This window comes from Oncorhynchus keta, chromosome 14 (genome assembly GCF_023373465.1).
Source record: "Oncorhynchus keta strain PuntledgeMale-10-30-2019 chromosome 14, Oket_V2, whole genome shotgun sequence".
Taxonomy (NCBI): domain Eukaryota; kingdom Metazoa; phylum Chordata; class Actinopteri; order Salmoniformes; family Salmonidae; genus Oncorhynchus; species Oncorhynchus keta.
Window position 1 is genome coordinate 966797 of NC_068434.1, and position 288358 is coordinate 1255154.

Below are 288358 nucleotides of genomic sequence, written 5' to 3' on the forward strand. Positions count from 1 at the left end.
TAGTAACACTCACTGGTCTCTATATAATAACATTGACTGGTCCTCTATATAGTAGTAACACTGACTGGTCCTATATAGTAACACTCACTGGTCTCTATATAATAACATTGACTGGTCCTCTATATAGTAGTAACACTGACTGGTCCTCTATATAGTAGTAACACTGACTGGTCCTCTATATAGTAGTAACACTGACTGGGCCTCTATATAGTAGTAACACTGACTGGTCCTCTATGTAGTAGTAACACTGACTGGTCCTCTATACAGTAGTAACACTGACAGGTCCTCTATATAGTAGTAACACTGACTGGTCCTCTATATAGTAATAACACTGACTGGTCCTCTATATAGTAGTAACACTGACTGGTCCTCTATAGTAGTAACACTGACTGGTCCTCTATATAGTAGTAACACTGACTGGTCCTATATAGTAGTAACACTGACTGGTCCTCTATAGTAGTAACACTGACTGGTCCTATATAGTAGTAACACTGACTGGTCCTCTATATAGTAGTAACACTGACTGGTCCTCTATATAGTAGTAACACTGACTGGTCCTCTATATAGTAGTAACACTGACTGGTCCTCTATATAGTAGTAACACTGACTGGTCCACTATATTGTAGTAACCCTGACTGGTCCTCTATAGTAGTAACACTGACTGGTCCTCTATAGTAGTAACACTGACAGGTCCTCTATATAGTAGTAACACTGACTGGTCCTATATAGTGACACTCACTGGTCTCTATATAATAACATTGACTGGTCCTCTATATAGTAGTAACACTGAGTGGTCCTATATAGTAACACTCACTGGTCTCTATATAATAACACTGACTTGTCCTCTATATAGTAACACTGACTGTTCCTCTATATAGTAGTAACACTGACTGGTCCTCTATATAGTAGTAACACTGACTGGTCTCTATATAATAACATTGACTGGTCCTCTATATAGTAGTAACACTGACTGGTCCTCTATATAGTAGTAACACTGACTGGTCCTCTATATAGTAGTAACACTGACTGGTCCTCTATATAGTAGTAACACTGACTGGTCCTCTATTTAGTAGTAACACTGACTGGTCCTCTATATAGTAGTAACACTGACTGGTCCTCTATTTAGTAGTAACACTGAATGGTCCTCTATAGTAGTAACACTGACTGGTCCTCTATATCGTAGTAACACTGACTGGTCCTCTATACAGTAGTAACACTGACTGGTCCTCTATATAGTAGTAACACTGACTGGTCCTCTAGATAGTAGTAACACTGACTGGTCCTCTATAGTAGTAACACTGACTGGTCCTCTATATAGTAGTAACACTGACTGGTCCTCTATATAGTAGTAACACTGACAGGTCCTCTATATAGTAGTACCACTGACTGGTCCTCTATATAGTAGTAACACTGACTGGGCCTCTATATAGTAGTAACACTGACTGGTCCTCTATATAGTAGTAACACTGACTGGTCCTCTATATAGTAGTAACACTGACTGGGCCTCTATATAGTAGTAACACTGACTGGTCCTCTATGTAGTAGTAACACTGACTGGTCCTCTATATAGTAGTAACACTGACTGGTCCTCTATATAGTAGTAACACTGACTGGTCCTCTATAGTAGTAACACTGACTGGTCCTCTATATAGTAGTAACACTGCCTGGTCCTCTATAGTAGTAACACTGACTGGTCCTCTATATAGTAGTAACACTGACTGGTCCTCTATGTAGTAGTAACACTGACTGGTCCTCTATATAGTAGTAACACTGACTGGTCCTATATAGTAGTAACAATGACTGTTCCTCTATATAGTAGTAACACTGACTGGTCCTCTATATAGTAGTAACACTGACTGGTCCTCTATATAGTAGTAACACTGACTGGTCCTATATAGTAGTAACACTGACTGGTCCACTATATTGTAGTAACCCTGACTGGTCCTCTATAGTAGTAACACTGACTGATCCTCTATATAGTAACACTGACTGGTCCTCTATAGTAGTAACACTGACAGGTCCTCTATAGAAGTAACACTGACTGGTCCTCTATAGTAGTAACACTGACTGGTCCTCTATATAGTAGTAACACTGACTGGTCCTCTATATAGTAGTAACACTGACAGGTCCTCTATAGTAGTAACACTGACTGGTCCTCTATAGTAGTAACACTGACTGGTCCTCTATAGTAGTAACACTGACTGGTCCTCTATATAGTAGTAACACTGACTGGTCCTATATATAGTAGTAACACTGACTGGTCCTCTATATAGTAGTAACACTGACTGGTCCTCTATATAGTAGTAACACTGACTGGTCCTCTATATAGTAGTAACACTGACTGGTCCTATGTAGTAGTAACACTGACTGGTCCTCTATAGTAGTAACACTGACTGGTCCTCTATATAGTAGTAACACTGACTGGTCCTATATAGTAGTAACACTGACTGGTCCTCTATATAGTAGTAACACTGACTGGTCCTCTATATGGTAGTAACACTGACTGGTCCTCTATATAGTAGTAACACTGACTGGTCCTCTATGTAGTAGTAACACTGACTGGCCCTCTATATAGTAGTAACACTGACTCGTCCTCTATATAGTAGTACCACTGACTGGCCCTCTATATAGTAGTAACACTGACTGGTCCTCTATATAGTAGTAACACTGACTGGTCCTCTATATCGTAGTAACACTGACTGGTCCTCTATACAGTAGTAACACTGACAGGTCCTCTATATAGTAGTAACACTGACTGGTCCTATATATAGTAATAACACTGACTGGTCCTCTATATAGTAGTAACACTGACTGGTCCTCTATATAGTAGTAACACTGACTGGTCCTATATAGTAGTAACAATGACTGTTCCTCTATATAGTAGTAACACTGACTGGTCCTCTATATAGTAGTAACACTGACTGGTCCTATGTAGTAGTAACACTGATTGGTCCTCTATAGTAGTAACACTGACTGGTCCTCTATATAGTAGTAACACTGACTGGTCCTATATAGTAGTAACACTGACTGGTCCTCTATATAGTAGTAACACTGACTGGTCCTCTATATGGTAGTAACACTGACTGGTCCTCTATATAGTAGTAACACTGACTGGTCCTCTATGTAGTAGTAACACTGACTGGCCCTCTATATAGTAGTACCACTGACTCGTCCTCTATATAGTAGTACCACTGACTGGCCCTCTATATAGTAGTAACACTGACTGGTCCTCTATATAGTAGTAACACTGACTGGTCCTCTATATCGTAGTAACACTGACTGGTCCTCTATACAGTAGTAACACTGACAGGTCCTCTATATAGTAGTAACACTGACTGGTCCTATATATAGTAATAACACTGACTGGTCCTCTATATAGTAGTAACACTGACTGGTCCTCTATATAGTAGTAACACTGACTGGTCCTATATAGTAGTAACAATGACTGTTCCTCTATATAGTAGTAACACTGACTGGTCCTATATAGTAGTAACAATGACTGTTCCTCTATATAGTAGTAACACTGACTGGTCCTCTATATAGTAGTAACACTGACTGGTCCTCTATATAGTAGTAACACTGACTGGTCCTCTATGTAGTAGTAACACTGACTGGTCCTCTATATAGTAGTAACACTGACTGGTCCTCTATATAGTAGTAACACTGACTGGTCCTCTATAGTAGTAACACTGACTGGTCCTCTATATAGTAGTAACACTGCCTGGTCCTCTATAGTAGTAACACTGACTGGTCCTCTATATAGTAGTAACACTGACTGGTCCTCTATGTAGTAGTAACACTGACTGGTCCTCTATATAGTAGTAACACTGACTGGTCCTATATAGTAGTAACAATGACTGTTCCTCTATATAGTAGTAACACTGACTGGTCCTCTATATAGTAGTAACACTGACTGGTCCTCTATATAGTAGTAACACTGACTGGTCCTATATAGTAGTAACACTGACTGGTCCACTATATTGTAGTAACCCTGACTGGTCCTCTATAGTAGTAACACTGACTGATCCTCTATATAGTAACACTGACTGGTCCTCTATAGTAGTAACACTGACAGGTCCTCTATAGAAGTAACACTGACTGGTCCTCTATAGTAGTAACACTGACTGGTCCTCTATATAGTAGTAACACTGACTGGTCCTCTATATAGTAGTAACACTGACAGGTCCTCTATAGTAGTAACACTGACTGGTCCTCTATAGTAGTAACACTGACTGGTCCTCTATAGTAGTAACACTGACTGGTCCTCTATATAGTAGTAACACTGACTGGTCCTATATATAGTAGTAACACTGACTGGTCCTCTATATAGTAGTAACACTGACTGGTCCTCTATATAGTAGTAACACTGACTGGTCCTCTATATAGTAGTAACACTGACTGGTCCTATGTAGTAGTAACACTGACTGGTCCTCTATAGTAGTAACACTGACTGGTCCTCTATATAGTAGTAACACTGACTGGTCCTATATAGTAGTAACACTGACTGGTCCTCTATATAGTAGTAACACTGACTGGTCCTCTATATGGTAGTAACACTGACTGGTCCTCTATATAGTAGTAACACTGACTGGTCCTCTATGTAGTAGTAACACTGACTGGCCCTCTATATAGTAGTAACACTGACTTGTCCTCTATATAGTAGTACCACTGACTGGCCCTCTATATAGTAGTAACACTGACTGGTCCTCTATATAGTAGTAACACTGACTGGTCCTCTATATCGTAGTAACACTGACTGGTCCTCTATACAGTAGTAACACTGACAGGTCCTCTATATAGTAGTAACACTGACTGGTCCTATATATAGTAATAACACTGACTGGTCCTCTATATAGTAGTAACACTGACTGGTCCTCTATATAGTAGTAACACTGACTGGTCCTATATAGTAGTAACAATGACTGTTCCTCTATATAGTAGTAACACTGACTGGTCCTCTATATAGTAGTAACACTGACTGGTCCTATGTAGTAGTAACACTGATTGGTCCTCTATAGTAGTAACACTGACTGGTCCTCTATATAGTAGTAACACTGACTGGTCCTATATAGTAGTAACACTGACTGGTCCTCTATATAGTAGTAACACTGACTGGTCCTCTATATGGTAGTAACACTGACTGGTCCTCTATATAGTAGTAACACTGACTGGTCCTCTATGTAGTAGTAACACTGACTGGCCCTCTATATAGTAGTACCACTGACTCGTCCTCTATATAGTAGTACCACTGACTGGCCCTCTATATAGTAGTAACACTGACTGGTCCTCTATATAGTAGTAACACTGACTGGTCCTCTATATCGTAGTAACACTGACTGGTCCTCTATACAGTAGTAACACTGACAGGTCCTCTATATAGTAGTAACACTGACTGGTCCTATATATAGTAATAACACTGACTGGTCCTCTATATAGTAGTAACACTGACTGGTCCTCTATATAGTAGTAACACTGACTGGTCCTATATAGTAGTAACAATGACTGTTCCTCTATATAGTAGTAACACTGACTGGTCCTATATAGTAGTAACAATGACTGTTCCTCTATATAGTAGTAACACTGACTGGTCCTCTATGTAGAAGTAACACTGACTGGCCCTCTATATAGTCGTAACTCTGACTGGTCCTCTATAGTAGTAACACTGACTGGTCCTCTATATAGTAGTAACACTGACTGGTCCTCTATATAGTAGTAACACTGACTGGTCCTCTATATAGTAGTAACACTGACTGGTCCTCTATAGTAGTAACAATGACTGGTCCTCTATATAGTAGTAACACTGACTGGTCCTCTATATAGTAGTAACACTGACTGGTCCTCTATATAGTAGTAACACTGACTGGTCCTCTATATAGTAGTAACACTGACTGGTCCTCTATATAGTAGTAACACTGACTGGTCCTCTATATAGTAGTAACACTGACTGGTCCTATATAGTAGTAACACTGACTGGTCCTCTATATAGTAGTAACACTGACTGGGCCTCTATATAGTAGTAACACTGACTGGGCCTCTATATAGTAGTAACACTGACTTGTCCTCTATATAGTAGTAACACTGACTGGTCCTCTATATAGTAGTAACACTGACTGGGCCTCTATATAGTAGTAACACTGACTGGTCCTCTATGTAGTAGTAACACTGACTGGTCCTCTATACAGTAGTAACACTGACAGGTCCTCTATATAGTAGTAACACTGACTGGTCCTCTATATAGTAATAACACTGACTGGTCCTCTATAGTAGTAACACTGACTGGTCCTCTATAGTAGTAACACTGACTGGTCCTCTATATAGTAGTAACACTGACTGGTCCTATATAGTAGTAACACTGACTGGTCCTCTATAGTAGTAACACTGACTGGTCCTCTATATAGTAGTAACACTGACTGGTCCTATATAGTAGTAACACTGACTGGTCCTCTATATAGTAGTAACACTGACTGGTCCTCTATATAGTAGTAACACTGACTGGTCCTCTATATAGTAGTAACACTGACTGGTCCTCTATGTAGTAGTAACACTGACTGGCCCTCTATATAGTCGTAACACTGACTGGCCCTCTATATAGTCGTAACACTGACTGGTCCTCTATAGTAGTAACACTGACTGGTCCTCTATATAGTAGTAACACTGACTGGTCCTATATAGTAGTAACAATGACTGTTCCTCTATATAGTAGTAACACTGACTGGTCCTCTATAGTAGTAACAATGACTGTTCCTCTATATAGTAGTAACACTGACTGGTCCTCTATAGTAGTAACAATGACTGTTCCTCTATATAGTAGTAACACTGACTGGTCCTCTATATAGTAGTAACACTGACTGGTCCTCTATATAGTAGTAACACTGACTGGTCCTCTATAGTAGTAACAATGACTGTTCCTCTATATAGTAGTAACACTGACTGGTCCTATATAGTAGTAACAATGACTGTTCCTCTATATAGTAGTAACACTGACTGGTCCTCTATAGTAGTAACAATGACTGTTCCTCTATATAGTAGTAACACTGACTGGTCCTCTATATCTTAGTAACACTGACTGGTCCTATATAGTAGTAACACTGACTGGTCCTCTATATAGTAGTAACACTGACTGGGCCTCTATATAGTAGTAACACTGACTGTTCCTCTATATAGTAGTAACACTGACCGGTCCTCTATATAGTAGTAACACTGACTGGGCCTCTATATAGTAGTAACACTGACCGGTCCTCTATATAGTAGTAACACTGACTGGGCCTCTATATAGTAGTAACACTGACTGGTCCTCTATATAGTAGTAACACTGACCGGTCCTCTATATAGTAGTAACACTGACTGGGCCTCTATATAGTAGTAACACTGACTGGTCCTCTATATAGTAGTAACACTGACTGGTCCTCTATAGTAGTAACACTGACTGGTCCTCTATATAGTAGTAACACTGACTGGTCCTATATAGTAGTAACACTGACTGGTCCTCTATAGTAGTAACACTGACTGGTCCTCTATATAGTAGTAACACTGACTGGTCCTATATAGTAGTAACACTGACTGGTCCTCTATATAGTAGTAACACTGACTGGTCCTCTATATAGTAGTAACACTGACTGGTCCTCTATATAGTAGTAACACTGACTGGTCCTCTATATAGTAGTAACACTGACTGGTCCTCTATATAGTAGTAACACTGACTGGCCCTCTATATAGTCGTAACACTGACTGGTCCTCTATAGTAGTAACACTGACTGGTCCTCTATATAGTAGTAACACTGACTGGTCCTATATAGTAGTAACAATGACTTGTCCTCTATATAGTAGTAACACTGACTGGTCCTCTATATAGTAGTAACACTGACTGGTCCTCTATATAGTAGTAACACTGACTGGTCCTCTATAGTAGTAACAATGACTGTTCCTCTATATAGTAGTAACACTGACTGGTCCTCTATATAGTAGTAACATTGACTGGTCCTCTATAGTAGTAACACTGACTGGTCCTCTATATCGTAGTAACACTGACTGGTCCTCTATACAGTAGTAACACTGACTGGTCCTCTATATAGTAGTAACACTGACTGGTCCTCTAGATAGTAGTAACACTGACTGGTCCTCTATAGTAGTAACACTGACTGGTCCTCTATATAGTAGTAACACTGACTGGTCCTCTATATAGTAGTAACACTGACAGGTCATCTATATAGTAGTAACACTGACTGGGCCTCTATATAGTAGTAACACTGACTGGTCCTCTATATAGTAGTAACACTGACTGGTCCTCTATATAGTAGTAACACTGACTGGTCCTCTATATAGTAGTAACACTGACTGGTCCTCTATATAGTAGTAACACTGACTGGTCCTCTATATAGTAGTAACACTGACTGGTCCTCTATATAGTAGTAACACTGACTGGTCCTCTATATAGTAGTAACACTGACTGGTCCTCTATATAGTAGTAACACTGACTGGTCCTCTATATAGTAGTAACACTGACTGGTCCTCTATATAGTAGTAACACTGACTGGTCCTCTATATAGTAGTAACACTGACTGGTCCTCTATATAGTAGTAACACTGACTGGTCCTCTATATAGTAGTAACACTGACTGTTCCTCTATATAGTAGTAACACTGACTGGTCCTCTATATAGTAGTAACACTGACTGGTCCTCTATATAGTAGTAACACTGACTGGTCCTCTATATAGTAGTAACACTGACTGGTCCTCTATATAGTAGTAACACTGACTGGTCCTCTATATAGTAGTAACACTGACTGGTCCTCTATATAGTAGTAACACTGACTGGTCTCTATATAGTAGTAACACTGACTGGTCCTCTATATAGTAGTAACATAGACTGGTCCTCTATATAGTAGTAACACTGACTGGTCCTCTATATAGTAGTAACATTGACTGGTCCTCTATATAGTAGTAACACTGACTGGTCCTCTATATAGTAGTAACACTGACTGGTCCTCTATATAGTAGTAACATTGACTGGTCCTCTATATAGTAGTAACACTGACTGGTCCTCTATATAGTAGTAACATTGACTGGTCCTCTATATAGTAGTAACACTGACTGGTCCTCTATATAGTAGTAACATTGACTGGTCCTCTATATAGTAGTAACACTGACTGGTCCTCTATATAGTAGTAACACTGACTGGTCTCTATATAGTAGTAACACTGACTGGTCCTCTATATAGTAGTAACACTGACTGGTCCTCTATTTAGTAGTAACACTGACTGGTCCTCTATATAGTATTAACACTGACTGGTCCTCTATATAGTAGTAACACTGACTGGTCTCTATATAGTAGTAACACTGACTGGCCCTCTATATAGTAGTAACACTGACTGGTCCTCTATATAGTAGTAACACTGACTGGTCCTCTATATAGTAGTAACACTGACTGGTCCTCTATAGTAATAACACTGCCTGGTCCTCTATATATTAGTAACACTGACTGGTCCTCTATATAGTAGTAACACTGACTGGTCCTCTATATAGTAGTAACATTGACTGGTCCTCTTATAGAACTTAAAGCAGAACATGTCATCCCTGTTGAACTATGTGGAAACTGTACCGGTGAAAGAGAGGCGGACCAAAATGCAGCGTCGTTAGTTTTGTACATCTTTAATAAAGATGAAAATACAACAATCTACAAAACAAGAAACCTGAAAAAAACGAAACAGTCTATCTGGTGCCACAAACACAAAGACAGGAACAATCACCCACAAAACCAAACACAAAACAGGCTACTTAAATATGGTTCCCAATCAGAGACAATGACTAACACCTGCCTCTGATTGAGAACCATATCAGGCCAAACATAGAAATAGACAAACCAGACAAACAACATAGAATGCCCACCCAACTCACGTCCTGACCAACACTAAAACAAGAAAAACACACAAGAACGATGGTCAGAACGTGACAGAAATAGGCAGGTTAAAACAGAACATGTCATCCCTGTTGAACTATGTGGAAACAGGAGGGTTAAAGCAGAACATGTCATCCCTGTTGAACTATGTGGAAACAGGAGGGTTAAAACAGAACATGTCATCCCTGTTGAACTATGTGGAAACAGGAGGGTTAAAGCAGAACATGTCATCCCTGTTGAACTATGTGGAAACAGGAGGGTTAAAGCAGAACATGTCATCCCTGTTGAACTATGTGGAAACAGGAGGGTTAAAACAGAACATGTCATCCCTGTTGAACTATGTGGAAACAGGAGGGTTAAAGCAGAACATGTCATCCCTGTTGAACTATGTGGAAACAGGAGGGTTAAAGCAGAACATGTCATCCCTGTTGAACTATGTGGAAACAGGAGGGTTAAAGCAGAACATGTCATCCCTGTTGAACTATGTGGAAACAGGAGGGTTAAAGCAGAACATGTCATCCCTGTTGAACTATGTGGAAACAGGAGGGTTAAAGCAGAACATGTCATCCCTGTTGAACTATGTGGAAACAGGAGGGTTAAAACAGAACATGTCATCCCTGTTGAACTATGTGGAAACAGGAGGGTTAAAACAGAACATGTCATCCCTGTTGAACTATGTGGAGACAGGAGGGTTAAAACAGAACATGTCATCCCTGTTGAACTATGTGGAAACAGGAGGGTTAAAGCAGAACATGTCATCCCTGTTGAACTATGTGGAAACAGGAGGGTTAAAGCAGAACATGTCATCCCTGTTGAACTATGTGGAAACAGGAGGGTTAAAACAGAACATGTCATCCCTGTTGAACTATGTGGAAACAGGAGGGTTAAAACAGAACATGTCATCCCTGTTGAACTATGTGGAAACAGGAGGGTTAAAACAGAATATTTTATTTATTTATTTTATTTATTTCACCTTCATTTATTCAGGTAGGCTCGTTGAGAACAAGTTCTCATTTACAACTGCGACCTGGCCAATATAAAGCAAAGCAGTTCGACACATACATCAACACAGAATTACACATGGAATAAACAAACATGCAGTCAATAATACAGTAGAAAAAGTCTATATACAGTGTGTGCAAAGGAGGTAAGGTAAGGGAGGTAAGGCAATGAATAAGCCATAGTGGCGAAGTAGTTATAATATACCAATTTAACACTGGAGTGATAGATGTGCAGAAGATGAATGTGCAAGTAGAGATACTGGGGTGCAAAGGAGCAAGATAAATAAATAAATACAGTATGGGGATGAGGTAGTTGGATGGGCTATTTACAGATTAATTATGTACAGGTGCAGTGATCTGTGAGCTGCTCTGAAAGCTGGTGCTTAAAGCTTAGTAAGCGAGATGTGAGTCTCCCGCTTCAGTGATTTTTGCAGTTTGTACCAGTCATTGGCAGCAGAGAACTGGAAGGAAAGGTGGCCAAAAGAGGAATTGGCTTTGGGGGTGACCGTTGAGATATACCTGCTGGAGCGCGTGCTAAGGGTGGGTGCTGCTATGGTGACCAGTGAGCGGAGATAATTCGGGGCTTTATCTTGCTTGTAGATGACCTGGAGCCAGTGGGTTTGGCGGCAAGTATAAAGCAAGGGCCAGCCAATGAAAGAGTACAGGTCGCAATGGTGGATAGTATAAGGGGCTTTGGTGACAAAACGGATGGCACTGTGATAGACTGCATCCAATTTGTTGAGTAGAGTGTTGGAGGCTATTTTGTAGATGACATCACCAAAGTCGAGAATCTGTATAATTGTCAGTTTCACGAGGGTATGTTTGGCGGCATGAGTGAAGGATGCTTTGTTGCGAAATAGGAAGCATATTTTAGATGTAATTTTGGATTGGAGATGCTTAATGTGAGTCTGGAAGGAGAGTTTACAGTCTAGCCAGACACCTAGGTATTTGTACTTGTCCACATATTCTAAGTCAAAACCGTCCAGAGTAGTGGTGCTGGACGGGTGGTCAGGTGGGGGCAGCGATCGGTTGAAGACTATGCATTTAGTTTTGCTTGCATTTAAGAGCAGTTGGAGTCCACGGAACGAGAGTTCTACGGCATTGAAGCTTGTCTGGAGGTTAGTTAACACAGTGTCCAAAGAAGGGCCAGAAGTATACAGAATGGTGTTGTCTGCGTAGAGGTGGATCAGAGAATCACCCGCAGCAAGAGTGACATCATTGATGTATACAGAGAAGAGAGTCGGCCCGAGAATTGAACCCTGTGGCACCCTCAGAGAGAGAGTGCCATAGGCCCGGACAACAGGCCCTCTAATTTCACACACTGAACTCTATCAGAGAAATAGATGGTGAACCAGGTGAGGAAGTCATTTGAGAAACCAAGGCTGTTGAGTCTGCCGCTAAAAATGTGGTGATTGACAGTAGAAAGCCTTGTCCAGGTCGATGAATATGGCTGCACAGTAATGTCTCTTATCGATGGCAGTTATGATATCGTTTAGGACCTTGAGCGTGGCTGAGGTGCACCCATGATCAGCTCGGATACCAGATTGCATAGCGGAGAAGGTATGGTGGGATTCGAAATGGTCGGTAATCTGTTTGTTAACTTGGCTTTCGAAGACCTTAGAAAGGCAGGGTCGGATAGATATAGGTCTGTAACAGTTTGGGTCTAGAGTGTCTCCCCCTTTGAAGAGGGGGATTATCGCGGCAACTTCACAATCTTTGGGATCTCAGACGATATGAAAGAGAGGTTGAACAGGCTAGTAATAGGGGTTGCAACAACTTCGACAGATAATTGGCAGCTCTTTCAGAACATCAGCTATCTGGATTTGGGTGAAGGAGAAATGGGGAGGCTTGGGCAAGTTGCTGTGGGGGGTGCAGGGCAGTTGACTGGGGTAGTCAGGTGGAAAGCATGGCCAGCCGTAGAAAAATGCTTACATGTCATCCCTGTTAAACTATGTGGATACAGGCAGGGTTACATTAGAACATGTCAACCCTGTTGTACTATCTTGCTGTCCTGAAGTGTTGCATAATCTCTTGGTCTGACTGGCATTCCTCTGCATGACTTCCAGTGATATCAGAGCTGTGGACTTGGCAGGCAAGGGTCCGGTAGCGTGAAGGAATCTGCTTCAGTGGATGTTTCATTGATATTCACTAGTGGCTGAAATGCAAGTGAAAAGAGCAGGGTGTCTTGGCACAATGATATCTTTGTATTGGTTCGTTGTTGTGTTGCTCTCCTGGTCTGTCTGTATGTTTTGGCAAAGCACACAGTCTTTCTCTAGGAGCACGGCTTTCCCAACACACAGTCTTTCTCTAGGAGCATGGCTTTCCCAACAGTCTTTCTCTAGGAGCATGGCTTTCCCAGCAGTCTTTCTCTAGGAGCACGGCTTTCCCAACACACAGTCTTTCTCTGGGAGCATGGCTTTCCCAACAGTCTTTCTCCAGGAGCATGGCTTTCCCTGCAGTCTTTCTCTAGGAGCATGGCTTTCCTAGCAGTCTTTCTCTAGGAGCACGGCTTTCCCAACACAGTCTTTCTCCCGGAGCATGGCTTTCCTAACACAGTCTTTCTCTAGAGCATGGCTTTCCTAACAGTCTTTCTCTGAGAGCACGGCTTTCCCAACACACAGTCTTTCTCTAGGAGCATGGCTTTCCCTGCAGTCTTTCTCTAGGAGCATGGCTTTCCTAGCAGTCTTTCTCTAGGATCACAGCTTTCTCAACACAGTCTTTCTCTAGAGCATGGCTTTCCTAACAGTCTTTCTCTGAGAGCACGGCTTTCCCAACACACAGTCTTTCTCTAGGAGCATGGCTTTCCCAACACACAGTCTTTCTCTAGGAGCATGGCTTTCCCAACACACAGTCTTTCTCTAGGAGCATGGCTTTCCCAACAGTCTTTCTCTAGGAGCATGGCTTTCCCAACACACAGTCTTTCTCTCGGAGCACGGCTTTCCCAACACAGTGTTCCTAGAGAAAGACATTATTCACCATTTTAATAATGATGGAACATGTACAATATGTTCCACCAGAGACTGCATTGTTAATACTATAGGGATCACTGGTAACCAGCTATCACCAACCAACCATATCACATGTGCGTGTGCATTCTGTGTGCACGTGTGTGTGTCCTACATAGAACTAATGGGAAAGGCACTATTCTCTTTATCAACAGGCTGTTCAGTTCAACTTCTGACTACCAATACTTGTCACCGACACCACTTGTTGTAAGTGTCTATAGTCATGTGATCCATGTTAAACACATCTGAAGAGGGCTAGTGTTGAAAAGTAGTATTTATATTTCAGTATTTTTGATATCCTGCTTTTTTATGTGGGCACTGATGCTTGACTAAATATTCAAATTAGAAAACAAGGGAGAGAGAAAGCAAAGCTTTCTTGTTGAGAATGGGCAGTTTGTGAAACATTTCCTAATTCTTAATGAGGGACTCATGGCACTATGCCAAGCTGGGGGACCAATAAAATGGGCTCTATTAGGTGGGAGAGGGGGCAGAGGGGAGGGTAAGGGGGCTGACTGGGTGACCAATGGAGAGGGTTTCTATTTGAGCTGTGGAGGGGACAGAGAGGAGGGGGGCTGGCTGTGGGGGACTGGGGGACCCCCTCACCCTCCCTCTACCTGGTTCTAAGAGAGCTCCAGTAGGGACAGAGGACAGACGACAGTAACTTTCCCACAGAGGTGTAGCTGTTGATTTATCTGTGGATGGTTCCCACCTGCACTCCTTCTGGGACCTAGTTTGATAACCCTAACCTTTTGGACAGTTGGGTTAGCTAACCCTTACCCTTGGACAGTTGGGGGTGAAAAGTTACAGAGATGTCTGAGAACAACAACAACAACCACGAAGAGAAGGAGAAGGAAAGGGATGGAGAAAAGGAGAAGGAGAGGGATGGAGAGAGGGATGAGGACTGGAATGAGGAGAGGGATGAGGTTCTTGTTAGGATTCCTCCACCTCCACCTCAAGTGGTCAGAGTTGGCCAGCTGGCCCCAGGGGCCAAGATGAATGGGTTAGGAGATGAGGGAAAAACCAACCTGGATGGGCAGCAGCCTGTAAGCCGTAGTATCTTCCCTTTCTCTCCAGTCTCTCCAGCGGGCGAGAGGATCCGCATTATGCTGGGAGAGGATGATGATGGACCATCACCACCTCAACTCTTCACTGAGCTGGATGAGCTGCTCTCTGTGGATGGGCAGGAGATGGAGTGGAAGGAGACAGCCAGGTAGGATGTCTAACTCTAACCCTAACCTAACTAATAGTCAGGTAGGACGTCTAACTCTAACCCTAACCTAACTAATAGTCAGGTAGGACGTCTAACTCTAACCTTAACCTAACTAATAGTCAGGTAGGATGTCTAACTCTAACCCTAACCTAACTAATAGTCAGGTAGGACGTCTAACTCTAACCCTAACCTAACTAATAGTCAGGTAGGACGTCTTATAGCCCAGAACCTTCATTAGATTCATTCAATATAACATTTAACGATTCAAAGTAAAGCATAGTATATTGAGTTTATTTTTTAAAGTTAATACAATTCAGTAATTGGACACCTAAAAAGATTATTATGGACACCTAAAATTATTATTATTATTATTATTATTATTATGAGTAATAAATTCCTACGTTTTGGGTGGTGGTGGGCCTCTGCCAGATACAGGCTGGTTCCGACATGCCAGAGGAACACTGGTGTCAACATGGTAGATAAACACTGGTGTCAACATGGTAGATAAACACTATGGTCAACATGGTAGATAAACACTGGTATCAACATGGTAGATAAACACTGGTGTCAAGATGGTAGATAAACACTGGTGTCAACATGGTAGATAAACACTATGGTCAACATGGTAGATAAACACTGGTGTCAACATGGTAGATACACACTGGTGTCAACATGGTAGATAAACACTGGTGTCAAGATGGTAGATAAACACTGGTGTCAACATGGCAGATAAACACTGGTGTCAAGATGGTAGATAAACACTGGTGTCAACATGGTAGATAAACACTGGTGTCAACATGGTAGATAAACACTGGTGTCAACATGGTAGATAAACACTGGTGTCAACATGGTAGATAAACAACACTGGTGTATCAACATGGTAGATAAACACTGGTGTCAAGATGGTAGATAAACACTGGTGTCAACATGGTAGATAAACACTATGGTCAACATGGTAGATAAACACTGGTGTCAACATGGTAGATACACACTGGTGTCAACATGGTAGATAAACACTGGTGTCAAGATGGTAGATAAACACTGGTGTCAACATGGCAGATAAACACTGGTGTCAAGATGGTAGATAAACACTGGTGTCAACATGGTAGATAAACACTGGTGTCAACATGGTAGATAAACACTGGTGTCAACATGGTAGATAAACACTGGTGTCAACATGGTAGATAAACACTGGTGTCAACATGGTAGATAAACACTGGTGTCAACATGGCAGATGAACACTATGGTCAACATGGTAGATAAACACTGGTGTCAACATGGTAGATAAACACTGGTGTCAACATGGTAGATAAACACTGGTGTCAACATGGTAGATAAACACTGGTGTCAACATGGTAGATAAACACTGGTGTCAAGATGGCAGATAAACACTGGTGTCAACATGGTAGATAAACACTATTGTCAACATGGTAGATAAACACTATTGTCAACATGGTAGATAAACACTGGTGTCAACATAGTAGATAAACACTATTGTCAACATGGTAGATAAACACTGGTGTCAACATGGTAGATAAACACTGGTGTCAACATGGTAGATAAACGCTACACTGGTGTCAACATGGTAGATAAACAGTATTGTCAACATGGTAGATAAACACTGGTGTCAACATGGTAGATAAACACTGGTGTCAACATGGTAGATAAACACTGGTGTCAACATGGTAGATAAACACTGGTGTCAACATGGTAGATAAACACTGGTGTCAAGATGGCAGATAAACACTGGTGTCAACATGGTAGATAAACACTATTGTCAACATGGTAGATAAACACTATTGTCAACATGGTAGATAAACACTGGTGTCAACATAGTAGATAAACACTATTGTCAACATGGTAGATAAACACTATTGTCAACATGGTAGATAAACACTGGTGTCAACATAGTAGATAAACACTGGTGTCAACATGGTAGATAAACACTGGTGTCAACATGGTAGATAAACACTGGTGTCAACATGGTAGATAAACACTGGTGTCAACATGGTAGATAAACACTGGTGTCAACATGGTAGATAAACACTGGTGTCAACATGGTATATAAACACTGGTGTCAACATGGTAGATAAACACTGGTGTCAACATGGTAGATAAACACTATTGTCAACATGGTAGATACACACTGGTGTCAACATGGTAGATAAACACTGGTGTCAACATGGTAGATAAACACTATGGTCAACATGGTAGATAAACACTGGTGTCAACATGGTAGATAAACACTGGTGTCAACATGGTAGATACACACTGGTGTCAACATGGCAGATAAACACTGGTGTCAACATGGTAGATAAACACTGGTGTCAACATGGTAGATAAACACTGGTGTCAACATGGTAGATAAACACTGGTGTCAACATGGTAGATAAACAGTGGTGTCAACATGGTAGATAAACACTGGTGTCAACATGGTAGATAAACACTGGTGTCAACATGGTAGATACACACTGTAGTCAACATGGTAGATAAACACTATTGTCAACATAGTAGATAAACACTGGTGTCAACATGGTAGATAAACACTGGTGTCAAGATGGTACATACACACTGGTGTCAACATGGTAGATAAACACTGGTGTCAACATGGTAGATAAACACTATTGTCAACATAGTAGATAAACACTGGTGTCAACATGGTAGATAAACACTGGTGTCAAGATGGTACATACACACTGGTGTCAACATGGTAGATAAACACTGGTGTCAACATGGTAGATAAACACTATGGTCAACATGGTAGATAAACACTATGGTCAACATGGTAGATAAACACTGGTGTCAAGATGGTAGATAAACACTGGTGTCAACATGGTAGATAAACACTGGTGTCAACATGGTAGATAAACACTGGTGTCAACATGGTAGATAAACACTGGTGTCAACATGGTAGATAAACACTGGTGTCAAGATGGTAGATAAACACTGGTGTCAACATGGTAGATAAACACTGGTGTCAAGATGGTAGATAAACACTGGTGTCAACATGGTAGATAAACACTGGTGTCAAGATGGTAGATAAACACTGGTGTCAACATGGTAGATAAACACTGGTGTCAACATGGTAGATAAACACTGGTGTCAACATGGTAGATACACACTGGTGTCAACATGGTAGATAAACACTGGTGTCAACATGGCAGATGAACACTATGGTCAACATGGTAGATAAACACTGGTGTCAACATGGTAGATAAACACTGGTGTCAACATGGTAGATAAACACTGGTGTCAACATGGTAGATAAACACTATGGTCAACATGGTAGATAAACACTGGTGTCAAGATGGTAGATAAACACTGGTGTCAACATGGTAGATAAACACTGGTGTCAACATGGTAGATAAACACTGGTGTCAACATGGTAGATAAACACTATGGTCAACATGGTAGATAAACACTGGTGTCAAGATGGTAGATAAACACTGGTGTCAAGATGGTAGATAAACACTGGTGTCAAGATGGTAGATAAACACTGGTGTCAACATGGTAGATACACACTGGTGTCAACATGGTAGATAAACACTGGTGTCAACATGGTAGATAAACACTATTGTCAACATAGTAGATAAACACTGGTGTCAACATGGTAGATAAACACTGGTGTCAAGATGGTACATACACACTGGTGTCAACATGGTAGATAAACACTGGTGTCAACATGGTAGATAAACACTATGGTCAACATGGTAGATAAACACTATGGTCAACATGGTAGATAAACACTGGTGTCAAGATGGTAGATAAACACTGGTGTCAAGATGGTAGATAAACACTGGTGTCAAGATGGCAGATAAACACTGGTGTCAACATGGTAGATAAACACTATTGTCAACATGGTAGATAAACACTGGTGTCAACATGGTAGATAAACACTATTGTCAACATGGTAGATAAACACTGGTGTCAACATGGTAGATAAACACTATGGTCAACATGGTAGATAAACACTGGTGTCAAGATTGTACATACACACTGGTGTCAACATGGTAGATAAACACTATTGTCAACATGGTAGATAAACACTGGTGTCAACATAGTAGATAAACACTCGTGTCAACATAGTAGATAAACACTGGTGTCAACATGGTAGATAAACACTGGTGTCAACATGGTAGATAAACACTGGTGTCAACATGGTAGATAAACACTATTGTCAACATGGTAGATAAACACTGGTGTCAACATGGTAGATAAACACTGGTGTCAACATAGTAGATAAACACTGGTGTCAACATGGTAGATAAACACTGGTGTCAACATGGTAGATAAACACTATGGTCAACATGGTAGATAAACACTGGTGTCAACATAGTAGATAAACACTGGTGTCAACATGGTAGATAAACACTATGGTCAACATGGTAGATAAACACTGGTGTCAACATGGTAGATAAACACTGGTGTCAACATGGTAGATAAACACTGGTGTCAACATGGTAGATAAACACTGGTGTCAAGATGGTACATACACACTGGTGTCAACATGGTAGATAAACACTATAGTCAACATGGTAGATAAACACTGGTGTCAACATAGTAGATAAACACTGGTGTCAACATGGTAGATAAACACTGGTGTCAACATGGTAGATAAACACTGGTGTCAACATGGTAGATAAACACTATGGTCAACATGGTACATACACACTGGTGTCAACATGGTAGATAAACACAGGTGTCAACATGGTAGATAAACACTATGGTCAACATGGTACATACACACTGGTGTCAACATGGTAGATAAACAATGGTGTCAACATGGTAGATAAACACTGGTGTCAACATGGTACATACACACTGGTGTCAACATGGTAGATAAACACTGGTGTCAACATGGTAGATAAACACTATGGTCAACATGCCAGATGAACACTGGTGTCAACATGGTAGATAAACACTGGTGTCAACATGGTACATACACACTGGTGTCAACATGGTAGATAAACAATGGTGTCAACATGGTACATACACACTATGGTCAACATGGTAGATAAACACTGGTGTCAACATAGTAGATAAACACTGGTGTCAACATGGTAGATAAACACTGGTGTCAACATGGTAGATACACACTGGTGTCAACATGGTAGATAAACACATTTGGAAATGTTAGGATAATTTTCCTCTTCACTTGCAGTCACCTGGTAGCCTAGACCAGTCCACACACGTTTTTTAACTGTCTGACTGATTAGAGTGGTGTTGATTGCCTTTGACGATCGCTTATCATCTTCAACCGTCAGTGAGTCCATCTTACCGAGTCTACCAAATGCATTGTTTTAAGTACTCTAAAACCAGATTTGCCCCAACAAAAAATGCATCAACCCCGAAAAATATATTAATTTATTATTAACCCTGCATTACAATTGTAATACAGATGTTTATTTAATTATGGATCCATAATTAATTACTATGGGAATAAATATCCCTGAATGATATGTGGACAACTATTTCAGCACCGTTTTTTGCCGCTCTAAAACAAGCATAGGGATTGGTATTGATAAATCAATGAGTTTTTAATTTTCACTGAATCTTTGTTTGGGTATTGGTTAGCCTACAATTAGGGTGTGGAAATGTTAGGATTATTTTGCTCGAGTACAGTAGCTACTCCCGACTGGTTACGTTGTACAGCACCATATTTTCCAGAAAAATGGGGGATTCATTTTAAATTTTTCTTGGAATAGAAACACCATAACATTAATCAAATTAATTAACGTACATTTCTTAACCTCTCTAGGGTAGCGTCGGTAGCGTCTCATCTGGCCAACATCCAATGAGATTGCAGAGGGTTAAATTCAAATACAGAAATACTCATTAGAAAAAATTCAGAAAACAAAACATATTTTACAAGGTGTTAGGGCCGTGGTTCCGAGGTGGGAACATCAATCAGCGGAAATTTCAAGTGCGCCACGTATAGTTTTTGATAAAACTCAAACTTTCATTAAAATGCACATACAATGTACTGCATTAAAGCTACACTCGTTGTGAATCTAGCTACCGAGACAGATTTGTAAAATGCTTTTCGGCGAAAGCATGAGAAGCTATTATCTGATAGCATACACCCCCCAAAGTACTGCAACGCTACTTAAAACGCCAGATTTTGCGTTACCCGGCGCTACCCAAATCGCATAAATAAAATATAAAACATTCATTACCGTTGACGAGCTTACATTTACATTTACATTTAAGTCATTTAGCAGACGCTCTTATCCAGAGCGACTTACAAATTGGTGCATTCACCTTATGACATCCAGTGGAACAGTCACTTTACAATAGTGCATCTAAATCTTAAAAGGGGGGGGGTGAGAAGGATTACTTATCCTATCCTAGGTATTCCTTAAAGAGGTGGGGTTTCAGGTGTCTCCGGAAGGTGGTGATTGACTCCGCTGTCCTGGCGTCGTGAGGGAGTTTGTTCCACCATTGGGGGGCCAGAGCAGCGAACAGTTTTGACTGGGCAGTCCTTCCCCGGGAGGAAGAGCAGCTCCGTCTTGCCGAGGTTCAGCTTGAGGTGGTGATCCGTCATCCACACTGATATGTCTGCCAGACATGCAGAGATGCGATTCGCCACCTGGTCATCAGAAGGGGGAAAGGAGAAGATTAATTGTGTGTCGTCTGCATAGCAATGATAGGAGAGACCATGTGAGGTTATGACAGAGCCAAGTGACTTGGTGTATAGCGAGAATAGGAGAGGGCCTAGAAAAGAGCCCTGGGGACACCAGTGGTGAGAGCGCGTGGTGAGGAGACAGATTCTCGCCACGCCACCTGGTAGGAGCGACCTGTCAGGTAGGACGCAATCCAAGCGTGGGCCGCGCCGGAGATGCCCAACTCGGAGAGGGTGGAGAGGAGGATCTGATGGTTCACAGTATCGAAGGCAGCCGATAGGTCTAGAAGGATGAGAGCAGAGGAGAGAGAGTTAGCTTTAGCAGTGCGGAGCGCCTCTCAGTGATACAGAGAAGAGCAGTCTCAGTTGAATGACTAGTCTTGAAACCTGACTGATTTGGATCAAGAAGGTCATTCTGAGAGAGATAGCGGGAGAGCTGGCCAAGGACGGCACGTTCAAGAGTTTTGGAGAGAAAAGAAAGAAGGGATACTGGTCTGTAGTTGTTGACATCGGAGGGATCGAGTGTAGGTTTTTTCAGAAGGGGTGCAACTCTCGCTCTCTTGAAGACGGAAGGGACGTAGCCAGCGGTCAGTGATGAGTTGATGAGCGAGGTGAGGTAAGGTAAGGGAGAAGGTCTCCGGAAATGGTCTGGAGAAGAGAGGATAGGGTCAAGCGGGCAGGTTGTTGGGCGGCCGGCCGTCACAAGACGCGAGATTTCATCTGGAGAGAGAGGGGAGAAAGAGGTCAGAGCACAGGGTAGGGCAGTGTGAGCAGAACCAGCGGTGTCGTTTGACTTAGCAAACGAGGATCGGATGTCGTCGACCTTCTTTTCAAAATGGTTGACGAAGTCATCTGCAGAGAGGGAGGAGGGGGGAGGATTCAGGAGAGAGGAGAAGGTGGCAAAGAGCTTCCTAGGGTTAGAGGCAGATGCTTGGAATTTAGAGTGGTAGAAAGTGGCTTTAGCAGCAGAGACAGAAGAGGAAAATGTAGAGAGGAGGGAGCGAAAGGATGCCAGGTCCGCAGGGAGGCGAGTTTTCCTCCATTTCCGCTCGGCTGCCCGGAGCCCTGTTCTGTGAGCTCGCAATGAGTCGTCGAGCCACGGAGCGGGAGGGGAGGACCGAGCCGGCCTGGAGGATAGGGGGCATAGAGAGTCAAAGGATGCAGAAAGGGAGGAGAGGAGGGTTGAGGAGGCAGAATCAGGAGATAGGTTGGAGAAGGTTTGAGGGGAGAGAGAGCGGAGGTTGGGACGGCGCGATACCATCCGAGTAGGGGCAGTGTGGGAAGTGTTGGATGAGAGCGAGAGGGAAAAGGATACAAGGTAGTGGTCGGAGACTTGGAGGGGAGTTGCAATGAGGTTAGTGGAAGAACAGCATCTAGTAAAGATGAGGTCGAGCGTATTGCCTGCCTTGTGAGTAGGGGGGGAAGGTGAGAGGGTGAGGTCAAAAGAGGAGAGGAGTGGAAAGAAGGAGGCAGAGAGGAATGAGTCAAAGGTAGACGTGGGGAGGTTAAAAGTCGCCCAGAACTGTGAGAGGTGAGCCGTCCTCAGGAAAGGAGCTTATCAAGGCATCAAGCTCATTGATGAACTCTCCGAGGGAACCTGGAGGGCGATAAATGATAAGGATGTTAAGCTTGAAAGGGCTGGTAACTGTGACAGCATGGAATTCAAAGGAGGCGATAGACAGATGGGTAAGGGGAGAAAGAGAGAATGACCACTTGGGAGAGATGAGGATCCCGGTGCCACCACCCCGCTGACCAGAAGCTCTCGGGGTGTGCGAGAACACGTGGGCGGACGAAGAGAGAGCAGTAGGAGTAGCAGTGTTGTCTGTGGTGATCCATGTTTCCGTCAGTGCCAAGAAGTCGAGGGACTGGAGGGAGGCATAGGCTGAGATGAACTCTGCCTTGTTGGCCGCAGATCGGCAGTTCCAGAGGCTACCGGAGACCTGGAACTCCACGTGGGTCGTGCGCGCTGGGACCACCAGATTAGGGTGGCCGCGGCCACGCGGTGTGGAGCGTTTGTATGGTCTGTGCAGAGAGGAGAGAACAGGGATAGACAGACACATAGTTGACAGGCTACAGAAGAGGCTATGCTAATGCAAAGGAGATTGGAATGACAAGTGGACTACACGTCTCGAATGTTCAGAAAGTTAAGCTTACGTAGCAGGAATCTTATTGACTAAAATGATTAAAATGATACAGTACTGCTGAAGTAGGCTAGCTGGCAGTGGCTGCTTTGTTGACTTTGTAGGCTAGCTGGCAGTGGCTGCGTTGTTGACACTACACTAATCAAGTCGTTCCGTTGAGTGTAATAGTTTCTACAGTGCTGCTATTCGGGGGCTAGCTGGCTAGCTAGCAGTGTTGATTACGTTACCTTTGTGTTAAAAGAACGACAATAGCTGGCTAGCTAACCTAGAAAATCGCTCTAGACTACACAATTATCTTTGATACAAAGACGGCTATGTAGCTAGCTATGTAGCTAGCTACGATCAAACAAATCAAACCGTTGTACTGTAATGAAATTAAATGAAAATGTGATACTACCTGTGATACTAGCTTCTTTCTTGGCACTCCTATATATCCCATAAACATCACAATTGGGTCCTTTTCCCGATTAAATCCGTCATTGTATAGCCAAAATGTCATTTTCTGAAGACCGGTCTGATCCAGGAATATTCACCTTTACAAGACGCAATGTCACTTTTTAAAATGACAAAAGGTGCCTATATACTTTTACAAAACACTTCAAACTACTTTCTAAACCAACTTTAGGTATTAATAAACGTTAATTAGCTATACAATTCATCACGGGGCGATTTGTATTCGATAGCAGCTCGTCTGGAAATCAACGGCCATCTTTGCCATTTTAATAACTTCCTGTTGACAAACTGAAACAGGAAAGGGTAAAACGTAATAGAACCAAGGATTAAGTCTGCTCAAAATGCCAGAAATGGCGACATCGTGTGGAAGCTGTAGGCGTTTACATTACTGCTTCATGTATTTGCGTTCGTCTTCAACAATACATTGACTGGCGGAGTAATATATTTTTTGTGTTTTTGGAGAACAGTTTTTCGAGGGATTTTTACTGCTAAACACGTTGTGTTATAGCCACAGACACGATTTAACCAGTTTTAGAGACTTCAGAGTGTTTTCTATCCACACATACTAATCATATGCATATACTATATTCCTGGCATGAGTAGCAGGATGCTGAAATGTTGCGCAATTTTTAACAGAATGTTCGAAAAAGTAGGGGGTAGGCTTAAGTTTAATGAACGTTTGAGTTTTAACGAGTGCTATTAGCATTTAGCGTAGCGCATTTGCATTTCCAGCTGGCTAGATGAGACGCCTGCGTGTCGGGTGGGCTTAACAGGTTAAAAAGTAGCGATATTTTGGAGATGATTTTGTTTCAAATAACCGAAAATGAGTGATTGAAATCTGAATAAAGGGAAAAAGGCCATTCATGAACTTGGGGTGCGAAATTCTTACTAATTTGTAAATAAAGCCAGTTTGTTATTTAGAATCATTTATTTCTTTTTTTGAGAGGGGAGGTAACCCTATTTTTGGGAAAATCGTCAGACCACATGTCAAATGAAATTCCCCCACTTGTATTTACCCAAGGTGGCAGGTAGCCTAGTGGTTAGAGCGTTAGGCCAGTAACCGAAAGGTTGCTAGATAAAATCCCTGAGCTGACATGGTAAACATGTCGTTCTGCCCCTGAACAAGGCAGTTAACCCACTGTTCCTAGGCAGTCATTGTAAATAACTGCAATCCCCCTATCGGGATAAGTGTCATCAACAACCGCTGAATAGCATAGCGCTACATACAATAAATATTACTATAAATGAATGAAATCACAAGTGCTATATAGGAAAACACAGCTTAGCCTTTTGTTAATCCACCTGTCGTGTCAGATTTTGATATTATGCTTTACAGCGAAAGCAATCAAAGCGCTTGTGTAAGTTTATCGATCAATGTTCGATCAATCACACGATAAAACATTAAATACATTTAGCATCAGGTAGGTCGGTCACGAAAATCAGAAAAGCAATCAAATTAATAGTTTACCTTTGATGATCTTCGGATGTTTTCACTCACGAGACTCCCATTTACACAACAAATGTTCCGCTTGTTCCATAAAGATGATTTTTATATCCAAAATACCTCCGTTTGTTTGTCGCGTTATGTTCAGAAATCCACAGGAAAGAGCGGTCAAGACAACGCAGATGAAAATTCCAAATAGTTTACATTATGTCCACAGAAACTTGTCAAACTTTTTTTATAATCAATCCTCAGGTTGTTTTTAAAATATATAATCGATAATATATCAACCGTAAATGTCTTTCACAGTAGGAGAGGGAAAGGAAATGGCTGTCCGAATTCTGTTGCGCAAGCAAAACTCATGTGACCACTTGACGCGATGTTATCGTTCTGGCTCATTTTTTCAAAATAAAAGCCTGAAACTATGTCTGAAGACTGTTGACACCTTGAGGAAGCGATAGGAAAAGGAATCTGTTTCATATCCCTTTAAATCCAGCAAAGGGAAGCTATGGGACATGGAGTTTTCAAAATAGAAGCCACTTCCTGTTTAGATTTTCCTCAGGGTTTCACCTGCAATGTCAGTTCTGTTATGCTCACAGACAATATTTTGACAATTTTGGAAACTTTAGAGTGTGTTCTATCCAATACTAATAATACTACGCATATATTAGCAACTGAGACTGAGGAGCTGTCTGTTTACAGTGGACACCTTTTCACCCAAGCTACTCAATACTGCCCCTGTAGCCATATGAAATTAACTGACTTGCCTGTTTAAATTTTAAAAAGTTATCTCAACTCCATGACCACTGACAGTTGTTGTTGTTGCCTGATGCAGGACTCTTGTGCCAGAGGAGAGACTCTCAGACTGAAAACACCTCCATTAATTGCCACAGTTTAGACTACCGATAGATCAGTGTTCTAACTCCCCCTCGAAGGTAGTGTGGTGCAATGACAGAATGGCACCATAAATTCTTAACTTTTAAAATAAGAACCACTGTACATCCACTGAGGGCTGCTTGTTGTCCTCAGAACTCCAAAGGTAGAGACATACTAACTCTATAAGCGTTTGCGATGTTAAGCGATGCTTTCAAGGCGAGCTCGAGCAGACGGCTCAGGAGACATAGCCAGGATGCATCTCCGACAGCACTTGTCATACTCCTTCACATAATGCTCCATCTTGGGCCAGAATAAATGTTGCCTTGCCAAATTAAGAAGGCAAGGTCATGCACACCACTCAATGCTTTATCCTTCATACTTTTGGGCAGCACATACTGATGTGTCTTTTGTTTGCTCAAAAGGTCATTTGTCACCCTGTAAAGCACTCCATCTTGAACCCTGAGCTTTTCCCACTGCTTGATGTTTGCAAGGCTTTGTGAATTAAATCCATCCGTCTCTCGTCTTGAAGGCCGTCTTTTGCGTTTGACAAACAGGATAGCCCTTGAAATTGTAGGATCAAGTTCTTGGCTCCGGTGAAGCTCCTCGAAAGACATCGCAGGAAGGGAGTCTTGGCCTGGAGATATGAGTTGTTGCACAGACTGCGCTAACTGAACCGCTCGAGCTTCAGTCGCTACATCCCACTAATTATAGACTTCACAGATCGCTTTCACTACTGCAGAGACACAGGTTAAAGGACAGCTGTCGGACTGATTTCCAGAGATTTTCCCAGCTTGTTTTTTCACTATGTGACTCTGGACCTTCAAGCAAAACACATCTTGATTCCCATCTTCCCCTATAGCATCGGCTTCAGCAAGCAGACTGCCATAGTTCTCACTGATCAACCTGTGACTAACTAACTTGGCAAATGGGTCCCTACTGAGGGCGTCAGCCACAATGTTCTTTGTCCCTTCGATATGCTTTAGATCGAATGAGTAGGGAGTCAATGTAGCTACCCAGCGTTGTTTACAGGGAGTCAATAGCAGTCTGGCCTGCGCTGGTGCTCTGAGCATGTGCCCCTCTACCCTCCTTCCTCTCACCTTCCTTCCTAATCTGAGCTGATCTAGACAGTCCTATCTGATGAGCGAGTTGTGTGATAAGAATTCCCAAGTCAGGATTGGCCACCTCTGAACTATCTGAGACGGTGTCACTAGGCATAATTACAGGAGCTGAGGGTGTGTCGTTAGGCACCCGAGTTGAGCAAAATATTGGTGAATCTACAACATCTATAATTCTGGCTGTGGTCTTTGGCAACTCCCTGAAAAACCTCCCTCTCCCAAGACCCAGTTCAAGCTCATCACTGGAAACACTGTCTCCTCTTCCAACCATATAAGTCATATTCACTATATGATACCAACTGGCAAGGACCAACTGTCAAGTGTCTACACTGACATTTTCAAACTCTCCCTGACCGAGTCTGTAATACCCACATGTTTCAAGCAGACCACCGTAATCCCTGTACCCAAGAAAGCGAAGCTAACCTGCCTAAATGATTACCGCCCCGTAGCAGCCATGAAGTGCTTTGAAAGGCTGGTCATGGTTCACATCAACACCATCATGCCAGAAACCCTAGACCCTCTCCAGTTAGCTTACTGTCCCAACAGATCCACAGATGACACAATCTCAATCACACTCCACACGGCCCTTTCTCACCTGGACAAAAGGAACACCTATGTGAGAATGCTGTTCATTGATTACCGCTCAGCGTTCAACACCATAGTGCCCACACATCTCATCACTAAACTAAAGACCCAGGGACTAAACACCTCCCTCTGCAACTGTATCCTGGACTTCCTGACGGTCCACCCCCAGGTGTTAGGAGTAGGCAACAACACATCTGACATGCTGATCCTCAACACTGGGACCCCTCAGGGGTGCGTGCTTAGTTCCCTCCTGTACTCCCTGTTCACCCACGACTGCATGGCCGAGCACGACTCCAAAACCATCATTGAGTTTGCTGATGACACAACAGTCACCGACACCGACAATGATGAGACAGCCTATAGGGAGGAGACCTGAGACCTATCTGACTGTAAGGCGCTACAGAGGGTACTGTAAATGGCCCAGTACATTATTGCCCCCCCAGTTTGTTTTTACACAGCTGCTACTTGCTGTTTATCATCTATGCAAAGTCAATTTACAATTACCTTGACTAACCAATGCCCCCGCACATTGACTCAGTATCGGTAGCCCCTGTATATAGCCTCATTATTGTTATGTACATTTCTTGTGTTGCTTTTTGATTGATTAGATTTTTTTTACTTTAATTTATTTAGTAAATATTTTATTAACTCTATTTATTGAACTGCATTGTTGGTTAAGGGCTTGTAATTAAGCATTTCATGGTAAGGTTGTATTTGGCGCATGTGACAAATACAATTTGATTTGAATAAAATAGAGTTAAGAAAATATTTACTAAATAAACTAAAGTAAAATAATTTAAATAAAAAAAGAGCCGAATATATATGGCAACCTAAATAGGATCCCCAATCAGAGACAACGATAAACAGCTGCCTCTGATTGGGAACCGATTCAGGCCACCATAGACCTACATTTACCTAGACAAACCAAAACCCTATAGATATACAAAAAACACTAGACATGCCAAAAAATACACATACCACCCTCGTCACACCCTGACCTAACCAAAATAATAAAGATAACTAAGGTCAGGTCGTGCCAATTTTAAGTGTTTCTAAAATCCAATCCCCTAATTGATTAAGGAATGGGGGAAAAATGATTGGTACCCTGTTTGGCCGTTAGGTTTTATTGGTATTATCACACGTCCAGTGTGGGGCTCTATTGAGGACAGTTTTATAATGTGCAATGTTCCTCTTCCACTCAGCTCAGCACCAGGTGCAGCTCATCAACTGTTATTAGAGTTAGGGTTAATCAACAGTAATTAGGGTTAGGGTTAATTAACAGTAATTAGGGTTAGGGTTAATCAACAGTAATTGGGGTTAGGGTTAATCAACAGTAATTAGGGTTAGGGTTCATTAACAGTAATTAGGGTTAGGGTTAATCAACAGTAATTGGGGTTAGGGTTAATCAACAGTAATTAGGGTTAGGTTTAATCAACAGTAATTAGGGTTAGGGTTAATCAACAGTAATTAGGGTTAGGGTTCATTAACAGTAATTAGGGTTAGGGTTAATCAACAGTAATTAGGGTTAGGGTTAATCATCCCACTGTTCTGATCAGAACAGTAATTCTCCGGTGGACTTCAGAGATCAAACATAGTATTTAATCACTCTCTCCTTCTCCTTGATTCTTCCAATGTGTTGTTAGATCAAAAGTAGCCTGGTTTTTACAATGTCTTTACAGCTGGCCTATTTAAAGTGTTGATCAAGGTTATGGACCAGGACCTGGTTTTCCATAGCGATGGAATCTAAGCTTAAGGCTAAGTTCATTGTTAGAACCTTCGCGGAGCATGATTAAACCTCCAAGCTGTTTCCCAAAACCATTGTTACTGAAATTGCACTTGAAAACACTTGTTATTTACTGACAGCATCAGACCACTCATAGAACAGCTAAGTGAATTGTTAATGTGTTTTTGCCCTTTCGCAGAAGATTGCCACTAATTTTTTTAATACATTTGACATTTTAGTAGACGCTCGTATCCAGAGTGACTTACAGGAGCAATTGGGGTTAAGTACCTTGCTCAAGGGTACATCGACAGATTTTTCACCCAGTTGGCTCAGGGACGCAAACCAGCAACCTTTTGGTTACTGGCCTCCAACTCAATCATCAAGTTTGCGGATGACACGACATTGGTTGGCTTGATTACCAACAACGATGAGACGGCCTACAGGGAGGAGGTGAGGGCCCTCGGAGTGTGGTGTCAGGAAAATAACCTCACACTCAACATCAACAAAACTAAGGAGATGATTGTGTCCCCCCCTTCCCCCAACAAAAAAAAAAAAAGATTTAGATGCAAGTGGCTGTTCCACTGGATGTCATAAGGTGTATGCACCAATTTGTAAGTCGCTCTGGATAAGAGCGTCTGCTAAATTACTTAAATGTAAATGTAAATTGTGGACTTCAGGAAACAGCAGAGGGAACACCCCCCTATCCACATCGATGGAACAGTAGTGGAGAGGGTAGCAAGTTTTAAGTTCCTCGGCATACACATCACAGACAAACTGAATTGATCCACCCACACAGACAGCATCGTGAAGAAGGCGCAGCAGCGCCTCTTCAACCTCAGGAGGCTGAAGAAATTTGGCTTGTCACCAAAAGCACTCACAAACTTCTACAGATGCACAATCGAGAGCATCCTGGCGGGCTGTATCACCGCCTGGTACGGCAACTGCTCCGCCCACAACCGTAAGGCTCTCCAGAGGGTAGTGAGGTCTGCACAACGCATCACCGGGGGCAAACTACCTGCCCTCCAGGACACCTACACCACCCGATGTTACAGGAAGGCCATAAAGATCATCAAGGACAACAATCACCCGAGCCACTGCCTGTTCACCCCGCTATCATCCAGAAGGCGAGGTCAGTACAGGTGCATCAAAGCTGGGACCGAGAGACTGAAAAACAGCTTCTATCTCAAGGCCATCAGACTGTTAAACAGCCACCACTAACATTGAGTGGCTGCTGCCAACACACTGACTCAACTCCAGCCACTTTAATAATGGGAATTGATGGGAAATTATGTAAAATATATCACTAGCCACTTTAAACAATGCTACCTAATATAATGTTTACATACCCAACATTATTCATCTCATATGTTTATGTATATACTGTACTCTATATCATCTACTGCATCTTTATGTAATACATGTGTCACTAGCCACTTTAAACTATGCCACTTTGTTTACATACTCATCTCATATGTATATACTGTACTCGATACCATCTACTGTATCTTGCCTATGCTGCTCTGTACCATCACTCATTCATATATCTTTATGTACATATTATTTATCACCTTACACTTGTGTGTATAAGACAGTAGTTTTGGAACTGTTAGTTAGATTACTTGTTGGTTATCACTGCATTGTCGGAACTAGAAGCACAAGCATTTCGCTACACTCGCATTAACATCTGCTAACCATGTGTATGTGACAAATAAAATGTGATTTGATTTGGCCCAATACTCTTAACCGCTAGCCTACCTGCCACCCATAGAATGAAAATGTCTATAGAATCAAGATGTTTATCTGTCTCTCTGTGAACGCCAAAATTACTGACTACATATATCAAATGGGTTAGGGTTAATTCATAAAGCCCTTCTTACATCAGCTGATATCTCAAAGTGATCTCAATCATGGACTATTGAAATACATGTTATGTTCAATCGAGTTATTTTTTCTAATTGTAGGCTACTGAAGCTAGAATATGTACTTTTTGCCTCAATATACCGTATTTCATGATGTGTAACCACAATCTGTGATTCAGTGCGTTATTGAAGCATTAATAGAAAAATCTGCCTCAAAATGGCTATTAGCAGTGTTAGATAATCATATATTACTCAGAGCTGATCCGTTGGCGACATTGTGGAATACTTCACATTTGAAACCAGAAGCCCAATGCACTGGGTCTTTTTAGAATCTATCAGTATCAACATATGACTCGATGATGGACATGGGGAACGTTGCCTCTGCGTGCCGTTTTGGGAAATGCATGTTACATCTTCAGCCGTTGTAGGAACGATGCATTGTTAAAACACTCTTGAAAGGATATGCATATTCTTGATACCATTTGAAAGGAAAAACTTTTAAGTTTGTGGAAATGTGAAATGAATATAAGACATTAGATCTGATAGAAAATAATACAAAGAAAACATGTCTTTTTCTGTTTGTTTTGTATCATCATCTTTGAAATGCAAGAGAAAGGCCATTATGGGGTGGCAGCATAGCCCAGTGGTTAGAGCGTTGGACTAGTAACCGGAAGGTTGCGAGTTCAAACCCCCGAGCTGACAAGGTACAAATCTGTCATTCTGCCCCTGAACGGGCAGTTAACCCACTGTTCCCAGGCCGTCATTGAAAATAGGAATATGTTCTTAACTGACTTGCCTGGTTAAATAAAGGTAAAATTAAATTATGTATTATTCCAGCCCAGGCACAACTTATATTTTGGCCACTAGATGGCAGCAGTGCATGTGCAAAGTTTTAGACTGATCCAATGACCCATTGCATATCTGTTCAAAATGTTGTATCAAGACTGCCCAAATGTGCTTAATTGGTTTATTAATACATTTTCAAGTTCATAACTGTGCGCTCCCCTCAAACAATAGCATGGATTATTTCACTGTAATAGCTACTGTAAATTAGACAGTGCAGTTAGATTAACAAGAATTTAAGCTTTCTGTCCATATCAGATATGTCTATGTCCTGGGAAATGTTCTTGTTACTTACAACCTCATGCTAATCACATTAGCTTACGTTAGCTCAACCATCCCGCAGGGGGGACACTGATCTCGTAGAAGTTATTAAGATGCCTTTAATAAACTGTTTAGCTTGTAATATTGCTCTACCGACATCTTGCACTGTTACATGCTTGGTATATGAAGATGGTGTAATATAACAAGGTATATGAATGGTGAAACCTGTCATGTCCCCCCCAGGTGGATCAAGTTTGAGGAGAAGGTGGAGAAGGGAGGAGAGCGTTGGAGTAAACCCCACGTGGCCACGCTGTCGCTCCACAGCCTGATGGAGCTCCGGACTTGCATCGAGAAAGGAACCATCATGCTGGAACTGGAGGCCTTCACGCTGCCACAGGTCGTTGGTAAGAAAACGCATGTACTACATTATGACTGACTACATTATGACTGACCAGACCTTTACTACATTATGACTGACCAGACCTTTAGTACATTATGACTGACCAGACCTTTACTTCATTATGACTGACCAGACCTTTACTTCATTATGACTGACCATACACTGACCAGACGTTTACTACATTATGACTGACCATACACTGACCAGACCTTTACTACACTATGACTGACCAGACATTTACTACATTATGACTGACCATACGCTGACCAGACCTTTACTACATTATGACTGACCAGACATTTACTACATTATGATTGACCATATTATCACTGACCAGACCTTTAATACATCATGACTGACCAGACCTTTACTTCATTATGACTGACCATACACTGACCAGACCTTTATTACATTATGACTGACCAGACCTTTACTACATTATGATTGACCATAATAATACTGACCAGACCTTCACTACATTGACTGACCATATTATCACTGACCAGATCTTTCCTACATTATGACTGACCATACACTGACCAGACCTTTACTACATTATGACTGACCATACCATTACTACATTATTACTGACCATACACTGACCAGACCTTTACTACATTATGATTGACCATATTATCACTGACCAGATCTTTACTACATTATGACTGACCATACACTGACCAGACCTTTACTACATTATGACTGACCAGACATTTACTACATTATGACTGACCATACCATTACTACATTATTACTGACCATACACTGACCAGACCTTTACTACACTATGACTGACCAGACATTTACTACATTATGACTGACCATACACTGACCAGACCTTTCCTACATTGTGACTGACCATACACTGACCAGACCTTTACTACATTATGACTGACCATACCATTACTACATTATTACTGACCATACACTGACCAGACATTTACTACATTATGATTGACCATATTATCACTGACCAGATCTTTACTACATTATGACTGACCATACACTGACCAGACCTTTACTACATTATGACTGACCAGACCTTTAATACATTATGACTGAACAGACCTTTACTACATTATGACTGACCATATTTTCACTGACCAGACCTTTACTTCATTATGACTGACCAGACCTTTACTACATTATGACTGACCATACACTGACCAGACCTTTACTACATTATGACTGACCATATTATCACTTACCAGACCTTTACTACATTATGACTGACCATACACTGACCAGACCTTTACTACATTATGATTGACCATATTATCATTGACCAGACCTTTACTACATTATGACTGACCATACACTGACCAGACCTTTACTACATTATGACTGAACAGACCTTTACTACATTATGACTGACCATATTATCACTGACCAGACCTTTACTACACTATGACTGACCAGACATTTACTACATTATGACTGACCAGACCTTTACAACATTATGACTGACCATACACTGACCAGACGTTTACTACATTATGACTGACCAGACCTTACTACATTATGACTGACCATACACTGACCAGACCTTTACTACATGATGACTGACCAGACCTTTACTACATTATGACTTCTACTCCAGCCCAGTTCTAGTCCGTATACAGTTTAGTGACTTATTCCAGCCCAGTTCTAGTCCGTATACAGTTTAGTGACTTATTCCAGCCCAGTTCTAGTCCGTATACAGTTTAGTGACTTATCCCAGTTCTAGTCCGTATACAATTTAGTGACTTATCCCAGTTCTAGTCCGTATACAATTTAGTGACTTATTCCAGTCCAGTTCTAGTCCATATACAATTTAGTGACTTATTCCAGTCCAGTTCTAGTCCATATACAGTTTAGTGACTTACTCCAGTCCAGTTCTAGTCCATATACAGTTTAGTGACTTATTCCAGTCCAGTTCTAGTCCGTATACAGTTTAGTGACTTACTCCAGCCCAGTCCTAGTCCGTATACAGTTTAGTGACCTATTCCAGTCCAGTTCTAGGCCGTATACAGTTTAGTGACTTATTCCAGTCCAGTTCTAGTCCGTATACAGTTTAGTGACTTACTCCAGCCCAGTTCTACTCCATATACACTATACAATAATAATATATGCAATTTAACAGATACCTTTATCCCAAAGTGACTTACAGTCATGCGTGCATATGTTGCTTATGTATGGGTATTCCCAAGAATTGAACCCTCTATCCTGGCGTTGCAAGAGCCACGCTCTACCAACTGTGCTACAGAGGACCACAAATAGGGACTTACTATTTGACTGTCCAGGTGCTTTACAGAACACTGAAAGGAGGTATACTTGAAAGTGGTGAGCAATTATATCTTAGGTTGATAGTTGTTCAAATGGTTTCAATAACCATGTCTGTTCTATAAATGATATGCCCATGGATGCTTCAGGCAGCAGTCCATTGACTTGTTTCCACTGGGCCTGTTCTTTGTGATATATCTAGCTCAGTTTAGTGATGTTCTTTCAGCTTGGCCACTATAGCAGAGCAGGTTCACCGCTGAGTGCTTCTGTTCAGCACAGCAAAGAGCTTCCCCCTCTTCCCTGAATAACCCTAACCCTGAGGCCACAAGCACAGGGTCAGTCTAGTTACATTGAAACCATGCTTAGTAATGTTGTCTACAAGACTTCCTAGAGGGTAAAGCGTAAATACCAATACATTTACTGTACAAGAGCAAGTGCCCAAAACACATGCCTGAATATACTGTACATGTTAAAGACTTGACTTTGATGGTTGAGTTTGAAGTACAATGTGAGAATGGAGGGGGTGATGGAGGGAGTGGGGTGGAGGGAGGGAGGGGGTGGAGGGATGGAGTGGGATGGAGGGAGGAGGGTGGAGGGAGGAGGGTGGAGGGAGGGGGAAGAGGGATGGAGTGGGATGGAGGGAGGGGTGGAGGGATGGGGGATGGAGGTGGAGGAATGGAGGGAGGGGGTAGAGGAATGGAGGGAGGGGGTGGATGGAGGGAGGGGGTGTAGGAATGGAGGGAGGGTGTAGAGGGATGGAGGGGGATGGAGGGAGGGGGTGGAGGGATGGGGGATGGAGGTGGAGGAATGGAGGGAGGGGGTAGAGGAATGGAGGGAGGGGGTGTAGGAATGGAGGGAGGGGGTGGAGGGATGGAGGTTGAGGAATGGAGGGAGGGGGTAGAGGAATGGAGGGAGGGGGGTGGATGGAGGGAGGGGGTGTAGGAATGGAGGGAGGGTGTAGAGGGATGGAGAGGGATGGAGGGAGGGGGTGGAGGGATGGGGGATGGAGGTGGAGGAATGGAGGGAGGGGGAAGAGGGATGGAGTGGGATGGAGGGAGGGGTGGAGGGATGGGGATGGAGGTGGAGGAATGGAGGGAGGGGGTAGAGGAATGGAGGGAGGGGGGTGGATGGAGGGAGGGGGTGTAGGAATGGAGGGAGGGTGTAGAGGGATGGAGGGGGATGGAGGGAGGGGGTGGAGGGATGGGGGATGGAGGTGGAGGAATGGAGGGAGGGGGTGTAGGAATGGAGGGAGGGGGTGGAGGGATGGAGGTTGAGGAATGGAGGGAGGGGGTGTAGGAATGGAGGGAGGGGGTGGAGGGATGGAGGTTGAGGAATGGAGGGAGGGGGTGGAGGGATGGAGGTGGAGGAATGGAGGGAGGGGGTGTAGGAATGGAGGGGGGGTGGAGGGATGGAGGTTGAGGAATGGAGGGAGGGGGTAGAGGAATGGAGGGAGGGAGGGGTTAGAGGAATGGAGGGAGGGGGAGGGGGCAGAGGGATGGAGGGAGGGGGTGGAGGGATGGGGGAGGGGGTGGAGGGATGGGGGATGGAGGCGGAGGAATGGAGGGAGGGGGTAGAGGAATGGAGGGAGGGGTAGAGGAATGGAGGGAGGGAGGGGTTAGAGGAATGGAGGGAGGGGGGAGGGGGCAGAGGGATGGAGGGAGGGGGTAGAGGGATGGAGGGAGGGGGTGGAGGGATGGGGGATGGAGGCGGAGGAATGGAGGGAGGGGGTAGAGGAATGGAGGGAGGGGGGTGGAGGGAGGGGGGTGTAGGGATGGAGGGAGGGGGTAGAGGGATGGAGGGAAGGGGTGGAGGGATGGGAGGAAGGGGGGTAGATGGAGGGAGGGAGGGAGGGAGGGAAGAGGAATGCCATTTACAATCTCCTCCTTAATGATGATCCCTTCCTTTCCCTTCACCTCATATCTCTCTTCGCTATGTCTCATCCTTCTTTTCCCTCCCATCTCATTGGCCCGTTGGCTCTGGACGGAGGGGAGGAGGAGGGGATGAGATGAGATGGAGAGGAAGATATATCACTTTAATTGATTTATGTGCAGTAATGCTGTGTGCTGCGCTGTGTGAGGGGATCCGGTCCCTGCTAGGAGGCCAGCTATCTGAAGAGCCTGGGACTGCTAACCTTGTTCAGGATTCTGACCCACTGAGCTGTGAGGAGATTCCGTGGCAAGACACTCTCATGTAGCACCAGGGACTGAAAACTGGCCTTCCATTTTCGACCTTAAATAGGACAAGGTATTTCTAATCTATGAAATCAAACCAGGGACATGGAACAGGCCTTCCAATTTGCTCTTAAGATAGGACAAGGCATTTCTCATCAAGAAAGTCAAATCAAAATAAAAAATTGTCACATGCGCTGAATACAACAGGTGTAGAACTTACCGTGAAATGCTGACTTACAAGCCCTTAACCAACAATGCAGTTTTAAGAAAATAGAGTTAAGAAAATATTTACAACATAAATTTAAGTAAAAAAATAATAATAATGAGGCTATATACACGTTGGGTGGTGGTACACCAACAGGTATTGAATAGAACACCCTCAATGTGTTGGGTGGTGGTACACCAACAGGTATTGAATAGAACACATGTGTTGGGTGGTGGTACACCAACAGGTATTGAATAGAACACCCTCAATGTGTTGGGTGGTGGTACACCAACAGGTATTGAATAGAACACATGTGTTGGGTGGTGGTACACCAACAGGTATTGAATAGAACACATGTGTTGGGTGGTGGTACACCAACAGGTATTGAATAGAACACATGTGTTGGGTGGTGGTACACCAACAGGTATTGAATAGAACACATGTGTTGGGTGGTGGTACACCAACAGGTATTGAATAGAACATCCTCAATGTGTTGGGTGGTGGTACACCAACAGGTATTGAATAGAACACATGTGTTGGGTGGTGGTACACCAACAGGTATTGAATAGAACACATGTGTTGGGTGGTGGTACACCAACAGGTATTGAATAGAACATCCTCAATGTGTTGGGTGGTGGTACACCAACAGGTATTGAATAGAACACATGTGTTGGGTGGTGGTACACCAACAGGTATTGAATAGAACACCCTCAATGTGTTGGGTGGTGGTACACCAACAGGTATTGAATAGAACACATGTGTTGGGTGGTGGTACACCAACAGGTATTGAATAGAACACCCTCAATGTGTTGGGTGGTGGTACACCAACAGGTATTGAATAGAATACATGTGTTGGGTGGTGGTACACCAACAGGTATTGAATAGAATACATGTGTTGGGTGGTGGTACACCAACAGGTATTGAATAGAATACATGTGTTGGGTGGTGGTACACCAACAGGTATTGAATAGAACATCCTCAATGTGTTGGGTGGTGGTACACCAACAGGTATTGAATAGAACACATGTGTTGGGTGGTGGTACACCAACAGGTATTGAATAGAACACATGTGTTGGGTGGTGGTACACCAACAGGTATTGAATAGAACATCCTCAATGTGTTGGGTGGTGGTACACCAACAGGTATTGAATAGAACACATGTGTTGGGTGGTGGTACACCAACAGGTATTGAATAGAACACCCTCAATGTGTTGGGTGGTGGTACACCAACAGGTATTGAATAGAACACATGTGTTGGGTGGTGGTACACCAACAGGTATTGAATAGAACACCCTCAATGTGTTGGGTGGTGGTACACCAACAGGTATTGAATAGAATACATGTGTTGGGTGGTGGTACACCAACAGGTATTGAATAGAATACATGTGTTGGGTGGTGGTACACCAACAGGTATTGAATAGAATACATGTGTTGGGTGGTGGTACACCAACAGGTATTGAATAGAACACATGTGTTGGGTGGTGGTACACCAACAGGTATTGAATAGAACACATGTGTTGGGTGGTGGTACACCAACAGGTATTGAATAGAACACATGTGTTGGGTGGTGGTACACCAACAGGTATTGAATAGAACACATGTGTTGGGTGGTGGTACACCAACAGGTATTGAATAGAACACATGTGTTGGGTGGTGGTACACCAACAGGTATTGAATAGAACACATGTGTTGGGTGGTGGTACACCAACAGGTATTGAATAGAACACATGTGTTGGGTGGTGGTACACCAACAGGTATTGAATAGAACACATGTGTTGGGTGGTGGTACACCAACAGGTATTGAATATAACATCCTCAATGTGTTGGGTGGTGGTACACCAACAGGTATTGAATATAACATCCTCAATGTGTTGGGTGGTGGTACACCAACAGGTATTGAATATAACATCCTCAATGTGTTGGGTGGTGGTACACCAACAGGTATTGAATAGAATACATGTGTTGGGTGGTGGTACACCAACAGGTATTGAATAGAATACATGTGTTGGGTGGTGGTACACCAACAGGTATTGAATAGAATACATGTGTTGGGTGGTGGTACACCAACAGGTATTGAATAGAATACATGTGTTGGGTGGTGGTACACCAACAGGTATTGAATAGAATACATGTGTTGGGTGGTGGTACACCAACAGGTATTGAATAGAACACATGTGTTGGGTGGTGGTACACCAACAGGTATTGAATAGAACACATGTGTTGGGTGGTGGTACACCAACAGGTATTGAATAGAACACATGTGTTGGGTGGTGGTACACCAACAGGTATTGAATAGAACACATGTGTTGGGTGGTGGTACACCAACAGGTATTGAATAGAACACATGTGTTGGGTGGTGGTACACCAACAGGTATTGAATAGTACACATGTGTTGGGTGGTGGTACACCAACAGGTATTGAATAGAACACATGTGTTGGGTGGTGGTACACCAACAGGTATTGAATAGAACACATGTGTTGGGTGGTGGTACACCAACAGGTATTGAATATAACATCCTCAATGTGTTGGGTGGTGGTACACCAACAGGTATTGAATATAACATCCTCAATGTGTTGGGTGGTGGTACACCAACAATATTGAATATAACATCCTCAATGTGTTGGGTGGTGGTACACCAACAGGTATTGAATAGAATACATGTGTTGGGTGGTGGTACACCAACAGGTATTGAATAGAATACATGTGTTGGGTGGTGGTACACCAACAGGTATTGAATAGAATACATGTGTTGGGTGGTGGTACACCAACAGGTATTGAATAGAATACATGTGTTGGGTGGTGGTACACCAACAGGTATTGAATAGAATACATGTGTTGGGTGGTGGTACACCAACAGGTATTGAATAGAACACATGTGTTGGGTGGTGGTACACCAACAGGTATTGAATAGAACACATGTGTTGGGTGGTGGTACACCAACAGGTATTGAATAGAACACATGTGTTGGGTGGTGGTACACCAACAGGTATTGAATAGAACACATGTGTTGGGTGGTGGTACACCAACAGGTATTGAATAGAACACATGTGTTGGGTGGTGGTACACCAACAGGTATTGAATAGAACACATGTGTTGGGTGGTGGTACACCAACAGGTATTGAATAGAACACATGTGTTGGGTGGTGGTACACCAACAGGTATTGAATAGAACACATGTGTTGGGTGGTGGTACACCAACAGGTATTGAATATAACATCCTCAATGTGTTGGGTGGTGGTACACCAACAGGTATTGAATATAACATCCTCAATGTGTTGGGTGGTGGTACACCAACAGGTATTGAATATAACATCCTCAATGTGTTGGGTGGTGGTACACCAACAGGTATTGAATAGAATACATGTGTTGGGTGGTGGTACACCAACAGGTATTGAATAGAACACATGTGTTGGGTGGTGGTACACCAACAGGTATTGAATAGAACATCCTCAATGTGTTGGGTGGTGGTACACCAACAGGTATTGAATAGAACACATGTGTTGGGTGGTGGTACACCAACAGGTATTGAATAGAACACATGTGTTGGGTGGTGGTACACCAACAGGTATTGAATAGAACATCCTCAATGTGTTGGGTGGTGGTACACCAACAGGTATTGAATAGAACATCCTCAATGTGTTGGGTGGTGGTACACCAACAGGTATTGAATAGAATACATGTGTTGGGTGGTGGTACACCAACAGGTATTGAATAGAACACATGTGTTGGGTGGTGGTACACCAACAGGTATTGAATAGAACATCCTCAATGTGTTGGGTGGTGGTACACCAACAGGTATTGAATAGAACACATGTGTTGGGTGGTGGTACACCAACAGGTATTGAATAGAACACATGTGTTGGGTGGTGGTACACCAACAGGTATTGAATAGAACATCCTCAATGTGTTGGGTGGTGGTACACCAACAGGTATTGAATAGAACATCCTCAATGTGTTGGGTGGTGGTACACCAACAGGTATTGAATAGAATACATGTGTTGGGTGGTGGTACACCAACAGGTATTGAATAGAACACATGTGTTGGGTGGTGGTACACCAACAGGTATTGAATAGAACATCCTCAATGTGTTGGGTGGTGGTACACCAACAGGTATTGAATAGAACATCCTCAATGTGTTGGGTGGTGGTACACCAACAGGTATTGAATAGAACATCCTCAATGTGTTGGGTGGTGGTACACCAACAGGTATTGAATAGAACACATGTGTTGGGTGGTGGTACACCAACAGGTATTGAATAGAACACCCTCAATGTGTTGGGTGGTGGTACACCAACAGGTATTGAATAGAACACATGTGTTGGGTGGTGGTACACCAACAGGTATTGAATAGAACACCCTCAATGTGTTGGGTGGTGGTACAACAACAGGTATTGAATAGAACACCCTCAATGTGTTGGGTGGTGGTACACCAACAGGTATTGAATAGAACACATGTGTTGGGTGGTGGTACACCAACAGGTATTGAATAGAACACATGTGTTGGGTGGTGGTACACCAACAGGTATTGAATAGAATACATGTGTTGGGTGGTGGTACACCAACAGGTATTGAATAGAACACCCTCAATGTGTTGGGTGGTGGTACACCAACAGGTATTGAATAGAATACATGTGTTGGGTGGTGGTACACCAACAGGTATTGAATAGAACACATGTGTTGGGTGGTGGTACACCAACAGGTATTGAATAGAATACATGTGTTGGGTGGTGGTACACCAACAGGTATTGAATAGAACACATGTGTTGGGTGGTGGTACACCAACAGGTATTGAATAGAATACATGTGTTGGGTGGTGGTACACCAACAGGTATTGAATAGAACACATGTGTTGGGTGGTGGTACACCAACAGGTATTGAATAGAACACATGTGTTGGGTGGTGGTACACCAACAGGTATTGAATAGAATACATGTGTTGGGTGGTGGTACACCAACAGGTATTGAATAGAATACATGTGTTGGGTGGTGGTACACCAACAGGTATTGAATAGAACACATGTGTTGGGTGGTGGTACACCAACAGGTATTGAATAGAATACATGTGATGGGTGGTGGTACACCAACAGGTATTGAATAGAACACATGTGTTGGGTGGTGGTACACCAACAGGTATTGAATAGAACACCCTCAATGTGTTGGGTGGTGGTACACCAACAGGTATTGAATAGAACACATGTGTTGGGTGGTGGTACACCAACAGGTATTGAATAGAACACATGTGTTGGGTGGTGGTACACCAACAGGTATTGAATAGAACACCCTCAATGTGTTGGGTGGTGGTACAACAACAGGTATTGAATAGAACACCCTCAATGTGTTGGGTGGTGGTACACCAACAGGTATTTGAATAGAACACATGTGTTGGGTGGTGGTACACCAACAGGTATTGAATAGAACACATGTGTTGGGTGGTGGTACACCAACAGGTATTGAATAGAATACATGTGTTGGGTGGTGGTACACCAACAGGTATTGAATAGAACACCCTCAATGTGTTGGGTGGTGGTACACCAACAGGTATTGAATAGAATACATGTGTTGGGTGGTGGTACACCAACAGGTATTGAATAGAACACATGTGTTGGGTGGTGGTACACCAACAGGTATTGAATAGAACACATGTGTTGGGTGGTGGTACACCAACAGGTATTGAATAGAACACATGTGTTGGGTGGTGGTACACCAACAGGTATTGAATAGAATACATGTGTTGGGTGGTGGTACACCAACAGGTATTGAATAGAACACATGTGTTGGGTGGTGGTACACCAACAGGTATTGAATAGAACACATGTGTTGGGTGGTGGTACACCAACAGGTATTGAATAGAATACATGTGTTGGGTGGTGGTACACCAACAGGTATTGAATAGAATACATGTGTTGGGTGGTGGTACACCAACAGGTATTGAATAGAACACATGTGTTGGGTGGTGGTACACCAACAGGTATTGAATAGAATACATGTGATGGGTGGTGGTACACCAACAGGTATTGAATAGAACACATGTGTTGGGTGGTGGTACACCAACAGGTATTGAATAGAATACATGTGTTGGGTGGTGGTACACCAACAGGTATTGAATAGAATACATGTGTTGGGTGGTGGTACACCAACAGGTATTGAATAGAACACCCTCAATGTGTTGGGTGGTGGTACACCAACAGGTATTGAATAGAACACATGTGTTGGGTGGTGGTACACCAACAGGTATTGAATAGAACACATGTGTTGGGTGGTGGTACACCAACAGGTATTGAATAGAACACCCTCAATGTGTTGGGTGGTGGTACACCAACAGGTATTGAATAGAACACATGTGTTGGGTGGTGGTACACCAACAGGTATTGAATAGAATACATGTGTTGGGTGGTGGTACACCAACAGGTATTGAATAGAATACATGTGTTGGGTGGTGGTACACCAACAGGTATTGAATAGAACACCCTCAATGTGTTGGGTGGTGGTACACCAACAGGTATTGAATAGAACACATGTGTTGGGTGGTGGTACACCAACAGGTATTGAATAGAATACATGTGTTGGGTGGTGGTACACCAACAGGTATTGAATAGAATACATGTGTTGGGTGGTGGTACACCAACAGGTATTGAATAGAATACATGTGTTGGGTGGTGGTACACCAACAGGTATTGAATAGAACACCCTCAATGTGTTGGGTGGTGGTACACCAACAGGTATTGAATAGAACACATGTGTTGGGTGGTGGTACACCAACAGGTATTGAATAGAACACATGTGTTGGGTGGTGGTACACCAACAGGTATTGAATATAACATCCTCAATGTGTTGGGTGGTGGTACACCAACAGGTATTGAATAGAATACATGTGTTGGGTGGTGGTACACCAACAATGAATAGAACACATGTGTTGGGTGGTGGTACACCAACAGGTATTGAATATAACATCCTCAATGTGTTGGGTGGTGGTACACCAACAGGTATTGAATAGAACACATGTGTTGGGTGGTGGTACACCAACAGGTATTGAATAGAACACCCTCAATGTGTTGGGTGGTGGTACACCAACAGGTATTGAATAGAACACATGTGTTGGGTGGTGGTACACCAACAGGTATTGAATAGAACACATGTGTTGGGTGGTGGTACACCAACAGGTATTGAATAGAACACCCTCAATGTGTTGGGTGGTGGTACACCAACAGGTATTGAATAGAACACATGTGTTGGGTGGTGGTACACCAACAGGTATTGAATAGAACACATGTGTTGGGTGGTAGAACAACAGGTATTGAATAGTTGGGTGGTGGTACACCAACAGGTATTGAATAGAACACAATGTGTTGGGTGGTGGTACACCAACAGGTATTGAATAGAACACATGTGTTGGGTGGTGGTACACCAACAGGTATTGAATAGAACACATGTGTTGGGTGGTGGTACACCAACAGGTATTGAATAGAACACATGTGTTGGGTGGTGGTACACCAACAGGTATTGAATAGAACACATGTGTTGGGTGGTGGTACACCAACAGGTATTGAATAGAACACATGTGTTGGGTGGTGGTACACCAACAGGTATTGAATAGAACACATGTGTTGGGTGGTGGTACACCAACAGGTATTGAATAGAACACATGTGTTGGGTGGTGGTACACCAACAGGTATTGAATAGAATACATGTGTTGGGTGGTGGTACACCAACAGGTATTGAATAGAACACATGTGTTGGGTGGTGGTACACCAACAGGTATTGAATAGAACACATGTGTTGGGTGGTGGTACACCAACAGGTATTGAATAGAAAACCCTCAATGTGTTGGGTGGTGGTACACCAACAGGTATTGAATAGAACACATGTGTTGGGTGGTGGTACACCAACAGGTATTGAATAGAATACATGTGTTGGGTGGTGGTACACCAACAGGTATTGAATAGAACACATGTGTTGGGTGGTGGTACACCAACAGGTATTGAATAGAATACATGTGTTGGGTGGTGGTACACCAACAGGTATTGAATAGAACACATGTGTTGGGTGGTGGTACACCAACAGGTATTGAATAGAACACATGTGTTTGGTGGTGGTACACCAACAGGTATTGAATAGAACACATGTGTTGGGTGGTGGTACACCAACAACATCCTCAATGTGTTGGGTGGTGGTACACCAACAGGTATTGAATAGAACACATGTGTTGGGTGGTGGTACACCAACAGGTATTGAATAGAACACATGTGTTGGGTGGTGGTACACCAACAGGTATTGAATAGAACATCCTCAATGTGTTGGGTGGTGGTGTATTGAATAGAACACATGTGTTGGGTGGTGGTACACCAACAGGTATTGAATAGAACACATGTGTTGGGTGGTGGTACACCAACAGGTATTGAATAGAACACCCTCAATGTGTTGGGTGGTGGTACACCAACAGGTATTGAATAGAACACATGTGTTGGGTGGTGGTACACCAACAGGTATTGAATAGAACACATGTGTTGGGTGGTGGTACACCAACAGGTATTGAATAGAACACCCTCAATGTGTTGGGTGGTGGTACACCAACAGGTATTGAATAGAACACATGTGTTGGGTGGTGGTACACCAACAGGTATTGAATAGAACACATGTGTTGGGTGGTGGTACACCAACAGGTATTGAATAGAACACCCTCAATGTGTTGGGTGGTGGTACACCAACAGGTATTGAATAGAACACATGTGTTGGGTGGTGGTACACCAACAGGTATTGAATAGAACACTGAATGTGTTGGGTGGTGGTACACCAACAGGTATTGAATAGAACACATGTGTTGGGTGGTGGTACACCAACAGGTATTGAATAGAACACATGTGTTGGGTGGTGGTACACCAACAGGTATTGAATAGAACACATGTGTTGGGTGGTGGTACACCAACAGGTATTGAATAGAACATGTGTTGGGTGGTGGTACACCAACAGGTCAATGTGTTGGGTGGTGGTACACCAACAGGTATTGAATAGAATACATGTGTTGGGTGGTGGTACACCAACAGGTATTGAATATAACATCCTCAATGTGTTGGGTGGTGGTACACCAACAGGTATTGAATAGAACACATGTGTTGGGTGGTGGTACACCAACAGGTATTGAATATAACATCCTCAATGTGTTGGGTGGTGGTACACCAACAGGTATTGAATAGAACACATGTGTTGGGTGGTGGTACACCAACAGGTATTGAATAGAACACATGTGTTGGGTGGTGGTACACCAACAGGTATTGAATAGAACATCCTCAATGTGTTGGGTGGTGGTACACCAACAGGTATTGAATAGAACACATGTGTTGGGTGGTGGTACACCAACAGGTATTGAATAGAACACATGTGTTGGGTGGTGGTACACCAACAGGTATTGAATAGAACACACCCTCAATGTGTTGGGTGGTGGTACACCAACAGGTATTGAATAGAACACATGTGTTGGGTGGTGGTACACCAACAGGTATTGAATAGAACACATGTGTTGGGTGGTGGTACACCAACAGGTATTGAATAGAACACCCTCAATGTGTTGGGTGGTGGTACACCAACAGGTATTGAAATACAAAACCCTCAATGTGTGTGTTGGGTGGTGGTACACCAACAGGTATTGAATAGAACACATGTGTTGGGTGGTGGTACACCAACAGGTATTGAATAGAAAACCCTCAATGTGTTGGGTGGTGGTACACCAACAGGTATTGAATAGAACACATGTGTTGGGTGGTGGTACACCAACAGGTATTGAATAGAATACATGTGTTGGGTGGTGGTACACCAACAGGTATTGAATAGAATACATGTGTTGGGTGGTGGTACACCAACAGGTATTGAATAGAATACATGTGTTGGGTGGTGGTACACCAACAGGTATTGAATAGAACACATGTGTTGGGTGGTGGTACACCAACAGGTATTGAATAGAACACATGTGTTGGGTGGTGGTACACCAACAGGTATTGAATAGAACATCCTCAATGTGTTGGGTGGTGGTACACCAACAGGTATTGAATAGAACACATGTGTTGGGTGGTGGTACACCAACAGGTTTTGAATAGAACACATGTGTTGGGTGGTGGTACACCAACAGGTATTGAATAGAACACATGTGTTGGGTGGTGGTACACCAACAGGTATTGAATAGAACACATGTGTTGGGTGGTGGTACACCAACAGGTATTGAATAGAACACATGTGTTACACCAACAGGGTGGTGGTACACCAACAGGTATTGAATAGAACACATGTGTTGGGTGGTGGTACACCAACAGGTATTGAATAGAACACATGTGTTGGGTGGTGGTACACCAACAGGTATTGAATGAATATAACATCCTCAATGTGTTGGGTGGTGGTACACCAACAGGTATTGAATATAACATCCTCAATGTGTTGGGTGGTGGTACACCAACAGGTATTGAATAGAATATAACATCAACAGGTATTGAATAGAACACATGTGTTGGGTGGTGGTACACCAACAGGTATTGAATAGAACACATGTGTTGGGTGGTGGTACACCAACAGGTATTGAATAGAATACATGTGTTGGGTGGTGGTACACCAACAGGTATTGAATAGAATACATGTGTTGGGTGGTGGTACACCAACAGGTATTGAATAGAATACATGTGTTGGGTGGTGGTACACCAACAGGTATTGAATAGAACACATGTGTTGGGTGGTGGTACACCAACAGGTATTGAATAGAAACAATGTGTTGGGTGGTGGTACACCAACAGGTATTGAATAGAACACATGTGTTGGGTGGTGGTACACCAACAGGTATTGAATAGAACACATGTGTTGGGTGGTGGTACACCAACAGGTATTGAATAGAACACATGTGTTGGGTGGTGGTACACCAACAGGTATTGAATAGAACACATGTGTTGGGTGGTGGTACACCAACAGGTATTGAATAGAACACATGTGTTGGGTGGTGGTACACCAACAGGTATTGAATAGAACACATGTGTTGGGTGGTGGTACACCAACAGGTATTGAATAGAACACATGTGTTGGGTGGTGGTACACCAACAGGTATTGAATAGAACACATGTGTTGGGTGGTGGTACACCAACAGGTATTGAATATAACATCCTCAATGTGTTGGGTGGTGGTACACCAACAGGTATTGAATATAACATCCTCAATGTGTTGGGTGGTGGTACACCAACAGGTATTGAATATAACACATGTGTTGGGTGGTGGTACACCAACAGGTATTGAATAGAACACCCTCAATGTGTTGGGTGGTGGTACACCAACAGGTATTGAATAGAAACAGGTATTGAATAGAACACATGTGTTGGGTGGTGGTACACCAACAGGTATTGAATAGAACACATGTGTTGGGTGGTGGTACACCAACAGGTATTGAATAGAACATGTGTTGGGTGGTGGTACACCAACAGGTATTGAATAGTGTAGAACACATGTGTTGGGTGGTGGTACACCAACAGGTATTGAATAGAACACATGTGTTGGGTGGTGGTACACCAACAGGTATTGAATAGAACACATGTGTTGGGTGGTGGTACACCAACAGGTATTGAATAGAACATGGTACACCTCAATGTGTTGGGTGGTGGTACACCAACAGGTATTGAATAGACATGTGTTGGGTGGTGGTACACCAACAGGTATTGAATAGAACACATGTGTTGGGTGGTGGTACACCAACAGGTATTGAATAGAATACATGTGTTGGGTGGTGGTACACCAACAGGTATTGAATAGAACACATGTGTTGGGTGGTACACCAACAGGTATTGAATAGAACACCAACAGGTATTGAATAGACATGTGTTGGGTGGTGGTACACCAACAGGTATTGAATAGAACATGTGTTGGGTGGTGGTACACCAACAGGTATTGAATAGAACACATGTGTTGGGTGGTGGTACACCAACAGGTATTGAATAGAACACATGTGTTGGGTGGTGGTACACCAACAGGTATTGAATAGAACACATGTGTTGGGTGGTGGTACACCAACAGGTATTGAATAGAACATCCTCAATGTGTTGGGTGGTGGTACACCAACAGGTATTGAATAGAACATCCTCAATGTGTTGGGTGGTGGTACACCAACAGGGAATAGAACACATGTGTTGGGTGGTGGTACACCAACAGGTATTGAATAGAACACATGTGTTGGGTGGTGGTACACCAACAGGTATTGAATAGAACACATGTGTTGGGTGGTGGTACACCAACAGGGAATAGAACACATGTGTTGGGTGGTGGTACACCAACAATGAATAAACACATGTGTTGGGTGGTGGTACACCAACAGGTATTGAATAGAACATCCTCAATGTGTTGGGTGGTGGTACACCAACAGGTATTGAATAGAACATCCTCAATGTGTTGGGTGGTGGTACACCAACAGGTATTGAATAGAACACAGTACACCAACACATGTGTTGGGTGGTGGTACACCAACAGGTATTGAATAGAACACCTCAATGTGTTGGGTGGTGGTACACCAACAGGTATTGAATAGAACACATGTGTTGGGTGGTGGTACACCAACAGGTATTGAATAGAACACCCTCAATGTGTTGGGTGGTGGTACACCAACAGGTATTGAATAGAACACCCTCAATGTGTTGGGTGGTGGTACACCAACAGGTATTGAATAGAACACATGTGTTGGGTGGTGGTACACCAACAGGTATTGAATAGAACACATGTGTTGGGTGGTGGTACACCAACAGGTATTGAATAGAACACATGTGTTGGGTGGTGGTACACCAACAGGTATTGAATAGAACACCCTCAATGTGTTGGGTGGTGGTACACCAACAGGTATTGGTATTGAACAGGTATTGAATAGAACACATGTGTTGGGTGGTGGTACACCAACAGGTATTGAATAGAACACATGTGTTGGGTGGTGGTACACCAACAGGTATTGAATAGAACACATGTGTTGGGTGGTGGTACACCAACAGGTATTGAATAGAACACATGTGTGAATGGTGTTGGGTGGTGGTACACCAACAGGTATTGAATAGAACACATGTGTTGGGTGGTGGTACACACCAACAGGTATTGAATAGAACACATGTGTTGGGTGGTGGTACACCAACAGGTATTGAATAGAACACATGTGTTGGGTGGTGGTACACCAACAGGTATTGAATAGAACACATGTGTTGGGTGGTGGTACACCAACAGGTATTGAATAGAATACATGTGTTGGGTGGTGGTACACCAACAGGTATTGTAGAACACAATGTGTTGGGTGGTGGTACACCAACAGGTATTGAATAGAACACATGTGTTGGGTGGTGGTACACCAACAGGTATTGAATAGAATACATGTGTTGGGTGGTGGTACACCAACAGGTATTGAATAGAACACATGTGTTGGGTGGTGGTACACCAACAGGTATTGAATAGAACACCCTCAATGTGTTGGGTGGTGGTACACCAACAGGTATTGAATAGAACACATGTGTTGGGTGGTGGTACACCAACAGGTATTGAATAGAACACATGTGTTGGGTGGTGGTACACCAACAGGTATTGAATAGAACACCCTCAATGTGTTGGGTGGTGGTACACCAACAGGTATTGAATAGAACACCCTCAATGTGTTGGGTGGTGGTACACCAACAGGTATTGAATAGAACACATGTGTTGGGTGGTGGTACACCAACAGGTATTGAATAGAACACATGTGTTGGGTGGTGGTACACCAACAGGTATTGAATAGAACACATGTGTTGGGTGGTGGTACACCAACATGAACACATGTGTTGGGTGGTGGTACACCAACAGGTATTGAATAGAACACATGTGTTGGGTGGTGGTACACCAACAGGTATTGAATAGAACACCAACAGGTATTGAATAGAACACATGTGTTGGGTGGTGGTACACCAACAGGTATTGAATAGAATACATGTGTTGGGTGGTGGTACACCAACAGGTATTGAATAGAACACATGTGTTGGGTGGTGGTACACCAACAGGTATTGAATAGAACACATGTGTTGGGTGGTGGTACACCAACAGGTATTGAATAGAACACATGTGTTGGGTGGTGGTACACCAACAGGTATTGAATAGAACACATGTGTTGGGTGGTGGTACACCAACAGGTATTGAATAGAATACATGTGTTGGGTGGTGGTACACCAACAGGTATTGAATAGAACACATGTGTTGGGTGGTGGTACACCAACATATTGAATAGAATACATGTGTTGGGTGGTGGTACACCAACAGGTATTGTACACCATGTGTTGTGGTGGTACACCAACAGGTATTGAATAGAACACATGTGTTGGGTGGTGGTACACCAACAGGTATTGAATAGAACACATGTGTTGGGTGGTGGTACACCAACAGGTATTGAATAGAACACATGTGTTGGGTGGTGGTACACCAACAGGTATTGAATAGAATACATGTGTTGGGTGGTGGTACACCAACAGGTATTGAATAGAACACATGTGTTGGGTGGTGGTACACCAACAGGTATTGAATAGAACACCAACAGGTATTGAATCACATGTGTTGGGTGGTGGTACACCAACAGGTATTGAATAGAACACATGTGTTGGGTGGTGGTACACCAACAGGTATTGAATAGAACACATGTGTTGGGTGGTGGTACACCAACAGGTATTGAATAGAAACATGTGTTGGGTGGTGGTACACCAACAGGTATTGAATAGAACACATGTGTTGGGTGGTGGTACACCAACAGGTATTGAATAGAACACATGTGTTGGGTGGTGGTACACCAACAGGTATTGAATAGAACACATGTGTTGGGTGGTGGTACACCAACAGGTATTGAATAGAACACATGTGTTGGGTGGTGGTACACCAACAGGTATTGAATAGAACACATGTGTTGGGTGGTGGTACACCAACAGGTATTGAATAGAACACCCTACACCAACAATGTGTTGGGTGGTGGTACACCAACAGGTATTGAATAGAACACATGTGTTGGGTGGTGGTACACCAACAGGTATTGAATAGAACACATGTGTTGGGTGGTGGTACACCAACAGGTATTGAATAGAACACCCTCAATGTGTTGGGTGGTGGTACACCAACAGGTATTGAATAGAACACATGTGTTGGGTGGTGGTACACCAACAGGTATTGAATAGAACACATGTGTTGGGTGGTGGTACACCAACAGGTATTGAATAGAACACCAACAGGTATTGAATAGAACAATGTGTTGGGTGGTGGTACACCAACAGGTATTGAATAGAACACATGTGTTGGGTGGTGGTACACCAACAGGTATTGAATAGAACACATGTGTTGGGTGGTGGTACACCAACAGGTATTGAATAGAACACATGTGTTGGGTGGTGGTACACCAACAGGTATTGAATAGAACACATGTGTTGGGTGGTGGTACACCAACAGGTATTGAATAGAACACATGTGTTGGGTGGTGGTACACCAACAGGTATTGAATAGAACACATGTGTTGGGTGGTGGTACACCAACAGGTATGAATGAACACAGAACACAGGTATGTAGAACACATGTGTTGGGTGGTGGTACACCAACAGGTATTGAATAGAACACATGTGTTGGGTGGTGGTACACCAACAGGTATTGAATAGAACACATGTGTTGGGTGGTGGTACACCAACAGGTATTGAATAGAACACATGTGTTGGGTGGTGGTACACCAACAGGTATTGAATAGAACACATGTGTTGGGTGGTGGTACACCAACAGGTATTTGAATACATGTGTTGGGTGGTGGAACAGGTATTGAATAGAACACATGTGTTGGGTGGTGGTACACCAACAGGTATTGAATAGAATACATGTGTTGGGTGGTGGTACACCAACAGGTATTGAATACATGTGTTGGGTGGTGGAACACCCTCAATGTGTTGGGTGGTGGTACACCAACAGGTATTGAATAGAACACATGTGTTGGGTGGTGGTACACCAACAGGTATTGAATAGAACACATGTGTTGGGTGGTGGTACACCAACAGGTATTGAATAGAACACATGTGTGGGTGGTGGTACACCAACAGGTATTGAATAGAACATCCTCAATGTGTTGGGTGGTGGTACACCAACAGGTATTGAATAGACATGTGTTGGGTGGTGGTACACCAACACATGTGTTGGGTGGTGGTACACCAACAGGTATTGAATATGTGTTGGGTGGTGGTACACACATGTGTTGGGTGGTGGTACACCAACAGGTATTGAATATAACATCCTCAATGTGTTGGGTGGTGGTACACCAACAGGTATTGAATAGAACACATGTGTTGGGTGGTGGTACACCAACAGGTATTGAATAGAACACCCTCAATGTGTTGGGTGGTGGTACACCAACAGGTATTGAATAGAACACATGTGTTGGGTGGTGGTACACCAACAGGTATTGAATAGAACACATGTGTTGGGTGGTGGTACACCAACAGGTATTGAATAGAACACCCTCAATGTGTTGGGTGGTGGTACACCAACAGGTATTGAATAGAACACATGTGTTGGGTTGTACACCAACATAGAATAGAACACATGTGTTGGGTGGTGGTACACCAACAGGTATTGAATAGAACACCAACAGGTATTGAATCACATGTGTTGGGTGGTGGTACACCAACAGGTATTGAATAGAACACATGTGTTGGGTGGTGGTACACCAACAGGTATTGAATAGAACACATGTGTTGGGTGGTGGTACACCAACAGGTATTGAATAGAACACATGTGTTGGGTGGTGGTACACCAACAGGTATTGAATAGAACACATGTGTTGGGTGGTGGTACACCAACAGGTATTGAATAGAACACATGTGTTGGGTGGTGGTACACCAACAGGTATTGAATAGAACACCCATGTGTTGGGTGGTGGTACACCAACAATTGAATAGAACACATGTGTTGGGTGGTGGTACACCAACAGGTATTGAATAGAACACATGTGTTGGGTGGTGGTACACCAACAGGTATTGAATATAACATCCTCAATGTGTTGGGTGGTGGTACACCAACAGGTATTGAATAGAAACATGTGTTGGGTGGTGGTACACCAACAGGTATTGAATAGAACACATGTGTTGGGTGGTGGTACACCAACAGGTATTGAATAGAACATCCTCAATGTGTTGGGTGGTGGTACACCAACAGGTATTGAATAGAACACATGTGTTGGGTGGTGGTACACCAACAGGTATTGAATAGAACACATGTGTTGGGTGGTGGTACACCAACAGGTATTGAATAGAACATCCTCAATGTGTTGGGTGGTGGTACACCAACAGGTATTGAATAGAACACATGTGTTGGGTGGTGGTACACCAACAGGTATTGAATAGAACACATGTGTTGGGTGGTGGTACACCAACAGGTATTGAATAGAACACATGTGTTGGGTGGTGGTACACCAACAGGTATTGAATAGAACACCCTCAATGTGTTGGGTGGTGGTACACCAACAGGTATTGAATAGAACACATGTGTTGGGTGGTGGTACACCAACAGGTATTGAATAGAACACCCTCAATGTGTTGGGTGGTGGTACACCAACAGGTATTGAATAGAACACCCTCAATGTGTTGGGTGGTGGTACACCAACAGGAACACATGGTGAAGGTATTGAATAGAACACATGTGTTGGGTGGTGTACACCAACAGGTTGAACACATGGTGGGTGGTGGTACACCAACAGGTATTGAATAGAACACATGTGTTGGGTGGTGGTACACCAACAGGTATTGAATAGAACACATGTGTTGGGTGGTGGTACACCAACAGGTATTGAATAGAATACATGTGTTGGGTGGTGGTACACCAACAGGTATTGAATAGAACACATGTGTTGGGTGGTGGTACACCAACAGGTATTGAATAGAACACATGTGTTGGGTGGTGGTACACCAACAGGTATTGAATAGAACATCCTCAATGTGTTGGGTGGTGGTACACCAACAGGTATTGAATAGAACACATGTGTTGGGTGGTGGTACACCAACAGGTATTGAATAGAACACATGTGTTGGGTGGTGGTACACCAACAGGTATTGAATAGAACACATGTGTTGGGTGGTGGTACACCAACAGGTATTGAATAGAACACATGTGTTGGGTGGTGGTACACCAACAGGTATTGAATAGAACACATGTGTTGGGTGGTGGTACACCAACAGGTATTGAATAGAACACATGTGTTGGGTGGTGGTACACCAACAGGTATTGAATAGAACACATGTGTTGGGTGGTGGTACACCAACAGGTATTGAATCAATGTGTTGGGTGGTGGTACACCAACAGGTATTGAATAGAACACATGTGTTGGGTGGTGGTACACCAACAGGTATTGAATAGAACACCCTCAATGTGTTGGGTGGTGGTACACCAACAGGTATTGAATAGAACACATGTGTTGGGTGGTGGTACACCATGTGTTGGGTGGTGGTACACAGGTATTGAATAGAATACATGTGTTGGGTGGTGGTACACCAACAGGTATTGAATAGAACACATGTGTTGGGTGGTGGTACACCAACAGGTATTGAATAGAACACATGTGTTGGGTGGTGGTACACCAACAGGTATTGAATAGAATACATGTGTTGGGTGGTGGTACACCAACAGGTATTGAATAGAACACATGTGTTGGGTGGTGGTACACCAACAGGTATTGAATAGAACACATGTGTTGGGTGGTGGTACACCAACAGGTATTGAATAGAACACCTCAATGTGTTGGGTGGTGGTACACCAACAGGTATGAATAGAATAGAACACATGTGTTGGGTGGTGGTACACCAACAGGTATTGAATAGAACACATGTGTTGGGTGGTGTACACCAACAGGTATTGAATAGAACACATGTGTTGGGTGGTGGTACACCAACAGGTATTGAATAGAACACATGTGTTGGGTGGTGGTACACCAACAGGTATTGAATAGAACACATGTGTTGGGTGGTGGTACACCAACAGGTATTGAATAGAACACATGTGTTGGGTGGTGGTACACCAACAGGTATTGAATTGAACACATGTGTTGGGTGGTGGAACAGGTATGAATAGAACACATGTGTTGGGTGGTGGTACACCAACAGGTATTGAATAGAATACATGTGTTGGGTGGTGGTACACCAACAGGTATTGAATAGAACACATGTGTTGGGTGGTGGTACACCAACAGGTATTGAATAGAACACATGTGTTGGGTGGTGGTACACCAACAGGTATTGAATAGAACACCCTCAATGTGTTGGGTGGTGGTACACCAACAGGTATTGAATAGAACACATGTGTTGGGTGGTGGTACACCAACAGGTATTGAATAGAACACATGTGTTGGGTGGTGGTACACCAACAGGTATTGAATAGAACACATGTGTTGGGTGGTGGTACACCAACAGGTATTGAATAGAACACCAACAGGTATTGAATCAATGTGTTGGGTGGTGGTACACCAACAGGTATTGAATAGAACACATGTGTTGGGTGGTGGTACACCAACAGGTATTGAATAGAACACCCTCAATGTGTTGGGTGGTGGAACACATGTGTTGGGTGGTGGTACACAACAACAGGTATTGAATAGAACACATGTGTTGGGTGGTGGTACACCAACAGGTATTGAATAGAACACATGTGTTGGGTGGTGGTACACCAACAGGTATTGAATAGAATACATGTGTTGGGTGGTGGTACACCAACAGGTATTGAATAGAACACATGTGTTGGGTGGTGGTACACCAACAGGTATTGAATAGAACACATGTGTTGGGTGGTGGTACACCAACAGGTATTGAATAGAACACATGTGTTGGGTGGTGGTACACCAACAGGTATTGAATAGAACACATGTGTTGGGTGGTGGTACACCAACAGGTATTGAATAGAACACATGTGTTGGGTGGTGGTACACCAACAGGTATTGAATAGAACACATGTGTTGGGTGGTGGTACACCAACAGGTATTGAATAGAACACATGTGTTGGGTGGTGGTACACCAACAGGTATTGAATAGAACACATGTGTTGGGTGGTGGTACACCAACAGGTATTGAATAGAATACATGTGTTGGGTGGTGGTACACCAACAGGTATTGAATAGAACACATGTGTTGGGTGGTGGTACACCAACAGGTATTGAATAGAATACATGTGTTGGGTGGTGGTACACCAACAGGTATTGAATAGAACACATGTGTTGGGTGGTGGTACACCAACAGGTATTGAATAGAACATACACCAACAGGTATTGAATAGAACACATGTGTTGGGTGGTGGTACACCAACAGGTATTGAATAGAACACATGTGTTGGGTGGTGGTACACCAACAGGTATTGAATAGAATACATGTGTTGGGTGGTGGTACACCAACAGGTATTGAATAGAACACCAACAGGTATTGAATAGAACAATGTGTTGGGTGGTGGTACACCAACAGGTATTGAATAGAACACATGTGTTGGGTGGTGGTACACCAACAGGTATTGAATAGAACACATGTGTTGGGTGGTGGTACACCAACAGGTATTGAATAGAATACATGTGTTGGGTGGTGGTACACCAACAGGTATTGAATAGAACACATGTGTTGGGTGGTGGTACACCAACAGGTATTGAATAGAACATCCTCAATGTGTTGGGTGGTGGTACACCAACAGGTATTGAATAGAACACATGTGTTGGGTGGTGGTACACCAACAGGTATTGAATAGAATACATGTGTTGGGTGGTGGTACACCAACAGGTATTGAATAGAACACATGTGTTGGGTGGTGGTACACCAACAGGTATTGAATAGAATACATGTGTTGGGTGGTGGTACACCAACAGGTATTGAATAGAACACATGTGTTGGGTGGTGGTACACCAACAGGTATTGAATAGAACATCCTCAATGTGTTGGGTGGTGGTACACCAACAGGTATTGAATAGAACACATGTGTTGGGTGGTGGTACACCAACAGGTATTGAATAGAATACATGTGTTGGGTGGTGGTACACCAACAGGTATTGAATAGAACACATGTGTTGGGTGGTGGTACACCAACAGGTATTGAATAGAATACATGTGTTGGGTGGTGGTACACCAACAGGTATTGACCAACAGGTATTGAATAGAACACATGTGTTGGGTGGTGGTACACCAACAGGTATTGAATAGAATACATGTGTTGGGTGGTGGTACACCAACAGGTATTGAATAGAACACATGTGTTGGGTGGTGGTACACCAACAGGTATTGAATAGAACATCCTCAATGTGTTGGGTGGTGGTACACCAACAGGTATTGAATAGAACACATGTGTTGGGTGGTGGTACACCAACAGGTATTGAATAGAATACATGTGTTGGGTGGTGGTACACCAACAGGTATTGAATAGAACACATGTGTTGGGTGGTGGTACACCAACAGGTATTGAATAGAACATCCTCAATGTGTTGGGTGGTGGTACACCAACAGGTATTGAATAGAACACATGTGTTGGGTGGTGGTACACCAACAGGTATTGAATAGAATACATGTGTTGGGTGGTGGTACACCAACAGGTATTGAATAGAACACATGTGTTGGGTGGTGGTACACCAACAGGTATTGAATAGAATACATGTGTTGGGTGGTGGTACACCAACAGGTATTGAATAGAACACATGTGTTGGGTGGTGGTACACCAACAGGTATTGAATAGAACATCCTCAATGTGTTGGGTGGTGGTACACCAACAGGTATTGAATAGAACACATGTGTTGGGTGGTGGTACACCAACAGGTATTGAATAGAATACATGTGTTGGGTGGTGGTACACCAACAGGTATTGAATAGAACACCCTCAATGTGTTGGGTGGTGGTACACCAACAGGTATTGAATAGAACACATGTGTTGGGTGGTGGTACACCAACAGGTATTGAATAGAACACATGTGTTGGGTGGATGTCCGTCCTTTCTGACTGTTGTCTTTCTATGTTTGTTTCTAGTCTGTTGGTCAAACTAGATGTCTCTCTCTCTCTCTCTGATAGTGAATCGTTTTGGACAACATAGTGGTTGGTAGTGTCTTGGCATAGTTTTAAAGCTGCTTTACAGTTACTCTAACTATATACATACAATTTCAATCAAATTCATTTTTAAAGTTGCCTGAGTCACAGTGATGTCATGGACACTGTATTGTCGTCGATATTGTCGTTGATGTTACAAAGTATAAATACAAAGCACGACATCAGCAGCCAGGTTGTCCTATTAGCATACCTGCTCTCTTTTAACACCGATAAATCCATCTGTTGAAAAAATATATTTAGGATATGTCAACGTAGCAAGCCAGACAACTGAAAGTAACTCCATCCCCCCATCTCTCTCTCCGTCTTCCTCTGCTCCTCCATCCCTCCATCTCTCTCTGTCTCTAACAGAGTTTATCACAAACAGCCAGATAGAGAGCGGTCTGCTGAAGGCGGAGCTAAAGGACAAGGTGACGTACACGTTGCTACGGAAACATCGACACCAGACAAAGAAGTCCAACCTGCGCTCGCTAGCTGACATCGGCAAGACGGTCTCCAGTGCAAGTAGGCTCTTTACCAACCTGGATAACGCTATTACAGGTGCCAGTTTGGTGCTGTGTCTTTACCAACCTGGATAACGCTATTACAGGTGCCAGTTTGGTGCTGTGTCTTTACCAACCTGGATAACGCTATTACAGGTGCCAGTTTGGTGCTGTGTCTTTACCAACCTGGATAACGCTATTACAGGTGCCAGTTTGGTGCTGTGTCTTTACCAACCTGGATAACGCTGTTACAGGTGCCAGTTTGGTGCTGTGTCTTTACCAACCTGGATAATGCTGTTACAGGTGCCAGTTTGGTGCTGTGTCTTTACCAACCTGGATAACGCTGTTACAGGTGCCAGTTTGGTGCTGTGTCTTTACCAACCTGGATAACGCTATTACAGGTGCCAGTTTGGTGCTGTGTCTTTACCAACCTGGATAATGCTGTTACAGGTGTCACCTTTAATCTGCCACGTTTTTTATAATTTCCCCCATCAATGTTAGGCATCAATATTTTGGAAAATATCTTGTTTTTGGTGTCTGTGTTCTAGACACAGGTTTCTTTTATTTCTTGTGAAAAGTTTGGTGGACAGGCGGACAGTGTAGAGTTCTATCAGTGAACCTTTACTGCCCCCTCCATTAGCACACATCACCTTTAAGAGAAGAGTTGAGATTCCTGGACAGAGGGGTCCACCCATACATGGCATTAGGAAACATTCCACATGTTGGTTAGATGTGAAAACATGTGATTGGTTGATTCTGTAGAGTAAATGAAGATAGCTGTTGGACATGTAGGACCAGATTGGTTGATTCTGTAGAGTAAATGAAGATAGTTGTTGGACATGTAGGACCAGATTGGTTGATTCTGTAGAGTAAATGAAGATAGCTGTTGGACATGTAGGACCAGATTGGTTGATTCTGTAGAGTAAATGAAGATAGCTGTTGGACATGTAGGACCAGATTGGTTGATTCTGTAGAGTAAATGAAGATAGTTGTTGGACATGTAGGACCAGATTGGTTGATTCTGTAGAGTAAATGAAGATAGCTGTTGGACATGTAGGACCAGATTGGTTGATTCTGCAGAGTAAATGAAGATAGCTGTTGGACATGTAGGACCAGATTGGTTGATTCTGCAGAGTAAATGAAGATAGTTGTTGGACATGTAGGACCAGATTGGTTGATTCTGCAGAGTAAATGAAGATAGTTGTTGGACATGTAGGACCAGATTTTAAATGTGCAAGTTTGCATAATATTCACATTTAAGAAATGGAAGGAAAAGTCCTAAACCTCAAGTGAACTGTACTAACCCTAACCCTACTGAACATAGTTCCTTATCGAACATGGATGCTCTATTGCAGAACAGCAGAACCAAGTCATTCACATCAGTTTAGATGTAGAATTCATTCAGTTAAGCTGAGGCTGTTCTGGAGTTGAACTTTTCATTTCATCTTTCATTGCTGTAAAATCATAACACTGAATTCATCATCACACACAGATGTTTGTTTGATTATATTAATCAATGATAAATCAAATAAATATATGGTTGGAACAGATTTCATGGTTTAACATGGAAGGTGATCAGTTGCCCAGGTCAGCTTGGGTCTGTAAATAATCATTTATTACCTGCTCTGACATTTATGACAATGATTGGTTAATGGAACATGGAAGTCATCGATCTGTGTTATTGATATGTTGTTGTAGTAGTGAAAAGGACATTTTAATTATTTGGTAGAATTTTTCACATCGATTTGTGTGTATCATCTAGCTTTGGATTTCAATAAAATACACTATATAATACCAGGTTGGTTTCACGGTAACTTTATACAGTTACTGCTAACATCACCCCCATGTTCTCCTGAACACAATACAATAGAGGCAGGATACTTGTCCATGAGATTAAGCATTTATATAATGTAGCAAAAATGACTAACTCATTTTTGACCAAATGAGCAGTTACTGCCTTTTGCTTGGTAGGTCAGTATTGTGGTCTAACATTACAGATCCAATGTAACTAAGTCTGTCCAACCCGAAACTGTGTTCTTTCCAGATAACCATCTTTCAGTTTGCTTCACCAGTTAATCTATCACATCCTGTTCTATCTGCTTCTCTTTTAACCCTACCCTTACTCATTTGATTCTGTCGAACTAACACTGTATAATTCCACTGCATCTGTCTGTCTAACTAACACTTGCCCTTTGATTAATCCACTATTTTTCTCCCTCCTTCTTTCTTTCCTTTCTTCCATTCCTCCTGCTCCCTCTACTTCTGTCTTCCGCGGGTTGGGTTCTGCCATTTAAGCCCGTAGTCCGCTTGAAAACTCAGTGCCTTGTCTAACAGTCCGTGCCTCAATGGAGGAGCTGCAGACCCAACGAAGCCCCAGCATGGACTGGCTTAGTAAGTCATGCTACTGTATTGTAGATCTCCAGCATCATGGACTGGCTTAGTAAGTCATGCTACTGTATTGTAGATCTCCAGCATCATAGACTGGCCAAGTATGTTCTCATTAGAATTCTGGAACTACTGTTGGTCCATAGAGCCAAACAACCAGCTGTCCCCTTTGCCCCACTGTATCCTATCACACAGAAGTTATTTTCTTTCATGAGGAATCTGCCTCATTAGGCCAGAATAGAACCGCTTATCTGTCCTCCATGATAGATCTTCGATGACTGGAATTCAATTCTGACAGTTGTCATCCAAATTTAGTCCATTCTACCCAGTCCACACTTCAGTATACTTAGTCCACACAGATTAACACCAAGTCTGAATGTTATTCACACCCTACTTTTTGAGAAGGTATTTTTCCCCAGTGACAACATAGAAAATGCCATTTTCCTCTGGGTGCATCAAATGGACTGTCCCCCTCTATCTATCCAGAGGAATGAGGTAACAACCTGTTGAATCACTACAGTGGCATCAGATTTATGTTCACAGATGTATTGCCTTCAGCAGTATCTCCACCCTGAAATTTGAAGTGCAGGCTGGTACACTGTGTGTTTTGCTGTCTCCATTCAGTCCAGTCTTTAACAGCAGAGTAGGTTGTTAACCTTCAAGGCTGTTGTTCACTCATAGGCAGTCCAGCCACCACACATCGGAACCTGGCCTCAAGCAGCATGAACGACATCTCCGACAAACCAGAGAAAGACCAGGTGAGTGTCCATTGGTTGACCTCTCCGTTCAATGTTCCATCCAAGTGTCAGTAACTGTGTTCTTTAGAGAATGTTAGCTGTTTAAACTTCAATAATTACTGGACCTAGTTACCTAGAGAGAAAACAGCTAGGTTTCCATCCAAGTGTCAGTAACTGTGTTCTTTAGAGAATGTTAGCTGTTTAAACTTCAATAATTACTGGACCTAGTTACCTAGGGAGAAACCAGCTAGGTTTCCATCCAAGTGTCAGTAACTGTGTTCTTTAGAGAATGTTAGCTGTTTAAACTTCAATAATTACTGGACCTAGTTACCTAGAGAGGAAACAGCTAAGTTTCCATCCAATTGGCAACATATTTTCATGTGAATATTCTAAAAACTGCATAAAGAAAATATTTTCAACTCTACCGATGGTTATGTCATAAAAACTATTGTGTTAAATAGCAACTGTGCCCACTCTGGTCTTGGCACGTGCTCTCTAGCCAACAGCTGGCAGATAGTGCAGGTAGGCTAGCCTACATGATGGGATTATTATGGATAAAAGAGAATATTTGTATTTGTCTAACGGCATTCAAGCATCAATCATTATGTCACCAGATTAAGACCCTTAATATTTATTGGATAGGAGCATCAAGCTCATCACAGTGCACTTTCACCACCATGTGAAGTTCATCATAATTTATTTCATCTGTATCCTAATAAACTGCATGCATTCCCGGGGTCGTAGTGGGAGAACTACACAACATGTCATCATGACTCAGATGGTTATTATAACAATATTTGTGTTTCCACCCAGCCATTTCTCATTTTATACATTTTAAAGACACACAAAGATCCTTCCATGTCGAATAATCAAATTGTCTGTGTAAATTTCTGAAATTTTACTGACATTTCCTGTTTTCATAAGCCTGGTTGTGGATTGTTTTATGTCTCACTTAATTAATCCGCATAAAATGGTTGGATAGAAACCTGGTTATTGATATGAAATATATATTTAATAGTCAGTGGTTTAGTGTGTCACTGAAGCATAGTGACACAATGTTAGTACAATTTCTGCTGTCTTGCTGATCCCTGTCTGCCTGCTCTATGTACTGTGGTCTGCGTTATCTGACCAGCCATTGGAACTTTTCCACTGGCTCACTGTAGCTACAGTCCAAGAAGGATAACAGGGTTAGCTACAGTATAGAAAAGCTAACAGCGTTAGCTACAGGGTTAGCTATAGTCCAGGAAGGCTAACAAGGTTAGCTACAGTATAGAAAAGCTAACAGCGTTAGCTACAGGGTTAGCTATAGTCCAGGAAGGCTAACATGGTTAGCTACAGTATAGAAAAGCTAACAGCGTTACCTACAGGGTTAGCTATAGTCCAGGAAGGCTAAAAGGGTAAACCACTATGTGCTTGCCTTATGGGTGATTATGATTGTCCAAAGTAAATCGACCAAGCTGCATTGTCCTCCTCCAACCCTAACCCACCAAGGTGCTTGGCCCTCCAATCCTAACCCACCAAGGTGCATGGCCCTCCAACCCTAACCCACCAAGGTGCATGGCCCTACAACCCTAACCCACCAAGGTGCATGGCCCTCTAACCCTAACTCACCAAGGTGCATGGCTCTCCTCCAACCCTAACCCACCAAAGTGCATGGCCCTCCAAGCCTAACCCACCAAGGTGCATGGCCCTCCTCCAACCCTAACCCACCAAGGTGCATGGCCCTCTAACCCTAACTCACCAAGGTGCATGGCTCTCCTCCAACCCTAACCCAAAAAGGTGCATTGTCCTCCTCCAACCCTAACGCACCAAGGTGCATGGCCCTCCAACCCTAACCCACCAAGGTGCATGGCCCTCCTATAACCCTAACCCACCAAGGTGCATGGCCCTCCTCCAACCCTGACCCACCAAGGTGCATGGTCCTCCTCCAACCCTGACCCACCAAGGTGCATGGCCCTCCTCCAACCCTAACCCAAAAAGGTGCATGGCCCTCCTCCAACCCTAATCCACCAAGGTGCATGGCCCTCCTCCAACCCTAACCCACCAAGGTGCATGGCCCTCCTCCAACCCTAACCCAAAAAGGTGCATGGTCCTCCTCCAACCCTAACCCACCAAGGTGCATGGCCCTCCTCCAACCCTAATGCACCAAGGTGCATGGCCCTCCAACCCTAACCCACCAAGGTGCATGGCCCTCCTCCAACCCTAACCCACCAAGGTGCATGGCCCTCCTCCAACCCTAACCCAAAAAGGTGCATGGTCCTCCTCCAACCCTAACCCACCAAGGTGCATGGCCCTCCTCCAACCCTAACGCACCAAGGTGCATGGCCCTCCAACCCTAACCCACCAAGGTGCATGGCCCTCCTCCAACCCTAACCCACCAAGGTGCATGGCCCTCCTCCAACCCTAACCCAAAAAGGTGCATGGTCCTCCTCCAACCCTAACCCACCAAGGTGCATGGCCCTCCTCCAACCCTAATCCACCAAGGTGCATGGTCCTCCTCCAACCCTGACCCACCAAGGTGCATGGCCCTCCTCCAACCCTAACCCAAAAAGGTGCATGGCCCTCCTCCAACCCTAATCCACCAAGGTGCATGGCCCTCCTCCAACCCTAACCCACCAAGGTGCATGGCCCTCCAACCCTAATCCACCAAGGTGCATGACCCTCCTCCAACCCTAACCCACCAAGGTGCATGGCCCTCTTCCAATCCTAACTCAGCAAGGTGCATGGCCCTCCTCAACCCTAACCCACCAAGGTGCATGGCCCTCCTCCAACCCTAACCCAAAAAGGTGCATGGCCCTCCTCCAACCCTAATCCACCAAGGTGCATGGCCCTCCTCAACCCTGACCCACCAAGGTGCATGGCCCTCCTCCAACCCTAACCCACCAAGGTGCATGGCCCTCCAACCCTAACCCACCAAGTTGCATGGCCCACCTCTAACCCTAACCCACCAAGGTGCATGGTCCTCCTCCAACCCTAACCCACCAATGTGCATGGCCCTCCTCCAACCCTAACCCACCAATGTGCATGGCCCTCTTCCAACCCTAGCCCACCAAGGTGCATGGCCCTCCTCCAACCCTAACCCACCAAGGTGCATGGCCCTCCTCCACCCCTAACCCACCAAGGTGCATGGCCCTCCTTCATTCAGTCTGGTTCAGCCCTAATCAGTTCAGTCATTCATTCTTGCATGGCCCTACACCATTCTAGGGCCATCTATTTCAGTCCAGCTCAGTTCAGTTGAGTCATTCCCCCTGAAATCAAGGCAAGCTCCTCTAATATTCCACTGGCTTTCTTTCCATCTGAGAGAAACTGATAAGGACGTTTCACATCATTTATGTAGACAACCAATCTGATAAGGACAGTCTTTCTCACACTTCCTCTCTCGAATTTAGTCACATGTAAAGTGTTCTGTTGGCTCAGTGTGGAGCAGGAGGGGACTTTACACTTCATGTCTCAACTGGAATGTTCAGGAAGTGATATAAGTGTATAGGTTCTGTCAGTGTAGTGTGTTCAATGTTCCTTCAGTGTGGTGTGTTCTATGTTCTGTCATTGTAGTGTGTTCTATGTTCTGTCAGTGTAGTGTGTTCTATGTTCTGTCATTGTAGTGTGTTCTATGTTCTCTCATTGTAGAGTGTTCTATGTTCTGTCAGTGTAGTGTGTCCTATGTTCTGTCAGTGTAGTGTGTTCTATGTTCTGTCATTGTAGTGTGTTCTATGTTCTGTCATTGTAGTGTGTTCTATGTTCTGTCATTGTAGTGTGTTCTATGTTCTGTCAGTGTAGAGTGTTCTATGTTCTGTCAGTGTAGTGTGTCCTATGTTCTGTCAGTGTAGTGTGTTCTGTGTTCTGTCATTGAATTGTGTTCTATGTTCTGTCAGTGTAGTGTGTTCTGTGTTCTGTCAGTGTAGTATGTTCTTTATTCTGGTAGTGTAGAGGTTCTATGTTCTGTCAGTGTAGAGTGTTCTATGTTCTGTCAGTGTAGTCTGTTCTATGTTCTGTCAGTGTAGAGTGTTCTATGTTCTGTCAGTGTAGAGTGTTCTATGTTCTGTTAGTGTATTGTGTTCTATGTTCTGTCAGTGTAGTGTGTTCTATGTTCTGCCAGTGTAGTGTGTTCCATGTTCTGTCAGTGTAGAGTGTTCTATGTTCTGTTAGTGTATTGTGTTCTATGTTCTGTCAGTGTAGTGTGTTCTATGTTCTGTCAGTGTAGTGTGTTCTATGTTCTGTCAGTGTAGTGTGTTCTATGTTCTGCCAGTGTGGTGTGTTCCATGTTCTGTCAGTGTAGAGTGTTCTATGTTCTGTTAGTGTATTGTGTTCTCTGTTATGTTAGTGTAGTGTGTTCTATGTTCTGTTAGTGTATTGTGTTCTCTGTTCTGTTAGTCTAGTGTGTTCTATGTTCTGCCAGTGTAGTGTGTTCCGTGTTCTGTCAGTGTAGTGTGTTCCATCAGTGTAGTGTGTTCTATGTTCCGTCAGTGTAGTGTGTTCTATGTTCCGTCAGTGTAGTGTGTTCCATCAGTGTAGTGTGTTCTATGTTCCGTCAGTGTAGAGTGTTCTATGTTCTGTTAGTGTGGTGTGTTCTATGTTCTGTTAGTGTGGTGTGTTCTCTGTTCTGTCAGTGTAGTGTGTTCTCTGTTCTGTCAGTGTAGTGTGTTCTGTGTTCTGCCAGTGTAGTGTGTTCCATGTTCTGTCAGTGTAGTGTGTTCTGTGTTCTGCCAGTGTAGTGTGTTCTGTGTTCTGCCAGTGTAGTGTGTTCTGTGTTCTACCAATGTAGTGTGTTCCGTGTTCTGGCAGTGTAGTGTGTTCCATGTTCCGTCAGTGTAGTGTGTTCCATGTTCCGTCAGTGTAGTGTGTTCCATAAGTGTAGTGTGTTCTATGTTCCGTCAGTGTAGTGTGTTCCATGTTCTGTCAGTGTAGTGTGTTCTGTGTTCTGCCAGTGTAGTGTGTTCTGTGTTCTGCCAGTGTAGTGTGTTCTGTGTTCTACCAATGTAGTGTGTTCCGTGTTCTGTCAGTGTAGTGTGTTCTGTGTTCTGTCAGTGTAGTGTGTTCTATGTTCTGTCAGTGTAGTGTGTTCCATGTTCCGTCAGTGTAGTGTGTTCTATGTTCTGTCAGTGTAGTGTGTTCTATGTTCTGTCAGTGTAGTGTGTTCTATGTTCTGTCAGTGTAGTGTGTTCTATGTTCTGTCAGTGTAGTGTGTTCTATGTTCTGTCAGTGTAGTGTGTTCTTGGTCTTGTCAGTTCTGAGGTTCTATGTTCTGTCAGTGTAGTGTGTTCTTGGTCTTGTCAGTTTTGAGGTTCTATGTTCTGTCAGTGTAGTGTGTTCTTGGTCTTGTCAGTTTTGAGGTTCGATGTTCTGTCAGTGTATTGTGTTTTATGTTCTGTCAGTGTAGTGTGTTCTATGTTCTGTCAGTGTAGTGTGTTCTATGTTCTGTCAGTGTAGTGTGTTCTATGTTCTGTCAGTGTCGTGTGTTCTATGTTCTGTCAGTGTAGTGTGTTCTATGTTCTGTCAGTGTAGTGTGTTCTATGTTCTGTCAGTGTAGTGTGTTCTATGTTCTGTCAGTGTAGTGTGTTCTATGTTCTGTCAGTGTAGTGTGTTCTATGTTCTGTCAGTGTAGTGTGTTCTATGTTCTGTCAGTGTAGTGTGTTCTTGGTCTTGTCAGTTCTGAGGTTCTATGTTCTGTCAGTGTAGTGTGTTCTTGGTCTTGTCAGTTTTGAGGTTCTATGTTCTGTCAGTGTAGTGTGTTCTTGGTCTTGTCAGTTTTGAGGTTCGATGTTCTGTCAGTGTATTGTGTTTTATGTTCTGTCAGTGTAGTGTGTTCTATGTTCTGTCAGTGTAGTGTGTTCTATGTTCTGTCAGTGTAGTGTGTTCTATGTTCTGTCAGTGTCGTGTGTTCTATGTTCTGTCAGTGTAGTGTGTTCTATGTTCTGTCAGTGTAGTGTGTTCTATGTTCTGTCAGTGTAGTGTGTTCTATGTTCTGTCAGTGTAGTGTGTTCTATGTTCTGTCAGTGTAGTGTGTTCTATGTTCTGTCAGTGTAGTGTGTTCCATGTTCCGTCAGTGTAGTGTGTTCTATGTTCTGTCAGTGTAGTGTGTTCTATGTTCTGTCAGTGTAGTGTGTTCTATGTTCTGTCAGTGTAGTGTGTTCTATGTTCTGTCAGTGTAGTGTGTTCTATGTTCTGTCAGTGTAGTGTGTTCTTGGTCTTGTCAGTTTTGAGGTTCTATGTTCTGTCAGTGTAGTGTGTTCTTGGTCTTGTCAGTTTTGAGGTTCTATGTTCTGTCAGTGTAGTGTGTTCTTGGTCTTGTCAGTTTTGAGGTTCTATGTTCTGTCAGTGTAGTGTGTTCTATGTTCTGTCAGTGTAGTGTGTTCTATGTTCTGTCAGTGTAGTGTGTTCTATGTTCTGTCAGTGTAGTGTGTTCTATGTTCTGTTAGTGTAGTGTGTTCTATGTTCTGTCAGTGTATTGTGTTTTATGTTCTGTCAGTGTAGTGTGTTCTATGTTCTGTCAGTGTAGTGTGTTCTATGTTCTGTCAGTGTAGTGTGTTCTATGTTCTGTCAGTGTAGTGTGTTCTATGTTCTGTTAGTGTAGTGTGTTCTTGGTCTTGTCAGTTTTGAGGTTCTATGTTCTGTCAGTGTAGTGTGTTCTATGTTCTGTCAGTGTAGTGTGTTCTATATTCTGTTAGTGTAGTGTGTTCTTGGTCTTGTCAGTTTTGAGGTTCTATGTTCTGTCAGTGTAGTGTGTTCTATGTTCTGTCAGTGTAGTGTGTTCTATGTTCTGTCAGTGTAGAGTGTTCTATATTCTGTTAGTGTAGTGTGTTCTATGTTCTGTCAGTGTAGAGTGTTCTATGTTCTGTCAGTGTAGTGTGTTCTATGTTCTGTCAGTGTAGTGTGTTCTATATTCTGTCAGTGTAGTGTGTTCTATGTTCTGTCAGTGTAGTGTGTTCTATATTCTGTCAGTGTAGTGTGTTCTATGTTCTGTCAGTGTAGTGTGTTCTTGGTCTTGTCAGTTTTGAGGTTCTATGTTCTGTCAGTGTAGTGTGTTCTATGTTCTGTTAGTGTAGTGTGTTCTTGGTCTTGTCAGTTTTGAGGTTCTATGTTCTGTCAGTGTAGTGTGTTCTATGTTCTGTTAGTGTAGTGTGTTCTTGGTCTTGTCAGTTTTGAGGTTCTATGTTCTGTCAGTGTAGTGTTTTCTGTGTTCCGTCAGTGTAGTGTTTTCTGTGTTCCGTCAGTGTAGTGTTTTCTGTGTTCCGTCAGTGTAGTGTTTTCTGTGTTCCGTCAGTGTAGTGTTTTCTGTGTTCCGTCAGTGTAGTGTTTTCTGTGTTCCGTCAGTGTAGTGTTTTCTGTGTTCCGTCAGTGTAGTGTTTTCTGTGTTCCGTCAGTGTAGTTTTTTCTATTTTCTTTCAGTGTGGCACATTCTATGTTCTCTCAGTTTAGTGTGATCAATGTTATTTCAGTTTAGAGGTTCTGTGTTCTGTCATTGTAGTTTGTTCAAAATCTGTGTAGTTCGTTCTATGTTCAGCCATTGTATTTAGTTCTATGTTATGTCAGTGTAGTGTGAACTTTGTTCTGTCAGTGTAGAGGTTCTATGTTCTGTCAGTGTAGTGTGTTCTTTGTTCTGTCAGTGTAGAGGTTCTATGTTCTGTCAGTGTAGTGTGTTCTTTGTTCTGTCAGTTTAGAGGTTCTCTGTTCCGTCAATGTATTGTGTTCTATGTTCTGTCGGTGTCAAGTTTTTGTGTTCTGCCAGTGTAGTTTGTTTTACGTTCTTTCAGTGCAGTGTTTTCTGTCAATGTAGAGATGTTGTGTTCTGTCATTGCCCACATCTGTCAGCAGGAAGTGGCCTGTACTCCTGGGAATAGGAAATGGGGTTGGTAATCTAACAGTCGTTGCTTTGTGACAGATTGATTCAGAGGCAGATTGGTGGGTGAGAGGAGGGGGGGATCATGTTGGGTATCTCTGCTGCTCCCTGGGGTATGACTTTGGGATCTCTGTCTGTCTGTCTGTCTGTCTGTCTGTCTGTCTGTCTGTCTGTCTGTCTGTCTGTCTGTCTGTCTGTCTGTCTGTCTGTCTGCCCTAGACAAATAGGCCGTCCAGATTTGACTTGGATACTTTTGGTTTTACTTTCTCACCCTGCTGACTAACAGTGTCATTACATTGTTGTTATTCTAATAGGGAGGGTGGATAGTACCAGGAGTATATTTGAACCACAGAGAATTTGAAATGGTTTTCTGTGGCATGAATTTGGCCAGAGAATGTCTGACCAATATGCACTCTGTCCAATGGGTTGACTTCTGTTTCAGAGTTGGTTGTCTTTCTGTCCAATGGGTAAACTTGTGTTTTATAGTTGGTTGACTTTGTGATGTCTCCTTCTCCTTGACTGCTGTTCACATCACAGTCTGGCTAATTTTTTATCTGAAAACTAAACTGTATTAGATGTACTTAGATTCACTGAATGTCTATTCTGAAAGTCTATTGGATGAAATTGAATGCACAGACAGTCTGACAGGTGTTCTCTGATCTCAGATCATCTGATCTGACTTGATGTTCATGTCTGCTAGACAGTCTGACAGGTGTTCTCTGATCTCAGATCACACTAGTCTCCCTCAGAGAGTTAACCTTGTGTTAGAGTCAGATGTTTAATTTTATATAACTGCCGTAATGTAGCTGGACACCAGGAAGAGTAGCTGCTGTCTTGGCAGGAACTAATGGGGATTCATAATAAACCCCAGGAAGAGTAGCTACTGCCTTGTCAGGAACTAATGTGTTCTGCAGTGTAGTTTATTTTACATGTGGACAGGGCAGCTGTAGGACGGGGCATGTGGACAGATCAGCTACGGTACAGGACATGTGGACAGATCAGCTGTAGGACGGGGCATGTGGACAGATCAGCTGTAGGACGGGACATTTGGACAGGTCAGCTACGGTACAGGATATGTGGACAGATCAGCTGTAGGACGGGGCATTTGGACAGGTCAGCTGTAGGACGGGACATGTGGACAGATCAGCTGTAGGACGGGGCATTTGGACAGGTCAGCTACGGTACAGGATATGTGGACAGATCAGCTACGGTACAGGACATGTGGACAGGTCAGCTGTAGGACGGGACATGTGGACAGATCAACTGTAGGACGGGACATGTAAACAGATCAACTGTAGGACGGGACATGTAAACAGATCAACTGTAGGACGGGACATGTAAACAGATCAACTGTAGGACGGGACATGTAAACAGATCAACTGTAGGACGGGACATGTGGACAGATCAGCTACGGTACAGGACATGTGGACAGGTCAGCTGTAGGACGGGACATGTAAACAGATCAACTGTAGGACGGGACATGTGGACAGATCAGCTACGGTACAGGACATGTGGACAGGTCAGCTGTAGGACGGGACATGTGGACAGGTCAGCTGTAGGACGGGACATGTGGACAGATCAGCTACGGGACGGGACATGTGGAGACAGGTCAGCTGTAGGACGGGACATGTGGACAGGTCAGCTATAGGACGGGACATAATATAATATGCCATTTAGCAGACGCTTTTATCCAAAGCGACTTACAGTCATGTGTGCATACATTCTACGTATGGGTGGTCCCGGGAATCGAACCCACTACCCTGGCGTTACAAGCGCCATGCTCTACCAACTGTGCTACAGAAGGACCACTGTCCTGTACCGGTCAGCTATAGGTCAGGACATGTCAGCTGTAGGACGGGACATGTGGACAGATCAGCTACGGTACAGGACATGTGGACAGATCAGCTGTAGGACGGGACATGTGGACAGGTCAGCTACGGTACAGGACATGTGAACAGGTCAGCTGTAGGTCAGGACATGTGGACAGATCAGCTACGGTACAGGACATGTGGACAGGTCAGCTGTAGGACGGGACATGTAAACAGATCAACTGTAGGACGGGACATGTGGACAGATCAGCTACGGTACAGGACATGTGGACAGGTCAGCTGTAGGACGGGACATGTGGACAGATCAGCTGTAGGACGGGACATGTGGAGACAGGTCAGCTGTAGGACGGGACATGTGGACAGGTCAGCTGTAGGACGGGACATGTGGAACGGGTCAGCTATAGGTCAGGACATGTGGACAGGTCAGCTATAGGACGGGACATGTGAACAGGTCAGCTATAGGTCAGGACTTGTGGACAGGTCAGCTATAGGACGGGACATGTGAACAGGTCAGCTATGGGTCAGGACTTGTGGAAAGGTCAGCTGTAGGACGGGACATGTGGACGGGTCAGCTATAGGTCAGGACATGTGGACAGGTCAGCTATAGGACGGGACATGTGAACAGGTCAGCTATAGGTCAGGACATGTGTCCACATCATCTATATGATGGGACTTGTGGACATGTCATCTATAGGTCAGGACATGTAGTCAGTTCAGCTATAGGACAGTGGACAGGTCAGCTATGGAACAGGGCATGTGGACAGGTTAGCTATATGTCATCTATAGGACAGGGTCTGTGGACAGATCACCTAAAGGTCAGCTATACAGGGCATGTGGAAAGATCAGCTATGGAAGAGGACATGTGAACAGGTCAGCTATAGGACAGGACATGTGGATACATCAGCTATTGAACAGGACTTGTGGACAGGTCAGCTATAGGACAGGGCATGTGGTCAGTTCAGCTATAGGAGACTGGACAGATCAGCTACGGTACAGGACATGTGGACAGGTCAGCTGTAGGACGGGACATGTGGACAGATCAGCTACGGTACAGGACATGTGGACAGGTCAGCTGTAGGACGGGGCATGTGGACAGGTAAGCTGTAGGACGGGACATGTGGACAGATCAGTTACGGTACAGGACATGTGGACAGCTCAGCTGTAGGACGGGACATGTAGACAGGTCAGCTACGGTACAGGACATGTGGACAGGTCAGCTGTAGGATGGGGCATGTGGACAGATCAGCTACGGTACAGGACATGTGGACAGGTCAGCTGTAGGACGGGACATTTGGACAGGTCAACTACGGTACAGGACATGTGGACAGATCAGCTGTATGACGGGACATGTGGCCAGGTCAGCTATAGGTCAGAACTTGTGGACAGGTCAGCAATAGGTCAGGACATGTAGCCAGGTCAGCTATAGGTCAGGACATGTGGCCAGGTCAGCTATAGGTCAGGACATGTGGACAGGTCAGCTATAGGTCAGGACATGTGGCCAGGTCAGCTATAGGTCAGGACATGTGGACAGGTCAGCTATAGGTCAGGACATGTGGACAGGTCAGCTATAGGTCAGGACATGTGGACAGGTCAGCTATAGGTCAGGACATGTGGACAGGTCAGCTATAGAGCAGCTATATGTCATCTATAGGTCAGGACATGTGGACAGGTCAGCTATAGAGCAGCTATATGTCATCTATAGGTCAGGACATGTGGACAGGTCAGCTATAGGTCAGGACATGTGGACAGGTCAGCTATAGAGCAGCTATATGTCATCTATAGGTCAGGACATGTGGACAGGTCAGCTATAGGTCAGGACATGTGGACAGGTCAGCTATAGGTCAGGACATGTGGCCAGGTCAGCTATAGGTCAGGACTTGTGGACAGGTCAGCTATAGGTCAGGACTTGTGGACAGGTCAGCTATAGGTCAGGACTTGTGGACAGGTCAGCTATAGGTTAGGACATGTGGCCAGGTCAGCTATAGGTCAGGACTTGTGGACAGGTCAGCTATAGGTCAGGACTTGTGGACAGGTCAGCTATAGAGCAGCTATATGCCATCTCTAGGACAGGGCATGTGGACAGGTCAGCTATAGAGCAGCTATATGTCATCTCTAGGACAGGGCATGTGGACAGGTCAGCTATAGAGCAGCTATATGCCATCTATTGGGCAGGACATGACGACAGATCAGATATAGATAAGGACATATGGACATTCCTCCTTGACCTCACATTGACCTCTCCTTGACCTCACTTTCTCCTAATATATAATAATAATAATATATGCCATTTAGCAGACGCTTTTATCCAAAGCGACTTACAGTCATGTGTGCATACATTCTACGTATGGGTGGTCCCGGGGATTGAACCCACTTCCCTGGCGTTACAAGCGCCATGCTCTACCAACTGAGCTACAGAAGGACCACCTCCTTACCCACACTGTTCTTTAGAGGTCCCTCCCTTCCTCCCTCCCTCTCGAATGGCTGGATGTCAGTTAACAGTGTGTGATGGCAGACAGAAACAGTAGTGACTGTTGGGTGGCAGGTTAGACAGGGTCCCACAGATTAATGCTGTCATTTAAGAGATTAAGACACCGAATGACCCACATGTAGAAATAAGCAAAAAAAGAAAAGTACCTTTTTCAGGACCCTGTCTTTCAAAGATAATTAGTAAAAATCCAAATAACTTCACAGAACTTCATTGTAAAGGGTTTAAACACTGTTTCCCATGCTTGTTCAATGAAACATAAACAATTAATGAACATGCACCTGTGGAACGGTCGTTGAGACATTAACAGCTTACAGACGGTAGGCAATTAAGGTCAAAGTTCTGAAAACATAGGACACTAAAGAGGCCATTCTACTGACTCTGAAAAACACCAAAAGAAAGATGCCCAGGATCCCTGCTCATCTGCGTGAACATGCCTTAGGCATGCTGCAAGGAGGCATGAGGACTGCAGATGTGGCCAGGGCAATAATTTGCAATGTCTGTACTGTGAGATGCCTAAGACAGCGCTACAGGGGGCCAGGACGGACAGCTGATTGTCCTCGCAGTGGCAGACCAAGTGTAACAACACCTGCACAGGATCGGTACATCTGAACATCACAACTGCGGGACAGGTACAGTATGGCAACAACAACTGCCCGTGTTACACCAGGAACGCACAATCCCACCATCAGTGCGCAGACTGTTCGCAATAGGCTGAGAGAGGCTGGACTGAGGGCTTGTAGGCCTGTTGTAAGGCAGGTCCTCACCAGACATCACCGGCAACAACGTCGGCTATGGGCACAAACCCACCGTCGCTGGACCAGACAGGACTGGCAAAAAGTGTTCTTCACTGACGAGTCGCGGTTTTGTCTCACCAGGGGTGATGGTCAGACTCGCATTTATCGTCGAAGGAATGAGCCTTACACCGAGGCCTGTACTCTGGAGCGGGATCGATATGGAGGTGGGGGGGTCCATCATTGTCTGGGGCGGTGTGTCACAGCATCATCGGACTGAGCTTGTTGTCATTGCAGGCAATCTCAACGCTGTACATTACAGGGAAGACGTCCTCTTCCCTCATGTGGTACACTTCCTGCAGGCTCATCCTGACATGACCCTCCAGCATGGCAATGCCACCAGCCATACTGCTCGTTCTGTGCGTGATTTCATGCAAGACAGGATTGTCAGTGTTCTGCCATGGCCAGCAAAGAGCCTGGATCTCAATCCCACTGAGCACATCTGGGAACTGTTGGATCAGAGGATGAGGGCTAGGGCCAATCCCCTCAGAAATGTCCGGGAACTTGCAGGTGTCTTGGTGGAAGAGTGGGGTAACATCTCACAGCAAGAACTGACAAATCTGGTGCAGTCCATAAAGAGGAGATGCACTGCAGTACTTAATGCAGCTGGTGGCCACACCAGATACTGACTGTTACTTTGGATTTTAACCCTCCCATTGTTCAGGGACACATTATTCCATTTATTTTAGTCACATGTCTGTGGAACTTGTTCAGTTTATGTCTCAGTTGTTGATCTTGTTATGTTCATACTGTCACGCCTTGGTCTTAGTATTTTGTGTTTTCTTTAATTATTTGGTCAGGCCAGGGTGTGACATGGGTTTATGTTGTTGTATTTCGTATTGGGGTTTTTGTATTATTGGGATTGTGGCTGAGTAGGGGTGTTGTATGGGCTTGGCTGCCTGAGGCGGTTCTCAATCAGAGTCAGGTGATTCTGGTTGTCTCTGATTGGGAACCGTATTTAGGTAGCCGGGGTTTCGCTGTGTATTTCGTGGGTGTTTGTTCCTGTCTCTGTGTAGTTTCACCAGATAGGCTGTAATTAGATTTCACGTTCCGTTTGTTGTTTTGTATTTGTAGAAGTTATTTCATGTGTCACTTTCTTCATTAAAGTCATGAGTAACCACCACGCTGCATTTCGGTCTGACTCTCTTTCTACAAACGAAGAACGCCGTTACACATACAAATATTTACACATGTTAAGTTTGCTGAAAATACACACAGTTGACAGTGAGAGGACGTTTCTTTTTATGCTGAGTTTATAACTAATATATTGTAATTTAATAATGCGGTTTGATGGGACAGAAAGTGGAAAGGGAAGTGGAATTTTAAATGTTGCTTACTGGACCTGATCTAGATTGTGTTACACCGAGATAAGATCAGGCCAGTGGTTTAATCAACTTTAATGCCTCAGTTTAATCACCCCCGACAACCTGCTGCCAAGACTGAAGACAACATGCTTCTCTGCGATTGGGGAGAGGGGTTAGAGTTAGAGATGAGGTCATTCAGAAACATGCCAGAATGTCTCCTAGATTTGGAATCTCACTGAATTAAGAGGCTCTTTTTGCGTCACAGTGTTTTTGTAATGAGTTGCCATGATGTTTTGATCTAAACCAACTAAACTGCTTCCAGTTAATTGGGAACTGCCAACCAGATTCAGATTCGTAGTAATTTGGTAAGAATTACTGTGGCAGAATGCAGTAGTGGAGAAAGACTAACAAGATAAGGATTGTAGAACTGCTTCAAATGTTCTACAAGTGTTCTGCTGTTACATGGTGATGTACCACAGCTTCAGTTGTTAACATGTTACATGGTGATGTACCACAGCTTCAGTTGTTAACATGTTACATGGTGATGTACCACAGCTTCAGTTGTTAACATGTTACATGGTGATGTACCACAGCTTCAGTTGTTAACATGTTACGTGGTGATGTACCACAGCTTCAGTTGTTAACATGTTACATGGTGATGTACCACAGCTTCAGTTGTTAACATGTTACATGGTATTTCTCCAGGATCGAAGGTTTATTACAGAGTGTGTTATGGGTACTCTATGATGCTTGCTTTATCAATTACACTGATCGCTATCCAAGCGTTCAGACATTTTTGGAAAGGAAATCACAGAAGCTTAAAAACTTATTTGGGCCTGGGGGGCAGTATTGAGTAGCTTGGGTAAAAAGGTGCCCATAGTAAATATTTGGATAGAAACACTCTGAAGTTTCTAAACCTGTTTGAATGATGTCTGAATATAACAGAACTCATATGGCAGGCAAAAACCTGAGAAAAAATCCAACCAGGAAGTGGGAAATCTGAGGTTTGTAGTTTTTTAAGTCATTGCCTATCGAATACACAGTGTCTATGGGGTCATATTGCACTTCCTAATGCTTTCACTAGATGTCAACAGTCTTTAGAACCTTTTTTGAGGCTTCTACTGTGAAGATTTATGTTAAAAACATCCTAAAGATTGATTCTATACTTCGTTTGACATGTTTCTACGGACTGTAACGGAACTTTTTGTCTTTTCGTCTGGACCTGGTGATTGCGCCTCATGAATTTGGTTTGTGAACTAAATGCGCAAACAAAAAAGAGGCATTTGGACATACATTTTGGACTTTATCGAACAACACAAACATTTATTGTGGAACCGGGATTCCTGGCAGTACATAGTAACATAATAAAAGTACAATTATAATATGCTATTCTGTCATCAATGGATGAATGGGATGCCAGCAACCAGATAGAAACGGATAATGGTGCATGTTCAAACCAAGTGCTCAATGGCTTTCGATATCTGGAGATAAAACCAGGCCAGTGGGGGAGCGACTGTCTGAGAATGGGGACAATACAGTGTCTGATACAATGAACAAAATACTGTTTTTAAATCTTGTCATAAATATATTTCCATTCATATTTTTTTATGCAATTAATTATTTGCAATTCTTCATGCACTGGTGATTTTGTTTAGGAATACAGCAAATAATTACACTTGACCTGGCTGGTTATATTATTATTATTAGTAGTATTGTCATCATTAGGTTCCATGCTGGGTGGTACATCTGTCAGAGAACAGTTCCATGCTGGGTGGTACATCTGTCAGAGAACGGTTCCATGCTGGGTGGTACATCTGTCAGAGAACGGTTCCATGCTGGGTGGTACATCTGTCAGAGAACAGTTCCATGCTGGGTGGTACATCTGTCAGAGAACGGTTCCATGCTGGGTGGTACATCTGTCAGAGAACAGTTCCATTGCTGGTTGGTACATCTGTCAGAGAACAGTTCCATGCTGGGTGGTACATCTGTCAGAGAACAGTTCCATGCTGGGTGGTACATCTGTCAGAGAACAGTTCCATGCTGGGTGGTACATCTGTCAGAGAACAGTTCCATGCTGGGTGGTACATCTGTCAGAGAACAGTTCCATGCTGGGTGGTACATCTGTCAGAGAACAGTTCCATGCTGGGTGGTACATCTGTCAGAGAACAGTTCCATGCTGGGTGGTAAATCTGTCAGAGAACAGTTCCATGCTGGGTGGTACATCTGTCAGAGAACAGTTCCATGCTGGGTGGTACATCTGTCAGAGAACAGTTCCATGCTGGGTGGTACATCTGTCAGAGAACAGTTCCATGCTGGGTGGTACATCTGTCAGAGAACGGTTCCATGCTGGGTGGTACATCTGTCAGAGATCAGTTCCATGCTGGGTGGTACATCTGTCAGAGAACAGTTCCATGCTGGGTGGTACATCTGTCAGAGAACAGTTCCATGCTGGGTGGTACATCTGTCAGAGAACAGTTCCATGCTGGGTGGTACATCTGTCAGAGAACAGTTCCATGCTGGGTGGTACATCTGTCAGAGAACAGTTCCATGCTGGGTGGTACATCTGTCAGAGAACAGTTCCATGCTGGGTGGTACATCTGTCAGAGAACAGTTCCATGCTGGGTGGTACATCTGTCAGAGAACGGTTCCATGCTGGGTGGTACATCTGTCAGAGAACAGTTCCATTGCTGGTTGGTACATCTGTCAGAGAACAGTTCCATTGCTGGTTGGTACATCTGTCAGAGAACAGTTCCATTGCTGGTTGGTACATCTGTCAGAGAACAGTTCCATTGCTGGTTGGTACATCTGTCAGAGAACAGTTCCATTGCTGGTTGGTACATCTGTCAGAGAACAGTTCCATTGCTGGTTGGTACATCTGTCAGAGAACAGTTCCATGCTGGGTGGTACATCTGTCAGAGAACAGTTCCATGCTGGGTGGTACATCTGTCAGAGAACAGTTCCATGCTGGGTGGTACATCTGTCAGAGAACAGTTCCAAGCTGGGTGGTACATCTGTCAGAGAACAGTTCCATGCTGGGTGGTACATCTGTCAGAGAACAGTTCCAAGCTGGGTGGTACATCTGTCAGAGAACAGTTCCATTGCTGGTTGGTACATCTGTCAGAGAACAGTTCCATGCTGGGTGGTACATCTGTCAGAGAACAGTTCCATGCTGGGTGGTACATCTGTCAGAGAACAGTTCCATGCTGGGTGGTACATCTGTCAGAGAACAGTTCCATGCTGGGTGGTACATCTGTCTGAGAACAGTTCCATGCTGGGTGGTACATCTGTCAGAGAACAGTTCCATGCTGGGTGGTACATCTGTCAGAGAACAGTTCCATTGCTGGGTGGTACATCTGTCAGAGAACAGTTCCATGCTGGGTGGTACATCTGTCAGAGAACAGTTCCATGCTGGGTGGTACATCTGTCAGAGAACAGTTCCATGCTGGGTGGTACATCTGTCAGAGAACAGTTCCATGCTGTGTGGTACATCTGTCAGAGAACAGTTCCATGCTGGGTGGTACATCTGTCAGAGAACAGTTCCATGCTGGTTGGTACATCTGTCAGAGAACAGTTCCATGCTGGGTGGTACATCTGTCAGAGAACAGTTCCATGCTGGGTGGTACATCTGTCAGAGAACGGTTCCATGCTGGGTGGTACATCTGTCAGAGAACAGTTCCATGCTGGGTGGTACATCTGTCAGAGAACAGTTCCATGCTGGGTGGTACATCTGTCAGAGAACAGTTCCATGCTGGGTGGTACATCTGTCAGAGAACAGTTCCATGCTGGGTGGTACATCTGTCAGAGAACAGTTCCATTCTGGGTGGTACATCTGTCAGAGAACAGTTCCATGCTGGGTGGTACATCTGTCAGAGAACGGTTCCATGCTGGGTGGTACATCTGTCAGAGAACAGTTCCATTCTGGGTGGTACATCTGTCAGAGAACAGTTCCATGCTGGGTGGTACATCTGTCAGAGAACGGTTCCATGCTGGGTGGTACATCTGTCAGAGATCAGTTCCATGCTGGGTGGTACATCTGTCAGAGCACACTGGGTGGTACATCTGTCAGAGATCAGTTCCATGCTGGGTGGTACATCTGTCAGAGAACGGTTCCATGCTGGGTGGTACATCTGTCAGAGAACAGTTCCATTGCTGGGTGGTACATCTGTCAGAGATCAGTTCCATGCTGGGTGGTACATCTGTCAGAGATCAGTTCCATTGCTGGGTGGTACATCTGTCAGAGAACAGTTCCATGCTGGGTGGTACATCTGTCAGAGAACAGTTCCATTGCTGGGTGGTACATCTGTCAGAGAACAGTTCCATGCTGGGTGGTACATCTGTCAGAGAACAGTTCCATGCTGGGTGGTACATCTGTCAGAGAACAGTTCCATGCTGGGTGGTACATCTGTCAGAGAACAGTTCCATTGCTGGGTGGTACATCTGTCAGAGAACAGTTCCATGCTGGGTGGTACATCTGTCAGAGAACAGTTCCATGCTGGGTGGTACATCTGTCAGAGAACAGTTCCATGCTGGGTGGTACATCTGTCAGAGAACAGTTCCATTGCTGGTTGGTACATCTGTCAGAGAACAGTTCCATTGCTGGTTGGTACATCTGTCAGAGAACAGTTCCATGCTGGGTGGTACATCTGTCAGAGAACAGTTCCATGCTGGGTGGTACATCTGTCAGAGAACAGTTCCATGCTGGGTGGTACATCTGTCAGAGAACAGTTCCATGCTGGGTGGTACATCTGTCAGAGAACAGTTCCATGCTGTGTGGTACATCTGTCAGAGAACAGTTCCATGCTGGGTGGTACATCTGTCAGAGAACAGTTCCATTGCTGGGTGGTACATCTGTCAGAGAACAGTTCCATTGCTGGGTGGTACATCTGTCAGAGAACAGTTCCATGCTGGGTGGTACATCTGTCAGAGAACAGTTCCATTGCTGGGTGGTACATCTGTCAGAGAACAGTTCCATGCTGGGTGGTACATCTGTCAGAGAACAGTTCCATGCTGGGTGGTACATCTGTCAGAGAACAGTTCCATGCTGGTTGGTACATCTGTCAGAGAACAGTTCCATGCTGGGTGGTACATCTGTCAGAGAACGGTTCCATGCTGGGTGGTAAAACTTCCCAGGCCTGCTAGGAACAGGAAGGCTGGCTTCTGCTTCTGCTGATCCTCCTGGTTTTTATTTGGCTGGAATGTGGGAATGTGATTTACTGATCGGGGTCCCAGTTAATGTTGAGCTCCCTCCCTGGGTTTCTGTTAGCCTCGCTGAAGGTGTTACTAGTCATTCTCCTCTGATACAGTTAAAGTCAGAAGTTTACATACACTTAGGTTGGAGTCATTAAAACTTGTTTTTCAACCACTCCACAAATGTCTTGTTAACAAACTATAGTTTTGGCAAGGCGGTTAGGACATCTACTTTGTGTATGACACAAGTCATTTTTCCAACAATTGTTTACAGACAGATTATTTCACTTATAATTCACTGTATCACAATTCCAGTGGGTCAGAAGTTTACATATACTAAGTTGACTGTGCCTTTAAACAGCTTGGAAAATTCCAGAAAATGTCATGGCTTTATAAGTTTCTTATAGGCTAATTGACATCATTTGAGTCAATCGGAGGTGTACTTGTGGATGTATTTCAAAGCCTGCCTTCAAACAGTGCCTCTTTTCTTGACATCAAGGGAAAATCCAAATAAATCAGCCAAGACCTCAGAAAAAAATTTGTAGACCTCCACAAGTCTGGTTCATCCTTGGGAGCAATTTCCAAAATCCTGAAGGTACCATGTTCATCTGTACAAACAGTAGAACGCAGGTATAAACACCATGAGACCACGCAGCCATTATAGCACTCAGGAAGGAGGTGTTCTGTCTCCTGGAGATGAACGTACATTGGTGCGAAAAGTGCAAATCAATTTCAGAACAACAACAAAGGACCTTGTGAAGATGCTGGAGGAAACAGGTACAAAAGTATCTATATCCACAGTAAAACGCGTCCTATATCGACATAACCTGAAAGGCCGCTCAGCAAGGAAGAAGCCACTGCTCCAAAACCACCATAAAAAAGCCAGACTACGGTTTGCAACTGCACATGGGGACAAGATCATACTTTTTGGAGAAATGTCCTCTGGTCTGATGAAACAAAAATAGAACTGTTTGGCCATAATGACCATCATAATGTTTGGAGGAAAAAGGAGGAGGCTTGCAAGCCTAAGAACACCATCCTAACCGTGAAGCACAAGGGTGGCAGCATCATGTTGTGGGGGTGCTTTGCTGCAGGAGGGACTGGTGCACTTCACAAAATAGATTGCAACATGAGGTAGGAAAATTATGTGGATATATTGAAACAACATCTCAAGACATCAGTCAGGAAGTTAAAGCTTGGTCGCAAATGTGTCTTCCAAATGGACAATGACCCCAAGCATATTTCCAAAGTTGTGGCAAAATGGCTTAAGGACAACAAAGTTAAGGTATTGGAGTGGCCATCACAAAACCCTGACCTCAATCCTATAGACAATTTGTGGGCAGAACTGAAAAAGCCTGTGTGAGAAAGGAGGCCTACAAACCTGACTCAGTTACACCAGCTCTGTCATGAGGAATGGGCCAAAATTCACCCAACTTATTTTGGGGAGCTTGTGGAAGGCAACTGAGTATGTAAACTTCTGACCCACTGGGAATGTGATGAAATAAATCAAATATGAAATAAATCATTCTCTCTACTATTATTCTGACATTTTATTCTTAAAATAAAGTGGGAATCCTAACTGACCTAAGACAGGGAATGTTTACAAGGATTAAATGTCAGGAATTGTGAAAAACTGAGTTTAAATGTATTTGACTAGGGTGTATGCAAACTTCCGACTTCAACTGTACTTAGGGTTAGGGTTTCTGTTAGCTAGGCTGAATAGGTCACTAAATGTCCTCTGTTATTCTCCTTTTCAGCTGAAGAACAAGTTCATGAAGAAGCTTCCCCGAGACGCCGAGGCATCCAACGTTCTCGTTGGAGAGGTGGACTTCCTGGACACCCCCTTTGTGGCATTTGTCCGTCTACAGCAGGCTGTGATGCTGGGAGCTCTTACAGAAGTCCCTGTCCCCACCAGGTTAATATATAAATGTAAACTAGAGTTGTTACGGTTTGACATCATGTAATCTCTTTGGTCTTTCATCCTCAGATTCCTGTTCATCCTTTTAGGACCCAAAGGAAAAGCCAAGTCCTATCATGAGATAGGAAGAGCTATCGCCACCCTCATGTCAGATGAGGTAAGCAGAACAACATTTCAGAGCAAGGTATTTAACCTTTACTTTTTTTACTAGGCAAGTCAGTAAAGAACAAATTCTACCCCTGCCAAACCCTCCCTTAACCCGGACTACGCTGGGCCAATTGTGCACCGCCCTATGGGAAGGTATCAGCTATGATGTCAGATGAGGTAAGCAGAGCAAGGTTTCAGAGCAAGGAATTAGCTATGATGTCAGATGAGGTAAGCAGAGCAAGTTTTCAGAGAAAGTTATCAGCTATGATGTCAGATGAGGTAAGCAGCACAGATCAAGGTGTCAGCTATAATGTCAGATGAGGTAAACAGCACAGAGCAAGGTGTCAGCTATAATGTCAGAGGAGGTAAACAGCACAGAGCAAGGTGTCAGCTATAATGTCAGAGGAGGTAAACAGCACAGAGCAAGGTGTCAGCTATAATGTCAGAGGAGGTAAACAGCACAGAGCAAGGTGTCAGCTATAATGTCAGAGGAGGTAAACAGCACAGAGCAAGGTGTCAGCTATAATGTCAGATGAGGTAAACAGCACAGAGCAAGGTGTCAGCTATAATGTCAGAGGAGGTAAACAGCACAGAGCAAGGTGTCAGCTATAATGTCAGAGGAGGTAAACAGCACAGAGCAAGGTGTCAGCTATAATGTCAGAGGAGGTAAACAGCACAGAGCAAGGTGTCAGCTATAATGTCAGAGGAGGTAAACAGCACAGAGCAAGGTGTCAGCTATAATGTCAGATGAGGTAAACAGCACAGAGCAAGGTGTCAGCTATAATGTCAGAGGAGGTAAACAGCACAGAGCAAGGTGTCAGCTATAATGTCAGATGAGGTAAACAGCACAGAGCAAGGTGTCAGCTATAATGTCAGATGAGGTAAACAGCACAGAGCAAGGTGTCAGCTATAATGTCAGAGGAGGTAAACAGCACAGAGCAAGGTGTCAGCTATAATGTCAGAGGAGGTAAACAGCACAGAGCAAGGTGTCAGCTATAATGTCAGAGGAGGTAAACAGCACAGAGCAAGGTGTCAGCTATAATGTCAGATGAGGTAAACAGCACAGAGCAAGGTGTCAGCTATAATGTCAGAGGAGGTAAACAGCACAGAGCAAGGTGTCAGCTATAATGTCAGAGGAGGTAAACAGCACAGAGCAAGGTGTCAGCTATAATGTCAGAGGAGGTAAACAGCACAGAGCAAGGTGTCAGCTATAATGTCAGATGAGGTAAACAGCACAGAGCAAGGTGTCAGCTGAATACATGTCTGAGTCCCTACTAAATACTATGCTGCCTGTATAAATCAGTCAGATGAATGCTATACAGGTATGCTGTCTACTAGTTGAACATTCACATTCAGTCCCTTGTACTTGTTGCTGATATTCACAAGTGCTTTGTTTTTTCCAGCTTTTTCTGATAGCTCACTGAGGCCCCCTGGTGGGCACCAACTGTCAGCTCTCACTTCATATTTAATTTAATCAGTAGACAATTTAAACATTAACTTTCTACTTTACAAGAGACAAAACAAACTACATAAATATGAAAATAAAAAGCCAAATCAAATCCAAGTGTTGTTGAACTGACGACTTTGTCTTATGCAGGTGTTCCATGACATAGCATACAAGGCGAGGGACAGAGAGGATCTGCTGGCTGGCATCGATGAGTTTCTGGATGAGGTGATTGTACTGCCCCCGGGGGAATGGGACCCGGCCATCAGGATAGAACCGCCCAAGTCTGTACCTTCTGCTGACAAAAGGTTAGCATCCATCTGCTGACATGATATGCTGTTTTATGCGTTTCTATACTATAGTCCTCTATATTGTGCTTCTCAGGAAGAACATGTATGCTGGAGGCGACAGCGGCCAGATGAACGGAAACACGCCCCATGATGGGGGAGGAGGGGGCGGGGGGCATGCAGTGGGAGACGAGCTCAAGAAGACAGGCAGGTGAGTCAACTAATGAAACACAATAAAACACTGTACTGATGAAGGCCATTGATGAAGGCTGAAACATCAAGCTTTTAATAGTTGCTTGAATAAAATAATAATTTTTTAAAGGTTAGTGAGTCAGGACAGGGCAGGAAAGGACAACCAGAATGTTTTCTTCATGATTTTCAGGTTTTGTGGAGGCCTCCTACTTGACATCAAAAGGAAAGCTCCATTCTTCGCCAGTGATTTCTACGATGTGTTCCACATCCAGGCACTGTCGGCCATCCTGTTCATCTACCTAGGAACCGTAACTAACGCCATCACCTTCGGAGGGTTGCTAGGAGACGCCACCGACAACATGCAGGTCAGGCTATCTCTTCTTTTTGCCAAGCATGTTGAGACCTTTGTTATGAATTAAAGGTGCACTCTCCCAGTTAAACTAAACTATCAGGATGTAGATACTGATAGTTTATCAACGCTGATCTACACACTGATTGTAGAACACCCCTGAACTGCATCCTGATAGTTTAAAATCCATAATCAACATAATATCACTGATAGTTTGAGACCCCTAATCGACATCCTGATAGTTTAACAGCTCTGATCTACATCCTGATCTACATGCCTTAAATTACATACCCAAATATATCTACCTGTAGCTCAGGACCTGAAGCAAGAATATGCATATTTTTGATAGCATTTGAAAGGAAACACTTTGAAGTTTGTGTAAATGTGAAATTAATGTCGGAGAATATATCACATGAGATCAATTTTATTTGGAATGGCAAGCCAAACAAAATTAAAAGGGCCTATTTATATAATGAATAGGGATTTGGAGGACAGAAATGATTAAATATTAAAGCATTAGACTTCTCACTAAAGGATTCAGTCATACAAAAGTTATACTTTAACTTGGTTCTCTAGTAAATTAGTAAGAATGTATCACCCCATGTTCAAGAATGGCCATGATTAAGATTTGGTCCACAAGATGGCAGCAGTGTGTGTGCAAATTTTCAGACTGATCCAGTGAAGAATAATCCCCCACGACACAATATTTTGCATCAAGTTTGCCAGGAGTCTGCCAGGAGTTTGCCAGGAGTTTGCCAGGAGTTTGCCAGGAGTTTGCCAGGAGTTTGCCAGGAGTTTGCCAGGAGTTTGCCAGGAGTCTGCCAGGAGTTTGCCAGGAGTCTGCCAGGAGTTTGCCAGGAGTCTGAGAGGAGTCTGCCAGGAGTTTGCCAGGAGTCTGCCAGGAGTTTGCCAGGAGTTTGCCAGGAGTCTGCCAGGAGTCTGCCAGGAGTCTGCCAGGAGTTTGCCAGGAGTTTGCCAGGAGTTTGCCAGGAGTTTGCACAAATGTGCCGAATTGGTTAAGTTATACATTAAGTACATGTATTTATATATTTTTTATTTACCCTTTATTTAACCAGGTAGGCTAGTTGAGAACACCTTCATTTAACCAGGTAGGCTAGTTGAGAACACCTTCATTTAACCAGGTAGGCTAGTTGAGAACACTTTTATTTAACCAGATAGGCTAGTTGAGAACACCTTTATTTAACCAGGTAGGCTAGTTGAGAACACCTTTATTTAACCTTTATTTAACCAGGTAGGCTAGTTAGAACACCTTTATTTAACCAGGTAGGCTAGTTGAGAACACCTTTATTTAACCAAGTAGGCTCGTTGAGAACACCTTTATTTAACCAGGTAGGCCAGTTGAGAACACCTTTATTTAACCAGGTAGGCTAGGTGAGAACACCTTTATTTAACCAGGTAGGCTAGTTGAGAACACCTTTATTTAACCAGGTAGGCTAGTTGAGAACACCTTTATTTATTTAACCAGGTAGGCTAGTTGAGAACACCCTTATTTAACCAGGTAGGCTAGTTGAGAACACCTTTATTTAACCAGGTAGGCCAGTTGAGAACACCTTTATTTAACCAGGTAGGCTAGTTGAGAACACCTTTATTTAACCAGGCAGGCTAGTTGAGAACACCTTTATTTAACCAGGTAGGGTAGTTGAGAACACCTTTATTTAACCAGGTAGGCCAGTTGAGAACACCTTTATTTAACCAGGTAGGCTAGTTGAGAACACCTTTATTTAACCAGGTAGGCTAGTTGAGAACACCTTTATTTAACCAGGTAGTAAAGTTGAGATCACCTTTATTTAACCAGGTAGGCTAATTGAGAACACCTTTATTTAACCAGGTAGGCTAGTTGAGAACACCTTTATTTAACCAGGTAGGCTAGTTGAGAACACCTTTATTTAACCAGGTAGGCTAGTTGAGAACACCTTTATTTAACCAGGTAGGCTAGTTGAGAACACCTTTATTTAACCAGGTAGGCCAGTAGAGAACACCTTTATTTAACCAGGTAGGCCAGTTGAGAACACCTTTATTTAACCAGGTAGGCCAGTTGAGAACACCTTTATTTAACCAGGTAGGCCAGTTGAGAACACCTTTATTTAACCAGTTAGGCTAGTTGAGAAAAAGTTCTCATTTACAACTGTGACCTGGCCAAGGTAAAGAAAAGCAGTGCGACACAAAAAAACGCAGATTTACACATGGAATACACAAACGGACAGTCAATAACACAATAGAAAAAAAAAATAGATTCAATGTGTGCAAAGGAAGTAAGATTAGGGAGGTAAGGCAATAACTAGGCCATAGTGGCGAATTAATTACAATTTAACAATTCAACACTGGAGTGATAGATGTGCAGAAGATGAATGTGCAAGTAGAGATACTGGGGTGCAAAGGAGCAAAAAATGTATATAAATAACAATATGGTGATGAGGTAGTTGGATGGGCTATTTACAGATGGGCTATTTACAGATGGGCTATGTACAGATGGACTATTTACAGATGGGCTATTTACAGATGGGCTATGTACAGATGGGCTATTTACAGATGGGCTATGTACAGATGGGCTATTTACAGATGGGCTATGTACAGATGGGCTATTTACAGATGGGATTTTTACAGATGGGATATTTACAGATGGGCTATTTACAGATGGGCTATGTACAGATGGGCTATTTACAGATGGGCTATGTACAGATGGGCTATTTACAGATGGGCTATTTACAGATGGGCTATTTACAGATGGGCTATGTACAGATGGGATATTTACAGATGGGCTATTTACAGATGGGATATTTACAGATGGGCTATTTACAGATGGGCTATGTACAGATGGGCTATTTACAGATGGGCTATGTACAGATGGGCTATTTACAGATGGGCTATTTACAGATGGGCTATGTACAGATGGGCTATTTACAGATGGGCTATGTACAGATGGGCTATGTACAGATGGGCTATGTACAGATGGGCTATTTACAGATGGGCTATGTACAGATGGGCTATTTACAGATGGGCTATGTACAGGTGCAGTGATCTGTGAACTGCTCTGACAGCTGATGCTTAAAGCTAGTGAGGGAGCTATGTGTCTCCAGCTTCAGTGATTTTTGCAATTCGTTCCAGTCACTGGCAGCAGAGAACTGGGAGGTAAGGCGGCCAAATGAGGAATAGGCTTTGGGGGTGACCAGTGAAATATACCTGCTGGAGCGCGTGCTACGGGTGGGTGCTGCTATGGTGACCAGTGAGCTGAGATGAGGTGGGGCTTTAGCTGGCAGACTTATACAGGACCTGGAGGTAGTGGATTTGGCGACGAATATGGGGCCAGCCAACGAGAGAATACAGGTCGCAGTGGTGGGTAGTTAGTATATGTGGCTTTGGTGACAAAATGGATGGCACTGTGATAGACTGCATCCAATTTGCTGAGTATATTGTTGGAGGCTATTTTGTAAATGACATCGCCGAAGTCAAGGATCGGTATGATAGTCCGTTTTAAGAGGGTATGTTTGGCAGCATTAGTGAAGGGTGAATTGTTGCGAAATAAGAAGCCGATTCTAGATTTAACTTTGGATTGGAGATGCTTAATGTGAGTATGGAAGGAGTGTTTACAGTCTAACCAGACACCTAGGTATTTGTAATTGTCCACATATTATCAGAACCGTCCAGAGTAGTGATGGCAGGCAGGTGCTGGCAGCGATCAGTTGAAGATCATGCATTTGGTTTTACTTGCATTTAAGAGCAGTTGGAGGCCACGGAAGGAGAGTTGTATGGCATTGAAGCTCGTCTGGAGCTTAGTTAGCACAGTATCCAAAGAAGGGCCAGATGTATACAGAATGGTGTTGTCTGCATAGAGGTGGATCAGAGAATCACCAGCAGCAAGAGCGACGTAATTGATGTATACAGACAAAAGAGTCAGCCCGAGAATTTAACCCTGTGGCACCCCCATAGAGACTGCCAGAAGTCCAGACAACAGGCCTTCCGATTTGACACACTGAACTCTGTCTGAGAAGTAGTTGGTGAAGCAGGTGAGGCAGTCATTTGAGAAACCAAGGCTGTTGAGTCGAAAGCCTTGTCCAGGTCGATGAATACGGCTGCACAGTACTGTATTTTATCGATGGTGGTTATGATATCTTTTAGTACCTTGAGCGTCGCTGAGGTGCAACCATGACCAGCTCGGATACCAGATTGCATAGCGGAGAAGGTATGGTGGGATTCGAAATGGTCGGTGATCTGTTTGTTAACTTGGCTTTCGAAGACCTTAGAAAGGCAGGGTAGGATAGATATAGGTCTGTAACAGTTTGGGTCTAGAGTGTCTCCCCCTTTGAAGAAAGGGAAGACCGCGGCAGCTTTCCAATCTTTTGGGATCTCAGACGATACGAAAGAGGTTGAACAGGCTAGTAATAGGGATTGCAACATTTGCGGCAAATAATTTTAGAAAGAAAGAGTCCAGATTGTCTAGCTCAGCTGATTTGTAAGAGATCAGATTTTGCAACTCTTTCAGAACATCAGCTATCTGGATTTGGGTGAAGTAGAAATGGGGAAGGTTTGGACAAGTTGCTGTTGGGGATGCAGGGCTGTTGACCGGGGTAGGGGTAGCCAGGTGGAAAGCATGGCCAGCCGTAGAAAAATGCTAATTGAAAGTCTGAATTTTCGTGGATGTATTGGTGGTGACAGTGTTTCCTAGCCTCAGTGCAGTGGGAATGTCACGCCTTGCTCATGGTATTTTGTGTTTTCGTTATATATTTGGTTTGGCCAGGGTGTGACATGGGTTTATGTTATTGTATTTTCGTATTGGGGTTTGTAGTATTTGGGATCGCGGCTGATTAGGGGTGTTGGGCTTGATTAGGGCTTGGCTGCCTGAGGCGGTTCTCAATCAGAGTCAGGTGATTCTCGTTGTCTCTGATTGGGAACCGTATTTAGGTAGCCTGGTTTCGCTTTGTATTTCGTGGGTGATTGTTCCTGTCTCTGTGTAGTTTCACCAGATAGGCTGTAATAGGTTTCACGTTCCGTTTGTTGTAACCACTACGCTGCATTTCGGTCCGACTCTCTTTTGACAAACGAAGAATGCCGTTACAGGGAAGCTGGGAGGAGGTGCTCTTATTCTCTGTGGACTTTACAGTCTCCCAGAACTTTTTAAAGTTTGTGCTACAGGATGCAAATTTCTGTTTGAAAAATCTAGCCTTAGCTTTCCTACCTGCCTGTGTATATTGGTTCCTAACTTCCTTGAAAAGTTGCATATCGCGGGGGCTATTCGTTGCTAATTCAGTACGCCACAGGATATTTTTGTGTTGGTCAACGGCAGTCAGGTCTGAGTGAACCAAGGGCTATATCTGTTCCACGTTCTAGATTTTTTGAACGGGGCATGCTTATTGAAGATGGTGAGAAAATCACTTTTATAGAATAACCAAGGATCCTCTAATGACGGAATGAGGTCAATATCCTTCCAGGATACCCGGCCAGGTCAATTAGAAAGGCCTGCTCACAGAAGTGTTTTTGGGAGCGTCTGACAGTGATGAGGGGTGGTCGTTTGACCGCAGACCCATTACGGATGCAGGCAATGAGGCAGTGATCGCTGAGATCCTGGTTGAAGACAGCACAGGTGTATTTAGAGGGCAGGTTGGTCAGGATGATATCTATGAGGGTGCCTGTGTTTACAGATTTGGGGTTGTACCTGTGAGATTGAGAGCATCTAGCTTAGATTGTAGGACGGCCGGGGTGTTAAGCATATCCCAGTTTAGGGCACCTAACAGTACGAGCTCTGAAGATAGATGGGGGGCAAAGGAAATTGTATTAAAAATCTGTCGTTCTGCCCCTGAACAAGGCAGTCAACCCACTGTCCCGAGATCGTCATTGTAAATAAGAATTTATTCTTAACTGACTTGCCTAGTTAAATAAAGGTAAAAAAAATGTAAAACAATGAACACCCCTGATCTACATCCTGATTGTTTTAACACCCCTGACCTTTGAAAATATACATAAGAATTTATCAACTCTACAAGCAACACTCGACTCTATTATTATGGTGGGAGATTTTAATACGGAAATAGATCAGGAGTATCATCAGGGGTGTTACACTGTCAGGATGTAGATCAAGGTGGTTAAACTATGAGGATGTAGATCAGGGGTGTTAAACTATGAGGATGTAGATCAGGGGTATCATCAGGGGTGTTAAACTATCAGGATGTAGATCAGGGGTATCATCAGGGGTGTTAAACTATTAGGATGTAGATCAGGGGTATCATCAGGGGTGTTAAACTATCAGGATGTAGATCAGGAGTATCATCAGGGGTGTTAAACTGTCAGGATATAGATCAGGGGTATCATCAGGGATGTTAAACTATCAGGATGTAGATCAGGGGTATCATCAGGGGTGTTAAACTATTAGGATGTAGATCAGGGGTATCATCAGGGGTGTTAAACTATCAGGATGTAGATCAGGGGTATCATCAGGGGTGTTAAACTATCAGGATGTAGATCAGGGGTGTTAAACTATTAGGATGTAGATCAGGGGTGTCATCAGGGGTGTTAAACTGTCAGGATGTAGATCAGGGGTGTTAAACTATCAGGATGTAGATCAGGGGTATCATCAGGGGTGTTAAACTATTAGGATGTAGATCAGGGGTGTTAAACTATTAGGATGTAGATCAGGGGTATCATCAGGGGTGTTAAAATGTCAGGATGTAGATCAGGGGTGTTAAACTATCAGGATGTAGATCAGGGGTATCATCAGGGGTGTTAAACTATTAGGATGTAGATCAGGGGTATCATCAGGGATGGTAAACTATTAGGATGTAGATCAGGGGTATCATCAGGGGTGTTAAACTGTCAGGATGTAGATCAGGGGTATCATCATGGATGTTAAACTATTAGGATGTAGATCAGGGGTATCATCAGGGATGTTAAACTATTAGGATGTAGATCAGGGGTATCATCAGGGGTGTTAAACTATTAGGATGTAGATCAGGGGTGTTAAACTATCAGGATGTAGATCAGGGGTGTTAAACTGTCAGGATGTAGATCAGGGGTATCACCAGGGGTGTTAAACTATTAGGATGTAGATCAGGGGTATCATCAGGGGTGTTAAACTATCAGGATGTAGACCAGGGGTGTTAAACTATTAGGATGTAGATCAGGGGTGTCATCAGGGGTGTTAAACTGTCAGGATGTAAATCAGGGGTGTTAAACTATCAGGATGTAGATCAGGGGTATCATCAGGGGTGTTAAACTATTAGGATGTAGATCAGGGGTGTTAAACTATTAGGATGTAGATCAGGGGTATCATCAGGGGTGTTAAAATGTCAGGATGTAGATCAGGGGTGTTAAACTATCAGGATGTAGATCAGGGGTATCATCAGGGGTGTTAAACTATTAGGATGTAGATCAGGGGTATCATCAGGGATGGTAAACTATTAGGATGTAGATCAGGGGTATCATCAGGGGTGTTAAACTGTCAGGATGTAGATCAGGGGTATCATCATGGATGTTAAACTATTAGGATGTAGATCAGGGGTATCATCAGGGATGTTAAACTATTAGGATGTAGATCAGGGGTGTTAAACTATCAGGATGTAGATCAGGGGTGTTAAACTGTCAGGATGTAGATCAGGGGTATCACCAGGGGTGTTAAACTATCAGGATGTAGATCAGGGGTGTTAAACTATTAGGATGTAGATCAGGGGTGTTAAACTATTAGGATGTAGATCAGGGGTATCATCAGGGGTGTTAAACTATTAGTATGTAGATCAGGGGTATCATCAGGGGTGTTAAACTGTCATGATATAGATCAGGGGTGTCATCATGGGTGTTAAACTGTCAGGATGTAGATCAGGGTTATCATCAGGGGTGTTAAACTATTAGTATGTAGATCAGGGGTGTTAAACTGTCAGGATGTAGATCAGGGGTATCACCAGGGGTGTTAAACTATTAGTATGTAGATCAGGGGTATCATCAGGGGTGTTAAACTATCAGGATGTAGATCAGGAGTATCATCAGGGGTGTTAAACTATTAGGATGTAGATCAGGGGTATCATCAGGGGTGTTAAACTATTAGGATGTAGATCAGGGGTATCATCAGGGGTGTTAAACTATTAGGATGTAGATCAGGGGTATCATCAGGGGTGTTAAACTATTAGGATGTAGATCAGGGGTGTTAAACTATTAGGATGTAGATCAGGGGTATCATCAGGGGTGTTAAACTATTAGGATGTAGATCAGGGGTGTTAAACTATTAGGATGTAGATTAGGGGTGTTAAACTATTAGGATGTAGATCAGGGGTATCATCAGGGGTGTTAAACTATTAGGATGTAGATCATGGGTGTTAAACTATTAGGGTGTAGATCAGGGGTGTTAAACTATCAGGATGTAGATCAGGAGTATCATCAGGGGTGTTAAACTATTAGGATGTAGATCAGGGGTATCATCAGGGGTGTTAAACTATCAGGATGTAGATCAGGGGTATCATCAGGGGTGTTAAACTATCAGGATGTAGATCAGGGGTATCATCAGGGGTGTTAAACTATTAGGATGTAGATCAGGGGTATCATCAGGGGTGTTAAACTATTAGGATGTAGATCAGGGGTATCATCAGGGGTGTTAAACTATTAGGATGTAGATCAGGGGTGTTAAACTATCAGGATGTAGATCAGGAGTATCATCAGGGATGTTAAACTATTAGGATGTAGATCAGGGGTATCATCAGGGGTGTTAAACTATTAGGATGTAGATCAGGGGTATCATCAGGGGTGTTAAACTATTAGGATGTAGATCAGGGGTGTTAAACTATTAGGATGTAGATCAGGGGTATCATCAGGGGTGTTAAACTATTAGGATGTAGATCAGGGGTGTTAAACTATTAGGATGTAGATCAGGGGTATCATCAGGGGTGTTAAACTATTAGGATGTAGATCAGGGTTATCATCAGGGGTGTTAAACTATTAGGATGTAGATCAGGGGTATCATCAGGGGTGTTAAACTATTAGGATGTAGATCAGGGTTATCATCAGGGGTGTTAAACTATTAGGATGTAGATCAGGGTTATCATCAGGGGTGTTAAACTATTAGGATGTAGATCAGGGGTATCATCAGGGGTGTTAAACTATTAGGATGTAGATCAGGGTTATCATCAGGGGTGTTAAACTATTAGGATGTAGATCAGGGGTATCATCAGGGGTGTTAAACTATCAGGATGTAGATCAGGAGTATCATCAGGGGTGTTAAACTATCAGGATGTAGATCAGGGGTATCATCAGGGGTGTTAAACTATTAGGATGTAGATCAGGGGTATCATCAGAGGTGTTAAACTATCAGGATGTAGATCAGGGGTGTTAAACTGTCAGGATGTAGATCAGGGGTGTTAAACTATTAGGATGTAGATCAGGGGTGTTAAACTATCAGGATGTAGATCAGGAGTATCATCAGGGGTGTTAAACTATTAGGATGTAGATCAGGGGTATCATCAGGGGTGTTAAACTATCAGGATGTAGATCAGGGGTATCATCAGGGGTGTTAAACTATCAGGATGTAGATCAGGGTATCATCAGGGGTGTTAAACTATTAGGATGTAGATCAGGGTATCATCAGGGTGTTAAACTATTAGGATGTAGATCAGGGGTATCATCAGGGGTGTTAAACTATTAGGATGTAGATCAGGGGTGTTAAACTATCAGGATGTAGATCAGGGGTATCATCAGGGGTGTTAAACTATCAGGATGTAGATCAGGAGTATCATCAGGGGTGTTAAACTATTAGGATGTAGATCAGGGGTATCATCAGGGGTGTTAAACTATTAGGATGTAGATCAGGGGTGTTAAACTATTAGGATGTAGATCAGGGGTATCATCAGGGGTGTTAAACTATTAGGATGTAGATCAGGGGTGTTGAACTATTAGGATGTAGATCAGGGGTATCATCAGGGGTGTTAAACTATTAGGATGTAGATCAGGGGTGTCATCAGGGGTGTTAAACTATTAGGATGTAGATCAGGGGTATCATCAGGGGTGTTAAACTATTAGGATGTAGATCAGGGTTATCATCAGGGGTGTTAAACTATTAGGATGTAGATCAGGGTTATCATCAGGGGTGTTAAACTATTAGGATGTAGATCAGGGGTATCATCAGGGGTGTTAAACTATCAGGATGTAGATCAGGGGTATCATCAGGGGTGTTAAACTATCAGGATGTAGATCAGGGGTATCATCAGGGGTGTTAAACTATTAGGATGTAGATCAGGGGTATCATCAGGGGTGTTAAACTATCAGGATGTAGATCAGGGGTGTTAAACTGTCAGGATGTAGATCAGGGGTGTTAAACTATTAGGATGTAGATCAGGGGTGTTAAACTATTAGGATGTAGATCAGGGGTGTTAAACTATCAGGATGTAGATCAGGAGTATCATCAGGGGTGTTAAACTATTAGGATGTAGATCAGGGGTATCATCAGGGGTGTTAAACTATCAGGATGTAGATCAGGGGTATCATCAGGGGTGTTAAACTATCAGGATGTAGATCAGGGGTATCATCAGGGGTGTTAAACTATTAGGATGTAGATCAGGGGTATCATCAGGGGTGTTAAACTATTAGGATGTAGATCAGGGGTATCATCAGGGGTGTTAAACTATTAGGATGTAGATCAGGGGTGTTAAACTATTAGTATGTAGATCAGGGGTATCATCAGGGTGTTAAACTATTAGGATGTAGATCAGGGGTATCATCAGGGGTGTTAAACTATTAGGATGTAGATCAGGGGTATCATCAGGGGTGTTAAACTATTAGGATGTAGATCAGGGTTATCATCAGGGGTGTTAAACTATTAGGATGTAGATCAGGGTTATCATCAGGGTGTTAAACTATTAGGATGTAGATCAGGGTTATCATCAGGGTGTTAAACTATTAGGATGTAGATCAGGGTTATCATCAGGGTGTTAAACTATTAGGATGTAGATCAGGGGTATCATCAGGGGTGTTAAACTATCAGGATGTAGATCAGGGGTGTTAAACTATCAGGATGTAGATCAGGGTATCATCAGGGGTGTTAAACTATTAGGATGTAGATCAGGGGTATCATCAGGGGTGTTAAACTATCAGGATGTAGATCAGGCGTGTTAAACTATTAGGATGTAGATCAGGGGTATCATCAGGGGTGTTAAACTATTAGGATGTAGATCAGGGGTATCATCAGGGGTGTTAAACTATTAGGATGTAGATCAGGGGTATCATCAGGGGTGTTAAACTATCAGGATGTAGATCAGGGGTGTTAAACTATTAGGATGTAGATCAGGGGTATCATCAGGGGTGTTAAACTATTAGGATGTAGATCAGGGGTATCATCAGGGGTGTTAAACTATTAGGATGTAGATCAGGGGTATCATCAGGGGTGTTAAACTATTAGGATGTAGATCAGGGGTATCATCAGGGGTGTTAAACTATCAGGATGTAGATCAGGGGTGTTAAACTATCAGGATGTAGATCAGGGGTGTTAAACTATTATGATGTAGATCAGGGGTGTTAAACTATTAGGATGTAGATCAGAGGTATCATCAGGGGTGTTAAACTATCAGGATGTAGATCAGGGGTGTTAAACTATCAGGATGTAGATCAGGGGTGTTAAACTATCAGGATGTAGATCAGGGGTGTTAAACTATTAGGATGTAGATCAGGGGTATCATCAGGGGTGTTAAACTATCAGGATGTAGATCAGGGGTGTTAAACTATTATGATGTAGATCAGGGGTATCATCAGGGGTGTTAAACTATTAGGATGTAGATCAGGGGTATCATCAGGGGTGTTAAACTATTAGGATGTAGATCAGGGGTATCATCAGGGGTGTTAAACTATTAGGATGTAGATCAGGGGTATCATCAGGGGTGTTAAACTATCAGGATGTAGATCAGGGGTGTTAAACTATCAGGATGTAGATCAGGGGTGTTAAACTATTATGATGTAGATCAGGGATGTTAAACTATTAGGATGTAGATCAGGGGTATCATCAGGGGTGTTAAACTATTAGGATGTAGATCAGGGGTATCATCAGGGGTGTTAAACTATTAGGATGTAGATCAGGGGTGTTAAACTATTAGGATGTAGATCAGGGGTGTTAAACTATTAGGATGTAGATCAGGGGTGTTAAACTATTAGGATGTAGATCAGGGGTGTTAAACTATTAGGATGTAGATCAGGGGTATCATCAGGGGTGTTAAACTATTAGGATGTAGATCAGGGGTGTTAAATTATTAGTATGTAGATCAGGGGTGTCATCAGGGGTGTTAAACTATCAGGATGTAGATCAGGGGTGTTAAACTATCAGGATGTAGATCAGGGGTATCATCAGGGGTGTTAAACTATTAGGATGTAGATCAGGGGTATCATCAGGGGTGTTAAACTATTAGGATGTAGATCAGGGGTATCATCAGGGGTGTTAAACTATTAGGATGTAGATCAGGGGTGTTAAACTATCAGGATGTAGATCAGGGGTATCATCAGGGGTGTTAAACTATCAGGATGTAGATCAGGAGTATCATCAGGGGTGTTAAACTATTAGGATGTAGATCAGGGGTATCATCAGGGGTGTTAAACTATTAGGATGTAGATCAGGGGTGTTAAACTATTAGGATGTAGATCAGGGGTATCATCAGGGGTGTTAAACTATTAGGATGTAGATCAGGGGTGTTGAACTATTAGGATGTAGATCAGGGGTATCATCAGGGGTGTTAAACTATTAGGATGTAGATCAGGGGTGTCATCAGGGTGTTAAACTATTAGGATGTAGATCAGGGTATCATCAGGGTGTTAAACTATTAGGATGTAGATCAGGGTTATCATCAGGGGTGTTAAACTATTAGGATGTAGATCAGGGTTATCATCAGGGGTGTTAAAATATTAGGATGTAGATCAGGGGTATCATCAGGGGTGTTAAACTATCAGGATGTAGATCAGGGGTATCATCAGGGGTGTTAAACTATCAGGATGTAGATCAGGGGTATCATCAGGGGTGTTAAACTATCAGGATGTAGATCAGGGGTATCATCAGGGGTGTTAAACTATTAGGATGTAGATCAGGGGTATCATCAGGGGTGTTAAACTATCAGGATGTAGATCAGGGGTGTTAAACTGTCAGGATGTAGATCAGGGGTGTTAAACTATTAGGATGTAGATCAGGGGTGTTAAACTATTAGGATGTAGATCAGGGGTGTTAAACTATCAGGATGTAGATCAGGAGTATCATCAGGGGTGTTAAACTATTAGGATGTAGATCAGGGGTATCATCAGGGGTGTTAAACTATCAGGATGTAGATCAGGGGTATCATCAGGGGTGTTAAACTATCAGGATGTAGATCAGGGGTATCATCAGGGGTGTTAAACTATTAGGATGTAGATCAGGGGTATCATCAGGGGTGTTAAACTATTAGGATGTAGATCAGGGGTATCATCAGGGGTGTTAAACTATTAGGATGTAGATCAGGGGTGTTAAACTATTAGTATGTAGATCAGGGGTATCATCAGGGGTGTTAAACTATTAGGATGTAGATCAGGGGTATCATCAGGGGTGTTAAACTATTAGGATGTAGATCAGGGGTATCATCAGGGGTGTTAAACTATTAGGATGTAGATCAGGGTTATCATCAGGGGTGTTAAACTATTAGGATGTAGATCAGGGTTATCATCAGGGGTGTTAAACTATTAGGATGTAGATCAGGGGTATCATCAGGGGTGTTAAACTATTAGGATGTAGATCAGGGTTATCATCAGGGGTGTTAAACTATTAGGATGTAGATCAGGGGTATCATCAGGGGTGTTAAACTATCAGGATGTAGATCAGGGGTGTTAAACTATCAGGATGTAGATCAGGGGTATCATCAGGGGTGTTAAACTATTAGGATGTAGATCAGGGGTATCATCAGGGGTGTTAAACTATCAGGATGTAGATCAGGCGTGTTAAACTATTAGGATGTAGATCAGGGGTATCATCAGGGGTGTTAAACTATTAGGATGTAGATCAGGGGTATCATCAGGGGTGTTAAACTATTAGGATGTAGATCAGGGGTATCATCAGGGGTGTTAAACTATCAGGATGTAGATCAGGGGTGTTAAACTATTAGGATGTAGATCAGGGGTATCATCAGGGGTGTTAAACTATTAGGATGTAGATCAGGGGTATCATCAGGGGTGTTAAACTATTAGGATGTAGATCAGGGGTATCATCAGGGGTGTTAAACTATTAGGATGTAGATCAGGGGTATCATCAGGGGTGTTAAACTATCAGGATGTAGATCAGGGGTGTTAAACTATCAGGATGTAGATCAGGGGTGTTAAACTATTATGATGTAGATCAGGGGTGTTAAACTATTAGGATGTAGATCAGGGGTATCATCAGGGGTGTTAAACTATCAGGATGTAGATCAGGGGTGTTAAACTATCAGGATGTAGATCAGGGGTATCATCAGGGGTGTTAAACTATTAGGATGTAGATCAGGGGTATCATCAGGGGTGTTAAACTATTAGGATGTAGATCAGGGGTATCATCAGGGGTGTTAAACTATTAGGATGTAGATCAGGGGTATCATCAGGGGTGTTAAACTATTAGGATGTAGATCAGGGGTATCATCAGGGGTGTTAAACTATTAGGATGTAGATCAGGGGTATCATCAGGGGTGTTAAACTATCAGGATGTAGATCAGGGGTGTTAAACTATCAGGATGTAGATCAGGGGTGTTAAACTATTATGATGTAGATCAGGGGTGTTAAACTATTAGGATGTAGATCAGGGTATCATCAGGGTAGTTAAACTATTAGGATGTAGATCAGGGGTATCATCAGGGGTGTTAAACTATTAGGATGTAGATCAGGGGTGTTAAACTATTAGGATGTAGATCAGGGGTGTTAAACTATTAGGATGTAGATCAGGGGTGTTAAACTATTAGGATGTAGATCAGGGGTGTTAAACTATTAGGATGTAGATCAGGGGTATCATCAGGGGTGTTAAACTATTAGGATGTAGATCAGGGGTGTTAAACTATTAGTATGTAGATCAGGGGTGTCATCAGGCGTGTTAAACTATCAGGATGTAGATCAGGGGTGTTAAACTATCAGGATGTAGATCAGGGGTATCATCAGGGGTGTTAAATTATTAGGATGTAGATCAGGGTTATCATCAGGGGTGTTAAACTATCAGGATGTAGATCAGGAGTATCATCAGGGGTGTTAAACTATCAGGATGTAGATCAGGGTGTTAAACTATCAGGATGTAGATCAGGGGTGTTAAACTATTATGATGTAGATCAGGGGTGTTAAACTATTAGGATGTAGATCAGGGGTATCATCAGGGGTGTTAAACTATCAGGATGTAGATCAGGGGTGTTAAACTATCAGGATGTAGATCAGGGGTATCATCAGGGTGTTAAACTATTAGGATGTAGATCAGGGTATCATCAGGGGTGTTAAACTATTAGGATGTAGATCAGGGGTATCATCAGGGGTGTTAAACTATTAGGATGTAGATCAGGGGTATCATCAGGGGTGTTAAACTATCAGGATGTAGATCAGGGGTGTTAAACTATCAGGATGTAGATCAGGGGTGTTAAACTATTATGATGTAGATCAGGGGTGTTAAACTATTAGGATGTAGATCAGGGTATCATCAGGGGTGTTAAACTATCAGGATGTAGATCAGGGGTGTTAAACTATCAGGATGTAGATCAGGGGTATCATCAGGGGTGTTAAACTATTAGGATGTAGATCAGGGGTATCATCAGGGGTGTTAAACTATTAGGATGTAGATCAGGGTATCATCAGGGTGTTAAACTATTAGGATGTAGATCAGGGGTATCATCAGGGGTGTTAAACTATTAGGATGTAGATCAGGGGTATCATCAGGGGTGTTAAACTATTAGGATGTAGATCAGGGGTATCATCAGGGGTGTTAAACTATCAGGATGTAGATCAGGGGTGTTAAACTATCAGGATGTAGATCAGGGGTGTTAAACTATTATGATGTAGATCAGGGGTGTTAAACTATTAGGATGTAGATCAGAGGTATCATCAGGGGTGTTAAACTATTAGGATGTAGATCAGGGGTATCATCAGGGGTGTTAAACTATTAGGATGTAGATCAGGGGTGTTAAACTATTAGGATGTAGATCAGGGGTGTTAAACTATTAGGATGTAGATCAGGGGTGTTAAACTATTAGGATGTAGATCAGGGGTGTTAAACTATTAGGATGTAGATCAGGGGTATCATCAGGGGTGTTAAACTATTAGGATGTAGATCAGGGGTGTTAAACTATTAGTATGTAGATCAGGGGTGTCATCAGGGGTGTTAAACTATCAGGATGTAGATCAGGGGTGTTAAACTATCAGGATGTAGATCAGGGGTATCATCAGGGGTGTTAAATTATTAGGATGTAGATCAGGGTTATCATCAGGGGTGTTAAACTATCAGGATGTAGATCAGGAGTATCATCAGGGGTGTTAAACTATTAGGATGTAGATCAGGGGTATCATCAGGGGTGTTAAACTATTAGGATGTAGATCAGGGGTGTTAAACTATTAGGATGTAGATCAGGGGTGTTAAACTATTAGGATGTAGATCAGGGGTGTTAAACTATTAGGATGTAGATCAGGGGTGTTAAACTATTAGGATGTAGATCAGGGGTATCATCAGGGGTGTTAAACTATTAGGATGTAGATCAGGGGTGTTAAACTATTAGTATGTAGATCAGGGGTGTCATCAGGCGTGTTAAACTATCAGGATGTAGATCAGGGGTGTTAAACTATCAGGATGTAGATCAGGGGTATCATCAGGGGTGTTAAATTATTAGGATGTAGATCAGGGTTATCATCAGGGGTGTTAAACTATCAGGATGTAGATCAGGAGTATCATCAGGGGTGTTAAACTATCAGGATGTAGATCAGGGGTGTTAAACTATCAGGATGTAGATCAGGGGTGTTAAACTATTATGATGTAGATCAGGGGTGTTAAACTATTAGGATGTAGATCAGGGGTATCATCAGGGGTGTTAAACTATCAGGATGTAGATCAGGGGTGTTAAACTATCAGGATGTAGATCAGGGGTATCATCAGGGGTGTTAAACTATTAGGATGTAGATCAGGGGTATCATCAGGGGTGTTAAACTATTAGGATGTAGATCAGGGGTATCATCAGGGGTGTTAAACTATTAGGATGTAGATCAGGGGTATCATCAGGGGTGTTAAACTATCAGGATGTAGATCAGGGGTGTTAAACTATCAGGATGTAGGGGTGTTAAACTATTATGATGTAGATCAGGGGTGTTAAACTATTAGGATGTAGATCAGGGGTATCATCAGGGTGTTAAACTATCAGGATGTAGATCAGGGGTGTTAAACTATCAGGATGTAGATCAGGGGTATCATCAGGGGTGTTAAACTATTAGGATGTAGATCAGGGGTATCATCAGGGGTGTTAAACTATTAGGATGTAGATCAGGGGTATCATCAGGGGTGTTAAACTATTAGGATGTAGATCAGGGGTATCATCAGGGGTGTTAAACTATTAGGATGTAGATCAGGGGTATCATCAGGGGTGTTAAACTATTAGGATGTAGATCAGGGGTATCATCAGGGGTGTTAAACTATCAGGATGTAGATCAGGGGTGTTAAACTATCAGGATGTAGATCAGGGGTGTTAAACTATTATGATGTAGATCAGGGGTGTTAAACTATTAGGATGTAGATCAGGGGTATCATCAGGGGTGTTAAACTATTAGGATGTAGATCAGGGGTATCATCAGGGGTGTTAAACTATTAGGATGTAGATCAGGGGTGTTAAACTATTAGGATGTAGATCAGGGGTGTTAAACTATTAGGATGTAGATCAGGGGTGTTAAACTATTAGGATGTAGATCAGGGGTATCATCAGGGGTGTTAAACTATTAGGATGTAGATCAGGGGTGTTAAACTATTAGTATGTAGATCAGGGGTGTCATCAGGGGTGTTAAACTATCAGGATGTAGATCAGGGGTGTTAAACTATCAGGATGTAGATCAGGGGTATCATCAGGGTGTTAAATTATTAGGATGTAGATCAGGGTTATCATCAGGGTGTTAAACTATCAGGATGTAGATCAGAGTATCATCAGGGGTGTTAAACTATTAGGATGTAGATCAGGGGTATCATCAGGGGTGTTAAACTATCAGGATGTAGATCAGGCGTGTTAAACTATTAGGATGTAGATCAGGGGTATCATCAGGGGTGTTAAACTATTAGGATGTAGATCAGGGGTATCATCAGGGGTGTTAAACTATTAGGATGTAGATCAGGGGTATCATCAGGGGTGTTAAACTATTAGGATGTAGATCAGGGGTATCATCAGGGGTGTTAAACTATCAGGATGTAGATCAGGGGTGTTAAACTATTAGGATGTAGATCAGGGGTATCATCAGGGGTGTTAAACTATTAGGATGTAGATCAGGGGTATCATCAGGGGTGTTAAACTATTAGGATGTAGATCAGGGGTATCATCAGGGGTGTTAAACTATTAGGATGTAGATCAGGGGTATCATCAGGGGTGTTAAACTATCAGGATTTAGATCAGGGGTGTTAAACTATCAGGATGTAGATCAGGGGTGTTAAACTATTAGGATGTAGATCAGGGGTGTTAAACTATTAGGATGTAGATCAGGGGTGTTAAACTATTAGGATGTAGATCAGGGGTATCATCAGGGGTGTTAAACTATTAGGATGTAGATCAGGGGTGTTAAACTATTAGGATGTAGATCAGGGGTGTTAAACTATTAGTATGTAGATCAGGGGTGTCATCAGGGGTGTTAAACTATCAGGATGTAGATCAGGGGTATCATCGGGGGTGTTAAACTATTAGGATGTAGATCAGGGGTGTTAAACTATTAGGATGTAGATCAGGGTTATCATCAGGGGTGTTAAACTATCAGGATGTAGATCAGGAGTATCATCAGGGGTGTTAAACTATTAGGATGTAGATCAGGGGTATCATCAGGGGTGTTAAACTATCAGGATGTAGATCAGGGGTATCATCAGGGGTGTTAAACTATTAGGATGTAGATCAGGGGTGTTAAACTATTAGGATGTAGATCAGGGGTATCATCAGGGGTGTTAAACTATTAGGATGTAGATCAGGGGTATCATCAGGGGTGTTAAACTATTAGGATGTAGATCAGGGATATCATCAGGGGTGTTAAACTATCAGGATGTAGATCAGGGGTATCATCAGGGGTGTTAAACTATTAGGATGTAGATCAGGGGTGTTAAACTATTAGGATGTAGATCAGGGGTATCATCAGGGGTGTTAAACTATTAGGATGTAGATCAGGGGTATCATCAGGGGTGTTAAACTATTAGGATGTAGATCAGGGGTGTTAAACTATTAGGATGTAGATCAGGGGTATCATCAGGGGTGTTAAACTATTAGGATGTAGATCAGGGGTATCATCAGGGGTGTTAAACTATTAGGATGTAGATCAGGGGTATCATCAGGGGTGTTAAACTATCAGGATGTAGATCAGGGGTGTTAAACTATTAGGATGTAGATCAGGGGTGTTAAACTATTAGGATATAGATCAGGGGTATCATCAGGGGTGTTAAACTATTAGGATGTAGATCAGGGGTATCATCAGGGGTGTTAAACTATTAGGATGTAGATCAGGGGTATCATCAGGGGTGTTAAACTATCAGGATGTAGATCAGGGTTATCATCAGGGGTGTTAAACTATTAGGATGTAGATCAGGGGTATCATCAGGGGTGTTAAACTATCAGGATGTAGATCAGGGGTATCATCAGGGGTGTTAAACTATCAGGATGTAGATCAGGGGTATCATCAGGGGTGTTAAACTATTAGGATGTAGATCAGGGGTATCATCAGGGGTGTTAAACTATCAGGATGTAGATCAGGAGTATCATCAGGGGTGTTAAACTATTAGGATGTAGATCAGGGGTATCATCAGGGGTGTTAAACTATTAGGATGTAGATCAGGGGTGTTAAACTATTAGGATGTAGATCAGGGGTATCATCAGGGGTGTTAAACTATTAGTATGTAGATCAGGGGTATCATCAGGGGTGTTAAACTATTAGTATGTAGATCAGGGGTATCATCAGGGGTGTTAAACTATTAGGATGTAGATCAGGGGTATCATCAGGGGTGTTAAACTGTCAGGATGTAGATCAGGGGTGTTAAACTGTCAGGATGTAGATCAGGGGTGTTAAACTGTCAGGATGTAGATCAGGGGTATCATCAGGGATGTTAAACTGGCATGATGTAGATCAGGGGTATCATCAGGGGTGTTAAACTATTAGGATGTAGATCAGGAGTATCATCAGGGGTGTTAAACTATCAGGATGTAGATCAGGGGTGTTAAACTATTAGGATGTAGATCAGGGGTATCATCAGGGGTGTTAAACTATTAGGATGTAGATCAGGGGTATCATCAGGGGTGTTAAACTATCAGGATGTAGATCAGGGGTGTTAAACTATTAGGATGTAGATCAGGGGTATCATCAGGGGTGTTAAACTATTAGGATGTAGATCAGGGGTGTTAAACTATTAGGATGTAGATCAGGGTTATCATCAGGGGTGTTAAACTGGCATGATGTAGATCAGGGGTATCATCAGGGGTGTTAAACTATCAGGATGTAGATCAGGGGTGTTAAACTATTAGGATGTAGATCAGGGGTGTTAAACTATTAGGATGTAGATCAGGGGTATCATCAGGGGTGTTAAACTATTAGGATGTAGATCAGGGGTATCATCAGGGGTGTTAAACTATCAGGATGTAGATCAGGGGTATCATCAGGGGTGTTAAACTATCAGGATGTAGATCAGGGGTGTTAAACTATTAGGATGTAGATCAGGGGAATCATCAGGGGTGTTAAACTATCAGGATGTAGATCAGGGGTGTTAAACTATTAGGATGTAGATCAGGGGTATCATCAGGGGTGTTAAACTATCAGGATGTAGATCAGGGGTATCATCAGGGGTGTTAAACTATCAGGATGTAGAGCAGGGGTATCATCAGGGGTGTTAAACTATTAGGATGTAGATCAGGGGTATCATCAGGGGTGTTAAACTATTAGGATGTAGATCAGGGGTATCATCAGGGGTGTTAAACTATCAGGATGTAGATCAGGGGTGTTAAACTATTAGGATGTAGATCAGGGGTATCATCAGGGGTGTTAAACTATCAGGATGTAGATCAGGGGTGTTAAACTATTAGGATGTAGATCAGGGGTATCATCAGGGGTGTTAAACTATCAGGATGTAGATCAGGGGTATCATCAGGGGTGTTAAACTATCAGGATGTAGATCAGGGGTGTTAAACTATTAGGTGTTAAACTATTAGGATGTAGATCAGGGGTATCATCAGGGGTGTTAAACTATTAGGATGTAGATCAGGGGTATCATCAGGGGTGTTAAACTATTAGGATGTAGATCAGGGGTGTTAAACTATTAGGATGTAGATCAGGGGTATCATCAGGGGTGTTAAACTATTAGGATGTAGATCAGGGGTATCATCAGGGGTGTTAAACTGTCAGGATGTAGATCAGGGGTATCATCAGGGGTGTTAAACTATTAGGATGTAGATCAGGGGTATCATCAGGGGTGTTAAACTATCAGGATGTAGATCAGGGGTATCATCAGGGGTGTTAAACTATCAGGATGTAGATCAGGGGTATCATCAGGGGTGTTAAACTATTAGGATGTAGATCAGGGGTATCATCAGGGGTGTTAAACTATCAGGATGTAGATCAGGGGTGTTAAACTATTAGGATGTAGATCAGGGGTATCATCAGGGGTGTTAAACTATTAGGATGTAGATCAGGGGTATCATCAGGGGTGTTAAACTATTAGGATGTAGATCAGGATTGTCAAACTCATGTTTCCCAATTCGCCACATTCAGTTTTCACTGTGGTCTGGAGGTACCCTTTTTAAAAATAAATATAGTTCCTCATTGGCTAAAATTAGCAAAATATAGTACTCTATCCATCACTTTTGGAATTGTCTATGCCCTCTTGACAGCCTCGCATTTGTTTTGATGATGTTTAGCAAGCTGGACAGAGTGAAGAGTATATAATTTATTTTAGTTATTTCAATGTCGATTAAGATCTTTTTCCCCCAGAATGTTTTTCAGACATTTGTATTTTTACTAAAACCTCCTGCCAGTACCTCTCCCGTTCCTAGTTGGATGACAGTGAAGTTTCAGAGAGAGAACAGATATTTCGTCTTGGGCAGGAAGCCCTCTCACCCCTTTCCTGTCCTCTGTAGCCCACCACCATGAGCACAGTTCAATTCCCTGCTGTACTCTTATTCTCTGCTTCTGTGTTGGGGTTACACTATGTTATAATGCACTATAGATGTGTAATAGCGCATAAAGCTGTGTTCTAATGTTTTAAAGATCTGCTTTACTGTGTTCTACTGTTTACTCCAGGGTGTGTTGGAGAGCTTCCTGGGCACAGCGGTATCTGGAGGGATCTTCTGTCTGCTGGCTGGCCAGCCTCTCACCATCCTCAGCAGCACTGGACCTGTTCTGGTCTTCGAGAGGCTGCTCTTCAACTTCAGCAAGTTAGGATCTTCACTTTACCTCACAATCATGGGGTTCTATCTAACCATGTACAATGACTTGACTATCTGGAGTTCTAACTAACCATGTACAATGACTTGACTATCTGGAGTTCTAACTAACCATGTACAATGACTTGACTACCTAGAGTTCTAACTAACCATGTACAATGACTGTACTATCTGGAGTTCTAACTAACCATGTACAATGACTTGACTATCTGGAGTTCTAACTAACCATGTACAATGACTTGACTATCTGGAGTTCTAACTAACCATTCACAATGACTTGACTATCTGGAATTCTAACTAACCATGTACAAGGACTTGACTATCTGGAGTTCTAACTAACCATGTACAATGACTTGACTATCTGGAGTTCTAACTAACCATGTACAAGGACTTGACTATCTGGAGTTCTAACTAACCATGTACAATGACTTGACTATCTGGAGTTCTAACTAACCATGTACAATGACTTGACTATCTGGAGTTCTAACTAACCATGTACAATGACTTGACTATCTGGAGTTCTAACTAACCATGTACAATGACTTTGACTACCTAGAGTTCTAACTAACCATGTACAATGACTTGACTATCTGGAGTTCTAACTAACCATGTACAATGACTTGACTATCTGGAGTTCTAACTAACCATGTACAATAACTTTGACTACCTAGAGTTCTAACTAACCATGTACAATGACTTGACTACCTAGAGTTCTAACTAGCCATGGTTGAATTATGGTCATGGTTGCTGTTGTTACAGTAACTAACCATGGTGATTCCCTCTCCTCTCTCTATTCCTCTTTTCTCCTTTTTCCTCCAGAGACAATTACTTTGACAATCTGGAGTTCTAACTAACCATGTACAATTAATTTGACTATCTGGAGTTCTAACTAACCATGGTTGAATTATGGTCATGGTTGCTGTTGTTACAGTAACTAACCATGGTGATTCCCTCTCCTCTCTCTATTCCTCTCTTTCTCCTTTTTCCTCCAGAGACAATGACTTTGACTATCTGGAGTTCCGGCTGTGGATTGGTCTGTGGTCTGCGTTCTTTTGTCTGCTGCTGGTTGCTACTGACGCCAGCTACATGGTTCAGTACTTCACCCGATTCACAGAGGAGGGCTTCTCCTGCCTCATCTCCTTCATCTTCATCTATGATGCCTTCAAGAAGATGCTGAAGCTGGCTGACTACTACCCCATCAACTCTGAATACCAGATTGACTATGTCACCCAGTATGACTGTATGTGTATGGCCCCTACCATCTTAGGTAAGACCTACCTACTCAACTACCCACTGTATGTGTATAGCCCCTACCATATTAGGTAAGACCTACCTACCAACTTAAGCTTGCATGGCTGGGAGAGGCTTCAGAAAAGTCCTAATTGAGGAAAATGTTGGTTCCTCTGAAGTTCTTGGCTCTCTGCAGAACAGTCATCTTGTCCTTAAACCTCAGGAACTTGACCTATATCGGCCTGGGTCTGTCACCTAGGTTGGTTACAGGTATTTCAGACAAGTCGGTGCGCTCCGCCTCAATCTTTGTATAATCCATCTGCAGCTTTTCAGAAAAGATTTTTCTCACTTTCTCGTCAGACTTTGCCCAGTTCATGTGAAGACAGTAGAACATTTTGAGGATCTCAGGACCCATGCCAAATCTTTTTAGTTTCCTGAGGGGGAATAGGCTTTGTCGTGCCCTCTTCACGACAGTCTTGGTGTGTTTGGACCATTCTAATTTGTTGGTGATGTGGACCCCAAGGAACTTGAAGCTCTCAACCTGCTCCACTACAGCCCCGTCAATGAGAATGGGGGCTCGGCCCTCCTTTTCCTGTGGTCTACAATCATCTCCTTAGTCTTGGTTACGTTGAGGGATAAGTTGTTATTCTGGTGTTGGAGTTGTGCCTGGCCATGTAGTTGTGGGTGAACAGGGAGTAGAGGAGGGGACGAAGCACACACCCCTGGGGGGCTCCAGTGTTGAGGATCAGCATGGCAGATGTGTTGTTACCTACCCTCAACACCTGGGGGCGGCCCGTCAGGATCCAAGTCCAGGATCCAGTTGCAGAGGGAGGTGTTTAGTCCCAGGATCCTTAGCTTAGTGATGAGCTTTGAGGGCACTATGGTGTTGAACGCTGAACTTGTAAGCTCACGTTTGAGAAAATCACCTGTTGAATGTTTTGGTATCTAGTGAAGAGCTCCTCTACCTAGCTAGCTCGGTAAACAATGAACCTAGCTCGGTAAACAACGTTTAAGACCACACACGTCATGTAATGTTAGCTAACAAGCCAGCCAGCTAACATTAGCTAGTTAAACAACAATGAACAAAGTGGAATCAATGCCACAGTGCTGGGAGCTAACCAACCATGTTCAGTATTAGCTAGCTAACATTAGGCTCTAACTAGACACGCAAATGGCTCTGGAAGAGAATAATAATGATAGCTAGGTAGCCAGTCAGCTAATGTAAGCTAGCTAACAGTACACTTTAGCTTGAAATGAAACCACTATCTGTCAAAATTAAAAATGTGTCATATCTGAAAATGTAGCCAGCTAACACTAGACTATCTGACCTGCATTCATCACCATGCATCATGGATGCTTCTACCTGTCAGGAATGCCATACCATGGTTGCCTTGAAGATGTAATCCGGAGACAGGTGTTTTGTAATCCGGAGACAGGTGTTTTGTAATCCGGAGACAGGTGTTTTCTCCATCTCTTTAGCTATCATACTATAATTCCACTGATTACAAAACTTGATCCTCCAGAAAATGGAGAGCAACAGTTATGAAGTTCCACTACACAATATATGAAAGAAAAGCAGTGTTCGACAGGATTAACAACCCAGATTGACGAGCTCAAATAGACAGAAGCCTTCAATATGGCAGACCAATCCGAACTTCTCTCTCGGCATGTCCAGCCCACTCATTATCTCAGCCAATCTTAGCTACTGTGAAGATTGCCAACTTTTTCTGTGGCTAAACCAACAAGGCTTGTAATTTAACAATGGCATCCTAGTTTGTTATTAAGGCACATGGAAGTTCACATGTTCAAGAAGACATTTCTGCCAAAGAACGTATTTTGATTGTTAAAAATGTTTTACATTCAAACAGCTCTCCTGTGAAGTCGTGGCTTGAGACATTGACCAAGTTTCCTGAATCGGGTCACATACTATAGTCTAGTGAAAAAGGTGAAATATTCAAAATTATACTGCAGTCTGTTGTGAAACAAGTTGGTGGAAATAACCACTGTGTTGTTGAGGTTGGAGTGGTGTTGGTTCTTCATGTGACCACAGAGATAAAAATGTTTCAAAGGTGCCAGGTTGTGGACGTTAGCAGAGAAGAAGAGCGAGAGGTGTAACTGGGCCCAAAATCTGTCTTCACCAGCAGGTTTTTTTTCACTCGCCAAGCGAGGAGTTTTTTTTATGGAGGTCAGTGAACGAGTGTATAATTTGTTTAACAAAATATGTAATGGCTTATTTGCTACTTGTGGCTTATTAGTTTGAATATAAGTGTTCTAATGATTAGGTTGTTACAAGTGTACTGATATAAGTAGGACACGTGACATCCCGGCAACTTTGATAAAAAACACTGTATCGGAGTTATGCCTTGTCATGACTAGTTACCACAGCCTCAAAGTCATAAATGCCACTTTTTCTACAATTTCTCTCCTTAAAATGTGATTTTAAACCTAACCTTAACCACACTGCTAACCTTATGCCTAATGCTAACCTTAAATTAGAACCCCCCCAAACAAAAATAATAATAATAATATGCATTTTTACAATTTGGGCAATTAGATTTTGTGCCTGTGGTAACTAGTGGAAACAGTTGTGGTGTTTGTACAGTGTATTCGGAAAGTATTTACATTTACATTTACATTTAAGTCATTTAGCAGACGCTCTTATCCAGAGCGACTTACAAATTGGTGCATTCACCTTATGACAACCAGTGGAACAGCCACTTTACAATAGTGCATCTAAATCTGACCCCTTGACATTTTGTTAAGTAACAGCTCTAAAGTTCCACCTTCTCCACTACTGTTCCTACGATGTGGATAGGGGGGTGCTCCCTCTGCTGACTATCAGGTCAATATAATGGATGATCTGTGGTGCTCGTCTGATCCTGAATGACTACATTTGTATTCTGGCCAGGAATCTCTGGAGGGAAACAACAGATGTTTAAATGAGTTCCCAGTTGCTGTTGAATGGGTCATGCTGGGATGCCAGGTTGGTTGCTGTTGAAGGGGTCATGGTGGGATGCCAGGTTGGTTGCTGTTGAAGGGGTCATGGTGGGATGCCAGGTTGGTTGCTGTTGAATGGGTCACTGCGGGATGCCAGGTTGGTTGCTGTTGAAGGAGTCATGGTGCTTCTATACCTGCATTGCTTGCTGTTTGGGGTTTTAGGCTGGGTTTCTGTACAGCACTTTGATATATCAGCAGATGTAAGAAGGGCTATATAAATACATTTGATTTGATGGTGAGATGCCAGGTTGGCTGCTTTTGAAGGGGTCATGGTGGGATGCCAGGTTGGCTGCTGCAGGGGTAATGGTGGGATGCCAGGTTGGTTGCTTCTCTTGGTCATGGACTTTAACTCTTGCAGTAAAATTAATCTCTTAACATCTAGATTATTTCCGAGACTGATTTGTTCTCTTGTTGTCCTCCAGAAAACAGTACGGAGGTGTTTGGCGATCCTCTGGATGCTGAAAGCACTGCTGTCTGGTACTTCAACAACACTGATCTAGTAAGTCCCCCAACCCATACCACTAACCCTACATCTTCAGTATGCTGATAGCACTGCTGTCTGGTACTTCAACAACACTGATCTAGTAAGTCCCCCAACCCATACCCCTAACCCTACATCTTCAGTATGCTGATAGCACTGCTGTCTGGTACTTCAACAACACTGATCTAGTAAGTCCCCCAACCCATACCCCTAACCCTACATCTTCAGTATGCTGATAGCACTGCTGTCTGGTACTTCAACAACATTAATCTATATATTACCCCAACCCAAACTGCAAACTCTAACCCCTAACCCCAAACTCTAACCCCAAACTCTAACCCCTAACTCCAAACTCTAACCCCTAACCCCAAACTCTAACCCCTAACCCCAAACTCTAACCCCTAACTCCAAACTCTAACCCCTAACCCCAAACTCTAACCCCTAACCCCAAACTCTAACCCCTAACTCCAAACTCTAACCCCTAACTCCAAACTCTAACCCCTAACCCCAAACCCCAAACTCTAACCCCTAACTCCAAACTCTAACCCCTAACCCCAAACCCCAAACTCTAACCCCTAACTCCAAACTCTAACCCCTAACCCCAAACTCTAACCCCTAACCCCAAACTCTAACCCCAAACCCCAAACTCTAACCCCAAACTCTAACCCCTAACCCCAAACTCTAACCCCTAACCCCAAACTCTAACCCCAAACCCCAAACTCTAACCCCTAACCCCAAACTCTAACCCCTAACCCCAAACTCTAACCCCTAACCCCAAACTCTAACCCCTAACCCCAAACTCTAACCCTAAACCCCAAACTCTAACCCCTAACCCCAAACTCTAACCCCTAACCCCAAACTCTAACCCCTAACCCCAAACTCTAACCCCTAACCCCAAACTCTAACCCCTAACTCCAAACTCTAACCCCTAACCCCAAACTCTAACCCCTAACCCCAAACTCTAACCCCTAACTCCAAACTCTAACCCCAAACTCCAAACTCTAACCCCTAACTCCAAACTCTAACCCCTAACCCCAAACTCTAACCCCTAACCCCAAACTCTAACCCCTAACCCCAAACTCTAACCCCTAACCCCAAACTCTAACCCCTAACCCCAAACTCTAACCCCTAACCCCAAACTCTAACCCCTAACCCCAAACTCTAACCCCTAACTCCAAACTCTAACCCCTAACCCCAAACTCTAACCCCTAACTCCAAACTCTAACCCCTAACCCCAAACGCTAACCCCTAACCCCAAACTCTAACCCCTAACCCCAAACTCTAACCCCTAACCCCAAACTCTAACCCCTAACCCCAAACTCTAACCCCTAACCCCAAACTCTAACCCCTAACCCCAAACTCTAACCCCTAACTCCAAACTCTAACCCCTAACCCCAAACTCTAACCCCTAACCCCTAACCCCAAACTCTAACCAGCCTCATATTGTTTTGTCTCTACAGCCTCATGTTGTTTTGTCTCTACAGCCTCTCATATTGTTTTGTCTCTACAGCCTCTCATATTGTTTTGTCTCTACAGCCTCTCATATTGTTTTGTCTCTACAGCCTCATATTGTTTTGTCTCTACAGCCTCATATTGTTTTGTCTCTACAGCCTCTCATATTGTTTTGTCTCTAGAGCCTCATATTGTTTTGTCTCTAGAGTCTCATATTGTTTTGTCTCTACAGCCTCATATTGTTTTGTCTCTACAGCCTCATATTGTTTTGTCTCTACAGCCTCATATTGTTTTGTCTCTACAGCCTCTCATATTGTTTTGTCTCTAGAGCCTCATATTGTTTTGTCTCTACAGCCTCTCATATTGTTTTGTCTCTAGAGCCTCATATTGTTTTGTCTCTACAGCCTCATATTGTTTTTTCTCTGCAGCCTCATATTGTTTTGTCTCTACAGCCTCTCATATTGTTTTGTCTCTACAGCCTCTCATGTTGTTTTGTCTCTACAGCCTCTCATATTGTTTTGTCTCTACAGCCTCTCATATTGTTTTGTCTCTACAGCCTCTCATTGTTTTGTCTCTACAGCCTCTCATATTGTTTTGTCTGTGCCTCTAAATCATATTATATTGTTTTGTCTCTACAGCCTCTCATATTGTTTTGTCTCTACAGCCTCTCATATTGTTTTGTCTCTACAGCCTCTCATATTGTTTTGTCTCTACAGCCTCATATTGTTTTGTCTCTACAGCCTCATATTGTTTTGTCTCGACAGCCTCATATGGTTTTGTCTCTACAGCCTCTCATTGTTTTGTCTCTACATCCTCTCATATTGTTTTGTCTCTACAGCCTCATATTGTTTTGTCTCTACAGCCTCTCATATTGTTTTGTCTGTGCCTCTAAATCATATTATATTGTTTTGTCTCTACAGTCTCTCATATTGTTTTGTCTCTACAGCCTCATATGGTTTTGTCTCTACAGCCTCATATTGTTTCGTCTCTACAGCCTCTCATTGTTTCGTCTCTACAGCCTCTCATATTGTTTCGTCTCTACATTCTCTCATATTGTTTTGTCTCTACAGCCTCTCATATTGTTTTGTCTCTACAGCCTCTCATTGTTTCGTCTCTACAGCCTCTCATATTGTTTCGTCTCTACATTCTCTCATATTGTTTTGTCTCTACAGCCTCTCATATTGTTTTGTCTCTACAGCCTCATATTGTTTTGTCTCTGCAGCCTCATATTGTTTTGTCTCTACAGTTTCTCATATTGTTTTGTCTCGACAGCCTCATATTGTTTTGTCTCTACAGCCTCATATGGTTTTGTCTCTACAGCCTCATATGGTTTTGTCTCTACAGCCTCATATTGTTTTGTCTCTACAGCCTCTAAGTCATATTGTTTTGTCTCTGCATTCTCTGAATACTTTTTTGTGTCCGCAGCCTCTGAATGCCACGTGGTCGTCCCTGTCTAAGAAGGATTGTGTGAAGTATGGAGGAGAGCTGGTGGGGAAGGCATGTAAATATGTTCCTGACATCACTCTGATCTCCTTCATCCTTTTCCTGGGAACCTATACTACCTCCACGATGCTGAAGAAGTTCAAGACCAGTCCTTTCTTCCCTACATGGGTCAGTACTTAACCCTTACCCTAACCCTAACCCTACAGTACACACCTACTCTTCCCCTACTGTACACACCTAACCCTATTGTGCACACCTAACCCTACTGTACACACCTACCCCTACTGTACACACCTAACCCTGATATTGTGACTGTCATTGTACATGTATATCTCTGTGTAGGTAATGTTTGTAACCCTAATCTGTGCTTGGGTTACATGTGTGTTTCTCTCTGTGTAGGTGAGGAAACTAATCAGTGACTTTGCCATTATCTTGGCCATCCTGATCTTTTGCGGTGTGGACATGCTAGTAGGAGTGGACACTCCCAAGCTCATAGTCCCAACTGAGTTCAAGGTACGGATCATTTCAGATTTCACACCTGTCTATTTAAGGTCCCACAGTTGACAGTGCATGTCAGAGCAAAGACCAAGCCATGAGGTCAAAGGAATTGTCCGTAGAGCTACGAAACAGAATTGTGTCGAGGCACAGATCTGGGGAAGGTTACTAAAACATTTTTGAAGCATAGAAGGTCCCCAAGAACACAGTGGCCTCCATCATTCTTAAATGGAGAAGTTTGGAACCACCAAGACTCTTCCTAGAGCTGGCGAAACTGAGCAATTGGGGGAGAAGGACCTTGGTCAGGGAGGTGACCAAGATCCCGATGGTCACTCTGACAGACCTCCAGTGTTCCTCTGTGGAGATGGGAGAACCTTCCAGAAGGACAGCCATCTCTGCAGCACTCCACCGATCAGGCCTTTATGGTAGAGTGACCAGACGGAAGCCACTTCTTAGTAAAAGGCACATGACAGCCCGCTTGGAGTTTGCCAAAAGGCAACTAAAGACTCAGATCATGAGAAACAAGATTTTCTAGTCTGATGAAACAAAGATTGAAGTCTTTGGCCTGAATGCCAAGCGTTATGTCTAGAGGAAAACTGGCACCATCCCTACAGTGAAGCGTGCTGGTGGCAGCATCATGCTGTGGGGATTATATTCAGTGGCAGGGACTGGGAGACTAGTCAGGATCGTGGGAAAGATGAAAGGAGCAAAGTACAGAGAGATCCTTGACGAAAACCTGCTCCAGAGCGCTCAGGACCTCAAACTGGGGGAGAATGTTAACCTTCCAACCGTTCTATTTTATTTCACCATTAATTTAACCAGGTAGGTTAATTGATAATACGTTCTCATTTATAACTGCAACATGGCCAAGATAAAGCAAAGCAGTTCGACACAAACAACACAGAGTTACACATGGAATAAACAAGTGTACAGTCGATAACACAATAGATAATCGTCCTCAGATAATCACATGGTGTGCTTTCGCCGTAAAGCCTTTTTGAAATCTGACAACACGGCTGGATTAACAAGAAGTTAAGCTTTATTTTGATGTATTACACTTGTGATTTTATGAAAGTTAAATATTTATATATTATATAATATTAAATATTTATAGTACAGTAATTTGAATTTTGCGCTCTGCAACTTCACCACATGTTGGCCAGGTGGGACGCTATCATCCCACCTACCCATAAGAAGTTAACCTGTTGAGTGTAAGGGGAAGTATTTTGATGTTTGGATGAAAAACGTACCCAAATGAAACTGCCTATTTCTCAGGCCCAGAATCTAGAATATGCATATAATTGTCAGATTAGGATAGAAAACACTCTAAAGTTTCCAAAACTGTCAAAATATTGTCTGTGCGTATAACAGAACTGATATTGCAGGCGAAAACCTGAGGAAAATCCACCCATGAAGTAATTAAGAGAAACGAATCTCCCTGTTCCATTGCATGCCTTCCCTCCATTTAAAAGGATATCAACCAGATTCCTTCCCCTATGGCTTCCACATGGTGTGAACAGTCTTTAGACATAGTTTCAGGCTTTTATTCTTAAAAATGAGCGAGAACAATCACTTCGTGTCAGTGGATGGCTGGGTGCCAGCAGAGTTTTGCATGCGCAACAGCTTGGAGCAGACATTTTCTCTCTCTCTCCTATTGAAAAAGCTACGGTCCGGTTGAAATATTATTGATTATTTATTGTAAAAACAACCTTAGGATTGATTATAAAAAACATTTTTACGAACTTTACGGATACAATTTGGAATTTTCATCTGCCCGTCATGACCTGCACGAGCCTGTGGATTTCTGGACAAAACGTATCAACCAAATGGAGGTATTTTGGATATAAAAATTATCTTTATGGAACAAAAGGAACATTGTGTAAGTGGGAGTCTCGTGAGTGCGAACACCCGAAGATCATCAAAGGTAAGCGATTAATTTGATTGCTTTTCTGAATTTCGTGACCAATCTACTTTGCTGCTAGATGTTTGGAATGTTTTGTCTGCTGAGAGAGATTTCCTAACATAAACACTTGTAGCTTTTGCTGTAAAGCTTTTTTGAAATCTGACATGCCAGGTAGATTAACAACAAGCTAAGCTGTGTTTTGCTATATTGCACTTGTGATTTCATGAAAATAAAATATTTTTAGTAATTTCATTTGAGTTTGGCGCTCTACAAAATGGTTGTTGACGAAAATGATCCCGCTAAAGGGATGGGTGTGCCAAGAAGTTAACCGTGTCCAAAGAAGGGCCAGATGTATACAGAATGGTGTCGTCTGCGTAGAGGTGGATCATGGAATCACCCGCAGCAAGAACGCAGCAAGAACGACATCGTTGATATATACAGAGAAAAGAGTCGGCCCTAGAATTGAACCCTGTGGTACCCCCATAGAGACTGCCAGAGGTCGAGACAACAGGCCCTCTGATTTGACACACTAAACTCAATCTGAGAAGTATTTGGTGAATCAGACGTTGCAGTCATTTGAGAATGAAAGGCTGCTGACTACCGATAAGAATGTGGTGATTGACAGAGTCAAAAGCCTTGGCCAGGTCAATGAAGATGGCTGCACAGTACTTTATCGATGACGGTTATGATATCATTTAGTACCTTGAGCGTGGTTGAGGTGCACCCGTGACAAGCTCGGAAACAGCAGAGAAGGTACGGTGGGATTCGAAATGGTCAGTGATCTGTTAATAACTAGGCTTTCGAAGTCTTTAGAGAGGCAGTGCAGGATGGATATAGGTCTATAACAGTTTGGGTCTAGAGTGGCCCCCCCCTTTGAAGAGGAGGCCGCGGCAGCTTTCCAATCTTTAGGGATCTCGGACTATACGAAAAAGAGGTTGAACAGACTGGTAATAGGGGTTGCAACAACTGTGGCAGATAGTTTTAGAAAGAGAGGGTCCAGATTGTCTAGCTCAGCTGATTTGTACGGGTCCAGATTTTGCAGCTCTTTCAGAACCTGCTTTCTGGATTTGGGTGAAGGAGAAATGGGGGAGGCTTGGGCAAGTAGCTGCGGGGGGTGAGGAGCTGTAGGCCGGGGTTGGGGTAAACAGGAAGACGGCATGGCCAGCTGTAGAGAAATTCTTATTGAAATTCTCGATTATCGTTGTTTATCGGTGGTGACAGTATTACCTATCTTCAGTGCAGTGGGCCGCTGGGAGCAGGTGTTCTTATTCTCCATGGACTTTACAGTGTCCCAGAACATTTTTTGAGTTTGTGTTGCAGGAAGCAAATTCCTGCTTGAAAAAGCTCGCCTTGGCTTTTCTAACTGCCTGTGTATATTGGTTTCTAGCTTCCCTGAAAAGTTGCATATCACGGGGGCTGTTCGATGCTTATGCAGAACGCCATAGGTTGTTTTTGTGTTGGTTAAGGGCAGTCAGGTCTGGAGAGAACCAAGGGCTATATCTTTTCCTGGTTCTACATTTCTTGAATGGGGCATGCTTATTTAAGATGGTGAGGAAGGCATACAAAAAAAATAACCAGGCATCCTCTACTGACGGGATGAGATCAATATCCTTCCAGGATACCCCGGCCAGGTCGATTAGAAAGGCCTGCTCGCTGAAGTGTTTGATTGTATTTATCATCATTAGTCATTTAGGTCAACATTGGATCATTCAGAGATCCTCACTGAACTTCTGGAGAGTTTGCTGCACTGAAAGTAAAGGGGCTGAATAATTTTGCACGCCCAATTTTTCTGTTTTTTATTTGTTAAAAAAGTTTGAAATATCCAATAAATGTCGTTCCACTTCATGATTGTGTCCCACTTGTTGTTGATTCTTCACAAAAAAATACAGTTTTATATCTTTATGTTTGAAGCCTGAAATGTGTCAAAAGGTCGCAAAGTTCAAGGGGTCCGAATACTTTCGAAAGGCACTGTATATTCCAGGTCGAATAAACTGGTCAAACTAAGTAGAGAATCAATCTTCAGGATGTTATTTTCATATATATCCAATAACGTTCCAACCGGAGCATGCGTTTTCATCTGCAGCCAAATGGAACAATGGTGATATCAAATGCGCAGCAGGGAAATTGCATTCTGCCAGGACAGTGACTCACCAGAGGCTCCATTCCACGTTCTACTGAATTAGGACATCTAGTGGAAGGCGTAGGAAGTATTAACAGATCCTTATCTTATTTGGAAGTGAAGAGGCGATGACTTAAAATTAGACCCGCTTTCAGAATTTCACTTCCTGTTTAGAAGATTGCCTGCCCTATGAGTTCTGTTATACTCACAGACATAATTCAAACAGTTTTAGAAACGTCAGAGTGTTTTCTATCCAATAGTAACAATAATATGCATATATAAGCAATCTAGGACAGAGTAGGATGCAGTTCATTATGGGCACGCAATTCATCCAAAGTGAAAATACTGCCCCCTATCCCCAACAAGTTTTAACTGACTTGTCTAGTTAAATAAAGGTTTTTAAAAAATGGTATACTTGGCTAAAAGCCAGGGAAAATACAGCGCGGCAAATTCAAATAAAATGATTTAAAAATCAAACTTTCATTAATAAATCACACATGTAAGATACTAAATTAAAGCTACACTCGTTGTGAATCCAGCCAACATGTCAAATTCTTAAAAGGCTTTTCGGCGAAAGCATAAGAATCTATTATCTGATGATAGCACAACAGTAAACAAAGAGAGTAGCATATTTTAACCCTGCAGGCGCTACACAAAACGCAGAAATAAAATATAAAACATGCCTTACCTTTGACGAGCTTCTTTTGTTGGCACTCCAATATGTCCCATAAACATCACAAATGGTCCTTTTGTTCTATTAATTCCGTCCATATATATCCAAAACAGCTTCCAAATTTCACAACATCACTACAAAATATCTTAAAAGTTGCCTGTAAACTTTGCCAAAACATTTCATACTACTTTTGTAATACAACTTCAGGTATTTTTCAACATTAATAATCGATCAAATTGAAGACGGGTCTATCGGTTTTCAATAGAGGATGAGAGGAAACTAACGCTACTTTTCAAGTCTTGCGCAACTCTTAACAATGTTACCCATTTCCTAGATGGCCGTACTTCTTCATTACACAAAGGAATGACCTCAACCAAATTCCAAAGACTGGTGACATTCAAAAAACGGTTAGTCCTCGGGGTTTTGCCTGCTACATAAGTTCTGTTATACTCACAGACATGATGCAAACAGTTTTAGAAACTTCAGAGTGTTTTCTATCCAAATCTACTAATAATATGCTAATCTTATATTCTTGGCATGAATAGCAGGAAGTTGAAATTGGGCACGCTATTTATCCAAAAGTGAAAATGCTGCCCCCTATACCTTAAGCGCACCCGACACGCAGGCCTGCCATCTAGCCATCTGGAAATGCAAATGCTCTACGCTAAATGCTAATAGCACTCGTTAAAACTCAAACGTTCATTAAAACACACATGCAGGGTACTGAATTAAAGCTACACTCGTTGTGAATCCAGCCAACAAGTCAGATTTTTAAAATGCTTTTCGGCGAAAGCATGAGAAGCTATTATCCGATAGCATGCAACATCCCGAAATACCTGAAGGGGACGTAAACAAAATAATTAGCATAGCCGGCGCTACACAAAACGCAGAAATAAAATATAAAACATTCATTACCTTCGACGAGCTTCTTTGTTGGCACTCCTAGATGTCCCATAAACATCACTATTGTGTCTTTTTTTCGATTAAATCGGTCCATATATACCCTAAATATCGATCTATGAAGACTGTGTGATCCAGGAAAAAACAGCGTTTTAAAACGCAACGTCATTTTTTTTTTATTAAAAAAGTCGACGATAAACTTTCACAAAACACTTCAAAATACTTTTGTAATCCAACTTTAGGTATTAGTAAACTTTAATAATCTATCAAATTGATCACGGGGCGATGTGTATTGAATAGCTCCACGTCTTCAAATCATGTTCGGAAATTTCTCCTCCTAAACATCCTGTCGGAGACCGAAAGGAATGGGCTCTCTCTTACTCGTTTGACCAAGAAACAAAGCCCAGGCAATTGACAAGACTGGCGACATCGTGTGGAAGCTGTAGGACTTGCAATCTCAGCCCCATGTAATTTGGTTTCCCATAGACAATACATGCAAGTGGCGGATTGATATTTTTTCCAGATTTTGGTGATCAGTTTTTCTTCCGCTTTTCGATGAAACACACGTTCTGTTATAGTCACAGCTGTGATTTAACCAGTAGAAACGTCAGAGTGTTTTCTATCCACACATACTAATCATATGCATATACTATATTCCTGGCATGAGTAGCAGGACGCTGAAATGTTGCGCGATTTTTAACAGAATGTTCGAAAAAGTAGGGGGTAGGCTTAACAGGTTTTAAACAGGTCAACATTCACAAGGCTACGGGGCCAGACGGATTACCAGGATGTCTACTTTGAGCATGCACTGACCAACTAGCAATTGTCTTCACTGACATGTTCAACCTGTCCCTGACTGAGTCAGTAATACAAACATGTTTCAAACAGACCACCATAGTCCCTGTGCCCAAGAACACTGATGTAACCTGCCTAAATGACTACTGACCTGTAGCACTCACATCTGTAGCCATGAAGTACTTTCAAAGAATGGTCATGGCTCACATCAACACCATTATCCCAGAAATCCGAGACCCACTCCAATTTGCATACCTCCCCAACAGATCCACAGATGTTGCAATCTCTATTGCACTCCACACTGCCCTTTCTCACCTGGACAAAGGGAACACTTACGTGAGAATGCTATTCATTGACTACAGCTCAGCGTTCAACACCATAGTGCCCTCAAAGCTCATTACTAAGCTAAGGACACTGGGACTAAATGCCTGTCTCCGCAACTGGATCCTTGGACTTCCTGACAGGCCACCCCAGGTGGTAAGGGAAGGTAACAACACATCTGCCTCTCTTACTCTCAACATGGGGGCCCCTCAGTGGTGCATGCTTAGTCCCCTCCTGTACTCCCGGTTCACCCATGACTGCATGGCCAGGCACAACTCCATCATTAAATTTGCCAACGACACAACAGTGGTAGGCATGAGACTATAGGGAGGAGGTCAGAGACCTGGCCATGTGGTGCCAGGATAACAACCTCTTCTTCAACCTGATCAAGACAAAGGAGATGTCTGTGGACTACAAGAAAAAGAGGTGGTGTCCGCATCACAAACAAACTATCATGGTCCAAACACACCAGACAGCCGTGAAGAGGGCACAACAAAGCCTATTCCCCCCAAGAAACTGAAAAGATTTGGCATGGGTCCTGAGATCCCAAAAAGTTCTACAGCTGCACCATTGAGAGCATCCTGACTGGTTGCATTACTGCCTGGTATGGCAACTGTTTGGCCTCCGACCGCAAGGCACTACAGAGGGTAGTTCGTACGGCCCAGTACATCACTGGGGCCAAGCTTCCTGCCATCCAGGACCTCTATACCAGGCGGTGCCAGGGGAAGGCCCTAAAAATTATCAAAGACTCCAGCCACCTTATTCATAGTCTGTTCTCTGCTACCGCATGGCAAGTGGTACTGGAGCACCAGGTCTAGGTCCAACTGCTTCTACCCCCAAGCCATAAGACTTCTGAACAGCTCATCAAATGGCTACCCAGACTTTGCATTGTGCCCCCACCCTCTCTTTTACGCTGATGCTACTCTCTGGTGATTAGCTATGCATAGTCACTTTAACTCTACCTACATGTACACATTTCTTCAATTACCTCAACAAACCTGTGCCCCGCACATTGACTCTGTACCGGTACCCCTGTATATAGCCTCCACACTGACTCTGTACCGGTACCCCCTGTATATAGCCTCCACATTGACTCTGTACCAGTACCCCCTGTATATAGCCTCCACATTGACTCTGTACCGGTACCCCCTGTATATAGCCTCCACATTGACTCTGTACCGGTACCCCCTGTATATAGCCTCCACATTGACTCTGTACCAGTACCCCCTGTATATAGCCTCCACATTGACTCTGTACCAGTACTCACTGTATATAGCCTCCACATTGACTCTGTACCGGTACCCCCTGTATATAGCCTCCACATTGACTCTGTACCGGTACCCCCTGTATATAGCCTCCACATTGACTCTGTACCGGTACCCCCTGTATATAGCCTCCACATTGACTCTGTACCGGTACTCCCTGTATATAGCCTCCACAATGACTCTGTACCGGTACCCCCTGTATATAGCCTCCACATTGACTCTGTACCGGTACCCCCTGTATATAGCCTCCACATTGACTCTGTACCAGTACTCCCTGTATATAGCCTCCACATTGACTCTGTACCGGTACCCCCTGTATATAGCCTCCACATTGACTCTGTACCGGTACCCCCTGTATATAGCCTCCACATTGACTCTGTACCGGTACCCCCTGTATATAGCCTCCACATTGACTCTGTACCGGTACCCCCTGTATATAGCCTCCACAATGACTCTGTACCGGTACCCCCTGTATATAGCCTCCACATTGACTCTGTACCGGTACCCCCTGTATATAGCCTCCACATTGACTCTGTACCGGTACCCCCTGTATATAGCCTCCACATTGACTCTGTACCAGTACCCCCTGTATATAGCCTCCACATTGACTCTGTACCAGTACCCCCTGTATATAGCCTCCACATTGACTCTGTACTGGTACCCCCTGTATATAGCCTCCACATTGACTCTGTACCAGTACCCCCTGTATATAGCCTCCACATTGACTCTGTACCAGTACCCCCTGTATATAGCCTCCACATTGACTCTGTACCGGTACCCCCGGTAAGTCAAATTGGATTTGACTTGAAAAAGTCCTGGGGTCTGAATACTTTCATAACTTATAACTTGTTGATGTGTCTCACTTGTCTATGTGTATTACTTGTCTATGTGTATTACTTGTCTATGTGTATTACTTGTCTATGTGTTCTACTTGTCTATGTGTTCTACTTGTCTATGTGTTCTACTTGTCTATGTGTTCTACTTGTCTATGTGTTCTACTTGTCTATGTGTTCTACTTGTCTATGTGTTCTACTTGTCTATGTGTATTACTTGTCTATGTGTATTACTTGTCTATGTGTTCTACTTGTCTATGTGTTCTACTTGTCTATGTGTTCTACTTGTCTATGTGTTCTACTTGTCTATGTGTATTACTTGTCTATGTGTATTACTTGTCTATGTGTTCTACTTGTCTATGTGTTCTACTTGTCTATGTGTTCTACTTGTCTATGTGTTCTACTTGTCTATGTGTTCTACTTGTCTATGTGTCTCACTTGTCTATGTGTTCTACTTGTCTATGTGTTCTACTTGTCTATGTGTTCTACTTGTTGATGTGTCTCACTTGTCTATGTGTTCTACTTGTCTATGTGTTCTACTTGTCTATGTGTCTCACTTGTCTATGTGTTCTACTTGTCTATGTGTTCTACTTGTCTATGTGTTCTACTTGTCTATGTGTTCTACTTGTCTATGTGTTCTACTTGTCTATGTGTATTACTTGTCTATGTGTATCACTTGTCTATGTGTTCTACTTGTCTATGTGTTCTACTTGTCTATGTGTTCTACTTGTCTATGTGTTCTACTTGTCTATGTGTATTACTTGACTATGTGTATCACTTGTCTATGTGTCTCACTTGTCTATGTGTTCTACTTGTCTATGTGTTCTACTTGTCTATGTGTTCTACTTGTCTATGTGTTCTACTTGTCTATGTGTTCTACTTGTCTATGTGTATTACTTGTCTATGTGTATCACTTGTCTATGTGTTCTACTTGTCTATGTGTTCTACTTGTCTATGTGTTCTACTTGTCTATGTGTTCTACTTGTCTATGTGTATTACTTGTCTATGTGTATTACTTGTCTATGTGTTCTACTTGTCTATGTGTTCTACTTGTCTATGTGTTCTACTTGTCTATGTGTGTTATAACATTTGATGTGTTATTGCTTGTTGATGTGTGTTATTGTCTATGTGTTCTACTTGTCTATGTGTTCTACTTGTCTATGTGTTCTACTTGTCTATGTGTTCTACTTGTCTATGTGTTCTACTTGTCTATGTGTTCTACTTGTCTATGTGTGTTATAACATTTGATGTGTTATTGCTTGTTGATGTGTGTTATTGTCTATGTGTTCTACTTGTCTATGTGTTCTACTTGTCTATGTGTTCTACTTGTCTATGTGTTCTACTTGTCTATGTGTTCTACTTGTCTATGTGTTCTACTTGTCTATGTGTTCTACTTGTCTATGTGTGTTATTGTCCATGTGTGTTATTGTCTGTGTGTTATTACTTGTATGTTGTTTGCTTGTCGATGTGTGTTGTTTGCTTGTCTAAGTGTGTTGTTTGCTTGTCTAAGTGTGTTGTTTGCTTTTCAATGTGTGTTGTTTGCTTGTCTAAGTGTGTTGTTTGCTTTTCAATGTGTGTTGTTTGCTTGTCTAAGTGTGTTGTTTGCTTGTCTAAGTGTGTTGTTTGCTTGTCTAAGTGTGTTGTTTGCTTGTCTAAGTGTGTTGTTTGCTTGTCTAAGTGTGTTGTTTGCTTGACTAAGTGTGTTGTTTGCTTGTCTAAGTGTGTTGTTTGCTTTTCAATGTGTGTTGTTTGCTTGTCTAAGTGTGTTGTTTGCTTGTCTAAGTGTGTTGTTTGCTTGTCTAAGTGTGTTGTTTGCTTTTCAATGTGTGTTGTTTGCTTGTCTATGTGTGTTGTTTGCTTGTCTAAGTGTGTTGTTTGTCGATGTGTTGTTTGCTTGTCGATGTGTGTTGTTTGCTTGTCTGTGTGTTGTTTGCTTGTCGATGTGTGTTGTTTGCTTGTCGATGTGTGTTGTTTGCTTGTCTGTGTGTTGTTTGCTTGTCGATGTGTGTTGTTTGCTTGTCGATGTGTGTTGTTTGCTTGTCGATGTGTGTTGTTTGCTTGTCTATGTGTGTTGTTTGCTTGTCAATGTGTGTTGTTTGCTTGTCTATGTGTGTTGTTTGCTTGTCAATGTGTGTTGTTTGCTTGTCGATGTGTGTTGTTTGCTTGTCGATGTGTGTTGTTTGCTTGTCTATGTGTGTTTTTGTAAGCCCTGCTCTCTGTTCCTCCCCCTCCAGCCAACGAGCCCCAACCGTGGCTGGTTTGTTCCCCCGTTTGGAGGCAATCCTTGGTGGGTGTACGTGGTGTCAGCGGTGCCTGCCCTGCTGGTCACCATCCTACTCTTCATGGACCAGCAGATCACCGCTGTCATCGTCAACAGGAAGGAGCACATGCTGAAGGTTGGACAGGGCAGGGTCTCAATAGTCTGAAGATAGGACAGGGCAGGATCTCAATAGTCTGAAGGTAGGACAGGGCAGGATCTCAATAGTCTGAAGGTAGGACAGGGCAGGATCTCAATAGTCTGAAGGTAGGACAGGGCAGGATCTCAATAGTCTGAAGGTAGGACAGGGCAGGATCTCAATAGTCTGAAGGTAGGACAGGGCAGGATCTCAATAGTCTGAAGGTAGGACAGGGCAGAATCTCAATAGTCTGAAGGTAGGACAGGGCAGAATCTCAATAGTCTGAAGGTTTTATAGGGCAGGGTCTTAATAGTCTTAAGGTAGGACAGGGTCTCAATAGTCTGAAGGTAGGACAGGGCAGAGTCTCAATAGTCTGAAGGTAGGACAGGGCAGGATCTCAAAAGTCTGAAGGTTTTATAGGGCAGGATATCAATAGTCTGAAGGTAGGACAGGGCAGGTTCTCAATAGTCTGAAGGTTTTATAGGGCAGGGTCTCAATAGTCTGAAGGTTTTATAGGACAGGGTCTCAATAGTCTGAAGTTAGGACAGGGCAGGATCTCAATAGTCTGAAGGTAGGACAGGGCAGGGTCTCAATAGTCTGAAAGTTTTATAGGGCAGGTTCTCAATAGTCCGAAGGTTTTATAGGGCAGGGTCTCAATAGTCTGAAGGTAGGACAGGGCAGGATCTCAATAGTCTGAAGGTTTTATAGGGCAGGGTCTCAATAGTCTGAAGGTTTTATAGGGCCGGTTCTCAATAGTCTGAAGGTTTTATAGGACAGGGTCTCAATAGTCTGAAGGTAGGACAGGGCAGGTTCTCAATAGTCTGAAGGTAGGACAGGACAGGGTCTCAATAGTCTGAAGGTAGGACAGGACAGGATCTCAATAGTCTGAAGTTAGGACAGGACAGGGTCTCAATAGTATGAAGGTTTTATAGGGCAGGGTCTCAATAGTCTGAAGGTAGGACAGGGCAGGATCTCAATAGTCTGAAGTTAGGACAGGACGGGGTCTCAATAGTATGAAGGTTTTATAGGGCAGGATCTTAATAATCTGAAGGTAGGACAGGGTCTCAATAGTCTGAAGGTGTTATAGGGCAGGGTCTCAATAGTCTGAAGATTTTATAGGGCAGGATCTCAATAGTCTTAAGGTAGGACAGGGTCTCAATAGTCTGAAGGTGTTATAGGGCAGGGTCTCAAAAGTCTGAAGGTTTTATAGGTCAGGATCTCAATAGTCTGAAGGTGTTATAGGGCAGGGTCTAAATAGTCTGAAGGTTTTATAGGGCAGGGTCTCAATAGTCTGAAGGTAGGACAGGGCAGGATCTCAATAGTCTGAAGGTAGGACAGGGCAGGGTCTAAATAGTCTGAAGGTTTTATAGGGCAGGGTCTCAATAGTCTGATGGTTTTATAGGGCAGGGTCTCAATAGTCTGAAGGTGTTATAGGGCAGGGACTCAATAGTCTTAAAGTAGGACAGGGTCTCAATAGTCTGAAGGTGTTATAGGGCAGGGTCTAAATATTCTGAAGGTTTTATAGGACAGGGTCTCAATAGTCTGAAGGTTTTATAGGGCAGGGTCTCAATAGTCTGAAGGTATTATAGGACAGGGTCTCAATAGTCTGAAGGTTTTATAGGACAGGGTCTCAATAGTCTGAAGGTTTTATAGGGCAGGGTCTCAATAGTCTGAAGGTAGGACAGGACAGGGTCTCAATAGTCTGAAGGTTTTATAGGGCAGGGTCTCAATAGTCTGAAGGTTTTATAGGGCAGGGTCTCAATAGTCTGAAGGTAGGACAGGACAGGGTATCAATAGTCTGAAGGTTTTATAGGGCAGGGTCTCAATAAGTCTGAAGGTAGGACAGGGCAGGATCTCAATAGTCTGAAGGTAGGACAGGGCAGGATCTCAACAGTCTGAAGGTTGGACAGGACAGGGTCTCAATAGTCTGAAGGTTTTATAGGGCAGGGTCTCAATAGTCTTAAGGTAGGACAGGGTCTCAATAGTCTGAAGGTGTTATAGGGCAGGGTCTAAATAGTCTGAAGGTTTTATAGGACAGGGTCTCAATAGTCTGAAGGTTTTATAGGGCAGGGTCTCAATAGTCTGAAGGTAGGACAGGGCAGGGTCTCAATAGTCTGAAGGTTTTTTTAGTAGGGCAGGGTCTCAATAGTCTGAAGGTTTTATAGGGCAGGGTCTCAATAGTCTGAAGGTAGGACAGGACAGGGTCTCAATAGTCTGAAGGTTTTATAGGGCAGGGTCTCAATAGTCTGAAGGTATTACAGGGCAGGGTCTCAATAGTCTGAAGGTTTTATAGGGCAGGGTCTCAATAAGTCTGAAGGTAGGACAGGGCAGGATCTCAATAGTCTGAAGGTAGGACAGGGCAGGATCTCAACAGTCTGAAGGTTGGACAGGACAGGGTCTCAATAGTCTGAAGGTTTTATAGGGCAGGGTGTCAATAGTCTGAATGTAGGACAGGGCAGGATCTCAATAGTCTGAAGGTTTTATAGGGCAGGATCTCAATAGTCTGAAGGTAGGACAGGGCAGGGTCTCAATAGTCTGAAGGTTTTATAGGGCAGGGTCTCAATAGTCTGAAGGTTTTATAGGGCAGGGTCTCAATAGTCTGAATGTAGGACAGGGCATGATCTCAATAGTCTGAAGGTAGGACAGGGAAGGGTCTCAATAGTCTGAAAGTTTTATAGGGCAGGTTCTCAATAGTATGAAGGTTTTATAGGGCAGGGTCTCAATAGTCTGAAGGTAGGACAGGGCAGGGTCTCAAAAGTCTGAAGGTTTTATAGGGCAGGGTCTCAATTGTCTGAAAGTTTTATAGGGCAGGATCTCAATAGTCTGAAGGTTTTATAGGACATGATGTCAATAGTCTGAAGGTTTTATAGGGCAGGATATCAATAGTCTTAAGGTAGGACAGGGTCTCAATAGTCTGAAGGTAGGACAGTGCAGGTTCTCAATAGTCTAAAGGTTTTATAGGGCAGGATGTCAATAGTCTGAAGGTTTTATAGGGCAGGATATCAATAGTCTTAAGGTGGGACATGGTCTCAATAGTCTGAAGGTAGGACAGGGCAGGTTCTCAATAGTCTGAAGGTTTTATAGGGCAGGGTCTCAATAGTCTGAAGGTTTTATAGGGCAGGTTCTCAATAGTCTGAAGGTTTTATAGGGCAGGGTCTCAATAGTCTGAAGGTAGGACAGGACAGGGTCTCAATAGTGTGAAGATTTTATAGGGCAGGATATCAATAGTCTTAAGGTAGGACATGGTCTCAATAGTCTGAAGGTAGGACAGGGCAGGTTCTCAATAGTCTGAAGGTTTTATAGGGCAGGGTCTCAATAGTCTGAAGGTTTTATAGGGCAGGTTCTCAATAGTCTGAAGGTTTTATAGGGCAGGGTCTCAATAGTCTGAAGGTAGGACAGGACAGGGTCTCAATAGTGTGAAGGTAGGACAGGACAGGGTCTCAATAGTCTGAAGGTAGGACAGGGCAGGATCTAAATAGTCTGAAGGTTTTATAGGGCAGGGTCTCAATAGTCTGATGGTTTTATAGGGCCGGGTCTCAATAGTGTGAAGGTAGGACAGGACAGGGTCTAAATAGTCTGAAGGTAGGACATGGCAGGATCTCAATAGTCTGAAGGTGTTATAGGGCCGGGTCTCAATAGTCTGATGGTTTTATAGGGCCGGGTCTCAATAGTCTGAAGGTTTTATAGGGCAGGGTCTCAATAGTCTGAAGGTTTTATAGGGCCGGGTCTCAATAGTCTTAAGGTAGGACAGGACAGGGTCTAAATAGTCTGAAGGTAGGACAGGACAGGGTCTCAATAGTCTGAAGGTAGGACATGGCAGGATCTCAATAGTCTGAAGGTTTTATAGGGCCGGGTCTCAATAGTCTTAAGGTAGGACAGGGTCTCAATAGTCTGAAGGTAGGACAGGACAGGGTCTCAATAGTCTGAAGGTTTTATAGGGCAGGGTCTCAATAGTCTGAAGGTAGGACAGGGCAGGGTCTCAATAGTCTGAAGGTTTTATAGGACAGGGTCTCAATAGTCTGAAGGTTTTATAGGGCAGGGTCTCAATAGTCTGATGGTTTTATAGGGCCGGGTCTCAATAGTCTGAAGGTTTTATAGGGGAGGGTCTCAATAGTCTGAAGGTTTTATAGGGCAGGGTCTCAATACTCTGATGGTTTTATAGGGCCGGGTCTCAATAGTCTGAAGGTTTTATAGGGCAGGGTCTCAATAGTCTGAAGGTTTTATAGGGCCGGGTCTCAATAGTCTTAAGGTAGGACAGGACAGGATCTCAATAGTCTGAAGGTAGGACAGGACAGGGTCTAAATAGTCTGAAGGTAGGACATGGCAGGATCTCGATAGTCTGAAGGTGTTATAGGGCAGGGTCTCAATAGTCTGATGGTTTTATAGGGCCGGGTCTCAATAGTCTTAAGGTAGGACAGGGTCTCAATAGTCTGAAGGTAGGACATGGCCGGATCTCAATAGTCTGAAGGTTTTATAGGGCCGGGTCTCAATAGTCTGAAGGTAGGACAGGACAGGGTCTCAATAGTCTGAAGGTTTTATAGGGCAGGGTCTCAATAGTCTGAAGGTAGGACAGGGCAGGGTCTCAATAGTCTGAAGGTTTTATAGGACAGGGTCTCAATAGTCTGAAGGTAGGACAGGACAGGGTCTCAATAGTCTGAAGGTTTTATAGTGCAGGGTCCCAATAAGTCTGAAGGTAGGACAGGGCAGGATCTCAATAGTCTGAAGGTTGGACAGGACAGGGTCTCAATAGTCTGAAGGTTTTATAGGGCAGGGTCTCAATAGTCTGAAGGTTTTATAGGGCAGGGTCTCAATAGTCTGAAGGTAGGACAGGGTCTCAATAGTCTGAAGGTAGGACAGGACAGTAGATCAATAATCTGAAGGTAGGACAGGACAGGGTCTCAATAGTCTGAAGGTAGGACAGGACAGAGTCTCAATAGTCTGAAGGTTTTATAGGGCAGGGTCTCAATAGTCTGAAGGTGTTATAGGGCAGGGTCTAAATAGTCTGAAGGTTTTATAGGACAGGGTCTCAATAGTCTGAAGGTTTTATAGGGCAGGGTCTCAATAGTCTGAAGGTAGGACAGGGTCTCAATAGTCTGAAGGTAGGACAGGACAGTAGATCAATAGTCTGAAGGTAGGACAGGACAGGGTCTCAATAGTCTGAAGGTTTTATAGGGCAGGGTCTCAATAGTCTGAAGGTAGGACAGGGCAGGGTCTCAATAGTCTGAAGGTAGGACAGGACAGTAGATCAATAGTCTGAAGGTAGGACAGGACAGTAGATCAATAGTCTGAAGGTAGGACAGGACAGTAGATCAATAGTCTGAAGGTAGGACAGGACAGTAGATCAATAGTCTGAAGGTAGGACAGGACAGTAGATCAATAGTCTGAAGGTAGGACAGGACAGAGTCTCAATAGTCTGAAGGTTTTATAGGGCAGGGTCTCAATAGTCTGAAGGTAGGACAGGGCAGGGTCTCAATAGTCTGAAGGTTTTATAGGACAGGGTCTCAATAGTCTGAAGGTAGGACAGGACAGGATCTCAATAGTCTGAAGGTTGGACAGGACAGGGTCTCAATAGTCTGAAGGTTTTATAGGGCAGGGTCTCAATAGTCTGAAGGTTTTATAGGGCAGGGTCTCAATAGTCTGAAGGTAGGACAGGGTCTCAATAGTCTGAAGGTAGGACAGGACAGTAGATCAATAATCTGAAGGTAGGACAGGACAGAGTCTCAATAGTCTGAAGGTTTTATAGGGCCGGGTCTCAATAGTCTGAAGGTTTTATAGGACAGAGTCTCAATAGTCTGAAGGTTTTATAGGGCAGGGTCTCAATAGTCTGAAGGTGTTATAGGGCAGGGTCTAAATAGTCTGAAGGTTTTATAGGACAGGGTCTCAATAGTCTGAAGGTAGGACAGGGTCTCCGTGTGTTTTAATGTCTGCTGTCCTCTTAACAGAAAGGCGCAGGCTACCACCTGGACCTGTTCTGGGTTGCAGTTCTGATGATAGTATGTTCCTTCATGGGGTTGCCATGGTACGTGGCGGCAACGGTCATCTCAATCGCTCACATAGACAGTCTGAAGATGGAGACAGAGACATCCGCCCCTGGAGAAATGCCCAAGTTCTTGGGAGTGAGGTGAGCATGATGACAAAATCAAATCAAAATCAAATTTGATTTGTCACATGAGTCGTATACAACAGGTGTAGACTAGTACTGTGTCGATGTGCAAGGGTACTAGGTAATTGAGGTAGATATGTACATACAGGTAGGTGTAAATCGACTAGACAACAGGACAGATAATAAACGGTAACAGCAGTGTTAATTTAAATAGTTAGTGCATAAAGTGTCAATGCTGATATTCCAGGTAGCTAGCTATTGGTTAACTATTTATCAGTCTTGGGGGTAGAAGCTGTTCAGCGTCCTGTTGGTTTCAGACTTAGTGCATCGGTACCGCTTGGTTTGCGGTAGCAGAAAGAACAGTATATAGGTCATGGATGGCAGAAAGCTTAGACCAGTGATGTACTGGGCCGTATGCATCATCCTCTGTAGCACTTTACGGTCGGATGCCTAGCAGTTGCCATACCAAGCAGTGATGCAACTGGTCAAGATGCACTAAATGGTGCAGCTGTAGACGCCAAATCTTTTCATCCTCCTGAGGGGGAAGGGGCATTGTCATGCCCTCTTCATGACTGTGTTGGTGTGTTTGGACTATGATAATTCTTTAGTTATGTGGACACAGAGGAACTTGTAGCTCTCAACCTGCACCACTACAGCCCATCGATGTGGATTGGGGCGTGCTTGACCCTCATTTTCCTGAAGTCCATGATCAACTCCTTTAGCTTGCTGAAATTGAACGAGAGCTTGTTGTCCTGGCACCACACTGCCAGGTCTCTGACCTCCTCCCTGTAGGCTGTCTCATGGTCACCGGTGATGCCTACCACTGCCTTGTCTTCTGCAAACGTAATGATGGTGTTGGAGTCGTGCGCTGCCAAGCAATCGTGGGTGAACAGGGAATACAGGAGGGGACTAAGCAGGGGTGGGGGGCCCCTGTGTAGGTTCAGTGTGGAGGATATGTTGTTACCTACCCTCACCACCTGGTGCCGGCCCATCAAGAAGTCTAGGATCCAGTTACAGAGGTAGGTGTTTAATCCCAGGGTCCTTAGCTTAGAGATGAGCTTGGAGGGCACTAAATGCTGAGCTGTAGTCAGTGAACACTGTTCTCACAGATTGTCCTTTTGTCCAGATGGGTGACGGCAATGTGGAGGGCAGTAGAGTTTGCATCATCTGTAGATCTCTAGGGGTGGTATGGGCAGTTGTTCCAGGGTGTCTGGGACAATGGTGTTGATGTGAGCCATGACCAGCGTTTCAATGCATTTCATGTCTACAGATGTGAGTGCTACAGGCGGTAGTCATTAAGACAGGTTACCTTGGTCTTCTTGGGCACAGGGACTATGGTGGTATGCTTGATTTGCGAAATGGAGGGTGAGGGAGAGGTTTGTATGCGTCTTTGTGTGTGGAAAGGTGGTCTAGAGTTTTTTTCCCTATTAGTTACACAGGTGACATGCAGGTAGAAATGAGGTAAAATGGATTTCAGTTGTCCTGCATTAAGGCTGCCTCTGGGTGAGCGTTTTCTTGTTTCCTTATGGCCCTAAGACCGTTGAGTGCGGTCTTAATGCCGGCATAGGTTTTTTTGGTGGTAAATCGACAGCTACGAAAAATATAGATGAAATCTCTATTGGTAACTGTGTGTGTGTGTTTGTGTGTATAACCAAAGCTATGTCTATGTTTTCCCTAGGGAGCAGAGAGTCACTGGTGTGTGTGTATTCATTCTGACGGGGCTGTCTGTCTTTATGTCTCCCATCCTCAAGGTATGTACCTACCTACTGTATACTGTAGACTGTAGGCTGTACTGTAGACTACTGTATACTGTAGACTGTGGGCTATACTGTAGACAACTGTATACTGTAGACTGTAGGCTGTGCTGTAGACTACTGTAGACTGTATACTGAAGACTATAGACTTTAGTCTGTACTGTAGACTACTGTAGGCTGTAGGCTGTACTGTAGATTACTGTAGACTGTAGTCCACTGTAGACTGTAGGCTGTGCTGTAGACTGTAGACTGAATTATGCACTGTAGAATACTGTAGACTGTGGACTGTGTTCTGTACTGTAGACTAGTGTCGTGTCGTTGGCTATGCCGGATCAAGTGATATGACATGCTATTCTATCAAATAATTTCTCCGTAATTAATATTACCTGATTGAGCTAATGTAATTAGCTAGAATATTTATGGAGCTGTTATCTTCCGAATAAACTCTTAAAGACCTAGTAATATTTTACATCAATAGCAGTCAATATTAATCGTCATCTTAACTCAGTCTCATCTGAAAGTTGTACATTCTTTGTTATCTGCACGAACCCTGGCTAACAAGTTGAATCAGCAATAGTTAGGTATTTATTTACTAAATACCTAACTAATCACATAGAATTACACATACACATAATTCAATCATAACTTGATTACAAATTACGTCATAAAGAAAAACGTCCCTAGCGGGCGGAACAGATATGACAGCTGGTTACACAAAAGAAAAGGGGCTGGGTTTGAGTGAAAGAGCGGGAAGACTGAGGAACAAAGGGCGAAGCTGTGTTATCGTAAATACAGAATCTTGTGCATTCTAAATTACCACCCATTTGGAAAAGGAAAATGCAATAAATATTTACTCTGAGCTGTTCTTCAGTTGGTTGGTGGTAGATGGAAGGCCGTGTGGCCCAACCGAGTCCTTTGTCCTTTGAAGAATGTCTCTTGTGGTCAACTGGATACGTTGTAGTAACGTCGTTGTGTGATAGACGGGATACTCTGTCTGTTCCTCCCTAACCCTCATTTGCATCTGCTGTTGCTTACTCAACGGCTTGGAGGTATCACTTCTATAGTGAATAAGAGTTCAAAGTTCATACCATTCGCAACCAAAGCTCATGCTGATGTTGGCTTCGTTCTATAGTTATTATCTGAACCATTCTGACATCGGACCGTCGTCCTCACATCTTCGGAACAGGAGGTTATATTGTCGTCAAGGCTTTATATAGGAAGGGAGAGGAGGGCGTGTTTGAAAAGTTTTATAGCCCATGTCCCTTCACAGGGGCGGGCCACTGATTGAGCAGAGCCCTATCTTATGAAAACGCAAATCTCACATTTTAGAAGCTAAAATCACATTCATCCCATCATTAATAATTTCATATTCAAACATTTAAATTGAACAACAATTCCATGTGAATCCGATAACTCTGATGTGTAGACATTCCACTGTAGAGTTTGTCATTTTATCATTGATGAGAATGTCTCAGATGACAACCGAACTGACATCATATTAAGTACCACCGCATATGTTCAATTGGTAGGATTATGAGAATATAGGTCATTTCCCCCCACCTTCTGATGTTCCCAGAATCTCTACGTTAACCAAGGGGTTTGCAAATGTAACATCAGTAGGGTAGAGAGAGGAAAAAGGGGAAAGAGGTATTTATGACTGTCATAAACCTATCCCCCAGGCCAACGTCATGACACTAGTGTAGACTAGACTGTACTGTAGACTACTGTAGGCTGTACTGGAGACTGTAGAATGTACTTTTGACTACTTTATACCATAGGCTGTAGACTGCAGACTACTGTAGACTGTGGGCTGTACTGTAAACTACTGTAGACTGTAGGCTGTGCTGTATACTACTGTAGACTTTAGGATGTACTGTAGACAACTGTAGACTGTAGGCTCTATTGTAGACTGTAGACTGTAGGCTGTACTGTAGTTGACTGTAGACTGTAGGCTCTATTGTAGACTGTAGACTGTAGGCTGTACTGTAGACGACTGTAGAATGTAGTTTAGACTACTGTAGACTACTGTAGACTGTAGGCTGTACAATAGACTACTGTAGACTGTAGGCTGTACTGTAGACTGTGGGCTATGGGCTGTACTGTAGACTATTGTAGACTGTAGACTGTGGTCTATACTGTAGACTACTGTAGACTGTAGGCTGTACAATAGACTACTGTAGACTGTAGGCTGTACTGTAGACTGTGGGCTATGGGCTGTACTGTAGACTATTGTAGACTGTAGACTGTGGTCTATACTGTAGACTACGGAAGACTGTAGGATGTACTGTAGACTACGGTAGAACATAGACTGTAGGCTGTACAATAGACTACTATAGACTGTAGGCTTTATTATAGACTGTAGACTGTATGCTGTACTGTAGACTGATGTAGACTGTAGATGTACTTTAGACTACTGTATACCATAGGCTGTATACTGTAGGCTGTACTGTAGACTACTAAAATCTGTACTGTAGACTGTGGGCTGTACTGCAGACTACTGTAGACTGTAGGCTTTATTGTAGACTGTAGGCTGTACTGTAGACTGTGGGCTGTACTGCAGACTACTGTAGACTCTAGACTGTGGGCTGTAATATAAACTGCTTTAGATTGTGTGCTGTACTGTAGACTACTGTGGGCTGTACTGTAGACTGTAGAATGTATACTGTACTGTAGACTACTTTGGACCATAGAATGTAGACTGTAAACTGTAGTCTGTACTGTAGACCACATTAGACTGTAGTCTGTAGGCTGTACTGTAGACTACTGTGGACCATAGACTGTAGACTGTAGTCTGTACTGTAGACAACTATAGGATGTAGTCTGTGCTGTAGACTACTGTAGACCATAGGCTGTGGACTGTAGGCTGTACAGTAGACTGCTGTAGAATGTGGGCTATACTGTAGACTACTGTAGACTGTGGACTGTACTGTAGACTATTGTAGAGTGTAGGCTGTACTGTAGATTATTGTAGAGTGTAGGCTGTACTGTAGACTATTGTAGAGTGTAAACTGTACTGTAGACAATTTTGGACCATAGGCTGTAGAATGTAGTCTATATATACCACCATAGACCACTATGGACTGTAGGCTGTACTGTAGACTAATATTGACTACTGTAGGCTGTACTGTAAACTACTGTAGACTACTGCAGACTGTAGGCTGTACTGTAGACTACAGTAGATGATAGATTGTAGACTGTATACTGAAGACTGTAGACTGTAATCTGTACTGTAGACTGTCGGCTGTGGGCTGTAGACTTTAGATTGTAGGCTGTGGACTGTACAGTAGACTACTGTAGACTTTAGATGACTGTAGGCTATAATCTAGACTATTGTAGATTTTACTCTGTACTGTAGACTGTCGGCTGTACTGTAGTCCACTGTAGCTGTACTGTAGACTACTGTAGACTATTGCCTGTATACTGTAGGCTGTATTGTAGTCTACTATAGACCATATACTTTAGACTGTATGCTGTACTGTTGAGTACTATAGACTGTAGGTTGCAAGGTAGACTAATGTAGAATTTATTGTAGATTACTGTAGACTGTAGAATGTACTACCGACTGTGGACTGTAAAACAATAATACAAACTTTGTTTCTCTTCAAGTTCATCCCCATGCCAGTGCTGTATGGAGTGTTCCTCTACATGGGCGTGGCATCTCTTAATGGAGTGCAGGTATTGGCTGATCAGGACCTGAGGGAACCAATGCCTGCATGTCACATTTACAGTTAGATTAGTTACATGTAGCAGAGGCTCTTATCCAGAATGATTTGCAATATGGACTAAACCGAAAATACGTAATAGGAGCTTTCTGACTAGGCTTTTGTCTCTCTCTCTCTCTCTCTCTCTCTCTCTCTCTCTCTCTCTCTCTCTCTCTCTCTCTCTCTCTCTCTCTCTCTCTCTCCCCCCTCTCAATCTATATCTCTTTCTCTCTCCGTCACTCTCTCGCCGTCATTCTCTCCGTCATTCTCTATCTCTCTCCCCATCCTTCTCTCTCTCATCCCACCTCCCTCTCCGTCTCCCCCACCTCCCCCTTCATCTCTCTCTCTCTACGCCTCCCCTCCATCTCTCTCTCATCTCTCTCTCCACCCCTCCCCTCTATTTCTCTCTCTTTCTCCCCCACCTCCCCCTCCATCTCTCTCTCTCCCCTCCATCTCTCTTCCTCCCCCTACCCTTCCCTCCATCTCTCTCTAGTTCATGGACCGTCTCCAGCTGCTCCTGATGCCAGCTAAGCATCAACCTGACCTTGTGTACCTGCGCCATGTTCCTCTGAGGAAGGTCCACCTGTTTACCTTCATCCAGATCCTGTGTCTGGCACTGCTCTGGGTCCTCAAGTCCACCGTGGCCGCGATTATCTTCCCTGTCATGGTGAGTCTCCTCTGATCGTAATGACCAACTAGCTTCAGATCCTGCTTCTGGTAGTTCTGTTTATGTGCGTGTGAGTTAACAACGTATCGTGTGGTGTCAGATCCTGGCCCTGGTGGCGGTGAGGAAGACAATGGACTACATGTTCTCTCAACACGAGCTGAGCTTCCTGGATGATGTCATCCCTGAGAAGGACAAGAAGAAGAAGGAGGACGCTAAGCAGAAGAAGAAGATGAGGAGCATTGACAGTGACATAGATGATGTGAGCATTTAAAGACATGTCCAACGTTCTAGATCAGCAGTTAGATTATACCAATGTTCTAAATCAGTGAAAGGTTCTACCAACATTATAGATAAGTGTTACATTCTACCAACATTCAAGTTCAGCGTTAGATTATATCATACCAATGTTCTAAATCTAAATAGTGTTAGGTGCTATCCTTGTTCTAGATCAGGGTTAGGTTCAATCATTGTTCTTGATCACCTTTAGATTCTGTCATTGTTCTAGATTAGGGTTAGGTTCTATCATTGTTGTAGATCAGGGTTAGGTTATATCATTGTTATAGATCAGCTTTAGATGATATCATTGTTCTAGATCAGTGTTATGTTGTGCCATTGTTGTAAATCAGCTTTAGATTCTATCATTGTTGGAATCCAAAGTTAGGTTCTATCATTGTTGTAGATCCGGGTTAGGTTCAATCATTGTTCTAGATCAGGGTTAGATTCTATCAGTGTTCAAAATTAGGGTTAGGTTCTATCATTGTTCTAAATCAGCTTCAGATTCTAACATTGTTCTAAATCAGGGTTTGGTTCTATCGTTGATCTAGATCAGTGTTGTATTATTGTTGTAGATCAGGGTAAGGTTCTTTCACTGTTCTATATCAGGGTTAGATTCCATCATTGTTGTAGATCAGTTTTAGATTACATCATTGATGTAGATCAGCGTTAGGTAATGTCATTGTTGTAGATCTGCTTAAGATTCTATCATTTTTCAAAATCAGGATCATTGTTGGAAAGCAGGGTTTGGTTCTATCATTGTTGTTGATCAGCTTTATATTCTGTCATTGTTCTAAATCAGAATAGGCTCAATCATTGTTCTAGATTAAGTTTAGGTTCTATCATTGTCGTAGATCAGTTGTAGATTCTGTCATTGTTCTAAATCAGGGATAGGTTATATAATTGTTCTAGATCAGGGTTAGGTTCTATCATTGTTCTACATAAGCTTTAGATGCTATCATTGTTCCAGATCAGTGTTATGTTATATCATTGTTGTAAATCAGCTTTAGATTCTGTCAATGTTCTAAATCAGGGATAGGTTATATCATTGTTCTAGATCAGGGTTAGATTCTATCATTGCTGTAGATTGTTGTACATGACATCATTTTTGTTGATCAGGGTTAGGTTTTATCATCGTTGTAGATCAGGGAATAGGTACTATCGTTGTTGTTGATCATCTTTAGATTATATCATTGTTGTATATCAGGATTAGGTTATATAATTGTTGGAGATCAGAGTTAGGTTATATCATTGTTGCAGATCAGCTTTATATTCTGTCATTGCTCTAAATCAGGATTAGGCTCAATCATTGTCCTAGATTAAAGTTAGGTTCTATCATTGTTGTAGATCAGTTTTAGATTATATTGTTCTAAATCAGCTTTAGATTCTATCATTGTTCTAAAACAGGATTAGGTTCTATCATTGTTCAAGATCATGGTTAGGTTCTATCATTGTTGGAGATCAGGGTTAGGTCTTGGATTGTTCTGGATTTGGGTTAGATTATATCATTGTTCTAAATCAGGATTTGGTTCAATCATTGCTGTAGATCAGGGTTAAGTTCAGGGTTAGGTTCTATTATTGTCTTAGATCATGGTTAGAGTCCATCATTGTTCTAGATCAGCTTTATATGGCTTCATTGTTCTAAATCAGGGTAAGGTCATTGTTCTAGATCAGGGTTAGGTTCTATCATTGTTGTCGATCAGCTTTAGATGATATCATTGTTGGAGATCAGCTTTAGATGATTTCATTGTTGGAGATCAGCTTTAGATGATTTCATTGTTGGAGATCAGCTTTAGATGATTTCATTGTTGGAGATCAGCTTTAGATGATATCATTGTTGGAGATCAGCTTTAGATGATTTCATTGTTGGATATCAGCTTTAGATGATGTCATTGTTCTAAATAAGGATTAGGTTCTATCATTCTGGAGATCAGGGTTTGATTCTATCATTGTTGGAGATCAGGGTTTGGTTCTATCATTGTTGTAGATCTGCATTAGATTGTATAATTTTTCTAAATCAGGGTTTGGATCTATTATTGTCGTATTTCAGGGTTAGAGTCCATCATTGTTCTTGATCAGCTTTAGATGCCTTAATTTTTCTAAATCAATGTAATTTTTCTAGATCAGGGTGAGGTTCTGTTATTCTAGGTCAGCTTCAGATCATATCATTGTTCTAAATCAGGATTATGTTCTATCATTGTTCTAAATTATGGTTAGGTTCTATCATTGTTCTAAATCAGGGTTAGGTTCAGTCATTGTTCTAAATCAGTGTTAGGTTCTATCATTGTTCTAGATTAGGTTTAGGGTCTATCATTGTTGTAGATCAGGGTTAGGTTATATTGTTGTTCTAAATTAGGGTTAGGTTCTATCATTGTTCAAGATCAGGGTTAGGTTGTATCATTGTTGGAGATCAGCTTAGATTATATCACTGTTATAAATCAGGGTTAGGCTATATCATTGTTGTAGATCTGCTTTAGATTCTATCATTGTTGGAGATCAGTGTTAGGTTATATCGTTGTTGTAGATCAGGTCTAGATTCTGTCATTGTTCTAGATCTGTGTTATGTTGTATCATTGTTCTAAGTCACCTTTGTTCTAGATCAGCTTTAGATTGTATATTTGTTGGAAATTGTGTGTTATGTTCTATCATTGTTGTAGATCAGGGTTTGGTTCTATCATTGCTCTAGATCAGGGTTAGGCTCAATCATTGTTGTAGATCAGCTTCAGATTCTATGAATGTTCTAAATCAGGATAAGGTTCTATCATTGCTCTAGATCAGGGTTAGGATCTGTCATTGTTGTAAATCAGGGTAATGTCATGTCATTGTTGTAGATCAGCTTTAGATTCTATCCTTGATGTAGTTCGCCTTTAGATTCTATCATTGCTCTAAATCAGAATTAGGTTAAATCATTGATCAGGTCTGGGATTAGGTTCCATCATTGTTTGAGATCAGGGTTAGGTTATATCATTGTTGTAGATCAGTTTTCAATTCTATCATAGTTATAAATTAGCTTCAGATTCTATTATTGTTCTTAATCAGGATTAGGTTCTATCATTATTCAAGATTATGGTTAGGTTCTATCATTGTTGGAGATCAGGGATAGGTTATATCAATGTTGTAGATCAGCTTTAGATGCTATCTTTGTTATAGATCAGTGTTATTTTGTATCTAAATCATGATTAGGTTCTATCATTGTTGGATGTCAGGGTTTTGGTTCTATCATTGTTGGAGATCAGCTTTAGATGATATCATTGTTGAAGATCAGCTTTAGATGATTTCATTGTTGGAGATCAGCTTTAGATGATATTATTGTTGGAGATCAGCTTTAGATGATTTCATTGTTGGAGATCAGCTTTAGATGATTTCATTGTTGGAGATCAGCTTTAGATGATTTCATTGTTGAAGATCAGCTTTAGATGATTTCATTGTTGGAGATCAGCTTTAGATGATATCATTGTTGGAGATCAGCTTTAGATGATTTCATTGTTGGATATCAGCTTTAGATGATTTCATTGTTGGAGATCAGCTTTAGATGATTTCATTGTTGGAGATCAGCTTTAGATTATTTAATTGTTGAAGATCAGCTTTAGATGATTTCATTGTTGGATATCAGCTTTAGATGATTTCATTGTTGTAGATCAGGGTTAGGTTCTATCATTGTTGCAGATCAGCTTTCGATTCTATCATTGTTCTAATTTAGGATTAGGTTCTATCGTTGTTCAAGATCACGGTTAGATCATGGTTACCATTGCTGGAGATCAGGGTTAGGGTTAGGTTATATCATTGTTATAGACTATGTTTAGATTCTATCATTGTTCTAGATCAGTGTTAAGTTGTATCATTGTTCTAAATCAGCGTTAGGTTATATCATTGTTCTAAATCAGGGTTAGGTTATATCATTGTTCTCAATAAGGGTCAGATTCTGTCAATGTTCTTAATCAGGGTTAGATTCTATCATTGTTCAAAATCAGGGTTAGATTCTATCATTGTTGGAGGTCAGCTTTAGATGATGTCATAGTTGGAGATCAGCTTTGGATGATATCATTTTTGTAGATCAGGGTTAAGTTTCATCATCATTTTAGTCAGGGTTAGGTTCTATCATTATTGGAGATCAGCTTTAGATTCTATCATTGTTCTAACTCAGGATTAGGCTCAGTCATTGTTCTATTTTAGGGTTAGGTTCTGTCATTGTTGTAGACCAGCTTTAGATTCTAACATTGTTATTGATCATTGTTATGTTGTATCACTGTTCTAAATCAGGGTTAGGTTATATCATTGTTCTATATCATGGTTAGCTTATATCATTGTTCTTATCTTCTCTTGGATATGTGGGATGGTAGCGCCCCACCTCTCCAACAGCCAGTGAAATTGCATGGCACCAAATTCAAAACAATAGAAAGCCCATAATTTAAATTCTTCAAACATGCAAGTATTTTACACCCTTTTAAATATAAACCTGTTGTAAATCCAGCCAGGGTGTCCGATTTCAAAAAGGCTTTACTGCGAAAGCACACCAAACGATTATGTTTGGTTATGGCATAGTCAGAAAAACACAGCCATTTTTCCAGCCAAAGAGAGGAGTCACAAAAATTCAGAAATAGAGATCAATTAATCACTAACTTTGGATGATCTTCATCAGATGACACTCATGGGACTTCGTGTTACACAATGCATGTTTGTTTTGTTCGATAAAGTTCATATTTACATCCAGAAATCTCAGTTTACATTGTCACGTTATTTTCAGTAGTTCCAAAACATCCGGTGATTTTGCACATCACATCAATTTACAGAAATACTCATAATAAACATTGATAAAAGATACAAGTGTTATGCATGGAATTTCAGATTCACTTCTCCTGAATGCAACCACTGTGTCAGATTTTTAAAAAACTTGATGGAAAAAGCACACCATGCAATAATCTGAGTACAGCGCTCAGACACAAAAACAAGCCAGATATCCGCCATGTTGTGGAGTCAACAGAAGTCAGGAATAGCATTATAAATATTCACTTACCTTTGATGATCTTCATCAGAATGCACCCACAGGAATCCCAGTTCCACAATAAATGTTTGTTTTGTTCGATAAAGTCCATCATTTATGTCCAAATACCTCCTTGTTGTTTGTGCGTTTAGCCCAGTAATCCAAATTCATGAAGTGCTAAACCAGGTCCAGACGAAAAGTCAAAAAGTTCCGTTACAGTCTGTAGCAACATGTCAAATGATGTATAGAATCAGTCTTTAGGATGTTTTTAACATAAATCTTCAATAATGTTTCATCCGGAGAATTCCTTTGTCTGTAGAAATGCAATGGAACGCAGGTCGCTCTCACGTGTGCGGACGTGATCAGCTCATGGCACTCTGCCAGACCTCTGGCTCAATCAGCTCTCATTCCCCCCGTCACAGTAGAAGCCTCAAACAAGGTTCTAAAGACTATTGATATCTAGTGGAAGCCTTAGACTGTGCAATATGACCCCATAGACACTGTATATTCGATAGGCAATGAGTTGAAAAACTACAAACTTCAGATTTCCCACTTCCTGGTTGTATTTTTCTTTCAGGTTCCTGCCTGCCATATGAGTTCTGTTATACTCACAGATATCATTCAAACAGTTTTCGAAACTTCAGAGTGTTTTCTATCCAAATCTACTAATAATATGCATATTCTAGCTTTTATGGCTGCGTAGCAGTCAGTTTACTCTGGGCACCTTTTTATCCAAGCTACTCAATACTGCCCCCCAGTCCAAAAGAAGTGTTAGATTCTGTCATTGTTCTTAATCAGGGTTAGTTTCTATCATTATTCTAAATCGGGGTTAGATTCTATCGTTGTTGGAGATCAGCTTTAGATTCTATCATTGTTGTAGATCAGCTTTAGATTCTATCGTTGTTGGAGATCAGCTTTAGATTCTATCATTGTTGTAGATCATCTTCAGATTCTATCATTGTTGTAGATCATCTTTAGATTCTACCATTGTTCTAAATCAGGGTTAGATTCAATAATTTTTCTAAATCAGGATTAGGTTCTATCATTGTTCTAGATTAGGGTTAGTTTCTGTCATTGTTCTACATCAGCTTTAGATGCTATCATTGTTCGAAATCAGCGTCCGGTTCTATCATTGTTCTAGATCAGAGTTAGGTTATATTATTGTCGTAGATCGGGGTTAGATTCCATCATTGATCTAAATGAGCTTTAGATGCCTTAATTGTTTTAAATCAGGGTTAGGTCATTGTTCAAGGTCAGGGTTAGGATCTATTATTGTTCTAGATCAACTTTAGATACTATCATTGTTCTATATCAGGGTTATGTTATATCATTGTTCTAGATTGGGGTTAGGTTATATTCTTTATTGTTGTTCAGGGTTAGGCTCTATCAGTGTTCTAGATCAGCTTTAGATTGTATCGTTGTTTTAGTCAGGGTTCAAATGAAATGAAATCGAATTGTATTTGTCACATGTGCCTAATACAACATGTGTAGACCATACAGTGAAATGCTTACTTACAATCCCTTAACCAAAAATGTAGTTTTAAGAGAAATAACTACTTACATGTTTTTTTTTTACAAATAATTAAGGAACAGTAGTAAAGCTATGTTATATCATAAATATTGATCAACATTTAACTATACTACCATTCTAGATCCACATTAGATTCTACTAACATTCTAGATCAGCATTAGAATCTACTAACATTCTAGATCAGCATTTGATTCTACCAGTGTTCCAGATCAGCACGAAAGGGATTGTTCACCCAAATTACAAAATGACATCCTTGCCCTATAAGCAGTGTATGGACATCGTATGACAGAAATCTATGATTTAGTTTTGTTTCCACAAGCTAACGTTTTAGCATTGGCACAAGTCCCATTCATGTCATGGGACCGATATTAGCATTTTTCGCACATGTCCAAATCATCTGACATGATTGTGCAGGTCAACAAAGTCGCTTATAGATGATTCGAACATGATGAGCACATTATTTGTATATATATATATGTCCCATGACTTGAATGGGATTCATGTCACAAATGAACTATCCCTTTAAGTTCTAACAATGTTCCACACTGAACAAAAATATAAGCGCAACATGTAAAGTGTTGGTCCTATGTTTCATGAGCTGAAATAAAACATTCCAGAAATGTTACATACGCACAAATTTGTTTACATCCCCTTTAGTGAGCATTTCTCCATTGCCAAGATAATCCATCCACCTGACAAGTGTGGCATAATAAAGAATCTGATTAAACAGCATGATCATTACACAGGTGCATCTTGTGCTGGGGACAATAAAAGGCCACTCTAAAATGTGAAGTTTTGTCACAAAACGCAATGCTACAAGTTTTGAGCGAGCATGCAATTGGCATGCTGACTGCAGGAATGTCCACCAGAGCTGTTGAAGAACTGTATGTTAATTTCTCTACCATAAGCCGCCTCCAACATTGTTTTAGAAAATTTGGCAGTATGTCCAAACGGCCTCACAATGGCGTTGTGTAGGCGAATGGCGTTGTGTAGGCGAGTGGTTTGCAGATGTCAACGTTGTGAACAGAGTGCCCCATGGTGGCAGTGGGGCTATAGTATGGGCAGGCATAAGCTACGGACAACGAACACAATTGCATTTCATCAATGGCTATTTGAATGCACAGAGATACTGTGACGAGATCCCACCATAACTTCATGTTTCAGCATGATATTGCACAGCCCCATGTCGCATGGATTTGTACACAATTCCTGGACGCTGAACATGTCCCAGTATTTCCATGGCCTGTATACTCACCAGACATGTCACCCATCGAGCATGTTTGGGATGCTCTGTATTGACGTGTATGACAGCGTGTTCCAGTTGCCACCAATATCCAGAAACCTCCACAGCCATTGAAGAGGAGTGGGACAACATTCCACAGGCCACAATCACCAATCTGATCAACTCTATGTGATGGAGATGTGTCATGGTGGAACAAACTCCCTCACGACGCCAGGACAGCGGAGTCAATCACCACCTTCCGGAGACACCTGAAACCCCACCTCTTTAAGGAATACCTAGGATAGGATAAAGTAATCCTTCTCACCCCCCTTAAAAGATTTAGATGCACTATTGTAAAGTGGCTGTTCCACTGGATGTCATAAGGTGAATGCACCAATTTGTAAGTCGCTCTGGATAAGAGCGTCTGCTAAATTACTTAAATGTAAATGTAAATGCAAATGGTGGTCAAACCAGATACTGACTGGTTTTCTGATCCACGCCCCTAAAGGTATCTGTGACCAACAGTCAGTCGTGAAATCCATAGATTAGGACCTAATGAATTAATCTCAATTGACTGATTTCCTTAAATTAACTTAATGCAACTGAAATTGTTGCATGTTGTGTTTATAGTTTTGTTCAGTATAGATCAGCGGTAGATTCTACCAACATTCTAGATCAGTGTTAGATTCTACCACCGTTCTAGATGGTCAGCTTTCTCATGGGTCTAATCCTTTTCTTTTATGTTTTACTGTGTTCTGGTGTTCAGCTGAGTTAGACTGTAGCATCACAGCACCAGTGAACCACAGTCAGACTGAAGCATCAAAGGACCAGAGAAACACAGACCCTATCATCACAGCACCAGAGAAACATAGTTAGACCCTATCATCACAGCACCAGAGAACCACAGTTAGACTGTATCATCACAGGACCAGAGAAACACAGTTAGACTGTGTCATCACATGACCAGAGAAACATAGTTAGACTGTGTCATCACAGCACCAGAGAAACATAGTTAGACCCTATCATCACAGCACCAGAGAACCACAGTTAGACTGTATCATCACATGACCAGAGAAACACAGTTAGACTGTGTCATCACATGACCAGAGAAACACAGTTAGACTGTATCATCACAGGACCAGAGAAACACAGTTAGACTGTATCATCACAGGACCAGAGAAACACAGTTAGACTGTATCATCACAGCACCAGAGAACCACAGTTAGACTGTATCATCACAGGACCAGAGAAACACAGTTAGACTGTGTCATCACATGACCAGAGAAACATAGTTAGACTGTGTCATCACAGCACCAGAGAAACACAGTTAGACTGTATCATCACAGGACCAGAGAAACACAGTTAGACTGTATCATCACAGCACCAGAGAAACACAGTTAGACTGTATCATCACATGACCAGAGAAACACAGTTAGACCCTATCATCACATCACCAGAGAAACACAGTTAGACTGTGTCATCACAGGACCAGAGAAACACAGTTAGACTGTATCATCACAGGACCAGAGAAACACAGTTAGACTGTATCATCACAGCACCAGAGAAACACAGTTAGACTGTATCATCACATGACCAGAGAAACACAGTTAGACTGTATCATCACAGCACCAGAGAAACACAGTTAGACTGTGTCATCACAGGACCAGAGAAACACAGTTAGACTGTATCATCACAGGGCCAGATAAACATAGATAGACTGTATCATCACAGGACCAGAGAAACACAGTTAGACTGTATCATCACAGGACCAGAGAAACACAGTTAGACTGTATCATCACAGGACCAGAGAAACACAGTTAGACTGTATCATCACATGACCAGAAAAACACAGTTAGACTGTATCATCACAGCACCAGAGAAACACAGTTAGACTGTATCATCACAGGGCCAGATAAACATAGATAGACTGTATCATCACAGGACCAGAGAAACACAGATAGACTGTATCATCACAGGACCAGAGAAACACAGTTAGACTGTATCATCACAGGACCAGAGAAACACAGTTAGACTGTATCATCACAGGACCAGAGAAACACAGATAGACTGTATCATCACAGGACCAGAGAAACACAGTTAGACTGTATCATCACATGACCAGAGAAACACAGTTAGACTGTATCATCACAGGACCAGAGAAACACAGTTAGACTGTATCATCACAGGACCAGAGAAACACAGTTAGACTGTATCATCACAGGGCCAGAGAAATGCAGCAGCCAAGCAGAACTGTCACTTTGAATTCAGTCAGATTGAAATGGGAAACACAGAATTGCCTTACATGTCTGCTGAGTGTTCACAATGCACCCGAGCAGGAAATGGACATGCAGGTCTTTACATTTCCTCACTTGAATGCTATTTACTCTAGAGCCAGACTACCTCTAAAATGAGAATGTTGCTATGTCCCCTACAGTCAGGGTATTTATTACTATGTCCCCTACAGTCAGAGTATGTGTTGCTATGTCCCCTACAGTTTGAGTATATGTTGCTAGGTACAGTCAGACTCTGTTGCTATGTCAACTACCATCAGAGTACATGTTGCTAGGTCCAATCACACTCTGTTGCTCTGTACCCTACAGTCAGATTATTTATTATTATGTCCCCAACATTCAGAGTGTTGCTATGTCCCCTACAGTCAGACTCTGTTGCTAGGTCTCTACAGTCAGATGATATGTTATTTTTACCCAACAGTCAGAGTTTCTGTTGCTATGTCCCCTGCAGTCTGATTATCTGTTACAATGGCACATACAGTCAGATCATCTGTTGCTATGTACATTCAGAGTTTATGTTGCTATGTACAGTTAGACTATGTTGCTCTGTCCCCTACAGTCACTATTTGTTGCTATGTCCCCTACAGTCTGACTTCCCCTACACTGAGAATGTCCCCAGCATTAAGATCCCCATGGACATGATGGAGCAGGAACCTTTCTTAGGTAATAAAGCATCCGCCAGTGAGTAGAGCTGTCCTGACGGATGGAAGAACCTCCTCCTTCTCCTTCACTCCTACTCTGCTCTGCTCTCTCTCTCTCTCTCTCTCTCTCTCTCTCTCTCTCTCTCTCTCTCTCTCTCTCTCTCTCTCTCTGCCTTCAGAGGTTTTAGTGGGGGAAGTGTCCGTCTGTCACTTACTGATTCTCTCTGCATGACTCTAAAGTCTCTCTCCTCTCTCTCTCTCTCTCTCTCTCTCTCTCTCTCTCTCTCTCTCTCTCTCTCTCTCTCTCTCTCTCTCTGTTGTCCCCCCTCCCCCTCTCTCTTTCTCACTTTCTCTCAATTCAATTCAATTCAAGGGGCTTTATTGTCATGGGAAACGTGTTAACATTGCCAAAGTGAGGTAAATAATACACAAAAGTGAAATAAACAATACAAATTAACAGTAAACATCACACATACAGAAGTTTCAAAACAATAAAGACATTACAAATGTCATATTATATATATATATATACAGGGAAAATAAATAAGCATAAATATGGGTTGTATTTACAATGGTGTTTGTTCTTCACTGGTTGCCCTTTTCTTGTGGCAACAGGTCACACATCTTACTGCTGTGATGTCACACTGTGGAATTTCATCCAGTGGATATGGGATTGTTTTTTGAATTCATTATGGATCTGTGTAATCTGAGGGAAATATGTGTCTCTAATATGGTCGTACATTGGACAGGAGGTTAGGAAGTGCAGCTCAGTTTCCACCTCATTTTTTGTCTTCTCTTGAGAGCCAGGTCTGACTACGGCGGCCTTTCTCAATGGCAAGGCTATGCTCACTGAGTCTGTACATAGTCAAAGCTTTCCTTAAGTTTGGGTCAGTCACAGTGGTCAGGTATTCTGCCACTGTGTACTCTCTGTTTAGGGCCAAATAGCATTCTAGTTTGCTCAGTTGTTTTGTTAATTCTTTCTAATGTGTCAAGTAATTATCTTTTTGTTTTCTCATGATTTGGTTGGGTCTACTCTCTCCCTCTCTCTCTCAATTCATTTACATTTAAATTTAATGGGCTTTATTGACATGGGAAACTTATGTTTACATTGCCAAAGCAATTGCTCACTATCTGTACATAGTCAAAGCTTTCCTTCATTATTGGTCAGTCATAGTGGTCAATTCTTTCCAATGTGTATTTATCTTTTTGTTTTCTCATGACTTGGTTGGGTCTAATTGTGTTGCTGTCCTGGGGCTTTGTGTGGTCTGTTTGTGAACAGAGCCCAGGACCAGCTTGCTTAGGGGACCCTTCTCCAGGTTAATCTCTCTGTAGGTGATGGCTTTGTTGGAAGGTTTGGGAATCGCTTCCTTTTAGGTGGTTGTAGAATTTAACGGCTCTTTTCCGGATTTTTGATAATTAGTTGGTATCGCCCTAATTCTGCTCTTCATAAATTACTTTGTGTTTTACGTTTTACACCAAGGATATTTTTGCAGAATGCTTTAATTTGGTGTTTGTCTCATTTTGTGAATTCTTGGTTGGTGAGCAGATCCTAGACCTCACAACTATAAAGGGCAATGGGTTCTATAACTGATTCAAGTATTTTCAGCCAGATCCCAGACCTCACAACTATAAAGGGCAATGGGTTCTATAACTGAAGTATTTTCAGCCAGATCCCAGTTGGTATGTCGAATGATATTTTCCTTTTGATGGCATAGAAGGCCCTTCTTGCCTTCCCTTCTTGATTGGGGACAGAAGCACCAGATCATCAGCAAACAGTAGACATCAGGTGAGGCCAGGTGCTGCAGACTGTTCTAGTGCCCTTGCCAATTCATTGATTTATACAGTATCTTGAAGAGGGTGGGGCTCAAGCTGCACACTGTGAGGCACGTAATAGATATTTTCTTTATATTTACTATTTTCTACATTGTAGAATAATAGTGAAGACATCACAACTATAAAATAACATCTGTCTCCCACGTGCCCCGTATTCTGGAGTACAGACATGGCCTGCTTTCCCTTATGTAAGGAATTAGGCACTTTCTCATGTTTACTATAGTATGTATTGTAGACTGCCCATTAGCCTAATAAACAAATAAACACATTTCGTTAATAAAATAAAAAAATACTCTTTCAATATGCAGATGTTGATTTAGTTATGGATCCATAATGAATTACTATGGGAATAAATATCACTGATTTACAGAAATATTGGAACAAAGTAGTCTAATGAAGGCAAACAATTCAGAATCGTCCAATCCTGTAGCCTACTCCTGACCGTCACGTTGTTCAGTGCCATATTTTCCATTCTATCCTAATGGAAACCCTGAGGGTTTTGTTTTTCATTTATCTCTGAATAGAAACACCATAATATTAATCAAATTATTTAAGCCAAATTTCTTAAAATCAATCCCACATACTATGTTATTGCAAAAAAGGTTTTAAATTCTCTGTTAATGCCAATACAGAATACTGTCAAATGCTTCTCAAAGATGCCCTCTAGTGGTCCAACTAGCAATAACTTGCATTAACAGAAAAAAATGGCTGACAATTATATGACATGCCACAGAATTCTGCAGTAGCATGCAGTATGACACAACTTTTAGAGGAGGAACTACTGTAGATGTGTGGTACTAGAGTAGTGGCCTAGGGGCACACACTTATTGTGTTGTGAAATCTGTTGTGAAATGTAATGTTTACACGAGCTGAGGGTCATGGCTCTCTCCGGATATACTGTTCCAGGAGTTCTCTGTCCATCCCGTGGACAGGAAGAAAGAACTCTCTGGGAAAAGGTGGAGGTGTGTGTTTCATGATTAACTACTTAGGGTGTGATTGGTGTTCGGTACAGGACCTCAAGTCCTTTTGTTCTCCAAATCTGGAATACCTCACCATCAAAATGGAGACAGCAGAGAATTATCTTTGGTCATCACGGCCGTATATATTCCCACTCAAGCCGTCACCGCAACGGATCTCAAGGAACTGCACGAGACTTCGTGCAAAATGGAAACCGCATATCCTGAGGCCGCATTTATTTTAGCTGGGGACTTCAGTAAAGGAAAACTGAGGAAAACGCAACCAAAGTTTTATCAATACATATCCTGTGCTATATTATAAAGGGGAAACCAGCCATGTTGTGGCCATGATGCCTTGCTCATGGACAAGCTAAACACCTTGTTCGTGGAAAACACAATCCTAACAGATCCACGGGTGTAATCGCCATTGCACTGCACACTGCCCTATTCCACATGGACAGGTAGACTATCTATGTGAGAATGCTGTTCATCCACTACAGCTCAGCCTTCAACACCATGGTACCTTCCAAGCTAATCACTAAGTTTGGGGTCCTGGGTCTGAACCCTACCCTGTGCAACGAGGTCCTGGACTTCCTGACGGGCCTACCCCACTACTGACCCTCAAAATGTGGACCCCACAAGGGTGCATGCTCAGCCCCCTCCTGTAATCCCTGTTTGCCCATGAATACGTGGCCATGCATGTCTCCAACTGAATCATCAAGTTTGCAGGTGACACAACAGTGATAGTTCTGATTACCAACAATGTCAAGACCGCCTTCAGGAAGGAGGTGAGGGCCCTGGTAGAGTGGTGCCAGGAAAATGACCTCTCCCTCAACATCAACAAAACAAAGGAGCAGATTGTGGACTTCAGAAAACAGCAGAGAGCACACCCCCAACCACGTCGACTGGGCCGAGGAGAGGGTGAAAAGCTTGATTTTCCTCAGCATGCACATCACTGACAACCTGAAATGATCCATCCACACAGACAGTTTGGTTAAGAAGGTATAATGGCGCTTCTTTAAAACCTCTTAAAGAGGCTGCGAATTTTCGCAAAATTTCAACGTCCTGCTACTTATGCCAGGAATATAGTAAATGCATATGATTAGTATGTGTGGATAGAAAACACTCTGAAGTTTCTAAAACTGGTTAAATCATGTCTGTGACTATAACAGAACGTGTGTAGGACGCCAGTCCCTGTATTGTCTATGGCAAGGGAAAATAGATAGCGTCCAGTTTACAATGCCTACGGCTTCCACACGATGTCGCCAGTACTGGTAATTGAGTTGTAGTTTATCCTTGGTGAAATGAGGAGTAGGCACTTCCTGTCTTTGGGTACACCGGAGGAAGTTATGAAAGGGAGAATATGGACCATGATTTCAAGACTTGCTGCTATTGAATACAGATCGCCCCGTGATCAATTTGATCGATTATTAACGTTTACTAATACCTAAAGTTGGATTACAAAAGTAGCTTGAAGTGTTTTGTCAAAGTTTATAGGCAACTTTTTTTATTTAAAAAAATTACGTTGCGTTTTGGAAAGCAGTTTTTTCCTGATCAGACGGGCTTCATAAATGGACATTTTGGGTAGACATGGACGGATTTAATCAAAGAAAAAAACAATTGTGATGTTTATGGGACATATAGGAGTGCCAACAAAGACGCTTGTCAAAGGTAATGAATGTTTTATTTTTTATTTCCTGCGTTTTGTGTAGCGCCGGCTACGCTAATTATTCTGTTTACGTCCCCTTTGGGTATTTCGGGGTTGCATGCTATCAGATAATAGCTTCTCATGCTTTCGCCAAAAAGCATTTTAAAAATCTGACATGTTGGCTAGATTCACAACGAGTGTAGCGTTAATTGAGTACCCTGCATGTGTGTTTTAATGAAAGTTTGAGTTGTATCGAGTACTATTAGTTGTCACTCTGAAAGTTCCGCTGATGTTGGTCCCTGTACAGGGATGCATCCTAAACCTCAGGAGGCTAAAGAAATGTGTCTTGGCCCTGAAGACTCTCTCGAACTTCTACAAATCCACCATTGAGAGCATCCTGTCGGGCTGTATCACCGCCTGGTATGGAAATTGCACCGCCCGCAACCACAGGGCTCTCCAAAGGGTGGTGCAGTCAGCCCAACACATCACCGGGGGCACACTGCTTGCTCTCCAGGACATCTACAGCACTCGATGTCACAGGAAGGCCAAGAAGATCATCAAGAACCTCAGTCACCCGAGCCACTGCCTGTTCACCCCACTACCATCTAGAAGGAGGAAACCGAGTACAGGTCCATCAAAGCTGGGACCAAGAGACTAAAAAACAAATTCTATCTCAAGGCCATCAGATTGTTAAATAGTCACCACTAGCCGACCTCCAACTAGTACCCTGCCCTGAACGTAGTCACTGTTACTAGCTGGCTACGACCCGGTTCTCTACCCTGCACCTTAGAGACTGCTGGCCTATGTACATAGTCATTGAACACTGGTCACTTTAATAATGTTTACATACTGTTTAACACATTTTATAAAATGCATTCGGTAAGTATTTAGACCCCTTGACTCTTTCCACATTTTGTTAAGTTACAGCCTTAATCTAAAATGGATTAAATCATTTTTCCCCTCATCAATCTACACACAATATCAAATAATGACAAAGCAAAAACAGGTTTTTAGAAAAAAAAAGCTAATTTATTACAAATAAAAACAGAACTATCACGTTTACTTCTTGGCTATTACACCACAAGCTTGGCACACCTATATTTGGGGAGTTTCTCCGATTCTTCTCTGCAGATTCTCTCAAACTCTGTCAGATTGGATGGGGAGCGTTGCTGCACAGCTATTTTCAGGTCTCGCCAGAGATGTTCGATCGGGTTCTGGCTGGGCCACTCAAAGATATTCAGAGACTTGTCCCGAAACCACCCCTACTGTAATTGTTTTCTTCCTGGGAAGGAGAGGAGGACCAAAATGCAGCGTGGTTATTTATAAACATCTTTAATGAAAGATGAAAACGTGAACACCATACAAAATAAGAAAACGTGGAAAAACCGAAACAGTCCTAACTGGTGCTAAACACAGAGACAGGAACAACCACCCACAAGATACCTAAAGAATATGGCTGCCTAAATATGGTTCCCAATCAGAGACAACGATAAACACCTGCCTCTGATTGAGAACCACTCAAGGCAACCATAGACTTACCTAGAACACTCAACTGAACACAACCCCATAGACTACAAAACCCCTAGACAAAACAAGACACATAAATCACCCATGTCACACCCTGGCCTAACCAACATAATAAAGAAAACACAGAATACTAAGACCAGGGCGTGACACCTATGTTCTCTTGGCTGTGTGCTTAGGGTCATTGTCCTGTTGGAAGGTGAACCTTCGCTCAGTCTGAGGTCTTGATCTCTCTGTACTTTGCTCCGTTCACCTTTCCCTCGATTCTGAATAGTCTACCAGTCCACGCTGATGAAAAATATCCCCACAGCATGATGCTGCAACCACCATGTTTCACCGTAGGGATGGTGCCAGGTTTCCTCCAGACGTGACGCTTAGCATTTGGGCCAAAGAGTTGGCTTCATCAGACTATAGAATCTTGTTTCTCATGGTCTGAGAGTCCTTTAGGTGCCTCTTGGCAAACCCCAAGCGGGCTGTCATGTGCTTTTTACTGAGGAATGGCTTCTAGCTGGCCATTCTGCCATAAAGGCCTGCTTGGTGGAGTGCTGAAGATATGGTTGCCCTTCTGGAAGGTTCTCCCATCTCCACAGAGGAACTCTGGAGCTCTGTCAGAGTGACCATCGGATTCTTGGCCCTTCTCCCACGATTGCTCAATTTGGCCGGGCTGCCAGTTCTAGGAAGTGTCTTCGTGGTTCCAAACTTCTTCAATTTAAGAAATCTGGAGTCCACTGTGTTCTTGGGGACCTTCAATACTGCAGAAAAAATTGGTACCCTTGTCACGGCCGTCGAATGAAATAGACCAAAGCACAGCATGGTGCTTGTTGTTAGCATGCAATAAAATGCAATAAAATGCAAATTAATTACTTAAAAATCATACAATGTGATTTTCTGGATTTTTGTTTTAGATTCCGCCTCTCACAGTTGAAGTGTACCTATGATAACAATTACAGACCTCTACATGCTTTGCAAGTAGGAAAACCTGCAAAATCGGCAGTGTATCAAATACTTGTTCTCCCCACTGTATATTTTTATATTCCGGACTCTGACAATGCTTGTTTCTTATTTCCTTAAATGTTTTGGATTTGTGTAAGTTGTTAGGTATTACTGCACTGTTGGAGCTAGAAACACAATCATATTGTTAGGTATTACTGTACTGTTGGAGTTAGAAACACAAGCATATTGTTAGATATTACTGTTGGAGCTAGAAACACACAAGCATATTGTTAGGTATTTCTGTTGGAGCTAGAAACACAAGCATATTGTCAGGTATTAGTGTACTGTTGGAGCTAGAAACACAAGCATCTTGTTAGGTATTACTGTTGGAGCTAGAAACACAAACATATTGTTAGGTATTACTGTACTGTTGGAGCTAGAAACACAAACATATTTTTAGGTATTACTGTACTGTTGGAGTTAGAAACACAAGCATATTGTTAGATATTACTGTTGGAGCTAGAAACACACAAGCATATTGTTAGGTATTTCTGTTGGAGTTAGAAACACAAGCATGTTGTGAGGTATTATTGTACTGTTGGAGCTAGAATCACAGGATAATATTGTTAGGTATTACTGTTGGAGCGAGGAACACAAGCATTTTGTTTGGTATTACTGTACTGTTGGAGCTAGAAACACAAGCATATTGTTAGATATTACTGTTGGAGCTAGAAACACAAGCATATTGTTAGGTATTACTGTTGGAGCTAGAAACACAAGCATATTGTTAGGTATTACTGCACTGTTGGAGCTAGAAACACAAGCATATTGTTAGGTATTACTGTACTGTTGGAGTTAGAAACACAAGCATATTGTTAGATATTACTGTTGGAGCTAGAAACACACAAGCATATTGTTAGGTATTTCTGTTGGAGCTAGAAACACAAGCATATTGTCAGGTATTAGTGTACTGTTGGAGCTAGAAACACAAGCATCTTGTTAGGTATTACTGTTGGAGCTAGAAACACAAACATATTGTTAGGTATTACTGTACTGTTGGAGCTAGAAACACAAACATATTTTTAGGTATTACTGTACTGTTGGAGTTAGAAACACAAGCATATTGTTAGATATTACTGTTGGAGCTAGAAACACACAAGCATATTGTTAGGTATTTCTGTTGGAGTTAGAAACACAAGCATGTTGTGAGGTATTATTGTACTGTTGGAGCTAGAATCACAGGATAATATTGTTAGGTATTACTGTTGGAGCGAGGAACACAAGCATTTTGTTTGGTATTACTGTACTGTTGGAGCTAGAAACACAAGCATATTGTTAGATATTACTGTTGGAGCTAGAAACACAAGCATATTGTTAGGTATTACTGTTGGAGCTAGAAACACAAGCATATTGTTAGGTATTACTGCACTGTTGGAGCTAGAAACACAAGCATATTGTTAGGTATTACTGTACTGTTGGAGTTAGAAACACAAGCATATTGTTAGATATTACTGTTGGAGCTAGAAACACACAAGCATATTGTTAGGTATTTCTGTTGGAGCTAGAAACACAAGCATATTGTCAGGTATTAGTGTACTGTTGGAGCTAGAAACACAAGCATCTTGTTAGGTATTACTGTTGGAGCTAGAAACACAAACATATTGTTAGGTATTACTGTACTGTTGGAGCTAGAAACACAAACATATTTTTAGGTATTACTGTACTGTTGGAGTTAGAAACACAAGCATATTGTTAGATATTACTGTTGGAGCTAGAAACACACAAGCATATTGCTAGGTATTACTGTTGGAGCTAGAAACACAAGCATATTGCTAGGTATTACTGTTGGAGCTAGAAACACAAGCATATTGTTAGGTATTACTGTTGGAGTTAGAAACACAAGCATATTGTTAGATATTACTGTTGGAGCTAGAAACACACAAGCATATTGTTAGGTATTTCTGTTGGAGTTAGAAACACAAGCATGTTGTGAGGTATTATTGTACTGTTGGAGCTACAATCACAGGATAATATTGTTAGGTATTACTGTTGGAGCGAGGAACACAAGCATTTTGTTTGGTATTACTGTACTGTTGGAGCTAGAAACACAATCATATTGTTAGATATTACTGTTGGAGCTAGAAACACACAAGCATATTGTTAGGTATTTCTGTTGGAGCTAGAAACACAAGCATATTGTCAGGTATTAGTGTACTGTTGGAGCTAGAAACACAAGTATATTGTTAGATATTACTGTTGGAGCTAGAAACACACAAGCATATTGTTAGGTATTTCTGTTGGAGCTAGAAACACAAGCATATTGTCAGGTATTAGTGTACTGTTGGAGCTAGAATCACAGGATAATATTGTTAGGTATTACTGTTGGAGCGAGGAACACAAGCATATTGTTAGGTATTACTGTACTGTTGGAGCTAGAAACACAAGCATATTGTGAGGTATTACTGTTGGAGCTAGAAACACAAGCATATTGTTAGGTATTACTGTACTGTTGGAGCTAGAAACACAATCATATTGTTAGGTATTACTGTACTGTTGGAGCTAGAAACACAAGCATATTGTTAGGTATTACTGTTGGAGCTAGAAACACAAGCATATTGTTAGGTATTACTGTACTGTTGGAGCTAGAAACACAAGCATATTGTTTTTTTATTTATTTATTTTATTTCACCTTTATTTAACCAGGTAGGCTAGTTGAGAACAAGTTCTCATTTGCAACTGCGACCTGGCCAAGATAAAGCATAGCAGTGTGAACAGACAACACAGAGTTACACATGGAGTAAACAATTAGCAAGTCAATAACACAGTAGAAAAAAATGGGCAGTCTATATACAATGTGTGCAAAAGGCATGAGGAGGTAGGCGAATAATACAATTTTGCAGATTAACACTGGAGTGATAAATGATCAGATGGGCATGTACAGGTAGAGATATTGGTGTGCAAAAGAGCAGAAAAGTAAATAAATAAAAACAGTATAAAAACAGTATGGGAATGAGGTAGGTGAAAAAGGGTGAGCTATTTACCTATAGACTATGTACAGCTGCAGCGATCGGTTAGCTGCTCGGATAGCTGATTTTTGAAGTTGGTGAGGGAGATAAAAGTCTCCAACTTCAGCGATTTTTGCAATTCGTTCCAGTCACAGGCAGCAGAGTACTGGAACGAAAGGCGGCCAAATGAGGTGTTGGCTTTAGGGATGATCAGTGAGATACACCTGCTGGAGCGCGTGCTACGGATGGGTGTTGCCATCGTGACCAGTGAACTGAGATAAGGCGGAGCTTTACCTAGCATGGACTTGTAGATGACCTGGAGCCAGTGGTTCTGGCGACGAATATGTAGTGAGGGCCAGCCGACTAGAGCATACAAGTCGCAGTGGTGGGTGGTATAAGGTGCTTTAGTGACAAAACGGATGGCACTGTGATAGACTGCATCCAGTTAGCTGAGTAGAGTGTTGGAAGCCATTTTGTAGATGACATCGCTGAAGTCGAGGATCGGTAGGATAGTCAGTTTTACTAGGGTAAGCTTGGCAGCGTGAGTGAAGGAGGCTTTGTTGCGGAATAGAAAGCCGACTCTGGATTTGATTTTTGATTGGAGATGTTTGATGTGAGTCTGGAAGGAGAGTTTGCAGTCTAGCCAGACACCTAGGTACTTATAGATGTCCACATATTCAAGGTTGGAACCATCCAGGGTGGTGATGCTAGTCGGGCATGCGGGTGCAGGCAGCGATCGGTTGAAAAGCATGCATTTGGTTTTACTCGCGTTTAAGAGCAGTTGGAGGCCACGGAAGGAGTGCTGTATGGCATTGAAGCTCGTTTGGAGGTTTGATAGCACAGTGTCCAATGACGGGCCGAAAGTATATAGAATGGTGTCGTCTGCGTAGAGGTGGATCAGGGAATCGCCCGCAGCAAGAGCAACATCATTGATATATACAGAGAAAAGAGTCGGCCCGAGAATTGAACCTTGTGGCACCCCCATAGAGACTGCCAGAGGACCGGACAGCATGCCCTCTGATTTGACACACTGAACTCTGTCTGCAAAGTAATTGGTGAACCAGGCAAGGCAGTCATCCGAAAAACCGAGGCTGTTGAGTCTGCCGATAAGAATTTGGTGATTGACAGAGTCGAAAGCCTTGGCGAGGTCGATGAAGACGGCTGCACAGTACTGTCTTTTATCGATGGCGGTTATGATATCATTTAGTACCTTGAGTGTGGCTGAGGTGCACCCGTGACCGGCTCGGAAACCAGATTGCACAGCGGAGAAGGTACGGTGGGATTCGAGATGGTCAGTGACCTGTTTGTTGACTTGGCTTTCGAAGACCTTAGATAGGCAGGGCAGGATGGATATAGGTCTATAGCAGTTTGGGTCCAGGGTGTCTCCCCCTTTGAAGAGGGGGATGACTGCGGCAGCTTTCAATCCTTGGGGATCTCAGACGATATGAAAGAGAGGTTGAACAGGCTGGTAATAGGGGTTGCGACAATGGCGGAAGATAGTTTCAGAAATAGCGGGTCCAGATTGTCAAGCCCAGCTGATTTGTACGGGTCCAGGTTTTGCAGCTCTTTCAGAACATCTGCTATCTGGATTTGGGTAAAGGAGAACCTGGAGAGGCTTGGGTGAGGAACTACGGGGGGGGCGGAGCTGTTGGCCGAGGTTGGAGTAGCCAGGCGGAAGGCATGGCCAGCCGTTGAGAAGTGCTTATTGAAGTTTTCGATAATCATGGATTTATCGGTGGAGACCGTGTTTCCTAGCCTCAGTGCAGTGGGCAGCTGGGAGGAGGTGCTCTTGTTCTCCATGGACTTCACAGTGTCCCAGAACTTTTTGGAGTTGGAGCTACAGGATGCAAACTTCTGCCTGAAGAAGTGAGGTATTACTGTTGGAGCTAGAAACACAAGCATACTGTTAGGTATTACTGTACTGTTGGAGCTAGAAACACAATCATATTGTTAGGTATTACTGTACTGTTGGAGCTAGAAACACAAGCATATTGTTAGGTATTACTGTTGGAGCTAGAAACACAATCATGTTGTGAGGTATTATTGTACTGTTGGAGCTAGAAACACAAGCATATTGTTAGGTATTACTGTTGGAGCTAGAAACACAAGCATATTGTTAGGTATTACTGTTGGAGCTAGAAACACAAGCATATTGTTAGGTATTACTGTACTGTTGGAGCTAGAAACACAAGCATATTGTTAGGTATTACTGTTGGAGCTAGAAACACAAGCATATTGTTAGGTATTACTGTTGGAGCTAGAAACACAATCATGTTGTGAGGTATTATTGTACTGTTGGAGCTAGAAACACAAGCATATTGTTAGGTATTACTGTTGGAGCTAGAAACACAAGCATGTTGTGAGGTATTATTGTACTGTTGGAGCTAGAAACACAAGAATATTGTTAGGTATTACTGTACTGTTGGAGCTAGAAACACAAGCATATTGTTAGGTATTACTGTTGGAGCTAGAAACACAAGCATATTGTTAGGTTAGAGCTAGAAACACAAGCATATTGTTAGGTATAGCTAGAAACACAAGCATATTGTTAGGTATTACTGTTGGAGCTAGAAACACAAGCATATTGTTAGGTATTACTGTTGGAGCTAGAAACACAAGCATATTGTTAGGTATTACTGTACTGTTGGAGCTAGAAACACAAGCATATTGTTAGGTATTACTGTTGGAGCTAGAAACACAAGCATATTGTTAGGTATTACTCTACTGTTGGAGCTAGAAACACAAGCATATTGTTAGGTATTACTGTTGGAGCTAGAAACACAAGCATATTGTTAGGTATTACTGTTGGAGCTAGAAACACAAGCATATTGATAGGTATTACTGTTGGAGCTAGAAACACAAGCATATTGTTAGGTATTACTGAACTGTTGGAGCTAGAAACACAAGCATATTGTTAGGTATTACTGTACTGTTGGAGTTAGAAACACAAGCATATTGTTAGGTATTACTGTTGGAGCTAGAAACACAAGCATATTGTTAGATATTACTGTTGGAGCTAGAAACACACAAGCATATTGTTAGGTATTACTGTTGGAGCTAGAAACACAAGCATATTGTCAGGTATTAGTGTTGGAGCTAGAAACACAAGCATATTGTTAGATATTACTGTTGGAGCTAGAAACACAAACATATTGTTAGGTATTACTGTACTGTTGGAGCTAGAAACACACAAGCACATTGTTAGGTATTACTGTTGGAGCTAGAAACACAAGCATATTGTTAGGTATTACTGTACTGTTGGAGCTAGAAACACAAGCATATTGCTAGGTATTACTGTTGGAGCTAGAAACACAATCATATTGTTAGGTATTACTGTACTGTTGGAGCTAGAAACACAAGCATATTGTTAGGTATTACTGTTGGAGCTAGAAACACAAGAATATTGCTAGGTATTACTGTTGGAGCTAGAAACACAAGCATATTGCTAGGTATTACTGTTGGAGCTAGAAACACAAGCATATTGCTAGGTATTACTGTTGGAGCTAGAAACACAAACATATTGTTAGGTATTACTGTTGGAGCTAGAAACACAAGCATATTGTTAGGTATTACTGTACTGTTGGAGCTAGAAACACAAGCATATTGTTAGGTATTACTGTACTGTTGGAGCTAGAAACACAAGCATATTGTTAGGTATTACTGTTGGAGCTAGAAACACAAACATATTGTTAGGTATTACTGTTGGAGCTAGAAACACAAGCATATTGTTAGGTATTACTGTACTGTTGGAGCTAGAAAGGCAAGCATATTGTTAGGTATTACTGTACTGTTGGAGCTAGAAACACAAGCATATTGTTAGGTATTACTGTACTGTTGGAGTTAGAAACACAAGCATATTGTTAGGTATTACTGTTGGAGCTAGAAACACAAGCATATTGTTAGGTATTACTGTTGGAGCTAGAAACACAAGCATATTGTTAGATATTACTGTTGGAGCTAGAAACACACAAGCATATTGTTAGGTATTACTGTTGGAGCTAGAAACACAAGCATATTGTCAGGTATTAGTGTTGGAGCTAGAAACACAAGCATATTGTTAGATATTACTGTTGGAGCTAGAAACACACAAGCACATTGTTAGGTATTACTGTTGGAGCTAGAAACACAAGCATCTTGTTAGGTATTACTGTTGGAGCTAGAAACACAAACATATTGTTAGGTATTACTGTACTGTTGGAGCTAGAAACACAAGCATATTGTTATATATTACTGTTGGAGCTAGAAACACAAGCATCTTGTTAGGTATTACTGTTGGAGCTAGAAACACAAACATATTGTTAGGTATTACTGTACTGTTGGAGCTAGAAACACAAGCATATTGTTAGATATTACTGTTGGAGCTAGAAACACAAACATATTGTTAGGTATTACTGTACTGTTGGAGCTAGAAACACAAGCATATTGTTAGGTATTACTGTTGGAGCTAGAAACACAAGCACATTGTTAGGTATTACTGTTGGAGCTAGAAACACAAGCATCTTGTTAGGTATTACTGTTGGAGCTAGAAACACAAACATATTGTTAGGTATTACTGTACTGTTGGAGCTAGAAACACAAGCATATTGTTAGATATTACTGTTGGAGCTAGAAACACAAGCATCTTGTTAGGTATTACTGTTGGAGCTAGAAACACAAACATATTGTTAGGTATTACTGTACTGTTGGAGCTAGAAACACAAGCATATTGTTAGATATTACTGTTGGAGCTAGAAACACAAACATATTGTTAGGTATTACTGTACTGTTGGAGCTAGAAACACAAGCATATTGTTAGGTATTACTGTTGGAGCTAGAAACACAAGCATATTGTTAGGAAGTCCTGCTGAAAGGGTTTGAAGCTGCTCCTGTGGTGCTCTCTCTTTGATTCTATGGAAGTCGTGCCTAAAGGGTTTGAAGCTGCTCCTGTGGTGCTCTCTCTTTGATTCTGTGGAAGTCCTGCTGAAAGGGTTTAAAGCTGCTCCTGTGGTGCTCTCTCTTTGATTCTATGGAAGTCCTGTTGAAAGGGTTTGAAGCTGCTCCTGTGGTGCTCTCTCTTTGATTCTATGGAAGTCCTGCTGAAAGGGTTTGAAGCTGCTCCTGTGGTGCTCTCTCTTTGATTCAGAGGAAGTCCTGCCTAAAGGGTTTAAAGCTGCTCCTGTGGTGCTCTCTCTTAGATTCTATGGAAATCCTTTTGAAAGGGTTTAAAGCTGCTCCTGTGGTGCTCTCTCTTTGATTCTATGGAAGTCCTGCTGAAAGGGTTTGAAGCTGCTCCTGTGGTGCTCTCTCTTTGATTCAGAGGAAGTCCTGCCTAAAGGGTTTAAAGCTGCTCCTGTGGTGCTCTCTCTTAGATTCTATGGAAGTCCTGCCTAAAGGGTTTGAAGCTGCTCCTGTGGTGCTCTCTCTTTGATTCTATGGAAGTCCTGCTGAAAGGGTTTAAAGCTGCTCCTGTGGTGCTCTCTCTTTGATTCTGTGGAAGTCCTGCCTAAAGGGTTTGAAGCTGCTCCTGTGGTGCTCTCTCTTTGATTCTGTGGAAGTCCTGCCTAAAGGGTTTGAAGCTGCTCCTGTAGTGCTCTCTCTTTGATTCTATGGAAGTCCTGCCTAAAGGGTTTAAAGCTGCTCCTGTGGTGCTCTCTCTTTGATTCTATGGAAGTCCTGCTGAAAGGGTTTAAAGCTGCTCCTGTGGTGCTCTCTCTTTGATTCTATGGAAGTCCTGTTGAAAGGGTTTAAAGCTGCTCCTGTGGTGCTCTCTCTTTGATTCTATGGAAGTCCTGCTGAAAGGGTTTGAAGCTGCTCCTGTGGTGCTCTATCTTCTATTCTATGGAAGTCCTGTTGAAAGGGTTTGAAGCTGCTCCTGTGGTGCTCTCTCTTTGATTCTATGGAAGTCCTGTTGAAAGGGTTTGAAGCTGCTCCTGTGGTGCTCTATCTTCTATTCTATGGAAGTCCTGTTGAAAGGGTTTGAAGCTGCTCCTGTGGTGCTCTCTCTTTGATTCTATGGAAGTCCTGTTGAAAGGGTTTAAAGCTGCTCCTGTGGTGCTCTCTCTTTGATTCTATGGAAGTCCTGCTGAAAGGGTTTGAAGCTGCTCCTGTGGTGCTCTATCTTCTATTCTATGGAAGTCCTGTTGAAAGGGTTTGAAGCTGCTCCTGTGGTGCTCTCTCTTTGATTCTATGGAAGTCCTGCTGAAAGGGTTTGAAGCTGCTCCTGTGGTGCTCTATCTTTGATTCTATGGAAGTCCTGTTGAAAGGGTTTGAAGCTGCTCCTGTGGTGCTCTATCTTTGATTCTATGGAAGTCCTGCTGAAAGGGTTTGAAGCTGCTCCTGTGGTGCTCTATCTTTGATTCTATGGAAGTCCTGTTGAAAGGGTTTGAAGCTGCTCCTGTGGTGCTCTATCTTTGATTCTATGGAAGTCCTGTTGAAAGGGTTTGAAGCTGCTCCTGTGGTGCTCTCTCTTTGATTCTATGGAAGTACTGCTGAAAGGGTTTGAAGCTGCTCCTGTGGTGCTCTATCTTCTATTCTATGGAAGTCCTGTTGAAAGGGTTTGAAGCTGCTCCTGTGGTGCTCTCTCTTTGATTCTATGGAAGTCCTGCTGAAAGGGTTTGAAGCTGCTCCTGTGGTGCTCTATCTTTGATTCTATGGAAGTCCTGTTGAAAGGGTTTGAAGCTGCTCCTGTGGTGCTCTATCTTTGATTCTGTGGAAGTCCTGCCTAAAGGGTTTGAAGCTGCTCCTGTGGTGCTCTCTCTTTGATTCTGTGGAAGTCCTGCCTAAAGGGTTTGAAGCTGCTCCTGTGGTGCTCTCTCTTAGATTCTATGGAAGTCCTGCTGAAAGGGTTTGAAGCTGCCCTGCACCACCACTGTTCTATTTTTGTACAGGTTGACAGAATGTGTCTCAGTCCCAGGGTCCTCGTTTTACACTATTCTGGTGTTCCACCCTCCACCAATAGCCTCTCTCTTATAAGGGGGATAGTGTGCTCTTATAGATGTGTGCCATGCCCAGGGATGGTCTGTGTGGAAGATTTAAATTGTTTACATTCCCATTTTGTAGCAGTCATCAAAATGTGTCTCTGGATTGTCATTTTTTCTAAACCATGTAAGTCCGTTAAGAACACAATCTTATTTACAATGACCGCCTACCCCAGCCAAACCCTAACCTGGGCGACACGGGTGTTACGATTCTCGTCGCACGACATGGACCAAAACGCAGCATGGTAAGTGTTCATAATTCTTTATTACTCATAAACACTCGAACAAAATAACTAAGTGAAAAAATTAACAGTTCTTTAAGGCAAATAAACTATAGAGAAAACAACTACCCACCAAACACAGGTGGGAAAAAGGCTGCCTAACTATGATTCCCAATCAGAGACAACGATAGAACCACACTGCCTTGGGAACCACACTCGGCCAAAAACAAAGAAATAGAAAACATAGATATAAAGAAACTAGAATTTCCACCTCAGTCGCACCCTAGTCTAACCAAAATAGAGAATAAAAGCCTCTCTATGGCCTGGGCGTGACCACCGTGCCAATTGTGCACCGCCCTATGGGACTCCCAATCACTGCTGGTTGTGATACAGCCTGGAATCGAGCCAGGGTCTGTAGTGACACCTCTAGCACTAAGATGCAGTGCCTTAGACCCCTGCGCCACTCGGGAGCCCTTGGGAGTCCATGAGGAGCTCTTTATACTCATTCCATGCCTTGTCATTTTTAATATCCAAGGGGTACTGTACTATGGTGACCTCTGCACAGGAGAATGCCATGGAGCAGGGGGCCAAAGATGCCTCTGCATTTTCATAGGTGAGGTACTCTTCTGCCATTGTTAGGCTCCGGGGCTTCACACCTCTCACTTTACACCTCAGTGCTAATTAATGTTGCTGCCGAGTCTGTTATTTCCTAGCTTTCCTTTAAACTTAGCAGTCAGTCTTTAGAAAGTTAAATAGCTACAGATTATTGTAACGTTATTTTCCTTCTAGGTTTTAGAAGTAGCTTCATAATGAACATTACATTCTCAGTTCCCGGTTGGGATGATACTTTCAGGTTCTGTTCTGCTTCATTTGCTGGTTGCTGGTTATTCAGACAGTTTGCTGGCTAGTCCTTGGTAGTAAGAATCCTTCCAAGTAATTTTGTCCAAAAATCAGATTTGGAATTAGGTTATGGTTATGTTGTGGAGGGTAGTATTGTGTATATGTCCTGGTGACATAGTGAAGGTTATGTTGTTGAGAGTAGTATCCTCTATATGTCCTGGTGACATAGTGAAGGTTATGTTGTGGAGGGGAGTATCCTGTATATGTCCTGGTGACATAGTGAAGGTTATGTTGTGGAGGGTAGTATCCTGTCTATGTCCTGGTGACAAAGTGTTGTGGAGGGTAGTATCCTGTATATGTCCTGGTGACATAGTGAAGGTTATGTTGTGGAGGGTAGTATCCTCTATATGTCCTGGTGACATAGTGAAGGTTATGTTGTGGAGGGTAGTATCCTGTATATGTCCTGGTGACATAGTGAAGGTTATGTTGTGGAGGGTAGTATCCTCTATATGTCCTGGTGACATAGTGAAGGTTATGTTGTGGAGGGTAGTATCCTGTATATGTCCTGGTGACATAGTGAAGGTTATGTTGTGGAGGGTAGTATCCTCTATATGTCCTGGTGACATAGTGAAGGTTATGTTGTGGAGGGTAGTATCCTGTATATGTCCTGGTGACATAGTGAAGGTTATGTTGTGGAGGGTAGTATCCTCTATATGTCCTGGTGACATAGTGAAGGTTATGTTGTGGAGGGGAGTATCCTGTATATGTCCTGGTGACATAGTGAAGGTTATGTTGTGGAGGGTAGTATCCTGTATATGTCCTGGTGACATAGTGAAGGTTATGTTGTGGAGGGGAGTATCCTGTATATGTCCTGGTGACATAGTGAAGGTTATGTTGTGGAGGGTAGTATCCTCTATATGTCCTGGTGACATAGTGAAGGTTATGTTGTGGAGGGTAGTATCCTCTATATGTCCTGGTGACATAGTGAAGGTTATGTTGTGGAGGGTAGTATCCTCTATATGTCCTGGTGACATAGTGAAGGTTATGTTGTGGAGGGTAGTATCCTGTATATGTCCTGGTGACATAGTGAAGGTTATGTTGTTGAGGGTAGTATCCTCTATTTGTCCTGGTGACATAGTGAAGGTTATGTTGTGGAGGTTAGTATCCTCTATATGTCCTTGTAAAATAAAAAAAAGCATGTTTATCCAACTCTAAATCTATCTTTTTGTTGACAAACGCTGAAAGATTCAGGAGTTCATCTGCTCATGACCTGCTCTTTCTCTCTCTCCTCCCTTCAATCTCATATTGCGCAAGTGAACAGCAAACCTGGTTTCAAAAAACAAATAAAGCACCTCACAACACAATGCCTCTCCCTATGTGACCTACTTGTGTGTATGTACTGACATGTATGTGTAACTGATAGATGCAAAGTCTTTTGTCTGTAATGTCATTTTCATTATGTGTAGTTATGTGTAGTACTCAAGTTAGACAAGCTGTTGCCATTGACCGACGAATGGGGATCATAATACATCTAATCCAAAACCTCACTCACTCACTCACTCCTCTCCCTCTCTCACTCTGTCCCTCTCACTCACTCACTCACTCACTCACTCACTCACTCACTCACTCACTCACTCACTCACTCACTCACTCACTCCTCTCTCTCTCTCACTCTGTCCCTCTCACTCACTCACTCACTCACTCACTCACTCACTCACTCACTCACTCACTCACTCACTCACTCACTCACTCACTCACTCACTCACTCACTCACTCACTCTGTCCCTCTCACTCACTCACTCACTCACTCACTCACTCACTCACTCACTCACTCACTCACTCACTCACTCACTCTGTCCCTCTCACTCTGTCCCTCTCACTCACTCACTCTGTCCTCTCACTCTCTCACTCACTCACTCACTCACTCACTCACTCACTCACTCACTCACTCACTCACTCACTCACTCACTCACTCACTCACTCACTCTCTCATTCTGTCCCACTCACTCACTCATTCACTCACTCACTCCTCTCCCTCTCTCACTCTATTCCTCTCACTCACTCACTCACTCACTCACTCACTCACTCACTCACTCACTCACTCACTCACTCACTCACTCACTCACTCACTCATTCTGTCCCACTCACTCACTCACTCCTTATCTCTCACTCTGTTCCTCTCTCTCTCACTCACCCCCTGCTCTCTCTCTCTCATGCTAGTCCTCTGCGGTCTCTGCTGCTCTTAACGTAAATTAATCCGTGTTTGATCTTTACTTCTCTCTGTCTGTTCACCTAACCCTGTTCACTTCTAATCATTCATCTGAAGCACCATCACATGTGCCTGTAAGGTGCTTCAGATGTTTTCAAAGGCTTTGGGATATTTCCACCTTTTCTTCCTGCTTGGTCCAATACACTGTTTAAAAGCTGCCATATTTGTGATTCTAGGGTGTTGTGTATAGAGAACTGTGCTTCCATGTTGATAAGCCGACCTCCTTCATATAAACCATATTTGTGATTCTGGGGTGTTGTGTACAGAGAACTGTGCTTCCATGTTGATAAGCCGACCTCCTTCATATAAACCATATTTGTGATTCTGGGGTGTTGTGTATAGAGAACTGTGCTTCCATGTTGATAAGCCGACCTCCTTCATATAAACCATATTTGATGTTTGGCAATGCTGGAACACCGGCCAGAATTCAATCATAGGCACATTGTCGACAAGTGCACCTCATTTTACTTTTGAAGGTAATTTATTCTGGAACCAAGATCTGCAGTGTTCACGGTGAATTCGATCTCTGAGAACATAGGGTACATTGCAAATGAAAGGTGCATCAAGGCAGTGGGCGTTTGATTGAATCCTGGCCATCCTCTTGATGTTCATAACATCTGCGTTTGTGGTAGCAACAGAAAAGCACATATTGGGATTCATTAGCAATAACTTACTGCATTACTAAACTCAAAGCATGCATTACTACAAAAATGCACTCTTCACAGTGATAATGTTGATTTCAACAAAAATAATCCTAGAAGAAATAGTCAAAAGCTTTGTCAGTTTACGAGTAGTGATGTGAAGCCAAGTGTGATGTAATGACTGATATGGGATGATATCTGTATGTCTGTCTGTCTGTCCTCCCCAGGAGATAAATCCTCATCATTCCTGGATCGACACTCATCGTGCTGAGCAGCTGCTCTTCTACCAGGCCAACTGTCAGTCAAGGTGAGACCTCATTTACAGAGGGCTGTGTGTGTTGTGGTTGGATGGCGGATGCCATGGTAACATCGTAGACTTAGAAAGACGTCACATCATTGTATCTGTATGACGTCTGTGAGAGCATGGGCAGCACCATTGAGGCAAACAAACTGGAGGGTGTTGTTTGAACAGGTTTAAAGCCAAGGTTGGTGATTTAATGCCCCCGGAGTTATGAAATATTTCCTCACCAGCATAATTCATTGGCTGATCCCTCCTGAAGACTTGGAAGGAATCATGTGGTCCATCCATTAAGATATCCCACTCCATTGACCACTTCAAAATGGGAATCTATGAATTAATATGAGTTAATGTGATGTTATTTAAAAAAGTTCTGTCTGTCTGTTTGTGTCACAGTCCAGAGATGAGTCCACTCAACGTGCCTCAGATTAGAATTGAGATGGACCCTGATGACAACGGTTACCGCTGGAAGAGCCGAGGGTCTGAGACCTCTCTGTAGCCCCTACTTCTCAACAGCCCCAAGACCCTCCTCCATGCCCCAAGACCCTCCTCCATTTCCTGAGACCCTCCTCCATGCCCCAAGACCCTCCTCCATGCCCCGGGACACTACTCCATGCACCAAGACTATCCTCCATGCACCAAGACCCTCCTCAATGCCCTGGGACACTCTTCCATGCCCCAATACCCTCCTCCATGCCCTGGGACCCTCCTCCACGTCCCAAGACCCTCCTCCGTGCCCCGGGACACTCCTCCATGCACCAAGACACTCCTCCATGCCCCAAACCCTCCTCCATGTCCTGGGACCCTCCTCCATGCCCCAAGACCCTCCTCCATGCCCCGAGACTATCCTCCATGCACCAAGACCCTCCTCCATGCACCAAGACCCTCCTCCATGCCCTGGGACGCTTCTCCATGCCCCGAGACTATCCTCCATGCCCCAAGACCCTCCTCCAAGCCCCAAGACCATCCTCCATGCACCAAGACCCTCCTCCATGCACCAAGACTATCCTCCATGCACCAAGACCCTCCTCCATGCCCTGGGACCTTCCTCCATGCACCAAGACCCTCCTCAATGCCCTGGGACACTCCTCCATGCCCCGAGACCCTCCTCCATGCCCCCACACCCTCCTCACACAAACACTCAACACCAACAATACTCACACTTGAAATGTTTTAAACAATTATTAATTGCTTTATGTTTCCCAAAAGCCAATAATGAAAACCAGTGATTATCTGAAACTTAACTTGGTGAATCGAGGAGTTGAGCCTCCCAGGGATCAACCAATAGGAAGAGGACAACATGGTTTCATCGCTAAATCCTAACCAATAGGAAGAGGAGAACATTGTTTCATCACTAGGTCTTTCAGTTTTCACAGCTACTACTGTAGGTTCATCTGTCTTTCTTATTCTGAAGTGTCTGACACATCTAACCCCTGTTCTACAGTTCTTATACTGTTCTATGGTTCTTTGGTTCTACTGTTCTATGGTCCTACTGTTCTATGGCTCTATGGTTCTGCTGTTCTAAGGTTCTTCTGTTCTACGTTTCTGTTGTTCTATGTTTCTGCTGTTCTTCGTAATTCATCCACAGTTGTGTTCTCATTATTAGAGAAGCATGTAGAACCCATTCTGCTCTTTTTATATATATAGTTCTTCGTCTCAATTATTAGAATTAGAAAAGGAATTGCGGAAAATAATAGTTTGATTGATTTTGTAGCTCTACCTCTTATTTTAGCTGCCAGACGGTGTGAGTTCATTTCTCAAGATGGACACAGCATGGAATATAGTTAATATGTCTTCTGTTCTTTTACATCTTGTAAAATATATTCAAGAGATTAAATATAATATAACATCAGAGAAATACATGTGACATAGAAATATAATATAATTATTGCAATATAAGTTAATTCACTTTTAAACAATGTTTGGTATTTTGTTTGTCTAGATGCAGATTGTATATCACTTTTTCCCACTGGAGTTGTGATTGCAACACTTTACTGTTAACTGTAATGACACACGGATACTGCAGCACTCAGCGAGACTTCATTTCAATGTCATATTTCATTGGTCAGACTTAAGGCTGCTCTGCAACATGTCAGATCCAACCAAACTGAAGCTATTCTTCCTCTATTTTGAACAATTATTATTTTGTACTTGTGTTAAATATCCACCATAATGTATGTTTGATAAGGGGAAGAGGTTTCAGATTCCAGTCTTCCCAATGTAACCTGCATGTCAGACTAATAACTGGTCTACTCCAGACTCCAGTCTTCCCAATGTAACCTGCATGTTAGACTAAGACCTGGTCTACTCCAGACTCCAGTCTTCCCAATGTAACCTGCATGTCAGACTAAGACCTCCATCCCAAAGTCTGAAGGTCATACCATGACCAATGTCATCTGTGCACAGCTTGCAGATGTCCTATTGCTTCTGAACACAGAACATTGGCCTCCATTTTCTTTCAATTTCCTGAGAGTTCTACATGTGGAATTGTCAGAGTTAGTGGATACCCAGCATGTGATCTATTGTTCATGGCTGACATTTGTTATGGTGTGCCCTGTCCTTTACAGAGAGAGTTTGGACAGCGGTTCAGCTGACATAGTGATGCTGTTTCTGAACACCACCCATTCATAATGATGGCTGTTTTATCTAATAGCATCATAATGTTGACTGATTGTTTAAATGACTGTCTGGCTGACTGACTAACCGACTGTGTAAATAACCATTTGACTGACTGTCTAAATTACTGTCTGACTGACTTACGGACGGACTATCTAAATATTTCTCTGACTGATGGACGGACTGTCTAAATGACTGTCTGACTGTTGAAATGACTGTTTAAAGGACTGACTGACTGTTTAAAAGACTGACTGACTGTCTAAATAACTGTCTGACTGACTGTCTAAATAACTGTCTGACTGGCTGTCTAAATAACTGTCTGACTGTTGAAATGATTGTCTGATTGACGGACAGACTGTCTAAATGACTGTCTGACGAACTGTCTAAATGACTGACTGACTGTCTAAATTACTGTCTGACTGTCTAAATTACTGTCTGACTGACTTACGGACGGACTATCTAAATATTTGTCTGACTGATGGACGGACTGTCTAAATTACTGTCTGACTGACTTACGGACGGACTATCTAAATATTTGTCTGACTGATGGACGGACTGTCTAAATGACTGTCTGACTGTTGAAATGACTGTTTAAAGGACTGACTGACTGTCTAAATAACTGTCTGACTGACTGTCTAAATGACTGTCTGACTGACTGTCTAAATGATTGTCTGATTGACGGACAGACTGTCTAAATGACTGTCTGACGAACTGTCTAAATGACTGACTGACTGTCTAAATGACTGTCTGACGAACTGTCTAAATGACTGACTGTCTAAATGACTGCCTGATGAACTGTCTAAATGACTGACTGACTGTCTAAATGACTGTCTGATTGACTGACTGTCTGACTCTAAATGACTCTGACTGACTAACTAAATGACTGACTGGCTGTCTAAATGACTGTCTAACAGACTGAATGCCTAAATTACTTTCTGACTGACTGTTTGACTGTCTGGCTGACTGTCTAAATGACTGTGCACGTTCGAGCGGTTCACTTTTATCAAGTTTCCGTTAGTCAGTCAGACAATCATTTAGACAGATCCTGCAGCCATCACATGCATTGAGGGTGGTGGGTCTATTGTCAACCAATCATTAGGGTGTTTTTGTTTCACCCACGCCAACATGACAAAGGACGTGACTGAAACAGGAACCAACTTTTCCATGATTCATGTATAAAGTGTATATTTAAGTGATAATGCCTGAGAAGTCGATGTTTGGATGGGTGTTGTTAACGTGCCAATATATCCTCCAAACACCGGCTTCGAGGCCATTATCACTTTTACATAACAGGTTACCAACACATTCATATAATGATTGACATTTTAATTAAAAACTTTATTTTGATGAATTTATTTATACTTTCATCCTTCAATGAGATAAAGTCCAGATGCAAATCTAAGGTTGCTACCCAAGCCGTCTGGTCGTTCGTTCTTTCGGTTCGGTTGCCAGAGACGCGACCCAGTAGTTGAGTCTTTATGTTCTGTATGTTTTTGTTCTAAATGTTCCACTGCCATACTGGCTGGAAATGTTCTTATCCCTTGCTTGCTAGCTAACCAAAAACAGCTAACTCACAGTTATGTCAAACAGTACAGCCAGAATAACATCAAAGTAGCTGCAATTACATTTGTTTAAGCTCTTTTTAGTGACATTTATTTGGATACATCCATTGCAATGAGCTAATGGTAAGCTATTTCGCCTGGAATAGAAAATGTGCTCTCTCGTCAAGACACTGTTGTTCAGAGGAGCTGCAAAGACTGCAAACTAGCTGCTTTTTGTTTCGTTTTACCTGTTTTCCATTGACATTTCTCTGTATATATCCATAAAATGATGCCAGCTGATTCATGACTGAGAAAAGCTGCCTGCCTGCCTGTCTGTCTCGTCCTGACTCCTGACACGTTTAATACTATGGGACATCTGGAGATTGAATTTAACATTGAAATAATGTTGCAAATTTCAGAGAGACAGACAGCAAGGTTTATACAAATCTCCACTGTTGAAATCTAAATGTTAGTCCAAAAGACATGTGAGATAATGTTTAGATGCTTTTTATACTGGAGATCAAGTTTATAAATTGCCGGCTGGGCTAATGAGACAGTGGATGGCGCAGTCAGATGGAACAGAGTAAATAGGCATTTTAACGTCATAGCTTTGTCCGCTGGTAACTTGTGGAATAGACAACGTCTAGAATGTGGTTTTAACCAATCAGCATCCAGGATTAGAACCACCTGTTGTATAAGTACAATTGTATATATTTCGGGCTCTCTTTCACCAATTGATAGCACAATGTAAACACATATATTTACAGTTTGTGAGTGTGTGATATGGGGGTTGGAGAAATGTTTATCTCAACATTATGAAGAGCAACTTTTATAAACAATGGCAACACTGCCATGTTGTACTGAGCTTTGCTGTCCTAAAACCACATCCGTGTCTGACTCCAACTTCACTCCTCAACTTTCGTCTACAGTCGGTTGCTTTCACCTTACCACAAACGAGCCCACTTTCTGACTGACTGACTGTCTGACTGGCTGTCTGACTGGCTGACACTGTCTGTCTGTCTGTTTGTCTGTCTGACTTCACTGCTCAAGCTCACTCTGTATCCAATCAGTCTTGACCAGTGAGTCTGGCCCCATATTCGGAAAGCATCTCAGAGTAGGAGTGCTGATCTAGGATCAGTTCCTTCCAGTTTATGTTATCCTATTAATTATGATGGACAAACCGATTAGATTAGTAGTCCTATTGTGAGATCCATTCCAATGTATGTTATCCTATTAATTATGTTGGACAAACTGATCCTAGATCAGTAGTCCTACTCTGAGATCCTTTATGAATACGGTCCAGGTTTCTCCTCTATATATCTGTACATACATAACCGCATGTTGGACCACCAAGATGCAATAGGTAAACTTTTATCTTTGTCATTGTGTTCATTTGCTTCTTTCAAGATATCTGTAGATCAACACGTATGCTACATACTGTATTTTCAGAATCAATGTTTTAACCATAGTCAGTGGAAATGAGTGTAACTTATGTCTGGGACATATTATGGAGGAAGTTAGTTGATTGAAGTACATTAAGCATGATTCTAAAACATGTAACATGCAAAAAAGTGTTAAATTAAAAAGTTAATTTTAGTTTATTCCATACTAACCCTTTTTAATTCACTTTTGTGATTTTTAGGACAAAACCGGTGAAATGACTAATTTTAGAATTTATATTTTTCAAATGAAATGCATATTAAAAATAAACAGAATTTATCAAAAGAGCATGGTATGTTTTCTTAAATCTTTACGAAGCAATGTGTACATATTTGTTCAAATCCAGCACTGCCACTAGGAGTGGCATGTGGCCTAGTGGTTGGCCCATTGTGCCAGTAACTGAGAGGTTGCTGGTTTGAATCCCTGAGCTGACAAGGTACAAATCTGTTGTTCTGCTCCTGAACAAAGCAGTTAACCCACTGTTCCTAGGCCATCATAGTATTTACAAACTTGTTCTTCTCTGACTTGCCAAGTTAATTAAATAAATAAAAAAACACTAAAATTCAACAACTAGTCAGCAATGCCTTGATTAGATGAAACAGGTGTGTAAATGCTGGGCTGGAACAAAAACAGGCACTCAAGGATGGATTGAGAAAAAATACTTACATAACACTAATAGGATGTTAAACACCATACAATGCATACTGCACACTATACACCACACATACTAGTGCACACTATACACTACATACAGTAAAAGTGCACACTATACACTAAACTACATAGTAGTGTATATAAATCACTAGTGCATAACATGAACTACAATGCACTATATATTAGAGCATGTTCTACACTACACACGTGACAAATTTGATTTGATTCTGTAACCGTAAAAGCCTTGTTTTCATGCATGTTGACATTAGTTTGTTTTACTCACTAATTTAGCACACTCTGCCAACCCGGATGTCCTAGCCGTGTCTGAATCCTGGCTGAGGAAGACCACCAAAAACCCTGAAATGTCCATCCCTAACTAGAACATGTTTCGACAAGATAGATCTGCCAAAGGGGGCGGAGTTGCAATATACTGCAGAGATAGCCTGCAGAGTTTTGTCTTACTATCCAGGTCTTTGTCCAAACAATTTGAATTTCTACTTTTAAAAATTCACCTTTTCAGAAACAAGTCTCTCACCATTGCCGCTTGCTGTAGACCACTTTCTGCCCCCAGCTGTGCCCTGTACACCATATGTGAATTGATTACCCTCACCTATCTTCAGAGCTCGTGCTGTTAGGTGACCTAAACTGGGACATGCTTAACACCCCGGCCGTCTTAGAATCTAAGCTAGATGCCCTCAATCTCACACAAATTATCAATGAACCTAACCCTAACCCTAACAGGTACAACCCCAAATCCGTAAACATGGGCACCCTCATAGATATCATCCCCAACCTGCCCTCCAAATACACCTCTGCAGTCTAAAACCAGGATCTCAGTGATCACTGCCTCACTGCCTGCGTCCGTAATGGGTCTGCGGTCAAACGACCACCACTCATCAGCGTCAAACACTCCCTAAAACACTTCAGCGAGCAGGCCATTCTAATCGACCTGACCCGGGTATCCTGGTTGGATATTGACCTCATACCGTCAGTGGAGGATGCCTGGTTATTCTTAAAAAGTGCCTTCCTCAACATCTTAAATAAGCATACCATATTCAAAAAATGTAGAACCAGGAACAGAAAAAGGCCTTGGTTCAATCCAGACTTCACTGTTCATGACTAGCACAAAAACATCCTGTGGTGTACTACATTAGCATCAAATAGCCCCCATGATATTCAGCTATTAAGGGCAGTTAGGAACCAATATACACAGGCAGTTAGGAAAGCAAGGCTCGCTTTTTCAAACAGAAATGTTTATCTTGTAGCACAAACTCAAAAACATGCACTGCAAACTCCAAAAGTGCAAGTCCACTGCGCTGAGGCTAGGAAACACTGTCACCACCGATAAATCCTCAATAATTGAGAATTTCAATAAGCATTATTCTACGGTTGGCCTTTCCACCTGGCCACCCCAACCCCAGTCAACAGCACTGCACCCCCAACAGCAACTCGCCCAAGCCTTCCCCATGCTTTCCACCTGGCTACCCCAACCCCGGTCAACAGCACTGCACCCCCAACAGCAACTCGCCCAAGCCTTCCCCATGCTTTCCACCTGGCTACCCCAACCCCGGTCAACTACCCCTACCCCGGTCAACAGCACTGCACCCCCAACAGCAACTCGCCCAAGCCTTCCCCATGCTTTCCACCTGGCCACCCCTACCCGGGTCAACAGCACTGCACCCCCAACAGCAACTCGCCCAAGCCTTCCCCATGCTTTCCACCTGGCTACCCCGACCCCGGTCAACAGCACTGCACCCCCAACAGCAACTCGCCCAAGCCTTCCCCATGCTTTCCACCTGGCTACCCCAACCCCGGTCAAAAGCTTAAAGACAAGTTAACAAACATCACCAACCATTTCGAATCCCACCGTGCCTTCACCACTGTGCAATCTGGTTTCCGAGCTGGTCATGGGTGCACCTCAGCCACTGTCAAGGTACTAAACTATATCATAACCGGATAAGAGACAACATAAGAGACAATAGTGTGAGACAATACTGTGCAGCTGTTTTCATCGACCTGGCCAAGACTTTCGACTCTGTCAACCACCACATTCTTATCGGCAGACTCAACAGCCTTGGTTTCTCAAATGACTGCCTCGCCTGGTTCACCACCTACTTCTCAGATAGTTTAGTGTGTCGGAGGGCCTATTGTCCGGACCTCTGGCAGTCTCTATGGGTGTGCCACAGGGTTCCATCCTCAGGCCGACTCTCTTCTCTGTATACATCAATGATGTCACTCTTGCTGCTGGTGATTCTCTGATCCATCCTCCAGGTCACCTATAGGTCTTAGCTAGGTAAAGCCCAGCCTTATCTCAGCTCACTGGTCACCATAGCAGCACCCACCTGTAGCATGCGCTCCAGCAGGTATATTTCACTGGTCACCCCCAAAGGCAATTCCTCGTACGGCCGCCTTTCCTTCCAGTTCTCTGCTGCCAATGACTGGAACAAACTGCAAAAATCACTGAAGCTGGAGACTCATATCTCCCTCACTAGCTTTAAGCACCAGCAGCTCACCAGCAGCTCACAGATCACTGCACCTGTACACAGTCCATCTGTAAATAGCCCATCCAACTACCTCATCCTCATACTGTTATTTATTTTGCTCCTTTAAAACCCAGGATCTCTACATGCACTTGCACACTCATCTTCTGCACATCTATCACTCCAGTGATTAATTGCTATATTGTAATTATTTCGCCACTATGGCCTATTTATTGCCTTACCTCACATATCCTAACTCATTTGCACACACTGTATAGATACTTTTTCTATTGTGTTATTGACTGTATGTTTGTTTATTCCATGTGTAACTCTGTGTTGTTGTTTGTGTCGCGCTGCTTTGCTTTATCTTGGCCAGTTCGCAGTTGTAAATGAGAACTTGTTCTCAACTGGTCTACCTGGTTAAATATAGGTGAAAAAAACATTTTTGGGACATTTCTGATGCCATTTGGACATGGTTCACTGACTTTCAGCTTTGGAAGCGAACTTCCTTTGATCATATATTTCAACATCCTGATTTGGTACTTTCAATACTTATAAATGCCATTGTTACCTTCCAGTTTCTGTGTTGTTTGGGGTTTGTATATGTTTATATTTGGAAATGGCTTCCTGAAGTCCAAAGCACCTAATTGGTCCTTCAAGAGGTATTCTTTGGATATGCTTCACTGACTTTTGGGTTCGGAATCCAACTTCCTATGATCATATATTACAAAATGGACATAACATCCTGATTTGGTACTATCAATACTTATTTACGCAATTTGGACATTTCTTATGCCATTGGAGTTGGTTCAGTTACTTTTGGGTTCGGAAGCCACCTTCCAATGATCATATATGGCAAATGGACATAACATCTTCATTTGGTACTATAATTGCTTATATATGGCATTTTGAAATGGCTCACTGACTTTTGGGTTCAGAAGCCAACTTCCTATGATCATCAATGGCAAATGGACATAACATCTTAATTTGGTAGTATAATTGCTTATATATGGCATTTGGACATGGCTCACTGACTTTTGGGTCCAGAAGCCAACTTCCTATGATCATCAATGGCAAATGGACATAACATCTTAATTTGGTACTATAATTGCTTATATATGGCATTTTGAAATGGCTCACTGACTTTTGGGTTCAGAAGCCAACTTCCTATGATCATCAATGGCAAATGGACATAACATCCTGGTTTGGTACTTTCAATACTTATATATGCCATTTGGCCATTTCTTATGCCATTGGACATGGTTTACTTACTTTTGGGTTTGGAAGCCGACTTCCTATGATCCCTTATGGCAAATGGACATAACAACAATAATAATAGTTATATAATGAACATAACATCCTGATTTGGTACTTTCAATACTTATATATGCCATTTGGACATTTCTTATTCCATTTGGACATGGTTCACTGACTTGGTAGTTCTAACCTTAGATATGACTGGGAGAAGTGTCAAGAATAAGAATGCCTTGGTCCTCCTTTCTTTTTGAATACTTAAATATGCCATTTGGACATTTATTTTGCCATTTGGACATGCTTCACTGACCTTTTGGGTTCGAAAGCAAAGTTCCTATGATCATATATGGCAAATGGACATAACATCATGATTTGGTTCTTTCATTTACATTACATTTAAGTCATTTAGCAGACGCTCTTATCCAGAGCGACTTACAAATTGGTGCATTCACCTTATGACATCCAGTGGAACAGCCACTTTACAATAGTGCATCTAAATCTTTTAAGGGGGGAAGGGGTGAGAAGGATTACTTTATCCTATCCTAGGTATTCCTTAAAGAGGTGGGGTTTCAGGTGTCTCCGGAAGGTGGTGATTGACTCCGCTGTCCTGGCGTCGTGAGGGAGTTTGTTCCACCATTGGGGGGCCAGAGCAGCGAACAGTTTTGACTGGGCTGAGCGGGAACTGTACTTCCTCAGTGGTAGGGAGGCGAGCAGGCCAGAGGTGGATGAACGCAGTGCCCTTGTTTGGGTGTAGGGCCTGATCAGAGCCTGGAGGTACTGAGGTGCCATTCCCCTCACAGCTCCGTAGGCAAGCACCATGGTCTTGTAGCGGATGCGAGCTTCAACTGGAAGCCAGTGGAGAGAGCGGAGGAGCGGGGTGACGTGAGAGAACTTGGGAAGGTTGAACACCAGACGGGCTGCGGCGTTCTGGATGAGTTGTAGGGGTTTAATGGCACAGGCAGGGAGCCCAGCCAACAGCGAGTTGCAGTAATCCAGACGGGAGATGACAAGTGCCTGGATTAGGACCTGCGCCGCTTCCTGTGTGAGGCAGGGTCGTACTCTGCGGATGTTGTAGAGCATGAACCTACAGGAACGGGCCACCGCCTTGATGTTAGTTGAGAACGACAGGGTGTTGTCCAGGATCACGCCAATGTTCTTAGCGCTCTGGGAGGAGGACACAATAGAGTTGTCAACCGTGATGGCGAGATCATGGAACGGGCAGTCCTTCCCCGGGAGGAAGAGCAGCTCCGTCTTGCCGAGGTTCAGCTTGAGGTGGTGATCCGTCATCCACACTGATATGTCTGCCAGACATGCAGAGATGCGATTCGCCACCTGGTCATCAGAAGGGGGAAAGGAGAAGATTAATTGTGTCGTCTGCATAGCAATGATAGGAGAGACCATGTGAGGTTATGACAGAGCCAAGTGACTTGGTGTATAGCGAGAATAGGAGAGGGCCTAGAACAGAGCCCTGGGGGACACCAGTGGTGAGAGCGTGTGGTGAGGAGACAGATTCTCGCCACGCCACCTGGTAGGAGCGACCTGTCAGGTAGGACGCAATCCAAGCGTGGGCCGCGCCGGAGATGCCCAACTCGGAGAGGGTGGAGAGGAGGATCTGATGGTTCACAGTATCGAAGGCAGCCGATAGGTCTAGAAGGATGAGAGCAGAGGAGAGAGAGTTAGCTTTAGCGGTGCGGAGCGCCTCCGTGATACAGAGAAGAGCAGTCTCAGTTGAATGACTAGTCTTGAAACCTGACTGATTTGGATCAAGAAGGTCATTCTGAGAGAGATAGCGGGAGAGCTGGCCAAGGACGGCACGTTCAAGAGTTTTGGAGAGAAAAGAAAGAAGGGATACTGGTCTGTAGTTGTTGACATCGGAGGGATCGAGTGTAGGTTTTTTCAGAAGGGGTGCAACTCTCGCTCTCTTGAAGACGGAAGGGACGTAGCCAGCGGTCAGGGATGAGTTGATGAGCGAGGTGAGGTAAGGGAGAAGGTCTCCGGAAATGGTCTGGAGAAGAGAGGAGGGGATAGGGTCAAGCGGGCAGGTTGTTGGGCGGCCGGCCGTCACAAGACGCGAGATTTCATCTGGAGAGAGAGGGGAGAAAGAGGTCAGAGCACAGGGTAGGGCAGTGTGAGCAGAACCAGCGGTGCCGTTTGACTTAGCAAACGAGGATCGGATGTCGTCGACCTTCTTTTCAAAATGGTTGACGAAGTCATCTGCAGAGAGGGAGGAGGGGGGAGGATTCAGGAGGGAGGAGAAGGTGGCAAAGAGCTTCCTAGGGTTAGAGGCAGATGCTTGGAATTTAGAGTGGTAGAAAGTGGCTTTAGCAGCAGAGACAGAGGAGGAAGATTTAGAGAGGAGGGAGTGAAAGGATGCCAGGTCCGCAGGGAGGCAAGTTTTCGTCCATTTCCGCTTGGCTGCCCGGTATATATGCCATTTGGACATTTCTTATGCCATTTGGACATGCTTCACTAACATACCTTAAGGGAAGATTTCTGCAGTTGCTGTATGGTTAGTGAGAAAGTCCATATTGCAAATGTACGGTCCCTTACTAGACGTCCGAACACGTTTGTAAAATTTGCGGACGGCGTCGGGCCGAGCGGCAGGGCCGGACCTACCGGGAAGTCATCAAATGAACATTGTCGGACATTCGGTTTCCGTTTTACAAAAATAATCATGTTTTGGTCATTTTTCCGCTGTTCCGGAAAATCCCACAAGAGGGCATAAGCAATCATATTGCTATTGGACAAAACATCACGATTCACGACGGGGCCTTATCTCGAAAACTGAAAATATTTCAAAGCCGAAACTTGGTGATCGTAGGTTTGGCATAATGGGCAGTTGGCGCCGAACAAGATGGCGTCTAGGCCTCAACGGTTTTTGAGTTATGGCCATTTATCTGGGATTAAAGGTCCATAATGAAAATAGAGAAATTATTTTTCCACTTCACGTCAAAGTCAAGGAGCCTCCGGTGTCAATAAAAAAAGAACCAGCCATTTATCTATCGTCATTTAAGAGAAATCGTACGATGACAGATTGGTGATGTTCACGGATAGGTGGGTTTTTTTTCAACGGTTACAGATCCAGTTGCAGGGTGTTCTTACGAATCTTTTTAGTGTGCTGCGGAGCTCTGCGAGATTTCTGTGATTTTCTATGATTTTCTGAAATAACACACACTCACTAAACCCTCTGTAAATAACTCAGTTCTTAACGTAAAGACTTAAAACTCAGGATTCTGTAAAGGCATACCCCAATCAGGATATGAGTTTATGTATAGCTTCCTGTGCCAACCGGAAGTGCCTTAAATGGTGTCACAGTGGCAGTTTCCAAGGGTTAAAAAGGTCAGATCTTTTCAAAACTTCATATGTGTGATTAGGCAACCCCCATAAACTGTAAGTCAGTCATTTCTCCCAACAGATGTCAAAGAAAAGCTCTCTCTCACACACACACAGAAACACACACACAGCAAGGATGGAGTGACAACGTGCGGTGCTTAAAGACACACAAAGCCTACAATGGCATTTCCATATTCTCTAGGCCGTGCCGAGTTCAACGAGATGCCCCGCTTGACCGTAGCTCGCTCGGTCTAAGCACAGCGACCATTAGAAAAGTAGGCCCAAAATGAAGGCTGGCCCTCAATGTCATTTGCTTTTGGGTGACAGTGAGAGAACCGTTAGGGTGAGAAGCACAATTCGACCTCAGGTACGTTCCTAAGGTCCTCCCGATCTGCGCAAGCCTAACCTTGACCGTGTGGCATTAACCCTTACCAGTTAAAAGAAGGTGTTTACATCAAACAGTTTGCATTGACTTCTCTCCCCATAGGAATACATTGCCTGCACCCCTAAATTCAACCTGAAGCCTATGTGGGTTAGGCCACTATGAGGTCTACCTGTGTTGATTCTAAGCTTCCTGGACCAACCGGAAGTGGTTAAAATCACCCTAAAAGAGTTTATCCATACCCTGCCTGCAGTTTGATAGACATAGTGCATTCAACCCTGTGTAAATCAGTCAATTCTTAACGTAAGGACTTAAAACTCAGGATTCGGTAAAAGCATACCCCAATGAGGATTCCTGTGCCAACCGGAAGTGCCATAATTGGTGTCTCTTGGGCTGTTTCGAGGGGTTAAAAAAGTCAGATCTTTCCAAAACTTCATATATGTGATTAGGCAACCCCCATGAACTGTAAATCAGTCATTTTTCCCGTAAAATTTCAAAGGAAAACTAAATCACACACACACATAGCTTGGAAGTAGGGACCCATTGGGGTGCGTAGAGACATACACTGCCTGCATTAGTTAACCTTGTTGGAACCGGTCGATGGTGCGTGGCTCTAGAAGGTTCTCGGACCGAAAAACAGCCTCGTACATTTGCAATGACTTCAATTCATTTAGACCATTACGAAAATGACGACATTTAGAAAAGTCTCAGAGACACAAGACTAGGTGCATTGCGACCGTCTCGGCCCATAGAGACGGAACCCAACGTTTCTGTCCGATAGCTCATTCAAGGACCCCGTAGCAAGTCATGTAAAAAAAGTGGATTTTCAGCACCAATTAGGGTTTTGCTCGGACACCGAATGACCAATCGAGCCAAAACTTGGGATTCGGGGTCACCTCAGCTAGGCCTACACATAACATAAGAAATGGACCCGCAGCTAGAACATAACTACGTGTTTTATTTTTTTTAATGGTTTGAACCGAAGGCGTTGTGAATTTTGGGCCAGCTCTGAAGTATGTGATAGTTGGCTCCTAAACGAGTTGGAAAAAGTGGGTCAGTTTGTATCAGTTTGGTGTCAGAATGATATCTAATTGACTGATGGACGGTGACTTGCTGGTGACTCTTGTCCAGTTGCAATATGTTTAAACAGTGAGGTACCATCACCAAAGTGACATTCTGAAATCAACCCTAACGAGCCATTGAGATGAACCAGAATCACTGCCTAGCCATCCCGAGTTCATCGGGCCAGTCAATTTCACATTCCTGCAGGATTTTTATAGCATGACAAATTCTGATGGTACCTGCCCATTGAACCATATTGCAAATGCACAGTGACTTTGCAAAAGTAAGAAAACATAAACAAATGGACATGATGAAATCAACACAACGAGTGATGGAAAGGAACAACTATCACTGCCAGGCCATCCTGTGTTCATCAGGCCAGTCAATTTAGCATTTCTGCAGGATTTTTGAGCATGTCAAATTTCATATGGGAAATGCCCATTGAACCATATTGCAAATGCACGTGCACTTGCAATATGATTCAACAGTGAAAAAACATCACAAAATGGACATGATGAAGTCAACACAACGAGCGATGGAAAGGAGCAACTATCACTGCCAGGCCATCCTGTGTTCATCAGGCCAGACAATTTAGCATTTCTGCAGGATTTTTATAGCATGACAAATTCGTGATGGTACATGCCCATTGAACCATATTGCAAATGCACAGTGACTTTGCAAAAGTAAGAAAACAAACAAATAGACATAATGAAATCACCATATTTTTATTTTTAGGTTACCAGGTGCCTATTTCAAATCACCAGTTGCACGGATGTATAAGGGCGCCCATGGATAGAGGGCCGTAGTAGGGTACTCCCATAGCGGGCATGGACAATAGGAGTCCCGGTAAATGCATTTACAACCATATTTTTTATTTTTGGGTTACCAGGTGTCTATTTTCAATCACCAGTTGCACAAAAATGCACGTGCATTTGCAATATGATTCTATAGTGAAAAAACATCACCAAATGGACATGATGAAATCAACACAACGAGTGATGGAAAGGAGCAACTATCACTGCCAGGCCATCCTGTGTTCATCAGGCCAGTCAATTTAGCATTTCTGCAGGATTTTTGAGCATGACAAATTCGTGATGGTACATGCCCATTGAACCATATTGCAAATGCACAGTGACTTTGCAAAAGTAAGAAAACATAAACAAATGGACATAATGAAATCACCATATTTCTATTTTTAGGTTACCAGGTGCCTATTTTCAATCACCAGTTGCACAACAATGCACGTGCATTTGCAATATGATTCTATAATGACATCACCAAATGGACATGATGAAATCAACACAACGAGTGATGGAAAGGAACAACTATCACTGCCAGGCCATCCTGTGTTCATCAGGCCAGTCAATTTAGCATTTTTGAGCATGTCAAATTTCTTACGGTAAATACCCATTGAAACATATGGTAAATGCACGTGCATTTGCAATATGATTCTATAGTGAAAAAAACATCACCAAATGGACATGATGAAATCAACACAACGAGTGATGGAAAGGAACAACTATCACTGCCCGGCCATCCCGAGTTCATCAGGCCAGTCAATTTTGCATTTCTGCAGGATTTTTGAGCATGTCAAATTTCTTATGGCATTTGGCCCCAAAAAAGTGACTTTTGACTTTGACTTTTGACTTCCTATGAAATCATACTGTAAATGGACAAATCATATTCCTTATGCACAAGTAAAAAAAAAGATTATGATAATAAAATACAACTAAAGTATGTTGATACAGTTCTTATACGTCTGTAATTGACACAACATTTTAAAGAATTTCGAAAAACGGTCCAGAAAGCACTTTTTTAAGGGTGTATGAAGTTTTTTACAAAATTTTGACATTTTTGACTTTTGACTTTTGACTTCCTATGAAATCATATTGAAAATGGACAAAACATATTACTTATGCGCATGTAAAAAAAAATATATATATATGATAATAAAATTGGACAAAAGTATATTCATACAGTTCTTACACATGTGTAATTGACAAAAAAATCGAAAGAATTTCGAAAAACGGTTCAGAAAGCACTTTTTTAAGGGGTGATACGTTTTTGACAAAAAAATATTTTTTTCAAAATTTTGCTTTTGGAAGTTGACTTGGGTTACATTTCCAATATGAAAAACCATGGTGGAGTGGATTCGCCACCTGTTTAATTTTTAAAGTGTTACAACTGGCAATTGCCATATGGCATTTGCAATACACTTTGCATGAATCAACGCCGAATTGGGTGGTATTGGACAATGTGTATATGGTTTGTCCGATGCCATTGACTTCCCATTCATTTTTGTCCAATACAGGGGGGTATTCCCTTACATTTGGGATCGTAAGCCGACTTCCTATGATCATGTATGGCAAATGGACATAACATCCTGATTTGGTCATTTCAACACTTAAATATGCCATTTGGACAGTTCTTAGGCCATTTGGACATGGTTCACTGACTTTGGGTTCGGAAACTGACTTTCTATGATTATATATGGCAAATGGATACAACATACAACATACATTCCTTTTTATGGACAAACTCAATCAAATATATATATATATTTTTTAAATTAACAAAATTTTGAATGGTCCAAAAAGCACTTTTTATGAGGTTATAAAATGTATGATTTTTGGGGGGATTTTGAAAATTTCACCATTGGGACCTTACTTTGTGACCATTTCCCATATGGAAATCTATGGTGGAGCGTGATCGCCCCTATGGGATTTTTGGTTTCTTACACTTGGCATTTGTAATGTTCCGGTTGCAATATGGTTTTGATGAACTGCCGCCCATTTGAGTGGTATTTGCGATTGTGTACGTGATTCGCCCAATGCCAATAAGATGCCATTCATTTTTGTTCATTTCATGAGGTTCTTCCCTTACGGGATGGAGCGGTCTGTGGGAGAATGCTGATTGAGCTTCAAAGGGATCAGCCCACCTCATCAGGATCTGGTTTTGGTCCTTCAAGAGAGTCAGACCATCAGCTGTTTTCATGGAGGTGATGGAAAGACTTCTAGGGCCATAGATAGGTTTAGTTAAGTTGTAGAAATTATGCATGTCATTTTGGTCGGCATAAATGTGGAATTCCTGTGCCATATTCGTCCACCATTCGTTGTGCAGAGCACGCAATGTGGTTTGCACTTCCTTGCGCGATGCACGCCATTGCTTGCGAAGGGTATCAGATGGGGGCTGTTGAGATTAGCCCTGTGCGCTTTGTGCATATTGTCCAGTAAGGTTGTTATGGTGTCAGAGTTCTCATCGAACCAGTCTTTGTTTCCGAGCTCTACAGCCAATGGAGTTAGCCTCTTCCTGATAGATGCCCACTTCTGGTCCATGGGGTCCTCTGTGCTCAGAAGAGCCTCAGTCTCCCTCAGCCTTTCAGCGAGAGAGTGACGGAACTCACCCTTACCGCAGCTTTCTCAAGCCGGATACAGTACAGGTGCCTCTCACTGGACTTCAGCAAGCGTTGCTGGGGACGTATTCTCACCTGGAGTTTAGCCAGTACCAAACAGTGATCTGTCCAGCATTCAGTACCCCCTAGTACCACACCGTGATCTCTCCAGCATTCAGTACCCCCTAGTACCACACCGTGATCTCTCCAGCATTCAGTAACCCCCAGTACCACACAGTGATCTGTCCAGCATTCAGTACCTCCCAGTACCACACAGTGATCTGTCCAGCATTCTGCACCCCCCAGTACCACACAGTGATCTGTCCAGCATTCAGTACCCCCCAGTACCACACAGTGATCTGTCCAGCATTCAGTACCCCCTAGTACCACACCGTGATCTCTCCAGCATTCAGTACCCCCTAGTACCACACCGTGATCTCTCCAGCATTCAGTAACCCCCAGTACCACACAGTGATCTGTCCAGCATTCAGTACCTCCCAGTACCACACAGTGATCTGTCCAGCATTCTGCACCCCCCAGTACCACACAGTGATCTGTCCAGCATTCAGTACCCCCCAGTACCACACAGTGATCTGTCCAGCATTCAGTACCCGCCAGTACCACACAGTGATCTGTCCAGCATTCAGTACCCCCCAGTACCACACAGTGATCTGTCCAGCATTCAGTACCTCCCAGTACCACACAGTGATCTGTCCAGCATTCAGTACCCCCCAGTACCACACAGTGATCTGTCCAGCATTCTGCACCCCCCAGTACCACACAGTGATCTGTCCAGCATTCTGCACCCCCCAGTACCACACAGTGATCTGTCCAGCATTCTGCACCCCCCAGTACCACACAGTGATCTGTCCAGCATTCAGTAACCCCCAGTACCACACAGTGATCTGTCCAGCATTCTGCACCCCCCAGTACCACGTAGTCAATCAGGGGCCAGTGTTTGGAGCGTGGGGGCATCCATGATGTAGTCAATCAGGGGCCAGTGTTTGGAGCGTGGGGGCATCTATGATGTAGTCAATCAGGGGCCAGTGTTTGGAGCGTGGGGGCATCCATGATGTAGTCAATCAGGGGCCAGTGTTTGGAGCGTGGGGGCATCCATGATGTAGTCAATCAGGGGCCAGTGTTTGGAGCATCCATGATGTAGTCAATCAGGGGCCAGTGTTTGGAGCGTGGGGGCATCCATGATGTAGTCAATCAGGGGCCAGTGTTTGGAGCGTGGGGGCATCCATGATGTAGTCAATCAGGGGCCAGTGTTTGGAGCGTGGGGGCATCCATGATGTAGTCAATCAGGGGCCAGTGTTTGCAGCGTGGGGGCATCTATGACGTAGTCAATCAGGGGCCAGTGTTTGGAGCGTGGGGGGCATCTATGATGTAGCCAATCAGGGGCCAGTGTTTGGAGCGTGGGGGCATCCATGATGTAGTCAATCAGGGGCCAGTGTTTGGAGCGTGGGGGCATCTATGATGTAGTCAATCAGGGGCCAGTGTTTGGAGCGTGGGGGCATCTATGATGTAGTCAATCAGGGGCCAGTGTTTGGAGCGTGGGGGCATCTATGATGTAGTCAATCAGGGGCCAGTGTTTGCAGCGTGGGGGGCATCCATGACGTAGTCAATCAGGGGCCAGTGTTTGGAGCGTGGGGGCATCCATGATGTAGTCAATCAGGGGCCAGTGTTTGCAGCGTGGGGGGCATCCATGACGTAGTCAATCAGGGGCCAGTGTTTGGAGCGTGGGGGCATCTATGATGTAGTCAATCAGGGGCCAGTGTTTGCAGCGTGGGGGGCATCCATGACGTAGTCAATCAGGGGCCAGTGTTTGGAGCGTGGGGGCATCCATGACGTAGTCAATCAGGGGCCAGTGTTTGGAGCGTGGGGGCATCTATGATGTAGTCAATCAGGGGCCAGTGTTTGCAGCGTGGGGGGCATCCATGACGTAGTCAATCAGGGGCCAGTGTTTGGAGCATCTATGATGTAGTCAATCAGGGGCCAGTGTTTGCAGCGTGGGGGGCATCCATGACGTAGTCAATCAGGGGCCAGTGTTTGGAACGTGGGGGCATCCATGATGTAGTCAATCAGGGGCCAGTGTTTGGAGCGTGGGGGCATCTATGATGTAGTCAATCAGGGGCCAGTGTTTGGAGCGTGGGGGCATCCATGATGTAGTCAATCAGGGGCCAGTGTTTGGAGCATCCATGATGTAGTCAATCAGGGGCCAGTGTTTGCAGCGTGGGGGCATCTATGACGTAGTCAATCAGGGGCCAGTGTTTGCAGCGTGGGGGCATCTATGATGTAGTCAATCAGGGGCCAGTGTTTGGAGCGTGGGGGCATCCATGATGTAGTCAATCAGGGGCCAGTGTTTGCAGCGTGGGGGCATCTATGACGTAGTCAATCAGGGGCCAGTGTTTGGAGCGTGGGGGCATCTATGATGTAGTCAATCAGGGGCCAGTGTTTGGAGCGTGGGGGCATCTATGATGTAGTCAATCAGGGGCCAGTGTTTGGAGCGTGGGGGCATCTATGATGTAGTCAATCAGGGGCCAGTGTTTGGAGCATCTATGATGTAGTCAATCAGGGGCCAGTGTTTGGAGCGTGGGGGCATCCATGATGTTTTATATTTGTTCTTCAGCTGGAACAAGGTGTTAGTGATGAGAGATCGTGATCAACACAGAGTTAGCAGGCTCATGTCATTCTCATTGACCTGGCCAATACCATGCCTACCCAGCACTCCACTCCATATTCTATTGTTCTGTCTCACCCTAGCAATGAAGTCACCCAGCAAAAAGAGCTTCTCCTTCCAGGGGATGTGGTGAAGGCCCTCATCTAGTGACTGGTAGAAACAGTCCTTTGCCTCATTTTCAGATGGTAACATTGGTGCGTATGCACTGAGAAGAGTAGCATAACGCATCTTGGTTTGGGGGATACGGAGAGACATGAGTCTTTCACTTATGCCGACAGGTGTTTCTGTGAGGCTGGCTAGAAAGCTGTTCTTAATTGCCAGTCCCACACCGTCCTGATGTTATCCACCTGACGGGAACCTTTCCAGAAGATGTAACCTTCTATCTCGTCTATCAGGGAACCTTCATCCAGGAACCTGGTCCCACTCAGGGCAGCAATGTCAATGTTGTAGCGCCTTAGTTCTGTAGCAATCAAAGCTGTTCTCTGATGGGGTCTATCACTATTATCGTCAGTGTCCAAAAGAGTTCTGATGTTCCATGTTGCCAGTTTCAGGTGAATTATTTACTTTCAAATTTTTTCACTGCTGAGTGGAACTCTTGATAGGTGCGGTAGCCTAACCCTACCTCGCACAGCCAGAACACTCTTTTTCACTCAGGGTGTCCTCGCCTAGCCCATGTCCTACCAGACTAACCCACAAGGATGCGGGACAGTGGTTGATGGCTACCCAATTCACCACAAGGGCTAGCAGGCGGCAGCAAGCTGTAAGCAAAGTATGCAAGCACGTGCAACTAACCTCTACAAAGGCACTACTGCACCAGACACATCACATGCACCCTGCGGATGCCAGCCGACACATACTATACACTACACACTAGTGCACACTATTTACGAAACTACACTATACACTAGTGCATACTATACACTTCATACTGGTAAATACTATACTCTACACAACACTACTTATTTGTGCATTCTATACACTACACTAGAATATATACTAGTGCATGCTATTTACTAAACTACACTGCATACTATACACTACACTAGAATACATACTAGTGCATACTATTTACTAAACTACACTGGATACTATACACTACACTAGAATACATACTAGTGCATACTATTTACTAAACTACACTGCATGCTATACACTACACTAGAATACAAGTGTTGTCTCTTTCCCTTTAACTCTCCATCATTTTGTAACAAGAGTCATACTTTTGTAACCTTTCATTTTGTGTCAGTCCACTAGGGACCTGTAATTTTGTGTTAGTCCACTAGGGACCTGTAATATTGTGTTAGTCCACTAGGGACCTGTCATATTGTGTTAGTCCACTAGGGATCTGTCATATTGTGTTAGTCCACTAGGAACCTGTCATATTGTGTTAGTCCACTAGGGACCTGTCATATTGTGTTAGTCCACTAGGGACCTGTCATTTTGTGTCAGTCCACTAGGGACCAGTAATATTGTGTTAGTCCACTAGGGACCTGTCATATTGTGTTAGTCCACTAGGGACCTGTCATATTGTGTTAGTCCACTAGGGACCTGTCATTTTGTGTCAGTCCACTGGGGACCTGTCATTTTGTGTTAATCCACGAGGGACCTGTCATATTGTGTTAGTCCACTAGGGACCTGTCATATTGTGTTAGTCCACTAGGGACCTGTCATATTGTGTTAGTCCAATAGGAACCTGTCATTTTGTGTTAGTCCACTAGGGACCTGTCATTTTGTGTTAATCCACGAGGGACCTGTCATATTGTGTTAGTCCACTAGGGATCTGTCATATTGTGTTAGTCCACTAGGGATCTGTCATATTGTGTTAGTCCACTAGGGTAATTGAAGTAATATGTCCATGTAGGTACAGCTATTAAAGTAACTGCATGGATAATAAGAGAGTAGCAGCAGCATAAAAGAGAGGGGAGCAATGCAAATAGTCTGGGTAGACATTTGATTAGATGTTCAGGAGTCTCATGGCTTGGGGGTAGAACCTGTTTAGAAGCATCTTGGACCTAGACTTGGCGCCCCGGAACAGCGAGCGGTAGTAGAGAGAACAGTCTATGACTAGGGTGACTCGAGTCTTTGACCATTTTTAGGGCCTTCCTCTGACACCACCTGGTATAGAGGTCCTGGATGGCAGGGAGCTTGGCCCCAGTGATGTACTGGGCAGTACGCACTACCCTCTGCAGTGACTTGCGGTCGGAGGCCGAGCAGTGATGCAACCTGTCAGGATGCTCTCGAAGGTGCAGCTGTGGAACTTTTTGAGGATCTGATGATCCATGGCAAATCTTTTCAGTCTCCTGAGGGGGAATAGGTTTTGTCGTGCCCTCTTCACGACTGTCTTGGTGTGCCTGGACCATGTTAGTTTGTTGGACACCAAGGCACTTGAAGATCTCAACGTGCTCCACTACAGCCCTGTCGATGAGAATGGGGACGTTCTCGGTCCTCCTTTTCCTGTAGTCCACAATCATCTCCTTTGTCTTGATCACATTGAGGGAAAGGCTGTTGTCCTGGCACCACACGGCCAGATCTCTGACCTCCCTATAGGCTGTCTCGTCGCTGTCGGTGGCCTACCACTGTTGTCATCGGAAGACTTAATGATGGTGTTGTAGGTGTGCCTGGCCGTGCATTCATGAGTGAGCAAGGAATACAGGAGGAGACTGACCACACACCCGAGGGGGCCCCATGTTGAGGATCAGCGTGGCGGATGTGTTGTTACCTACCCTTACCAGCTGGGGTCGGGATCCAGTTGCAGAGAAAGGTGTCTAGTCCCAGGGCCCTAGCTTACTGATGAGCTTTGAGGTCACTATGGTGTTGAACGCTGAGCTGTAGTCAATGAACAGCATTCTCACATAGGTGTTCCTTTGTCCAGGTGGGAAAGGGTAATGTGGAGTGCACTAGAGATTGTATCATCTGTGGATCTGTTGGGCCGGTATGCAAATTGGAGTTGGTCTACAGTTTCTGGGATAATGATGTTGATGTGAGCCATGACCAGCCTTTCAAAGCATTTCATGGCTACAGATGTGAGTGCTATGGGTCGTTTGTCATTTAGGCAGGTTATCTTAGTGTTCTTGGGCACAGGGACTATGGTGGTCTGCTTGAAGCATGTTGGTATTACAGACTCAATCAGGGACATGTCAGTGGAGACACTTCCAGTTGTTCCGCGCATGCTTAGAGTACACGTCCTGGTAATCCGTCTGGTCCTGTGGCCTTGTGAATGTTGACCTGTTTAATGGTCTTACTCACGTCGTCCGTAACAGCTGATGCTCTCATACATGTTTCAGTGTTACTTGCCTCAATGCGAGCATAGAAGTTATTTAGCTTGTCTGGTAGGCTCGTATCACTGGGCAGCTCACTGCTGTGCTTCCCTAGTCTGTAATAGTTTGCAAGCCCTGTCACATCCGACAAACAATGGAGCCAATGTTGTACGATTCGATCTTAGTCCTGTATTGAAGCTTTGCCTGTTAAATAGTACCCGCAAAAACACCAGTCTCAACGTCAACAGTGAAGAGGCGACTCAGGGATGCTGGCCTTGGGTACTATTTAATAATGAAGTTGAAGTTGAAGACTTGTGAGGAGTCTGTTTTTCAAACTAGACACTAATTTAGTTCTCCTCTTGCTCAGTTGTGCACCGGGGCCTCCCACTCTTTCTATTCTGGTTAGAGACAGTTTGCACTGTTCTGTGGGAGTAGTACACAGTGTTGTACAATATCTTTAGTTTCTTGGCAATTTCCAGCATGGAATAGCCTTAATTTCTCAGAACAAGAATAGACTTACGAGTTTCAAAAGAAAGTTATTTGTTTCTAGCCATTTTGAGCCTGTAATCGAACCCACAAATACTGATGCTCAAGATACACAACTAGTCTAAAGAAGGCCAGTTTTATTGCTTCTTCAATCAGGACAACAGTTTTCAGCTGTGCTAACATCATTTCAAAAGGGGTTTCCTAATGATTAATTAGCCTTTTAAAATGATAAACTTGGATTAGCTAACACAACATGCCATTGGAACAGAGGAGTGATGGTTGCTGATAAATGGTGTAGATATTCCATAAAAAATCTGCTATTTCCAGCTACAATAGTCATTTACAAAATTAACAATGTTGACAAATGTGCTCTACTTTCAAAAACAAGGATGTTTCTAAGTCACACTACTGTTCAAAAGTTTGGGGTATGTTATGAAAATAGCAGTATATTACATGCATGTCATGAAGCTAATAGTACATTAAATGTATGTCTTGAAACTAACTGTTCATGTCATGAAGCTAACGGTGCATTATTGTTAATGAAGCTAACAGTACTGCATGTTTGTCATGAAGCTAACGGTGCATTATTGTTAATGAAGCTAACAGTACTGCATGTTTGTCATGAAGCTAATGGCATGCGTACAGTGCATTCAGAAGGTATTCAGTCCCCTTGACATTTTCCACATTTTATTCTAAAATGGATTACATTTTTTTCCCCTCAATCAACACACAATGTCCCATAATGAAAAAGCAAATAGGGGTTTAGACATTTTAGCAAATTCAATAAAAAACAACAAAAACACCTTTATTTACATACAGTCTGCATTCAGACGCTCTGCTATGAGACTCGAAATTGAGCTCAGGTGCATCCAGTTTCCATTGATCATCCTTGAGATGTTTCTACAACTTGGAGTCCACCTGTGGTAAATTTAACTGATTGGACACGATTTGGAAAGGCTCACACCTGTCTATATAAGGGCCCACAGTTGACAGTGCATGGCAGAGCAAAAATCAAGCCATGAGGTCGAAAGAATTGTACGAAGAGCTCTGAGACAGGATTGTGTAGAGGCACAGATCTGGGGAAGAGTACCGAAACATTTCTGCAGCATTGAAGGTCCCCAAGAACACAGTGGCCTCCATCATTCTTAAATAGAAGATTTTTGGAACCACCAAGACTCTTACTAGAGCTGGCCGCCCAACCAAATTGAGAAATTGGTTGAGAAGGGCCTTGGTCAGGGAGGTGACCAAGAATCCGATGGTCACGCAGACAGAGCTCCAGAGTTCCTCTGTGGAGATGAGAGAACCGTCCAGAAGGACAATCATCTCTGCAGCACTCCTCTTGAAAAAGGTTATCCAGACAGATGGCCATCGCGATAAGTGTGTCCAAGGATAGGTTGTCTTTTCAAGTACGCCAACTCAGTCTGGACCTCTTCTCGTAATCCTCTTCTGAATAGGGTGCAGAGCATTCCATCCACTGGATGCTGCCACTGTAAAAAAATGTGAGCGCGTACTCCACCATCGTTTGTCCATCCTGCTGTAGTTGTAGTAGGAACCCAGGTTCTCCTCTCCTCTCTCCCATATGGCAGTAGCCAACTCCAATGCCCGTCGAGTCAGCAAGGAAATAACTGTGGTAACCTTGGACCTCTTGGTTGTGTGGGCTCCCATCTGATGAGCGAAATAGAGGGGGCACTGGAATAGGACGCCACAGCATTTGGATGGAGTCCCGTCGTATTTGTCCGGGAGGCACAGTTGGATTGTTGGATGGGCTGGGATGCTCGCTGGGTCAACTTTTGGTAGAGCATCCTCTGCTTGTTGGAGTTGACTCCCCTCGGGGAATGTTGAGATGTTGAAGAACTCAGAGAACCTCATCCATAGCCGCAGTTGTGTCAGCTGGTCATGGTGTTGGCGAAGATGTCCCTGTTCGTTGACCATCTGAGAGATGTCCTGATTAACTGCTGGTTCTATTTGGTGCGGAAGTATTCTGTTACATTTACGCAGGGAGTCAGGAAACAGGTGCAGTTTGTGAGTTTAATAATAATGAACATAGAACGATACAAATTTAGGGAATCGTCGGGCAAGGAAACATAACCAATACTGTCTGAAGAGTGATGCTAGGGAGTTCTAGATAAAGGGGGAGTAATCAGTGTAGTGATAGAGTCCAGGTGTGCCTCGCAATGGGTTGCTGGTGTGGTAATGAGGGTTGCCAGGTGTGGTAATGAGGGTTGCCAGGTCTGGTAATGAGGGTTGCCAGGTGTGCGTAATGAGGGTTGCCAGGTGTGGTAATGAGGGTTGCTGGTGTGGTAATGAGGGTTGCTGGTGTGGTAATGAGGGTTGCCAGATGTGGTAATGAGGGTTGCCAGGTGTGGTAATGAGGGTTGCTGGTGTGGTAATGAGGGTTGCCAGGTGTGGTAATGAGGGTTGCCAGGTGTGGTAATGAGGGTTGCTGGTGTGGTAATGAGGGTTGCCAGGTGTGGTAATGAGGGTTGCCAGGTGTGCGTAATGATGGATCCCAATACCAGTGGTTAGTAGACTGGCGTCGTCAAACACCAGAGAGGACGCCACGGCACGGAGTAGACACTTATTATGGAAGCCCCTGATAATTATTTCTCACTCTTTACATTCTTCTTTTGTTTCTCGTTGTAAGGGACTGTACATTATTTGTAATAAGGGGTGTATGGAGAAAATCGGGTCTCTCAGAAATGAAAATGGATGACCTTTATATAAAGCCTACATAGCCCAAGGTTTTGATTCATGAGGAAATTAACGCTATTATGTGGCCGATGGTCATTCCAGAACAACTTAGGTAATAGACCTAGTGTCTGGTTATCAAGTGTTGATTTTTTGTGGATAGAAAAAAATGTGATCTGAGAAAAGTCTAGGTGAAATTACAGTATATCGGTAGCTCTACCATTTTAAACCACTAGAGGGCAGCCGTGTGTAGTGTTTAACTCCATCCACAGTATTGTAAGCATTGCATACTTGGCTCCAGCAGGCTATTTAATAAAAATGTATTTCACCTTTATTTAACCAGGTAAGCCAGTTGAGAACAAGTTCTCATTTACAACTGCGACCTGGCCAAGATAAAGCAAAGCAGTGCAACCAAAACAACAACACAGAGTTACACATGGGATAAACAAACATACAGTCAATAACACAATAGAACATCTGTATACACTGTATGCAAATGAGGCAAGGAGGTCAGGCAATAAATAGGCCAATAGTGCCGAAGTAATTTAGCATTTACACTGGAGTGATAGATGTGCAGAGGAGGATGTGCAAGTAGATTAATGCAAATAATGGTGTGCAAAAGAGCAGAAAAACAAAAGCAAATATGAGGGAATCTCCCAAATTACAAGTAGCTCCATTAACAGCCTGTTCAATGTCCACCTGCTGCTTGCTTGCCATAACCGTGCCTGCCACCTGCCTACCTGTATACCTGTCTGTCGGTCTGTCTGCCAGGCTCCTTTTCTGCCTATACCTCTCTGCCTCCCTTTCTGGCTATAACTTTCTGCCTACCAGTATACCTGCCAGCCTGTCTGCCTGCCTACCTGTATACCTGCCTGTCTGTCTGCCTGCCTACCTGTATACCTGCCTGTCTGTCTGCCTGCCTACCTGTATACCTGCCTGTCTGTCTGCCTGCCTACCTGTATACCTGCCTGTCTGTCTGCCTGCCTACCTGTATACCTGCCTGTCTGTCTGCCTGCCTACCTGTATACCTGCCTGTCTGTCTGCCTGCATACCTGTATACCTGCCTGTCTGTCTGCCTGCCTACCTGTATACCTGCCTGTCTGTCTGCCTGCCTACCTGTATACCTGCCTGTCTGTCTGCCTGCCTACCTGTATGCCTGCCTGTCTGTCTGCCTTCCTACCTGTATACCTGCCTGTCTGTCTGCCTGCATACCTGCCATGCTAGACAGCCTGGCAGCACTAGACAGCCAGCAGAGAGCAGTGAGCTCTAAACCAACATGTCATGTTTAGAGTGATGTATTGAAACCACCATTTAAATCTCCTTCAGCATAATGAAAAGCTAAAAGGAAGCACATGCAAATAGCCCATCAACAGGGTCATTTACATTTGCATTCCCTGACATCAGAAACTTTGTTGATGATGTCATACTAACACACAGCTGTCTTCACAAGTCCTTTATTTGGTTAAAAATGAAAAGCATACAAAAAATATTTTCAAATCAAATGTTTGTCACGTGTAGAACGGGTGTAGACTTTACCGTGAAATGCTTGTTTACGAACCCTTCCCATCGATGCAGAATGAAACAATAATAAAACAAATAGTAACACAAGAGGACTAAAATATACAGAATTAAGCTATATACTGGAAGTACAGGTACCAGACCAATGTGCAGAGGTATTTGAGGTAGATATGTTACATGAAGGCAGGGTAAAGTGACAAGGCATCAGGATAGATAATAATAAGGTATTAGAGGTAGATATGTACATGAAGGCAGGGTAAAGTGACTAGGCATCAGGATAGATAATAAGGTATTAGAGGTAGATATGTTACATGAATGTAGGGTAAAGTGACAAGGCATCAGGATAGATAATAATAAGGTATTAGAGGTAGATATGTTACATGAAGGCAGGGTAAAGTGACTAGACATCAGGATAGATAATAAGGTATTAGAGGTAGATATGTACATGAAGGCAGGGTAAAGTGACTAGACATCAGGATAGATAATAATAAGGTATTTGAGGTAGATATGTACATGAAGGCAGGGTAAAGTGACTAGGCATCAGGATAGATAATAAGGTATTTGAGGTAGATATGTACATGAAGGCAGGGTAAAGTGACTAGTCATCAGGATAGATAATACTAAGGTATTTGAGGTAGATATGTACATGAAGGCAGGGTAAAGTGACTAGACATCAGGATGGATAATAATACGGTATTTGAGGTAGATATGTACATGAAGGCAGGGTAAAGTGATTAGTCATCAGGATAGATAATAATAAGGTATTTGAGGTAGATATGTACATGAAGGCAGGGTAAAGTGACCAGGCATCAGGATGGATAATAATAAGGTATTTGAGGTAGATATGTACATGAAGGCAGGGTAAAGTGACTAGTCATCAGGATAGATAATAATAAGGTATTAGAGGTAGATATGTACATGAAGGCAGGATAGATCAAAATCAAAATCAAATCAATTGTATTTGTGACATACACATGGTTAGCAGATGTTAATGCGAGTGTAGCGAAATGCTTGTGCTTCTAGTTCCGACAATGCAGTAATAACCAATGAGTAATCTAACTAACAATTCCAAAACTACTACCTTATACACACAAGTGTAAAGGGATAAAGAATATGTACATAAAGATGTATGAATGAGTGATGGTACAGAGCGGCATAGGCAAGATGCAGTAGATGGTATCGAGTACAGTATATACATATGAGATGAGTATGTAAACAAAGTGGCATAGTTAAAGTGGCTAGTGATACATGTATTACATAAAGATGCAGTAGATGATATAGAGTACAGTATATACGTATACATATGAGATGAATAATGTAGGGTACGTAAACATTATATTAAGTAGCATTGTTTAAAGTAGCTAGTGATACATTTTACATCAATTCCCATTATTAAAGTGGCTGGAGTTGAGTCAGTGTGTTGGCAGCAGCCACTCAATGTTTGTGGTGGCTGTTTAACAGTCTGATGGCCTTGAGATAGAAGCTGTCTTTCAGTCTCTCGGTCCCAGCTTTGATGCACCTGTACTGACCTTGCCTTCTGGATGATAGAGGGGTGAACAGGCAATGGCTCGGGTGGTTGTTGTCCTTGATGATCTGTATGGCCTTCCTGTGACATCGGGTGGTGTAGGTGTCCTGGAGGGCAGGTAGTTTGCTCCCGGTGATGTGTTGTGCAGTACCCTCTGGAGAGCCTTACGGTTGTGGGTGGAGCAGTTGCCGTACCAGGCGGTGATACAGCCCGACAGGATGCTCTCGATTGTGCATCTGTAGAAGTTTGTGAGTGCTTTTGGTGACATGCCGAATTTCTTCAGCCTCCTGAGGTTGAAGAGGCGCTGCTGCGCCTTCTTCACGATACTATCTGTGTGGGTGGACCAATTCAGTTTGTCTGTGATGTGTATGCCTGAGGAAGTTAAAACTTAATACCCTCTCCACTACTGTCCCATCGATGTGGATAGGGGGGTGTTCCCTCTGCTTTCCTGAAGTCCACAATCACCTCCTTTTGTTGATGTTGAGTGTGAGGTTATTTTCCTAACACCACACTCCGAGGGCCCTCACCTCCTCCCTGTAGGCCGTCTGGGAGTACAGGAGAGGGCTTAGAACGCACCCTTGTGGGGCCCCAGTGTTGAGAATCAGCGGGGTGGAAATGTTGTTACCTACCCTCACCACCTGGGGGCGGCCTGTCAGGAAGTCCAGTACCCAGTTGCACAGGGCGGGGTCGAGACCCAGGGTCTCGAGCTTGATGACGAGTTTGGAGGGTACTATGGTGTTAAATGCTGAGCTGTAATCGATGAACAGCATTCTCACATAGGTATTCCTCTTGTCCAGATGGGTTAGGGCAGTGTACAGTGTGGTTGAGATTGCATCGTCTGTGGACCTATTTGGGCGGTATGCAAATTGGAGTGGGTCTAGGGTGTCCGGTAGGGTGGAGGTGATATGGTCCTTTTGGAAAAGCTGACCACGACAGATGAGAAAATTGAAGCATTGAAGTCAACATGGGCCAGCATCCCTGTGGAACGCCCTCGATACCTTGTAGTCCTTGCCCTGACAATTGAGGCTGTTTTGAGGGCAAAAGTGGGTGAAACTCAATATTAGGAAGGTGTTCCAAATGTTTTCTACACTCAGTGTATAGTCTTGTGAGTGTCCATAGAGTCAGTGAAATATAGGATCAAATCAGATCGTGAACTATTTAGAAGTCCTATGGCTATTTTTCAGTCATAGTTTGGTCGGTGGCTATCGGAGCCTGTTGGTCCAGGTGGTAGCAGAAGTCTTTGGCCATTTCTCGGTCCTTCCTCTGACACTACCTGGATGGATGGAATGGAGCTTAGCCCCAGTCCGCTCCACCCTCTGTAGCTCTTTGCGGTGCATTTGCCATACCAAGGTGTAATGCAAGCAGTCCAGATACTCTCAATGGTGCAGTTGTAGAACAACTTTTTGAGGATCCTAGGGCCCATGCCAAATCTTTTCAGCCTCCCGAAGGGAAGGTGGGGTTGTTGTGCCCTCTTCATGGCTGCGGGTGTGTGTGGACTATAATAAGTCCTTAGTGATGTGGACGCCAAGTAAATTGAAGCTCTCGACCTGCTCCACTACAAACCTGTCAATGTGAATGGGGCATGCTTTTTCCTTTTTCCTGTAGTCCTTGATCAGCTCCTTTTTCTTGCTCACATTGAGGGAGAGGTTGTTGTCCTGGCACAACACTGCCAAGTCTCTGACCTCATCCCTATAGGCTGGCTCATTGCCATCAGTGATCAGGCCTACTAGCGTTGTGTCGTCAGCAAACTTGATGATGGAGTCAGGAAGCCTAGGATCCAGTTGCAGTGGGTGGTGTTCAGTCCCAGGGTACGGAGCTTGGAGAGGACTATGATGTTGAACACTGAACTGTCTTCTATGAACAGTATTATCCCAGTTATTTGCCCTCTTGTACAGGTGGGAGAGAGCAGTGTGAAGTGCAATTGAGATTGCGTCATCTGTGGATCTGTTGGGGCGGAATGCAAATTGGAGTGGGTCCAGAGTGTCTGGGATGATGGGGTTGATGTGATGTCATAACCAGCCTTTCAAAGCAGAGACATGAGTGCTACAGGGAGACAGTCATTTTGTTAGGTTATCTTGGAGTTCTTGGGAACAAAGACAATGGTGGTCAGCTTGAAACATGTTGGGGTTACCGACTGGGACAAGAAAATGTCAGTGAAGACACTTGCCAAATGGTCTGCGCGTGCTCTGAGAACGCTCCCTGGTATTCCATCTGGCTCGGCGGCCTTGTACGTATTAACCTGTTTTAAAGTTTTCCTCACATCAGCCACGAAGAGCGAGATCACACAGTCATCTGGAACAACAGGCATGACATTGTTGCTTTACTCGAAGCGAGCATAAAGGGCATTTAGCTCATTTGGGAGTTCTGCGTCACTGGGTATCTCACAGCTGTTTTTCCCTTTGTAATCTGTTATCGACTGCAAGTCCTGCCACAACCGACGAGCGTTGGAGCCTGTGTAGTAGGATTCCACCCTCCTCTTATATTGTCCTTTTGCATATATTTAATCTAGTCAGAGTTTATTTTATTTTATTTATATCACCTTTATTTAATCAAGGTAGGCTGGTTGAGAACAAGTTCTCATTTAAAACTGCGACCTGGCCAAGATGAAGCAAAGCAGTGCGACGCAAATAACAACACAGAGTTGCACATGGAATAAACAGACATACAGTCAATAACACAATAGAAAAAGTATATATACAGTGTGTGCAAATGAGGTAAGATATGTGAGGTAAGGCAATAAATTGGCCATAGTGGCGAAATAATGACAATATAGCAATTTAACTCTGGAGTGATGGATATGCAGAATATGAATGTGCAAGTAGAGATACTGGGGTGCAAAGGAGCAAAGAAATCCAGATTGTCTAGCATGGCAGATTTGTAGGGGTCCAGATTTTGCAGTTCTTTCAGAACATCAGCTATCTGGATTTGGGTGAAGGAGAAATGGGGGAGTCTTGGGTAATTTGCTGTGGGGGGTGCAGGGTTGCTGACTGGGGTTGGGCTAGCCAGGTGGAAAGCATGGCCAGCCATAGAAAAATGCCTTTTGAAATTCTCAATTATCGTGGATTTATCAGTGGTGACAGTGTTTCCTAGCCTCAGAGCAGTGGGCAGCTGGGAGGACGTGCTCTTATTCTCCATGGACTTTACAGTGTCCCATAACTTTTTGGAGTTTGTGCTACAGGATGCAAATTTCTGTTTGAAAAAGCTAGCCTTTAGTTTTCTAACTGCCTGTGTATATTGGTTCCTAACTTCCCTGAAAAGTTGCACATCGCGGGGGCTATTCGATGCTAATACTGTACGCCACAGAATGTTTTGTGCTGGTCAAGGGCAGTCAGGTCTGGAGTGAACCAAGGGCTATATCTGTTCCTGGTTCTGCATTTTTTTAATGAGGCATGCTTATTTAAGATGGTGAGGAAGGCACTTTTAAATAATAACCAGGTATCCTTCACTGACGGGAGGAGTTCAATATCCTTCCAGGATACCCGGGCCAGGTGGATTAGAAAGGCCTGCTCGCAGAAGTGTTTTAGGGAGCGTTTGACAGTGATGAGGGGTGGTCGTTTGACCGCAGACCCATTACGAACGCAGGCAATGAGGCAGTGATCTCTGAGATCCTGGTTTTAGACTGCAGAGGTGTATTTGGAGGGCAGGTTGGTTAGGATGATATCTATGAGGGTGCCCGTGTTTACGGATTTGGAGTTGTACCTGGTAGGTTCATTGATTATTTGTGAGATTAAGGGCATCAAGCTTAGATTGTAAGACGGTCAGGGTTTTCAGCAGGTCCCATTTTAGGTCACCTAACAGCACGAGCTCTGAAGATGAGAGGCAGTCAATTCACGTATGCTGTCCACGGCACAGCTGGGGGCAGAGGGTGGTCCATGAGAGATTTGTTTCTGGAAAGGAGGATTTAAAAAAAGTAGATTCTCAAATTGTTTGAGCACAGACCTGGATAGTAAGACAGAACTCTGCAGGCTATCCCTGCAGTAGATTTCAATTGCGCCCCCTTTGGCAGTTCTATCTTGTTGGAAGATATTGTAGTTATTAATGGAAATTTCAGGGGTTTTGGTGGCCTTTCTAAGCCAGGATTCAGACACGGCTAGGACATCCGGGTTGGCGGAGTGTACTAAGGCAGTGAATAAAGCAAATTTAGGGAGAAGGCTTCGAATGTTAACATGCTTGAAACCAAGGCTTTTACAGTTATAGAAGTCAACAAATGAGAGCGCCTGGGGAATGGGAGTGGAGCTGGGCACTGCAGGGACTGGATTAACCTCTACATCACCAGAGGAACAGAGGAGGAGTATTATAAGGGTATGGCTAGAAGAACTGGTCGTCTAGTACATTCGGAACAGAGAGTAAAAGGAGCAGGTTTCTGGGTGCAGTAGAATTGAATCAAGGCATAATGTACAGACAAAGGTATGGTAGGATGTGAATACAGTGGAGGTAAACCTAGGTATTGAGTGATGATGAGAGAGATATTGTCTCTAGAGACATCATTTAAGCCAGGTGAGGTCACCGCATGTATTGGAGGTGGAACAAATGGGTTAGCTACGGCATATTTATCAGGGCTTTAGGCTCTACAGTGAAATAAGACAATAATCACTATCCAGAACAGCAATGGACAAGGCATATTGACATTAGGGATAGGCATGCGTAGCCGAGTTGGTTCTGTGTTCATTGGGTTCTGTGAGTAGCTAGGTGAGCTGGAGGCACAGCGATTCAGACCGCTAGCGAGCTGGGGCTAGCAGGCTAGCAGAAGGGCCTTAGAGGGACGTCGCGGCGTAGGAAGTCTGTTGTAGCCCACTCGTGCGGTAAAATTGGCAGACCAGTCGTGATGGATCAGCAGGGCTCCGTGTAGTAGAAGTGTACAGGCCAATTGGCAAAATAGGTATAGTAGCCCAAGAATTTGGCTGATGGACCTCTTAACCTCTTGCTCCTACCTGACACGCAGGCGTCCCATCTAGACATCTGGAAATGCAAATGCGCTACGCTAAATGCTAATAGTACTAGTTAAAACTCAAACGTTCATTAAAATACACATGCAGGGTATTGACTTAAAGCTACACTCATTCTGAATCCAGGCAACAAGTCAGATTTTTAAAATGCTTTTCAGCGAGAGCATGAGAAGCTATTATCTGATAGCATGTAACACCCCAAAAGACCCGCAGGGGACGTAAACAAAATAATTAGCATAGTCGTCGCTACACAAACCGCACAAATAAAATATAAAACATTCATTACCTTTGACCATCTTCTTTGTTGGCACTCCTAGATGTCCCATAATCACTATTGGGTCTTTTTTTCGATTAAATCGGTCCATATATAGCCTAGATATCGATCTATGAAGACTGTGTGATAAACGGAAAAAATAGCATCTTATAACGTAACGTCATTTTTTTTCATTAAAAAAGTCGATGATAAACTTTCACAAAACACTTCGAAATACTTTTGTAATGCGACTTTAGGTATTAGTAAACGTTAATAAGTGATCAAATTGATCACGAGGCGAAGTATATTCTTTAGCTGTCCGTCTGGAAATAATGTCCGGGTAAATCTCAACCAAAATATCCGGTCGGAGACCGGAAGAAATGCGCTGCCTTGCGTCTGTTTGACCAAGAAACAAATAGTAGGCAAATGACAAGACTCTAGACAACGTGTGGAAGCTGTAGGTATTGCAACCTCAGCCCCATTAAATGTGGTTCACCTTTATCAATGGGTTCAAGTCGCGTATGGATATATTTTCCATTTTCAGTGATTTTTTCGATGAAACGCACGTTCTGTTATAGTCACAGCCGTGATTTAACCAGTTTTATAAACGTCTGAGTGTTTTCTATCCACACACACTAATCATATGCATATACTATATTCCTGGCATGAGCAGCAGGGCGCTGAAATGTTGCGCGATTTTTAACAGAATGTTCGAAAAAGTAGGGGGTAGGAGTAACAGGTTAAGCTAACAGTCAGATATGCTCTAGACAGCTAGTGGGCTGCGGCTAGCAGGCTAGCAGATGGGCATTCAGGGGACGTCGCGACAGAGAAGTCTGTTGAAAAAACGGATTACGTCGGAAGTACAGTCTTGATGAATCTGCGGGGCTCCGTATCGGCAGTAAAAGGGGTCCAGGCCAATTGGCAAAATATGTATTGTAGCCCAAGGAGTGGCTGATGGACCTCTTCAGCTAGCTGGGAGATGGGCCTAGCATAGGCTAGCTCCAGGCAAATTGGTGTTTTCATCGGGACAGAGACGTTTCCACGATTAGCCACTCGGATTGCAGCTAGCCAGCTGCGATGATCCAGGTGAAAAGGTTCAGCGCTTGCAGTAGGAATCCGGGGATATGGAGAAGAAGATTAAGGTTTTGGTTTGGATAAGTTTGTATAGTCACTGTGGTGACGACATCATCTATGCACCTATTGATGAAGCCCGTGACTGATGGCTATCGGATGGATATATCCCAGTTTGTCCTAGCAGTATTGCAGCGTCTGCCTCATTGGACCACATTTGTATTGAGCGCGTCACTGGTACTTCCTGTTTTAGATTTTGTTTGTAAACAGGAAGCATTTCCCAATCATTATGAGACGTGTTCAATCTTTATTTACATTTACTGTATCATGTCCAAATTGAAACAATAATACAATGTTAAATGTAGGATTCATTCAAATGTATTTTCTCAGGTTTTTAGAGTGGCCAGGAGTGCAAAAACATTGTTGCTCTGCTGCAGTCCCTACTCCTAGTGAGACCTGACGCTCTTACCATACCCCATTTTGGAAAGTCAGGGCATAAGATAGAGTTGAAGTCGGAGGTTTACATACACCTAAGCCAAGTACATTTAAACTCAGTTTTTCACAATTCCTGACATTTAATCCTAATAAAAAGTCCCTGTCCTAGGTCAGTTAGGATCACCACTTTATTTTAAGAATGTGAAATGTCAGAATAATAGTAGAGAATGATTTATTTCAGCTTTTATTTCTTTCATCACATTCCCAGTGGGTCAGAAGTTTACCTACACTCAATTAGTATTTGGTAGCATGGCCTTTACATTGTTTAACTTGGGTCAAACATTTCAGGTAGCCTTCCACAAGCTTCCCACAAATGAGTTGGGTGAATTTTGGTGCATTCCTGCTGACAGTGCTGGTGTAACTGAGTCAGGTTTGAAGGCCTCCTTGCTCGCACAAGCTTTTTCAGTTCTGCCCACAACATTTTCTATAGGATTTACACAAGAGCTTTGTGATGGCCACTCCAATACCTTGACTTTGTTGTCCTTAAGCCATTTTGCTACAACATTGGAAGTATGCTTGGGGTCATTGTCCATTTGGAAGACCTATTTGCGACCAAGCTTTAACTTCCTGTCACGTCCTGACCATAGAACGCCTGTATTTTCTATGGTAGGGTAGAGTAGGTCAGGGCGTGACTAGGGGTTTTAGTCTAGGTTATTATTTCTATGTGGGGTTCTAGGTTTAATTTTCTATGTTGGTGTTTGTGTATGATTCCCAATTAGAGGCAGCTGGTAATCGTTGTCTCTAACTGGGGATCATACTTAAGTAGCATTTTTCCACATGTGGGTTATGGGATTTTGTTTATGTTTTCAGTCACGGTTCAATGTTTGTTAGTTTATGGTCTATTGTTTTGTCTTTGCTAAACTATCACTTCTTTAATAAATTATGTGGAACTCAACGTACACTGCGCCTTGGTCCGACATTCATTCTAGAGAATGTGACAATTCCTGACAGATGTCTTGAGATGTTGCTTCAATATATCGACATAATTTTCCCTTCACACGATGCCATCTATTTTGTAAAGTGCAGCTGTTCCTCCTGCAGCAAAGCACCACCACAACATGACCCTGCCACCATTGTGCTTCAGGGTCGGGATGGTGTTCTTTGGCTTGCAAGCCTCCCCTTTTCCTCCAAATATAACGATGGTCATTATTTTATTTTATTTTATTTATTTCACCTTTATTTAACCTGGTAGGGTTAACCATCATGCCCCTTTATCGTTAGGGTTAACACTCATGCCCCTTTATCGTTAGGGTTAACCCTCATGCCCCTTTATCGTTAGGGTTAACCCTCATGCCCCTTTATCGTTAGGGTTAACCCTCATGCCCCTTTAGCGTTAGGGTTAACCCTCATGCCCCTTTAGCGTTAGGGTTAACCCTCATGCCCCTTTATCGTTAGGGTTAACCCTCATGCCCCTTTAGCGTTAGGGTTAACCCTCATGCACCTTTAGCGTTAGGATTAACCCTCATGCCCCTTTATCGTTAGGGTTAACCCTCATGCTCCTTTAGCATTAGGGTTAACCCTCATGCTCCTTTAGCGTTAGGGTTAACCCTCATGCTCCTTTAGCGTTAGGGTTAACCCTCATGCCCCTTTAGCGTTAGGATTAACCCTTATGCCCCTTTATCGTTAGGGTTAACCCTCATGCCCCTTTAGCGTTAGGGTTAACCCTCATGCCCCTTTAGCGTTAGGGTTAACCCTCATGCCCCTTTATCGTTAGGGTTAACCCTCATGCCCCTTTAGCGTTAGGGTTAACCCTCATGCCCCTTTAGCGTTAGGGTTAACCCTCATGCCTCTTTATCGTTAGGGTTAACCCTCATGCCCCTTTAGCGTTAGGGTTAACCCTCATGCCCCTTTAGCGTTAGGGTTAACCCTCATGCCCCTTTAGCGTTAGGGTTAACCCTCATGCCCCTTTAGCGTTAGGGTTAACCCTCATGCTCCTTTAGCGTTAGGGTTAACCCTCATGCCCCTTTAGCATTAGGGTTAACCTCATGCCCCTTTAGCGTTAGGATTAACCCTCTTGCCCCTTTATCGTTAGGGTTAACCCTCATGCCCCTTTAGCGTTAGGGTTAACCCTCATGCCCCTTTAGCGTTAGGATTAACCCTCATGCCCCTTTATCGTTAGGGTTAACGGATCACCACCTCAAGCTGAACCTCAGCAAGACGGAGCTCCTCTTCCTCCCGTGGAAGGACTGCCCGTTCCATGATCTCGCCATCACGGTTGACAACTCCATTGTGTCCTCCTCCCAGAGCGCTAAGAACCTTGGCGTGATCCTGGACAACACCCTGACGTTCTCAACTAACATCAAGGCGGTGTCCCGTTCCTGTAGGTTCATGCTCTACAACATCCGCAGAGTACGACCCTGCCTCACACAGGAAGCGGCGCAGGTCCTAATCCAGGCACTTGTCATCTCCCGTCTTGATTACTGCAACTCACTGTTGGCTGGGCTCCCTGCCTGTGCCATTAAACCCCTACAACTCATCCAGAACGCCGCAGCCCGTCTGGTGTTCAACCTTCCCAAGTTCTCTCACATCACCCCGCTCCTCCGCTCTCTCCACTGGCTTCCAGTTGAAGCTCGCATCCGCTACAAGACCATGGTGCTTGCCTACGGAGCTGTGAGGGGAACGGCACCTCAGTACCTCCAGGCTCTGATCAGGCCCTACACCCAAACAAGGGCACTGCGTTCATCCACCTCTGGCCTGCTCGCCTCCCTACCACTGAGGAAGTACAGTTCCCGCTCAGCCCAGTCAAAACTGTTCGCTGCTCTGGCCCCCCAATGGTGGAACAAACTCCCTCACGACGCCAGGACAGCGGAGTCAATCACCACCTTCCGGAGACACCTGAAACCCCACCTCTTCAAGGAATACCTAGGATAGGGTAAGTAAGGGTAAGTAATCCTTCTCACCCCCCCCAAAAAAAGATTTAGATGCAAGTGGCTGTTCCACTGGATGTCATAAGGTGTATGCACCAATTTGTAAGTCGCTCTGGATAAGAGCGTCTGCTAAATGACTTAAATGTAAATGTAAATGTTAACCCTCATGCCCCTTTAGCGTTAGGGTTAACCCTCATGCCCCTTTAGCGTTAGGGTTAACCTCATGCCCCTTTAGCGTTAGGATTAACCCTCATGCCCCTTTATCGTTAGGGTTAACCCTCATGCCCCTTTAGCGTTAGGGTTAACCCTCATGCCCCTTTAGCGTTAGGGTTAACCCTCATGCCCCTTTAGCGTTAGGGTTAAACCTCATGCCCCTTTATCGTTAGGGTTAACCCTCATGCCCCTTTATCGTTAGGGTTAACCCTCATGCCCCTTTAGCGTTAGGATTAACCCTCATATCCCTTTAGCGTTAGGGTTAACCCTCATGCCCCTTTAGCGTTAGGGTTAACCCTCATGCCCCTTTATCGTTAGTGTTAACCCTCATGTCCCATTAGCGTTAGGGTTAACCCTCATGCCCCTTTATCATTAGGGTTAACCCTCATGCCCCTTTATCGTTAGGGTTAACCCTCATGCCCCTTTGGCGTTAGGGTTAACCCTCATGCCCCTTTAGCGTTAGGGTTAACCTCATGCCCCTTTAGCGTTAGGATTAACCCTCATGCCCCTTTATCGTTAGGGTTAACCCTCATGCCCCTTTAGCGTTAGGGTTAACCCTCATGCCCTTTTAGCGTTAGGGTTAACCCTCATGCCCCTTTAGCGTTAGGGTTAAACCTCATGCCCCTTTATCGTTAGGGTTAACCCTCATGCCCCTTTATCGTTAGGGTTAACCCTCATGCCCCTTTAGCGTTAGGATTAACCCTCATGTCCCTTTAGCGTTAAGGTTAACCCTCATGCCCCTTTAGCGTTAGGGTTAACCCTCATGCCCCTTTATCGTTAGTGTTAACCCTCATGCCCCATTAGCGTTAGGGTTAACTCTCATGCCCCTTTATCATTAGGGTTAACCCTCATGCCCCTTTAGCGTTAGGGTTAACCCTCATGCCCCTTTATCGGTAGGGTTAATCCTCATGCCCCTTTAGCGTTAGGGTTAACCCTCATGCCCCTTTAGCATTAGGGTTAACCCTCATGCCCCTTTATCGTTAGGGTTAATCCTCATGCCCCTTTAGCGTTAGGGTTAACCCTCATGCCCCTTTAGCGTTAGGGTTAACCCTCATGCCCCTTTATCGTTAGGGTTAACCCTTATGCCCCTTTAGCGTTAGGGTTTAACCTCATGCCCCTTTATCGTTAGGGTTAACCCTCATGCCCCTTTAGCGTTAGGGTTAACCCTCATGCCCCTTTATCATTAGGGTTAACCCTCATGCCCCTTTAGCGTTAGGGTTAACCCTCATGCCCCTTTATCGTTAGTGTTAACCCTCATGCCCCATTAGCGTTAGGGTTAACTCTCATGCCCCTTTATCATTAGGGTTAACCCTCATGCCCCTTTAGCGTTAGGGTTAACCCTCATGCCCCTTTATCGTTAGGGTTAATCCTCATGCCCCTTTAGCGTTAGGGTTAACCCTCATGCCCCTTTAGCGTTAGGGTTAACCCTCATGCCCCTTTATCGTTAGGGTTAATCCTCATGCCCCTTTAGCGTTAGGGTTAACCCTCATGCCCCTTTAGCGTTAGGGTTAACCCTCATGCCCCTTTATCGTTAGGGTTAACCCTTATGCCCCTTTAGCGTTAGGGTTTAACCTCATGCCCCTTTATCGTTAGGGTTAACCCTCATGCCCCTTTAGCGTTAGGGTTAACCCTCATGCCCCTTTATCATTAGGGTTAACCCTCATGCCCCTTTATCGTTAGGGTTAACCCTTATGCCCCTTTAGCGTTAGGGTTTAACCTCATGCCCCTTTATCGTTAGGGTTAACCACCATGCCCCTTTATCATTCGGGTTAACCCTCATGCCCCTTTATCGTTAGGGTTAAACCTCATGCCCCTTTATCGTTAGGGTTAACCCTCATGCCCCTTTATCGTTAGGGTTAACCCTCATGCCCCTTTATCGGTAGGGTTAACCCTCATGCCCCTTTATCGTTAGGGTTAACCCTCATGCCCCTTTAGCGTTAGGATTAACCCTCATGCCCCTTTATCGTTAGGGTTAACCCTCATGCCCCTTTAGCGTTAGGATTAACCCTCATGCCCCTTTAGCGTTAGGGTTAAACCTCATGCCCCTTTATCGTTATGGTTAACCCTCATGCCCCTTTATCGTTAGGGTTAACCCTCATGCCCCTTTAGCGTTAGGGTTAAACCTCATGCCCCTTTATCGTTAGGGTTAACCCTCATGCCCCTTTAGCGTTAGGGTTAACCCTCATGCCCCTTTATCGTTAGGGTTTAACCCTCATGCCCCTTTATCGTTAGGGTTAAACCTCATGCCCCTTTATCGTTAGGGTTAACCCTCATGCCCCTTTAGCGTTAGGGTTAACCCTCATGCCCCTTTAGCGTTAGGATTAACCCTCATGCCCCTTTATCGTTAGGGTTAACCCTCATGCCCCTTTATCGTTAGGGTTAACCCTCATGCCCCTTTAGCGTTAGGGTTAAACCTCATGCCCCTTTATCGTTAGGGTTAACCCTCATGCCCCTTTAGCGTTAGGGTTAACCCTCATGCCCCTTTATCGTTAGGGTTAACCCTCATGCCCCTTTATCGTTAGGGTTAAACCTCATGCCCCTTTATCGTTAGGGTTAACCCTCATGCCCCTTTAGCGTTAGGATTAACCCTCATGCCCCTTTATCGTTAAAGGGGCATTTGATATTTTAGTCCATACAGATGTATAGTTTCCCCCTCTGCTGTTCCTGCCCCATTTGATAATGGGCCATTCTAAATTTAAAAAAAATTAACATAAAGACAAGATTAATTTGAGAATAAAGTGATGGGTGATAATATGATGACTTGATGAGACAACAGCTGTGCAGCGTAAGTTAAGGAACTGAGCTTTTCTTGCTACTGTCTCCCACCATGCAGCCTATATATGTTTTGATTTCTAAGACGTTCTAAGTTTTGTATCATTCACAACTAAAGTTGCCAATTAACTCTAAATCTCATATACGACCTGTTTCAAATGATGACTTTTACACTCAACATGGCCACTGCATGTGTGCACTCGCTCCGTAATGGGAAAATATCCTTTCTATTTTATTCAGTTAAATTATATTCTTCTTAATATAAAATCATATAATATAAAATATTGGCACAGAACTTATAAGCATACCATTATTTTTCATATTTAACCCATATTTTTATATTTAACCCTAACCCATTATTTGTCATATTTAAACCATAACCCATTAATTCTCATATTTAACCCTAACCCATTGTCTCATATTTACACCCATACTTTATTCTTATTGATCTAATATACCAGGATGTGTACCAGGTTCCTGAATGTAAATTCAATCAAATAAACAGGCTTGTGAAACATGTTAAAACACCGCTTCAGATTTCGTGTCCAAGGCCGATCAGGAAGAACTCACCCACAGTCGTTTGACAGTAAAAAGATTAGTGGTTGTGGTTACCATTCACCTTGAAACCCGGTGAAGGTCTGGGGGCATGGCATGACATTATTCAAAGTCCATTGACCCTATTAAAATGAATGGGGCAACAGATGGGAGACTAAACAGGAAAGACCTATAGCCCTACATGCTCCTAGTTCTGTGAAGAGTGGTTAAGCTATCTATTAGCTCTCTGTGTACCAGGTATGCCAATTCCTTTATATATTAGGACGCTACACACTTGAATATTGTTGTACTTAATGTTGAATCTGTTGTTATTAATAGTTCAAAGACAGACATCCTGGCTAGATTAATGTAGTCGACTCTGTGAATTAGAGTGCTGTTTGCTGAAACAGGTTGTTGAATAACCATTCCCCGTATTGAAATATACAACTACATGTATATGCTAGTATACTATTAAATTATTTAGTATTTCTAAGCTAGACGTATTTCTTTTTTCCACTTTTGGGGTTTCTGTCAATAATATGAAGACTTGTGGGCTGTAATTGAAGCTGCAGGTGTGTTTTGTTCAGAACGTTTGAATCCCTGTCAAGCCCAGCAGCAGCTGAAAAGGCTGACAGTTTAGTAATAGCTTTGCACAATGACAGTATAATAGGATACAACATGTAACATATCCACTGTATGTCATTCTTTAATATTTCAGTCCTGAAATGTAACCATATATTCCTTAAATATCTGTTTTTATAGTTGTTGTCTATTTTTGGGTGGATTTTGAGAGAGTAGAGGGTGCGGTCTGTCTCTCTGTGTGTCCTTGTATAGCTCCTCCAGGTGTGTTATATTTCGTTTTACATGAGACACATTTGGCCCCGCCCGCTGTTTATTTAACAACAGTGTTGGTTCCGCGCAAGACACATTTGGATATGCCTTGTTTACTTTAACGGTTATTCTGCACGTGACAGCAAGAATAGCCTTACAATAACAACAGGGCAAGTCATATGTGAATATGTAAAACACAAACAAATAGGGCTACACAGATAATAATCCTCATCATCTCAATGACATGATAATACAATAGCATTAATCATGATAGGGCCAAGTAATAATCCACCTGCTAGTAATGACATGATAATACAATAGCATTAATCATGATAGGGCCAAGTAATAATCCACCTGCTAGTAATGCCATGATAATCCACCTGCTAGTAATAACATGATAATCCACCTGCTAGTAATAACATGATAATACAATAGCATTAATCATGATAGGGCCAAGTAATAATCCACCTGCTAGTAATGCCATGATAATCCACCTGCTAGTAACAACATGATAATCCACCTGCTAGTAATAACATGATAATACACCTGCTAGTAATAACATGATAATCCACCGGCTAGTAATAACATAATAATCCACCTGCTAGTAATAACATGATAATCCACCTGATAGTAATAACATGATAATCCACCTGCTAGTAATAACATGATCATCCACCTGCTAGTAATAACATGATAATCCACCTGCTAGTAATAACATGATAATCCACCTGCTAGTAATAACATGATAATCCACCTGATAGTAATAACATGATAATCCACCTGCTAGTAATAACATGATAATCCACCTGCTAGTAATAACATGATAATCCACCTGCTAGTAATAACATGATAATCCACCTGCTAGTAATAACATGATAATCCACCTGCTAGTAATAACATGATAATCCACCTGCTAGTAATAACATGATAATCCACCTGCTAGTAATAACATGATAATCCACCTGCTAGTAATAACATGATAATCCACCTGCTAGTAATAACATGATAATCCACCTGCTAGTAACGACATGATAATCCACCTGCTAGTAATAACATGATAATCCACCTGCTAGTAATGACATGATAATCCACCTGCTAGTAATAACATGATAATCCACCTGCTAGTAATAACATAATAATCCACCTGCTAGTAATAACATGATAATCCACCTGCTAGTAATACCATGATAATCCACCTGATAGTAATAACATGATAATCCACCTGCTAGTAATAACATGATAATCCACCTGCTAGTAATAACATGATAATACAATAGCATTAATCATGATAGGGCCAAGTAATAATCCACCTGCTAGTAATGCCATGATAATCCACCTGCTAGTAATAACATGATAATCCACCTGCTAGTAATCACATGATAATCCACCTGCTAGTAATGCCATGATAATCCACCTGCTAGTAATAACATGATAATCCACCTGCTAGTAACAACATGATAATCCACCTGCTAGTAATAACATGATAATCCACCTGCTAGTAACGACATGATAATCCACCTGCTAGTAATAACATGATAATCCACCTGCATTTATCATGTAACATAGGCTATGGCTTTTATCATGGAACAACATACTAAAACATGCAGGCCATTCTTTACCCATTCAGTATGATACACTGCATGACCAAAGGTATGTGGACACCTCCTCGTCCAACATCTCATTCCAAAATCATGGGCATTAATGTGGAGTTGGTCCCCCTATGCTGGTATAACAGCCTCCACTCTTCTGGGAAGGCTTTCCACTAGATGTTTGAACATTGATGCGGGAACTTGCTTCCATTCAGCCACAAGAGCATTAGTCGAGGTCGGGCTCTGATGTTGGGCGATTAGGCCTGGCGCGTGGTCCAATTCATCCCAAAGGTGTTCGATTGTGTTGAAGTCAGGGCTCTGTGCAGGCCAGTCAAGTTCTCCCACACCGATCCCGACAAACCATTTCTGTATGGACCTCGCTTTGTGCACAGGGAAATTGTGATGCTGAAAGAGAAAAGGGCCTTCCCCAATCTGTTGCCACAAAGTTGGAAGCACAGAATCATCTCGAATGTCATTGTATGCTGTAGCGTAAATATTTCCCTTCACTGGAACTAAGGGTCCTAGCCCGGAAAACAGCCCCTGACCATTATTCCTCCTACACCAAACTTTACATTTAGCACTATGCATATGTTGCAACCAAGGACAGACCATTTTTACGTGCTATCAGCACTCGATGGTCCCCTTCTGTGAGCTTGTGGCCTACCACTTTGCTGCTGAGCCATTGTTGCTCCTAGACGTTCCCACTTCACAATAGACCCTTTTCCACGATTCAGAGATGTCAAGCACAGATTTGCACAACTCATGGCGGCAGTAAGAAAGCCATCGCCATCTGGGCCCATTCAACATAGACTAGATTTATTTCTTTATTACTTCTACTTATATTAAGCAGGACATTCAAACAAGTCTTAAAATACAATTCTAATCCAAAAGTAGTATGAAATGCACTCATAAGCAACATGTAAATTGTTTTGCCACCAACTTGCACACATCGCCCTCGTGCAGCAATGTTTGTAAACTCAGAAAGGGGTCTATAACAACACTTCCAATTGACCGGGAAAGCTCCAGCAGGGCTTTCCAACTGACTTGTTGGAAAGGAGGTATCCTATGACGGTGCCACGTTGAAAGTGACTGAGCTCTTCAGTAAGGCCATTCTACTGCCAATATTTTCTGTGGAGATAGCATGTCTGGGTGCTTGATTTGATACACTTGTCAGCAATGGGTGTGGCTGAAATAGCCAAATCCATGAAATTGAAGCGCTGTCCACATACTTTTGTAAATATAGTGTACTTTTTTTGAGGAGATATTGGTTATTCTGAAGGCAGCTGCTGTATACTGTGACTCTGTGATCTTTGTGGTGTCCACACGTCGTTCTCGTCACTAAAGAGTTTCATAAATGTCCCTGACGATCAATCCGCTACTCCCTGTCCCTCTCATCCCGTTTAATCCCGTCTCACCCTGTGTCCCCCGGACCACTGTTTATTATTTATCTCCGCTCTTCAACTCTTCCTCATGAAAGGACGCAGTGATTTACGGGCAGGTGCGCCTTGCCCTCCACCACTTGACCCGCCAATGCTCAATTTGCAAGAGGCTCTTTTCACCAGTCTCCCGGGAGTGCAATCTGATCGAGACAAGCGGTACGGAATATTTTTCCAAGATGGTGCGGGGTCACAGAGGAGGCTGGGGGAGCAGGTGGGAGAGGAAGCGCTGTCAGGGAGCCGCTTTGTAGTTCTCTTTGTTGCAGATGCTCTGCCACTCATTGTTAAACTCGCTGCTCTCTCTGCTCAATATTACTACCTGACATCTGGAGGCACACTAAATGAACAAGATAGAGCTATAGTAAGGGCCCATAGGGAGAATATAACTAGACCAGAGCTATAGTGTTAATATAACTAGACCAGGACCAGAGCTATAGTTAGGGCCCATAGAGAGAATATAACTAGACCAGAGCTATAGTTAGGGCCCATAGAGAGAATATAACCAGACCAGGACCAGAGCTATAGTTAGGGCCCATAGAGAGAATATAACTAGACCAGAGCTATAGTGTTAATATAACTAGACCAGGACCAGAGCTATAGTTAGGGCCCATAGAGAGAATATAACTAGACCAGAGCTATAGTGTTAATATAACTAGACCAGGACCAGAGCTATAGTTAGGGCCCATAGAGAGAATATAACTACACCAGAGCTATAGTTAGGGCCCATAGAGAGAATATAACCAGACCAGGACCAGAGCTATAGTTAGGGCCCATAGAGAGAATATAACTAGACCAGAGCTATAGTTCAAATCAAATCAAATCAAATTGTATTTGTCACATACACATGGTTAGCAGATGTTAATGCGAGTGTAGCGAAATGCTTGTGCTTCTAGTTCCGACAATGCAGTGATAACCAACAAGTAATCTAACTAACAATTCCAAAACTACTGTCTTATACACAGTATAAAGAATAGTTAGGGCCCATAGAGAGAATATAACTAGACCAGTTCGTGGTGGTTTTAGTGTGTTGAAATGAAGATGGTCGGTGATTTTAACGTGTTGAAGTGAAGGATAGTGTGTGATTTTAGAGTTTTGAAATGAAGGATTGTGATTGGTTTTAGTGTCCTGAAGTGGAGGATTGTGGGTGGTTTTAGTGTGTAGAAAATTGATATTGTTGGTCATTTAAGATGGTTTTCCATACCCTAGGTCTGAGTTGTATAACAGAAGCTCAGCAACCCTCAATGTGTTTCCAACTTGTCACAGTGAATAGTCTCCATTCTCATCAGGACAGGCCTCTCTCTCTCTCTCTCTCTCTCTCTCTCTCTCTCTCTCTCTCTCTCTCTCTCTCTCTCTCTCTCTCTCTCTCTCTCTCTCTCTCTCTCTCTCTGCAGGCAGCAGGGTGACGTCAGGCTGGAGACTTGCTGCTGTCCAACCCAACAACAAGTCCATCTGGGAATACTCTGTCTTTACCACCTCCATCAGACAGTCACGGTAGAACTACAGTACACACTGTTATGGGGAAGTGTGTGAGAGAGAGATGTTTAAGAGAGCATGACAAATAAACATCACAGCTTAATAGATGAAACTTCACTTTGAGATGAGCCTGTTCATGTTCTTGACACAGTCATAGAACATGTTCAGATACACGTTACTAATTAAGATGCCACCAACCTCATTTGTACTATACTGTAGTGCTATTGTAGTATACTTTACTATATTTTTTGTCTACTTTACTATAATATGCTGTAGTGCTACTGTACTATAATGCAGTGCTACTATACTATATTGTAGAGCTACTATACTATGGTGCTACTGTACTATACTATACTTTACTATATTGTAGTTCTACTGTACTATACTCTAGTGATTCTATATTAAACTATACTGCAGTGCTACTATACTGCAGTGCTACAGTTGGGGGGGCTCCCAAGTGGCGCAGTGGTCTAAAACACTGCATCTCATTGCTGGAGGTCTCACCACAGACAACCTGGTTCAAATCCAGACTGTATCACAACTGGCATTGATTGAGAGACCAATAGGGCGGTGCACCAGCGTTGTCTGAGTTAGGAACCATTCCAAGATGGCGTACCAGCCGGGTGTCTATTTTTGTTTTCCCGTCCCATATATATATCATTTTCTTCATATATTTTTTACATTTTTAATCTCAATTTCCCAGTTAGCCTGGGGCTAGCTGAAGAGGTCTTTCAGCCAATTATTGGGTTACAATACCTATTTTGCCAATTGGCCTGTACCCTTTTACTGCCGACATGGAGCCCTGCCGATCAATCACAACTGGTCTACCGACAAATACATTTGATTTTAATGTACCTAACTGACCCGCTCTGAACATTCATCGCCATTTACCTGTTGTTGTCTTAGCTCTCCTGAGCAACACCTGTGATTGCTTTATGCCTCTCTCTAATGTCAATATGCCTTGTCTACTGCTGTCTTGGCTAGTTCATACTGTTTTATTTCACTGTAGAGCCCTCAGACACACTCAAAATTCCTTAGATAACTCTTTGTACCACCCAACATATAGGCGGAGACCTCACCTGGCTTAACTGGTTCCTCCAGAGACGAAACCTATCTCATCGTCACGCAACGCCTAGCTCTACCTCCCCTGTACACACATCCTACCATACCATTGTCTGTACATTATGCCCTGAATCTATTCTACCACTCGAAGAAATCTGCTCCTTCTATTCTCTGTCCCCAACGCACTAGACGACCAGTTTTGATAGCCTTTAGCCGTACCCATATCCTACTCCCCCTCTGTTCCTCTGGTGATGTAGAGGTTAACCCAGGTCCATCCGTGCCTAACTCCACTCCCATTCCCGAGGCGCTCTCATTTGTTGACTTCTGTAACCGAAAAAGCCTTGGTTTCATGCATGTTAACATTAGAAGCCTACTCTCTAAGTTTGTTTAATTCACTGCTTTAGCAAACTCTGCCAACCCTGATGTCATTGCCGTGTCTGAATCCTGGCTTAGAAAGGCCACCAAAAATTCTGAAATTTCCATCCCTAACTACAACATTTTCAACCAAGATAGAACTGCCAAGGGGGTTGGAGTTGCAATAAACTATATCATAACCGCCATCAATAAAAGACAATACTGTGCAGCCGTCTTCATCGACCTGGCCAAGGCTTTCGACTCTGTCAATCACCACATTGTTTCCAGCAGACTCACCAGCCTTGGTTTCTCAAATGATTGCCTCGCCTGTTTCACCAACTACTTCTCAGGTAGTTCAGTGTGTCAAATCGGAGGGCATGTTGTCCGGACCTCTGGCAGATTCTATGGGGGTGCCACAGGGTTCAAATCTCGGGCCGACTCTTTTCTCTGTATACATTAATGTTGCTCTTGCTGCTGGTTATTCTCTGATCAACCTCTACACAGACAAAACCATTCTGTCTACTTCTGGCCCTTCTTATCCAAGATGTGCAAGATGGCGTAGCAGTGCAGACATGGTTTGTTGTCCTCTCATTTACTTTTAGTCTTTTTTCGTCTTTTTTCTATTCTATTTTTAAATTAAATAAACCTTCCGATAACCCGCCTCGGATCCACTATTTCTTTTAGAACTTATAGCCAGAACCTCCATTATAAGCTAGCCTTCAGAAGCTAACCAGCTACTAGCTATTTACTCATTGTTAGCCACTGCTAGTGGCCTTTGCCTTCTGTACAGGCACCAAACATTTTTTGTTATCCTGGATAATGCCTACCAGCCTCGGGACTGTTTTTCTCCACTGCAATGCCGGATTCCTGCCATAAACCCTGGACCATTAGCCCTGAACCAGGCCCACCTCCCGGCCTACCCTGTGATCACCCGGCTACCCAGCCGATGCCTCCCGGACATGGCTACTCCACTACTTCACCGGATACTTTCCGCAAGCTCTGAACCTTTGCAGCGGGTCATCGCTGCTAGCTAGCTGCTACCGAGTGGCTATAGTGGCTAAAGCCCCAGCTATCGCCAGTTAGCCGCGAGCCAGGCGTATCTCCCGGTTAGCAAACAAAATTACTATAACTACAATACATCTTTCGCCATCTGGCCCGGCCCCTCTGTCGACACGACACCCCGCCGTACCACTACGATTGATCCGCAGATCCGCCGTAATTCCATCCGCTGTGCCCTCAACCGGCCGATGTCGGTGTCGGAGCAGACGCTTCTACCTACCCAGGCCTGCTAACTTTAAATGCTGTGTTTCTCACATGCTAGCGTAGCCGTGGCTTCCCTGCTCCATCTATTGCTGTTCACTGGACCCTATGATCACTTGGCTACATAGCTGATGCCTGCTGGACTGGTCATTTATCATGGTACTCCATTTTGTTTATTTTTTTTGTTTAATTGTCAGCCCTAGCACCGAACTCAGGCCCGGTGTGTAGTTAACCGGCCCTCTCTGCCCATTCATCGCCATTTGACCTGTTGTTGTTGTCGTAGCTGATTAGCTGTTGCTGTCTTACCCGTTGTTGTCTTAGTTAGCTCTCCCAATCAACACCTGTGATTGCATAATGCCTCCCTTTATGTCTCTCTCAAATATGCCTTGTATACTTGTATACTGTTGTTTAGGATAGTTATCATTGTTTTAGTTTACAGTGGAGCCCCTAGTACGACTCTACATGCCTCAGATTCCTCATTTGTCCCACCCCACACACATGCTGTAACCTCACCCAGTATAACCAGCACGTCCAGAGATGCAACCTCTCTTATCATCACTCAATGCCTAGGTTTACCTCCACTGTACCCGCACCCCACCATACCCCTGTCTGCACATTATGCCCTGAATCTATTCTACCATGCCCAGAGATCTGCTCCTTTTAACCCTCTGTCCCCAATGCACCAGATGACCAGTTTTGATAGCATTTAGCTGTACCCTCATCCTACTCCTCCTCTGTTCCTCGGGTGATGTGAAGGTTAACAGGCCTGCGTGTCCCCAGGCACTCTCAGTTGTTGATTTTTGTCATCAAAAAAGCTTTGGTTTCATGCATGTTAACATCAGAAGCTTCCTCCCTAAATTTGTTTTACTCACTGATTTAGCACACTCCGCCAACCCTGATGTTCTTGCCATGTCTGAAGGCCACCAAAAATTTGGAGATTTCCATACCAAACTACAACCTTTTCCGTCAAGATAGAACGGCCAAAGGGGGAGGAGTTGCAATATACTGCAGAGATAGCTTGCAAAGTTCTGTCAAACTTTCCAGGTCAGATTAACCCAGATTAATTCATCGGACTGCCATATGGTGAAGCGTGATTCATCCCTCCAGAGAATTTCCACTTCTCTAGAGTCCAATGGCGGTGAGCTTTACACCATTCCAGCCAAAGCTTTGCATTGCGCATAGTGATCTTAGACTTGTGTGCGGCTGCTCGGCCATGGAAACCCATTTCATGAAGCACCAGATGAACAGTTCTTCTGCTGACGTTGCTTCCAGAGGCCGAATGGAACTCATGTGTGAGTGTTGCTATCGAGGCCAGATTATTTTTAAGTGCCACATGCTTCAGCACTCAGCGGTCCTGTTCTGTGAGCTTGTGTGGCCTACCACTTCATGGCTGAGCCGTTGTTGCTCCTCGATGTTTCCACTTCACAATAACAACACTTACAGGGGCAGGACAAAAATGTGATGAACTGGCTTGTTGGAAAGGTGGCATCCTATGGCGGTGCCACGTTGAAAGTCACTGAGCTCTTCAGTCAGGCCATTCTACTGCAAATGTTTGTGTATGGAGATTTCATGTCTGTGTGCTCGATTGTATACACCTATCAGCAATGGGTGTGGCTGAAATAGCCAAATCCACTCATTTGAAGCGGTGTCCACATACTTTTGTATATATAGTGTACTAATGGCCTGGTGTTACTTTAAGATGTATATGTTGTGGTGGGTTAGTGTTAGGGTCCTGTGATCTAAAGTTTATAAACCATTTGGAGGGTTAGGGTTATGGTTAGGATTAGGGTGAGCTGTCAGGACCATTAGTGTGACCATGGTAGGGGGGGGGTCTGAAGTTTAGGAACCAGTTGGAGGCATCAGACGGTCCAGCACCATGTGTGGAACGAACAAAATGTTTAAAACGCTCAGGTTGTTAGAGTAGTGATCTAGCACTGAGTCACCATAGTAACAGATTGTTCTATTGAACTATAGGTTAACTATAAGGGTCAGGTTTCAGGGTTCCAGTAGAGAACATCTGTCTTCTCATGCAGAAAGAATGCAGGATTATAGTCACAGTACCTTCAGAAAGTATTCACACCTCTTGACTTTTTCCACATTTCGTTGTGTTACAGGCTGAATTTCTACTGAATTAAATTGAGATTATTTTGTCACTGGCCTACACACAATACCACATAACGTCAAAGGGTAATTATGTTTTATGTATTTTTATTACAAATAAAATGCTGAAATGTCAATAAGTATTAAACCCTTTGGTTATGGCAAGCCTAAATAATTTCAGGAGTAACAATGTGATTAACAAGTCACATAATGAGTTGCATTCACTCATTCTGTGTGAAATTAAAAGGTTTTACATGATTTCTAAATGACTACCTCATCTCTGTACCCCACACATAAAATTATCTGTATGGTCCCTGAGTCAAGCAGTGAATTTCAACCACAAAGACCAGAGAGGCTATCCAATGCCTCGCAAAGAAGGGCACCTATTGGTAGATTACATAGATACAGATACATTACATACTGTAGATACAGATACATTACATAAATACAGATACATTACATAGATACATTACATAGATACATTACATAGATACATTACATAGATACAGATACATTACATAAATACAGATACATTACATAGATACATTACATAGATACATTACATAGATACATTACATAGATACAGATACATTACATAAATACAGATACATTACATAGATACATTACATAGATACATTACATAGATACATTACATAGATACAGATACATTACATAGATACAGATACATTACATAGATACATTACATAGATACATTACATAGATACAGATACATTACATAGATACATTACATAGATACAGATACATTACATAGATACATTACATAGATACATTACATAGATACAGATACATTACATAGATACATTACATAGATACATTACATAGATAAATTACATAGATACAGATACATTACATAGATACAGATACATTACATATATACAGATACATTACATAGATACATTACATAGATACATTACACAGATACATTACATAGATACACATACATTACATAGATACATTACATAGATACAGATACATTACATAGATACATTACACAGATACATTACATAGATACAGATACATTACATAGATACATTACATAGATACAGATACATTACATAGATACATTACATAGATACAGATACATTACATAGATACATTACATAGATACAGATACATTACATAGATACATTACATAGATACATTACATAGATACATTACATAGATACAGATATATTATACAGATACATTACATAGATACAGATACATTACATAGATACAGATACATTACATAGATACAGACACAATACATAGATACATATACATTACATAGATACAGACACAATACATAGATGCAGATATATTACATAGATACAGATACATTACATAGATACAGATACATTACATAGATACAGACACAATACATAGATACATATACATTACATAGATACAGACACAGTACATAGATACAGATACATTACATAGATGCAGATACATTACATAGATACATTACATAGATACAGATATATGACATAGATACATTACATAGATACAGATACATTACATAGATACATTGCATAGATACAGATACATTACATAGATACAGATACATTACATAGATACAGATACATTACATAGATACAGATACATTACATAGATACATTACACAGATACATTACATAGATACAGATACATTACATAGATACATTACATAGATACAGATACATTACATAGATACATTACATAGATACAGATACATTACATAGATACAGATACATTACATAGATACAGATACATTACATAGATACATTACATAGATACAGATACATTACATAGATACATTACATAGATACAGACACATTACATAGATACAGATACATTACATAGATACATTACATAGATACAGATACATTACATAGATACATTACATTGATACATATATATTACATAGATACATTACATAGATATAGATACATTACATAGATACATTACATAGATACATTACATAGATACAGATACATTTCATAGATACAGATACATTACATAGATAAATTACATAGATACAGATACATTACATAGATATATTACATAGATACATTACACAGATACATTACATAGATACAGATACATTACATAGATACATTACACAGATACATTACATAGATACAGATACATTACATAGATAAATTACATAGATACAGATACATTACATAGATACATTACACAGATACATTACATAGATACAGATACATTACATAGATACATTACATAGATACAGATACATTACATAGATACATTACATAGATACAGATACATTACATAGATACAGATACATTACATAGATACAGATACATTACATAGATACAGATACATTACATAGATACATTACACAGATACATTACATAGATACAGATACATTACATAGATACATTACATAGATACAGATACATTACATAGATACAGATACATTACATAGATACAGATACATTACATAGATACAGATACATTACATAGATACATTACATAGATACAGATACATTACATAGATACATTACATAGATACAGATACATTACATAGATACAGATACATTACATAGATACAGATATAGTAAATACTGTAGATACAGATACATTACATAGATACAGATACATTACATAGATACATTACATAGATACAGATACATTACATAGATACAGATACATTACATAGATACAGATACATTACATAGATACATTACATAGATACAGATACATTACATATATACAGATACATTACATAGATACATTACATAGATACAGATACATTACATAGATAAATATACATTACATAGATACATTACATAGATACATTACATAGATACAGATACATTACATAGATACAGATACATTACATAGATACATTACATAGATACAGATACATTACATAGATACATTACATAGATACAGATACATTACATAGATACATTACATAGATACAGATACATTACATAGATACATTACATAGATACATTACATAGATACAGATACATTACATAGATACATTACATAGATACAGATACATTACATAGATACATTACATAGATACATTACATAGATACAGATACATTACATAGATACATTACATAGATACATTACATAGATAAATTACATAGATACAGATACATTACATAGATACAGATACATTACATATATACAGATACATTACATAGATACATTACATAGATACATTACACAGATACATTACATAGATACACATACATTACATAGATACATTACATAGATACAGATACATTACATAGATACATTACACAGATACATTACATAGATACAGATACATTACATAGATACATTACATAGATACAGATACATTACATAGATACATTACATAGATACAGATACATTACATAGATACATTACATAGATACAGATACATTACATAGATACATTACATAGATACATTACATAGATACATTACATAGATACAGATATATTATACAGATACATTACATAGATACAGATACATTACATAGATACAGATACATTACATAGATACAGACACAATACATAGATACATATACATTACATAGATACAGACAGATGCAGATATATTACATAGATACAGATACATTACATAGATACAGATACATTACATAGATACAGACACAATACATAGATACATATACATACATATACAGACACAGTACATAGATACAGATACATTACATAGATACAGATACATTACATAGATACATATGATAGATACATTACATAGATACAGATACATTACATAGATACATTGCATAGATACAGATACATTACATAGATACAGATACATTACATAGATACAGATACATTACATAGATACAGATACATTACATAGATACATTACACAGATACATTACATAGATACAGATACATTACATAGATACATTACATAGATACAGATACATTACATAGATACATTACATAGATACAGATACATTACATAGATACAGATACATTACATAGATACAGATACATTACATAGATACATTACATAGATACAGATACATTACATAGATACATTACATAGATACAGACACATTACATAGATACAGATACATTACATAGATACATTACATAGATACAGATACATTACATAGATACATTACATTGATACATATATATTACATAGATACATTACATAGATATAGATACATTACATAGATACATTACATAGATACATTACATAGATACAGATACATTTCATAGATACAGATACATTACATAGATAAATTACATAGATACAGATACATTACATAGATATATTACATAGATACATTACACAGATACATTACATAGATACAGATACATTACATAGATACATTACACAGATACATTACATAGATACAGATACATTACATAGATAAATTACATAGATACAGATACATTACATAGATACATTACACAGATACATTACATAGATACAGATACATTACATAGATACATTACATAGATACAGATACATTACATAGATACATTACATAGATACAGATACATTACATAGATACAGATACATTACATAGATACAGATACATTACATAGATACAGATACATTACATAGATACATTACACAGATACATTACATAGATACAGATACATTACATAGATACATTACATAGATACAGATACATTACATAGATACAGATACATTACATAGATACAGATACATTACATAGATACAGATACATTACATAGATACATTACATAGATACAGATACATTACATAGATACATTACATAGATACAGATACATTACATAGATACAGATACATTACATAGATACAGATATAGTAAATACTGTAGATACAGATACATTACATAGATACAGATACATTACATAGATACATTACATAGATACAGATACATTACATAGATACAGATACATTACATAGATACAGATACATTACATAGATACATTACATAGATACAGATACATTACATATATACAGATACATTACATAGATACATTACATAGATACAGATACATTACATAGATAAATATACATTACATAGATACATTACATAGATACATTACATAGATACAGATACATTACATAGATACAGATACATTACATAGATACATTACATACATACAGATACATTACATAGATACATTACATAGATACAGATACATTACATAGATACATTACATAGATACAGATACATTACATAGATACAGACACATTACATAGATACAGATACATTACATAGATACATTACATAGATACATTACATAGATACAGATACATTACATAGATACAGATACATTACATAGATACATTACATAGATACATTACATAGATACAGATACATTACATAGATACAGATACATTACATAGATACAGATACATTACATAGATACAGATACATTACATAGATGCAGATACATTACATAGATACATGACATAGATGCAGATACATTACATAGATACATTACATAGATACATTACATAGATAGAGATACATTACATAGATACAGATACATTACATAGATACATTACATAGATACAGATACATTACATAGATACAGATACGTTACATAGATACAGACACATTACATAGATACAGATACATTACATAGATACAGATACATTACATAGATACATTACATAGATACAGATACATTACATAGATACATTACATAGATACAGATACATTACATAGATACAGACACCTTACATAGATACAGATACATTACATAGATACAGATACATTACATAGATACATTACATAGATACAGATACATTACATAGATACATTACATAGATACAGATACATTACATAGATACAGATACATTACATAGATACATTACATAGATACAGATACATTACATAGATACATTACATAGATACAGATACATTACATAGATACAGACACCTTACATAGATACAGATACATTACATAGATACAGATACATTACATAGATACATTACATAGATACAGATACATTACATAGATACATTACATAGATACAGATACATTACATAGATACAGATACATTACATAGATACATTACATAGATACAGATACATTACATAGATACATTACATTGATACATATATATTACATAGATACATTACATAGATACAGATACATTACATAGATACAGATACATTACATAGATAAATTACATAGATACAGATACATTACATAGATAAATTACATAGATACAGATACATTACATAGATACATTACATAGATACAGATACATTACATAGATACAGATACATTACATAGATACAGATACATTACATAGATACAGATACATTACATAGATACATTACACAGATACATTACATAGATACAGATACATTACATAGATACATTACATAGATACAGATACATTACATAGATACATTACATAGATACAGATACATTACATAGATACAGATACATTACATAGATACAGATACATTACATAGATACATTACATAGATACAGATACATTACATAGATACATTACATAGATACAGACACATTACATAGATACAGATACATTACATAGATACATTACATAGATACAGATACATTACATAGATACATTACATTGATACATATATATTACATAGATACATTACATAGATATAGATACATTACATAGATACATTACATAGATACATTACATAGATACAGATACATTTCATAGATACAGATACATTACATAGATAAATTACATAGATACAGATACATTACATAGATATATTACATAGATACATTACACAGATACATTACATAGATACAGATACATTACATAGATACATTACACAGATACATTACATAGATACAGATACATTACATAGATAAATTACATAGATACAGATACATTACATAGATACATTACACAGATACATTACATAGATACAGATACATTACATAGATACATTACATAGATACAGATACATTACATAGATACATTACATAGATACAGATACATTACATAGATACAGATACATTACATAGATACAGATACATTACATAGATACATTACACAGATACATTACATAGATACAGATACATTACATAGATACATTACATAGATACAGATACATTACATAGATACAGATACATTACATAGATACAGATACATTACATAGATACAGATACATTACATAGATACATTACATAGATACAGATACATTACATAGATACATTACATAGATACAGATACATTACATAGATACAGATACATTACATAGATACAGATATAGTAAATACTGTAGATACAGATACATTACATAGATACAGATACATTACATAGATACATTACATAGATACAGATACATTACATAGATACAGATACATTACATAGATACAGATACATTACATAGATACATTACATAGATACAGATACATTACATATATACAGATACATTACATAGATACATTACATAGATACAGATACATTACATAGATAAATATACATTACATAGATACATTACATAGATACATTACATAGATACAGATACATTACATAGATACAGATACATTACATAGATACATTACATAGATACAGATACATTACATAGATACATTACATAGATACAGATACATTACATAGATACATTACATAGATACAGATACATTACATAGATACAGACACATTACATAGATACAGATACATTACATAGATACATTACATAGATACATTACATAGATACAGATACATTACATAGATACAGATACATTACATAGATACATTACATAGATACATTACATAGATACAGATACATTACATAGATACAGATACATTACATAGATACAGATACATTACATAGATACAGATACATTACATAGATGCAGATACATTACATAGATACATGACATAGATGCAGATACATTACATAGATACATTACATAGATACATTACATAGATAGAGATACATTACATAGATACAGATACATTACATAGATACATTACATAGATACAGATACATTACATAGATACAGATACGTTACATAGATACAGACACATTACATAGATACAGATACATTACATAGATACAGATACATTACATAGATACATTACATAGATACAGATACATTACATAGATACATTACATAGATACAGATACATTACATAGATACAGACACCTTACATAGATACAGATACATTACATAGATACAGATACATTACATAGATACATTACATAGATACAGATACATTACATAGATACATTACATAGATACAGATACATTACATAGATACAGATACATTACATAGATACATTACATAGATACAGATACATTACATAGATACATTACATAGATACAGATACATTACATAGATACAGACACCTTACATAGATACAGATACATTACATAGATACAGATACATTACATAGATACATTACATAGATACAGATACATTACATAGATACATTACATAGATACAGATACATTACATAGATACAGATACATTACATAGATACATTACATAGATACAGATACATTACATAGATACATTACATTGATACATATATATTACATAGATACATTACATAGATACAGATACATTACATAGATACAGATACATTACATAGATAAATTACATAGATACAGATACATTACATAGATAAATTACATAGATACAGATACATTACATAGATACATTACACAGATACATTACATAGATACAGATACATTACATAGATACATTACATAGATACAGATACATTACATAGATACATTACATTGATACATATATATTACATAGATACATTACATAGATACAGATACATTACATAGATACAGATACATTACATAGATAAATTACATAGATACAGATACATTACATAGATAAATTACATAGATACAGATACATTACATAGATACATTACACAGATACATTACATAGATACAGATACATTACATAGATACATTACATAGATACAGATACATTACATAGATACATTACATAGATACAGATACATTACATAGATACAGATACATTACATAGATACAGATACATTACATAGATACAGATACATTACATAGATACATTACACAGATACATTACATAGATACAGATACATTACATAGATACATTACATAGATACAGATACATTACATAGATACAGATACATTACATAGATACAGATACATTACATAGATACAGATACATTACATAGATACATTACATAGATACAGATACATTACATAGATACATTACATAGATACATTACATTGATACATATATATTACATAGATACATTACATAGATACAGATACATTACATAGATACAGATACATTACACAGATACATTACATAGATACAGATACATTACATAGATAAATTACATAGATACAGATACATTACATAGATACATTACACAGATACATTACATAGATACAGATACATTACATAGATACATTACATAGATACAGATACATTACATAGATACATTACATAGATACAGATACATTACATAGATACAGATACATTACATAGATACAGATACATTACATAGATACAGATACATTACATAGATACATTACACAGATACATTACATAGATACAGATACATTACATAGATACATTACATAGATACAGATACATTACATAGATACAGATACATTACATAGATACAGATACATTACATAGATACAGATACATTACATAGATACATTACATAGATACAGATACATTACATAGATACATTACATAGATACAGATACATTACATAGATACAGATACATTACATAGATACATTGCATAGATACAGATACATTACATAGATACATTACATTGATACATATATATTACATGGATACATTACATAGATATAGATACATTACATAGATACAGATACACTACATAGATACATTACATTGATACATATATATTACATAGATACATTACATAGATACAGATACATTACATAGATACATTACATTGATACATATATATTACATAGATACATTACATAGATACAGATACATTACATAGATACAGATACATTACATAGATAAATTACATAGATACAGATACATTACATAGATACATTACACAGATACATTACACAAATACATTACATAGATACATTACACAGATACATTACATAGATACAGATACATTACATAGATAAATTACATAGATACAGATACATTACATAGATACATTACACAGATACATTACATAGATACAGATACATTACATAGATACATTACATAGATACAGATACATTACATAGATACATTACATAGATACAGATACATTACATTACATAGATACAGATACATTACATAGATACATTACACAGATACATTACATAGATACAGATACATTACATAGATACATTACATAGATACAGATACATTACATAGATACATTACATAGATACAGATACATTACATAGATACATTACATTGATACATATATATTACATAGATACATTACATAGATATAGATACATTACATAGATACATTACATAGATACATTACATAGATACAGATACATTACATACATTACATAGATACATTACATAGATACAGATACATTACATAGATACATAGATACAGATACATTACATAGATACATTACACAGATACATTACATAGATACAGATACATTACATAGATACATTACATAGATACAGATACATTACATAGATACATTACATAGATACAGATACATTACATAGATACATTACATTGATACATATATATTACATAGATACATTACATAGATATAGATACATTACATAGATACATTACATAGATACATTACATAGATACAGATACATTACATAGATACAGATACATTACATAGATAAATTACATAGATACAGATACATTACATAGATAAATTACATAGATACGGATACATTACATAGATACATTACACAGATACATTACATAGATACAGATACATTACATAGATACATTACATAGATACAGATACATTACATAGATACAGATACATTACATAGATACAGATACATTACATAGATACATTACATAGATACAGATACATTACATAGATACATTACATAGATACATTACATAGATACAGATACATTACATAGATACATATACATTACATAGATACAGATACATTACATAGATACATTACATAGATACATATACATTACATAGATACATTACATAGATACATTACATAGATACAGATACATTACATAGATACAGATACATTACATAGATACATATACATTACATAGATACATTGCATAGATACAGATACATTACATAGATACATATACATTACATAGATACATTACATAGATGCAGATATATTACATAGATACAGATACATTACATAGATACAGATACATTACATAGATACAGATACATTACATAGATACATTACATAGATACAGATACATTACATAGATACATTACATAGATACAGATACATTACATAGATACAGATACATTACATAGATACAGATACATTACATAGATACATTACATAGATACAGATACATTACATAGATACATTACATAGATACAGACACATTACATAGATACAGATACATTACATAGATACATTACATAGATACAGATACATTACATAGATACATTACATAGATACAGATACATTACATAGATACATTACATAGATACAGATACATTACAAAGATACAGATACATTACATAGATACATTACATAGATACAGATACATCACATAGATACATTACATAGATACAGATACATTACATAGATACATTACATAGATACAGATACATCACATAGATACATATACATTACATAGATACATTACATAGATACAGATACATTACATAGATACATTACATAGATACAGATACATTACATAGATACATATACATTACATAGATACATTACATAGATACAGATACATTACATAGATACATATACATTACATAGATACATTACATAGATGCAGATATATTACATGGATACAGATACATTACATAGATACAGATACATTACATAGATACATTACATAGATACAGATACATTACATAGATACAGATACATTACATAGATACAGATACATTACATAGATACATTACATAGATACATATACATTACATAGATACATTACATAGATACAGATACATTACATAGATACAGATACATTACATAGATACAGATACATTACATAGATAAATTACATAGATACAGATACATTACATAGATAAATTACATAGATACGGATACATTACATAGATACATTACACAGATACATTACATAGATACAGATACATTACATAGATACATTACATAGATACAGATACATTACATAGATACAGATACATTACATAGATACAGATACATTACATAGATACATTACATAGATACAGATACATTACATAGATACATTACATAGATACATTACATAGATACAGATACATTACATAGATACATATACATTACATAGATACAGATACATTACATAGATACAGATACATTACATAGATACAGATACATTACATAGATACAGATACATTACATAGATACAGATACATTACATAGATACATATACATTACATAGATACATTACATAGATACAGATACATTACATAGATACATATACATTACATAGATACATTAAATAGATGCAGATATATTACATAGATACAGATACATTACATAGATACAGATACATTACATAGATACATTACATAGATACAGATACATTACATAGATACAGATACATTACATAGATACATTACATAGATACAGATACATTACATAGATACATTACATAGATACAGATACATTACATAGATACAGATACATTACATAGATACAGATACATTACATAGATACATTACATAGATACAGATACATTACATAGATACATTACATAGATACAGATACATTACATAGATACATTACATAGATACAGATACATTACATAGATACATTACATAGATACAGATACATTACATAGATACATTACATAGATACAGATACATTACAAAGATACAGATACATTACATAGATACATTACATAGATACAGATACATCACATAGATACATATACATTACATAGATACATTACATAGATACATTACATAGATACAGATACATTACATAGATACATTACATAGATACAGATACATTACCTAGATACATATACATTACATAGATACAGATACATTACATAGATACATTACATAGATACATATACATTACATAGATACATTACATAGATACATTACATAGATACAGATACATTACATAGATACATTACATAGATACAGATACATTACATAGATACATATACATTACATAGATACATTACATAGATGCAGATATATTACATGGATACAGATACATTACATAGATACAGATACATTACATAGATACATTACATAGATACAGATACATTACATAGATACAGATACATTACATAGATACAGATACATTACATAGATACATTACATAGATACATATACATTACATAGGTACATTACATAGATACATTACATAGATACAGATACATTACATAGATACAGATACATTACATAGATACAGATACATTACATAGATGCAGATATATTACATAGATGCAGATATATTACATAGATACAGATACATTACATAGATACAGATACATTACATAGATACATTACATAGATACAGATACACAGATACATTACATAGATACAGATACATTACATAGATACAGATACATTACATAGATACATTACATAGATACAGATACATTACATAGATACATTACATAGATACAGACACATTACATAGATACAGATACATTACATAGATACAGATACATTACATAGATACAGATACATTACATAGATACAGACACAATACATAGATACAGATACATTACATAGATACATTACATAGATACAGACACAATACATAGATACAGATACATTACATAGATACATATACATTACATAGATACATTACATAGATGCAGATATATTACATAGATACAGATACATTACATAGATACAGATACATTACATAGATACAGATACATTACATAGATACATATACATTACATAGATACATATACATTACATAGATACATTACATAGATGCAGATATATTACATAGATACAGATACATTACATAGATACATAGATACAGATACATTACATAGATACAGATACATTACATAGATACAGACACATTACATAGATATAGATACATTACATAGATACATGACATAGATACAGATACATTACATGGTCCTTCTGTAGCTCAGTTGGTAGAGCATGGCGCTTGTAACGCCAGGGTAGTGGGTTCGATTCCGGGACCACCCATACGTAGAATGTATGCACACATGACTGTAAGTCGCTTTGGATAAAAGCGTCTGCTAAATGGCATATATTATTATATTATATTATATTATTACATAGTTACAGATACATTACATAGATACATTACATAGATACAGATACATTACATAGATACAGATACATTACATAGACACATTACATAGATACAGATACATTACATAGATACAGATACATTACATAGTTACAGATACATGACATGAATACAGATACATTACATAGTTACAGATACATTACATAGACACATTACATAGATACAGATATATTACATAGATACAGACACATTACATAGATACAGATACATTACATAGATACAGATACATTACATAGATACAGATACATTACATAGATACAGATACATTACATAGATACATTACATAGGTACATTACATAGATACAGACACATTACATAGATACAGATACATTACATAGATACATTACATAGATACATTACATAGATACAGATACATTACATAGATACAGATACATTACATAGATACATTACATAGATACATTACATAGATACATTACATAGATACAGATACATTACATAGATACAGATACATTACATAGATACAGATACATTACATAGATACAGATACATTACATAGATGCAGATACATTACATAGATACAGATACATTACATAGATACAGATACATTACATAGATACAGATACATTACATAGATACAGATACATTACATAGATACAGATACATGACATAGATGCAGATACATTACATAGATACATTACATAGATACATTACATAGATAGAGATACATTACATAGATACAGATACATTACATAGATACATTACATAGATACATTACATAGATACAGATACATTACATAGATACAGATACGTTACATAGATACAGACACATTACATAGATACAGATACATTACATAGATACAGATACATTACATAGATACATTACATAGATGCAGATACATTACATAGATACATTACATAGATACATTACATAGATACAGATACATTACATAGATACAGACACATTACATAGATACAGATACATTACATAGATACAGATACATTACATAGATACATTACATAGATACAGACACATTACATAGATACAGATACATTACATAGATACAGATACATTACATAGATACAGACACATTACATAGATACATTACATAGATACAGATACATTACATAGATACATTACATAGATACAGATACATTACATAGATACAGACACATTACATAGATACATTACATAGATACAGATACATTACATAGACACAGATACATTATATAGATACAGATACATTACATAGATACAGATACATTACATAGATACAGATACATTACATAGATACAGATACATTACATAGATGCAGATACATTACATAGATACATGACATAGATGCAGATACATTACATAGATACATTACATAGATACATTACATAGATACAGACACATTACATAGATACAGACACAATACATAGATACATATACATTACATAGATACAGATACATTACATAGATACAGATACATAGATACATTACATAGATACAGATACATTACATAGATACAGATACATTACATAGATACATATACATTACATAGATACATTACATAGATACAGATACATTACATAGATACATATACATTACATAGATACATTACATAGATGCAGATATATTACATAGATACAGATACATTACATAGATACAGATACATTACATAGATACATTACATAGATACAGATACATTACATAGATACAGATACATTACATAGATACATTACATAGATACAGATACATTACATAGATACATTACATAGATACAGATACATTACATAGATACAGATACATTACATAGATACATTACATAGATACAGATACATTACATAGATACATTACATAGATACAGATACATTACATAGATACAGATACATTACAAAGATACAGATACATTACATAGATACATTACATAGATACAGATACATTACATAGATACAGATACATTACATAGATACATTACATAGATACATTACATAGATACAGATACATTACATAGATACATTACATAGATACAGATACATTACATAGATACATTACATAGATACAGATACATTACATAGATACATATACATTACATAGATACATTACATAGATGCAGATATATTACATAGATACAGATACATTACATAGATACAGATACATTACAAAGATACAGATACATTACATAGATACATTACATAGATACAGATACATCACATAGATACATTACATAGATACAGATACATCACATAGATACATATACATTACATAGATACATTACATAGATACAGATACATTACATAGATACATTACATAGATACAGATACATTACATAGATACATATACATTACATAGATACATTACATAGATACAGATACATTACATAGATACATATACATTACATAGATACATTACATAGATGCAGATATATTACATGGATACAGATACATTACATAGATACAGATACATTACATAGATACATTACATAGATACAGATACATTACATAGATACAGATACATTACATAGATACAGATACATTACATAGATACATTACATAGATACATATACATTACATAGATACATTACATAGATACATTACATAGATACAGATACATTACATAGATACAGATACATTACATAGATACAGATACATTACATAGATAAATTACATAGATACAGATACATTACATAGATAAATTACATAGATACGGATACATTACATAGATACATTACACAGATACATTACATAGATACAGATACATTACATAGATACATTACATAGATACAGATACATTACATAGATACAGATACATTACATAGATACAGATACATTACATAGATACATTACATAGATACAGATACATTACATAGATACATTACATAGATACATTACATAGATACAGATACATTACATAGATACATATACATTACATAGATACAGATACATTACATAGATACAGATACATTACATAGATACAGATACATTACATAGATACAGATACATTACATAGATACAGATACATTACATAGATACAGATACATTACATATATACATTACATAGATACAGATACATTACATAGATACATATACATTACATAGATACATTACATAGATGCAGATATATTACATAGATACAGATACATTACATAGATACAGATACATTACATAGATACATTACATAGATACAGATACATTACATAGATACAGATACATTACATAGATACATTACATAGATACAGATACATTACATAGATACATTACATAGATACAGATACATTACATAGATACAGATACATTACATAGATACAGATACATTACATAGATACATTACATAGATACAGATACATTACATAGATACATTACATAGATACAGATACATTACATAAATACAGATACATTACATAGATACATTACATAGATACAGATACATTACATAGATACATTACATAGATACAGATACATTACATAGATACATTACATAGATACAGATACATTACAAAGATACAGATACATTACATAGATACATTACATAGATACAGATACATCACATAGATACATATACATTACATAGATACATTACATAGATACATTACATAGATACAGATACATTACATAGATACATTACATAGATACAGATACATTACATAGATACATATACATTACATAGATACAGATACATTACATAGATACATTACATAGATACATATACATTACATAGATACATTACATAGATACATTACATAGATACAGATACATTACATAGATACAGATACATTACATAGATACATTACATAGATACAGATACATTACATAGATACATATACATTACATAGATACATTACATAGATGCAGATATATTACATGGATACAGATACATTACATAGATACAGATACATTACATAGATACATTACATAGATACAGATACATTACATAGATACAGATACATTACATAGATACAGATACATTACATAGATACATTACATAGATACATATACATTACATAGGTACATTACATAGATACATTACATAGATACAGATACATTACATAGATACAGATACATTACATAGATACAGATACATTACATAGATGCAGATATATTACATAGATGCAGATATATTACATAGATACAGATACATTACATAGATACAGATACATTACATAGATACATTACATAGATACAGATACACAGATACATTACATAGATACAGATACATTACATAGATACAGATACATTACATAGATACATTACATAGATACAGATACATTACATAGATACATTACATAGATACAGACACATTACATAGATACAGATACATTACATAGATACAGATACATTACATAGATACAGATACATTACATAGATACAGACACAATACATAGATACAGATACATTACATAGATACATTACATAGATACAGACACAATACATAGATACAGATACATTACATAGATACATATACATTACATAGATACATTACATAGATGCAGATATATTACATAGATACAGATACATTACATAGATACAGATACATTACATAGATACATATACATTACATAGATACATATACATTACATAGATACATTACATAGATGCAGATATATTACATAGATACAGATACATTACATAGATACATAGATACAGATACATTACATAGATACAGATACATTACATAGATACAGACACATTACATAGATATAGATACATTACATAGATACATGACATAGATACAGATACATTACATGGTCCTTCTGTAGCTCAGTTGGTAGAGCATGGCGCTTGTAACGCCAGGGTAGTGGGTTCGATTCCCGGGACCACCCATACGTAGAATGTATGCACACATGACTGTAAGTCGCTTTGGATAAAAGCGTCTGCTAAATGGCATATATTATTATATTATATTATATTATTACATAGTTACAGATACATTACATAGATACATTACATAGATACAGATACATTACATAGATACAGATACATTACATAGACACATTACATAGATACAGATACATTACATAGATACAGATACATTACATAGTTACAGATACATGACATAAATACAGATACATTACATAGTTACAGATACATTACATAGACACATTACATAGATACAGACACATTACATAGATACAGACACATTACATAGATACAGATACATTACATAGATACAGATACATTACATAGATACAGATACATTACATAGATACAGATACATTACATAGATACAGATACATTACATAGATACATTACATAGGTACATTACATAGATACAGACACATTACATAGATACAGATACATTACATAGATACATTACATAGATACATTACATAGATACAGATACATTACATAGATACAGATACATTACATAGATACATTACATAGATACATTACATAGATACAGATACATTACATAGATACAGATACATTACATAGATACAGATACATTACATAGATACAGATACATTACATAGATGCAGATACATTACATAGATACAGATACATTACATAGATACAGATACATTACATAGATACAGATACATTACATAGATACAGATACATTACATAGATACAGATACATGACATAGATGCAGATACATTACATAGATACATTACATAGATACATTACATAGATAGAGATACATTACATAGATACAGATACATTACAAAGATACATTACATAGATACATTACATAGACACAGATACATTACATAGATACATTACATAGATACAGATACATTACATAGATACATTACATAGATACATTACATAGATACAGATACATTACATAGATACAGATACGTTACATAGATACAGACACATTACATAGATACAGATACATTACATAGATACAGATACATTACATAGATACATTACATAGATGCAGATACATTACATAGATACATTACATAGATACATTACATAGATACAGATACATTACATAGATACAGACACATTACATAGATACAGATACATTACATAGATACAGATACATTACATAGATACATTACATAGATACAGACACATTACATAGATACAGATACATTACATAGATACAGATACATTACATAGATACAGACACATTACATAGATACATTACATAGATACAGATACATTACATAGATACATTACATAGATACAGATACATTACATAGATACAGACACATTACATAGATACATTACATAGATACAGATACATTACATAGACACAGATACATTATATAGATACAGATACATTACATAGATACAGATACATTACATAGATACAGATACATTACATAGATACAGATACATTACATAGATGCAGATACATTACATAGATACATGACATAGATGCAGATACATTACATAGATACATTACATAGATACATTACATAGATACAGACACATTACATAGATACAGACACAATACATAGATACATATACATTACATAGATACAGATACATTACATAGATACAGATACATTACATAGACACAGATACATTACATAGATACAGACACATTACATAGATACAGATACATTACATAGATACATTACATAGATACAGATACATTACATAGATACATTACATAGATACAGATACATTACATAGATACATTACATAGATACATTACATAGATACAGATACATTACATAGATACATTACATAGATACAGATACATTACATAGATGCAGATACATTACATAGATACATTACATAGATACAGATACATTACATAGATACATTACATAGATACAGATACATTACATAGATACATTACATAGATACATTACATAGATACAGATACATTACATAGATACAGATACATTACATAGATACATTACATAGATACAGATACATTGCATAGATACAGATACATTACATAGATGCAGATACATTACATAGATACATTACATAGATACAGATACATTACATAGATACATTACATAGATACAGATACATTACATAGATACAGATACATTACATAGATACATTACATAGATACAGATACATTACATAGATACATTACATAGATACAGATACATTACATAGATACATTACATAGATACAGATACATTACACAGATACATTACATAGATACAGATACATTACATAGATGCAGATACATTACATAGATACATTACATAGATACAGATACATTACATAGATACATTACATAGATACAGATACATTACATAGATACAGATACATTACATAGATACATTACATAGATACAGATACATTACATAGATACATTACATAGATACAGATACATTACATAGATACATTACATAGATACAGATACATTACATAGATACATTACATAGATACATGTATATGACATAGATACATGACATAGATATAGATACATTACATAGATACAGATACATTACATAGTTACAGATACATTACACAGATACATTACATAGATGCAGATACATTACATAGATACATTACATAGATACAGATACATTACATAGATACAGATACATTACATAGATACAGATACATTACATTACATAGATACAGATACATTACATAGATACATTACATAGATACATGTATATGACATAGATACATGACATAGATACAGATACATTACATAGTTACAGATACATTACATAGATACATTACATAGATACAGATACATTACATAGATACAGATACATTACATAGACACATTACATAGATACAGATACATTACATAGATACATTACATAGATACAGATACATTACATAGATACAGATACATTACATAGATACAGACACATTACATAGATACAGATACATTACATAGATACATGACATAGATACAGATACATTACATAGTTACAGATACATGACATAGATACAGATACATTACATAGATACAGATAAATTACATAGATACAGATACATTACATAGATACATTACATAGATACAGATACATTACATAGATACATTACACAGATACATTACATAGATACAGATACATTACATAGATACATTACATAGAGACAGATACATTACATAGATACATTACATAGATACAGATACATTACATAGATACATTACACAGATACATTACATAGATACAGATACATTACATAGATACATTACATAGATACAGATACATTACATAGATACATTACATAGATACAGATACATTACATAGATACAGATACATTACATAGATACATTACATAGATACATATACATTACATAGATACATTACATAGATACAGATACATTACATAGATACAGATACATTACATAGATACATTACATAGATACAGATACATTACATAGATACAGATACATTACATAGACACATTACATAGATACAGATACATTACATAGATACATTACATAGATACAGATACATTACATAGATACAGATACATTACATAGATACAGACACATTACATAGATACAGATACATTACATAGATACATGACATAGATACAGATACATTACATAGTTACAGATACATGACATAGATACAGATACATTACATAGATACATTACATAGATACAGATACATTACATAGATACATTACACAGATACATTACATAGATACAGATACATTACATAGATACATTACATAGAGACAGATACATTACATAGATACATTACATAGATACAGATACATTACATAGATACATTACACAGATACATTACATAGATACAGATACATTACATAGATACATTACATAGATACAGATACATTACATAGATACATTACATAGATACAGATACATTACATAGATACAGATACATTACATAGATACATTACATAGATACATATACATTACATAGATACATTACATAGATACAGATACATTACATAGATACAGATACATTACATAGATACATTACATAGATACAGATACATTACATAGATACAGATACATTACATAGATACATTACATAGATACAGATACATTACATAGATACAGACACATTACATAGATACAGATACATTACATAGATACATGACATAGATACAGATACATTACATAGTTACAGATACATTACATAGATACATTACATAGATACAGATACATTACATAGATACAGATACATTACATAGATACAGACACATTACATAGATACAGATACATTACATAGATACATGACATAGATACAGATACATTACATAGTTACAGATACATGACATAGATACAGATACATTACATAGATACAGATAAATTACATAGATACAGATACATTACATAGATACATTACATAGATACAGATACATTACATAGATACATTACACAGATACATTACATAGATACAGATACATTACATAGATACATTACATAGAGACAGATACATTACATAGATACATTACATAGATACAGATACATTACATAGATACATTACACAGATACATTACATAGATACAGATACATTACATAGATACATTACATAGATACAGATACATTACATAGATACATTACATAGATACAGATACATTACATAGATACAGATACATTACATAGATACATTACATAGATACATATACATTACATAGATACATTACATAGATACAGATACATTACATAGATACAGATACATTACATAGATACATTACATAGATACAGATACATTACATAGATACAGATACATTACATAGACACATTACATAGATACAGATACATTACATAGATACATTACATAGATACAGATACATTACATAGATACAGATACATTACATAGATACAGACACATTACATAGATACAGATACATTACATAGATACATGACATAGATACAGATACATTACATAGATACAGATAAATTACATAGATACAGATACATTACATAGATACATTACATAGATACAGATACATTACATAGATACATTACACAGATACATTACATAGATACAGATACATTACATAGATACATTACATAGATACAGATACATTACATAGATACATTACATAGATACAGATACATTACATAGATACAGATACATTACATAGATACATTACATAGATACATATACATTACATAGATACATTACATAGATACAGATACATTACATAGATACAGATACATTACATAGATACATTACATAGATACAGATACATTACATAGATACAGATACATTACATAGATACATTACATAGATACAGATACATTACATAGATACAGACACATTACATAGATACAGATACATTACATAGATACATGACATAGATACAGATACATTACATAGATACATTACATAGATACAGATGCATTACATAGATACAGACACATTACATAGATACATTACATAGATACATTACATAGATACATTACATAGACACATTACATAGATACATTACATAGATACAGATACATTACATAGATACATTACATAGATACATATACATTACATAGATACATTACATAGATACATTACATAGATACATTACATAGATACATTACATAGATACATTACATAGATACAGACACATTACATAGATACATTACATAGATACATTACATAGATACATTACATAGACACATTACATAGATACATTACATAGATACAGATACATTACATAGATACATTACATAGATACATATACATTACATAGATACATTACATAGATACATTACATAGATACATTACATAGATACATTACATAGATACATATACATTACATAGATACAGATACATTACATAGATACAGATACATTACATAGATACATTACATAGATACAGATACATTACATAGACACAGATACATTACATAGATACAGACACATTACATAGATACATTACATAGATACAGATACATTACATAGATACAGATACATTACATAGATACATTACATAGATACAGATACATTACATAGATACATTACATAGATACAGATACATTACATAGATACATTACATAGATACATTACATAGATACAGATACATTACATAGATACATTACATAGATACAGATACATTACATAGATACATTACATAGATATAGATACATTACATAGATGCAGATACATTACATAGATACATTACATAGATACAGATACATTACATAGATACAGATACATTACATAGATACATTACATAGATACAGATACATTACATAGATGCAGATACATTATATAGATACATTACATAGATACAGATACATTACATAGATACATTACATAGATACAGATACATTACATAGATACATTACATAGATACAGATACATTACATAGATATAGATACATTACATAGATACATTACATAGATACAGATACATTACATAGATGCAGATACATTATATAGATACATTACATAGATACATATACATTACATAGATACATTACATAGATACATTACATAGATACATTACATAGATACATTACATAGATACAGACACATTACATAGATACATTACATAGATACATTACATAGATACATTACATAGACACATTACATAGATACATTACATAGATACAGATACATTACATAGATACATTACATAGATACATATACATTACATAGATACATTACATAGATACATTACATAGATACATTACATAGATACATTACATAGATACATATACATTACATAGATACAGATACATTACATAGATACAGATACATTACATAGATACATTACATAGATACAGATACATTACATAGACACAGATACATTACATAGATACAGACACATTACATAGATACATTACATAGATACAGATACATTACATAGATACAGATACATTACATAGATACATTACATAGATACAGATACATTACATAGATACATTACATAGATACAGATACATTACATAGATACATTACATAGATACATTACATAGATACAGATACATTACATAGATACATTACATAGATACAGATACATTACATAGATACATTACATAGATATAGATACATTACATAGATGCAGATACATTACATAGATACATTACATAGATACAGATACATTACATAGATACAGATACATTACATAGATACATTACATAGATACAGATACATTACATAGATGCAGATACATTATATAGATACATTACATAGATACAGATACATTACATAGATACATTACATAGACACAGATATATTACATAGATACAGATACATTACATAGATACAGATATATTACATAGATACAGATACATTACATAGATACAGATATAGTAAATACTGTAGATACAGATACATTACATATATACAGATACATTACATAGATACATTACATAGATACAGATACATTACATAGATACAGATACATTACATAGATACAGATATATTACATAGATACAGATACATTACATAGATACAGATATAGTAAATACTGTAGATACAGATACATTACATAGATACAGATACATTACATAGATACAGATACATTACATAGATACATTACATAGATACAGACACATTACATAGATACAGATACATTACATAGATACATGACATAGATACAGATACATTACATAGATACATTACATAGATACAGATACATTACATAGATACAGACACATTACATAGATACAGATACATTACATAGATACAGATACATTACATGATACAGATACATTACATAGATACAGATACATTACATAGATACATTACATAGATACAGACACATTACATAGATACAGATACATTACATAGATACAGATACATTACATAGATACAGATACATTACATAGATACAGACACATTACATAGATACAGATACATTACATAGATACAGACACATTACATAGATACAGACACATTACATAGATACAGATACATTACATAGATACATTACATAGATACAGATACATTACATAGATACATTACATAGATACATTACATAGATGCAGATACATTACATAGATACAGATACATTACATAGATACAGATACATTACATAGATACATTACATAGATACAGATACATTACATAGATACAGATATATTACATAGATACAGATACATTACATAGATACATTACATAGATACAGATACATTACATAGATACAGATACGTTACATAGATACATTACACAGATACATTACATAGATACAGACACATTACATAGATACAGATACATTACATAGATACAGATACATTACATAGACACAGATACATTACATAGATACAGATACATTACATAGATACAGATACATTACATAGACACAGATACATTACATAGATACAGATACATTACATAGATACAGACACATTACATAGATACAGATACATTACATAGATACAGATACATTACATAGATACAGATACATTACATAGATACATTACATAGATACATATACATTACATAGATACAGATACATTACATAGATACATTACATAGATACATTACATAGATACAGATACATTACATAGATGCAGATACATTACATAGATACAGATATATTACATAGATACAGATACATTACATAGATACAGATACATTACATAGATACATTACATAGATACATTACATAGATACATTACATAGATACAGATACACTACATAGATACAGACACATTACATAGATACAGATACATTACATAGATGCAGATACATTACATAGATACATTACATAGATACAGATACATTACATAGATACATTACATAGATACATTACATAGATACAGATACATTACATAGATATATTACATAGATACAGATATATTACATAGATACAGATACATTACATAGATGCAGATACATTACATAGATACAGATATATTACATAGATACAGATACATTACATAGATACAGATACATTACATAGATACATTACATAGATACATTACATAGATACATTACATAGATACAGATACACTACATAGATACAGACACATTACATAGATACAGATACATTACATAGATACAGATACATTACATAGACACAGATACATTACATAGATACAGATACACTACATAGATACAGATACATTACATAGATACAGATACATTACATACTGTACATACTGTACGATACATACAGTACCAGCCAAGAGTTTGTCACATCTATTCATTCAAGGATTTTTCTTAATTTTTTACTATTTTCTACATTCTAGAATAATAGTGAAGACATCAAAACTATGAAATAACACATATGGAATCATGTAGTAACCAAAAAAGTGCTTGAAATTCTTCAAAGTAGCCTTTGCCTTGATGACAGCGTTGCACACCAGCTTCACCTGGGATGCTTTTCCATCAGTCTTGAAGGAGTTCCCACATATTCTGAGCACTTGTTGGCTGCATTTCCTTCACTCTACGATCCAACTCATCCAAACCATCTCAATTGGGTTGAGGTCAGATGATTGTGGAGGAGGGGTCATCTGATGCAGCACTCCATCAATCTCCTTCTTGGTCAAATAGCCCTTAAACAGCCTGAAGGTGAGTTGGGTCATTGTCCTCTCAAAATACAAATGATAGTCCCACTAAGTGCAAACCAGATGGTTTAGCGTATCACTGCAGAATGATGTAGTAGCCATGCTGGTTAAGTGTGCATTGAATTCGAATTAAATCACAGAGAGTGTCACCAGCAAAGCACCATCACACCACCTCCTCCATGCTTCACGGTGGGAACCACATATGGGAAGATCATCTGTTCACCTACCAAAAATCTAAAATTTGCACGGCCAATTTTTCAGTTTTTGATTTTTTTTTAAAGTTTGAAATATCCAATAAATGTCGTTCCACTTCATGATTGTGTCCCACTTGTTGTTGATTCTTCACAAAAAAATACAGTTTTATATATTTATGTTTGAAGCCTGAAATGTGGCAAAAGGTCGCAAAGTTCAAGGGGGCCGAATACTTTCGCAAGGCACTGTATATATATATATATATTCTCAGATCATATATCTACTATGTGTATACTCATATTGTACATCTACTGTATGCATACTCATATTGTACATCTGCTGTATGCATACTCATATTGTACATCTAGTGTATGCATACTCATATTGTACATCTAGTGTATGCGTACTCATATTGCACATCTAGTGTATGCATACTCATATTCTTTAATATAACTTCTAGATCTGTTCTCCAATAGTGTTCTCCATGTGAGTTTCAGAAATGTTTACATTCTTAATAAATCCCCGTAAGGTTGATGTCCGCACCACTGCAGAAATCCAGTTAGCATAATAAAAAAATTCCCTTTCAAAATATGGGGGTTTCGTTTTTCTTTCATTGGATGCGTTACATTGCCTTTTCCGTCTGTCCGTGTGCACGACTATACAGGAGTAACCTCTCTTTCCCAGTCCCCACCCCTGTGTGCTATATGAGACTTTCCAGCTGGTGAGCAATCAGCCCATTGATTGCTCAACCACATTCAGCCCCAATTCCCATGTGTAACTCTGTGTTGTTTGCACTGCTTTGCTTCATCTTGGCCAGGTCGCAGTTGTAAATGAGAACTTGTTCTCAACTGGCTTACCTGGGTAAATAAAGGTGAAATACATTGAAATATATATATATACATTTATCCTGTCAGGAGAGCCCGTTGATATAATAATAATAATAAATAATATATGCCATTTAGCAGACGCTTTTATCCAAAGCGACTTACAGTCATGTGTGCATACATTCTACGTATGGGTGGTCCCGGGGATCGAACCCACTACCCTGGCGTTACAAGCGCCATGCTCTACCAACTGAGCTACAGAAGGACCTGGCACGCTACAGAAGGACCTGGCACGTTCAGCAGAGGGAGCCATCACCACGTGATGTAGACTCCGTCTGTCACCAGGCCTCGATGAGTCTCACCCTGGTGGCTGACCTGCTGCTGTACCCCCTGCTCTCTCATCATCTCCACATGTTCTACCATGCTGCATAAAGGGGTCGGCTGGGTTTCCCACACCTCCTTGGCGAGGTCCATTTGGTAGTGTGGCCTGAAAGGGGAAAAACATGTGGATGACTGGGTCACTTCTCAGACAGAACATTAGGTGGGACAGTAGCTGGTCCCAGTTCTTCCCGTCCTGCTCGATGACCTTCCGCAGCATTTGTTTGAGCATTTTATTGAACCGCTTGATGAGCCCATCCGTCTGTGGGTGAAAGACGGAGGTCTGGATCTGCATGATCTGCAGGAGAGCACACAAATCTTTCATCAGTCTGGACATGAACACGGTACCTGGGTCGGTCAGGAACTCGTTTGGGATGCCCACCCGGCCAAAAAGATGGAACAGTTCCCGGGTGATTCCCTTGGAGACCCAACATCATCTGGCTGCTCCCTTGTGGCGTCATGATGTTGACCTGTGGTCTGATACCGGTTGGTGTCACTGTGGACACAGGAAATGGACAGCTCCCCACTACCTGTAGTCCCCTGGCCCAGCAGTCTCATGGCTACGAGCTTAACCACACACCCGGAGTCTCTGTGTCGTGTCTATTAACTTTCACCGGGACCATGGGTGCCGGTGATTCGACTACCCAATAGGGCGTGTATCTTTTTGGCTGCTTTGTTGTCTAAAGGCTGTACTCAGCTGTACTCAGACTATTGCATGGTTTGCTTTCTCCGTTAAGTCTTTTTGAAATCTGAAGAAGTTTATCTAAAGTTCCATGTATAATAGTCGTATCTTTATCAATGTTTATTATGAGTATTTTTGTAAATTGATGTGGCTCTGCAATATCAATGCATGTTTTAGAACTACTGAACGTAATGAGCCAATGTAAAGTCAGATTTTTTTAATATAAATATGAACTTTATTAAACAAAACATACAGTACATGTATTGTGTTACATGAAGTCCTATGAGTGTCATCTGATGAAGATCATCAAAGGTTAGTGATACATTTTTTCTCTATTTCTGCTTTTTGTGACTCCTCTCTTTGGCTGTAAAAAATGGCTGTGTTTTTCTGTGGCTTGGTGGTGACCTAACATAATCGTTTGTGGTGCTTTCGCTGTAAATCCTTTTTGATATCAGACACTCTGGCTGGATTAACGAGACTTTAATCTTTAAAATGGTGTAAAATACTTGTATGCTTGATGAATTTTAGTTATGAGATTTTTGTTGTTTTGAATTTGGCGCCCTGCACTTTCACTGGCTGTTTCGGGGGTGTTAGCTAGCGGAGCCCCAGTCCTAGACAGGTTAATAAGGCACATTCAAGTTTTTATGTTAACATTTTTTGATAAATATTTTTTTTAAATTGCTAAATGTTTTTGACGCTCAAACGACTCTCCTGTGAAGTATTGACTTGCGAAATACGCCTAGTTTCCTGAATTAGGTCACATATTGTATATATATCGTATGTGTACTCATATTGTATATCTACTGTATGTATACCGACATTGTATATCTACTGTATGTATACTCTTATTCTATATCTAATGCATACAGCATACACCCATATCGTATATCTAATGTATATATATATATACCCATATTCTTAAAACCCCCTAACGTGGATGTTCACGCCCCCGTGGAAATCTAATTAGCATAACCAATATATCCCTTTAAGGTAGAGATATCAGTTTTTCCCATGGGATGCATCTCAGTCTACCGGATCCTGTCACACTTCTGCATCTGTGGTGAAAGCTGACATTGCTAGAGTGGTGTTTGTTGGACTATGAGACATCCCAAAATTCGTTCTTCTAACAAAATTGTCTCTTATGTCTGAAAGGTTTGGCATACAAACTACTATGAAATTATGAGATCTCACAAACAAGATGTCCCCCCCCACAAGCGTATTGGGACTCGTCTGAAGTCCATATGGCCAATCTGCCAAGTTCTGTCTGGGACTCGTCTGAAGTCCATATAGCCAATCTGCCAAGTTCTGTCTGGGACTCGTCTGAAGTCCATATAGCCAATCTGCCAAGTTCTGTCTGGGACTCGTCTGAAGTCTGAAGTCTGAAATCTGGCCCCCCAATGGTGGAACAAACTCCCTCACGACGCCAGGACAGCGGAGTCAATCACCACCTTCCGGAGACACCTGAAACCCCACCTCTTTAAGGAATACCTAGGATAGGATAAGTAATCCTTCTCACCCCCCTAAAAGATTTAGATGCACTATTGTAAAGTGGCTGTTCCACTGGATGTCATAAGGTGAATGCACCAATTTGTAAGTCGCTCTGGATAAGAGCGTCTGCTAAATGACTTAAATGTAAATGTAAATGTAAGGTCCATATAGCCAATCTGCCAAGTTCTGTCTGGGACTCGTCTGAAGTCAGTACAGCCAATCTGCCAAGTCTGTATAGTCCCAACATTTTGGGCTAGGTGAGACTCTCACGAACACGTAAATGTCAGTTGTTTTGCTCTAGGATGCCCACAGGTCTCACAGGACTAGTCTGAAGGTCCCTCAATACCAGTAGAAATAATATATGGAAGTATATATGGAGACTGTTTCTGATGTTGCCTGATCTGTCTGATGTTGCCTGATCTGTCTGATGTTGCCTGATCTGTCTGATGTTGCCTGATCTGTCTGATGTTGCCTGATCGTTCTGATGTTGCCTGATCTGTCTGATGTTGCCTGATCTGTCTGATGTTGCCTGATCGTTCTGATGTTGCCTGATCTGTCTGATGTTGCCTGATCTGTCTGATGTTGCCTGATCGTTCTGATGTTGCCTGATCTTTCTGATATCGCTCACATGTAGGACAGACACTTCAGAACAAAGTTCCTCATGATTTCCTGTTGTTCCATGTTTCCAATGCGTTTGTATGGGATAATAGCACTAAGGCCAAAAATAAATACAAATATTATATATTTCTTTCATACTTCAAGGTGTCCTAAAATTCCAAATCAAGAGCAATATGATCCTTGGTATGACTTTCTTAAAACAGTTCCATATAGCTTAGACTCTGATGAGAAAACCCATCTCTCTATGTAACTAGCCCTGGCTGTGAGCGGCAGCACCCCAGCACGTCTGAAATGTATGGGTTAGGGTTAGATATGTGTTCGTTATGCAGCAAGTTGACCTGCCCATCTTTAGGGAGCGTTTCTAAATGGCTGCAATTTTCCGCTGAGTAGGGAGGTCAGCCACCGTCATGGCAGCAGGTGACTGCAGGAGGGGGTCAGGGGGACAAGGGAGGAGGAGTAGGAAAGGAGGTCTGAATCTTAGTGTGAGGAGGCAAAACCCTCCTTTCCTCCTCTCTGCCTCTCCTCTCCTCCTCCCCACTGTTGAATGTGTCATCTCTTGTTACAGGGCCTGTATCTCCTCCAGTGTTGGAATGTGCCATGTGTATAGTGCATTATTAGTGCTGTATACCGTGCTTATAGGACTTACATTGTCCACTCTCTTCTCTACTCAGGTCCAAGAGTTGTGAATGTGGTAATCGTCTTCACTTTGCGGTCATACCTCTGTCATATTTCCTTTATCAATCCACCTCAGTGAAACACAGCTTTCATTTGACGCCTGCAAAGGAACACAGTTTAGCCTTCTCGCTTTCACTCTCTCCCCATCTCTCTCTTCCTTTCTCTCTCTCCCCATCTCTCTCTTCCTCTCTCTCTTCCTTTCGCTCTCTCCCCATCTCTCTCTTCCAATCACTCTCTCCCTCTCACTCTCTCCCTATCTCTCTCTTCCTCACACTCTCTCCCCATCTCTCTCTTCCTCTCGCTCTCTCCCCATCTCTCTCTTCCTCTCTCTCTCCCCATCTCTCTCTTCCTCTCTCTCTCTCCATTTCTCTCTCCTCCTCTCAATTCAAAGGGGCTTTATTGGCATGGAAAACACATGTTTACAAGTAAGTGAAGTAAACAATAAACAAAAGTGAGAAGAAACCTCTCTCTCTCCATTTCTCTCTCTCCATTTCTCTCTTCCTCTCTCTCTCCATTTCTCTCTCCCCCTCTCTCTCTCCATTTCTCTCTCCCCCCTCTATCTCTCTCTCTTCCTCTCTCTCTCCATTTCTCTCTCCCCCTCTCTCTCCATTTCTCTCTCCCCCTCTCTCTCTCCATTTCTCTCTCCCCCTCTCTCTCTTCCCCTCTCTCTCCATTTCTCTCTTCCTCGCTCTCTCTCCATTTCTCTCTCCCCCCTATATCTCTAGGTCTCTCCAGCTCTCTCTCCATTTCTCTCTCCATGTCTCTCTCCCCCTCTCTCTCTCCATTACTCTCTCCCCCTCTCTCTCTCCATTTCTCTCTCCCCCTCTCTCTATCCATTTCTCTCTCTCTCATGTTGCTCTTCCCCTCTCTCCATGTCTCTCTTCCCATCTCTCTCTCTCCATTTCTCTCTTCCCCTCTCTCTCTCACCATCTCTCACTGAGATCTAGTATTTGCGAGGTATCGACTTACATCTCTTTCTTCCCTCAATTTGCAGTGAGGCTGGGGTGACAAAAGAACCCATCTCCCCATAAATCGCCTCAAATACCTGTTTGATATTGTGCCAGAAGGTATTCTCTAGCTGGCTGCTGCCCAGAAGCGGGAGAGAGAGAGCGAGGGAGAGAGCGCGAGAGAGAGAGAACACAGTTGGACTCTGATCCGGCTGTAATGAGGTAGAAACACAGCCGGTCTGGACAGAGAAGGGACAACCACATTATTGCTAGGCCCAAATCTATTCTCAATATCTTTGATTCAGCCTGACATTCAGTCTGCTATGGAATATGATTGATTGGGTGTGAGGAGAGTATCCGTGGTGTGTGTGTGTGTAATTCTGCTTTTGGCGGTACTTGATGAGTTATTCGATTTCCACCGCACTTTCAGCATCTAGCCCCCTCTGCCTCTTAACAGGAGCCCTGACAAGTAAACAGCATCAGAATGACTTTGATAGCTCCGCTACGTTGAGAGAGAGAAATAGAGAGAGGGTGTTGGTATTGGCCCAACAATACATTCTCTGAGATGTGATTGGTGGTGTCCATGGCAAATACATTCTCTGAGCTGTGATTGGTGGAGGCCAGGGACAATACATTCACAGAGCTGTGATTGGTGGAGGCCAAGGCCTATACATTCTCTAAGCTGTGATTGGTGGAGCCCAGGGTCTATACATTCTCTAAGCTGTGATTGGTGGAGCCCAGGGTCTATACATTCTCTAAGCTGTGATTGGTGGAGCCCAGGGTCTATACATTCACAGAGCTGTGATTGGTGGAGTCCATGGCAAATGCATTCTCTGAGCTGTGATTGGTGGTGTCCATGGCAAATACATTCTCTGAGATGTGATTGGTGGAGTCCATGGCAAATACATTCTCTAAGATGTGATTGGTGGAAGCCAGGGTCTATACATTCTCTAAGCTGTGATTGGTGGAGCCCAGGGTCTATACATTCACAGAGCTGTGATTGGTGGAGTCCATGGCAAATGCATTCTCTGAGCTGTGATTGGTGGAGTCCATGGAAATACATTCTCTGAGAAGTGATTGGTGGTGTCCATGGCAAATACATTCTCTGAGCTGTGATTGGTGGAGTCGATGGCAAATACATTCTCTGATATGTGATTGGTGGAGCCCAGGGCCTATACATTCTCTAAGCTGTGATTGGTGGAGGCCAGGGACAATACATTCACAGAGCTGTGATTGGTGGAGTCCATGGCAAATACATTCTCTGAGATGTGATTGGTGGAGCCCAGGGCCTATACATTCACAGAGCTGTGATTGGTGGAGTCCATGGCAAATACATTCTCTGAGCTGTGATTGGTGGAGTCCATGGCAAATACATTCTCTGAGCTGTGATTGGTGGTGTCCATGGCAAATACATTCTCTGAGATGTGATTGGTGGAGGCCAGGGACAATACATTCACAGAGCTGTGATTGGTGGAGTCCATGGCAAATACATTCTCTAAGCTGTGATTGGTGGAGGCCAGGGACAATACATTCTCTAAGATGTGATTGGTGGAGGACAGGGCCTATACATTCTCTGAGATGTGATTGGTGGTGTCCATGGCAAATACATTCTCTAAGCTGTGATTGGTGGTGTCCATGGCAAATACATTCTCTAAGCTGTGATTGGTGGTGTCCATGGCAAATACATTCTCTAAGCTGTGATTGGTGGAGGACAGGGCCTATACATTCACAGAGCTGTGATTGGTGGAGTCCATGGCAAATACATTCTCTAAGCTGTGATTGGTGGAAGACAGGGCAAATACATTCTCTGAGATGTGATTGGTGGTGTCCATGGCAAATACATTCTCTGAGATGCCCTAGGACCATGCCCCAGGACTACCTGATATGATGACTCCTTGCTGTCCCCAGTCCACCTGGCCATGCTGCTGCTCCAGTTTCAACTGACCTGAGCCCTAGGACCGTGCCCCAGGACTACCTGACATGATGACTCCTTGCTGTCCCCAGTCCACCTGGCCATGCTGCTGCTCCAGTTTCAACTGACCTGAGCCCTAGGACCGTGCCCCAGGACTACCTGACATGATGACTCTTTGCTGTCCCCAGTCCACCTGGCCATGCTGCTGCTCCAGTTTCATCTAGGACCTGAGCCCTAGGACCGTGCCCCAGGACTACCTGACATGATGACTCCTTGCTGTCCCCAGTCCACCTGGCCATGCTGCTGCTCCAGTTTCAACTGACCTGAGCCCTAGGACCATACCCCAGGACTACCTGACATGATGACTCCTTGCTGTCCCCAGTCCACCTGGCCATGCTGCTGCTCCAGTTTCAACTGACCTGAGCCCTAGGACCATGCCCCAGGACTACCTGACATGATGACTCCTTGCTGTCCCCGGTCCACCTGACTGTGCTGCTGCTCCAGTTTCAACTGTTTTGCCTTGTTATTATTCGACCATGCTGGTCATTTATGAACATTTGAACATCTTGGCCATGTTCTGTTATAATCTCCACCCGGCACAGACAGAAGAGGACTGGCCACCCCACATAGCCTGGTTCCTCTCTAGGTTTCTTCCTAGGTTTTGGCCTTTCTAGGGAGTTTTTCCTAGCCACCGTGCTTCTACACCTGCATTGCTTGCTGTTTGGGGTTTTAGGCTGGGTTTCTGTACAGCACTTTGAGATTTCAGCTGATGTACGAAGGGCTATATAAATAAATTTGATTTGATTTGATAAAGATCATATTTATCTCCAGAAATCTCAGTTTACATTGACGCGGGGTAGTGACTGGTCCCACGGTGGGCAGTCTGGCTATAGTAAACGCGTTATGTTCAGTAATGCTTCCAAAACATCCAGTGGTTTGATCCACATCAATTTACAGAAATACTCATCATAAACATTGATAAAAGTTACAATTGTTATGCATGGAATTATAGATAAACTTCTCCTTAACTTCTTGCAACTAGGGGGCGCTATTAAAAACTTTGGATTAAAAACGTTACTGTTTTAAACAAGATATTTTATCACGAAAAGATGCTCGACTATGCATATAATTGACAGCTTACGCAGCTTACGCAGAAAATCTTGCGTAAAATACTGAGGTAGCCATTTTTCCAATCGCTTCTTATGAGAAACCAATTGCCTCGATGGATATATTACCGAATATATATGTTAAAAACACATTGAGGATGGATCCTAAACAACGTTTGCCGTGTTTCTGTCGATATTATGGAGTTAATTTTGAAAAAAGTTTGGCGTTGTAGTGGTAGCATTTTCCGGTCGATTTCTTTGCCAAGCATGATGAACAAACGGGAGCTATTTCGCCTACAAAAATAATATTTTCGGAAAAAAGGATCATTTGCTATCTAACTGGGAGTCTCCTGAGTGAAAGCATCCGAAGTTCTTCAAAGGTAAATTATTTTATTTGGTTGCTTTTCTTATTTTTGTGAAAATGTCACCTGCTGCCAGCAGAGCCTAGCATAGCATTATGCCATGATAAACTTACACAAATGCTTGTCTAGCGTTGGCTGTAACGCATAATTTGAAAATCTGAGATGACAGTGTTGTTAACAAAAGGCTAAGCTTGTGTTTGAATATATTTCATTTCATTTGCGATTTTCATGAATAGGAAAAATTTCTACGGGTATTTATGTCCGCTGCGTTATGCTAATGTTATGCTTTTAAATCCTCTACTGACGGTTCCTTGATGATCTTGTTGGTCTTCCTGTGACATCGGGTGCTCTAGGTGTCATGGGGGGCAGGTAGTTTGCCTCGGGTGATGCCTTGTGCAGACCGCACCCTCCTCTGGAGAGCCTTGCGGTTGAGGCCGGTGCAGTTGCCATACCAGGCTGTGATACAGCCCGACAGGATGCTCTCAATTGTGCATCTGTAAAAGTTTGTCAGGTTTTTGGTGACAAGCCAAATGTCTTCAGCCTCCTGAGGTTGAAGAGGTACTGTAGCGCCTTCTTCACCATGCTGTCTGTGTGGGTGGACCATTTCAATTTGTCTGTGATGTGTACGTCGAGAACTTAAAACTTTCCACCTTCTCCAATTCTTTCCCTTCGATGTGGATGGGGGAGGTACTCCCTCTGCTGTTTCCTGAAGTCCACAATCATCTACTTTGTTTTGTTGAGTGAGAGGTTGTCTTCCTGACACCACACTTTGAGTGCCCTCACCTCCTCCCTTTAGGCTATCTCGTCGTTGTTGGTGATCAAGCCAACTACTGTTGCATCGTCTGCAAACTTGATGATTGAGTTTGAGGCGTGCATAGCCACGCAGTCATGGGTGAACAAGGAGTACAGGAGAGGGCTGAGCACCCACCCTCGTGGGGCCCCAGTGTTGAGGGTCAGCAAAGTGGAGATGTTGTTTCCTACCTTCACCACCTGGGGGCGGCCCGTCAGAAAGTCCAGGACCCAGTTGCACAGGGAGGGGCTGAGACCCAGGACCTCCAGCTTGATCAAGAGCTTAGAGGGTACTATGGTTTTGAATGCTGAGCTGTAGTCAATGAACAGCTCGTCATTTTAGTTCGCTGCAGCTAGCGACTGGAACGAGCTGCAACAGGCACTCAAACAGGACACTTATCTCAATCTCTTCATTCAAAGATCCCATCATGGACACTCTTAATGACTGTTGTGGCTGCTTTTTCATGATGTATTGTTGTCTCTACCTTCTTGCCCTTTGTGCTGCTGTCTGTGCCCAATAATGTTTGTACCAAGTTTTGTGCTGCTACCATGTTGTGTTGCTACCATGTTGTTGTCATGTTGTGTTGCTATCATGCTCTGTTGTCATGTGTTGCTGCCTTGCTATGTTGTTGTCTTAGGTCTCTCTTTATGTAGTGTTGTGCTGTCTCTCTTGTCGTGATGTGTGTTTTGTCCCATATTTATATGTTATTTATTTATTTTAATCCCAGCCCCCGTCCCTGCAGGTCTTTTGCCTTTTGGTAGGCCGTCATTGTCAATAAGAATTTGTTCTTAACTGAATTTCCTAGTTAAATAAAGGTAAAAAAATATATATATAAATTAACGAAAACAGCATTCTTACATGTGTCCAGATGGGATAGGGCAGTGTGCAGTGCAATGGCGATTACGTCATCTGTGGACCTGTTGGGGCGGAATGCAAGCTGAAGTGGCTCTAGAGTCGCCGGTAAAGTGGTGGTGATATGATCCTTGACTAGCCTCTCAAAGTACTTCATGATGACAAAAGTGAGTGCTATGGTGCGGTAGTCATTTAGTTATCTTTGCCTTCTTGGGTACATGACCAATGGTAGCCATCTTGAAGTATATGGGGACAACAGACTGGGAAGAAGTGGTAGATCGGTTATTCTCATTGACAGCCAGTCTTAGAAGTGGTAGATCTGTTCTATGTGCTCTATTTCTATGCTTGTCATTCTTAAGTTTTGTTTTTGAGTCTTTTACTTTCGGTGTTGTACACCAGTGTCAAACAGCTGAAAATACTATATTTTTAAAAAATATATTTCACAGCCGTTTAAATCAAATCAAATCAAATTGCATTTGTCACATACACATGGTTAGCAGATGTTAATGCGAGTGTAGCGAAATGCTTATGTTTCTAGTTCCGACAATGCAGTAATAACCAACGAGTAATCTAATCTAACAATTCCACAACTACTACCTTATACACACAAGTGCAAAGGGATAAAGAATATGCACATAAAGATATATTTTTTATTTTTTTATTTTTTATTTGACCTTTATTTAACCAGGTAGGCTAGTTGAGAACAAGTTCTCATTTGCAGCTGCGACCTGGCCAAGATAAAGCATAGCAGTGTGAACAGAGTGAATGAATGATGGTACAGAGCGGCATAGGCAAGATGCAGTAGATGGTATCGAGTACAGTATTAGATGAGTAATGTAGGGTATATAAACATAAAGTGGCATAGTTAAAAGTGGCTTGTGATACATGTACTACATAGAGATGGCAAGATGCAGCAGGATGCAGCAGTTTAAATGAGTACAGTATATACATATACATATGAGATGAGTAATGTAGGGTATGTAAACAAAGTGGCATAGTTTAAAGTGGCTAGTGATACATGTATTACATAAAGATGCAGTAGATTATATAGGGTACAGTATATACATAAACATGTGAGATCAGTAATGTAGGGTATGTAAACATTATATTAAGTGGCATTGTTTAAAGTGGCTAGTGATACATTTTTACATCAATTTCCATCAATTCCCTTATTAAAGTGGCTGGAGTTGAGTCAGTATGTTGGCAGCAGCCACTCAATGTTAGTGGTGGCTGTTTAACAGTCTGATGGCCTTGAGATAGAAGCTGTTTTTCAGTCTCTCGGTCCCAGCTTTGATGCACCTGTACTGACCTCGCCTTCTGGATGATAGCGGGGTGAACAGGCAGTGGCTCGGGTGGTTGTTGTCGTTGATGATCTTTATGGCCTTCCTGTGACATCGGGTGGTGTTGGTGTCCTGGAGGGTAGGTAGTTTGCCCCCGGTGATGCGTTGTGCAGACCTCACTACCCTCTGGAGAGCCTTACGGTTGTCGATGTGGATAGGGGGTGGATAGGGGAGTGCTCCCTCTGCTGTTTCCTGAAGTCCACAATCATCTCCTTGAGTGTGAGGTTATTTTCCTGACACCACACTCCGAGGGCCCTCACCTCCTCCCTGTAAGCCATCTCGTTGTTGTTGGTAATCAAGCCCATTTTTACCACTGTACCACTGTGTCGTCTGCAAACTTGATGATTGAGTTGGAGGCGTGCATGGCCACGCAGTCGTGGGTGAACAGAGAGTACAGGAGAGGGCTCAGAACGCACCCTTGTGGGGCCCCAGTGTTGAGGATCAGCGGGTTGGAGATGTTGTTACCTACCCTCACCACCTGGGGGCGGCCCGTCAGGAAGTCCCGTACCCAGTTGCACAGGGTGTGGTCGAGACCCAGGGTCTCGAGCTTGATGACGAGTTTGGAGGGTACTATGGTGTTAAATGCTGAGCTGTAGTCGATGAACAGCATTCTCACATAGTTATTCCTCTTGTGCAGATGGGTTAGGGCCATGTGCAGTGTGGTTGCGATTGTGTAGTCTGTGGACCTATTGGGTTGAGGTGATATGGTCCTTGACTAGTCTCTCGAAGCACTTCATGATGACGGAAGTGAGTGCTACCGGGTGGTAGTCGTTTAGCTCAGTTACCTTAGCTTTCTTGGGAACAGGAACAATGGTGGCCCTCTTGAAGCATGTGGGAACAGCAGACTGGGATAAGGATTGATTGAATATGTCTGTAAACACACCAGCCAGCTGGTCTGCGCATGCTCTGAGGACACGGCTGGGGATGCCTGCAGCCTTGCGAGGGTTAACACGTTTAAATGTCTTACTCACCTCGGCTGCAGTGAAGGAGAGACCGCATGTTTTCGTTGCAGGCCGTGTCAGTGGCACTGTATTGTCCTCAAAGCGAGCAAAAAAGTTATTTAGTCTGTCTGGGAGCAAGACATCCTGGTCCGCGATGGGTCTGGTTTTCTTTTTGTAATCGGTGATTGACTGTAGACCCTGCCACATACCTCTTGTGTATGAGCCGTTGAATTGCGACTCTACTTTGTCTCTATACTGACACTTAGCTTGTTTGATTGCCTTGAGGAGGGAATAGCTACACTGTTTGTATTCGGTCATGTTTCCGGCACCTTGCACTGGTTAAAAGCAGTGGTTTGCGCTTTCAGTTTCGCGCGAATGCTGCCATCAATCCATGGTTTCTGGTTTGGGAATGTTTTAATCATTGCTGTGGGTATAGCATCGCCGATGCACTTTCTAATGAACTCGCTCACCGAATCAGCGTATTCGTCAATGTTGTTGTTGGACGCAATGCAGAACATATCCACATGATCGAAGCAGTCTTGAAGCGCGGAATGAGATTGGTCGGACCAGCGTTGAACAGACCTCAGCACGGGAGCTTCTTGTTTTAGTTTCTGTCTGTAGGCTGGAAGCAACAAAATGGAGTCGTGGTCAGCTTTTCCGAAAGGAGGGCGGGGGGGGGGGGCCTTATATGCGCCGCGGAAGTTAGAATAACAATGAGCCAGGGTTTTACCAGCCCTGGTTGCGCAAACGATATGCTGATAAAATTTAGGGAGTCTTGTTTTCAGTTTAGCCTTGTTAAAATCCCCAGCTACAATGAATGCAGCCTCAGGATATGTGGTTTCCAGTTTAGCAGGAGTCAAATAAAGTTTGTTCAGGGCCATCAATGTTTCTGCTTCGGGGGAATACATATGGCTGTGATTATAATCGAAGAGAATTCCCTTGGTAGATAATGCGGTCGACATTTGATTGTAAGGAATTCTAAGTCAGGTGAACAGAAGGACTTGAGTTCCTGTATGTTGTTGTGACCACACCATGTCTCGTTAACCATAAAGCATACGCCCCCGCCCCTCTTCTTACCAGAAAGATGTTTGTTTCTGTCGGCGCAATGCGTGGAGAAACCAGCTGGCTGCACCGACTCTGATAGCGTCTCTCGAGTGAGCCATGTTTCCGTGAAGCAAAGAACGTTACAGTCTCTTAGGTCTCTCTGGAATGCTCGGATTTCATCAACCTTGTCAAGAGACTGGACATTGGCGAGTAGTATGCTAGGGAGTGGTGCGCGATGTGCCCGTCTCCGGAGACTAACCAGAAGACCCCTTTGTTTTACGGCGTCGTTGTTTTGGGTCGCTGGCAGGGAACCGATCCATTGTCCTGGGTGGAAGGCAAAACACAGGATCCGCTTCGGGAGATTCATATTCTTGGTCGTAATGATGGTGAGTTGACGTTGCCCTTATATTCAGTAGTTACTCCCGACTGTATGTAATGAAACCTAAGATTACCTGGGGTACCAATGTAAGAAATAACACGTAAAAAAACTAAATACTGCATAGTTTCCTAGGAACGCAAAGCGAGGCGGCAATCTCTGTCGGCGCCGGAAGTCAAACGTTTAGATGTAACAATGATTAACTGCACAATAACTGCTTGTTTTGTCACAAACAGAAGTTTGTTGAACTATTCACATTTTAGTAACCAGGAAATGGCGGGGGCGATTTTTACATATTGCACCTTTAAAGGCATCTTTTCAACAGTTATAAATGTTAGTAACTCATTTGTTAACTGTCAGTGGATTGTCACTGTAAAATAAGGTACAACTTTTAGCAGTTATACATTTTGATAACTCAGTTATAAATGTTTATAGGTCAGTCACTTTCAAGTAAGGTATACTTTTAGCAGTTATACATGTGGGTAAATCATTTCTAGATGATTTGAGAGCTCACTCAGAGAGAGCTTAGACGTACTTATAGGCAATATTGGGTACTCCTCACTACATACGTGAGAGAAGATTTATCACTGTTCAATATGTTCAGCCAATACATGGTGGGTATGAATAACAAAACATTCAAAGTTGTGAGAGGATACCTTCTCCACAACCAAAGGTGTCACAGTTACCACTTCACAGCAAAGTGTTCACCACACTTGGACTATCACAGAGAAGTGGTAAATGTGTATTGATATAATCTGGTAAGGGAGAATGATGATTGAATCATGTCCTGGGTGTACATTTGGCCAGGACTTCAGGGTTGCAAATGTGGGTCAAGAAACATCATAAAAACCAACCTCTTCTGTTCACACCCAAAAGTGAGAAAATAACTATTGTTTAACTGTGCAACTATTTAAAATAAGGTTGAATGATGATACATAATGATTCATCTTATAAGCATTTATAAGTACATTTTCAAATGGTTAATAACTAGAGGTAAATATTGGCCCACTATTTGGCAAACACTGACCAGTGATTGCACTATTTTGACCAATGGTTGATAATGCATTTCCACATGATTAAATAATCATTAATAATGTAATTATAACCACTTTGCATATATTTTAAAAATTGAATATTATTGTGAAGGGTTACAGGTTACTCTACTGGTAGTGTTGCCAGTATAATTAAAGGATTACATTTATTTTGATTGATAATTGAATACAAGGTCCACCCGAAAATGTACTTTTAACCCAACCCCTCTGAATCGGAGTGGTGCGGGTGTAACGGATGTGAAACGCTAGCTTAGTTAGCGGTGGTGCGCACTAAATAGCATTTCAATTGGTGACGTCACTTGACCTTGAAGTAGTAGTTCCCCTTGCTCTGCAAGGGCCGCAGCTTTTGAGCGACGGGTAACGATGCTTTGAGGGTGACTGTTATTGATGTGTGCAGAGGGTCCCTGGTTTGCACCCGAGTATGGGTATGGGTGAGGGGATGGTCTAAAGTTATACTGTTACATTGCCATACCTGCGTGAAACTAACGTTTCACATCCGTTACACGGGGTCTGCGACATTGGGCACCCGGGGAGCGGTTGTTGCTTTGGTCAACTGGTAGTGGTGCCATGGTTACATTATAATGGTTATATTACTGGTAGTGGTGAAATGGTTACAGTATAATGGTTATTTTACTGGTATTGGTGCCATGGTTACAGTATAATGGTTATTCTACTGGTAGTGGTACCATGGTTACAGGATAATGGTTATTCCACTGGTATTGGTGCCATGGTTACATTATAATGGTTATTCTACTGCTGGTGGTACCATGGTTACAGGATAATGGTTATTTTCCTGGTAGTGGTACCATGGTTACAGTATAATGGTTATTCTACTGGTAGTGGTGAAAATGTTACAGTATAATGGTTATTTTACTGGTAGTGCTGAAATGGTTACAGTATAATGGTTATTTTACTGGTATTGGTACCATGGTTACAGGATAATGGTTATTTTACTGCTGGTGGTACCATGGTTACAGGATAATGGTTATTTTACTGGTATTGGTACCATGGTTACAGAATAATGGTTATTCTACTGGTATTGGTAGCATGGTTACAGGATAATGGTTATTCTACTGGTATTGGTGCCATGGTTACAGTATAATGGTTATTCTACTGGTAGTGGTGAAATGGTTACAGGATAATGGTTATTTTACTGGTATTGGTACCATGGTTACAGGATAATGGTTATTCTACTGGTATTGGTGCCATGGTTACAGTATAATGGTTATTTTTCTGCTGGTGGTACCATGGTTACAGGATAATGGTTATTCTACTGGTATTGGTGCCATGGTTACAGTATAATGGTTATTCTACTGGTAGTTGTAACGTCGTTCTTCATTTGTAGAAAGAGAGTCGGACCGAAATGCAGCGTGGTGGTTACTCATGACTTAAATGAAAAAGTGACACATGAAATAACTTATACATATACAAAAACAACAAACGGAACGTGAAACCTATACAGCCTATCTGGTGAAACTACACAGAGACAGGAACAATCACCCACGAAATACAAAGCGAAACCAGGCTACCTAAATACGGTTCCCAATCAGAGACAACGAGAATCACCTGACTCTGATTGAGAACCGCCTCAGGCAGCCAAGCCCATACAACACCCCTACTCAGCCGCAATCCCAATAATACAAAAACCCCAATACGAAATACAACAACATAAACCCATGTCACAACCTGGCCTGACCAAATAATTAAAGAAAACACAAAATACTAAGACCAAGGCGTGACAGTATTGGTTCCATGGTTACAGTATAATGGTTATTTACATTTACATTTAAGTCATTTAGCAGACGCTCTTATCCAGAGCGACTTACAAATTGGTGCATACAATGGAACAGCCACTTGCATCTAAATCTTTTTTTTGGGGGAGAAGGGGGTGGGGGGTGAGAAGGATTACTTACCCTTACTTACCCTATCCTAGGTATTCCTTGAAGAGGTGGGGTTTCAGGTGTCTCCGGAAGGTGGTGATTGACTCCGCTGTCCTGGCGTCGTGAGGGAGTTTGTTCCACCATTGGGGGGCCAGAGCAGCGAACAGTTTTGACTGGGCTGAGCGGGAACTGTACTTCCTCAGTGGTAGGGAGGCGAGCAGGCCAGAGGTGGATGAACGCAGTGCCCTTGTTGAACGCAGTGCCCTTGTTATTTTACTGGTAGTGGTGCCATGGTTACAGGATAATGGTTATTTTACTGGTATTGGTGCCATGGTTACAGTATAATGGTTATTCTACTGGTAGTGGTGAAATGGTTACCGTATAATGGTTAGTTTACTGGTAGTGCTGAAATGGTTACAGTATAATGGTTATTTTACTGGTATTGGTACCATGGTTCCAGGATATTGGTTATTTTACTGGTATTGGTGCCATGGTTACAGTATAATGGTTATTCTACTGGTAGTGGTGAAATGGTTACAGTATAATGGTTATTCTACTGGTGTTGGTGCCATGGTTACAGTATAATGGTTATTTTACTGGTATTGGTACCATGGTTACAGTATAATGGTTATTTTACTGGCATTGGTACCATGATTACAGGATAATGGTTATTTTTCTGCTGGTGGTACCATGGGTACAGGATAATGGTTATTCTACTGGTATTTGTACCATGGTTACAGGGTTATGGTTATTTTACTCATACTGGTACCATGGTAACATTATAATGGTTATTCTACTGGTAGTGGTGCCATGGTTACAGTATAATGGTTATTTTACTCGTAGTGGTACCATGGTTACAGGATAATGGTTATTTTACTCGTACTGGTACCATGGTAACATTATAATGGTTATTCTACTGGTAGTGGTGCCATGGTTACAGTATAATGGTTATTTTACTCGTAGTGGTACCATGGTTACAGGATAATGGTTATTCTTCTGGTGTTGGTACCATGGTAACAGTATAATGGTTATTTTACTGGTATTGGTGCCATGGTTACAGGACAATGGTTATTTTACTGGTAGTGGTACCATGGTTACAGTATAATGGTTATTCTACTGGTAGTGGTGCCATGGTTACAGTATAATGGTTATTCTACTGGTAGTGGTGCCATGGTTACAGTATAATGGTTATTTTACTGGTTGTGCTGAAATGGTTACAGTATAATGGTCATTTACTGGTATTGGTACCATGGTTACAGGAGAATGGTTATTTTACTGGTATTGGTACCATGGTTACAAGATAATGGTTATTTTACTGCTGGTGGTACCATGGTTACATGATAATGGTTATTCTACTGGTATTGGTGCCATGGTTACAGTATAATGGTTATTGTACTGGTATTGGTACCATGGTTACAGGAGAATGGTTATTTTACTGGTATTGGTACCATGGTTACAGGATAATGTTTGTTTTACTGCTGGTGGTACCATGGTTACAGGATAATGGTTATTCTACTGGTAGAGCTGAAAAAGTTACAGTATAATGGTTATTTTACTGATATTGGTACCATGGTTACAGAATAATGGTTATTCTACTGGTATTGGTGCCGTGGTTACAGTATAATGGTTATTCTACTGGTAGTGGTGAAATGGTTACAGTATAATGGTTATTTTACTGGTATTGGTACCATGGTTACAGGATAATGGTTATTCTACTGGTAGTGGTACCATGGTTACAGAATAATGGTTATTTTACTGGTAGTGGTACGATGGTTACAGGATAATGGTTATTCTACTGGTATTGGTGCCATGGTTACAGTATAATGGTTATTGTACTGGTAGTGGTGAAATGGTTACAGTATAATGGTTATTTTACTGGTATTGGTACCATGGTTACAGGATAATGGTTATTTTACTCGTAATGGTCCCATGGTTACATGATAATGGTTATTTTTACTGGTATTGGTACCATGGTTACAGGATAATGGTTATTTTACTGGTAGTGGTACCATGGTTACAGGATAATGGTTATTCTACTGGTATTGGTGCCATGGTTACAGTATAATGGTTATTCTACTGGTAGTGGTGAAATGGTTACAGGATAATGGTTATTTTACTGGTATTGGTACCATGGTTACAGGATAATGGTTATTCTACTGGTATTGGTGCCATGGTTACAGTATAATGGTTATTTTTCTGCTGGTGGTACCATGGTTACAGGATAATGGTTATTCTACTGGTATTGATGCCATGGTTACAGTATAATGGTTATTCTACTGGTAGTTGTAACGTGTTCTTCATTTGTAGAAAGAGAGTCGGACCGAAATGCAGCGTGGTGGTTACTCATGACTTAAATGAAAAAGTGACACATGAAATAACTTATACATATACAAAAACAACAAACGGAACGTGAAACCTATACAGCCTATCTGGTGAAACTACACAGAGACAGGAACAATCACCCACGAAATACAAAGCGAAACCAGGCTACCTAAATACGGTTCCCAATCAGAGACAACGAGAATCACCTGACTCTGATTGAGAACCGCCTCAGGCAGCCAAGCCCATACAACACCCCTACTCAGCCGCAATCCCAATAATACAAAAACCCCAATACGAAATACAACAACATAAACCCATGTCACAACCTGGCCTGACCAAATAATTAAAGAAAACACAAAATACTAAGACCAAGGCGTGACAGTATTGGTTCCATGGTTACAGTATAATGGTTATTTACATTTACATTTAAGTCATTTAGCAGACGCTCTTATCCAGAGCGACTTACAAATTGGTGCATACACCTTATGGCATCCAGTGGAACAGCCACTTGCATCTAAATCTTTTTTTTGGGGGGGGGGGAGAGAGAGAAGGGGGGGGGGGTGAGAAGGATTACTTACCCTTACTTACCCTATCCTAGGTATTCCTTGAAGAGGTGGGGTTTCAGGTGTCTCCGGAAGGTGGTGATTGACTCCGCTGTCCTGGCGTCGTGAGGGAGTTTGTTCCACCATTGGGGGGCCAGAGCAGCGAACAGTTTTGACTGGGCTGAGCGGGAACTGTACTTCCTCAGTGGTAGGGAGGCGAGCAGGCCAGAGGTGGATGAACGCAGTGCCCTTGTTGAACGCAGTGCCCTTGTTATTTTACTGGTAGTGGTGCCATGGTTACAGGATAATGGTTATTTTACTGGTATTGGTGCCATGGTTACAGTATAATGGTTATTCTACTGGTAGTGGTGAAATGGTTACCGTATAATGGTTAGTTTACTGGTAGTGCTGAAATGGTTACAGTATAATGGTTATTTTACTGGTATTGGTACCATGGTTCCAGGATATTGGTTATTTTACTGGTATTGGTGCCATGGTTACAGTATAATGGTTATTCTACTGGTAGTGGTGAAATGGTTACAGTATAATGGTTATTCTACTGGTGTTGGTGCCATGGTTACAGTATAATGGTTATTTTACTGGTATTGGTACCATGGTTACAGTATAATGGTTATTTTACTGGCATTGGTACCATGATTACAGGATAATGGTTATTTTTCTGCTGGTGGTACCATGGGTACAGGATAATGGTTATTCTACTGGTATTGGTACCATGGTTACAGGGTTATGGTTATTTTACTCATACTGGTACCATGGTAACATTATAATGGTTATTCTACTGGTAGTGGTGCCATGGTTACAGTATAATGGTTATTTTACTCGTAGTGGTACCATGGTTACAGGATAATGGTTATTTTACTCGTACTGGTACCATGGTAACATTATAATGGTTATTCTACTGGTAGTGGTGCCATGGTTACAGTATAATGGTTATTTTACTCGTAGTGGTACCATGGTTACAGGATAATGGTTATTCTTCTGGTGTTGGTACCATGGTAACAGTATAATGGTTATTTTACTGGTATTGGTGCCATGGTTACAGGACAATGGTTATTTTACTGGTAGTGGTACCATGGTTACAGTATAATGGTTATTCTACTGGTAGTGGTGCCATGGTTACAGTATAATGGTTATTCTACTGGTAGTGGTGCCATGGTTACAGTATAATGGTTATTTTACTGGTTGTGCTGAAATGGTTACAGTATAATGGTCATTTACTGGTATTGGTACCATGGTTACAGGAGAATGGTTATTTTACTGGTATTGGTACCATGGTTACAAGATAATGGTTATTTTACTGCTGGTGGTACCATGGTTACATGATAATGGTTATTCTACTGGTATTGGTGCCATGGTTACAGTATAATGGTTATTGTACTGGTATTGGTACCATGGTTACAGGAGAATGGTTATTTTACTGGTATTGGTACCATGGTTACAGGATAATGTTTGTTTTACTGCTGGTGGTACCATGGTTACAGGATAATGGTTATTCTACTGGTAGAGCTGAAAAAGTTACAGTATAATGGTTATTTTACTGATATTGGTACCATGGTTACAGAATAATGGTTATTATACTGGTATTGGTGCCGTGGTTACAGTATAATGGTTATTCTACTGGTAGTGGTGAAATGGTTACAGTATAATGGTTATTTTACTGGTATTGGTACCATGGTTACAGGATAATGGTTATTTTACTGCTGGTGGTACCATGGTTACAGGATAATGGTTATTTTACTGGTATTGGTACCATGGTTACAGAATAATGGTTATTCTACTGGTATTGGTAGCATGGTTACAGGATAATGGTTATTCTACTGGTATTGGTGCCATGGTTACAGTATAATGGTTATTTTACTGGTAGTGCTGAAATGGTTACAGTATAATGGTTATTTTACTGGTATTGGTACCATGGTTACAGGATAATGGTTATTTTACTGGTAGTGCTGAAATGGTTACAGTATAATGGTTATTTTACTGGTAGTGGTACGATGGTTACAGGATAATGGTTATTCTACTGGTATTGGTGCCATGGTTACAGTATAATGGTTATTTTACTGGTAGTGCTGAAATGGTTACAGTATAATGGTTATTTTACTGGTATTGGTACCATGGTTACAGGATAATGGTTATTTTACTGCTGGTGGTACCATGGTTACAGGATAATGGTTATTTTACTGGTATTGGTACCATGGTTACAGAATAATGGTTATTCTACTGGTATTGGTAGCATGGTTACAGGATAATGGTTATTCTACTGGTATTGGTGCCATGGTTACAGTATAATGGTTATTCTACTGGTAGTGGTGAAATGGTTACAGGATAATGGTTATTTTACTGGTATTGGTACCATGGTTACAGGATAATGGTTATTCTACTGGTATTGGTGCCATGGTTACAGTATAATGGTTATTTTTCTGCTGGTGGTACCATGGTTACAGGATAATGGTTATTCTACTGGTATTGGTGCCATGGTTACAGTATAATGGTTATTCTACTGGTAGTTGTAACGTCGTTCTTCATTTGTAGAAAGAGAGTCGGACCGAAATGCAGCGTGGTGGTTACTCATGACTTAAATGAAAAGTGACACATGAAATAACTTATACATATACAAAAACAACAAACGGAACGTGAAACCTATACAGCCTATCTGGTGAAACTACACAGAGACAGGAACAATCACCCACGAAATACAAAGCGAAACCAGGCTACCTAAATACGGTTCCCAATCAGAGACAACGAGAATCACCTGACTCTGATTGAGAACCGCCTCAGGCAGCCAAGCCCATACAACACCCCTACTCAGCCGCAATCCCAATAATACAAAAACCCCAATACGAAATACAACAACATAAACCCATGTCACAACCTGGCCTGACCAAATAATTAAAGAAAACACAAAATACTAAGACCAAGGCGTGACAGTATTGGTGCCATGGTTACAGTATAATGGTTATTCTACTGGTAGTGGTGAAATGGTTACCGTATAATGGTTAGTTTACTGGTAGTGCTGAAATGGTTACAGTATAATGGTTATTTTACTGGTATTGGTACCATGGTTCCAGGATATTGGTTATTTTACTGGTATTGGTGCCATGGTTACAGTATAATGGTTATTCTGCTGGTAGTGGTGAAATGGTTACAGTATAATGGTTATTCTACTGGTGTTGGTGCCATGGTTACAGTATAATGGTTATTTTACTGGTATTGGTACCATGGTTACAGTATAATGGTTATTTTACTGGCATTGGTACCATGATTACAGGATAATGGTTATTTTTCTGCTGGTGGTACCATGGGTACAGGATAATGGTTATTCTACTGGTATTGGTACCATGGTTACAGGGTTATGGTTATTTTACTCATACTGGTACCATGGTAACATTATAATGGTTATTCTACTGGTAGTGGTGCCATGGTTACAGTATAATGGTTATTTTACTCGTAGTGGTACCATGGTTACAGGATAATGGTTATTTTACTCGTACTGGTACCATGGTAACATTATAATGGTTATTCTACTGGTAGTGGTGCCATGGTTACAGTATAATGGTTATTTTACTCGTAGTGGTACCATGGTTACAGGATAATGGTTATTCTTCTGGTGTTGGTACCATGGTAACAGTATAATGGTTATTTTACTGGTATTGGTGCCATGGTTACAGGACAATGGTTATTTTACTGGTAGTGGTACCATGGTTACAGTATAATGGTTATTCTACTGGTAGCGGTGCCATGGTTACAGTATAATGGTTATTCTACTGGTAGTGGTGCCATGGTTACAGTATAATGGTTATTTTACTGGTTGTGCTGAAATGGTTACAGTATAATGGTAATTTACTGGTATTGGTACCATGGTTACAGGAGAATGGTTATTTTACTGGTATTGGTACCATGGTTACAAGATAATGGTTATTTTACTGCTGGTGGTACCATGGTTACATGATAATGGTTATTCTACTGGTATTGGTGCCATGGTTACAGTATAATGGTTATTCTACTGGTAGTGGTACCATGGTTACAGGATAATGTTTTTTTACTGCTGGTGGTACCATGGTTACAGGATAATGGTTATTCTATAATGGTATAATGGTTATTTTACTGATATTGGTACTGGTTACAGAATAATGGTTATTCTACTGGTATGGTTACAGTATAATGGTTATTCTACTGGTAGTGGTTTTACAGTATAATGGTTATTTTACTGGTATTGGTACCATGGTTACAGGATAATGGTTATTCTACTGGTAGTGGTACCATGGTTACAGAATAATGGTTATTTTACTGGTAGTGGTACGATGGTTACAGGATAATGGTTATTCTACTGGTATTGGTGCCATGGTTACACTGGTATAATGGTTTATTGGTTATTTTACTGGTATTGGTACCCAGGATAATGGTTATGGTCCCATGGTTACAGATAATGGTTATTTTACTGGTATTGGTACGGTTACAGTATAATGGTTATTGTACTGGTATTGGTACCATGGTTACAGGAGAATGGTTATTTTACTGGTATTGGTACCATGGTTACAGGATAATGTTTGTTTTACTGCTGGTGGTACCATGGTTACAGGATAATGGTTATTCTACTGGTAGAGCTGAAAAAGTTACAGTATAATGGTTATTTTACTGATATTGGTACCATGGTTACAGAATAATGGTTATTCTACTGGTATTGGTGCCGTGGTTACAGTATAATGGTTATTCTACTGGTAGTGGTGAAATGGTTACAGTATAATGGTTATTTTACTGGTATTGGTACCATGGTTACAGGATAATGGTTATTCTACTGGTAGTGGTACCATGGTTACAGAATAATGGTTATTTTACTGGTAGTGGTACGATGGTTACAGGATAATGGTTATTCTACTGGTATTGGTGCCATGGTTACAGTATAATGGTTATTGTACTGGTAGTGGTGAAATGGTTACAGTATAATGGTTATTTTACTGGTATTGGTACCATGGTTACAGGATAATGGTTATTTTACTCGTAATGGTCCCATGGTTACATGATAATGGTTATTTTTACTGGTATTGGTACCATGGTTACAGGATAATGGTTATTTTACTGGTAGTGGTACCATGGTTACAGGATAATGGTTATTCTACTGGTATTGGTGCCATGGTTACAGTATAATGGTTATTCTACTGGTAGTGGTGAAATGGTTACAGGATAATGGTTATTTTACTGGTATTGGTACCATGGTTACAGGATAATGGTTATTCTACTGGTATTGGTGCCATGGTTACAGTATAATGGTTATTTTTCTGCTGGTGGTACCATGGTTACAGGATAATGGTTATTCTACTGGTATTGATGCCATGGTTACAGTATAATGGTTATTCTACTGGTAGTTGTAACGTCGTTCTTCATTTGTAGAAAGAGAGTCGGACCGAAATGCAGCGTGGTGGTTACTCATGACTTAAATGAAAAAGTGACACATGAAATAACTTATACATATACAAAAACAACAAACGGAACGTGAAACCTATACAGCCTATCTGGTGAAACTACACAGAGACAGGAACAATCACCCACGAAATACAAAGCGAAACCAGGCTACCTAAATACGGTTCCCAATCAGAGACAACGAGAATCACCTGACTCTGATTGAGAACCGCCTCAGGCAGCCAAGCCCATACAACACCCCTACTCAGCCGCAATCCCAATAATACAAAAACCCCAATACGAAATACAACAACATAAACCCATGTCACAACCTGGCCTGACCAAATAATTAAAGAAAACACAAAATACTAAGACCAAGGCGTGACAGTATTGGTTCCATGGTTACAGTATAATGGTTATTTACATTTACATTTAAGTCATTTAGCAGACGCTCTTATCCAGAGGTTACAAAGTGCATACAATGGCATCCAGTACTTTCTAAATCTTTTTTTTTTTTTTGGGGGGAGAAGGGGGTGGGGGGTGAGAAGGATTACTTACCCTTACTTACCCTATCCTAGGTATTCCTTGAAGAGGTGGGGTTTCAGGTGTCTCCGGAAGGTGGTGATTGACTCCGCTGTCCTGGCGTCGTGAGGGAGTTTGTTCCACCATTGGGGGGCCAGAGCAGCGAACAGTTTTGACTGGGCTGAGCGGGAACTGTACTTCCTCAGTGGTAGGGAGGCGAGCAGGCCAGAGGTGGATGAACGCAGTGCCCTTGTTGAACGCAGTGCCCTTGTTATTTTACTGGTAGTGGTGCCATGGTTACAGGATAATGGTTATTTTACTGGTATTGGTGCCATGGTTACAGTATAATGGTTATTCTACTGGTAGTGGTGAAATGGTTACCGTATAATGGTTAGTTTACTGGTAGTGCTGAAATGGTTACAGTATAATGGTTATTTTACTGGTATTGGTACCATGGTTCCAGGATATTGGTTATTTTACTGGTATTGGTGCCATGGTTACAGTATAATGGTTATTCTACTGGTAGTGGTGAAATGGTTACAGTATAATGGTTATTCTACTGGTGTTGGTGCCATGGTTACAGTATAATGGTTATTTTACTGGTATTGGTACCATGGTTACAGTATAATGGTTATTTTACTGGCATTGGTACCATGATTACAGGATAATGGTTATTTTTCTGCTGGTGGTACCATGGGTACAGGATAATGGTTATTCTACTGGTATTGGTACCATGGTTACAGGGTTATGGTTATTTTACTCATACTGGTACCATGGTAACATTATAATGGTTATTCTACTGGTAGTGGTGCCATGGTTACAGTATAATGGTTATTTTACTCGTAGTGGTACCATGGTTACAGGATAATGGTTATTTTACTCGTACTGGTACCATGGTAACATTATAATGGTTATTCTACTGGTAGTGGTGCCATGGTTACAGTATAATGGTTATTTTACTCGTAGTGGTACCATGGTTACAGGATAATGGTTATTCTTCTGGTGTTGGTACCATGGTAACAGTATAATGGTTATTTTACTGGTATTGGTGCCATGGTTACAGGACAATGGTTATTTTACTGGTAGTGGTACCATGGTTACAGTATAATGGTTATTCTACTGGTAGTGGTGCCATGGTTACAGTATAATGGTTATTCTACTGGTAGTGGTGCCATGGTTACAGTATAATGGTTATTTTACTGGTTGTGCTGAAATGGTTACAGTATAATGGTCATTTACTGGTATTGGTACCATGGTTACAGGAGAATGGTTATTTTACTGGTATTGGTACCATGGTTACAAGATAATGGTTATTTTACTGCTGGTGGTACCATGGTTACATGATAATGGTTATTCTACTGGTATTGGTGCCATGGTTACAGTATAATGGTTATTGTACTGGTATTGGTACCATGGTTACAGGAGAATGGTTATTTTACTGGTATTGGTACCATGGTTACAGGATAATGTTTGTTTTACTGCTGGTGGTACCATGGTTACAGGATAATGGTTATTCTACTGGTAGAGCTGAAAAAGTTACAGTATAATGGTTATTTTACTGATATTGGTACCATGGTTACAGAATAATGGTTATTATACTGGTATTGGTGCCGTGGTTACAGTATAATGGTTATTCTACTGGTAGTGGTGAAATGGTTACAGTATAATGGTTATTTTACTGGTATTGGTACCATGGTTACAGGATAATGGTTATTTTACTGCTGGTGGTACCATGGTTACAGGATAATGGTTATTTTACTGGTATTGGTACCATGGTTACAGAATAATGGTTATTCTACTGGTATTGGTAGCATGGTTACAGGATAATGGTTATTCTACTGGTATTGGTGCCATGGTTACAGTATAATGGTTATTTTACTGGTAGTGCTGAAATGGTTACAGTATAATGGTTATTTTACTGGTATTGGTACCATGGTTACAGGATAATGGTTATTTTACTGGTAGTGCTGAAATGGTTACAGTATAATGGTTATTTTACTGGTAGTGGTACGATGGTTACAGGATAATGGTTATTCTACTGGTATTGGTGCCATGGTTACAGTATAATGGTTATTTTACTGGTAGTGCTGAAATGGTTACAGTATAATGGTTATTTTACTGGTATTGGTACCATGGTTACAGGATAATGGTTATTTTACTGCTGGTGGTACCATGGTTACAGGATAATGGTTATTTTACTGGTATTGGTACCATGGTTACAGAATAATGGTTATTCTACTGGTATTGGTAGCATGGTTACAGGATAATGGTTATTCTACTGGTATTGGTGCCATGGTTACAGTATAATGGTTATTCTACTGGTAGTGGTGAAATGGTTACAGGATAATGGTTATTTTACTGGTATTGGTACCATGGTTACAGGATAATGGTTATTCTACTGGTATTGGTGCCATGGTTACAGTATAATGGTTATTTTTCTGCTGGTGGTACCATGGTTACAGGATAATGGTTATTCTACTGGTATTGGTGCCATGGTTACAGTATAATGGTTATTCTACTGGTAGTTGTAACGTCGTTCTTCATTTGTAGAAAGAGAGTCGGACCGAAATGCAGCGTGGTGGTTACTCATGACTTAAATGAAAAAGTGACACATGAAATAACTTATACATATACAAAAACAACAAACGGAACGTGAAACCTATACAGCCTATCTGGTGAAACTACACAGAGACAGGAACAATCACCCACGAAATACAAAGCGAAACCAGGCTACCTAAATACGGTTCCCAATCAGAGACAACGAGAATCACCTGACTCTGATTGAGAACCGCCTCAGGCAGCCAAGCCCATACAACACCCCTACTCAGCCGCAATCCCAATAATACAAAAACCCCAATACGAAATACAACAACATAAACCCATGTCACAACCTGGCCTGACCAAATAATTAAAGAAAACACAAAATACTAAGACCAAGGCGTGACAGTATTGGTGCCATGGTTACAGTATAATGGTTATTCTACTGGTAGTGGTGAAATGGTTACCGTATAATGGTTAGTTTACTGGTAGTGCTGAAATGGTTACAGTATAATGGTTATTTTACTGGTATTGGTACCATGGTTCCAGGATATTGGTTATTTTACTGGTATTGGTGCCATGGTTACAGTATAATGGTTATTCTGCTGGTAGTGGTGAAATGGTTACAGTATAATGGTTATTCTACTGGTGTTGGTGCCATGGTTACAGTATAATGGTTATTTTACTGGTATTGGTACCATGGTTACAGTATAATGGTTATTTTACTGGCATTGGTACCATGATTACAGGATAATGGTTATTTTTCTGCTGGTGGTACCATGGGTACAGGATAATGGTTATTCTACTGGTATTGGTACCATGGTTACAGGGTTATGGTTATTTTACTCATACTGGTACCATGGTAACATTATAATGGTTATTCTACTGGTAGTGGTGCCATGGTTACAGTATAATGGTTATTTTACTCGTAGTGGTACCATGGTTACAGGATAATGGTTATTTTACTCGTACTGGTACCATGGTAACATTATAATGGTTATTCTACTGGTAGTGGTGCCATGGTTACAGTATAATGGTTATTTTACTCGTAGTGGTACCATGGTTACAGGATAATGGTTATTCTTCTGGTGTTGGTACCATGGTAACAGTATAATGGTTATTTTACTGGTATTGGTGCCATGGTTACAGGACAATGGTTATTTTACTGGTAGTGGTACCATGGTTACAGTATAATGGTTATTCTACTGGTAGCGGTGCCATGGTTACAGTATAATGGTTATTCTACTGGTAGTGGTGCCATGGTTACAGTATAATGGTTATTTTACTGGTTGTGCTGAAATGGTTACAGTATAATGGTAATTTACTGGTATTGGTACCATGGTTACAGGAGAATGGTTATTTTACTGGTATTGGTACCATGGTTACAAGATAATGGTTATTTTACTGCTGGTGGTACCATGGTTACATGATAATGGTTATTCTACTGGTATTGGTGCCATGGTTACAGTATAATGGTTATTCTACTGGTAGTGGTACCATGGTTACAGGATAATGTTTTTTTACTGCTGGTGGTACCATGGTTACAGGATAATGGTTATTCTACTGGTAGAGCTGAAAAAGTTACAGTATAATGGTTATTTTACTGATATTGGTACCATGGTTACAGAATAATGGTTATTCTACTGGTATTGGTGCCGTGGTTACAGTATAATGGTTATTCTACTGGTAGTGGTGAAATGGTTACAGTATAATGGTTATTTTACTGGTATTGGTACCATGGTTACAGGATAATGGTTATTCTACTGGTAGTGGTACCATGGTTACAGAATAATGGTTATTTTACTGGTAGTGGTACGATGGTTACAGGATAATGGTTATTCTACTGGTATTGGTGCCATGGTTACAGTATAATGGTTATTGTACTGGTAGTGGTGAAATGGTTACAGTATAATGGTTATTTTACTGGTATTGGTACCATGGTTACAGGATAATGGTTATTTTACTCGTAATGGTCCCATGGTTACATGATAATGGTTATTTTTACTGGTATTGGTACCACGGTTACAGGATAATGGTTATTTTACTGGTAGTGGTACCATGGTTACAGGATAATGGTTATTCTACTGGTATTGGTGCCATGGTTACAGTATAATGGTTATTCTACTGGTAGTGGTGAAATGGTTACAGGATAATGGTTATTTTACTGGTATTGGTACCATGGTTACAGGATAATGGTTATTCTACTGGTATTGGTGCCATGGTTACAGTATAATGGTTATTTTTCTGCTGGTGGTACCATGGTTACAGGATAATGCTTATTCTACTGGTATTGGTGCCATGGTTACAGTATAATGGTTATTCTACTGGTAGTTGTAACGTCGTTCTTCATTTGTAGAAAGAGAGTCGGACCGAAATGCAGCGTGGTGGTTACTCATGACTTAAATGAAAAGTGACACATGAAATAACTTATACATATAAAAACAACAAACGGAACGTGAAACCTATACAGCCTATCTGGTGAAACTACACAGAGACAGGAACAATCACCCACGAAATACAAAGCGAAACCAGGCTACCTAAATACGGTTCCCAATGAGAGACAACGAGAATCACCTGACTCTGATTGAGAACCGCCTCAGGCAGCCAAGCCCATACAACACCCCTACTCAGCCGCAATCCCAATAATACAAAAACCCCAATACGAAATACAACAACATAAACCCATGTCACAACCTGGCCTGACCAAATAATTAAAGAAAACACAAAATACTAAGACCAAGGCGTGACAGTATTGGTTCCATGGTTACAGTATAATGGTTATTTTACTGGTAGTGGTGCCATGGTTACAGGATAATGGTTATTTTACTGGTATTGGTGCCATGGTTACAGTATAATGGTTATTCTACTGGTAGTGGTGAAATGGTTACCGTATAATGGTTAGTTTACTGGTAGTGCTGAAATGGTTACAGTATAATGGTTATTTTACTGGTATTGGTACCATGGTTCCAGGATATTGGTTATTTTACTGGTATTGGTGCCATGGTTACAGTATAATGGTTATTCTACTGGTAGTGGTGAAATGGTTACAGTATAATGGTTATTCTACTGGTGTTGGTGCCATGGTTACAGTATAATGGTTATTTTACTGGTATTGGTACCATGGTTACAGTATAATGGTTATTTTACTGGCATTGGTACCATGATTACAGGATAATGGTTATTGTTCTGCTGGTGGTACCATGGGTACAGGATAATGGTTATTCTACTGGTATTGGTACCATGGTTACAGGGTTATGGTTATTTTACTCATACTGGTACCATGGTAACATTATAATGGTTATTCTACTGGTAGTGGTGCCATGGTTACAGTATAATGGTTATTTTACTCGTAGTGGTACCATGGTTACAGGATAATGGTTATTTTACTCGTACTGGTACCATGGTAACATTATAATGGTTATTCTACTGGTAGTGGTGCCATGGTTACAGTATAATGGTTATTTTACTCGTAGTGGTACCATGGTTACAGGATAATGGTTATTCTTCTGGTGTTGGTACCATGGTAACAGTATAATGGTTATTTTACTGGTATTGGTGCCATGGTTACAGGACAATGGTTATTTTACTGGTAGTGGTACCATGGTTACAGTATAATGGTTATTCTACTGGTAGTGGTGCCATGGTTACAGTATAATGGT

The 288358-nt window shown here is 41.2% G+C and overlaps 1 protein-coding gene across 3 annotated transcripts; it reads left to right on the forward strand.

Annotated features, from left to right (window-relative positions):
- The first annotated feature begins 14485 nt into the window (after positions 1-14485).
- LOC118374644 (electrogenic sodium bicarbonate cotransporter 1-like) lies at positions 14486-179574 on the forward strand. Of its 3 annotated transcripts, none has more exons than XM_052460801.1 (23): positions 14486-15110; positions 33273-33433; positions 60499-60651; positions 63696-63772; positions 84945-85102; positions 85175-85262; positions 86850-87004; positions 87081-87194; positions 87366-87540; positions 109956-110089; positions 111091-111365; positions 114748-114824; positions 117684-117869; positions 118101-118214; positions 129240-129401; positions 135344-135522; positions 137183-137255; positions 140865-140933; positions 141453-141626; positions 141727-141885; positions 152512-152605; positions 173619-173698; positions 174086-179574. In XM_052460801.1, the coding sequence occupies exons 1-22, from the start codon at positions 14710-14712 to the stop codon at positions 173660-173662; spliced, it is 3222 nt and encodes a 1073-aa protein (XP_052316761.1). In that variant the 5' UTR covers positions 14486-14709; the 3' UTR covers positions 173663-173698; positions 174086-179574. The 3 variants fall into 3 exon arrangements, with proteins under 3 accessions (XP_052316761.1, XP_052316760.1, XP_052316762.1); XM_052460802.1 differs by having other exon boundaries at positions 14487-15110; positions 152512-152587; XM_052460800.1 differs by lacking the exon at positions 152512-152605.
- The last annotated feature ends 108784 nt before the right edge of the window (positions 179575-288358 follow it).

Bases quoted from the DNA above. Each gene is read 5' to 3' on its own strand.
- LOC118374644 (XM_052460800.1), top strand. From the start codon at position 14,710: ATGTCTGAGAACAACAACAACAACCACGAAGAGAAGGAGAAGGAAAGG. The intron at 87,005-87,080 runs GTTAGCATCCAT...TGTGCTTCTCAG, and splicing joins GTACCTTCTGCTGACAAAAG to GAAGAACATGTATGCTGGAG. The intron at 117,870-118,100 runs GTCAGTACTTAA...CTCTCTGTGTAG, and splicing joins GTCCTTTCTTCCCTACATGG to GTGAGGAAACTAATCAGTGA.